This window comes from Pipistrellus hanaki (genome assembly GCF_964339955.1).
Source record: "Pipistrellus hanaki genome assembly, chromosome: 2".
Taxonomy (NCBI): Eukaryota; Metazoa; Chordata; class Mammalia; order Chiroptera; family Vespertilionidae; genus Pipistrellus; species Pipistrellus hanaki.
Window position 1 is genome coordinate 143,476,030 of NC_140504.1, and position 288,358 is coordinate 143,764,387.

At 36.3% G+C, this 288,358-nt stretch overlaps 1 protein-coding gene across 11 annotated transcripts; it reads right to left on the minus strand.

Annotated features, from left to right (window-relative positions):
* Positions 1–31,085: 31,085 nt before the first annotated feature.
* On the minus strand, positions 31,086–207,685 carry ADGRL2 (adhesion G protein-coupled receptor L2). 11 transcript variants are annotated; one of them, XM_084871899.1, is made up of 22 exons: positions 205,941–206,734; positions 172,000–172,172; positions 119,267–119,480; positions 91,290–91,399; positions 83,015–83,815; positions 75,545–75,838; positions 74,907–75,010; positions 73,813–73,998; positions 72,916–72,954; positions 69,873–70,056; positions 61,481–61,606; positions 60,970–61,175; positions 59,738–59,911; positions 58,172–58,381; positions 56,766–56,986; positions 55,386–55,452; positions 46,191–46,282; positions 44,184–44,352; positions 41,238–41,366; positions 40,580–40,676; positions 38,792–38,920; positions 31,086–35,402 (listed from the first exon to the last, which is right to left on the minus strand). In XM_084871899.1, the coding sequence occupies exons 2-22, from the start codon at positions 172,070–172,072 to the stop codon at positions 34,639–34,641; spliced, it is 4,389 nt and encodes a 1,462-aa protein (XP_084728025.1). In that variant the 5' UTR covers positions 172,073–172,172; positions 205,941–206,734; the 3' UTR covers positions 31,086–34,638. The 11 variants fall into 11 exon arrangements, with proteins under 11 accessions (XP_084728025.1, XP_084728033.1, XP_084728031.1 ...); XM_084871907.1 differs by lacking the exons at positions 38,792–38,920; positions 72,916–72,954; positions 205,941–206,734 and adding exons at positions 38,478–38,559; positions 207,066–207,186; XM_084871905.1 differs by lacking the exons at positions 38,792–38,920; positions 72,916–72,954 and adding an exon at positions 38,478–38,530 and having other exon boundaries at positions 205,941–206,731.
* Between the last annotated feature and the right edge of the window lie 80,673 nt (positions 207,686–288,358).

Consider the following 288,358-nt stretch of genomic DNA (forward strand, 5'->3'; position numbering starts at 1 on the left):
AAGTGTCCATATTCCTAAACCTAACATTTGAACCTCTTTTCTGAGGTATATCCACCAATATATATATATATATATATATATATATATATATATATATATATATATATATATATATGCCAAGCTTTTCCAGATGCAAAATTCTAAAATAATACTGACCTAAAAGATGTTTTAACATTGAGTTAATATAAAGTTTATCCACTAATTTAATCCCTTTTCCTCTTCTACACACAAAATTAGATGTTTCTGTCAGTTGCATCCATAGCATGGAATGACTTAAAACTGACAATATAATTCAGTATGGCAATGTTCTAAGGTTGCCCTAGAAATAAGCTGGTAAAATCTTATCTATGACATTAAGAAAAGATGTGGAACATGGGAGAAAATTACTGCTTATGCTAGAATGGACAAAATAATTGACTGATATATCAAGTTAGAAGAAATCAGAAAAGGCATAGCTCAAGTAAGAGCCTGAATTTGAAATCCTTGGGCTACCAAAATAACCCGTATACTCCTGGCAGCATTAATTATTCAGAGTCCTGTTTTACTTTGAGTTTGTTGAATAATTGTCAAAATTGTACTTACTTTTAGTTCAAACACTTATGGTTAACATTAATTGTAAATGTTAAAGCTTCATTTTAAACAAGCATGAAATATTACTTTGGATTTCAAGGTTGAAAAGTAAATGCATTCCCAATACATAAACAATCCCCAGTTCTTTATTCCACAGTTTTAAAAAATGTGTTTATATATTTGAGAATTAACTTCAAAGTCACTAAAGATTTTCTTTTAGCTCTTCTAAGATATTATGAAGGTAACATTTATGTAGTGCTAACTAAACAATAGATGTATTCCTCTGATCTCATTGTTATGACTTTTCATTTTCCATAGCACATTTTGTTTGTTGCACTCTTTGTAATGACTATAATCTGAAGAGTTAGTTGTTATGGCTGAAAGGCTAACTGCCACCAGAAATCCATGGGAGCAAATTGATAATATGCTTTATAGTATAAGGGGAATATGTAAAACATCCCTTGCACTCATGTATTCACATGGTCACTCTATTAGCTCCTGGGAATGCCAGAACAAATTAGCACAAACTTAGTGGCTTAAAACAACAGAAATTTATTTTCTTGCAGATCTAGAGGACAGAAGTCTGAAATCAGCAGTGCCATGCTCCCTTTGAAGGCTCTAGAGGAGAATTCTTCCTCGCCTCTTCCAGCTTCTGGTAGTGCCAGGCATTCCTTGGCTGTCTCACTCAATATTTGACCCTATCTTTACATGGCCTTCATCTCTCCTCTGTATCTCTCTTATAAGGAAGCTTGTCACTGGATTTAGGGCCTATCTAGATAATCCAGGATGATTTCATCTAGAGTTCTTTTAACTTAATTATATCTGTAAAGACCCTTTTTCCAAATATATTCACATTCACAGGTCCCAGGGATTAGAACAGTGACACATCTTTTGGGGACCGCTGTTACAGAAAACCAAAGAACAAAGCAATACTTAGAGAGATTACATTTATTATGCACAGGTCCAGAGGAAAATGTCTCTCAAATTCTGGGCTCCAACATGCAGGAATTTTTCCTATTTATATGTTTTTACCTTCTTGGTCTCCCAAATATGTGGTGTTTTTGGCCCCTTTTGCAAGTGCTTAAAGAGCCCGAATGTGCTGGGCCTTGAGACCTCAACCAGAGGCCTAGCCCTGGTGCCAGCACTGATAACCTTGGCTGGGGAAGGTTTAATGGCCTCTCTGAAGTGGGAGTAGTCTTAGCAAGCAAGAATTTACAGAAGCCAAATAGCAGGGTTAAAATTTCAAACAGCAGTTTTTATGTAAGATGAATGCTTTACCACCATTCAACCTCTACAGTCACCTTCCAAAGATTTCTACTCACATCACTGCCATTAGATGGTCATTCTGTACTGTTACTAGAGGGCAGGGCCAAAAACATACAGATTCCCTGATCCCATGGCAGAGTCCCAATTGCAGTGACCATGTGATTGGGAGCAGAGCACTCTGTGTCAAGAAAACTAAAGGCTTAGGATATGAGCACCAACCATGACTCGCTTTTTGTTATGAATTCTTATGTTCAGACCATCCTGTGTGGTTATTTTTAGTCTCTGAGTTTCTAGGCCTGCCATGTTGGCCTCCTCTGAGCTTGTCAGGTTTAGTATGTGACTCCCCCCAATGCCCCCCCTTTTTTTTTTTTGCCCACAAAGTTTGTTTTTCACTTACATACATTACCACTGGAAGACTTTAGTGCATTTATGTTATATCTCAGGACACTTGTGAGGAAGTCACTCTTTTTTAAGGATTGATAGTTAAGATGGAGAACAGATGTGTGTCACCCTATGAGCCCACAACATAGCTAACAAAGGCTTTACTTTGATCACTTTCTGAGCACTGAGCCAATCCTAGCTGAGGCTGGCAGATCAGTGAGCTCCCCAATGCAAAAATTAATTTTGGTGCTATAAACCAAGTTTCAATATGCCTAGGACAGATGCAACATCACTCATCTGCAACATTGCCCCACATTCTATAGGCACTGTGTCTATCTCATCCCCGTGTCAACCTAGACTTAGTATTTTAGAAGAAATTTTAGACAGAAGTCCTGTATAATATAGAACTTGGCCAACTTTTGTCCCTTGTTCTGGAGAGGTTATCTCTAAATCCTCAGAATTATCTAAGGGATAGAAGTATCTTTGTTATTCATATGGGCTTAACCACACTGAATGTATGCTAATGAGATGACTCTAACTGGGCTCCTAGCTAGTTTGTGCTTACAAGATGACTCAGGATGGGGGCTGGCCAGGACACAAAAACCAACCATGTGATTAGAGGATTGGGGCTTAGAACCATGTGTTATTAGCTGAACTGCTGGGGAGAGGAGGCTAGTGGAGGTTAAGTTTAACCACATAACCATTGATTTAATCTAGTGTGTTTTGTAGGGAGGTGCAACAGAAACTCTGGACACCGAATTCTGAGTGACCTTCCCTGCTGGACAGTACTCTGCTGTCCTCACACATCAGTGTGCCAGGAGTGTGATGCACCCTGATTCTACAGGGAGAGGAAAACAGAAGCTTCACATTTGAGCCCTCCCAGGCCTTCTCTTGTGCATCCCCTTTAGCTGGTCCTAATTTGTATCTTTTTGCTAAGTACAAAACTATAATTATATATATACTGCTTCCCTGTGTTCTATGAGTTGTTATAGCAAATTACAAAACTGAGGGGTTAATGAGAAGCCCTTGAATTTGTAATCAGTAGGTTAGGGAACTCTCAGCTTGCAGTTAAAGTGAGGGCAGTCCTGTGGTGGACCATGCCCTTAACCTGTGAACTATGGCCCAACTCCAGGTAGTTGGTATCAGATATCATTCCAGCCCCAAGTTTGCTACTTATACCAGGGATTTCATGTATTCTATTAGCTCCCTACTGCTGCTGCAAATTAAACTACAAACTAAAGGCTAAAAACAACACAATTTTATTATCTTAGTTTCAGAACATAGAAGATTAATTGTCATGCACTGTAATCCTTCTGGAGGCTCTAAGAAAGAATCAACTTGGTTGTGCTTTCCAGTTTGTAGAGAGACCTGCATTCCTTGTCCCCATGGCACCACATACTGTCATGTGGCCTATGCTCTCTTTGCTTCTATTGTCACACCACCTTCTTTGACTTTGACCCTCTTAAATGGACCCTTGTGATGACACTGGTAATCCAAAATAATCTCCCATCTCAAGATCCTTACCTTCATGATATCTGCAAAGTCTCTTCTGTCTTGCAAATTAAGATAGTCAGAGGCTTGGGGTATAGGACATGGGCAAAGTTGGGGACCATTACTCTGTTTACTTACAGAAGGCATTTGGCAATGGAAGGAGACTCAAAAGCTATAGCCTCCATTAGGTATCTGTTCGAAGGTAAAGTCACACTTTGAAATAATTTCAAAGGGCACAAGTATATGTTGCTAAATACAATTGGTTTCTGTCTCCACCTAGGCCTTTCTTGTTAAAATATAATTATTACTACACTTAGGGTTGTCTTTCTTTCCTTTCTTTTTATTGCCTCTTATATACCTACGATTATTAACCCAAATGCCTTACACTAGTGTTTATATCTGAGAACAGATAATAAGATTCTAAATTCTATTGTTAAATTTATTATGCTCTTTCTTAAAATGGCTTCTGTTCCTAATGCTCTAATTCTTCTCAACAGCAATACAGCAGGTAAGATAATGAGCAGAGGGATGAATTGTGTCTGAGTTACAAGTTTTGGCTTCCCTGTTTAACTAGTGTATTCTTGGAGAAGCCACTAAAACTCTCTAAGCTTCATATTCATAATGGCAATAGTAGCTTTGTTGAAATCATATTGATAATTAGATTGCTGTAAGGATGATGCAGGGCAGTGCCTTGCACATAATAGGTAAAAAGAAAAAAAAAGGCGGGGGGGGGGTTGGGGGAATGCCATTCTTTGCTTCACCTTCCCCACCATTACACACCTGAAGTGGAGCCTCTCTGTCCTTAAAAGAATCAATTCACATGAGGTCACAATATCATACCTTCCACTTTTAGCCATATATTCTTCATACTTACTTTTCTGAACCTTGGCAACATAGGTCTGCTCCTAATGTCACATGGACTTTTATAAGCCAGGCAGGCATGTGCTACCAGCTGTGGATAAGTGATCAGACTATAATATGAGAGGATAAGACTTTTCCTGACCTTTACCCTTTTCTTCCAACTTCATCTCCTCCTACACTGAAGCCAGTGTGACTGCCTGAAGATTACCTGGCATTTCCACCAGGAAAGAAACAATGCTTGCCCTGTTGACCCATCTCTCCAGCACCTGGCAGAAGATGGGGCACATTTATCTCACTCCGCAACGATTTGATACATTAATTCAGTAAACTAATAGATGTCTTGTTGCCTCTTATTTTTTCATTTGACCTTTTGCTCTGCCCTTTATTCATCAGTGCTGTTTCTCCTCTCTGAATCATACCCATAATTTAAGGACCAGCCCAACTACTATTCAGATCTTATGTCTGGTAAGAATTTTCTGACCACTCTGCAATATCAGTTCTCACCTTGTTCAAAATTATCCATCATTCCCACTGATCTGGGACTTATATCTTGCACTATGTCCTCCGTAACCTCTTCATCTCTGTTAAATATTAACTAAAAGTCCTTTAGAAAGGGACATTGGAGAGGCCCAAGTGGGTAAAGGTGGTCCTATATAGTGACAGATGGAAATTAGACTTTTGGTGGTGAGCATGCTATAATGTATACAGAGATATCAAATTATAATGCTGTACACCTGAAAGTTGCATAATGTTATTAACCAGTGTTAGAAGAAAGAAAGAAAGAAAGAGAGAGAGAGAGAGAGAGAGAGAGAGAGAGAGAGAGAGAGAGAGAGAGAGAGAAAGGAAGGAAGGAAGGAAGGAAGGAAGGAAGGAAGGAAGGAAGGAAGGAAGGAAGGAAGGAAGGAAGAAAAAAAGAAAGAAAGAAAGAAAGAAAGAAAGAAAGAAAGAAAGAAAGAAAGAAAGAAAGAAAGAAAGAAAGAAAGAAAGAAAGAAAGAAGCAGGGAGGGAAGGAGGGAGGGAAGAAGGGAGGGAGGGAGGGAGGGAGGAAGGGAGGGAGGGAGGGAGGGAGGGAGGGAGGGAGGGAGGGAGGGAGGAAATAAAGGAAAAGAAAAGAAGAGAGAGAGAAAAGGAAATTCCTTGAGGGGAAATAATATATCTCATACTTCTACTACTAGTTTATAGCCTAAACACATAGTAGGTGTTTGATAAATGCTTCTGGAATTGGCCTTTCCTTGCTCCAAGCAACACACCCCACTCAAGAACCTTAAGAAATAAGTCCATGATCATGTTTATATTTACAACTAGTTTTCACTAAACTGCTTTCTTTTGAACAATGTTGCTCGTTGATATACTGCATTGACTGAACAAAATTCAATTGCAATTCACATTTATAGTTTGCAAACATTAAGTGATATACATGAGGGCCACCAAAAATGCTGCTAATAGGACTCCTAAGTCTCATTTTATAGACTTTTTTGCCTCAACTTTTGGTATTTCTCATTGTTTATTTCCTATAGTAATCACGCTAAGGTATACGTAGGGACTGGATAGTTATAGCAAATAGCAAGCAGTGTTAATGGGAGTCAAGAAGAAATGTAATTATTCTCCCGATTTTCAAAGGCAACAATGCATTGCATTAATACTTCTCCTTGGTTTTTCTGCATGCTAGTCACTGAACATGAAATCAGGTCCCAGGCTCCAGTGTGCTTGCACAGGTGCCATACACCTCACCTTTGTGCTTCTTCAATGGAAGAGCCATTTTCTCCTGATGCTACTTGTCTGTACAGACCCTGGACAGAATGGCATAGACTATAAAAATAGAATTGAAAATGCGTTATTCCAAATTTATTCTAAGAGTCGAGTGTGTGTGTGTGTGTGTGTGTGTGTGTGTGTGTATGTGTGTGATTTAATTTAAGTTAGGGGTTTTCCTTAAATAATTTCTATTCTGCAGGGTAGTGGCTCTTACCAAATATTCTTAGGGTATGATTTTTCTATCAACATATTTAATTAATTTTAGTAGTAGTCTCAAACTCTCTGAAATTCTGAAAACAATACACCTGCAATTTTATAATACAGTGACTTGGCAAACCAACATTTCATCATCAAAGAATGAAAATGCCTGGGCCATTCTGCGTGGTGTGTGACTAGGGACAATGCCTCTGTTTTACTCTTGACTCTCAGATGCAGATAAGGAGGAAGCTGAACTGTTGCTTCTCACTGTATAAGTCAATGGAACCAAGTTCTCAGGACATCAGACTATGTGACCTTGGGAAAAACAAGCTCTAAGTGTAGCTTGTACAAGTGTCAAATGGAATTCTTTAGTTACAAATGTTCTGAGAATTGCTAGATAAAATTGCTAAAGCAGTAGAAATTTATAGAAATACATTTCCCCTTGAATTAAAAATATTATTGAAGTCATAATGTTAAGTTTAAAGAGACAGTTAAAGCTGAAACTGGTTTGGCTCAGTGGTAGAGCGTCGGTCTGTGGACTGAAAGGTCCCAGGTTCGATTCTGATCAAGGGCATGTACATTGGTTGTGGGCACATCCCCGGCAGGGGGTGTGCAAGAGGCAGCTGGTCGATGTTTCTCTCTGATCGACGTTTCTAGCTCTCTATCTCTCTCCCTTCCTCTTCTCTGTAAAATATCAATAAAATATATTTTAAAAAAAGACAATTAAAAAACAAAGTATTTTTATATAAGGAAGAGAATAATGACAAAGAGGAAGGAAAGAGAAATGAAAGGGAAGGAAAAAGAAGGAGAGGAGAAAGGAAAAACAGATGAAGAAAGAAATTAATTTTGAGATGTTTAAACAAAATTAATTCTGGCTATTGAGACTGTATCAATTGCTTTTCCTTTTGATTATCTCTGCTTATTTTTTGTATAATAATATACATTTTGCAATATATAATATATATATATATACACACACACACACACACACACACACACACATACATTAGAGGCCCTGTGCACAAAATTTGTGCACTAGGGGAGGGAGGGGGGAGGGTTCCTCAGCCCAGCCTGCCCCCTCTCACAGTCTGGGAGCCCTCAGGGGATGTCCTACTAATGGCTTAGGGCTGCTCCCCATGAGCAGCAGCCTAAACCACAGTCTGGCCTCCCTCTGCAGGTGGATCAGGGGAAGGCTCCACCCCCATCTCCCAACTGCTGCTGCCACTGCCAGCCACCAAGGTTTTTTCACCAACACAGACTCCAGGCCCTTCACCATGAAAAAATGACAACTTTCTTTAGGCATTTTCAAGATGTCTCTTTCATAGGATATGACCTTTCTGCCTTTTTTTTTTTTTTTTTTTTTAAATCTTCACCTGAAGATATTTTTCCATTGATTTTTAGAGAGTACGGAAGAGAAAGGGAAAGACAGAGAGAAACATCAATATGAGAGCAACACTTCAATTGGTTGCCTACTGCATGAGCCCTGACCTGGGCCCCGGCCAGAGAGGAGCCTGCATTCTAAGTACATGCCCTTGATCAGAATCAAACCTGGACCCTGTGGTTGGAAGGCCAAGGCTCTATCCACTGAGTCAAACCGGCTAGGGCAGGATATGACATTTTTTAGCCCCTTCAACAGCGGGCCTTCGTTTTTTCCTCCACAAGTGTGGTGGAAAAACCCTAGATAACTTTCTTGGATTCTTATTACCCAAGTTACCAAGAATACTGCGAGTGGCATATGGGAAGCTTAGCCAATGAGTGGTCAGAAAAGCTGTTTCCTCTGCAGCTCAAGCACAGAAGTGGGCCTGATTGGGCGCTGTCTCCGGGCAGCAGCAGCATGGGTATGCCCTCCTGCCTCTCCACTCCCACTGCAGGGCCCGTCCAGCAGCAGCAGAGGCCTGGGCCCGCCCCCTGTCTCTCCATTCCTACTGGCCTCACAGCACAAGCAGTCCCCTCCCGTCCATCTGCCCATGCAACCTCCTTCAGAGCTGGTTGAGACTTTTACCGCATCCTGGCTAATTTGCATATTACCTACATATAGATGATAGAGATAGAGATAGAGATAGAGATAGAGATAGAGATAGAGATAGAGATAGAGATAGAGATAGAGATAGAGAAATTTATTTAGAAATATCTGCAGAATTCTCATCATATTTTTTTATCCTAAGCCAAAGATTTGTGTATTGATTTTTAGAGAGAGAGGGAAGGAGAGAGGGAGGGAGGGAAGGAGGGAGGAAGGAAGGGAGGGGAGAGAGAGAGAGAGAGAGAGAGAGAGACAGAGAGAGACAGAGAGAGAAAGAGAGAGAGAGAGAGAGAGAGAGAGAGAGAGAGAGAGAGAGAGAGAGAGAGGTTAAAGTGAAACATTGATTGGTTCCCTTTGGGACGTGTCTTGGCTGGGGATGGAATCTAAAACCTAGTTATGTGCCCTGACTAGAGATTGAATACACAACCTCTTGGTGTATGGGATGATGCTCCAACAAACCAAACCACCCAACTAGTGTTCTCATAACACATTTTTTACCAGATACCCAAAATTTCCATTTGTTTACTTGTTCAAACAATAGTTAATGATTTCCTTAGTTTTTCTTTTTATGAAAAGTGGCAAATTTATCTAAATTTTACTTTTTCACAATATTTATTTCATTAATTTTTTCAGACACACCAACTTTATGTATAATATATGCATTTATGGGTTCAACTCTTCCTAAAGTTCTAAAAGAAATAGAAAAAGTTTTTTGGTTTTTTTTTTATGAATCTTCAGCTTTTTATGTCTACCAAAAGTCCAGGTATTAAGTAAAAGAGGAAATACTACCATTCTGTCATGTTGGTTTTTTGATGCTTATCTAGCTATTTTGGTTCTCAATTAAATCACTGGAAAAAAATTAGGGTGACTTAAGAATAAAAACAGACTGTGGACATACTGGTGATGAAAAATGAGCCTTCTGTTCTTGAGTCTTCTGGCTCTTCCACCAGGCCTGACTGGTCTTATAAAGCTACCTTAATGCCTCTGTTGTGACTATTTCCCCACCAGTAACAGAGAAATGAGATCTGCCTCTCCTGCTGTTCAGGGATCTATTGTAGTAAAAGGACAATGGATAACAACTAGCAAAAGTCCTATGTATATTTAAAAAGCTTTGTTATTATCAAATTGTTTCTTTTGGCCTCCAATTATTAAGTAATTTGTGCCAGGCCCTGTGCTAAGCACTTTATATACATTACTAGAGGCCTGATGCACGAAATTCGTGCAAGGGGATTGGCCCTTCCAGCCCCAGCCGGCCCTAGCAGCCCCAGTTGCCTCAGCCTGCCCTCGCAGCCTCTCACAGCCTCAGCCAGCCCTCACAGCCCCAGCTTCATCCAGAAGGTCCTCAGGATGGTCATTCTGCTGTTCGGTCTAATTAGCATATTAGCTCTTTATTATATAGGATACCTTTTGAGTCTTAAATAAGCTATAGTATTATTGTCTTTCTAGGATTAGAAACTTTAACCAGTGCAGTGTATGTATCCTCTGAGCTCTGCTCATCTAGCTGGATGACTGAAGCCAAGGCTCAGTGCTACTCCAGCATTGTGGAGCTGGTCTCTGCTATCCGCTTCGGCAGATGCTCCCAGCCCCACATGTGGCTCAAAGGGACAGCACAGCCACCTATCTCATACCTCAGGATTTCCCTGTCACCCTTGAGACAAGAGAGGATGTCACATCCATCAATATGCAAATCAAAAATGTCAGGAGTTCAAGTTCCATGGGGCAAAGGTGACCACCTTGAGATCCGGATGAGAGGATTTAATGTTTCTCTTCCTGTCCAGCCTCCATACTGTTTGGAGAAACAATAGCTTCACTGAGCTTCTCAAAAAAACATTCTGCAAAACCAAACTGTCAGTTTATCACAAAGTCATGGCCCGCTCCATAATTCACTTCCTTGTATTTATTCTCCTTTCCAGGCCATGCCTTCCTTTGTACCTCACTTCTACTTCCTTGGGTTTTCACTTTTATAAACCACTGGCACTAAGTGTTCATTTCAGATTTTTGTTTTCTCAAAAACTTGTGCTAAGCGAGGAAGCAATCACTAAAAGGTAAGAGCCATGCTGGAAAATCAACAGAATCACAAGCCAAGGACATTTGGTAGAGAACCTCAAAATATAAATCATTTTTTTTCCCCAGAAATTTCTATCAGATCACAATTTATTTGACACAAATAATAATACATCATGCCTATGCATGATAATATTTAACATAAAGAATAATAGCAAATGCATAAAAAAATACAAGAAACTTTCTATGAATTACAATGGGCTATACTTATGTACAGTAATAAGCCATCCTAAAATCTCAGTTACTTAAAACATAAATTTTTACAACTACCAATTTGTACTTCTTAATCCCTTCACCTTTTTCATCCAGTCCCCCAAGCCCCCCTCCCTCTGACAACCATCTTTCTATTCTCTGTATCTATGAGTGTCTTTCCATTTTATTTGTTCATTTGTTTTGTTCTTTAGAGTCCACATGTAAGTGATATGGTATTTGTTTGTCTATGACTGACTTACTTCACTTAGCATAATAACCTCTAGATCTATCCATGTTGTTTCAATGGGTAAGAGTTTATTCTTTTTTATGGTCAAGTAATATCCCATCATATACTTATATATAGTTTTTGTATCCACTCATCTATTAATGGGAACTTGGAATGTAAAGTACAGCATAGGGAATATAGTTAATAATATTGTAATAACTATGTGTGGTGCCAGGTGGGTATAGAACATAAGGGGATCACTTTGTAAAGTATATGATTATCTAATCACTATGGTGTATATCAAAACTAACACAAAACAATATTAAATGTAAACTTTAATTGAAAATTAAAACTAAAAAAATAAAAGCATCTAGAATAAAGAAAATTATTTTCTCCTTCAGACAATTTTCCAGAGCAGTCAATCATCCATGTGATGACTCAGTGATCCAGGTTGCTTCAGTCCTGTGACTCAGGCAGCTCAACATACTGCCTCTACTTTAAACAATGAAAGGAAAGAGAGAGAGCTGGAACACTCATGTTAAATGTTTACCTTAAAAGACACACACATGACTTTTATTATATGCCTTCACCCAACTGCAAGAAGCTGATAAAATAGTTTTCAATGGCTCTAGGAAGAGATTGCTATTGAAAAACACAAGTAATGTCTGCCATAGTCTATTTGTAATTTACAGATATGAGGAAGCTACTGCTTATCAATGTTTTATGTTCACTTTATTTTAAAAAATATATATTTTATTGATTTTTTACAGAGAGGAAGGGAGAGAGAGATAGAGAGCTAGAAACGTCGATCAGAGAGAAACATCGACCAGCTGCCTCTTGCACACCCCCTACCGGGGATGTGCCCGCAAACAATGTACATGCCCCTGACCGGAGTCGAATCTGGGACCTTTCAGTCCACAGACCGACACTCTACCACTGAGCCAAACCGGTTTCGGCTTTTATGTTCACTTTAAAGTATCATCCCCATTTGCCAGATTGTGGGTTTGAACCCCAGTCAGGGCATATACAAGAATCAACCAACAAATGTATAAATAAGTGGAAAACAAATCAAAGTTTCTCTCTTCCTTCATCTCTCAAATCAATAAATAAAAATAAAATATGTATTGTCATTTTAAAAAATCTCTTCACCAAAATATAAAAAAATCTAAACCTGAAATGTTTATCAGAGCTCATGCTGCTCCTTAATCCAGCAATGTCATAGGAGTCAGCTTTCTCAATTCCTAGTCACTTCAACTTCATGTGCTTTGATTTCTTATATAAATAGGACACTGGAGTAGATAATATTAGTAAACGGACCTTCTAGATCTCCATTTCCTAATTTTTGCCTCAATGGGCCTGGGATCTATGGAAGTCCTGCAGGAGAGACAGCCCAAGGATTTTTGCTCAATCCTCTACCGCCATCTCGCAGCCGGTATTCCAGGCACCAGGAGCCCAGAATTAGACCAGGAGGATACTACTTATTCTATTTCAGGACTGAGGATGCTGAGGTTGCACCTGCTTGAGTTTCTTGCTGTGCTACAGTAAGTGATTGAATGTCAAAGAAAAAGTTAGTGCCTGACTCCTAACACAGAAAATGGTGCACTAAATTTTGTCATTTTCCCCACTGTTTTATTATCCTTACCTGTTGAGAGAAGGTGATTAAGCAGTGAGTGTTAGCTTTACTTGCAGAGTGAGAAGAAACAGTGCATGCTGGCAGAACGGCTCCTGCTCTATGATTAGCTAATGAAGCAGAGGGGAGAGGGTATGGGAAGAAATCATGACAGCAGCCTGAACCACCGTATCGGGAGAGCCAACCCATTCTCATCGGGATGAGGGACAGACTTACTAGGTGTAGTTTCATGAAATGTGTGATTTCTACCTTCCTCACCACCCCCGCTTTATTTTTTTTTAAGATATATTTTTATTTATTCTGGAGAGGAAAGGAGAAGGAGAAAAATATCAGTGATGAGAGATAATCATTGTTTGGCTGCCTCCCGCACTTCCCACACTGGGGATCGAGCCCACAACTCAGTCATGTGCCCTGACCTAGAATCCAGCCACGGCCTCCTGGTTCATAGGTCCGCACTCAACCACTGAGCCACTCTGGCCATGCATTTTCCCCCTTTTTCTTGCCTCCAATCTCTGATCTCCATAGTCAAACCTTGCACCATGAAACCCAAATATGCACAGCCTGAATATGGCCTTTCTGCACACAGCCTTAGTCCGATTTCTGGTTTCTGCAAGACTTATTAATAGTGCATTTAGCCTCCCTGTGCTATGTTTATGCTTTTCTAAGTGAGTTAAATAGAATCAATTCCCATGTCTATATGCCTACATTTCAGACCACACTACATTAATGTGGTCAAAAATAGAATTATCCAACCTGGGTGATGCTAGCGCAAAAGCAAGCCCATTCTAAATAAGTATTACAGTATGTTGGAGTTCAGCAGTTGTGGTTTCTGTGGAGTGAGCAGCAAGTAGCAAGTTAGAATAAAGGAGAGATTCAATATCACACACACTTAGGTATGATGGGCCATGGGGAGGAAGAAAAAATGAAAGAGATCTTTGAAGGCCATAAGCGGAGGTATTTGGCAAATCCAGGCAGGGGAAACTCTCTAGACGCAGGAGGGAAAAAGCATACAGGCGTGCAATTAGAAGAAAATTGAGGTGTCTCCAGAATGAAGGAGAGCAGGAACTGAATGAAGGGCGGAAAATGGAATTGAGTGGTAAGAAGATTAGCGGGGGTGGAGAGAGAATAATGGGTGGAGAGATCAGGATGCCAAGAATAACCAGAATGACTGGAAAGAGGTGCAAAGGAGTCTTTCTTCTCTGCTCTCACTACCGGTGTGTGGTGTTATTTTGCTGCATGTACAGTTGGAAGTATTGATTCTCGAATTTCTTCTCTTCCCGTACTTTTTGGGAGTAATAAGCATCTAAATGCTGTGACTAGTGTTTTTGTAACTAGCGTTTTTTTGCCATTTGAACTTTGATTAGACTTTTAAAAGTTGGCAAGAAGTCCTGAACTTTAGAAGAATTTGCCATAATGATCTGGGAAAGAAGGTCAGCTTATTTGCTTGACTTGTTCATTCAAGAAACATTTATTGACCTAATCTAGTTCATCAACTGCCTGGGTTGATTTGAATCTCTTTGTTATTTTGTCACAACTTCAAACATATGCTTGACTTTGTTCTTCATGTATAAGAGACCTGGGTTTTTTTGGGCAGGATATTTAAATTTGGAATAAACAAACAAAATCCAGGAAAGTTAATGATCTGGCTGATTAATGCTTTTCAAAAATAACGGTCAACTATGTACAGATACTGTTCATGAAATACAACCTTACTTTTTAAAATTAAATTAATAAAGAGAAAATATATTTAACTTCTCTTTCCCTCTCTCTGACACAGGATTAGCAATAAAGTCCTGTAAACCTGCCTTTCTATGCCCACTCATCTCTTTCTAACAAGATCCAAACTACTTCAACATCTCAAGACTGCAATTCTCACCTCTAGCACCTATTCATCAATGGAATAAGAACTACTCACATGCAATAAGCACACCTGTGGTTAGTCATTCCTCTTCCGAGAAACTCACAAAGGCCTACCTAGAATATACTGCAAACTTGGCTCACAGTGTCCTAAACATCCCGCCATCTGTCCTGAGGGGAAGCATGAGACTTGGTTGGAACTTTTGTAAGAAGGACATTCTGAGAAAATAGAAGCGTATGAAAGGCTGCTTTGCCCTGTTTATCAGAATTCCAATTTAGGGGAGTGCTGAAGGCAGTGTCCCTAATTACTCCTTGACCGTTCCAAACAAGTCTTTGCACGAGCAGACCCCCTAGGTGTATACTGGGATCCTTAGGCTTACCGTAATCTCTTGGGTGTCCTTGCTTAAAAGACAACTACAAACACATGTATCCTAGGGTAAGATTACTTACCCTACTGATTGTATCTAAAAGATAAACTTTATCTCAAACTGCTGCTACAGTAGAAGGCTAACAAGGCAGGCAATGGAGGCTGCCTGATTCTTTTAGCCAGGCTATCCCTTAGCCCTCTCTTTCACAGCAAACATTGTGTTGGAGTAATCATTCATCCATTGCTCAGGGTCTACTGGTCAGCCCCAGCACTGTTCCCAGGCTCCCTTCCAACCTGATTGTTCCCAGTCCCTTCCCAGCTCCACATTTCTCTTTACTCTGTGCTTTAGGGTCTTCATTTTAGGAAGGGATAATAACAGTACCTTCTTCACACACTTATTGAAAGATTAAGTAAGTATCTGGCACACTGCAAGCATTAAGTGTATTAATACTGTAATTATTAGCACGTGTAGCACTAATATAAGCCCAGTTTGAATATTTGAAGATATTAATACATATTAAATGTGTGTGTGTGTGTGTGTGTGTGTGTGTGTAATTCTTCCAACTCCCAACTATATTTTCTGCTAGTGTTCCAAGTTTGATTTGCTGAGGTGTCTCCTATGATTAGGCTCTGGTTAGGTATTTTTTACCTTGTTCTCTAATTTAATCAACTTCACATAAATCCTGAGAGAATATATAATTTTAACACACCCCAAAAGGAATTCTTTTGGTGAAGCAAATAACTTACTCCATTTGCTTGATAAGAAATCAAGCACCATGTGTAGATGGACTTCATAACGTGAAAGAAATAGTCCAGCCTAGAGCCTGAAAGTTGGTTTTATCGAGCAGTGAGATCTATTTAATGCATGCTTTAAAAAAGCTGTATCACATAAAGTCTAGATTTGGAATTACAGCTCCAAAGAGGTCCTTTGGAAGGCTTTTAGTAGAGCTTCTAATCTCAAATAGAAACACCTGAGATAGAGGAAAATCTCTCCTGTTTCTAAATATCATCTACAGAGATTTCCAAACTGTCTTTCATAACCTAGTGCACAGCTCGTGTATCAGAATATCCAAAATACCTGTGCTGTAATACAAATGATCCTGCAGGCTATGCTTCCTGGTTTCCTTTCTTCTGTAGAAATGAAACCAATTAGTACCCTTTGGTATAATAGCAATTCCATGACTGTTTTAAGCACGTCTTTTTCTTAGATTAAATAAATGTCAGCTTCTTTGGGTTTGCTGCAATCTAATTATCTCTGTGCCTCCTTGCTGAACTTGCCCAGAAATACCTCACAGAAAGCTGTAAAGGCCAAAACAGTATCAAGAACTCAGGGTTCACTGTTTATAAATTTAGTAAAAATAGTGACATGGGTTCATTAGATATTTTCCTATGATGTTGAAGTTGCCTATTTTACTAACTGAGCAGTTCTCCCTGGTAATAGTTCATATGTTTGATACTGATAAACTTGAATGTATTTTAATGTATTTTTTAAATAGTGATTCTTTCATAGTTTTTACATGATTTTTATGAATAGTTTTATATTTTCATATGGTCTAATAATATTTATTACATCTTTCTCTTCATGGTGCTTGTAATATAAAATCTTTCTATAGTCAAACCTCTTGATCTATATTTTTTAACTTTAAAAATTCCAATTTTTATATTGCTTTAATTTTTATGATTTTATTTTATTTATTTATTATTATTTTTTAAAATATATTTTATTGATTTTGTACAGAGAAGAAGGGAGAGGGATAGAGAGTTAGAAACATCGATGAGAGAGAGTCATCAATCAGCTGCCTCTTGCACACCCCTTACTGGGGATATGCCCGCAACCAAGGTACATGCCCTTGACCGGAATCGAACCCGGGACCTTTCAGTCCCCAAGCCGATGCTCTATCCATTGAGCCAAACCGGTTTCGGCAATTTTTATGATTTTATTTGCTTAGTTTTTTCCCATCTCCCCTCAGAAGAGACTTAACCTATTTTCCCCCACAAAAAGTAAAAAATATTTCCCGAGTTTTATGGTATTCCTTTTTATACATTATGATTAAAGCATCATATTGACCAAGGGTCTGTCTGCTTTAGGAAAAACTGCTTTCAGTTGGTCTATGGATCCATTTCATTTAAGTTGTAGGTAGGTTACATAAATGATTGACTAAATAATTAATATTTTATTTGGGCTTAGTTCTCAAGATTGTTCATAAAGTAAGGCCTGAACATTAGATGATGAAACCCCTTGGAATTCTGAGTGGTTTAGGAAATGCCATATTTAGGGAATGCGAAAATTTTTACTACTCATGTAAGCAGGCCCTCTGTAAAACAAAAGTGAACGTGAGATTGCCCAATATAAATTTGAGGTGCAAACCCACATGAAAGGCATCTCAAGGTTATGAATTTTCAGACAGGTCCCTGCCCATGCCCATGCCCTCATGCCCATGCTTAAATACCTCCTGGGAACTGAAGATCCAGTTTCCCAGCTTCACTGACAGGTCTTGAGGGAAGAGGCAAGTTTTGGTTCCAGTGGTCAGTTCACATTAGTTTATCCCTGGAGGGTCCACCTTCCCCTTAGTGTTTGGCTTTACTTTCTGACTAGCTCATCAATGCTTTTTAAAAGACATCTTAAAGTATTTTGTTTAGCATTTCTAAGTGTATTCAGTGGGGGGATCAGTCCAGATATCTAAACCTTTATTGCCAGATAAACAAGTTCATTCATTTATATCATCAATATTACAGATATATAATGTGTTCTTGGAATGCATTTTGTTTGCATTCTGCTGGAAATGGGGATAGCAGGGAGAAATTGTCCTTCAAATTGTCAATCATAGTGCCTGATAGACAGAGAGACTTCAGAGACAGGCTGGTGGGTAGAATTCAGACAGATGGAAGCATGAGACACCTAGTAACCTGGCTGGACTGAGGAACTCGGGGTAAGCAGGGGCAGAAAGTACATGTCAATAGTCAAACAAATTGGAAGGGGTCAGATCATAGAGAACTTAGATGGCCAAAAGTTTTTGAACTTGAATCTTTTATTGAAAACTAGAGGCCTGGTGCTCAAAATTCATGCATGGGTGGGGCGGGGTGTGTGTGGTGTGCCTCAGCCCAGCCTGCACACTCTCCAATCTGGGATATCTCTCTCACAATCTAGGACTGCTGGCTCCTTAACACTCACCTGCCTGCCTGCCTGATTGCCCCTACCAGCCTGATAGCCTTCTAACTGCTCCCCTGCCAGCCTGATTGATGCCTAACTGTTCTCCTGCCAGCCTGCTCACCCCTGACTGCCTTCCCCTGTGGGGCTCAGGGGACTGGGGACTCCGGCTGGATGAGGCCAAGCTGAGAGGACTGGGGGACTGAGGCTGGATGAGGTGGTGCTGAATGGACTGGGCACCACTATCTTGTAGCTGTGGGTGCCACCATCTAGTGAGGGCATGGCAGTCAATTAATATACTCCCTATTTTTTGGCCATGGGCACCACCATCTTATAAGGGTGTGATGGCCAATTAGCATATTCCCTCTTTATAAGATAGGATTTTATTTTGCTGTCACTGGGAAACAAAGGTGTAGAAAAAAGGGAAGCACTGTTTTAGAAAAAATACATCTGATGTTAATACACTAACTATTAGAGAGCAGAGAGGGGAGAACATTCTATGAGAAGATCTGATATTACAAGGCCTATGCTAAGATGTGCTAACAGAAATGGAGAAGATGAGGTGTATTAAAGACATGAAATGAAATACGTATTTAAAGACTTAGCATAGTGCCTTGTAAATAATAGGCACTTAATAAACACTAATTTTACTTTTATTTTCCTTCATGGAAAAGGAATTAAACTGAGAATTGGTAAGTTATTGCATAAAGGAGACAAAGAATGGGAAGGGCAGTGGGATTTCTGTTTCAATTGAGTTAATTTTATTGTGAGTAGTCTTTCTATCCATATCCCCAGATTATCAGTTTATTAGCATTTTTATTCCTAAAATCTGAGTCCATTATGCAGCCATTATTATTGATTGTAATATGAAGAATCCTCAAATTTAAAATAATTTAAAAGCATAAAACCAAATAGGGCAAATAGAATAATACTTTGAAAATGCCTCAACTTGAATGTAGAGAGATTGCAAACCTATCAACAACTGAGATACTTTTTTTATTTTTTATAATTTATTTACTTATTTTCAATTACAGTTTACTTCCAATCTTATTTTGTATTGGTTCCAGGTGTACAGCATAGTGGTTAGACAATCATATACTTTACAAAGTGTTCCCCCTGATATTTCCAGTACCCACCTGGCACTATACATAGTTATTACAATATTATTGACTATATTCCTTATGCTGTACTTTACAATCCCATGACTATTCTATAACTACTACTAATCTGTACTTATTAACCCCATTACCTCTTTCACCCAGTCCCCCAATCCCTCTCCCCTCTGGCAACCACCAGTCTGCTTTCTGTGCCAACTTGGCTGGGCCGCAATGTACAAATATGTGATCAGATATTATTCCGGATGTTTCTACAAGGGAGAATATTAACATATTTTTTTGAAAAGTAAGCATTTATTAACATAAATTAAGTTTGGATCTACAAAAGCTGGTTAAAATGGTTCTAAATCACAATTTACTTAACATCTATTATCCTCAGTTTCTTTATCTGGAAAATAGGGATAATGATACCTCCCTAGAAGTATATGTATTTCAATAAGTAGTAATGCTCATGACTGTAATAATGATGATTAGCAACAAGATATTTTTAAGAGAGAATTATGGAACTATGTACACAGTATGATTTCATTCGTTGTTTGTTTTTGTTGTTGTTGTTGTTTTGGTTAAAAAATAAATTATGCGAACATAGGCATAAAAATATACAGCTCCTCAGGAATTTCAGGAATTGCTCAGCGATTGAGCATAGGCCTAGGAATCAGGAGATCATGATTCTTGGTTGGAGCATACTGCAGGTTGAGGCTTGATTCCCAGTGTGGGGCAGGCAAGAGGCAGCTGATCAATGATTCTCTTTCATCATTGATGTTTCTATGAGATTAACATTTAAACCAGTGGACTTTGCGTAAAACAAATTGCCCCCCACAAAGTAGGTGGGCCTCATCCAGTCTGTTGAAGGCCTGAATAGATCGAAAGGCTGATCTTCCCTGTGAGAGAGGCCTTTTGTCAGCCTGATGGCTTTCAGACTTAAATGGCATCATCAGCTCTCCCCTGGGTCTCCAGCTGCCTGCCCCGCCTGCAGGATTTGGAGCTGGAAGCCTCCAGAATCATGTGAGCCAATTCCTTAAAATTAATGTCTCTCTATATCTGTATCTATACCTACCCACATTGGGTTGGCTCTGTGTCTCTGGAGAAACTAGACTAATACAACAAATATCAAATCACAAATTTACTTAGGAAAATTCTCCCCTCACCTAGACTGTTCATTCATTTAGGACAAAGTTTATACTGGTTTTCTGATGGACAAACTCAACTCAATGACAAAACAAACTTCTCCAAGCTTGATATTCTCCCAGTAGGCTATCCTCAAGAATAGTTTTCTTCATTTCAAACACCTCTTTTCACTTCATGAAAGTAAATCTTCCTTACAAAATTCTATTAAACCCAGGCCCAGGATCATTTAAACCACCACCAACCTGTTATTATTGAGTATTCATATTGCCACTGCCAAGCGATATTGTATTTTAATACCAAGCACATTTTTAAGAAGAGCTTGAACTTGCCGAAACAGATTGTATTCTTGAAACTTCCAAACTTCTGTCAAACTCCCCTCAGCTCTTTATTTTCTTCAGCACATTCTCAATTTTCCGCTCTCAATGGCACTGTTTGTATATTAGTCTGTGTATGTCAAGATGATGATAATTAAATTTCACTTGAAGTTCAGAGACAAAGTGATTACATTTGAACTTAAATCTTTTAAAAATAGGGAGCTCTCTTATATTTCACAGAAGGAAAATTCAACTTGAGTGTTAGGAGGAATATAATTATCTTGTTCAGGATACTGGATCTTTCAAGAAACAATGCAATATTATCTCCGGTGGAAAGAGGATAATCAGAAATTCAAAGCAGCTTTTTCCGAGAGTTATTTTACATTCTTAGGAAGTAATTGTACTTCCCTTGTGCACAGACATTCGCCTTGGCCATAAGATAGGACATCCAAGAAAGGTCCTGTTTACCTCCCTCAATGGAAAAGTAAAAAGGCAGAAAATACCAAGTCTCTGTATGGATAAGGGAAGAGTCTGAGCAGCAAATGCTGCTACAATAACACAGCAATGACAGCTGCAAGCTATTGTCTCACAAAGCTGCAAGCATCAGAGTAAACTGGCGTCAAAGTCTCCCAGCTGCATGGACCCTCTCCAGTATGGGGCCTAGTCACTTGCAGTTGGATTGGGTGCAAGAAGAGGCTGATCTCTACCCAGAATTGGGCCTAGGAGATAAGAACCCCGGACTGTCAAATCCAGCCCTGCCTATCAGTCATCTAATTCAAATTCACCTCCTAAATTGAAGGGCTATTGCACTCTAACTTTAATTCAGCAGATTTCCTTATCTTACATCCGGTATCGATTAAGGAATCTGAATGTTAAAGTCAAAGTTGCATTTCCTGCTGAGGCTGTGTATCAGTGAGGGACTGACATCCCTATTCTCGGTGTGAATTGGGAGTGAGCACTAATTAAAATTATAAGCTAGAGAGAACATGCATTGAAAAAAAGAAGCCGTCCCTAACCAATAATTCCAGGGATAAATCATACTTGATTTGCTAACATATAGAAGTGTCCAGGAACTATGATCTACAAATGTCTTGAATATGGTTATAATCAGACAGCAGAACAATAATCAAGGAGGCATATAATTAAGACAGTCTCATCTGCTGAGCAGCACATAACATTGTCTCACCTTGAAACAGTGCAGAGGCCCCTGTCTCAAAAATAAGAATGAATTCAAACAGAGGCATTTCTCTCATTTGAAATGCACCGGATGGCCTCCTAGCATTCCAGGCAGCTAGCTCAGTTCTGGACTTCAGAGGAGTCCCAGGAAAGTTTCATTTGCCCCCTGCTCTTCCTGCCCTCTTCTTTCACTCAGACCCTTGTCATATCCGCTCCCTGAGGATTCTGAGATGTCCTCACCATAGCTTCAAACCTCAGTTGATGATTTGCAATCAGTGAAAACAGTAGCAGAGAAGAAACCCTATGACAATTTGTCAGTCATTTTTTTACAAGCCACTGACCTCTGGCAGTTCTTGATCACACCAGTGCCATCAGGACAGGAATGGCGTGGCCAAGCATGAGCAAGAAGGAACCAAGTTTTGAACATTTGCTACTTGCCTTGTTATTCTAAGCTTTGTGTGGATCGCCACATTTATTCCAAAGAAGAAACCAACACAGTTGGATAGGAAAAAACAGCAACATAGGAGAAATACATCTAGTTTGTGTTGAAGGTGATAGCCCAGCCCATCTCTCTACAGCTCCCAACCTGTTCTTGGCGAAGACCTCATTTCCTTCCATTTTTTTCCTTCTGCCTATGAACATGCCGAGTTCATCCATCCCCAACTGAGAGCCTTTTTACTTGCTGCTGCTCTTTATGCTTGGGATGTTCTCTCTCCAGAAATTCAACAAACATCTCCTCTCCATTATTCAGGTCTGCAACTCAGACAGCCTTCCTTAGGAGGCCTTTCCAAACTCTCTAGCCAGCCCAGTCCTGTCCCTGCAGTATTCTTTATTATTGTATTTTACCCTTCATAGTGCTGTGGTCACGTGCACAGACTCTGAAGCTAAACTGCCTGGATTGGGACCCTGCCCTTTGTTTACTAGCTGTAGGAGGAAAGGCAGGGTACTTCCGGTCACCAGACTTCAGCAGCCTCATCTAGACAATAATCTATAAAATAACAGCCATGAAAAGAGAACCAAGATAGTAATCAACTATACTTGCTGCCTCTCACAACAACATCAAAACCACAACTAAATAGAACAACTACCACTCAGAACTGCAGGAAAGCTGGCTGAGTGGAAGTTCTGCAGCTAGAGAGGTGAAGAAAGCACATGGAGACGGGTAAGGTGCAGAGGTGTGGAAAGTGCTGGCACCTGGATGTGCTGCTCCTTAAACTGGAAGGGAGATACAAGCTCCCGCTTGCTCTGAACTCCAGTTCCAGGGGAGATTCTGGGGGACTCAGGCACATACTGGGAGAAACTGGACTGTCTGGCATTGGGATAGGAACTGGAGGGCGGCTTTCTCTTAGGGGCGCTTGCATGGATCATTGTTCCTGCATGGGGGCGTGGGACACAGAGAACTGAGGACTTCTCTGGTTCAGGGCTGACTGGCAGCCATTGCTGTTTGCTCCACCCTGGTGATTCTCTGAGATCCCACCCCTCTCAATTTACAACCCCACCCAAGCTGTGTGCATCGGCTTTTGCATATGAATGGCCTGTCCTTTTGCCTAAAACCTGTCAAACTGCAGCTGTGTCAGAGAGCCCCAGAGCTTCCAAAAGAATGCCCAAGTCCAGGTAGCAGCAGAGGCCTTGCTTCACAGCTGGGCCTCATCTGGGCACTTCCAAACCCCATACAAAGAGGAGGAATCTATAGATGCCTCAGTAGCTCCTGCTGGATGGCCCCAGACAGTGGCTGACCTTGCACCTCTTTGGAGATCCAAGAACCAGACCATACCAGATTACAACTCTTCACAACCATAAGAGACACACTCAAGCAGACTCAGTTAGCACCAAAGCTCCACTAAAGCAAGTCCTTCCTTATTAGGGTGTCTCCAGTGCAACAGATCTTCCAGTGTAGGCACAGCTGGTCCTCACAACCAATTGGCCTGGAGGTCAATTCCTCCCAGTGACACCAACAAAAATCAAGAGTTAACTATAATAACACTGTGCAAACAGCCCACAAAGGAGTGCACCAAGAGTGTCCACCTCAGGTGACTGGGGAGGCTGAGCCACTGGGCCCTATGGGACACCAACCACAGAAGGCCACTCTATCAACTCAAGGAGACTTAGCTACCCAGTAAATAGAAACAAACACAGGGAAGCAGCCAAATGCAGAGACAAAGAAACAAGTCATAAATGAAAGAAATGGATGAAAGCAAAATACTGGATATCGAATTCAAAACCATGGTTATAAGGTTACTCAAAAATCATCTACAAACCTCTGAGAAATTTAGTGAGACCCTCAAGGATATGAAGAAGGACCAACTAGAAATTAAGCATACACTGACTAAAATAAAAAGTAATATACAGAGATTCAACAGCAGACTAGAGGATCCCAAGAATCAAGTCAAAGATTTGAAATATGAAGAAGCAAAAAACACTCAATCAGAAAAGCAAACAAACAAACAAACAAAAAAAAAAATCAAAAAATATGAAGGTAATGTAAGGAGCTTCTGGGACAACTTCAAGCATACCAACATCCAAATAATGGGGGCGCCAGAAGAAGGAGAGAGAAAGATACTGGAAACCTATTTGAAGAAATAATGACAGAAAACTTTCCCTACCTGGTAAAAGAAAGAGACTTACAAGTCCAGGAATGCAGAGAAACCCAAACAAGAGGACTCTAAAGAGGACCACACTAAGACACATAATCATTAAAATGCCAAGAGCAAAAGATAAAGAGAGAATATTAAAAGCAACAAGAGGAAAAGTTAGTTACCTACAAAGGAGTACCCATATGACTGTCAGCTGATTTCTCAACAGAAACTATGCAAGCCTGAAGGGAGTGGCAAGAAATATAGAAAGTGATGAATAGCAAGAACCTACAACCAAGATTACTCTACCCAGCAAAGCTATCATTTAGAATTAAAGGTCAGATAAAGAGCTTCACAGACAAGAAAAAGCTTAAGGAGTTCATCACCACCAAACCACTATTATATGAAATTCTGAAAAGTATTCTTTAAAAAAAGGAAGAAGAAAAAAATAAAGACAAAAATTATGAACAACAAAAGTGACAACAAATATATCAACAAGCGAATCTAAAAATCAAGTGAATAAAAAAAATCTGATGAACAAAATAAATTGGTCAATATAATAGAATCAGGGGCATAGAAAGGGAGTGGACTGACAATTCTTGGGGAGAAAGGAGTATGGGGAGTGTGGAAAGAGATTAGACAAAAATCTTACACCTATGATGAGGACAGTGGTGTAAGGGCATGGGGTGGGGTGGGGTGGGGTGGGGTGGGGTGGGAACCGGATGAAGGGGAGCAATGTGTGTGTGTGTGTGTGTGTGTTTTTGGGGGTGGAGGGGAGAGGAACAACTGTAATAATCTGAACAATAAAGATTTATTAAAAAATAAAAATAATAAAATAAAATAATGGCCATGAGGACAGCTATTGCATCTACTTCATGGGGTTGTTCTAAGAATTACAAAGTGATGTAAAGTAAAGTACTTAGAACAGGGCCTGCTACACACCCAGTGCTCTTTAAAAAAATCTTTTTAGTGCCCAGTGGCAGTGGTTGAGTGTTTACCCATGAATCAGGAGGTTACAGTTCACTTCCCCTTCAGGACACATGCCCAATTGCTGGCTCAATCCAGTGTGGGGCGTGCAGAGGCAGCTGATTCTCTCTTATCATTGATGTTTCTCTCTCTCTCCCTCTCCCTTCTCTCTGAAATTTATACTTTGTTCTTCCAGAAAACTTCTACTTAACCTTTAAAACCCTGCTCCAATAACATCTCCTCAATAAAACCTTTGTAGTGTTCCTTTCAGTTAATCACCCTCTCCTCTGTGATCTCACAGTGGTTAAGCCTTTAGTTGATGGTGCTGTACCATATCTTATAAATATGTTTCGGTATCATAATAAGGTCCTTAGGCTCTTAGGTTCCCAAGTTCCCCACTTACTCTACTGTTAATCTCCAGCAGGCTGCTTCACCTTGCTAAGCCTGTTTCCTCCTCTATAAAAGGCAGGTAATAATAGTTATAATGCTATGGGATTATTCCAAGAATTAGAATTTTTAAAATAAATTTATGTTCATGAGGGTTTAAATACAGGACTTAGCAGGGCAAACTGATATGTGTTAGTCATAACATTATCAAGTCAAGGGCAAGAACATCCCTTATGTCTGTGTTCCACCACCTACTTTTATACATAAAACAAATAGTAGACACTCAACCACTGTTAGGTAAGAGAGCTAACAAACAAAGCAAGAGTCTTGTCTATTGCTATGTTGGAAAGAATAGGCAAAAAAAGAAGGAAAAGAGAGAGAAAGAAGAGAAATGGAAACAACTAAGTGACACACTTCTCTGCATAAGATAAATGGTTTTAATTAGCTAAATTAATATTCCAGAAGGAGGCTCGGAGGCCTGCTCTCCTTTGCTCTCATTAACCTAGATCGCTGCAGGAAGCCCAGCCTTCCTGGTAGGCGGGAGGCTGTGGCTGGCAGCACATTGTTCATAAAAGTGTTACTGATCTATCCTGGCCACATGGCTTGCGGCAGATAATGACAATCCAGTGGAAGTCCTGATGACTGATTATTTTTTCTGCAACTTAAAGTCACGAGATGTTTATGCCAATCAAAATATATTCCTAAAGAAAAAAAAGCTACCATCCACCGAGTGCCTACCATGTGCAAGGCTGCACTGAGGCACTTTACATACATTACCTCTAATCTGCCAGCAACCCTTGGCAAGGTAGGCTGATTCCAATTTTACGGAGGAGAGAATCATTTGAGAGAGGTTAAGTAATTTGCCTGCCAGAGAGCAAAGGCTTAACCCTATGTCTATGTGAATCTAAAGTTTCCAGCACCATAATATCTCGACTTCATTTAATTATTTATGACTATCTTATCCTATCAAATAAACACTAACATTGGGGTAAATGTGTAAGAATGAGAAGAAGGATTGAAACACTGGAGAACCTTTTTCAATGCCACCCTCTTTATGGCCGTGACTCTTGCTGACTGTTGAAAAAGAATGTTAAGGAAAAACAAATTAATAAGTAACAGAGGGGTTTTGTTTGTTTGCTTTTTAAAGAATGTGGAGGGCAGAGGAAAATTTTATAAAGTAGAATTAGAAGAAATTTAAATATAAACAAGCTTATATTCCAATAAAGATGTTAAAGTCAGGACTAAAAAATAAAATACAAATTGAATGAGATTTTTTTAAAAAGCATATGAAGCCAATGATGTGAAAGAGGAAATCCACAGACTAAAATTCAGGGTGGGGTTTACAATTGTGAGTTTGCAAAACAGTTTATTCTTGTATTATTTTCTAAAGAAAACCTATAAACCTACTTTTGCCCCACCCTGTGTTAGAGGCAGAAATAGAATATTGGAAGTAAGCTACTAGTTATAAGAAATATAAATCATGCTCTGTTAACCGTGATTAGAGAAAGCACTTTCTAACCTGGCGGGGAGTTGTATGCCCCAGGTACCTGGCAGTCAACCTTGGACCAGGGAGTCAACCTTCGAATTTGGTCCATTCGCATCAGAGAACTGTCTATGATCATGGGAAGATTAATAACCTTGTTGCTTAAACGACCCAGCCCCCGCCCCACGTTGCCTGTAATCTTTAACCATTACACCCTTTCTTATTACTTTTGCCTACTTCCCCATGCAATCTTTGTCCTACCCCATATAAGAATCTGGTTTATGGGGGTGGCAGAGCAGATTTTTGTGGATAACCTTCTACTCTCCCATACTGCTGACATTATCACACTCACTCAGGATTCAACCCTGTCTCTACTTAATTGGCTTTCTGGTTTCATCTGCATATGCTTTAATAAGAAAAAAGACTAAAGCCCATGAAATGACAAGATGACACATACAAGTAGATATGATTAAGAACTACAATGGTTTTTTAAATCTATAATTTTTTGAAAGGAGAAAATTAAGAGAAAAAACAAAAAGTTTGAAGAGGAAAGAGAGGAGATTAAAGGGTTAAGAGAGACAGGCAGGAGCCAAGGCCCAAGTGAGCAGCACCAACAAGGCCATTGAGACTCAGAGGGCCCTCAGGTGTCGTGGCCAGGAGAAGAGACAGTGCCCACCTTGGAGAGTGGCCACCATACACAGACTCATATCCCTATACTCTCCATTTCCTCTGGGGCCCCAGGACCAGCTGCATAATGAGCAATTCCCTAGAAAATCAGTGCATGTGGCCCTAGCTAGTTTGGCTCAATAGACAGAGCGCCAGCCTGCAGACTGAAGGGTCCCAGGTTCGATTCTGGCTAAGGTCACATATCCCAGTTGCAGGCTCAATCCCTAGCAGAGGGCATGCAGGAGGCAATCAATGATTCTCTCTCATCAGTGATGTTTCTATCTCTCTGTCTCTCCCCTTTCCTCTCTAAAAATCAATAAAATGTATTTTTTTTAAAAATGAAAATCAGTGCATGTGGCTTTCTGCTGCTGCCTGATGGCTGCGGAGCACCTGGGGGTCCTGGGCGGCTCTAGGTGCTCACTGTTCGCAGAGACGGAATTAAACAGCGCTCGAGTGCTTGGGCTCAGGCATGAAGCTCAGTTGCAGTTCCCAGCCACACTTTGTAGCTGGCTACGCTGAAGTACTCTGGTACAGGTTCCTTTCTGTTTTGAGAATTAACGCAATAAATCACGAAGCTCAGCATAAGCAGACCACATTTACACACTTACAACAGCTTAATTCACAGGGAACCCTTAAACACTTTCCTTTCTGAGAATCCCCCTCAACTCCCCACCCCCACCCCACCCTGTAACTCTAGGATTCTACAGGATAGTTTTTGGAAAAACTAAACTGCAACATTGTTTTAGTTCAAAGTTTTCATTTTTCAGAGGAAAAGGTCTCTAGACAAATGTTAAAGACACAACTATGAACTTGAAAAATCCCTAAATACTGAAACACACACACACACACACACACACACACACACACACACACACCCCATTTACATTTAAAACTATTAACTTTTAAAATAATTTAAGAAACTCAAAATTTTGACTTAATTTTTTTTTTTTTTCATTTTTTTTTTACTTTTCGTGTTGTTGTGGCTTGGACGTGAAGGAAAATAAAAAGCACATACTGAAGTAAATTGTTTCTCATTTTCTGTGGTTGTTGATCACACTGCTAATTGGATAAGCCACTTATTCCTGGGCAAATGAGGACTAAAAAGGCAACATCCTGAATCAAAATCTTTGATTTTTTCCCCCTCCCTGTTCAACTCCCTCGTGATGAACTTTTATGTTCTTTTCAAAGGGGTCAAATCATTAACCAATAAACTTTACATTCCACTACCAACCAGCTAATGGGCCCACTTTTGCTAAGATTTGAGGTAAATGGATTATCTTTTACCAGAGGTCTATCTTCTTCCAAAACACAATGACTTCTTTAATAACTGACTTTTTTAAAAAATTGATTTTTGAGAGAGGGAGAGAAACATTGATTGGGTGCTTTCCGAAAGTGTCCAGACTGGGAATCAAACCTACAACCTGGGTATGGGCCCTGACCCAGAATCAATCAAAAACTATTGAGTGTACCAGATAATGCTCCTACCAATGGAGCCACACTGGCCAGTGCAATAGTTGGGTGCCTTTACTTCATTTTACTTTACAATTCTCTAGACTCAAAACAAACCCTCTCTGATTACAGTACCAGCCAAGAGTCTATGAAGTGTAAGGAATATTCTTGGAACTACCAGTAAAACCAGAAGTGACAGATGTTGATTAAATGCTCAAACTCTGGAGACAAACAATCATCATGCTAGTGTAGGTCAGCCACTCCCCAGCTGAGAGACCTTGAGCATATTATTTTTCTACTTTTGCACATGTGTATAATGAGTAACCCTCTGAGAGCATTGTTGAGATGATCGAGTACCATAAAGAAGATAACATTTGGTATAGAGCCTGACATATCTCAAGCACCTATTAAATGGTAGGTGCTAGTACTTTTATTCTTGTTTCAATATGTAAGATTAGTAAAGGGGACAAAATTAGTTTGCAATTCCTTTGAAAAATTAGACATCTTTTGTAGCTCCTTTATTATAGTTTCAGAAGAATTTACTGTGTGCTACTGCTACGCTTTGGTTTAAATATAATAGTAAAAACATAATATGCTAATTAGACCCGACATCCTTCCAGATGAAGCTGGGGCTGCAAGGGCAGAGCCCCTTGCACGAATTTCCTGCATGGGGCCTCTAGTCTATTCATAAAGATTGATATTTCAGCTGAAAAAACTATTGAATGAATCTTTCAATCTAATCAATATGTCTGTCATCTATCATTATTGTTCCTGGGTGTTCTATACGGTGGCTGTCTTTTTAAGAGAGTATCAAAAGATCAGTCATTTTTTTTTTTTTTTTTTTTTGCCTAATAAAATCAACCGAGAAAGCCATGTGGCTGTGACTGCCAAAACGCTGTTTAAAAAGCTCGGTTCTGACATATGATTTTGAAATGCTTATGTAAAAATATTCAACAAGCTATTCCAAAATTGATCATCACATCTCTTATGCTCACACAACACCGGTTTGCTTGAAATTAACTATGCTTTTTAAACATGTCTAAGAGACTTTGGTCTTATAGTTTCAGAAGCACATAACAGAGAAATGGGTAAAAGATTTATGGGGCAGAATTTTTTCCCTAAAGCAGATGCAAGCAGTAACACCACCAGGGAAAGGATGAAAACCCCACAGAGGCCGTAAGAGATGAGGGGTGGTCTGTTGCCAATACTTGAAAAACACTTACAGTTCGCTTAATTAGCCTAATTACATGGTTCTCTTTCAACTTATTATTAATGCCCTCTGACAGAGATATGTTACCCTGGCCTTGAAAGCACGGTGGCCATAGTGTGTTGAGTTGTACTTGGATAATATCCAGGAGCTTCCATCAGTCCCGTACATTTTGGAACAAAGCGTCAGTGATATGCATAAAGTGCATGTTGGTTAAAAAAACACGATATTCTCAAACATTCAAATTTTTGGCGTGGTGCATTTAGCTAACTTATGTGTTTTCTATGATCATTTTCTTTGAAACTCAAAGTGACATAATAGAAAATTCCCATTCCATACCATTCAAATGATAATTAAGGCAGCCATGAATTAACCCCCAAACCCAGAACCATTCACTCATTCGTCAGCTCCTATTTAAGTAAGGATTGCTCGAAATCAGCTTGAAGCAGGAAGCATGTGATAACACATTTTCACCAAAAAAACACCCTAATTTTATTTCCCTGTGAAGCAATCCTCATCTACATTCAACATGTTAGTACCTTTTCATACTGATGTTTGAGACTTAATGCAACAATTTCATGGAAAGAGAAATAATATCTGGAACACAGGTAGTTTTTTTATTTGTAAAACACTTCAGGAATAACTGTCTTTAAAGAAAATTTCAGTATCAATAAAATACGAAGAGCTGTTTTCATTACAAAAATTCAACTTGTATGCATTCTTTCAAGTTTTTCTACTTAGGTTATAACCACAATAAAATTCTTAGTGAGTTCAAGTTCTTTACAAAACGTTCTATCCCGTGAGAGCATCATAAAGGTCAGTTTGAAGCCTGAGGTTCAAAGTTGAATTGATGGAAAAGTACATTTTCTCCTTTTCATTTAAATAAATACATAAAGCCAGGGTCCTGAAAACACTGTTATAACAAGTACACATGAGTATTTCTTTGAAATTTGGTAATGAATTTGTGCATGATGCTTTTCTTTTGGGGGAGAGAATAGTGATGGGAATTTTCTGTCAAATAATGGTTCCTTTCCTTTAAGACCAGTTGTTAATACTGGTTTAAATATTATAGGGAACAATCCTCAAATAAACGTGGATGAGTTGGACTTGACAATGTATTTAAGTAACTTGACACTTATATGGATGGATTCTCTTCCACACCAGTGATTTTAAAAGCCTGTAAGATGAATATATACAGTTGTTTTCTTTTGTAAATAGAATAAACACAGGCCTATATTTCAAAATAAGTCAATCTGAATTAACCTGTATGAAGCTACAGCTAACGCCAACGTTCACAAGCATTCCTTAATAACAGACCAGTAGAGGAACTGTCCCTGGGAGGAGGTACAATAACGTGACTTTATAAAAGTTCACAGTTGTGACTATCACAAAGAGAAACAATCAAGGATGTAGAAAGTGTACAGTATATCCAGGTGAAGTCTGGGCAGACCTAAAGGACCTACTGGACTAATAAACAGAGTAATGCATCAGACAGTAGGTTAATAATTTTAAACTTAAAGAACAAACTTGTACTAGGAGGAAGCCTAGATGGAATTTAAGGCAACATTTACATGTTTTTTAAAAAGAAATCGGTTTTAAAGATGATTTTTCTTTTGGTGGCAAAGACGAATGATAGCTTCCAGATTCTACTCTCTAACATAAAGACTCATAATAAATTACCTTTTCTAAAGAGAACATTAACCATTTATGTATTATATACTTATTCACATCATACTAGTTTTAAGAACTGCTTCAAGAGAAATAGCTCAAATTGAATTATCAATGCTACTTTTTTCTTTTTAAATTGGTAATTCATTACTGAACCCATCTAATCCTACTCAGTTTGTATACTGGGACATACGTATCACACAACACTGTATAGTTTCAGGCTTTGAAAGGAAAAAAAGCATAAAATAGAAAATTAAAATGTTTGATTATATAATACTTCCTTCTAGCAAATAAAATTTTGTAGATGACTAGAGTTTTAGCCAAAGAAATAGGACTATTCTTCTCAGAGAATGATATCTGTTTGAATATGAATATAATGTCTTATAGTCAATCTCCAACTTGTTAGGTAACTACATGTGAATATACTCCTTCAATGTTACCCTACTATTAAATATTGATCCTTTATTATATAGTGTCTACCTTACTATAGCCACATTTAGATATATAAATATATACTTGGACATTTTTTTCCTCATTACTCTTTTTTAAAAATCAACAGGCATGACTAAGTGTGTCCACATAAAATAAAGTGATTTCTGACTTGGTGGGAGCACTGGGGAGAACCACTAAGCTGCAGAAGAATTTGGTACAAATGCTTATGATATGGATAGGAAACATCTACTTGTTGAGATTCAATTATGATTTTTGAACCTTTCCATGATAACAAATATTGTCATTTGCAGCTCCCTTATAGGGATACTTATAATCCTCACACTGTAAAAGGATGTTTTAGGAATTTCTTCTCAATACTGCTGAAAAATCAAAAAAAAAAATTTTTTTATGATGCTCAATTTGACTATAGAACATTCAACCCCCCTTTTTTTCATTATTATTTTTTTTAAGTTCTGGTGCAATCTAACAAACGAAAGGCTTTCAGTGTAATTCTTTGTTTAAACTTATTGGCCAAATTGTGAGCATGGGTAATGGACAATCAGCATATAAATATATGATATACTTCTTAGAATATAGCCATCCAGCAACTTAACAGTATTCTTTTCCATATCTATGGGTTATATTATGAAGGGATCTAAATATATCCGAGGGGGAGGGGTGGGAGAGGGCCAATGTGGTAAAGCCAATTGTGTATCATACATAAAAGTGCACGTTAACTACTTGAAAAAAAATTCACATTTATTTACTGTCAAACCGTGTTAAACTTTACACTGGATATTAGTGATGGGCTCATTATTAACAGGTTTACACAAAGGGATGAAAAGAAAAGCAGAATTTGGCTGAAACAATTTACATTTCATTAGAACTTTATCATAAAATAAATTAATTACTAAATATAGGCGGAAGGAATATGGAAGAGTAATATTTATGTTTTATTTTATTTTAAAAAAGAGGCACCTTTTGTTCACTAGAAAGTCTGTGAGAAGTGCCTAGTGCCCTCTCTGCCCTCTGTTCAAGAATCAACGGAGGGGCAACACGCAATCTTTTCTAGATTTCACCACGGTTGTGCAAGGCATGGCGTAACTGGCTTCAAAGACTTTTCTCCCCATAGAACACGTTCTTTTGGCAATAAGGAATTTAAATGTAAAGATAAAACTAACATGTCAAAGCAGAACACTTGTATACAGTGGAAACTAAGTGACAATGGGCAGAACCATGACAAAGTGTAAGAAAAAACATTTTATAACATGTGCAACCAAGAGCTTTTCACAATATTTTCTTCAAACTCTTTAAAATTATTTTAATGACAATTCTATTTCAGTTGGACACAAAGGTATTTATTTTACCCTAGCAATAGAACAAAATATAATTTCTTTAGCCATTTTTTTTTTCATGAGAATAGTTCATTGTACAGTTGAGGAAACATACGAAATAAGGCCTGTGGCTTGATTGCTAGTGGTTAAACATGGTTTCAATCTTTTGCCTTAATGGAAAAGATTTGCAGTGAACTGCAAACTGCTGCAGAATATCTCTCCTGCTTTTCCAAGTCTTGTCAGGAACAGTAAGGTACAGTAAATTTGTCCCACAGGATTTTAAAGCCTACGTCTTGTATATAATACAATGCAGGCCTACAAAAAAATGGTGCAGCCATATTTACAAATTTAGTTCGCAAACTGCTGCGGTAAAATGGCTGGGAAAGTTGCGTTTTGCTCGCTTCACAATTTCTCTAAACAGCAGCAGAATCTTAAAATACCTGGTTGGCATCTCTTTTTTTTTTCTTTGTAACAAATAATTCACTTTCGTATACTCTGTGTATATACAAAGTTTTTTTTCTTTTTTTTTTTTTTTTTGTACGTTTTATAAAAATTCACAGAACGGCAAGGTTCAGTCCTCTTTTCTTTTTACACGGGAGGAACCACAGGTCATCGGGGGGCTGTCTGCGGGGCCGAGTCTGCGCGGGCGGGGGCCGCCGGCCCAGCTTTGGGAACACCCGCGGGCGGGCGGCCCCGGGGACTCCCCTGGCTGAGCTATTAGAGGCTGGTCACCAGCTGCATCTGCCCTTCTCTCACGTCCCCTTCGGGGATGCAGCCCTCCTTGTTGATGGGGATGATGTACCCGTCGCTGTTGCCCCTGCTGATCTGGTAGCACGTCTGGAGCTGGCGGCCAGCCCCCAGGTTGGGCATGCTCTTGTAGTAGATGTCCTCGTTCTCGCTCCTCCGGGAGGGGGACAGGTCCTCCTCCAGGTCCGGGCTGCTCTCCGGGTAGGGAGAGTCTCTGAGGTTGGGCATGCTCGTGTACAGGGAGTCCCTGTTGGGCGACTGCAGGTGGTCCTCGGCCTCGGCGGTCAGCTGGGAGGCGTAGCTGTCCGTGCCCTCGGGCCTCACTTTCTTCTGCGGCTGGTACAGAAGGGAGTGAGTCCGCTGCGGGATGAGCGGGGCCTCCAGCTCCCGGTGGTGCAGCTCCAGCCCCGGGGGGTCGCCATGCATGAGGGAGGACGCGTCGGCCACGATGGCGTCGTCCTCGCTGCTGCTCCCGCCGATCACGGGCTTGACCGGGAGCGTGAGCTCCAGGTTGTGAGTCTTGCCGCCGCCGCCCCCGCCCCGCAGGTTGTTGTGCACCAGCTCCGAAATGATCATCTTCTCGAACGCGGTGTCATTCAGGCTCAGCCCGCAGTCCACGACCTGCACGCCGTCGGTGTAGTCCCCCTTGCGCAGTGAGTAGCTGTTGTTGAAATTACCATTTAGCGGTAGAGTATCCATGGCACTTGTATCCCTGGCATTGTTCAGTGAATGTCCTGAAACAGACAACGGGGTTTCCGTTATGGCTGAGGATCCTTCTACCCCCCCGCAAAAAAAAAAAAAAAAAAAAAAAAAATCATTAACTCTTGGGCACAAAACGTTTTAATGTCGTTCAGGACAAAGTTGTATCTGAAAGCGGACACTTGGGAAGTGCCAGGCTTTCCCGCATTCCCAACTGTAAACCGTTGCACCCCCTTAGGTAGCTAATACGAAAACGTGTGAACGGGTCATTCTGTTTTCTCAGGGAGGGAAGATGCCATTCTGAATATTACTTGACCAATTTTGGGGAGACGGTAAGTTAGTTCATCGATTTTGGGGTCAAATCTCTGACAAAAAAAAAAAAAAAAAAGACTTTCACTCCATGCCCTTGCATAGTTAATGCAAAGCAATTCATTATTGACAATTACATTTTAAAGTACGAGACTATGATTTATAAAAATAAAATTAACAGAATTTGTCCTAAACAACACTAAATTAAAAAGGAAAAGTCACAATATAAAAACCAAAGGCAAATGTACAACACAAACCCACATAAGTGGCAAGCAACTTTTTTAAAACAACATCTAACATTTCCTTTTTTTCTGGAGATGAGATTTAAAAAAAAAAAAAAAGAATGAAAAATATGGACAGATACAAAGAATTCATGTTCAACAAAGACAGCCATCTCTCATACAGACCGGGCCAGGGGCCCACAGGCACCATCCAACAACATGACAGGCAGCAGGTGGAATGACTCACTTTGGACAACTCACATCATGTCTGTCTGCTCAGGCTATCTGGCCTAAGAGTAGCTGATATATAAAAGAAAGTAAAATGATTTATTGTAACATGATGAAGAATTTCTAAGCTTCTCAGCAACTTAGTCAGAGCAAGGGTTCAACAAATTAGGTTACCAGCAATAACAGCCTTTCACGTTTTGGTTTAATAGTTCTTGTTGTTTCGATATGTACTTTGGAAACGAGAACTCTAATAGCCATGGCCCCAGGCTCCTAATGGTCAAGGTGTTTGCCTGCAGCCCTGCAGTCTGCATCAGTCACAGTGACAGCACCCAATGAACCCGCAGTCTACTGCTCGAGACTGGCCCACAGACGCCGTGGGCATGGAGGTTAACGCAGAAATGTTATAGGTTTCTTAGGTATGGGTCACAGAAATTAAACCAAGAATAAATATTCACTATGGAATGGGAAAAAGGGTGTTAGCCTTGGCTAATATATTGTTTATCTCTAAAGGAATGAGAGATTGGGTAAGTCTGCTGAAGATATGAAAAGAGGTTTAGGAAGAAAAGAAAGACGGTAACATGCTCTCTTTGAATCAGAGTTATATTTTCTACAGACACATAAACATGTAAAACTAGGACATCACAGTGCTTTTCAGGCAAATGGGGAAAAAATAGAGAAAATTAAATGATCTGCACCATGGGAAATTGGGTTATTCATTCTCAAAATCCTAGAGAAAAAAAAAAAATCACTTGTCTACAGATAGGTCTGGAAAAAAAATAAAAGAATGAGATGATGGTTATTGAAATGAAACTGACCACTGTGAGGCTGCTGCATTGTATGCAAGGCTTGGAGGAGTTTAAGAAAAAAAATTTAATTCTTGGAAAAAATAGGCACTTTCCCTTTTTTAGTGCTCACTTTACTCTTAAAGCTGCAGATTATCCTAGAAAACTTAAGTCTCATGACCAATAAATATATGATAATTGTTTGATAAATTATCATTAGTAGAAAATGAGAAAATGGGGTGATTATATTTGTTGGTCACTCATGTTATTTTTAAAAACTCTGATCCAACCTCTACTTTTGAGAAACTGACAGGCCAATTAACATCAAGCTCCACATATAACAAAATGAAGTTCTGATAGTTATTTGTAAGGTTTCCTTTAGCTTGGTTGGCACAGTTCTCTCGCTTTCTAAGTTCCTGTGTGCACCACAATCTTTATAAGATCCATCACTGGAAACTACTTGGTGCTTTAAGTTACAGGACAGGTCACTTGCTAGCATTTGTTTCCTCTGTAGAGGTTTGATCTTGTCTTTTTATTATTGCTTAATAAATATAAACATATATACTGGGTAAAACAGGAGGTGTTTTCTATGATACACTGCAGATTTAAGCACATTCTTTGACTGGTTTGGAAGAGGCAAATTTTCTGCCCAAGTTCAGGTAATTCACTTGAAGACTTTCCACAGCCTGTTGCAAGATGACTGTGGGAATGCAGAAATGATAAGTCAATTATTCAGCATTCGGGTTGACAGTACCTTGGGCTTTAAAGAGCAAATTATTTCAGCATTGTGTACACTTAAGTATGGACAGCGTTTGCTACAGACTTCTATTGTTGAGAAAGAGCAGTACAGACAGCTGTACTGTTTGAATTTGGTAACATTTTAGTTGCAAATTGTGAACCACTTGCCCGCTGAGTCTACTTCATGACTGCTAGTTATGTTTTAATTGTGCCGGTTAAAAATCATGCTGAAAAAATTTACATTTGATAGGCAAAGTTAAGTTTTACTCCCATACTTGTCTCTCTGTAGGTTGCTAGAGGAAAGCGTAAGGAAAGTGAGAAAAACAAGAGAATGAAAAGAAAAGCTGCAGTTACATTAAAATAGAATTTCAGGGAAAAAAACAGAAACAAACTTCTGCATTAAACTTAGTGCTAAATAGCAATCACAAATAAAGACTATATGCTAGCAGTAATTAGCAGCAGTAACTTTTATCAAAATCCTGAAAAGTTCTGTTAAATATATATGCTTTTTAAAAAATAAGCTATCAGAAGACACAGTAATTTAGGATGGGTTAGTGACAATCTATCCCCCTCCCCCAATTAAAAACGAACAAACACAACTACAGGTATAAACTGACTGTTATTAACTTCATTTTCAAAGCTATTTTAAGAAAAAAAAGAAAAACTACCATAAAGCTGCACTATACTATAGTGTGGTTACATTGATAATGCTAGATGGCGTTTTCTATAGCTAGGCATCCAAATGATCTTTATTTAGCTAATCCATTCCAAAAGCAAATTCTGTCGGCAAGCTTTAGAGTCAACTGAACAGAATATTACATAGAACGGATACCTCTAAGTGATATAAATCTTGAAGATGGGCTCGCGGACCATGTGATGTCAGTCCTGTAATAATATATTAAGATTTATGCCACCTGTGTCAAAAACATGGATAGTTATTGGTAAATACTATCATGGCTGAATTTTTACTATAATATAGTGCAGTTTTAGAAGCCTGGCATGCTCAATACACCATTCTCTTTCAATTGAGAGACTATGGATGTAATCATAAATATATGGCAACATGAATATTCTAGAGAAAGGGCAAAGACCAGAGCTCTGTTTAGCAGCAAAGAAAGGTAGATTTATTCGTAAGTATAAGCACACCTGGTGAGTTAAATACAGGAGCTGAAGGGGCATTACATACAACTGTTTCAGCGAGCAATGTGTTATAGGGGTTGTTAGTGCCGTGGGGTCGAAGAAGAGGGTTTGTTAGTAGGTAATTGCCAGTCATTCCTAAAGCAAAAAAGGAAAGAAAAGAAAGGGAAGGAAAGAAAAGACATCAGTTCTCTTATTTTAGTGTTACAGTTGCAGTACAGTACTTTTCGTATTCATCAAGGGTAGTGAACAAGTTGGCAACGAAAAATCTGTTGAAATTTTCTGACTGTATTTGAACTACTAATTTGAAGGAGAAAGGGTAGAGGGAAGTTAAATTTCAGTAATTCACAGGTGCTTTCTAAGTCCCCCAAGTAAACACCTGCTGAGGATGACATTTACTAATTTATACAAAAAATCACTGTTAAACAAAAATGGCAATTAAATGCACAGAGATCAACATTATGTTTCAAGATGTTACTGCTTAATATTAAAAACCTAATCGCTGAGGCCCAGAAGAGGGAATCTCACACTTTCAGGATTTACAGGTGTGGGATTATCCCTCATGAAAACATCTGTGTTAATAACAACTTCTATACAAGCAGGAGGAAAAACAATTTCAAACAGATAAAAAGTATGACACATTGCACAAAGCTTCTCTTAGTAAATGCAAGAGCACACATGCTGAAGAAGAAAAGGCTGTGTATAATTCATTATTGGCCCATTCATAAATTGTACATAACAAGCATTTTATTTGCCAGGTTTCAAAAAGTGAATCACTGAATAACTGATTTCCTTTTTGATAGTCATCTTAACAAAATTAGGTGACATATCAGAGCCATGGAATAAACACATTTCACTTATTCTAATTTACAAATTACGAACCTTTTAATACTTATCAAACATGTTGTGCATAGCTAATGTAATTTCACTAAAAATATTTTAAAATTCAATTTTGATGTCATACATACTCCTTTTTTCATTTTCAGCCAACTCTTATCAAAACAATGACAACATTGAAAAATGTCACTGTGATAAAATATAATATGCAATATTACCAATCAATACAACAAAACTAAAATTACCTGGATAAATTACCTTTCCACCGACATTACGAATGACATGATTTTTCATACCAAGTTAAAATTTACTAAACTTGCATTCAGAACTATGTATACATGTATTTGTGTCCTTATCTTGCTAAAATATTTTATTTTCCATCTTATTTAAGAATTATATTGATAGTGATAATTTTAAAGATGTAATTGTAGACACATAAAAATAGTAATTCAAGAAGAAAAAGATTAATTTGTAAATTCTCATGTATTTTAGCTTTTTGTTTATGAAGATTTACTATAAATGTTTTTGACACTTCTTACTTTTTGAAATAAATGTAAAATAAAAACTTTAGCAAATAATCTTCACTACAAAACTGGCACTGTTTAATGTGAATAGTGGTTATTCTAATTGTGTTGATGTTTTAAGAAAACTCTGGTAAATGTCTGGGTTAAAAGGATACATTTCTACTACTAGAAAAACATATGAGTCAGTATATTTTCAGTAATAACTTTTTCTAGCCTTACTCTTAATGCGGAGTTTAAAATTATACTATTTGCATTACATTATTGAATAAAAAGAATTTATATGTACTTGCATAAAGAATGAAAACTAACTCAAAAGATTTAGGAGCTTGTGATATAAACACATTTGAAAAAAATTCCCCATTTTCTCTAGGATTATTGTAAATTGGCAAAAGGTACAAAATTTATATTGTAAACTCAAATTTTCCTAGTAACTGACCTTGATTAAGTGTTGAAGTGCTATTGATGTCACCTGAGATAAAAGAAGATTCAGATTGTTTTCTCACAGTGTCATTCCACATCCTTCTTATACGACTCTATCAACATAAAATAGCAAGACATGTTATGTTAGTTTCCCCAAATTTACTTTATTAAAGACACACAAAGATTTAACCTATCAATCTGTGTAGGATGGTCTGTCGGGGCTTTTTAAAAAAGAAAACGTGTGGATTCTAGTCTCAAACTAAGGAAGTCTATACTACTCTGTTGCTTTTCTACTAAGGGGAATTTAATCTTCTATCCTTTAAAAGTTTTCCTTTATTGGTTTGTTGTTTTTTTTAACGTAGAGCTGACTGATTATTCAACAAATGTTTACTGAGTACAATGAGCACTGTGCTGTATACAAAGCTTAGGCTATAAAATGATTCTGATAAGACTTTTTAAAGAAGTACACCTCTCAAAAAAAGGATGTTCACACCTCAAGAAACACCTTCCAGAAATACTTAAGAAGACATTGAGACCAAAATACTACAAAAGCAAGTGTTTGCGATGTAGACACCATTAGAATGAGGAGACAATGAGGGCCCTTGAACAGAGCCTTTCTCGGTAGGCTGGCTATCAAGAAGGCGGAGTGAGGACGCTGTCAGAGTCCCTGTTACCTGTGTGCCAGAGGAATACCGAGCGCTGGTCCTGCTGGTGGATGCCTTCACTGAGCTGTGGGGACTCTCCGTTGGGAGGCCGCTGCAGCAATAGGAGTGTCTGAAGCACTTGCCATATTCTTTTCGCACCTGCAGTGAACCACCAGGAGACCAGGGGGTTAATATAAACATCCTTGCTTCTCCCTTTCTCTAATTCAGTAAGCAATGGAGACAGCCAAGAAGTTCCACAAACATACTTCTGTGCAGAAAATAAAACTGAACTTACAAAAATCAAGTGTAACTGAAACGGTTGTAATCGGGAAAAAATATCTCTGTCCATTAGACTGGCTAGTAAAATCTCTTCAATATGATATATTAGGTAGTGATGCTTTAGAACCTGTTATGCTAATGTTATTAACACAACAGCAATATGTTCAATGCCTTGTTTTCCCTGTATGTTTACGAGCCCCAGTTTTACACTTCCTGCCAAGGAGGACAGGACGAGTCTGAAGCTTAAATGATTGAATTAGACGCTTCATGTCCTCCTTAGGTAAGTCAATGTACACAAACCTCTTTTATTGGATTGTATGCTTTTGTGGGTAGCCTCTTTATAATGACAAGGCTATTTTGGCATAAGAATAAAGAAATAAAGTACTTTGATAACATGCCATTAATTATGATGGAATGTTGCCTTCATTTCCTGATGTGTTTTAAACACTGAGTAAAAAGAGTCTAAGATGCCTATGTACTTCATTAGCTCACAAGGGAACTACTTATGCAATTTCTATTCACATTAATGAGTTACCGTGTAATCCCCCTCTCCCCCAAGCTTGAATATAAGAATAGATGGAAAAGTTATTAGGTCTAAAAGAAAGTTTAAAGTAAACTTTAAAAAGTGAAGTCCAAACACTCGCTAAATGATAGGGCCCCTGGTGAGGTGAAACAAACTTGGGAGGAGTAGGTGAGACTCCTGGATCCTATGCAACAATACTGGCACATAAACATGTCTTGTTGTGGCCAAGAGCCAGACTTCAAAATTGTAAGACAGACAGGAAGATGTTGCCTAAGAAACTCTTTTCTTCGAGTAGGTTACAAAACACACTCAAAGGCTCCTTCCCTCCTCACAGTTCTATGCTCTGTATCTGCCCTCAAAGACCATGATTTTGACACTCATTCCTTGCAAAACTAGGTAATTAAAGCCACTAGATGACCTTTTAAATCTAAGTGCACTTGCATTTTCCTCCCCTTAGCTTTATTTAATTATACCTATTAGGACAAATAACAATGGAATTGAACTTTCAAAGCATTTTCTTTGCCTAAATATGCTCACTGAAGTAGTAAACCAGGATTTAAACTAAATCACTTTGTATCATAGTCTTCACAAGTCATCCTGGCAGCGCCAAGAGGATGTGTCCATGACTAAGTAGGGTATATTCAAAAGAGCTGCAGGATGCTTTTGAATGTAACTGCAATTAAAAAGCAGAGCAAAATCTTTGTTCAATTAACACACATAACTCTATGAGAAAATAATGGCTAAGTTTCGGTTTTATATCAAAATAATCTGGCAGATTACAGATGTGCCCGTATGCATGTATACAGAATGCTTATTTATAAAGTAAGAACTATATAATAACCAAAGCAATTACAAAGGTTATGCCTGAATCATATTTAAAAAGTTGAGTTTTAATGTTATTAAATAACACATCATACCTTATAAAAAATGTCTGCACAGTTAATGGCCATTAACTACTCTGAAATGATGCATAACCAAGACAATGGCAATGAAAGTGGTACTTTATCCAAATAACACCTCCGGTGTTGGTGGTGCCTAATGCCTATATTGCTGTGAATGTACATTACCTGTCAGGACTGCACATTCCACTGTTATTATCTCAAAATTACAGCTTATTCAAAACTGATGGAAGTAACAACACTATCATCTTGTCAGGATTGAAAACATAATAGTTTTCACTTTCACAATTCTATTTCTCTGTTCAATTTAGGTGACCAACCAGTAATAACAGAATAAAAAGACTACACTGGATATGCAGGCAGGGAAAAGATGATACCAGAAAGGCTCGGAAATTTTAGATTTAAATGGTGCTAAACTATTCCCTTGGGTTTGCAGCAGTATTTCATTCTTAAACAAACATTAATTTTGATATGATTTTTGCTTATTCCACTTAATATAAAGTCAGTACTAAACAATAAAATGTGATCTCTCTCTCAACAATAAAATGTGAGATACAAAATTATTAAATTTTAGATCTAGATCATTAAAATTACTCAAAAGGCAACAATAATATTAAATTTTTGTATGGCTAGAGCCTTTAAATTAAGGGCATGTGAAACCGGTTTGGCTCAGTGTTAGAGCGTCGGTCTGCGGAATGAAAAGGTCCCAGGTTCGATTCCGGTCAGGGGCATGTACATTGGTTGCGGGCACATCCCCGGTAGGGGGTGTGCAAGAGGCAGCTGGTCAATGATTCTCTCTCATCGACATTTCTGGCTCTCTATCTCTCTCCCTTCCTCTCTGTAAAAAATCAATAAAATATATTTTAAAAAAATTAAAAATAAAATAAAATTAATTAATTAAGGGCATGTATCCTTATACTCAACTTCATTTTGGACCACTATATTCTCTTTATTGAGCAAAGAACAATATTACTTAACATTTTCTTTATCTTGTATACCCTTTGCACAAAGCATTTTTATAGACCCCAGTAGCAAAGAAGACATCCTAACATAAATACCTAGTTTATAATAGCCCCAAATTGATATAAAAAATGATTGCTATTGAATTCTTTTATATGTGAAGCCCGAATTTCCAGACATGCATTACAATTGGTTTATGATTAAAAATATAACCCAATTAATAATATGCCAGTTGTGACATAATATCTTCTCCATTGTATCTGTTATTTCCACGACAAGAACAAGCACGTGGAACCCCGCGGCGCAGCCACTTACCTTCTTCTGAAGAGCACAGTGAAAGATGAAAATGAACACTCCCTGGAAAGCATTAAAGATGGTGAAGAGATATGCCATCACTATAGTCTCCTCATTAATAAAAAGCAACCCAAATGACCAGGTTAGGCCAAGAAGACACAGAAGAGCGAAAGCGCCAAGCACCCAAGACCTGAAAAAATAAAGTGAGTTTCATTCACAGGTTCCATGAGAGAACAACACACATCACACTGAAATATGAACATATCAGTAGTAGCAGTTGACTTTCTCTATGTTCACATTCAAATTCAACAGCATTTTGGCTTTAACCTTTCATTGATTAAAGAAGGAATAGTAGCGTTTAGTACTGCAGCCTCCAGTGAAAACAGCAACAGCAGGTATGACCTTTTTCTTTTTTTACTCCAGAATAAACAAGGTATCAAAACTATATTAAAATTCAGCGTGTAAAACATCCCCCCAGGACTTTACTGGCTTTTATGTGCATTTTGGTATAAGAAATTAGGAGTCCTTGATGAGGTGACTCCTATCTTTTTATTCCTGTGGTGTACCCACAACACTGAGAAATGTGACACATACAGAAAGGTTAAATGGCAGATAATCAGCTCCTAAACTTCAGAGTCTGATAAACTAATCTTAGGTGAACCCTAAGGTTTTTATAACTAAAGCATGAAGAAGCCTAGCTGAAATGGGACAAAAAACATGAGAACAACTTGAAAATAAAAAATAAAAAATTGGAGAAATTTCGTCATGAATAGCTTAAGGAGAAAAGAACTGTAGGAAATAGGACGGAATGAAAAGGATTTAAAGTCGGTGCATTCCATGTCTAACTAATGATCTTACTTGATAAATGGCTTATTATCTTCATAGCTAGAAAGCATTATAAGCAGAAAAGAGAAACAAAATTATTAGACAGAATTAAAATAGAAAGTAATATGAAAGCATTTATATATTTTATAAATTAGTCAAAATGCAGAGGCAAGCAATTAAAAAATAAAGGCATATTATAGTTTTAAAATACTACAGCAAATCAGACATACAAAAATAATTATAAGAATTAAGGGCAATTCATGATATTGACAGCTTTGTAAAAAATATAAATCATGCCATAAATTTGTTAATGTAGGGTTCTACCTTACCCAGGTAAGTCCGTATTATAGTAGCCATCACAAACACGGTAATTACTGGTGTAGATGAGAAGATAGAAAGAGGAAAAGGAAGAAAAGAGAGAGATGCTAAAGATTAGCTCTCTCTCTTACCATGCAACATGCAATGAAGCTGGCACTAACCTATCTAAAACTTCTAATATTTAAAAAACTACCCTTACTATAGATCTGCCATTTTTTTACATTAAAAATATTTTTTTGCAATCCCATTGTAACCAACTTGGATAATAGCTCATCAAATTTTAAATTAAGGCTCATATTTAAAAAACAACTGGAAATGCTCCCATAAGCTGACTTAGGAGTCAACAACTATCAAATTATTAATTGGATAGCATTTTTCCATAGATAGGCTACTGCAGTTTTTATTCAACATTGAAATAAAACAAACATTTATTCAATTATCATAAAAACAACAGATAATCTCCATGTTAACAACAGTAATATAATGTATTCTCTTAGGAAAGCAAGATTAGAAGTAGAAAACTGCTCAGGATCCTTAAATCAAAAAAAGTCATTTAACAAAACAAACTGAATATAATCTTATCAGCCATGAAAGTAGGAACATCATTTTGAACTGCATTTTAAATTCAAATGAAACTGCTACCGTGATATGGAATTTCCACAAAGCTACTGAAACAATTTCTTGGCTCTACATCAAGACAGAAATTATTATCTAATTTTTGACCAATGTCTGTGACGTGGTCACACTGAGACTCACCCTTGTACAATAAAACCTCATTCATTCTGAATAATTTCTAGTTGAGAGAAGGTACTCATGGATTCCCTGTGGAGAATATCTTGCACTTAGTTTGTCAAGCACTAAGCTTAAAAAATACAAACTACTTACTTAATGTTCTCCAACCTGCTAGAATCAGGTTTCAAAGTGTTTGAGTGCTTCACCATTTTGCACAATGTGATCACCAGGAAGATAATATTTAGCTGTTATAACAAACAATAAAATAAAAAAAAATTAGGCCACTATAACCAAAGAATAAACAATACATTTTTGCAAATTTATTTAATGAGTTAATGCAGTTAAATACCAAAGACATGAGTATATAGTAGACAATGATTCAACTTTAGTTTATATATGCAATGATCCAGTTAAGTCTAAATAATAAAACACTCGAGCTATGTTTGATAGATTTTTTAATAGATCATTTGACATGAAATTGCAACCTCATTAAATCAGTATCATGTGGTGATGATTAAATAAATTAGATACCTAAATTAGTTTCCTTAGCTAGAGGTACTCCAGGGCCTAAAAGCCATCTAACAGAAACATTAAAGTAAATTCCTTAGGAAAGGCATTTATAGCATGTAGCTTATAATGAAGCGATTGATGGATTTGAGAACCTAAGACTTAGTTGAAAATCTAGCTTTTGATTTTGGCTGATTAAAGGAGGGTAATAACATTTGTACAATCTACTTGTAAGGTAATTATGAGGGTCAAATGAAATAAAATATATGAACAGCTATATAAAGTAAGAAAAACATATATAGATGTATATTTTGCTATTTATCTATTAAAAGCCATCGTTTTTTTTTTTGTTTGTTTGTTTTTTGTTTTTTTACCAGTCTTTATATTGTATGGAAATAGGTAATTTCTGAAAAAGGCTCTTTTGAGTTCCTCTAAAACGTTCAGCCAGGGCAAAAAAATTGATGTGCAAACTGGGCAAGATGAAACCTGACATGGAAGGAAGGTTTGAGAGATAAACACTAGTGAACTCAGAAGAAAGGAGTTGGGTTTTGACTGAGGAAAAGTAAAGGTTTGTAGTTTGCATTTGCTTCTAGTCACATGACAGAATGCTCAACAGAGAGAAGGAAGTTTTGTTTTTATGCTGTAAAAATAGAACTATAATAGGCTGGTCCTGGATTTATTATTATTTTTTAAAAATATATTTTTATTGATTTCAGAGAGGAAGGGAGAAGGAGAGAAAGATAGAAACATCAATGAGAATCACTGATCCACTGCCTCCTGCACGCGTGGGGATTGAGCCCACAACCGGGGCATGTGCCCTTGACAGGGATTGAACCTGGGACCCTCCCGTCCTCAGGTTGATGATCTATCCACCGAGCCAAACCAGTCATGGTTGGTCCTGAATCTTTTGATATTTACTTCGGATCATTCTTTAAAAAAAGACAAACCAATTTTTTTTGTATGAGCTGTCTATGACTTAAAGACAGTACAAGCCCCAATGGTATATTCAGGAAAAGGCTCACTGAATGTAGGATGAAAGCAATTTCTTGGTGGTAGGTAGTAGATATAACTTCGTTAGAGTAACATGATTCTTTTTACTAAGTCACCACACCATGTGACAAAATGATACTATATCTTAACCATTCATCACTATATTAGAAAAAACGAGACAGGGCAATAAATAAAATTTCCAAGTCCTTCCTGATGAGTTTGGGCACACAGTAAATAAAGGCTCTATGCTCTTTGTCAGTCATTTGGCTCACTGTGCTGTATTTCTCTTAGATGTAGAATTTCTTCTTAATGGAAAAAAAAAAAAAGAGGTTAAATAGGCACAATTTGCAAGTGTTGGCCAATAGTGTTCTATGTTAATTACTTAAGAACAAAAGAAGCTCCTGTTTAAACTAGTACTTAAAATTAATTTCTTAAAATAGCTGTATAGAGAAAAGGCAGAAACATTTGTAAAAACACTTCTCTAGTTTTACATTCTGAGTATTATTTCAGTTGGTCACAATACACTTACACTTTCAGGGATATGCTTACACTTTCAGGGATATGCACTGTTGTACATTTTATTCAACAAATATTTACTGACTTTATTACACAGATGTGCTTATTGTATTGTAGACACTTTCTGCCTTGGAAAAAATTAAAGCAGTCTTTCAGGAAGCACAGTAAATATTTGATTTGGTTTTATAAAAATTATGGCACAGTATATCTTTAATTTTTTTTTATGGCAAAAACAACAGTGTTCTTATTCTTTTTTATTTTATTTTATGCAACAGTAAGCCTTAACTAGTAAATTTAAGGAATGGTTAAAAACAAGAACTTTAAATGTCCTAAAAACAAACAAACCAAAACCCATAAAAACAGACAAAGTGATTACAACTCTTAGATAAGAAAGGCTGCTTTGTCGAGTCAAAGTTAAAATCCTTTAAACCTCTTGACCCTTCTTGTTGAATGTCCTAATGGAACTACTTTTTTCTTTTATTCCAAACTTTTGGACTTAGGCTGTCACTCAACCTTCCTTTTTCTTGAACAATTTCCTGAAGCATAGGTAGACCCTCAATTTGGTGTTTATTATTTTCTAAGCATATTAATTATCCTCTAAAGATAAAATAGTAGTAGTAGTATAGTAGTATAATCCAGGGAGAAAAAAAAATATTACCCATGACAATATATAAACTATAAGAAAATAAAGAACATGAATGTGAAAAAAAATATGGATATATAAAAGTCTTATGCTATGAAAAGAAAATGAGTACAAAATGAGAAATCTTGGAGGTGAACCCATCCAAACGTATTTTTCAATGGAGAAAATCAGGTAAAAATCAATAATACATTTTTCAAAAACAGAAAATCTAAGTACATAAAAACAGAATTAAAGTTAAGTATGATACAAAGACATTTCCATCTTGTAAAGACTGAGGACTAAACAAGTAGAAGGTGCCACAGAAAACATATCTTATTTCATCCTAAAAAACAGACTGCTAGATGCATTTTCCCTTCCTTTCTCTGTCCCCTACTGAGTTTAACATTATATGTGTGTGTATGTTTTCTACCTACAAATATAATGCATTCACAATACATAAAGTTCTGAAAATTACAGGAGGGAAAAACCAACAACAATCTATAATTTTATCTCCAGAGGTAGTAGCAGGCAATATTCTTTCCCCCTTCTTTCTTCTACTTTCTTGTTCTCTTAAAATATAACTGGACAGCCATTTTACAAATCTGAAATGGTAAGTATCTTGCCAAAGGTTATTTAGCTACTATAATGTCAGTGCTGAGATTCAGTATGCCAATTTATTCTCAGAGAAAATATTAGCCTTCAAACAAAACAAAGATATACTAGTTTTGTATTTTAAAAAGTGTTGCACTTTTATGAAGAGTAATCCAATTTATAAATCACCCAGATGACCAATGCCTTAAAGAGAAATAATGAATGAATGTATAAAATAACAGCCTCAAAGAAATCCTAAATAACATGAGGTGTGTGCTTGTCAAATGACTTCCACCGGATGGACTTGCCAAAATAACTAATTCTCCACTTCCTTTGTAAAACACTACCATCCCAGCCTCCGCAAATGGCTAAAATGCCCACACACTTCTACGCCACTAGCCAAACTGTAGGTTTAACAGTTGTGTTTTCTCAAACCTGTTCGTGTTAAACTCATGTAATTAAATATCACACAAAGTCATAAAAGCTGAGTGCAAAAATAAGGGCTATTGTTTCTAACACACTTAATGCCAAATATTTCTAAAGGACATTTTAAAAATGAGTTTCTTTAAAACCAACTAAAAGTAATAGAAAATAATCACAAAACTGAGGGGGAGGATATTTGATTCAGATGCTTTCAGAAGTGTCTGCGAAGTCTCCCATTTATGCTAAGTGAAGTAAGCCAGTCAGAGAAAGACAAGTATCACATGATCTCACTTACATACGGAATCTAATGAGCAAAATAAACTGACAAACAAAATGAACCTAGAGACACTGAAGCATGCAATCAATCTGACATATTTCAGAGGAGGAGGGAAGGTGATTAACTAAAAAACTTGCATGCTTCTGTGCAAAACCCCTGGTCACAGACAATGGTGTGGTGAAGGCATAGAAAGGGGGTGGGAGCGGGGTGGAGAGGGTTAATGGGGGAAGAAGAGTGACATCTGAAATATTTTCAACAATAAAGATAAATAAAAAATAGAAGTAAAGAAATTGAAAATATAATCATAGCCAATGCACTAATATTTAGATCCCAATAAATTTATAACTAAATTAGTCTTTAAAATATGACTTGAAGATAGACAAATGGTAAGGTAATGGTATCTTTAATAGGACGAGAAATGCCATCATTTCAAGTCAAAGTAATTATGAAAAAAGGCCTGCAAGAGATAATGTAAATCATAATAAAAGCTAAGATACTTCTCCCCAACTCCACATTTAAAAAAGTCACGAATACCGCCGAAACCGGTTTGGCTCAATGGATAGAGCATCAGCCTGTGGACTGAAAGGTCCTGGGTTAGATTCCGGTCAAGGGCATGTGCTGTGGTTGCTGGCACATCCCCAGTAGGGGGTGTGCAAGAGGCAGCTGGTCGATGATTCTCTCTCATCGATGTTTCTAACTCTCTATCCCTCTTCCTTCCTCTCTGTAAAAAATAAATAAAAAATATATATTTTTTTAAAAAAGTCACAAATACCTATTCACTACTTTTATTAGACAAGTAAAAATATATATCATTTAGGTATTGAACATTTTAATATGTTACCACCAACATATATGACAGTGAAATATTTTCTGTAATTAAATAGAACATATACTGAAGTGTAAACAACATATTAGTGTGAATTTAGAGTTCTATTTTTCCAATGTTTTAAAAATATAAATGCTAATTTTATTTTCAGAGAATACATATTGTTGCTATGATCTTTACAAGAGATAATATGTCTAATAAGGATAATGACTATAGAGGAAAATATTTCAACAGATTTTCCCCCCATCTCATTTCTACTTCTTTCTTACTCTCTTAAAATACAACTGAAAATCAAAACAAGTGGGCAAAGAGAAACGTCTTTGATAAAACCTATCATTCAAAATAGCCACTTGAAGACTGAAAGGGTTAACTTCAAATAAAGAACTGGCTGCAATTCTGCCTCCTTTCTTCTTTGCCTTTTCCCCAGGACATACGTGGCTCTTTCTAGCCATATACCTCTGTGTTGCTGCTGCTTTTTACCGGTAACTTTTTTCCTTTAGGTTAGAGCAGTGGTCAGCAAACTGAGGCTCGTGAGCCACATGCAGCTATGTTGACTAATGACTTCGCTGACCACTGGCTTAGACTCTCGATTCCAATAATTACAGGCTGTTGTTTTTTGTGGTTAAGCCCCTATCCCAGTAGTCGGCAGACTCATTAGTCAACAGAGCGGCAAACCTCAGCTCGCGAGCTGCAGTTTGCCGACCACTGGGTTAGAGTAAGTGATTTCTTTTTTCTCACTTTCATTTCTTCCAATTTACTTTCCTGTGTTTGGTACGCATTTAAGAAATAAAACACAACCTTCACACATGGAATCTCCCGTTTCTCCCTGGGAGGCAGGAAAAAAGACCGGGAGAGAAGCCTGTCTCTTCTCCCTTCAACGCAACACAGCCACATTTCACTCCTCACTCTTGTTCTTCGTTTTTTGTGTTTTTTTTTTTTCTTTCCAACACAACTACTACTGCGTTTATACCTAGTTATTGTGGAATAGTTTGGAAAGTGTTATGCAATAGTGAAAAAGGAAAAGACAGTTACAAAGATCTGTCTAAACCTGGTAGGCACAAGCTATTATTCAATTCTTCCCATAGAAGCCCCCGATAAGCACAGGTTATACAGACTGTGTTAATGGTGTATGGCAACTCACCAGCCTAACTGTCCATACTAATGACTAATTCTGGAGATGAGGCAACAGAACTAAGAATTAATCAGGTTTTAACTCCACTCTGCGTGTGTGTGTGTGTGTGTGTGTGTGTGTGTGTGTGTGTGTTCATATATAAACAGCTATATAGACGTCTCAAAAGAATTCTACACAAGAGACTGACAGCAAATTCAGAAGAAAAGTATTTTCCCATATAGCTAAAAAATAGTAAATCAACAAATGGGGGAATTCTTCCTCTTGCCAATAATGCATAGTAGTCTTTTACCTACCCCAAAATATCATTTTTATAAATTATTGTTTTAATAATCTTCCAGTATAATTTGCTGATAAAAGTTATCACCACTTAATGACAGGCACAACTACGGTAGTCATCACCCATATTGATGACATGAGAAATTTAAAAATACAGAAAGGCTCCACAGATTACAGGAACGCACAGTTTGCATTCCAGTCAGCAACCTGCTCAATTGGATCACATCCGCCTGAGCTTAGCAGCTTAAAATTCATTCCACAGCTGGCAGTGCTGACATGGATATGATAAGACAGAAGCACAGAAACACCACTCTGAAGTAACCTAACTGAACCACACATGTTCTGACCCTTTTTGTCCTCCCTGGAGCTTTTGCTACCTGGCAAATGCAGCTCTAAAACTGCATTTGTATCTCCAGATCTTTGCTGTTAGCCAAGCAGAAACCCATTTCTCCCAGGGACTGGCAGCCAGAGAGGTGTTCTCTAAAGAAGACTTCTAAATGAGTGTGTGAGCTGAACTCTTACTGAACTGAATTAATTATTAAAGATGCAGATGGAGCTGTCCAAATGATAAGAATAGCTCCTGAGGTGTCATGATCCAAGCTTTCATTAAACCATTTCAGGCATACTAATGGTTTCCCACTGCTCATTACTTGCAAGCACTTTTCTCATAGACATAATAACTCCAGTGGCCTGTAGGCGAGACACTCAATAGAAACATAGAAGGAGGAAGTTTTATCTTCCATAGCATGTTATTTTTCTTCATAGAACATTATGAAAGATGTACTCTTGTTTAATATTACTATGTTAAACGGTTTCAATTCAGAAAAATTGGAAATGAAAAACTTGTTATAAGAATACTCCTCAGGCAGTGGACACAGAGAGATTAATCAGAGGAACTGATGTGCATTTTTGCATAGCCCAGGGACACAGACAATAGTGTGGTGAAGGCCTGGGAAGGGTGGGTATGGGCAGAGGGGGTCAATGGGGAAACAAAGGGGACATCTGTAATACTTTCAACAATAAAGATAAACTAAAAAAAAAAAAAGAGTACTTAAATGTAGAAGATACTATATAAATGCCTTTTAAAGGTCCTGTATTACCAGAAGAATATATGCAGGTAAATCTAATAATATTCAACAAATCCATATTCTACAATGGTATCAAATCTCAATTTAGGTTACACTCAAGATAATGTTTTACACTCTATTCCACTCTGTCTCCATGCTAGGACGATTAGAGGGCAAAACAATTGCAAGAGAAGAGTCACTCTCAGGATCTTTAACTGTGATTGCTACCTGCTGTTTTGTTTTGTTTTAAGTTGGCAACTCTGTTCCCCAAAGCCCTTCACATCTCAACTTAAATGATTTGGTAGAGGATAATAATGACACTGTAAATGGGCAACATAATAAAATGTCCTTTACCTTTTCTTATTGAAAACTGAATATATGTGAACATGAACTCCTTCTGTCAAATGAAACCATTCTTATTGTTCTAAAGTCAGTATTTATCTTTAGAGATAGAAAATAAATAAAACTGCAGTACAAAAGAATTAAACACGTAAAGACCAAATATCCCTAAAATGTTCAAAATATCAATAGATTTGGTCAAAGGCTAAGGTGGGAAAAAAGAAGCGTGAGTCTTTAAGGACTATATCCTTTCATGTTAGCTATTTGTCTTATAACTCAACCTAGGCTTAGTCTGTGTTAACCTAAGTCAACCAAGAACGAAAACTGGGACAAGCATCTGGATTGAATAATTCCAACGAGAAATCAGCTTTCCCTGCAACACTTTCCCTGGTCTGATTCATACAGGCATCCATCTCAAGTTTTCATTTGACTTTGTATAATTGTGTTAAAAATTCATTTTAGTGACAAACGTACATACACTTAAAGTAGTTTTAAATTTCCTTGAATTACTAAAATTTTTCTCAACTTTATGAAACACTAGTTAACCATAGTACTATCCTGAGAAGCTCACTTGCGTCACTTTTTAAAGAAAAAGAATGCTTAAACAGTAATAAAAAGATATAGGCAATATTTAAGCTTGTTTATGTTTCTTTTTCAATCTTATAGTAATAGTCAACACCTATTTCTAACAAATTAAGACTATAACTGAGCGAAAATTTTTAAATACTGAAATCCAAATATATTTGCTGCATTCTTTTATTTTTCCTATATTTCAAATATTTGACTAACAATAATAGAAGAAGTTTAAAAAATACCTTAATGCCACTATACAAATACAAGTTATTTGGTATTTTAAGTTTTATAAAAGTAACTTTATTTCTAATAAAGCTAAATTTGATTTTTTATTCATTCATTAATCTAAGCTTAAATATATATTTTTGACAATCATAGACTTTACAACGTGGTCCCCTCAATATTTCAAGTACCTACTTGGCACCATACATAGTTATTATAATACAATATTATTGAATATATTCCCTCTACTATACTTTACATCCCTGTGACTATTTTGTTACTACCAATTTGTAGCTCTTAATCCCTTCACCCTTTCACCCCCAAAGTCCTCCACTCTAGCAACCAACAGTCTGTTCTCTGAAACTCATACAAAATAATATTGAATGCAAACTGTAATTGAAAAATAAAATAAAATAAAAAAACTACTCTAAAAAGAACTCAGGATATGGACATTTATTTAAAAGTACCAATTACTGTGTGAAAATTAAGATAGTAAACATTAACCTAATTTTCTTTCACTTTCATAAAACATTAATTCATAAATGCCATATAGCTTGGTACAACACTAATATTATAGATTTTGGAGACAGAATTTCCTGATTTCAAACTCTTAGCAAAAACACTCCACTACTTAAAAATACGTATCAGTTATTCCTTTGTAATTATCAATCTAGTTTCAAACCATGCAACCTTAACATGTTTTATATGTGAGTAGATTTTCAAAGATTATGACATGATATTTTTTATCAAACCAAATTAAAAATAAGAAAAAGTACATTTTACAGGAGAGACTACTAATTAGTAAATGTATAAACTCTCAATAATGGTATAATATTTAAAATATACTGTATAATTTTATCCCATAAGCTAGATGGGTTTATAATCATTGAAGGCATAGATAAATAACAATCAAACAAAGTATCTCCTTTTCAATAGTACTGCTAAAGCAGCAAGCCAAAAAAAGAAGGGAAAGTAGGGTCTGCTTACCAGAATAATGAAAGTAACAGGTCCAATGAAACTCCATATGAAATAGTTATCAACATGAAGCCAGCAACTATTATGGAAAAAGAAATGTAATAAGTAGCTTCAATGGATACTCAACATGACAAGAAAAATATACATTTTAAAATATGATAAAACTGCATTTACATTTGCCTTTGAAAATTCATTTATCATGGGCAAGAACAATTTTATTAATTCTAGGCCAGGTTTCACTTGAAAAAATAGCAATATATTTACTTCAAACTACTGGTTTTCATTTCAGGTTTTAAATTTGATCAAGACGTAGTTATGTTTGTATAAGGGAATAATAAACCCCACCATGCCCCAATCGCTAATTCTTAAGATCACTGACTTTACTAAGAAAAACTTGAAACTCAATATTCCAAATTGTCTCATCATTTTAAAACTATCTTCAATTGTTGCCTTTCAGATCTATACGTGAGCTAAACTGCTTAATCCTAGGAAACATAATAGACAAATATTGCGTATGTTTGTTGCAAAACTGCAGAGCATAAATAAAATACCTCACCTGGGAATGGAAAATATTGGGGGTGGGGGAAATTCAAAGCATAGACTCATTTAGTATTAAGAGTAAATTATGCATAAACTTATTGAGACAGATTTTACTTAGTGGTTCATTTTTCACATAACACTGAATCCCCACTGAATTTCTTTTATTTGTCTTTCATCATCTGTACAGTTAAAAAAAAAGTTTTCTTTCGTCCAAAGAATCTTTATATAACTAATTTTATCAAAGGAAAAAATAAACAGAATTAGAAGGCAAATTCATGCCTCTAGCAAATAAAGTCCTTAGAAACATGGCTATGTCCTACTTTCTGTCACTTTCCATAAATATCTATATTTTTATAAATGAAAGACAGTGCCTTATTATAATCCTTTCAAACTGCCTGATAAAATATTATCAAAGTAAAACATATGGGAAGGAATGTGCTACTGTCACAATTCAGAAAGCGAGTTAGCTGGAGGGCTGGCTGCACAAAGAGAACTAATGAAGCATTAGCTTAAAACTGAGTCGTTAGGCCTGTCAGATGCTTTAAGTTCAGAAGGATTTCTCTTAATATCTTTCTAAGGCCAAAAAGTTATTTACTTTTTCAATTTGTTTCAGGTCAATCTTTTGTATTAAAAAAGAAAGTCCATAATTTAGAATCTGCCTCACCAGAGTACAAATCCTCTGAACCTAGAAAATTACAAAAGACTTGATTGTAATTTGCACACGGCATGCCCATTCTCTTCCAATAAAGCTTTCAGAGGCTATTTTAGTCTGTCAGGGAACCTCACTGACAGCTAACAGGCTTTAAAAAATTATTCACTTGAAAAACACTCAGGTCGCTTGCAATTACTTACGCTTTTTCTGTTCCATAGCTCTTATAGTCAATAGCAGCTGAAACGCCAACCACGGTGGCAGGAAACAAGTAACCAGCAACATAGTAATATTTCTTCCTTGAATATTCACTTTCAAACACTTCAACTAACATTAGATAGAGCTGCACACCTTCTAAGCACATCCAGGCAAAAGCAGCCAAAAAGAAAAAGTGTAGAAGTCCTGCAAATATTGAGCATGCAATCTGTAAAGGAAAAGAAAAAAAATAAAACCAAAAAAAGAAGAACACATGAATGTCAACAGTCCACTTCAGAATTGTAAAACAGTCACTGATGGTGCTCACTACTATCTTTAAAAATATGTCATTATTTATATACTGCTTCTTTAATTTTTTTTCCTAAAATTGGAAATGAGTTACAAACACTGCCAAATTTGGAAAGTGTAATTAGTGCTTATAGTATAATGCCAGGTGTGCTAGAAATTGTACCACTCTAAAGCATTATGATTTGTAGTGAAATTTTTAAAAGATTAAAGAAATAAAAAAGCATCTTAATTTCTTTTCTAGAATTATTCATGATTAACTCTTATTTTAAAAAAAAATATATTTTATTGATTTTTTTACAGACAGGAAGGGAGAGAGAGAGAGAGAGAGTTAGAAACATTGATGAGAGAGAAACATCGACCAGCTGCCTCTTGCACACCCCCTACCGGGGATGTGCCCGCAACCAACGTACATGTCCTTGACAGGAATCGAACCTGGACCTTTCAGTCCGCAGACCGACGCTCTACCGCTGAGCCAAACCGGTTTCGGCCATGATTAACTCTTAATACTCTACTTGCAGATGATCTGTTTCATTATAGAACAGTTGTTTCCATATATACTATTTCTATTTTTTTCTATTCCAGAATTTTAAAAATTTGCTTTAATGACAAATACCCCAGCTCTAATTACCTAACATTACTTTCCTGTCATAGGTAAAGGATTCTTAAATTCAGTCTGGTATAGATGAATATAGGGCGAAAATTAACTAATTGTTAACTTCTGTTCATAACACAGGAAAGTCATAATGAATGAAGTGCTCAGAATATGAATAAATGATCACTGGTCAGAATTACTATGTGAGAAAATTAAAATGGTAAAAACAGAATCTTTCCATTTCAGTATCCCAGCATTCTTCTAACCAAATTATGTGTCTTAGTAACAACCCAGAAAAATGTCAACTGTACCTTAATATGAGGAATGAACTCATAATTTTTCTTAATGATTGGGCTGCCTTTTAATTTACTACAAATTATCCTTCAATTGTGCCATGTCAATTAGACTGCTAACAAGGTCAAATATTAATATCAGCATACAAGGATGAGGGGATTCACACTTGTCATCATAATTTTCAGAGATTCAAGGTCAATAAACTGAAGGGGTGCTTACCATATAGTCTGTCTTATCAATGCCTATTAGAAAAATAAATTCAGCAATGAAAAGGTTGATACAAAGGTTCTTGTGAATTGTATTACGGTCACTCTGGAGACCACGGAAAAAGCAGAAGGTGAAAATGCAGATAGCCAGGCAAACAAGGGAAATGACAATTCCCACCCAGGTGATGACTGTCAGGAGTAATTCGTGAACTCCATCTTTGTACTGAAAATAAAAACATAAATAAATGTTAATATTCCTCATTGCATCAACTCAAGGTGAGATAGTTTTCACATGTGATAGCTCATCTTTTAATATTAATCCCCCTGGACAGTCATGTGTGCTCAAACAGGGCTCAATACTAAAAAAAAAATATTGATCTTACAATACAGTCAATATTTATATCCAAAGATGACCTATGGAAGTGGAAGAATTTACTAGAAATCCAATTATTTCAAAATGATTGAGATTACCTAAATAATCATAGAAAATATAAAATAATAAAGGATATTTAGTTATGATAAAAAAAAAATATATAGTTGGTATTTAAATAAGTTTCCTAGCTTACATATGAGTCAAATTTTACGTTGTAACTTTCGGTTTGGGTTTTTATATTATACTAGAGGCCCAATGCCGGAAATTCGTGCAAGAGTAGGCCCTTCCTTCCCACCTCTGCCAGCACTGGCTTCCCCCTGGCATTCAAGACCCAGGCTTCCTTCCAGCCCCAGGAGGCACCGGGGGCCAGGGCTTCGCCCAGAGGGTCATCCAGAAGGACATCTGGTCTGATTAGCATATTATGCTGTTATTATTATAGATTTTATACTAAGACACAGTACACAATAGTTCTGAGAGCTTTCATGCTATGTTTCTTTCTTTCTTTCTTTTTTTTTTTTTAAATATATTTTATTGATTTTACACAGAGAGGAATTGAGAGGGACAGAGAGTTAGAAACGTCGATGAGAGAGAAACATCGACCAGCTGCCTCTTGCACACCACCCACTGGGGATGTGCCCGCAACCAAGGTACATGCCCTTGACCGGAATCGAACCTGGGACCTTTCAGTCCACAGGCCAATGCTCTATCTACTGAGCCAACCCGGTCCCGGCTTCATGCTATGTTTCTTAAGTATTTTTATCTTCTGGCTTTTTTTTTTTTTTCTTTTCTTAATCACATAAAGAAATACTAAGGAACATTCCAGATACCATTCTGACCTTTCAAAATCTGCAGTTTTGCAGTGAGCAAAATAATTGGGAAACTTAAAAGTTGTGAAATAAGATTCGAACATTCAAGAGGAGGAGGGTATGAAACCTTAGAGCCCTCTCTCTTTAGTATGACCCCCTTCAATCCTTGACCACCTCTGCCAAACACCTGCCCAAAGGAGGAAAACTCAGGATAAGTCTGCAAAGCACCTGATTATGAGAAGTAACAATATAATGCCAAGGCTTCCTAAAATATATGGCCAGTGTAGCAACAATAACAAATCCACATTACTTTGTTTGATTAGCACCCAAAGAAGGGATTGTCACAGAAGCTGTTTTGAATCTCTGAGGTTTTTTCTCTGCTCCTAATGAAAATACTTACTGCAATTTCCCTGTGGGCCATAAGAATTGCAAAATTGGTTAGGTGGCTGCATGCACACGTTGTACGAGTTTTATTAGTGTCAACCAGCTTGCAGCCCTGGGTAGACCAATATCCCATCATAGTTCTCTCTGAGTAGTTCCAGAAGGAGCAGTTTGCATTGAAGTAATTGTCAGGCTGGGAAATAAAGTGACAAGATAAAATTAGGATTTTTACACTCTAACATGGCAATAGCAATTGTTTAATATGTGTAAAAGGTAATTTAGATTAAACTTTGTAAGTTTCAGACTATAAAAATTTTCATCATCCAAATTGTAGGCTACGCTATGCAAGGCAGATATCTAACTTAAGAGGAGCTTTATAGTCCGAAACACTCTAAAGTGTCCCCTAAATTACCAAAGATCCATTTTACACAATTACAAGTTCCATCTTATGGTTTTATACATTGATCACACATTAGAACCATTTCTTTTCCTTTCCTGACAAAAGTATACCCATGGATTTGTTCTAAGAAAACTCTGTAAGAACCAAGTGTTTTAAAATCCATTGCCCATGTAGGGCTCATGTTCGTTCTCATTGACACTTTTGCAACTTCAGGATTCTTAAAAGACTGAATCAACCGCAGCAGATATAAGACATGAATAGCCACATATGTATATTTTTCTTTGCCAATTCTGGAGGTCCACTGGGTTCTCTGTGGGCGCATATTCACTCTATGTATAGCAACAGCCCAAATTCTTCAGTATCCCAACACAGTGTCATTCTAAGGTCTTGCATTCTAAGGTCCATCTCTTCCATCCTAGATTTGATAATATCCGGGCTTGATAACAACTGGGTCAAATATGACCAGAAAAAAGAGAAAGAGTTCTGGCACACTAAACAGGCAGAGTCCTGTCAGTTAACACTGGGCTCTCCTGCTGCTAAGGTAAGAGCTGATTTTCATTCTGAAACCAATTATAGTCATTTACATTTTCCTGTTGATTACTGTGTTAGCTTTCATTAAAAATACATTTAAGTTGTAATAAGCACTGAACCTCACTTAATTTTATGTTCCCAGACTTAAATAAACTTTCCTTCTGACCTAGTCCAACATTTGAAATTCTAAAGGCAAGATCCTTTCTTTCCACTCCGCCATCTCCTCATACCCCTTCTCCCCATCCCCAGCAGGTCGGCTTTGCTTTCCTTCATCACTGGTTTTCTAACCTTCTGCAACTTCATTAACATACGTGACTTACATCAATGTGTGGCAGGGTAAAAAGCACAGGATCTGTCAAGTACACTCGGCTGGATTCTTTATTGATTGAAACCGAAATGACGTGGGAATTCACTGCAATGGTGCTATTGCGACCAATAAAGTCAGCACCCAGTTTTATGGTTGCATTTTCAGTACTGAGGAACTGTCCCAGGCTCCGGTAAATGATGAACACCAACTTTGCAAGCCCTAGGAGAGTAAAAACAGTCACACAACTTACGGGAAACACATGGAAACACACTTAAGAATTAAAGAAAAAAGAAAAGATATACATTAAAATAAAAATGAAATGAAAAAAATCCTTATGGGAAATTTTTATTTCGATTGAGTTCACTGGGAAATAGTAAGGCATTATTTTAAATTTGCTGTTAAATGTTAAGGTGTATTTGTTATATCAGAAGTCAAATACTCAGCATTTTTTGACCTAACAGGTTTATGTGAACAACAACAACAAAAAAACTGCCTGTCAGTTTTTAAAGACCGTTCCACCTTACCGTTCCTGCTGTTCTGTTTGACAGTGTTTGCAGAGAGCTGGATTGAGCTGCCTGCTCCTTTGATGCCCAGAGGAAATTTGAAGTCCTGAACCTGTCCTTCTGTACTGAGAACGGCAACTTCCAGGACTGCGTGAGGCAAAGGAATAAAGGAGGAGGGATGAGGAGGCATTCTTTAAACTACAAAGAGCAAATGATAATTGCATAAAAACCACTGTTTCTTTTTATCTACTTACAAAACTTTACTGTTAGAGCTCAACAAAATATGAACCAAATTACTCTAAGAAGTTCTTATGACTTGAGTATTCTGAAAAATTCCACATAATCATTTTGATGTATTTCATATATTTCGTGTAAGCATTTTCTTTTAGGTTTATATTTTTGTCATGAATTAATTCCAGACTTTTAGCCTATGAATATGAATAATATGTGAATTTACAATACAAAATTTTCAGTGTTGTATTTAAATGATTAAACAAAAATATTTCAAAATGATATCTTGTCTCTTTATGTTAAAAAGCATTTCAATGGTTATTTGCTTGTCAAGGGTAAAACTATGAAGTATAAATCTGAATGTCTCTATTGCATGTACTAGTATGCACTTACATGTATAAGATATGTTTTAATACAGAAGACTCCAAAGGTCAGTTTAGCAGTAATATATTTTTCTCTAATTTCTAAAAGTGGTAAGAGCAGCTAAGTTTACTTATGAGAAAAATGTATGGCAAGGTATTAAAACACCCCATTAATTTTCACTAGTAACAATCAATCTGTACATATTTATGTTGGGAAAAATAGGCCCTATGTGTCAAATCTGGCCTAACACCTGCTTTTGGAAATAAAGTTTTATTGGAACACAGCCATGTTTACATTTTGTCTTATGGCTGCTTTGGTGCTACAATGCCAGTTAAATATTTGCAACTTAGACCACATGGACTGAGAAGCCTAAAATATATACTATTTGGGCTTTCACAATAAAAGTTTGTCAACTAAGGGTAATACATACTCTAAATAATTTACAAATAAAGTTCATATATATTTTTCCAAAGTACACTTTCTCTAATGGTGTATATATCCTTGTATAGTTATTTCAATACTTAAACACGTATGTTCACATACACACATACTATGATGCATTTACTCCCTTTCTTTTTACAAAATGGGCTTATGCCATTATAGAGTAGCTCTTGAATAACAATATATATTTTTTTTTTACTTTTTATCTGTCACAACTTTGTCTTGTAAAATACATATAGATTTATTTGTAAATATAAAATTATAATGCTGGGAGATTTATATAAGCTATCAGACCACACGTCAACATCTAAAATACAAGTTTATAATGAGAGTCATATAACTCCTAGAAGTCTATCAGCTGAAGTGGTTGCCTGAGATACTTATTTTATTGATCCATGCTTAGAAAGATTAAGCTGATGAGCTGGTAAATGGTCTCTCCTCATATCAGATTCCCTGTATTTGGGTCAGAAAGTAAGGGGGAAAGAAGAGTAACAAAAATATGCATCTAGCCAAGACCAGTTTGGCTTAATGAATAGAGTATCGGCTTGGGGACTGAAGGGACCTGGGTTCGATTCCAGTCAAGGGCATGTACCTTGGTTGCGGGCATATCCCCAGTAGGGGGTGTGCAAGAGGCAGCTGATCGATGACTCTCATCGATGTTTCTAACTCTCTATCTCTCTACCTTCCTCTCTGTACAAAATCAATAAAATATATTTAAAAAATATGCATCTAATATATAAACTCACTTTTCCTTTCACTGAAAGGCACTCTACTATTCTCAAAACAAGATGGAAGACAGGATGAAAAGAGGAACTCCTCCTGAGTTTCATGAAATGTTTCAAATACAAATATATATGTACAAAGAGTTAATTTCATTCAACAAATATTTACTTATTAGAGTTTAAAATATTAAATATATAGATGCAACAGTATTTAGTAAGTTTATACATACTTTTAAGTACAACATCCTGAACAAACTGAGTTTAACTCAAAAAATCTTCCAGAAATTAAAGCATTAGAAAATATATTAATGGAGGGGCTCAGTGGTTGAGCATTGACCTATGAACCAGGAGGTCATGGCTGGATTCTCAGGGCACATGCCCAGGTTGCGGGCTTGAACCCCAGTGGGGGACATGCCGGAGGCAGCCAATCAACGATTCACACCATTGATGTATCTATTTCTATCTCTCTGTCTCTCGCCCTTCCTCTCTGAAATCAATAAAAATATAATTTAAAAAAAAAATATAGTAATGTAATTTACCAAATTAATATAAAGCAGAAAGAATTAAGCAAATTCTAATACTCATTCAATATAAGAAATCTTTACAAAATAACAGGAATGAAAATTTTTTTTTTCTTCAGATAAAGGTTTTGGTGTCAGATAATGGGTTCCTTTCTAAACTTAGAGCAAACATGGGGAAAAACTCTGGAAGCCTTCCTTTTAAAGTCAGGATGATCCCTATCACAGATTTTATTTAGCACTGTACTAAAAGAAGAGCTAATGCAGCAATTTAAGAAAAATAAAAGCTATAAAGACTGGAAGGAAAAAGCAAAGTGTTATTATTTACAGAAAACGTAATTAACAACATAGTAATCTTGAGGGAGACTCCATATTCTCTAAAAAGAAAAAGAATTTGGCAATGCTGCAGTCAGCACAATTAACTGTGTTCCTATAGACCAAGTAACAATTAGAACATGCAATTTTAGAAGAATTAAAGTTAATAAAATTTTATCTTAATTACAATAAAAATAAATAGTATAGTTCCCAAGGAATAAAGCTAATGAAAGAAAAGTACAAGATATTAATGGGGGGGAAACACACACAGAACTTTATTAAAAGATCTAATAACAAATGAAGGATTTTTTATAGTCTTAGTTAGGAGAACACAATAAATTTGTGACACTTCTTTTAAAATCAATCTATAAACCAAAGTCCAATTCTAATAAAAATTCCAACAAGATTTTTTTGAGTACGAATAACTTGGCAATCTGATTTTGAATTTCATGTGGGGAGCCACTCCAAAAGCAGGCAAGGCAATTAATTCCTCATAGAACAGAACTGAAAGAACTCACCAGATAGTAATAGTATTGAAATAAAACCAAAGCAGAGACGTCTAACACATACTCCTAACATGGACATAAACTTGATATATGACTGAGGTATCATTATAAACCAATAGGGAAAGGAATGGATTATGTAACTACAAATGCAAGTATTGAACAACTGATTATCCACATGGAGAACATAATCAAATTAGTTACCTCCCACATACATAAACAAAAGTTAATTTCAGGTCGATTAAAAACATAATTGTAAAAGAGGAAAGTTTTATAATTTCCAAAGAAAACACAAGACCTTTATAACTGTCAAGTAGAGAAGATTTTCTTGAGCAAAACACCAAAAAAGAAAATACTTCTTAAAAAGATATCAGAAGCACAACCTTAAAAGAATAGACTGTTAAATTTTAATTCATTATTCTGTAAAACAAAAGAAGTCATAATGAAAGTAAAAAAGAGAAGGCATAAATAAAAAATACATATTTGCAAACTATATAATTCTCAAAGAATTAGTGTCCAGAATGCATTATTCATAGTGAAAGAGGTATATAGGAAAAAGTTGTAGACAACAAATTTACTGGAGAGAAAAGGAAAAAAAACAAAAAAAAAAAAACAATAAGTGCATTAAGTAGTCAAAGAACTGCAAATTAAAACAATAATGTGATCAAGTCAAACCTATTACAATGACAATGTTTGTGTCAGTAACAAAGTGTTAACAAAGACAGTGGCTGGGAATAATGGTATTACAGGTGAGAATGTAAAATGGTAAAACTGCATTAGAAAGCAATTTGGCAGTATTTAGTAAAGTTGAAGATGGGCATGCTCTAAGACTCAAAAATTCTATTTCTAAGTATATATGTACATATATGTCTAGAAGGCATACATATGAACAAGAAGACACAAAAACTCTCACTGCAGTTTTCTTAAAGGACCGGGAAAAACACATAAGCCACTGAAGTACCTATCACTGGCACAATTAAATAACAGTGAAGTCTTCTTAGATCAGATGAATGCACCAGAGATGCATGTATTAATCTGCATAAACATGAAAATTATCACAGTAGAGAAAAATTACTCCATTACATTTGTAGTGTGAAATCTCAACTCGAGAAACAAAAAGTAACTGTTACATGTACATTTCCCATAGAGCAATATTAAAAAAAAAAAAAAAAGCTTACCAATGTTAATAAGTAATTTAAAGATGATGGTTACTCCCTTCTTGATCTGATCAAGAAAGAGGAGACCCAGAATTGTATATAATAGCATCTACTTCTGTATGCTTGAAATAATATATGCTTTGCTCAATAAATCTCCTGAAATTGAATCCACTTGATTCATAGGAGAGCCACCCAGAGCCTCACTCACAACCAATGCTGTAGGTAGGATTTTAATACATTTCTTTGTCCTATTTTTCAAATTTGTCACAGTACTAAGTGAAATGAGAAGAGAAAGGGAGAAAAGTAAGAGCATAGAGGGAGAACTACTGCTTCTGCCAGGAGACCCATATCACAGTGTAGGCTCCATCACCCTGCATCCAGGGTAAATATAACTGGGAGCCCACAGAAGATGACAGGGAGCAGCGCCACAGCCCAGCCTACAATGGTGACGCAGCAGGATGAGTATAACCCTTTGTTGTTGTGAGCTGCCGTGACTTTGGGCATTTTGTTTCTGCAATGCAACTGAGCTTAAACTGACATAGAATCATGTTGGCTGCTAAGCCCATTGGGAGAATAAATGATAGTGAATTTTATAATGGACAATAGTTAAACACCTAATCAATGGCAAGATACAAAGACAAGCAAACATGTGCCTCTTGACTAGGATTCAACATAAAGTTCTGGGGGAGGGAGGGGAGAAAAAGAGACTTAAAGTTGACTGATCAAGCCTCCTGATAAAATTTTCAGTATATATAATTCATGATAAAGTGATATCAGAAGGATGAAATAAGCCAAGTCCAAAATGTGGGGTATTTTACAGAACCAATTACTCGCTCAATTTCTTCAACAAAAATGAAAATGGTTTTAAAAAATAGCTATGTATTTTTTAATTAAAGGACTAAATCATTGTATTAATCAAATGTCTGACACGAACTTAAAAAATCAAGTATTAACAAATTTATAAGAATCAAATACAATTTAAGCACATGTTTGTTATCTTTTGAAGCATTTTTTTAAAAATTTTGAAGTATAAAAGTGACATTGTGTTTTCTTAGAAAAAAAAAATCGGATATTTACCAAACTATTTACAGTTATAATAATATGATGTTACAAGAATAACAATGACAAGAAGAATAAGTGAAACAGGATTAGCTTAGATGTTGAATTAAAAACTGCTTCTCTCAAGGTATCATTAAAAATATTCTTTTAAAATCACATACTGAGGGAAAACACTCAGAGTATATACACTTGACAAAAGATCTGTATCAAGAATATATAATCTTTGTAGCTTATTACTAAAAAGACCAGCAATCTAATTAAAAATTAGCAAAAGACATGAACAGACACTTCACAAAAAGATATATGAAAGGCCAATAAGTGCGCCTGAAAAGCTGAACAGTTACCAATAAAATGTAACTTAACAATCAAACAAATGCAAAATAAAACCAAAATGAGATGCCACCAGACTAAAACTTAAAAGACATTGAGAAGACAATCCTAAATGTTGGTGAAAATATGGGCAACTGGAACTCTCACTGTTGTTAAGAGTAAAAAATGGTACAATGACTAGGGAAAAGAGCAGCTTGAATAAAATTGCAGTCAAAAAGTGGAAGTTACTGAAATGTCTAACAAGTGGTATGTCCTTATGATGAAATACTACTCAGCAATGAAAAGGACCGAATTGCTGACGCTCACACCAACATGGGTGAATCTCAAAAACATTATTCTGAGTAAAAGAAGATCAAAATAATATATTATATGATTCCATTCAACTAAAGTCCAGAAAAAGCAAAACTAAACTACAGTGACAGAAAACAGATCAGTGGTTGTCTGGAGCTGGGGATACCAGGAAACTGACTGAAAAAGAGCATAAAGAACCCTTTTGAGGTGGTAGAAATGCTGGCCATGCTGTTAGTTAGGTGGGTGTACATTTGTCCAAACTCATCGAACTGTACAGCTGTTCTTATTGTATATAAGATAAGCTATAACTCAAAGTTGACTTTTAAAAGCTATACCAGATATAATTATAGCAGATATAATTATACTATTTTTATAAAGTTATACATAAGGGTAAACCATACAATAAAGTACATTAAGGACTGAAGGGGAAATTACTAAGGAGAAAAAACAAATTGTTTTAATAATAAAAGACTTTGTAACTACATTCTAAATTTAGATAAGAGCATCAAGAGAGTGAGAACACAAAAGGATAATGGGCCGTTTTAGTCCTTTAGTCCTCTGTCTAACATGAAAATAAGTTGAATGTATACTTCATACTAACTCATGTATAATATTTATCACAAAATTCTTTTTATCTTAGAAATAAAGGTATACTATATGAGAATATGTAAAATGACTTTCACAGTGATAATTACTTGGATAATCAATATATGTATTCAGTAAGTTCAGGGCATTGTTTTTGAGAAGTAAAACATGTGTACTACATTCTATAAGAATCTCCACCCATAATGTTCCTTTTTAAAATAAAAACATTTTTTTTTAAAGTATAAAACACACTCCTTTAGAACTCTAAAAAAAACATAGGTATTGGAAAAAATATATACCTAAACGCTCAAATTTTCTGACTATGTCTCAAATTGAGCTAAAACTATCTGGGACATATAATAAGCGTTATCTACATTATGCGAGGCTAATGGGAGCATAGATTATCAACCTGACCTGTCAGATCTTCTGGCACTCTCGAGAGGAGCATAAGAAGGAAATTTTAGTGTGTTTTTTTTTTCTTTTTGTTTTAAATATAGCCTTTAGAAGACTCAGAAAAAACAAATTGATGTCATAACATTTTCCATGACTCATCCTCTAAGATGATCAAGTCTACACTTCTTTATCCTTACAAGTACATCACTGGAAACATTGGAGAAGACTCATTTAAGGTATATCTTAGGAACTTCATTAGATTAGTAAATAAATTAACCTCAGAATTAATAAAAGCTTTAGACAGGGGAGCTTTATTCACTCCTAAGGCTATGGTAGGTACCATTTTCCTTATGACTGGTCTCCCAGATCATGTCAGGCCAAATTATTTTGACTTCATTTAATTTGAAGTTACTGGGTTATTTGTCACTCTAAAATGTCACAGTAAATAAATAAAAATAAAAAAACCCCCACATGATTTTAATATTACTATCTCTGTAGATATTCATTTATTTAAATCTATTTAAAGTTTTGAATTTAAATCCAAGTTTCACAATCTGATTGATGTCTATTTCTTCTATATACTTTACACTTCTACATTTTCTAATATAAAGTGCCATGATGTAGGCAGACACAATTAGGTAATAAGATATGGCATCCCAGATAGCAAAACTTCATTCAATATCCACTGTTCCAGATATATACTCCTTTGGTGGAAGATTAGTCTATGATTCCTTCTGGGTTTTATTTTTTATATTTATGCTTAGAAAACTTTTTTACTTTATTTACTAAGGGATATTATAAAACTTTATCTAAACTCAAACCCACTGAATGAGCAACACTTCTAAATCAGTCAAACCTAAATTTCTATTACTGTGCTTCTTTCAAGTATCACAAGTTAATTCCTGCCTCTTGTTGCCAGCCTTCAAATTCTAAATCATGCTTCAAAACTATCTGCAGCTATTTTGCAATCTATGAAGCATGGCTATTTTACTATATGGAAGATGTAGCTCACTGATCACATTTTCACCTAAAGGCAGTTGTGTTTAATATAAACATTTGGCTCAAATTGTTTGCCTAAAATATTTGACTGGGAGAACACATTCCAGAAAGTAATTTAAATTCATTAGGAACATACTATATGAAATGGAAAAGCGTTTGCCACAGTTCCATAGCAAGCACTTCCATTACTTAAGCAATCCATATTCAGGCATTTAAGTTCTCTAACACATTTTTCCTTTAATGATTTTTCAGTGGGCAATAAAAACAATACACACACACACACACACACACACGATACCAACTTTTAAAAGATATAGGAAAGGTGTTGGCTTCTGAATTAAGTTTATGAAATGTGATCAATAATATCTCTTATTAATCGACAAAAATATTTCCACAGAAGAGATGATGCCTACTGGGAAATAACAGATTCAGAATGGAAACATCATTATCTTAAAAACATCTATCTATCTAAATCAAAGATTAAGCCTGACAGCAGGTTCACTTACCAATATTTTCGGTGGGCATTGAGACTCTGGTTGGTTCTACCAGATTATCTGCCAGGACAAAAGCCCCTTCTTCCAACGTATCCAGTAACATCGTTGCTGTATGCGCTTGTTCGGAAGAATTCATGTGTTTCCACGATTCCAAAGCTTCAGGTTTCAGAAGGTTGTCCACTGTGTCAACAATTGCCTGCATCCGTTAGAAAAACCATCATTCGTTTTGACTGCTTGTAGTACCAAGGTGATTTTTAATCACTGACTAGTGACAATTGTAATATTTATCTGTCACGATGATTTACTCTAATTTTAAGATGGAAGAACACCTGGACAACATATATCTGGTCAACTTGTAACATATCTGACTATTTCAGAACAGGAATGGCTGAGGATTAGTAGACTACTATTTGATTATAAAGAGCATGTGTAAAAAGGTGGCTTTTCTGTTTATCTAATCATCTCAGTTGTTGAAAAGAAATACAGCCAGAGTCAGCTCTTAACCTGAGGTATTCCTCTTACATGCATAGCCACTCCTACTTATAACCTCAAGGCTGGAATGTTCTAAAGAGCAAACACTGATGCTTCTGGAGTAGCCTAATAGTTATGTTTGGAAAGTAAGACATTATTTTTTGGAACATGTACTCAAATTTAATAACTAAAACTGTGCCTTATAATAATATGTTTGTTATCATTGGGACAAAAAAACAAGATGATTTCAAAATCTGTAAATTATCTCTGAACATAATTCACTCTTCTAATTCCCTGTCCAGCTAAAAAAAAAAAAAAAAAAAACACAAAAAAAAAACACTTGAGAGTATACTTAAATTCATAAATAAGGATGTGTTTTGAAAGGAACCAATAAAGCAACCAGAATATGTAAAGCCTATATACTAATAATATAATGGAAACAGAAAGGCAGAATAAATCCTTCATAAGCATCCAGGTTGTAAATATTCACATATGTAGGTTTCATTTATTGTTATGCAAAAATAACATTAAATAAAAATATAACCCAGTCAGTTAAGCAACTGAAGGCGGGCTTTTGTACTGATAGTTCCCGTAGCTCTACGCTAACAATGGCTTGGATAGCTGAAATCACTAAGTTTATTTATTCTACCCTATTTACCTAGTCCTAATGTGTCATTAGGCTGTATCTAAACTGTTTTGATCTACTGGCAATCACAGATGGGAAAAGAACATAGACTGTACAAAGAACACCACCAAAAATTGCTAGTTTGAGGTGCTGTCTTAAAATGAGCAGGGGGGAATGTTGTTTGAGGCTACTGCCAGAGCAAGATTAATTAGCTTAATCCATCTTAATATCCTCGTTCTGTCTGCCTAGTGAGCCACCACAACCTTCCAGGCAGGTGAAGATACTTTCAAGGGACGTCAAAGGCTTTTTTCTTCCTCTAACAGGAGATAGAATACTCAAAACGCTCACATTGATACTGGTGCAGCCATTAACCAGAATGGAACAGAAATCGGTCTGCTGAGGACAGATTCATTAGTCACCACAAATACAGACTGAAGCCTCTACTAATCTAAGTTACAAATAAATCCTCTGCCACAAAACAGGAAACCGCTTCATTTGCATAGTGTAAGTGGGCTTCTGATTGGTAATTTAAGGTGTTTTATTAGTCTTATCTGAACAGAGGAAGGCCATTTGTGACATGCTGAAAATGACACTGGCCAGAAATTAAGGTCAACCTGAAATTTACTATGTATATACTAATGGCATGGCTTTATGAATCTGAAACACTCCTTATTTATTATCATTAGTACTTTTCTCATGGAATCAAAATGATCATTAGATTTTATTCCTGAACTAGTCTCTCCCTGCCAAAGAAAAAAAGCTATTTTCTTCCAACTGAAATGTACGTCCTGAGCAACATCCCAATTATTACATTTCACACATTAACTAGTACCTTTAAGGTGAACTGAAACTTCAGTATGACAAATTCTATACGCTTGAGCAGTTATTTCTTTGTCCCCGTTGAAAAGGGTAAAGAGGAACTTTCAGAATATTACTACCTAAAAACAGACTTTCCCACCATTTTTTCTTATAAAATTTGAAGATCCCACAAAGTCTATTTGTAACTAGTGGGATGCCATTCTTTTTTTTTTTTTCTAGACCTTGCCAAAAAACAGAAGCCACAGCTTCAAATAACCTCTGTTCTACAAAAATTGTAAGTTCTTTGTTTTGTTGTCACATATATAGGAATTAGGTTTGACTTATTAGTGATATGGTCCTTAGATGAGCAAGATTGGAAAATAACTCCCCCCAAAAAAAGAATATTTAAAATTCAGAATGAAACAAAAAATGCAATCTAGTATTATTATTCTGACCTATCACACAGAACTAGCATGGCATAATTCTACTGGTAGCCTCACTCAGCATGTTTCCTATTACTTGGATTTACCCGGGAGAAAAACTGGCTGGAACAGACAAGGATTCTCAGCCAAACGGTGGATTTCTGTTCAGATCAGCCTGAGAAAAACCAACATACAACACTTATTGGTAGCACAGTCACTGTTCATTTCTAGTAACCTTTCCCGATATCAACTTGGTTCTAGAAATGACCCCGAAAATTTTCAGGACAAAGCCTATTTTATTGACGAGTATACCACAGATAAGAAAGCAGTGACTTTTTCATGCACATACATTATAACTATACAGTCTTTGATAGGATAAACTGCCAAGACTATATCATAGCTGTGTTACTACACAGATTGTGGTGTGTTTTTTTTTTAATCCATAGAGATGACAACCAAAGACAAGGAGACTATATAATTAGTTTCCAATTCAGAGGGTATTTCATTAAAATTCTTGTACATTTGGATGAACTGGAAAAAATGCAAAAATTATTTTTTTTAAATGATTTGCTTATTCTGAGATTAATATACCTGTGAAAAGCCAACATTTGTACAGCTGATATGGGGCACATTATATAATTATCAAAGACTGAAATACATTGGATCATGCAGCAAGATGATAAAGCGTGGCAAGTAGCTGGAGGAGGGAGAAAGCAGGGTGACAGCACAGGAGAGATACCTTAAGGTAAGCCCTGCATGTCTTCTCTCGTTTTTGGAGCTTTTTAGTAAAAGGAAAGAAAATCAGAGGTTAGATTTTGACTGTTGAAAACGAGGAAAGAAGAAATCCTCAAAAATTTAGCTGGTGCTCCTCAGCTCAGATTTTATTGGCACCTGAGACTTCTGGATTCCATGGGTCTGCGCTGACTGCCAAAATTGTGCACTTAGAGGTTTAAACTGTGAGTTACTTAAGTACACCAATCCAAAGCATCCTGATAAAACTAGAGACAAAGTATGTGGTCAAAATGAAGAAAGAAAAAAAAAAAAGGACTATTTTTTTTCCATCCTATAAAACCATGTTAGCTACATATTGTGGATCCGTATGAATCTCATCGAAACACTTATTTCATAGTATGGTTAAAATAACCATTACATTTTTGGCATAGTATGAAAAATTAATGGTACTATTACACTTTACTCCTAGAAAGGGAAAACTTGTTCTTCTTCCAAAAGCCTGCCATTAAGAACAGCATTTCAGGGGCTAACATTCATCTTCCTGTCACAAGTACTGTTGCAACCCCAAGAGAGTATACAAAGTATGTGTTCTAGAGCTCAGTCTCCGCACAGAATCTCTCCAAGCGCACCAAATGCATTCTCAGGTGAGACTACTGGCCAGAGACAGGCAGGTGAAGTTTGCCAACAGCTAAGGTCACCCCTCAGATAACAACTTTTTAATGTTGTTGTCACTGCTCCTTTCTCAACTGTCATTCTTTCTCGGGACACGAACCAAAGGAGAGGTTTCGCTTTTTAAGTTTATGTCCAAAGGGGCCAGAGGTCTGGCAGCCAACTGCTATTAGAATCCAGAGCGGCCGTACAGGATGCCTAGCAGAACAAAAAAAACCAGAAAATGCCCACTTACCTTGTTATAACTCCGTCCAGCTGAATCTTTCTCGCTGGGTTTCAGTTCCTGCAGCTGTGCATCAAGAATGTCCACCAACTGCTCCATCAATCTCACTGAAGAACTCACATCCCCAGCAAACACGGGCCCTTTGGTATGTTTAGCCAGCTCGTTGGCAAGACTAGCAGCGTTTTCTCCGCTTCTAATCTGAAATACCAATTTATAGTATCTCAGTAAGATTTCTTGTTCTGTTTGTGGCCTCTTGTTCTTCTCCTGAGTATCTTTGTTGTGGTGAAAAATTTACTTACAAATGTGTCAAAATCTGCAACTAATTGAGACCAATAACGTCCTCTTTATTTCAGATGATGAAAGGTTCTTAGATCCTCAACACACAAAAGAAATTCTTACCAGACATTTAAAAGAGAAACAAAAGGAGGGAGGTTGCAGTGGGGGGTAGGGGCGGGGATGGGGGTCCAGGAAGAAAAAACAGAAATCCTTTGTAAACGTTTTCAGCTAGCTCTCTCATTTCACTGCAACCACTTGAAACTGCTGTTTCAAAATAATTTATTTATCCCAATGATCCAGAAATGTAAATCAGAATGTAATCGGTAGGACACTGGGGGTTATTATCTACTGCTTGCACTTCACAAAGGTAGATGGGAAAGGAGAAACTAAAATGTCACTGTATTTCACTATAATGTAAAATCTCTTTACTTATATTCCACTGTAAATATTTTTACTCATTCTATCATAATCATCTGTGATATAAACATCTGCTCACATTCTGTGGATTCAGTTGCAAACATAATGATATTTGATTTATTAGGCCAATGCACTATTTGTCTTACAAACATCAAAAGGAGCAGAACTAACTAAATATGATTGAAATTAAGCAAGTATGTACTCATTAAAAAGCTTAACAAAGAAAACAGCATGCCTCAAAACATATGTAACTTTGAATAAATAGTTTACAGACAGAACTATGCATGATTTTTTTTTACTTTTATCCTGAACAAAGAGTCATGAAGCTGGTTTTAACAGACAAAGCTAAGTTATGTTATAAGTTAAAGCCCTTAATCACCAATATGTATCATATTATAAAGGTTCCAACCAACCTTCTGAGCCAGCTGATTCACCCAGTGTGAGGTACAGTTGCTAAGATCAGGACCCTTAGGGTTCCATGTTCCAGTGGAAGCCATGCAGAGATACGAGGCAGTTCCTGCAGCAGATGTAGGAAACAATGGTGAAATTGAAACCATTTTTCTGCTTGCATTCGGGAAATCAGCTCTGATGATCCTACCCTGCGTGCTAAATTTTGAATAAATGCTAATGGAAGGAGTTGACAATAATTGACAAAAAAAGGACTATAAACAATAAATATAAAGTCAGCATAGAAATATCAGACATTTCCAACAAACAACAAAAAACCCTTGATTTTCTTGGGACTCATCCAAAATTATACTTGTAATAAAAAAGACAGCTGTACGGAATGCACACTAGAATGAATCCATGGGCAAAGATCTCAGGCCTGACCTAAAACTTTAAGAGGGGGAGGTAATTAAGGATCTGACCTGCAGTGATTTTTTTTTTTTTTTTGCAGTTGTCTACAGATGCTGTATTACTAAAGTAACAAGAAGAAAAATGTTTGCTACTGTAAATATATCCTTCTTCAAGCAAAAATCACTTCAGTGCGATTCAGAATCTACCTAAAGTAAAATTTTTAAATGTACCCATAATATTTTACAGGAAATACCTCTTGTTCCCTTGGGGCAGGGCCTTTCCACCATCGCTCCCCTGTGTGTCTGAGGCCACCATATCCCCCTGGATTCTAATGCTTCGCAGAATCTCTCTGGCAGGGGAAAAATATTTGTTACAGGAGGAACTTTGGTTGTAGAAACCGCTGGAGGTGGTTTTGTCCCTTTGCTTCCTTCCTGGGATCCAGCTACAGTTGTGCTCATGGGGCCTTTCTGTGAAGTAGTGCTTGTGGTTGATACTGTGGTTTTGAACAGCTCAGCTGAAGAAGTTATTGTCACAGCTGTGGTAGGCACTATGGGAAAAAGATGAGCATGTTAATCTCAAACACACACATTCACATGCAGGCACACAAGTGTGCGTGCTTGCACACACAAAAGCCCCCCCATCCAATACCCCAAGACCAACAAGATGAGCATTATGAGAACATCCGTAGTAGGGAAGAAAAATAAACCTTTTCAATTATTCCAACTTATTCATATTGTTGGCTAAGTGGAGGGGCAGTGGAGGTCTTAGCATAGTTTTTACTGTATGACTCTAATTGTGTTAGGTTTACTTCTCAATGAAATATTTGACAATATAGTTTAAGTATAATTTCATCATAAATCATGTTAACAGGAAATGGACAGCTTTATGTAAAGTTTCAAAGTACAAAGCAAATGCACTGTCACTACTAAATAACTCAGAAAAATTCTTTTTTTGTATAAATCCATACTCTATAAACAATCAAATTCAAAGTTATCAACAAAAGTCTGACCAATTGCATATAAAGAGGACAACAGAACATTTAGTCACCCACTCTGCACCTTGCAGAAATATAAATACTGTGACCTCTTTCTACCCAGCAGCCAATCTTGCTGGAGAGACTTTAGAGCATGCCTGATCAGACCCAAACAGAAGGAAAGTTTGGTATGTGGGTGCTGCTTTAGTAAGGAAACATCCAAGGCTTCAGTTTCTTTACTTTTGAAAACATAGGTATGAAAAAACAACTAGTTCTGGCAAGAGAAATGAAATCTCTCATCAAGATAACAGGTTAGATCAGTTCATGCCTAATGCAAAACCAAATGTCAATGCATTCCGCTGTATCTTACTGACCCTTAACAGGAACTAAAGGAATAACAGTTACACATTTAAAAGTAATAATTTACAAAGGAGTTTTTAAAAGGTTATTTTTTTTTTACTTCCAGCATTATTTTCAGACTGTGAAATCCAGTAGGTTAAAAAATTAATGGAGCTTATGTGTCCTTCATTAACTACCCGTTTAAATGAGTTAAACAACAATAAAAAGTCTGTCAGTAAAACTTTAATACTATCTTTTGAAATCTATAGGTGATCACACTAAAGTTTTATCAACATTTATAGTTACTGGCTCTTAAAAGGTTTTAAGATAATGCTTACATTTAGATTGTGAAGAGTATGGCAAATTAAAAATGTCTATTTTTTCAAGTAATCTTATAAAATTAACTTATTTTATGCTTTATTTACACATAAGAAACAAACTAGAACATTAAAACTTATTAGAAAACTTATTATTACTATGTTTAATATTTTAAGCTCTGGTCAAGAAATAGTTGTTTATATGATTCTGACACTATGGACAGAGTATGCTGTTTATCAGAAACACTTGTTTCTAGACCTTTAGCAGGGACAAATTTCTTGTTACCGAGAAGTTCACTACACCCTTTCTAAACCTTTTTTTTCACTTCTATAACAAGTCAAACTTCTTTAAACATATGTTTTGTTTCCAGAGCATAATGTATTGACCATGAGAGATGCCTGTGTACATTAGTCAAACAGCAGCAGTGTCAGAAACCTATTCAAACTCGTCTATCCTTTCCCGCAAAGCCCTTGCCTGACATCTTGTTAAACCTCTGTAATTTTCTTTTGATTACAATGCAGCCAGGCTTTCAGTGCTTTTCTCAATTAACATTTGTCAAAAGCATCACGATCTTCTGCAGAAGTGTCAAATGACTGCTGCTTGATCCAATTCTAAAGGGAAGTGGAGAAATCGGAGCAAAAAGAGAACGGGCAGAGTAAAGTGGTTTCATGCTACACCATCTTATGTATCCCTCAACACAATACTAATTAGGGCATATTTTACCATTGAAATATGCATCAACAATCCTACAATTAGTGATCTGAAAGATTCATAATATCCGAGTGAAGGCAGGTAATAAAATGACCCCTATTAAAATGTCTACAATTTCACACAGCATTCTACAATATATCCTGTTTCCATGTGTCTTTTGATAATTTTCATACCTTTTTACTTTTTGTTCATCAAAAGAAGTTCAAAGGGAATCAGTACATTATCAAAGGCAAATCACTTAAATATTGGGGCATTGTGAAAATAAACATGAAAGTAAACTTTAAGTGGCAAAATTAAACCTTTTGGGGGAACTACTACAATTTCTGGGATTTTTTCCAAGGACAAAGTTTAGCAACTTCGAGGAAAGCAATTTTTTGTAAGGTTGAAGTTAGAAATGCTAAGGCATTTCTAGAGATTAATATTTCTTTTCACAGGTGAAGACAGGGCATCAGATAATGATAAAAGCTTACACTTATTCAGCATTTATGTACCAGACACTATGCTAATCAGCCTTCAAGAATCATCAGGTCACCTTAGTTAATCTGTACCACAACCCCAATGAAGTGGGACTAAGATTATCTTCCTTTTAAAGATGTAGAAACTGAGCCATAGAGAAGGTTAAACATAGAGAAGGTCACTTGTCCATACCCTTAAATGCCATGATCTTACTTTTCCAGGTAAAAGACTTTCACAGACACTGGAAAAGCATGGCATCTGCCCTTATTTTGGAGTGTGTATCTGACACTGAGTTCTGTGGAAATCTCTAAAAGAAGAAAATATGTGGGGAGGATAGTATAAGATACTGGAGCAATAGACCACAAAGTTTCACACTGGAATTCATGTGCAAGAGGTTCAAAGCTCTAGATTGGCCTACAAATGATAGCAGAAAACAAGGCAAACTTCATGCCCAGTCGCTGGTGCAGAAACCTACTCAAACCCACCTACCTAATCCAAACCCTAACATACAGAGCTTTATCCCAGTTATTAGGATGCCTTATCCAGCTCCTAGATGGACTGATGCAGCATTCTGCCTACTGTTACCATGTGAGTACAGAGACGAAGAAACGGTGTGATAAAATACTACTAAACCCATTTAACAGGAACCCATGAAGATTTTGACAAGCACATATAGAATGGTTCGATTTACTACGATGGTGTCTACTAAGGACTTGCTATTTATTACTGGCTTTTTTTCCTGCCATGAAAAGAGTTAAGGACAATACCCATTTAAGTGAAGGGAAGCATTTCCATCATCTACGTCCAAGAACTAACCCATGATTCACTGAAGGAACTCCAGCTAGCCTGAGTCTATAGCTTGGTAAGGCAAAACTGTGTATTCATTAAATTTACCCTATTTAATGTTTAAAAACAGCGGGCATCTTTGTTTGAGAGCATTTTCAAGGGGAAGATGTTTCAAGAAATACACATTTTATGCTAAACACTTCCTAAAAAAAATAATAAACCTAACTCTCTTGATAAAAATTTCCCCTCATATTACTGAAGTGCCGTACTTTATAATTAGAGTAATTATTCAAGAGCTGTCAAAACCCAAGACACAATATTTTTTGATAACATTTAGGATATCAAATTTGCAGTCGGATTATGTAAATATAGAGCAATTCGGATTAAGAAACAGAAAAGAGTTAAAGGAAGAGTGAAATAATTTTTTTCACTAAGCCCACTTTAGGGAGGAGGAATATAAAGGAAAAACAGACCTAGTTTAGGTAAATGGAGCAAATGAACTCTGCAGAGATCACAGAAAGCTGAAACTTTCAAGGAAAAGAAAAAGAGGAAAGATTTATTTAAAAACCATGATCACGGCCAAGAACTAATACACGTGTACTGTGAGCAACAAAAGAGCTTGGATTTATAGATGGGGAAAAGTACTGAAGCTAATACACTATGAGGCAGTCCACAATGAAAAATGAAAGGAATGAATAATCTTACAGCACAATGTATACCTTGGTGACATACATCGTGGCAAATCCAGTACCTAAGACTGAATTTCAGCCAAGCCAGTCAATCATTGCTTTGTATGACAGGCAAAGACCTGTCTCTCATTGCTCTGTCCCATCCGTTTCTCGGATCTTGCTTCTGGAAAGCTGACAGTAGCTTATTGGTTTGACCTAAATTTATGGGCCAGAACAGTTCTGCAAGGCCCCATCCAGCTATCAGCACACATCTTGGATGAGAGAGACTGGAGTCTCTCTAAAAGCATATAAAGATAAATTATAAGGAAAGAGACTAACAGAATATGATGCAAACAGCAGCAAGAAAAATGTAGGTCAGATAAAACTTTTTACCCCTAAGGGTTTTTTTTTAAAGGGCCAATATGAATTCTGACTTTCTGGGAATATTTAAGAATGGCTATTTTGGATAACAAAACACAGTTGTTGGAACACAGTTACCAAATGTGTCTAAGCTTCTCATTTTCAACGCTGGTAACTGCTCTTTCTAAAAAAGCATCTAAATTATCAGACCTTTTCATCTGAAATGGATTAAAATATTCACTAGACTATAAGCCACATGTAAAAATGATATTACTCTTATATTCACCAAGTATTTTTTTGTGACAAGTACATGGCAATTAGTCTCTATTAACAATCCTTTAGGTGTTGCCTCATGATGGATTTACAGTTTTTAAAAATTATTTTATTTCTTATTTTGCTAACATAGAGAAGAGATTTACTACCACCCAACACAAATGGAACAGCTCTCAGGGTAGTATAGATTACAAAAAAAGGTTACCACAAGTATCAATACAATGTCAGATTTTGTCAATTCCTGACTTTTGCCTTTTACAAACCTACAGGATAAAAGGGAAGCGAGGTCCTAGCTTTGGGGGGGAGGGGGAGGGAGAGGAGGGGGAAATGAAGATTTCATTGTAGAGCATGTAACAATAGTCATTACTGCTATCATTTTAAGCCAAAAAATTCTAGACATTCGTAAATGAGAGAAAAAGGGGCCTTGTACTAAGGCAATGTCGTTTTTGCTCTTATGAACAAAAATCACATCACAAATTTTGTTGTTGCTGTATATTCCTTTCATTATTATATGCTAATATACATATAACATTGCACACATAGTCCTTACGCTTTCAAAACTTATATTATTCAAAATTTTTGTTGCATGTACAGAAATTCAACTGCAAAAAAAAAGAATAAATAAATAACCAAAAACACTGGTGAAGGAATTGAGACATCACAGGGCACATAATCATTCAGGTGTACAGTGCTCATAAGAACCTTTGCCATAACAGCCTGTAGTCTATTTATAATATGAGCTAATGTGTTGGGTGGCCCCTGCCTTTCTGCATAACTACTTGTATCAGTCTCTTACTGTAAGTATAATAGCAAATAGCCTATTGGAATATTTCTTGTCCCAGTTCCAACAATCAATGAATCAGACAGCCATTTGATGCAGATTTCAAAGCACTGTGATGCAAATATTACTTTCTAGTACAAAAGACACCTTCTCACAATTACCTGATGTCTCATTCAAACTGGTATTTGAAAAAGTGATTTTCAGCAAACCTTATATTTAACTAGAAGCCCCGTGCAGGACATTCGTGCACTGGGGGACAGAGGGTGGGTCCCTCTGTCTGGCCTGCACCCTCTCACAGTCCGGGACCCCTTGGAGGATGTCCACCTGCCAACATATGCCTGCTCCTGAGGCCTAAGCCAGCAGCTGGACATCCCCTGTGAGGTCCTTAGCTCTGCCACGGATTCCAAAGAGGCTCTTGCCACCCACACCCACTGTCTCACCAGCTGGGAGCCCGCTTCTGGCTGAGCAGCACTCCACTATGGGAGCACACTGACCACCAGGGGTCAACTCCCGCATCGAGCGTCTGCCCCCTGGTGGTCAGTGCACATCATAGCGACCCATTGGTCCAGAGTTTGATTTGCTTATTAGCCTTTTATTATATAGGATCTGAGGTCTGACTTTCCTAAACTAACAAAGCCTTAAAATTATTAATATTTTTCCTACAAATCACTTGCATGTACACAAATTCTCTGAACCAGCACTGCTGAAGTTAAAAATATAAATTAAATGTAGGACTGGACCTCAAGCTGTTGTTCTACCAGGAATCAGGAACTTGGACTTTTAACTAACACCACCAGCCACTCTATATCATGGACCATATTGATATTTTGAATAGTACCAGTTTTGAAAGCATAAGGACTATGTGTGCAATGTTATGTGTATATCAGCATATAATAATAAAAAGGTTATACAACAACAACAAAAAGTTAAACCATAAAAGGCTATGACTTCTGTTTTTGAGGTTCTGACCCCATAACAATATTTAGAACTTAGTATATCCTAAACTATGTGGGGAAACCTATAGTTATATTTAAGAATGTGGATGTGTACTGCTTTAATAGAAGAAAAGCAATATTAATTTCTGTTTCACCTTGAAGAGTTTGATTTAATCACTCCAAAGAACAGTCTGGCTCCTAAAATTTTGAAGTTACTCAATAATGTGAGAATTCCAATTAACTCAGTAAAATGAAACATTAATTCAGAACTTTAATACACAAATATTGTTCAAATAGAAGACTCATAATTAGTGCAAGCTCTATAACTTTTATTGTGAGGATGAGTTAATCTTGTTTTAATAAAATATTCATTTAATTCAACCTAAATAATTGTCTCCTACAGAATTCAACTCACTTGATAAACTAACATATATTTCCCAAGATTTAGCATTCCTTCCTGAAGTAATGAATATCCGCAAAGTTACCTGAAGATAACACACAAAAATACTAGCAGATAACATCTTTATAAAATATCACTTAGAATCATGTAAGTTTTTTATTTTTATTTAAAAAAAATTTTTTTTTGTCAATGGTGACAGTTGAAGTCACAGAAATTTTGCCTTAAAACCATTACTAACTTACCAGGAAATAAAAATGGGTAATTTTTACATGATCTAGGAAGCTATTGGATGACTCCCTCTCCAGCACACAGAGCAGACTTCAAAACACTCACTTATGCCTGGAGTTGTACATCAAGCCTCGCAATTCTCCTGGGACTTCCTAACACTTATTCTCCTTACCCACTGGCGCCAAGAAGTTAAAAGGTCTGCACATAGATTGTAATCAATTCAGAAGTCTGGTATTATATTTTTAGCAGTGCCCAATGAGGCTACAATTTTCTGAAGCCAACATTTAAGTGAAGAAATTGGGGGTGGGGGGTGAGGGGGAGTGGACTACAATAAAACTAAAATGTACAAACTATGAGATAACATGAAATGCTACATTATCCTTTGTGCTTTTAACTATGAAAAGGGGGAGAAAATAAACAGGGGGAAAATTAAAAAGTCTTTCACAAATACGCTGTTCACAAAAGATATCTACATGAGCAAGCAAACATTCTCACCTTGGGCAGGGTCAGGTGGACCAAACTCCAGAGAATATCGCAAAATGAAGTTGTTGTTCCACACGTAGAGCTGGTTATCTCTGGGATTGTAATCCACTGCGGCGATATACTGGTACTGGTTGGGGAAGGGGACATCCACATACTCTCCGCGGTTCAGGCGGGTATTGTAGATGTAGTCAATGGCGTTCTTGCCTGTCTCACTCTCATTGTCTTGATAAACTGACCTGACCACGTAGAGGACTCCACAGATCATAAAAGCATTCGATGCAGCGCGTTTGTCGTACACGGTCTCCCACGTTGCTTCAAATCGAAGAGTGTATGGATTCAGCTGGCTAATAACGATCATCCCGTTGTTCTGTTCAGTGGCATAAATGACCCACAAGCCATTTTCATCAACTGCTAGGTCGATATCAGTCTTTCCTCCCCATCTATATGGCGAGGTATCATGGTAGTTGGCATAGTTGATTATGGCCTCTCCACTCTTAATTCTGGTCCTCAAATCAAATTTCACAATATTCCTCGTTCTTTCTTTGTTAAAGAAGACAGCACCATCATATACCACAAATCCAGTACCATCTACTCGATTTGGAAGTTTGTAGGTTGTTGTTTGGCGGCTGTTTTGGAAATCCTCTATAGAAGCATATTCTATTAAAGTATCGGTACGGTAGGGAGTCCAGGGCATGAAATAAATTTTATCTGCAGCCTGAAGAGGGTCTTTGCACCAAGCACCCGCTTTTTGCTCAGCTTCATATATACATGGTGAGTCCACAATTGCTTTCAAGGTCCCAGGGCACACAAAAACTAGCAGTCACATAGAAAAGACAAGAATTAAGCAAAATTAAAAAAAATTATACAGGTAAACACAAATTTTTAAGGATCATAAATCAAAAGAGAAAAAAAAATCATTTAATTAACATTCAATTTTTCCAAAGTGTACCCTTAAAAAAAAGTACCTCCCTTCTCTCCTCAGGTTCCCATTATTAAAGCACCAGCACACAGAGTGGCTGGGGCTTATTTTCACACATATGAAGCTAAGTTTAAGACCATTCATAACTGAGCGGAGCATTTACATTTTTGCTATGTGTTTTTATTTGACAATATGGTAATTGATGCTTTAAAACTTGAAGTTTTAGTGCACAACAGTGTACAAAATATTTTATTTTAATCCAAACTTTGTACCCTCCCCTTCCCTGGCCCACTTATGAGCCCCCAAAACCCCAAAGCAAAAGACCCAAATAAACAAAATAGAACAAAAAAACCCAATATGAAGGCTTGTTTAGAACTTTTACAGAAGTTAGACTGAAAACAAAGGAGCTTCGATTGAAGAAACATAAATATTCGGAAAATGCAATTAGAAGCAGAGAAAAGTAAACACAAGGAAAGCAGTGATGAAGCAACCAGGATACCCTGTAACCATGGCATGCTATGGAGAGGGTTCTGGAGACCAGGCAAGATGACACTTTAATAATAAAATATCCAGAAAAAAGAGATAAAGGGTGAAAAAGGGCAGTTCCCCCTCGCCGACTTCAGAATTTTTACCCCATCACCAGATTTAGCAGTCACATAATCTCACTGCTAATAGTGGACTTCTTTAGGAGGTGCATTTATGAGGTCCTGCTGATTACTTTAATGTCAGGAGTGTTGCAGGGGAAGGGAAGGGAGGAGGTAACATCCATAAGGCACATAACAGGGAGCTGGGGTTCAGACTGTATACGTTATTTACCTTTTTGCTCCACTTCTATTTTAAGCATTGGAAGAAAAATAAAAAGAGTGCAAGGAAAAAAGAAAAAAGATTAAAATAAATTGACTATTAGTCTATGACTGAATTAGTAATAGATGCTATATATAGGAAGAATAAGAGCTGCACTACTTTGGATAAAGAGAAATACACAACAGGAAAACCTAGCAGGAGAAAGATTCTAAAGTTACATAAAAAAACATGGATCAATCACTTTAATAGATTAAGGAGGCAATACAAATATGTTGGCATGTTGCTTCACTTAGTGTACCTGAATAAATAATGAAATTCTTCACTAATGCATGGCATACATACTCTTGCCTTTCCAAAGTCACTCAGCATTCTTATCAAGTTTTGCTTTATATATGTATGCTACAGGCACAAATGCATGCATGGGTGTATCATCCCCATTTATCCTATCATGTAATTCAAATTACAATGACTAAAGTTATGTTAAACATAATAACAGCAAAATATAGTTATAGAAAAATTACAACTCAATTTTGGAGCTTAGGTCAAATTTAATGAATATATTGGGTCGGCAGCTAAGTAATTGCGGGTTTCACACATATATGGCTTCAGTTGAATTTTTAGTTTGCAGACGTAGTACAAATGTAAAACACATTTTGTTATTTGATAGTTGGCTATTCAGCTGTTAATCAGTAAAAAAAGTTTTTTGATCTGTTTTGTAGTTTTCGTTTGGCGTTCGTTGAAAAATGGAAAATCAAAAGGAACATTTTCGTCATATTTTGCTTTTTTATTTCTGCAAAGGGAAAACGCATCGCAAGCTCATAAAAAGTTATGTGCTGTTTATGGTGACGAAGCCTTAAAAGAACGGCAGTGTCAAAATTGGTTTGCCAAATTTCGTTCTGGTGATTTTTCACTCAAAGATGAAAAACGCTCTGGTCGTCCAGTTGAAGTTGATGACGCCCTAATCAAAGCAATAATCAATTCAGACTGTCACAGTACAACACGTGAGATTGCAGAGAAGCTTCATGTATCACATACATGCATTGAAAATCACTTAAAACAACTTAGCTATGTTCAAAAACTCGATACATGGGTTCCTCACGAACTGAAAGAATCACAGTTAACGCAACGCATTAGCAGCTGCAATTTGCTAAAGAAACGTAATGAAAATGATCCATTTTTAAAACGACTGATAACTGGCGATGAAAAATGGGTTGTTTACAACAATATCAAGCGGAAAAGATCGTGGAGCAGGCCAGGTGAACCAACTCAAACAACATCAAAAGCTGATATTCATCAAAAGAAGGTTTTGTTATCAGTTTGGTGGGATTACAAAGGAATTGTCTACTTTGAACTCTTACCACCCAACCGAACGATCAATTCTGATGTCTACATTGAACAACTAACGAAATTAAACAATGCAGTTGAAGAAAAGCGGCCCGAATTGACAAATCGAAAAGGTGTTGTATTCCATCATGACAATGCAAGGCCACACACATCTTTGGTCACTCGGCAAAAATTAATGGAGCTTGGTTGGGATGTTTTGCCACATCCACCATATAGTCCTGACCTTGCACCATCTGATTACTTTTTGTTTTGATCTTTACAAAACTCCTTGAATGGTAAAAATTTCAATAATGATGATGATGTCAAATCGTACCTGATTCAGTTTTTTGCTAATAAAAACCAGAAGTTTTTTGAACGTGGGATTATGATGCTGCCTGAAAGATGGCAAAAGGTCATTGATCAAAATGGGCAATACATTACAGAATAAAGTTATTAAGTTCCATGAAAAAATTGTCTTTGATTTTCTTTAAAAAATCCGCAATTACTTAGTTGCCGACCCAATAGATGTTGCTACATTTTAACATTTTTCAAATATGTTTATATAATACAAAATATATAATTATGCATATCACTACAAGTTTTAACTGTTTTTCTATCATGTTCTATTTCTAAAAATATCCATCTGAACCATACTAGTAAAAGCAAACAATGCCTCCTTTACAGGAATATATAAATTTCCCCCATCTCTATCCCAATAGGGATTTTGAAGGGTGGAGTATGTTAATGTATTTCTTTTCTACTAATTATTAGTAAATTTAAATATAAAACTTATATATGCTCCATAATATATAATTCTTATTAAATTCTCAATAATAGGTATCTCAAGTTGTAATACTAAGACTATTTAAAAATAAGTAAGCAAAATACATACAAGGAAAAAGCAAGCACAGTAGGCAAGGAGAAAAAAGGAAGAAAGAATTATGGTTAGCTCATTATGACATTGTCTACCATCATCAATTTATACAGAAAGCAAGCTGCATGCAACAACAATCATACCAAGCATTCAAAGCAAATACCTTGACTCCACAGACCCCAGAAAAGGTAAATGCTTTCATAAAACAAACCTGATTAGTACAGTGATATGAGAAAAAAATTCTCCCTCCAAGAAGTTTAAAGAAATGGATTATGCAGTTAAGGAAGGATGCTACATGACACTCTTATTGGTAAATAGTATTCTAATAAATTACAAACCATAAAGCACTATTTTAGATTTTAGGTAGGCTTTGAAGTATGTTGCCTGAATTTCATAATGTGTCTAGATTAATGTCTCTGCTGCTGCTGCTTCCCTTATTGAAATGCATTATGGTGTGCTAGGACTGTATTTCCAAAGATACTGTAGTTGCACATTTCATTAAGATGTCTTAACTTGATTAATTTCTTAAATTTATAATAATTCAAGATTAAATACTGACCTCCTAAAATACCTTAGGGAGAAACATCACACTAATATTTTTGGCATAAAAATATTAAGCTACCACCCCCAAACTGCACCCAATTTTGTGTATTTAACTACTTTCAGGAAACATACTTGCTCTAAAATGTGCAATTCTGACTGCTTCTGGTAAAAAGGAGATATTAAGTGTTACTGACATGAAAAACTTTTGATAAACCACTAGTCCTAAAATTACTCCTCAGTGAAGAACAATATTATACCTGCTTAGAATCAATAACGGAAGGGCGTGGTGGGGAAATGAGGATAAGAGAAATCATTAGTGTTGTGACTGTTCAGATTATTTTTTTATGCAGCGATATTCTTTTAGAAAATGAAGATTTTACTCAAATAAATCATTTACATGTAAAGGATTGGAATGATATACTTTAAAATATGTTACATACTTAAAATAGAACTTAAAACAAGTTCAATAAAGGACGTAGAAAGCATATTTCATTTTCTATTAATTGAAAATGAAGGAGTTTTATTATTGAATAAATTAGACTGATAGTGCAGTTACTGAGCAAAATATTAAATAGGGAGGCTTTGTTTATTATTTAACTGATATATTAATATTAAAAAAATAAAATGGACATAGGTTGTATCTAATTTATAATTCTGATGAAAACTGAGAATTTCCAAAGATAAAAATTAAAAATAACTAAATAAAGCCTTTGGTGATTAATGAATCAAATAAGATATGGTATTTAAAACAAATGTCCTTACATTATAATTTTTATGAAAATCCAAAGCATAGGTATATATCAAATCGGTACATTAAAATTCCTCAACCCAGAATAATATAAAATCACAATAAAATTAATGAAATTAGCATTAATTAGCATCATCACATGCCAAATATATATGCAAATTGTCTTGAGACTATGTGAATTAATTCATAATAATATGTTTTCTATTCTATAGACCAAACAAACATAAATGCATGGCCCACTAACATCAGGGAAGGACTACATGGATATGGAACACAAGAACTTTACCCAAGCAAACTAACGCCTATATACTCTGTAACTGAAGTGACACACTATTTCATTTTGAATAATCTCATGTTTACTCATTAATAATGACTTAATTAACAGTAATGGTTATTTCTTAATCAAATAAAACTTGTAGCTAAATTTATGATATAACTTTTATAATTTAGTGATCATCTGAAACGGAACAAAAAAATCAATGCCAAATCCTGCCTACAGAATATAAATTTCCAATCTGATTTTTTCTTTTATCCTACAAGATCCTTATGAATTATTTTAAACAAATACATTCAATTACTAACACTTCTGTTAAGGATAAAGGATGTCCTGTGTACATATATTTTTGACATAGACATTATCTAGGAAGGAATATATGTCAGATATAATACATATGCTTGTCTGTAAATATGCAAAATAAAACTAACAATTTTTCTAATGGACTCTGTTGAACAAATTAATTATATAACTTTCAGAAAGCATGAAAAATTTTCTGAATAGCTTTTTAAAGAGGAGAAAACAGTATGGGATATATAAGCTCCTAGAGAATTTGCTCTGGATAAAAACTGCCATAAAGCAAGATGGTAAGGAACACATAATAAATATTACCTAATGGTGACAATTTTTACTGAGTATAGTGTAAAGGTTATGCAAATAGTACAAGTACAAAAACACTACTGAAACAAGGAGAAAAATTAAAGTTACAGGCTTAAAATAAAAAGCAAGTGTGAAGGATGGATACATTGAACAGAACCATAAAGAATCAAAAGAATTGAGGAACAGAGAAAAGAGAAAAGAAAATACATGATCCTACTTAAGATCAGAACAATCTAAAAAGATCTTTTGCTTTATATTATCATATTAGTAAAAATCATGCGGTTGATAGTGTGTCACTACTGTACGGTATACAGAAGTTATAATTACATCAATTCTTTAGCAAGACATTGTTTTAAAAAAAAAAAAAAGCCATAGACTTATTTCTGCCTTGTGCAAACTTCTAGAAAGGTAACAGCAAATTAATTCCCGGGTTTTATTTAAAGGATAAAAAAAAACTAAAAAGAACCAATACTTCTCTGAGGATAGCTATTTGTAAGTTTAGTGCAAATGTAGTGAACAATGTAAAATACTCTGGAGAACTGAAAAGGTAAAAATTTGAAAGTTAGACATCCCAGAAGATATCCACTTTTCCCTTTCTTACACAGCGCAAGAAATAACTTCAGTCAGAAAATGATATTTGCTTCACACTGTTCTTGGTCTATAGACTAGGGTACGGGAACAGGCTCCAGAAAGAAACAATTCTTGGCAGCTCTGACTGATTCCACTCTTTGGGGATGGATGCTGTGTTCCTTTTCTAATGGGAGGACAGAAACCAGGCTAAATTCAAGTGAATGTGACTTTATGGAACAAAATTTTGGTTAGCTTCAAAGAATACAATGTTCCTCTAGTGGCACAGGAGAATGAGTGTGTAGGCCACCAACACTACACACGGGAGAAATGACATCAAGATCAGTGCACTCAGTGGGCTTCCAATCCTACAAATGGCATAGAAAATACTGAAAACACAAAAAAAAAGCATCCATTTCACAGTAACACAGGAGCACAGAGCAGGAATGGAAAGAAAAGATCATCTGTGTTTGGCCTTTAACTGATATCCCACAAAAAGCCAATTTATCAAAACTGTGGGTAGAAAAGAGAGAGACAGCGCCTTCACACAATGTAAGAATGCATTGCTATTGTATTGGACATAGTACATCTTCTAGAATTCGGCCATTTGGTTATAGAAATAGCGATGGTTTGGATGTAGGAATCTGTCAGAACTAGTGATCGAGTTTTGGAGGTTCTGGAAAAAGTAATTTCATTATTTAGTTGGAATCCGATGATTTTTTTTTTCCCCCGGAGGAAAGTGTACCAAAATTATCTCAAATGAATAAAATTGCTGCTAACGAACTTTAAATTCAAATTCCTATGAACTGAGGCAACACGATACTTTTTTTTTTCCAGGTTAAAAAGTAATGAATACAAGAACACTTTCAAACAAACTAGCTCATGAAAATTAGATAATAAACTGCAACTTTTTAGTTGTCTAAAATGCACAATGAAAGTACAGAATATAATAAATTTTAAGGTTTGGAGGAAAACTGTACAGAATTAGAACATTAGCTGACTCCTACTTAGGGCATTCCAATGGAATTTTAAATATCCCTCTATGGACCTCGCTATAAATGGGTGTTAGGCTAAATTAAAAACAGAAATATGTGCACAATTTTGTCATATCGATGTTGTTTAGGGTTAATATTTCATCACTGAATCTGGTCAAGAATTGCTCCCTTAAGGACAAAGGAACCAAAAGAGAAGCACTGGCCTCAGTGACTGCAATGGTAGCTTTTCACAGGCACTGAAGTTACCACGACAGCAGGTAGCCATTCCAGGAGCTCACAATTAACACCAAAGTCAATTCCTTCTTTACAAAACCGTGAGCCAAACCAATTTGTCAGCAACTGGTATCGGGCAAAAGTACAGATTTCTATCTGCCCTATTGAATAGCTAATTCAAGTTTGTTTCCTGGAAAAACACTAGCCTTAAAAGCCAAACACTTAAGAACACAGACAGACACTTGGCCAGCATGACACGATGGCTTCCTTCCACACTTCGTGAAGCTAATTGGAGGCCCGAGTCTGTTAGTGCTCTGCATGCATAATGGTTCTGTAGGCCATAAACATATGCTTCTTTCACGTGTGTCGTCTTTCAGCATCAACCAGGAGTGCTGGAGAGAGTGAAACATATCAATTTCATACTTACTGTAAGGGACACATTCATACTGGACTTCAAGATATTTGTATGTTCCAGGACATGGATCAGGAAATACATCTGACCCAGTAACTACTATACACTGTGTTCGATTGTTGCACCTGGAAAACAAAAACAAATCAAACTTGTGTGACACAATAATTTAGCTGCATATTTTTGCTAATATGAGATATACTAAAAGAGAACTGGTTCATTTTTTCCTTAAGCAACTAGTGCTATGGAACAAAAATTCAACTGACATTAGGTTGCTCATTATCATGGAAGAGTACAAAAGTCGTATTTGCTTTATGTTATAATATTTGTTTTGTGGGTCACACTTGATTTTTTAACTTGAAGTAAAAAGAGCTAATACTTCCTGTTAATCTGTTTTAACATAATCAACAAGTACTGAAAATAATGTACCAATATATTCTCCATATTTAATAATTAAAATCATAATAAAAATATTACTGACTGAATAGAAACATACAACCACAAATTGAATAGACTGAAAGCAAAGTATTCTTTGTGTTGATTTTATTGTTGTTGTTTTGTTCACCCTCACTTTTTCCATTGATTTTTAGGAAGAGTGAAAGAGAGAGGGAAAAGACAGGAAAAAACATCAATGTGAGAGAAACACACCAATTGGTTGCCTCCTGCAAGAGCCCCGATCAGAACTTAGGCCGGGAAGGAGTCTGCAACCAAGGTTGCAGCCCTGAACTAGAATCAAACCTGGGACCCTTTGGTCTGACGCTCTATCCCTCAGCCAAACCAGCTGGGATGAAAGTAAAGTTTTGACAACATATTAAAAACAAAGGAGGTGCCAGCATTTGAAGTTTATCCTCTAAGCCCAGTTTGGTGTTAAGTTTCCTACTATAATACATTCTATACTCTTGAATCCTACATTTAAAATTTAGGCCTGGCCAGCATGGCTCAGTGGTTGAGCACTGACCTATGAACTAGGAGGTTGCAGTTCAATTCCCATCATGATACATGCCCAGGTTGTGGGCTTGATCCCCAGTGTGGGGAGTACAGGAGGCAGCTGATCAATGATTCTCTTTCATCGATGTTTCTCTCTCTCTCTCTCCCCATCGCCCTTCCTCTCTAAAACCAATAAAAACATATTAAAAAATAATAAAGATTTAGCATAGTGCCTGGCACCTATTGAGTGTCTAAACATTGTATTTACTCTTTCAATTTTCTAGATGAATGTGCTGGTACTATTAATATGATATCACTATGAAATTTGGTTCTTCTAAATTAATACTCCTTGAAACAAAACATTAAAAAAGGAATGTCACTAACATGTTGCCTAGGATGTTACAACTGGAAGTATTTCCTTATTTTTGTGTTGTCAGTAAATTATCAAGATTATTAGAATTAAGTTAGAATTCTAGGCAAGATGACATTTATTTAAGTTCTATGAATTTATCCAAATGATCTTTTTAATAAGATTTTTAAAGGCAAGAATTATCCTTTATAAGTAATATTTGCAGGATTTTATTGTATTTCTGATACTACATAAATTAAGAAGCAAAGCAAGCAGAACAAGAGCATTATACCAAAATGTTTTTAACAATTTGAATATGATACAACTTAGTATTATACATACAATAACTGTACTAGAAAATGGTAAAAAAAAAAAAAAAAAAAAAAAAAGAATGACAGCCCAGTATTTTTATTTTTAAACTAGAGGCCCAAGGCATGAAATTCTTGCAAGAGCAGGCCTTCCTTCCCCCTGCTGCCTGCACCGGCTTCCCTCGGGCACCAGGGACCCAGGCTTCCCTGGCAGACCCTGCTTGGTTTGGGTTGGTCCAATTAGCATATTATGCTTTTATTACTGTAGATCCTCAACTGAGGACATGTTTTTACTGATGGAGGGTTGGTAGGGGAAGAGAAAGATAGAGATAGAGAGATGTTGATGTGAGAGAGCAATATTAATCAGTTGCCTCCTGCACATGCCCAGATCAAACACTATTGAACCCACAACCTGGATATGTTCCCTGACTGGGAATCGAACCTGCCACCTTTTGGTGCATAGGATGACGCTCCAATCAGATAAGCCACACAGGCCTGGGCGCAACCCAGTTTTTAGCACAGCAATTAACTAAAGGACAGTGGAAGGAGAACTGTGTCAGAGAGGTAAGTACGTTAACAAGTCAAGCACCTTAGAAGCCATTTCAACTTAAACCAGGTTGAACCTTCCTTAAAGAACAGCAAGACCTGAAAACTTCTATAGAATAAAAAAGGTAAATTTTATAGGTCAAGGTATATTATAAACAAGTCTTAAATATTAAATAAATTATAACTAATATTGTTTGTGTGAATATTAAGCTAACATATTTTCTCAAAGGTAACCTATAGTACTCAGTGCCGTATTTTTAAAAAACAGATCATACATAATAATTTCCAAAAGCATGGATAATGTAAGTGGTGCCCTGTCACATTCTTCTGTTTTACTTTCATTATTCTGTATTTCTTATAAATCGGTTCAATCTCTTGAGAAAATTTTCCAATTGCTCTCAATTTAGTGTAAGTGTATTATTTTAACATAAATCACAGAACCAATTTTATATCCTAAAAATTTAAATAATAGAAGATAGATTTAAGATTTCTCAATGGGTCAATATCTAATGTTTCAACTAACGTTTCATTCTCTCCTTTGTTAAATTTAGAGCAAAGAGAGATTTCGCTGCTTTTTGTAAGTGTCTTATTTAATCTCCCAGGAACACTCAATGACTAACCTAGTCCCCATAAAACCTAAAGTTCTTTAAATTTCTTTCTTGCATATACTCATATCTACAAGGGTCCTCCCTTTATGTAACCCTCACACCTTTCAGAAACAAAATAATCTAAACTCATCTGAGTTAGATTCCCTTTTATAAACTCCCTTGGTATACATTTTATAACCACTCAACAGTGTTCTGTCAGCCATGCTGCAAATGGCTTTAAAATGTATCTAAAAGCTATTCATGACAGAAATCCCCAAATAATTCCACTTGTTAGTAAACTTTTCATATATATATATATATATATATTTTTTCAGCCTTCCCACAGAAGCCTTCTCTCACGTAATCAATCCAAGAACAGGTGGGAGAGAAAGAAAACTGTACTCAAGGCTGAAATGCACTAAGAACTTCAGACCAAGGTGAAGAAGGATGTAGCTCAAATGATTTGGGAATTTATATCTTTTTTTCAAAAATAAAGTATACCTGGTGGTTACCCACTTTTCCCCCCCACTAGAATATCAGAAAGAATAAATATTGCTTTAATATGTAATTTAAAATTTTCATTTTATATTTTTCAATGTCACAATATGTTGATAAGAAGTATACAAGGGACAAAGTATTCCTGCTTCCATTATTCTTAAAAGACCAACACCAAGTAAATTGCTCATATTTACTCTTTCTGATCTTTGTTATCTCACCAAAACTACAGGTTCAAATAAGTGTTAAAACCAATTACCATCATTACTAATCACATTGTACAAAACATTCACTTTAAGTCAGCAAATGATATTAATTCATGGGCTATCTTCCTAAGGACAATTGAAGGTAAGGAGACTTAATGGAGTTCCTGCAAGTAAAACTATGTATATTTCTAGAATAAATGGCATCTCAAGATGTCAAAAATGTTCGTTTTATGTATCATACATTTAAAAAACTAATTTTGAGGGGGGGAAAGTAAAAGGTTAATCAGCAAGAAGTGGAATGCAGAAGTATAAAAATATCAAATCTGTATAGCAGTGTCTTGATTCATGGAAAAGAAAACCAAAGCTTTTAGAGGACCAAATGAAGAAAATAAAAATACAGACTCTGTACATTCAATTATGAATGAAGCAAGTAGCCTTAAGTTTCCAAATACAGTAAGTGTAGGACACAAGGGAAAAGGAAATACCCAATGTGAGCTGTTAGCATGAAGAAAAATCTGAAAACCAACACACTGTGGCTAAGATTCTACAACTGTAAACTGCTATCATTTAAAAAAATAGGGAAAGAGAAAGCAATTAGACACAGAAGCAAAGTAAATTTCCTCCAACTGTTCTGCTCCAAGTTTTCACTGAAACAAAAATGAAAAGGCACACCTAAGGCAAGAAAAGAAAGGCATTCGTTTGTTTGTTTTCTCAGCCCTAGGCCTAGTTCCTGGTCATAGTTCCTGGCATAACTTTCTCCCAGGGGGGAGGTATCTTTATTAATAAAGGTAGGGTTGTACTAACCAACTATCAGTGTATTTTATTAATACCATGTGAATTATGTTAAAAATATACACTCTTCTCAAATGTTAAGCATGAATTCAAGTATGAATGAGAACAAGGCAGAAGAGAAAAAATAGGGCTTTTTAAATAGGTGGACCATTGATTACAACCTGAAGGAAATACAATTACTATTTATCATAAAGAAAATGGATTCTAGATATTGATTAAACATTTCAACTTTAATAAAATTTATCTTTTTTATTTCATATTTGTAACGATGTACAGATGAGTTAGACTAGGTAAGCACTGGTCCTTAAAAGATGTGGTCCTCAGACCAGGAGCACTAGAGTCAACTGGGAACTTGTTAGAAATGCATTCTCAGGCCCTACTCAAGATCAACAGACTCAGAATCCAGAGGCCACACCCAGCAATCTGAGTTTTAACCAGTTATGCCGGTGATTCTGCTGACTAAAAACCATGGGGTTAGAGAACAGTTTAGGTAGTTTAGTAAAGAATAAATATGTATTGGAAACTCATTATATTGTTCTATAAATCTTAATAAAATACAAGTGAAATACGAATTCATTAAGTAACCAATAAGGTTTATGCAGCAAATACATAATAGAGTTTATAATGCTAATATGACATCCTTTGCTATTTTAGTCATAAGAATGAAGGGTTTTAGTTGCTTTAATTTTGAGCTAGCAGGCTAGTTTTTTACAAATTGCTAACATGAGGGGTCTAAATAAGTACAACTTCTAGGAACATGCATATATCACATGCAAGCCCATTTTTAAAAACAGAGAAATTATTATTTTTTCCTAAAAGTTTGCTAGCTAATGACAATTCTGAACACTAAATAAACCTGGACATAAATATTTTCTGACAATCTGTATCAATAAACTGTTCCCTAGGAGGACACTTTTTTTGTTATTGTTAAAAATTACAATAACAAAAAGCAATTCAGTGTAATCATTGCAAATTTTTCTACATTCAACCTTTGACTTATTTACTCAAATAAACTTAACAAAGCTCAACTCTAGAAAGAAGTAATTTGATTGTTTTTTTAGAAAGAACTCAAAAGTTGCATAAGTGCAGCCTTTGAAAATCACATGTAAACAGTATCTGAGATATAATGTATGATTTAACATCTAGTAAATAAATGTAAAGCACTCAGTCTCAAATTCTAAGATGTAATCATTCTTAATATCTAAACACATTTAAAAAAATTTCCAAAAGTTGGCATGGATAGACCCAAGATAATCATTACTTCAGAGCACTATCAAAAAAATATCACCTATATATTATTTATAGACATTCCTTTAGATTTCAAGTTTCTATCATTTTAATATTTATTCCTCAAATCTTCTTAATAATCTAAAATGAGAATTCCATGTCACTAAATTAAACCCACTAATAAATGCTTTGTAACAATATCAAGTTCAAATACCAGAATAAAAGTATTATTTCTGACATTAATATTCATAACTTACATTTTTAAATATAAAAACCTTCAACTACAACCAAAAAAATCCTAAATCCTTCCTTATAGGCCATAAAACTGCTTTAAATGGAACAAAAAGACTGACTTTAAAAAGTTATTTTAAAATTCATTCCTTTTAAGTCTTTCTACTCTAAATAAGAAAAAAAAAAAAAATCTACTCAGGAATGAAGCCAAATGTATATCTCTAAAGATGAAGAAAATAAAACAGTAATTCTTGAGATGAATAGTTTACTAATTTTCTTCCTATGTACAACAGAATAGCAAACTTTAGAGTATAATATTTAAAGTCAGTGATATTGTCCAGTTTTGTGCATAATACGTAAGAAAAATAAAGTTCAAGGAATATATAAGGAATCACTCAATTATCACAATTAGGAGATGGTAAAAAGTGAAAAGTATTAAAAGAGTATATTTTATTTCACAAATGTAATAAAAATTCTCAGGTTTCATTATTAACTTTTAAGGTAACAACAATATATTTTTTTAATTAAGATAAATGTTACCAAGAAAAATGTGTATTTAATCAAAGGCATTTTATAAATGTGTAGTATCATTAATTTACATACTTGTACATAAAATTCACTTAGAAAATGTCATGCACAAAATAATAGCAGTACAGTCTTTAAAAAAACAGCTTTTTGGGGGAACACATGAAATATTAATGCAACCTAATGATTAATATGCTGCTTTTCCTTAATCTTTTGAAAGTGTAAATGAAAGGCACAATGCACATGTTGCTTATTATAATTTGAGGATATATTTTACAAAACACAATATAGCATATCATTTATCACTCAGAAGCAAAAACATTTGCTACTTGGGAAGATTAGCTTTTAAAAGAGGCTTTCGAATCAGAAAGTTCCAGCACAGCTCCTCACTTAACTGTGAGTCCCACAGCAATGTATTAAACCTTTCAATCCCAGTTTTCTCATCTATGAAACATAATACCTCCTTTAGACGTTTGTAAATGAGATAATGCAGGCGAACTCTCTGTACAATTCCTCAACAAATATGAATGACCAAAAACAACAAAAAATGATTAATAACAAAAACTACTCCCTTGTATAAGACAAACATGGACTTGCACACCTTAAAGGGGCAGACTACTTTACCTTTCCATAGAAATCATACTGTGCACTGTTTCCCGTATTCAGCTTTAAAAATAGGCTGAACTATTCATGCAAATTTGTTTCCTTTCCAACTCTAATCTTGAACTGTACAACGCCCAACAAATTGCTTTTACTCTTCTTTTGATTATCTTATGCTCATTATTACACTTTACCAAGTGCAAAGTATGGAGATGAGATGCCATGTGTAATCTATTGTGAGAGGTGTTTTAATCAATAGCCTTGTTCTGCTGTTTAAGCAGGGCTTCTGTTTTGGCAAGATAACATTAGTTTATCTAGTCATGCTCCAAAAATGATTGGGAATCTTCAGCAGATCATTAGATACACTACAATAAAGCTTTGGTACCTTCTCTTTGCCTCCTTAAATTACTTCTTCCCTGTCCCATCTTTCCTCATCTCCATGGCACTGCATTATTATTGCATCTCCCCTAAAACTTACATAGAGCTATGTCTCCAGGCCATAGGATGCCATTTTCAATTGAAGCTTCTGCTTGAAAATATAAATTAAGAAAATTTCATTATCTCCTGCCAGGGGCCATTATTCACCACAGTTCTAAGGAAGATTAAAAATTCAAAATCTACTGACTTGAACAAATACTCCAGCATTCAACAGAAAAGCCCAGAAAACTAAAAATTAATATCATGACAGAAACTAAAAATTAATGTTTGTTGGAATCTGGAGCCCTCCTCTAGAATTAGAACAATCCTTTATTGAGCCTGTATGTTTGGTGAAGACTGCTTCACTATGTCAGTCTCTCGGTGGTATTTGTTATTTAAAAGAAACCAAAAAACTCAATTATAAAATGCTATCAATAATAGGTCTGTTTCTTTCCTGAGTTACCTTCTGACTTGGTTAAAAGTGTTCACTTTTTGGAGATGAAATTAATGTATCCAAGATTCCAGGGTATCATGGAATGATAACCGTTTCCAAAGTGCCCCAAATAAGCAGAACATTCTCAGGAGTGCGCCCTGGAAGAGTTTAAGCCACAGCCACACGGGGGATCATCTCTTCTCAATGAACAGAACATGTATGGTTGAATTATTGCACTATAAATGCATTCTTATCAATGAAATGATGTTCATTCTTGAGCTTCAATAAAAAATTGTATATCAATAAGTAAGTTTTATTCTATTCAAGTACACAAGTTAAAATGTTAGAAACATTACCAAAAGGGTAAAAAAGAAAAAGGACACTGGCAACCTATACGTTCTTACCAGATGTAATTATATGCCTGACACATAACAGGAATTCACTAATTGTTTTTAAATAAATGAAATAATGATGAATAGTTAACTTGGCTATTTCTGCTTGCAAATAAGCATGGTTAGGAGAAAGTAAATACTAGACATCCAATTCTGCTTCAATCAGCTATACTTGATTCTCAAAGAATTCTGTAAATTTGGACACAGTTTGGTATAATCAAAGCCAATAATATAACACTTGTGAATAGATCTACTTGAGGAGAATGGGGAAAAGTACCCTTTGGCTTACAAATCACTTCATACAACTAACAATTCCAAATGAGCAAGGAACATAGTACTGCAGATACCAGAACCCCTGTCTTTTTTAGTTCAAATTTAGAATACATTTTTATACAAGTGACAGATGATCTTAGAACATGAAAGGTAAGTTCCAATCCAAGTAGATAAGCTCGAGCTAAGTAATTAAATAAACAATGAGATACGAAGATATAGGTAACGACGATCCTCACTAACGAGGAAGACTGGGTTGAATGTTAAATCAAAATCAAACCTTTTATCCTTTCACTGTATAATTAAGTGTTGTTGTTTTTTCAGTCATCTAAACTTTTCCTCTATGAGCTAGGGAAAGTGGGCCCTGCTTTCTTTAAATATTTATTAATGATGATTTCGAAGCCTAACTAATTGCAAGGTAAACATAGCATTAGGAAGCTAAATGGTGTGTAATTAATATGGTAAAAAAAAAAAAAAAAGAGGTCTATAGTAATGTTCCCATGTGTCATATAACTATGATCTCATAATTTACTTAACAATTTTGTGTATTCTAGAAGATTTCTACCCATCATAAAGTATTTAATTCTGTAGGCATGTTAGAATATTATATTGTACTCTCTAAGCATTATAGAATACTGTGTTACTACTTAAAGTATTTTAAAATCATGGAAATAAAATTGAATTATTGAAATAAAGACACTACCAGCATCTCTAGGAAAATACGATTTAATATTGGTACATGCTTGAGTATATAACTTGAAAAAAATAAATAATGTAATTTCTATTCCATTTAGTTTCCTATATACTGGTGTTTTTTAAAAAAATTAGATATAATTTTGATGATTTTTTTATTGCAATTATAATTAAATATTTGCAACTGTATTTTAAAAAGTGGTAGAAAAAGCCAATTTATTATTTAAATAACTATAAGCAAAAATTCAAAATATCTTTCTCAATTATATATATATAAGCATAGCCGAAACCAGTTTGGCTCAGTGGTAGAGCGTTGGTCTGTGGACTGAAAGGTCCCAGGTTCGATTCCAGTCAAGGGCATATAAGTTGGCTGCGGGCACATAAGTTGGCTGGGGGCACATCCCTGGTGGGGGATGTGCAGGAGGCGGCTGGTCAATGTTTCTCTTTCATCAACGTTTCTGGCTCTCTATCTCTCTCCCTTCCTCTCTGTAAAAAATCAATAAAATATATTTAAAAAATATATATATATATAAGCATAAACCTATATGACTGAGAAGTGTACAGTATGTAACAGAAATAGAAAGCCAAATAAATAAACATCAGGCAAATCTTCAGCAAGTTAATAAAAGCTTGATTAAGATCATGCCCAGAAGATTGTCATTCTGTTTTTTCAACATGTTGAAAGCAAGAATAACATAAAAGTGACACCTTCCATAATCGTTTGTGTCGGAGTAAAATATTGTGTCAGGAATAATAACCACAAAGTATGCATACTGTAATATTTATAACTAAATTTGCATCTTAGAAACTTAAAAATATCCTCAAAAATTCCACATTAATTACTGAAATAAGCATTTTGAAATGGCATTGCTGATCTGCTAAAGACAACTTTCTATGTTTTAGGAACCTTTGAAATTCCTTGCAGTTTTTACTGAACCTTGGGGTCAGTTTAATGCAAATTAAGCTTAACTCACTCAGAGCCTTATTAATCCAGTAAAAATTCTTTTTTTTCCTCCACAAATGCACATTCAACATAAATGTGCTTGCTTCTACAGTACTAGCAAAATAAGAAGTATTTATTTATAAAGCATACTACTTAGACTAAGTTTCATTCATAGGGTCATCAGGACTAACTGCTAAATAAAAGGAAAAAAATAATAATTTAAATGGGGATAAACTATAAAATATTGAAATACTTCAAAAATATCACTTGTGTCCAGCTTTTCAAGAACTCTGCTTTTATTAATTCAAAAGCAATTATGATGATCTGTATCAATTAGGAGCAATGATTTTTGAAAATTGTTAACCTACTATAGTTTGCACTTGCATAAAGTATCACATTATTAACAAGGGAAATCGCTATGGGATGCCCTAGTTAGATTAAATTAGCAAGAAACTTGTTACCAGACCATATGAAAGACATAGCGTAATAAGACATGACCTTGCAGAGTCCTGGAGCCAATCTGTGATGTTTTTCCTTCCTCTAGCCCTTGCTCATTATCTGCAAAGTTATAGACCCTTTTGTCAGGGGTTCTTTTTCTTCAAATTGTGAGGGGATTTTTGGTTTCTAAATATTTAATCAGTCCTGTTATGATATGAGAATTGCTTTACATGCCAAGCATTTTGATTTTCATATTCTATTCCTTCTAATTATCCTTAGATTTAGATTGGTCATCCCACATCTTTTCCTTTTGTAATTATTTACTTCTTAAAGATCATTTGGTGGAGAAATATTTTCACCCGGGTGGCTCTTCTTTTCCACAAATGGCTTTTCTGGTCCGTTAATTACCCGCTCAGAGGATTAGAGTTTGAAATAATGCAAAAAGAACCTACAACCAAAAGGAATTTTAGAGGGCAAAACTGAGTAAACTAGATTTTTTGTTCCTGCTATTTTAGATTCACCTTAAAGATTACTCCCTTGATTTGGATATGACTTTGATAAACAGGAAAATTAGGCCATAAATATTTTTTCTGCCTCCCAAGATGTTTGATGAGATGTCATTTAGACAGTATTATACATCTCAGCATATACACGAAACAAATTTCTAGTCTAATTGACAGCTAATGTAATTTCCTCTTTTACAGACCTCATTTTGATTATAGCACAGCAACAAATGTTCACTGAACTTCCTATGCAAATCAAACTGAAACCTTAAAAACAAAATCATTTTATGTTTATCTACCTATAAAAAACTTTAGACAAAATATGATATTTTGTTGAATCATTTAATCAACTCAGGAAAATTTACTTTTTACTTAAATGACTACATTTATAAATGCTTGCTTTTGTGTGTGTGTGTGTGTGTGTGTGTGTGTGTGTTAGTTTTTTTAACAATTGGATTTCTCATTTTTTTTATGTTATACTAAAGTTTTACCACTGAAGGAACAATTCAAAATGTCCCAGTGATACACATTAGATGCCATTTCCTTGTAAAAAACTGCACAGATTTTGTATAGATATTTACCTAACTCTTCCGTAAGATAAGAATTGAAAAACAATAAAGGCAAAAATCTGCAACCACAGACTCTTGGAATACTGTTAGCAGTAAAGTAGGTGTGGAAGGCTAAAAACAATCTTTAATACCCATAATATAAGTAATCAAATCCATTAGAGATTTATAAAGAGGTAGATATGCTGTGGATCATACACTCTCAAAATTAATGGAGTCTTACCTGACTGGAAATGCATGGCAAATTTCACAAGCTTACTTCTGATAAATCAGAACTAATCTTTAATCATGACAAAATATTCATAATCTAATCCTTTTATCAAATTGACTATCACTGCAGGAGTCTCATGTGTTTGCACAATTAAAAACCCCATGTCAGCTGCATATAATAAGGCATTACATTTGATGCAAATCCTTTTCTATTGAAATAAGTGCCAAGCTGGCAGCAGGAAGTAGCTGATAAGAAAGCAACAAGGCACTGCTGATGGCATTCCCGATAACGGAACACCTTCTCATAAGCATTCAGCCTACAGTGTATTACTCAAAGTGTTCTCTAAAAAACAAACAAACACAGATCAAGGCAAGTGTCCTCTTGCCACATCTCAGTCACAAAGGCAAGAAATTATCTAAAAACAGATAGATGATAGGGAGAAAGGGAGGGAGGCAGGGAGGGAAAGATGATTTTTATATCCACTCTGGTACTAGAAACAGTACTATAAGACATAACAGCAATATAAGACAAGGCTTAGGTATAGAAATACCTAGTTTTACAAGCGGAGTAATACCCTAAATACACCACATCCAACCAATATCTATGCAGAGGGGGGAAAAAAAAGAACAAATGGATATAAAATTACTTATTAATGTTCTCTGCTACAAAAAGACTGAACTCTATATTGTCTCAGAGTTAATATAAACCCTTATGTTATTTTCCATATTGATATTATAGAGTTAAAATCAGGTTTTATCATATATTTTATAAGTATCCCATAATTTTGAGAAATACAAAGAATATATTCTTTGAAAAATCCTTTCCTCCTTTGACTACGTGCAAGAAGAGACTCCACAAGGCCCCCTAGGAAGAAGCTGATGAGCTGCTTGCTGCCAGCCACGGGAAGTTAGAAAGGGTGAGGACAGAAGTTGCATAACTCCCTAATCAGACCTATGGTCAGTGTATCCTCAACATACAGTACATTTTCACACTTCAGGCCACTGCTCAACACTGTCCATTCTCCTTCAGATTTTGAAAGTGCATGGTGCAACCTCAGCGATTTGAAGTCATTATCTCTGTACATCCCTCATCTTCTTCACCAGATTATAACATCTTTTGAGCGGTTAGTGCACGTTTTAAGAATCTCTGAGCCACGTTCAGTGCATAATGCTGTGCCTTATCTAAAATTTATTAAGTCCATACACATCAATCTGTAGACTTGAAAATATTCTTCCCAGTCATTCTTATATAAATTTATTAGAGTATTTGTCACATTCGCTTGTACATCATACAGCTTAATAATTATGTGGTAGCGTAAGCCAGCGAATAAAAGATAAAGATATGATTTTCAGAAGTGAAAAATAGTTCCATAGCCATAAGATATAAATCAAATTATAAAACTTTTCTGGATTTTGCAGTTTGTATAAGTTTTTTTAAAATGACAGTAAAGCTAGAAAGCTTCTTTTCCATATTATCTTCCTAGCCTGCATTAGCTTCATATCAGTAACTTGTCTGAAAGGCTCAGTTCATTGTGACCTATAAAATGTTAGACTTGAAAGCTTTAAATACCGCTAACACCATGTACAGGCTGGGGAGGGCAGGGCTGTGTGCCATGAAGCATCAACCATGCTCTTCTGAGAGCTAACATGCTCTCTTAGGCCACAGATAGAAACAGGGTATGCATATTAAATAATGAGTGGCTAGGAAAACATCTTTATGACTGCAGATTAAAAACACAATGTGCACTTTATTATATTATACACACTGGAATCTATTAAGATTTTTACATGTCTTACAAAAGTTAACAGCTAAATCGAGATGGTTATAATTTAATAAAATGTATTGGAAGTTATATATTTTATAGCAAGAGTTTTAAAATTATCTTTATTTGCAAACAGCATTCTAATGCTTCACGTCCTACACTCACACTTAAAATTATGTATAATGTTAGGAACCACAGCAAATTTATTAGCTATATTGGATAGGTCATTATGAAGAAAAAGAAACAAGAGAAGATCTTGCTATTTTCTTTGACTCTTCACTTTCCCATTTCAGTCACCTTAGTAATGTCAAAAGGCCCTGAGAACGTCTGACCACTTTTACAACTCAACAGCCTGGACAGGGCAAAGTCTTTTTCAGGAATGGTTCCTTCTTTTTTTTTTTAAGTACAGCTAAAAATGCCATTTCTGAACCTGAATTGGACATTTCTTTTTTGCTTTAAAACAAATTTAATTTTCAAATCTTTAAAATGGTTTTCATTGCCAGATTCCTGTAATGTGTATAACAATGCCACTGACAGAACTTCTTTTTCTATTGAATAGTATTACCTTCCTAAGGCTGGGAAAGCAGGAAGTGGAATTTCATTGAGACCAAAATCTCTGAGAGGCACAGAGCACTTTCAGAAGGACCCGTGAAGCCACGAGAAAGCACAGTTGGGTTGAGGGAGAAGTCCAATGTGGTTGCAACAAAGGCCCCGCAAATTCCTAAGGGAGGGAGCTCTGGAGTTGGGAAAGCCCTTCAGAGAAGTCTCAAAAGGAAGCAAAAGATGAGGAGGCCACGCTTTTGTGCTCTGGCATTTGGTGCAGGCTGCCTCTGGGGAGAAGAGTTTAAGATCCCTTCAGCCCATGGCAGCTCCTGGGCAGAGACCACTGTGAGCCCATCAACAGGCAATTCCCCAGGCAGCTGGGGGAAGAGAGTGAGCCGCCTGAGCCTACAGGGGAAATGTGGAAGGGACACCACAATATCTACTACACAGCACTGGTGCAGAAAACAGGTTAATTACAATTGCTTTCAAAAACAGGTCTTTTAAGACGACTTCCATGTTCACGGTTTTCTTAATATTTTATCTTCTTGTACACACTGACATGTCAATCCTGTTTGCTAAGCGATAGTCAATGGGTTTCCTATAGAGCAATGAACCTTAACAGGCAGCTTTTAATTGGCCCACATAGGAAACCACATTACTATTAATTCCACAGCTACAGCACAAAATAAAGCCATTGCTTCTCTAACTCTAGAGCAATTAGACCTCTCGGCTATTTGGCTAACTCTACTTCATGATACCCAGTGCAGTTAATTATATTTTTTGATGTTAATAGTCTCTGTCAGTCTCAAGCATAACTTCTCTTTGATGAATATTTAAATTATATTTGAATAAAAATAATCTTGGTTACATTTCATATTCAGTAATCATCACAGCTTAATAAAGGTCTACTCGTCAAGAATTGAAATAAATGGCAATGCACATATAAAAGGTCCTAAATCAACTTATCAGATAATATATGGGTAATTAGCCTATCTACCTCTCTAGTTATCTAACATATGTGTTTATATACATTTTAAAAGGTATATTCTCATTCACATAACAACCCAAAACTAGATTTCAAACATTACTTATAAACATTCTCTCCAATTACATTTATAGGAATTCATAAGTAAACAAGAACGTCTAAGGTCTGAGTCATAAGATAATTTAATGTACATAAAAAATTACCAAGTTATAAAATTTCCTAGAAAAATCAGCATACATTCTCTTGCCTACTCTAGTTGTATTGTTTTGGCAAATTTGAAGAGTAACAAGAAAAATAAAAAAAACTTTCAGACAAAGGAGGCAAGAGCATACGGAGTCAAGACAGTCTCTTCAATAAATAGTGTTGGGAAAATTGGACAGATACATGAAAAAAAAAAAGAAGAAGAAGAAGAAGAAGAAGGAGGAGGAGGAGGAGGAGGAGGAGGAGGAGGAGGAGGAGGAGGAGGAGGAGGAGGAGGAGGAGGAGGAGGAGGAGGAGGAGGAGGAGGAGGAGGAGGAGGAGAAGAGGAAGAAGAAGAAGAGGAAGAAGAAGAAGAAGAAGAAGAAGAAGAAGAAGAAGAAGAAGAAGAAGAAGAAGAAGAAGAAGAAGAAGAAGAAGGAAGAAGAAGAAGAAGAAGAAGAAGAAGAAGAAGAAGAAAGAAGAAGAAGAAAGAAGAAAGAAGAAAGAAGAAAGAAGAAGAAGAAGAAGAAGAAGAAGAAGAAGAAGAAGAAGAAGAAACTAGACCACCAACATACACCATGCACAAAAATAAACAAAATGGATAAAGATCTTAAAAGTAAGATGGGAAACTATAAAAATCTTAGAAGAATCCATAGGCAGCAAAATATCAGACATATGTGTAGCAATAGTTTTACCACTACAGCTCCTAGGACAGTGGAAACTAAGGAGAAAATAAACAAATGGGACTACATCAAAATAAAAAGCTTTTGCACAGCAAAGGAAACCATCAACAAAACAACAAGAGGGCCCACTGCACAGGAGAACATATTTGCCAATGTTATCTCCAATAAGGGTTTAATCTCTAAAATTCATAGGAAACTCATACAACTTAACAAAAGGAAGATTTTAAAAAATCCAATCAAAAAATGGGCAAAGAATCTAAATAGACACTTTTTGAAAGTGGACGTACAGAAGGCCATGAGATATAGGAAAACATGCTAAAAGGCACTAATCATCTGAGAGATGCAAATCAAAACAACAGTGAGGTACCATCTCACACCTGTCAGAATGGCTATCATCAACAAATCAACAAACAATAAGTGCTGATGAGATGAGGAGAAAAAGGAACCCTCATGCACTGCCGATGGGAATGCAGACTGGTGCAACCACTATGGAAAACAGTATTGAGTTTCCTCAAAAAATTAAAAACAGCACTTCCATTTTACCCAGTAATCCCACTTCTAGGAATATATCCCACAAAATCAGAAACACCAATCAGAAAGGATACATGCACCCCTATATTCATAGCAGCACAATTTACAATAGTTAAGATCTGGCAACAACCTAAGTGTCCATCAGCAGATGAGTGGATTAGAGAAGTGTGGTTCATCTACACAATGGAGTATTATGCTGCTATAAAAAAGAAAGCACTCTTAGCATTTGCAACAGCATGGATGGACCTGGAGAGCATTATGCTAAGCGAAATAAGCCAGACAAAGATAAATATCACATAATCCCACTCATTTGTGAAATATAATAAACAAACTGATGAACAAAAGTAGATCCAGCAACACAGAAGCATCCAACAGACTGTCAAACCTAAGAGGGAAGGCAGGGGAGGTAGGAAGAGGGAGTAAGAGATCAACCAAAGGATTTGTATGCATGCAAATAAGCATAACCAATGGATACAGACAGTCTGGGGGTGAAGGCATGTGCTGGGGGAGGGGAGAGGTAGTGGGTGGGGAGATGTCAATGGAGAAAAAAAAGACATATGTAATATTTTAAACTTAAAAAAAAACTAGCATTTAAAAATAGTGAAAATTGTTTTTCTATCTCAAAATTTTTAATGAGTGAATAAATAAATGTTTTGTTATCTTGTCTACTTAATTAATGCACCTTAATGAATTATATTAGTTCATTTTTAAATTTTCAACCTTTCTTGTCCCAAATCCTAAATTTTTAGAGTACAAAGACATAATGAAATGTAACTTAAAAAGTTATAAAGAAATGTCCTAAATTGCACACATCAACCATGAATGTCCAGAGGGACATTGTGCCAATTTTCTGAAACTGTCACATTATAAATAAAACAGGTGGAAAGGAATGAAAAAGTTTTCTAAGGTCTAAAGCTTAAAATTTAGTTCTAATACTTTGGGGAAGGGGGGGGGGGACTTTAAATAGAAAACATGATACCAAAGTGAATATTTATTTAGAAATCAAATCAAACCAAAACATGTTAAGCCTACTATTATCACAAAGCTTAGATTAATGTTTTAGTAAATTTAATTGCTTAGCATTTCTTATAATACTTTTGTTATAATTTTTTTACTCCATAATCTATAACTGCCTCTTTATCTAACAACTTTAGTGTCACTTTCTATAATTCTGCTTTTCCTCTAAAACAGCTTATTAAAATTTGTTTCTTATTATTGGTGGCTGGTATATATAAAGCATGCACCTACAATGTCACAGGTGCTCATGTTGACCTGCTATGGCCTGTGCCCCACAAACACAGGCATTTTTATTATGATTCTATTTCATATGATACTCATTAAAAGAAACAGGATGATGCAGTTATAATTTTAAGTACCACATTTGATATGTTCTTTATGCATCTACCATATGTATTCCACCAGGCATACACAGGAAACAACTTCTGTTTTGATTAATTATATATGAGAACCAAATCTCCATTTATTGTTTTACACATTTAAAACTGAAAGAATTTTCCCCAGTATACTTCTGGCTTCACCATTATTTCTCCACATATTTCAACCATTATTTCTCCACATATTTCAGGTGCACAGGACACACTGCTATTGTAATATGACACCTGGCCTTGCACATTAATGTTGTGATCAGTAATGTGGTATACTGAGTAATAGGAGTATTTCTAGAGGCCATTTTTCTCCACCAGAATAGCTAGCAAAAACTAAACTGTGCATGAGTGTCTGCAAACCACATAAAAATACCCCACTAAACCCAAGCTGAATTTATCACCAACTGAACCTCCACTTAGCAGAATCCCAAAATGCTCTTGGCTACACCTAAGTGGCCATAAATGAGGGGAAATATAACAAAATAGAGGTCAAAGAATGAAATTAAAACCTCAGAAGATTGTTTTTAAATATCAAACACATTTTACAAAAACATCTGCCTCTGTGAGCACACTGCTAGAGGTCCTAATAACTCCTTGGAAGGAGCCTTTGTAGGAGAAGGGCTCTGACATTTAAGATTCATTAGCTTCATGGTAAATCCATTTATAGGAACAGATTAATATTCTCACAAATTATAGGAGAGTTCGAGAGCAATGACATATCTGTAGTCTTAAAAAAACAACAAAAACAGAAATACCAAGCCAAGTTCGGTCCCTTGGCCTAGTCTGCACCCTCTTGCAATCTGGGACCCCTTGGGGATATCAGAGGGCCATCTTTAGGCCCAATCCCTGCAGACTATAACCAGGGACTCCACAGGTGCAAGATAGGGGCCAGGGAGAAACCACGGGAGGGCTCCAGGGCGTGTCGGGCCTGTCTTGCCCAGTCCGATTGGCTGGACCCTAGCAGCAAGCTAACACATCGGTCAGAGTGTCTACCCCCTGGTGGTCAGTGCATGTCATAGTGACTGGTCAAACGGTTGAATGAACAGTGGAACATTTAGCATATTAAACTTTTATTATATAGGATGACTCTGTGTCAGACACACTTTAAGGTCATGAGGACTGTGTTTAAGTGAGTTCTAAAACTATGTCAGTAGTTTGCATATAATGTGGAAAAATATTGAGAGAACTGTGACATATATTAGTTACATGATATACTTTATTGATTTGTGTGAAATAAACAAATATTAGGATTAAAGAATTGCTCACTTCTCTGTATTGCTTCATTTTTCCTAGAAATATGAGAGATATTATCTCTAAATCTAACCATGCAAGAGCAAACAGCACTAAAAATTGTAACTAGATTGCTATATTTTACACAAAATACATAATAAATTTAAAAGAATAGGTCTTTAAAATCTGTAAAACAGATAAATATGCATTAGTAAAACCTAATTGCCTGCAATAATTTTCCTTGAATGTATACCAAGCAGAGTATCAATGCTGCTGCTTTTGTTATTGCTGTTTGTTAATATGATACAGTGTTACACTATCATTACACAATATATGGAAAAATTAACAGGCCCACAGTAAATGACAGTTTAAGTTGTTTTTGAATGATTTAACATCAAATCTTTTTCGTTCTTCACTTAATAAATTTCATTGTTAATGTACATTATGAATAATACTGACTCATAATCCTAATTTTGATATGGCAAAGTAGAGCTCCTAAATTGCAAGAAAGGAAACAAAAATAGGAATTTGGAGTAAACAAATAACTAAGGATATTTTCTCCACCAAACAACATATTGGTAAATTTTTTTTGCTTACTTAGAAACTTCAATAAAATAAAAAAAAAAGGATAATGAGGATATTATGCCAAGTGAAATAAGTCAGACAAAGAAAGACCAATACCATATGATGTTACTTATATGTGAAATCTAAGGAACAAAATAAATGAAGAAACAAAATGGAAACATACTGATAGAGAACATATCGATAGTTGCCAGTGGGGAAGCGGATTGGGGAGCCAGGTGAAGTGATTAAGAAGTACTGACTGGTAGTTACAAAATAGTCACAAGGATATAAAGTACAATACAGGGAACCTAGTCCATCATCATATATAATAAAAGGTAATATGTAAATAGACCGAACAGCAGAACTGAAACAACTGAACAACCGGTCGCTATGACATGTGCTGACCACCAGAAGGCGTGTGCGGAATATGGTGGGTGTCGGCCACAAAGGGATGGTGGAGCTGGTCGCTGTCATCAGAGTGAGCCTTTAGTGGTTACCGGAAAATTCTTTGTTCCCTTGCACTCATTCCTGCCCAGTGCTCCGCTGCTGGTTTGGCCCCAATTGCTCCTCATCAGCATGGCCAGGCGCTGTTAGCTTGGGAGCAGCTGTGGAACAGGGCTGGGGGCAGGCAGAGGCCTGGGAGCTACAAAGGGAAGGGCTGGGCAGGGGGGTGCCCCTGTGCCTATGCAGCCTCTCAGCCCACAGTTCCTTTCAAGATACACAAATGTGTGCACTGGTCCCTAGTATTGTAATAACTATGTATGGTATCAGGTGGGTACTGGAAATACCGTAAAGTGTATGATTATTTAACCAATATGCTGTACAAGTGAACCTAATACAAAATAATATTGAATGTAAACTGTAATTGAAAAGTAAAATTTCAAATTAAAAAAAAGAAAATGAAAATGGAACATTCTCAACTTTTTTCAAATTATATTTGGTTGTTACTATATAATAAAATGTATTAAATAAACAGTATATTTCCAGACATGAAATTATTCCAAAGCTTTCATGAAGTGTATGTATTTATTTCCTACTAATAAACATTAGAATTTGCTCTTTTTTTATATATAATATATACTGGCAAAAAATATGCATCATATTACATTTCAGTAGCATTTGGCTATACTAGTAAGTGTTTGGAGGGAGAAAGGGAAAATTGAAGAAAAAGCCAAATCCAAAAGAAAAATAGTGACTATGCCTTATTTTGAATCTGTAAAATGAAATTCGATTTCTATTCTCTACAACTGTAATTAACATCTATTTATATTTGTTCAAAGTCTAGTTGTGTAAGATGCCTGTAAGCCATATTTCTACACTGACACTAGTATTATGACATCAGAAAAGCAGATACACCCTATAAGTGAATCGCATTTAGATCCAAAACAAAACACTTAAATGGGTATTTGAATGTTTTCCTTTAATTATTTAACATTTGGCTGTCTGGTATGTTTTAGTATAATAACACTGAATTGGACTTGATTTCTGTCGATTAACATAATTTAAATTTACTTGACAAAAGAAATATATATATTTTAAATCATCGCCCAAGAATGGTTTTTATTGTTGTTGTTTTTTTTTAGAGAGAGAGAGAGAAGGGGGAGAGAGAGACAGAAAGAGGAAACATCGATGTAAGAGAGAAACATAGATTGGTTGCCTCATGTGTGCACCCTGACTGAGGATCAAACCCTTAACCTGAGTATGTGGCCTTCCTAGGAATCAAACCTATAACCTCTCAGCGCAAGGGATAACACTTCAACCACGCCGCACTGGCCAGGCCACAAAGCAATAGTTCAGCGTGTAGTAGGGAATGTTCTATTGTAACTGAGTAAAAAATTATAAGGTATATAACAATATATGTACTATTGAAATATCGTTGTCACCTCATCTCTAAAATGAGAGAGCTGGAATAAATAATATTCAGACTATGAAAAAATTATTATATTATTGAAATGTGTATGACAAATAAATATCCACTTTTGCTTTTATATATTCACCTCTCAACTTTGGTTTAAAAAATGAAGACTAAACTTCTAAAAATAAAAACGGAAGCAAAATCAACAGTTGAAATGAGGTATGTCTTTGCTTTTAAAAATTAATTTCACTTAGTAATCCTTAGGAAATACTGAAGATCAGCAATGCAGTGTCCCTAAGGAAAATGGTCCTGACTTCTCTGACGAACGGACATATATAAAAGATAAAAACCCACGTATCAACCAGAAGTGCCACTGAAAACCAACCAATCACACTTTCACTCTCAGTCTTCATTATCATCCAGTAATTTTACTAAGGTTCATTTTAAAAGGAGAAACAAAGGCCCCTGTAGGGCAGAATCTTTGATGTGACATTGTTTCTTCTACATTTGCTAATTAAGCAGGGTTGTAAGGGATATTTAGATGATTTGTCTTCTAATTCATTTTATAATTCATTAGTCTTTCTTGCACACTAAATGTGACTGTTTAATATGGTTCGTGTTTATTACTGCCAATACTCTCCCCTTTCTATAATAAGTGCTTTGGTTTAAATGTCCATCAGTAAGTGACATGCAAAGTATGTGTCCAATTAGATATGCCAATTAGAGCTTTAATGATTATTTATTACTGTACAAATGTTCCAGAGTCTATACTAGTAACCTCCCAATTCTTGGCTAAGGAGAGTTGCTTATAATTCCAGTTAGTTGTCTTAAAACAGCTCAGCCACAAGTAAAAGAATTAGTGGAAATCCATTACCTAACAGAAAATAACCTAAGTTATCACACAGAGATGATGAGATAGTAGCATCTGAGTTATTAATTTTTCCCAAGTACATTTCATCTTAATGGACAAGTGGTTGGTAAGCCTGACACTACAGATAGATAAATGCACTTGGGTTAAAGAGTATAAAGGTAAGAATGTAATTTCTCAGAAATGGCAGGGTTACCTCCTATGAGAATAAATAGGTACACAGAATAAGTATACTAAGCAGGAAAGAAGTATCCTTGACCGGTAAGTATTTTAAATAAAATATTACAAAACATTGAATTAGGTAAAAATGCAGATTGAGCAAGTATTTTTCATAAATAGAAAAGAGTGTGGCCAGATTGACGTGGCTCAATGGTTGAGTGTCGACCTGGCTCATAGGTCACGGTTGGATTTTCGGTCAGGGCACATGCCCAGGTTATGGGCTCAGTCCTCAGGGTGGGGAGTGCAGGAGGCAGCTGATCAGTGATTCTCTCTCATTATTGATGTTCTATTTCTATCTCCTTCTTCCTTCCTCTCTGAAATCAATAAAACCATTTAAAAAGAAAAGAATGTGAACATCTTAGAAAGGGGTTTGAAGTTTATTGTTACCTATAAAGAGACATCAGAAAACAAAAGTTAATTAAATTTAAAAACTTATATAGCTCGGGCTTTAATACAAAGCTTCTTTATGAAGACTGAAAGATCAATATAGAAGTTGAGAGGGCCATATGTCAAAGAGAGTATACCCACACTAAAATCTATACTCAGGATGCCTGCCAGAGAACAGTGGCAGAACTGTGACTGCATTTTAATGGATTTTCATGGTTTAATTCTGAGAAACTCCCAATGGTCATCCTCGAAAGGTTTTAGGTGTATGTATCTCCTGTCTTTAAATATCTCACACACCCTTAATATCCATTAGAATAGTTAAGAATAACAAAAGTATACATTTTAAAACCCAAATAACAAAATTATTATTTAAGAATCCTTACTTATCATTCAAGAATAAATTTTCACTCCACACTTACTGAGGTTATAGATATGGGAAAGTTGATATTTCAGACCCTGTGACAAATCATTCAACCTTTTTAAAGGTTCACCAAATAAAAAGGATACCATGTTGCCAGTCCTTCCCAATGATTTTTTTTTTTAAATGAGGAGGATATACCCTTGCCTCCACCTCTCCGCTATCCACGGTATTGCTTTCCAGGTTCGTCACCTGCTCTCAACCGCAGTCCAGAAAGATTAAATGCAAAATTCCAGACCTAAACAATTCTTTAGTTTTAAATCGTGTGCCATTCTAAGTAGCATTATAAAACCTCCCGCAGTCCCACTCTGCCCCACGAGAGACATGAACCACTCCTTTGCCAGAGTATCCTGTATATGCTACCCACCTCCTAGTCACTCAGTAGCTGTCTGGGGGTCACTGTTTTGGTATCACGGTGCTGTGTTTAAGAAACTATTATTTTAGCCGAAACCGGTTTGGCTCAGTGGATAGAGCGTCAGCCTGCGGACTGAAAGGTCCCGGGTTCGATTCCGGTCAAGGGCATGTACCTTGGTTGCGGGCACATCCCCAGTAGGGGGTGTGCAGGGGGCAGCTGATTGATGATTCTCTCTCATCAATGTTCCTAACTCTCTATCCCCTCTCTTCCTCTCTGTAAAAAATCAATAAAATATTTTTTTTAAAAGAATTAAAAAAAAGAAACTATTATTTTAGTTAGTAATGCCCCAAGCACAAGAGTAGTGATGCTGCTGACTCAGATATGCAAAGAGAAGCTGTGAAATGCTACCTTCAAGGGAAAAGGTTAAAGTTCTTGACTTAATGAGAAAAGAAAACACACCACATGCTGAGATTGCTAAGATCCATGGTAACAATGAATCTTCCACTAGTGAAATTATGAAGAAGGGGAAAATTCAATGGTAGTTTTTCTGTCACACCTCAAACTGCCAAAGTAAGGCCACGGTGTGTAACAATACTTAATTAGGATAGAAAAGGCATTACATTTGTGGTGGCAAACATTCTCACAAAACATGTACTGACGGAGAGTAACATGTTGTACCAGAAAACATTGAGCCTATATAAAGACTACAGCAAGAGATCGCTGAAATGAGTAAGACCAAGCTATTGACTTAGTGCAAGTAAGGATAAATGCATAGATTGAGGAATAGGTATGGCATTTTATCACCTTACATCATCAAAAGAAGAAGAGTAAGTATAGTACAGTAAAGTATTTTGAGAAAGACCACATTCTGAATAACTTTATTCCAGTATATTGTTCTAACTCTTCTGCTTTATTATTAGTTACTGTTCATCTTACTTCACCTAACTTATAAATTAAACTTTATCATAGGTATGTATAGCGATAGGCAAAAGTAGGTTTAAAGTTGTTCATATGGAAAATAATACAATATTTATTTGTATAATAAATAATAATACAAGAATAAACTCTGTGTTCTGTGTACTCACAACTCTAAACCAACTTCTGCCCACCCCTGTATGTACAGAAAAAAAAAACATAGGCTATATAGGGCTTGGTACCAAGCCTAGTTTCAGGCATCCACTGTGGGCTTCAGAATGCATCCTGTGGATGGGGGGTGGGGGTGGAGGTGGTTGAATGCAGTATGAGCCAGTGTACTGACTGCAGTGACAGTTGATTCCCCAAGAGTAAGAAGGGTGTTTGGATACGATGAGTCCCAACTTACTTAGCAGCTATAACCATCTGCTATTTAAAAATTCTCCTAAAATAGAAACAATTGTGTATGCTTTTCTCCTCCCATAAAGGGTCCCTTGTTATGTGCTTTGCCTGGTAAGGCCTGGCAAGAAGGGAAGTGGAGAGACAGAGGGAAAGGTCATTCTGTTTATTCCAGACTAAGACATGCATGATCCTTTCTGCAGCCTTACTTCTAACTGCATGCTGGGAGTATGCACTCAATGTTCCATCGCACTCTGCACCACTGTGATGTCAAGAACCCTGGGACAGAAAAAGTAACACGTGTACATATACAATAACATGTGTTTTTTTAAATTGTCATGCACACAAGAAACTGTCACTACCCGAGTTGCTGTGGGTTAACAAGTTAAAAATAAAACGGAGCTATTGTACTTGCAGATAACAGGGTGGGACACTGGGTGGTTTAGAAATTCAAGGATAGAAGTTATTGAATGGGGTACAGGATGGGAGTAGATTAATTTGGTTCCTAGATATTTGAGCTCACTTCCATCATCCTAACCTTTCTGGAAATTATCTAGACTCTAAAGTAAGTTTTAGCACTTCCTTAGCTTAATTTAACTAAATTGTACACAAGTATTGTCCAATTGACAACCCAATTGTTCTGGTCTGTGCAAGGCTGAAAGCTGCTGTCTTGATTTCTATCCTGAAGAAACACTATCTTGAAAATCTCAATGGGTTATTGTATTGGAGCTCTCTAAACAGAATAAAAAAATCTTCTAAATCACAAGAGGGGAAAAAAAATGTATGTGTCTTATACTTTGCCACTAGCTTAGGAGACATCTCCTCTTGTGCCCATCCTGTTTCCTGGAAGGTAACCTTACCTCTTCCCTCAATGCAGGCGTTCTCCAGGGCTTTTGCATGCTCAAACTACATGAACTCTGGGGGTATTATCATCTGTTCACTTGTACTATCAACTCTACGTCTGCTTCATCTATATGTTTTCTCACCACTCTTGTGAGTGCTTGCTCTTATAAACTATAACTACTTGACAAACTATTTATTTTTATACGCCAACCTTAAACTTAGAAGAGCTTAGATGGGTAGTATAACAACCAAAAATAAACGATTTTATTTATTTAGTAATAACTCTAATATAGTTTATTTTATTTTATTTTATTTAATAAGAATCCTAATATAGTTAGTTTTATAATAAGAACACTAATATAGTTAGTTTTTAACTATGAGGTTCTAGTCAGTTGCTATCTATGTTGTGAGCTAAAAAAAAATTGACTAAAAGCTTTTAAGGAGCCAGGCTAATTCTCTAAGTCTAGGACACTATTTTCCTCCAGCAATTTTGATACACACACATACACACACACACACACACACACACACACACACACACACACCTTTAAATCATTTACACATGTTATACTTTTCCTACCAGAGAGAAAAGCTGAGGCACGTATTCTTACCATCTTCTTGAGAGCAGTACATACTAATTTTGGAACCTCTTTGTATTGACAGAGGTACACTGACAGTAGGAGTTAAGACTCTAAAACTGAACCTAATACCCATGGCACACCTTAACCTTACCTTTAATACCAAAAACTAAAACAATAAACATTTACTTCCAGGTCTCTAGACCAAAGTACTAAAAACTTAAGGACATGTTACAGAGAAAAATCTTAGGCAGCAAACTACCTAGATGAGAATGCACAGATTCTTAGAGCAAAGAACATGAACAGAAAGACAGTTTGAAAGCAAAGCAGAAGATGATCTCTGGAACAAGTTAGCCCATCACTGTAAGACACAAACTAGACTGTACCTAAGTTCTGCAAAGAACCAATATTGCAGGCAAATTCTAATTTACTTACTCATCAAATACCTCAGAGCAGTAGCTGGGAAATTTTTGACTTAAATAAATTCAAGCTGTTACAACAGTTCATATTTTTTTAAGTTACCCCACTCCTGTCTTCAGGGTGGTAAAAATTTATCTCTAATAGTGATTATTTTATAAAATATTAAAGTACATATCATTTTAGAAAGAAATTTAATTTCTCACTTTTCGGATAGGACCATTTGGTGTACTTATAAGACAAGTATATTATCAGTTACTAACAGACTCTTGGTTTCACACTTTAAATGATCAAGAAATAGAAAATGATAAAGGAATAACAACACTTTTACCGCCACCACATTCACAATTACAAGTATGTTTATTTACTTGCCTCTCAACAGCTAAAGTGATAGAAAATTCTGTGCCAATTTCCATTATTACAGGAAGAAAAGGGGAATTTCAAACTTAATAGAAAAATTCTAGTGCTAACAGCTTTCCAAATAGAAATTTTTCTACATTAAAGAAAAACAAAGTCTCTTTTTTGCTCAATTAAATATCACATTTTTATGACTACAAATGAAAAAATTTGCCAAATTAATAGGAGTTTGGTGAAAATAACTCTTATTTTATTTGTTCTTAAAGTATTTTCAAATTAAAAACAGAACAAAACAGGGACAAGTAGTATATACACTCAAAAGTGATTCAGTAATAATTCAGCTGCACAAATATTGTCTTCCATTTTTCTTACAGCTATTCGTAACCAAATAACAGTCAAATATGATGGACTGCCTTAAAGGTTTATCCACATATACAGAAAGGAGTAATTACTAGCTACCACCATCACACTCATTTTTAAGTCATTTAAGACTGTCTTCAAAGTATTTATGTTTAAATTGTCACTGTGGGGATTAAGTAATTATAAGCCATCAGTATAATACAACAATTTAAAAATGGGGTTTCTATAGTCAGTTTTGGAATTGACCTCATTTACCTTATACTCATAATTTGATTAGATATTTTGATAATAAAGGTACAGAAAACAATTGTATGTTTTTACAAAATCTAAGTACCTTAAAACCCCATTTCCTTTCAAAAGAATTTATAAAAAATGCAGCCCTGCTTTTATAGCATAATCCTATATAAAAAACGCTAATATGCAAATCAACTGAACTGAGGAAAGACAAGTCCCTATGATGTGCACTGATCACCAGGTGACAGATGCTCAACACACGAACATTTACCTCTGAGTCATAATTTTGAAGGCATCTGGGAGGTAGCAGTCTGTATTCTCCATCTGAAATGGGTCAGCATCACAAATCTTGTCGTCTGTCCGACCGTAGTTAGCGCTCTCAATCATGATGACATCACTGCCCGGACATCGCAGATCTATAGAATAACCTTCACAGGACAATTCTCGCCGAACTAGCCCAAATGGTAAAGCTGCTCTGCTGAAACCTGGAAGAAAATAAATTTAAATGAAATTAACTTATTTATGAAATGTACTATTTAAAGGCTTTTTCAAATAATATTCAAAGTACGCTTTTTAAATTAACCATTCATATACTAATTTAAATCCTTTGCTCTTCAATATGAGTCAAGAATTTATTATATATGTACCTTTAGCTGAACTACTCAATTTTCTAAGACAACTTACTCTAAACACAATATTCTCTGTATAATCTAGTCATAATCAGAAAATAAGTGGTTCTTTTTGAGCTAATTTAAAGAAAAATAACAAATTTAATCAATGGATTTATAAATATTGAGAAGTTTTACAAATATAGAAGGTAACAGCTATTCAAGAAACAGGTTTCATTTATGCAACTGAATAAAAACTGGGCTATACATTGGCCTTATATTTTCCTTTAATGTAGACATATAAGTTCCTGTTAGCAGCAGTATCTTAAAAATACTTTCGTTTTAGCAGTTTCCCTCTAAAATAACTACGACACAATGACAGCAACACACTGCGGCACGATAAATTACTTCAGTTAATACACATTTCATTTAAAACTGGCAATTATCAGTAGATGGGCCTTCAAAGGATCCAGAAAGTTGAAACTCCTAGAAATGGCAAAAGTTCTTTAAGTCTCGGTTCTGACAATCTACAGAAGAGAGATTTAAAAACATCTGTAATGTCACTTTTCATATCTGTATAACTCTAAAATGAGATCATATACTGTATATGAAGTGCTTACTGAGAAATTCTATATGAATTTATGTATATTGCATGAGGTAGAGTATAGGAATGCTATAAAGAAGATTCCCAAATGAAATAAAAGGTTAGGATTTGAAGTTTAACCATTTTTTAACCAGGGATCCCAAAATAGTAACAGAGCATAGGAGAAAGGGTAAAGGCAGAAAAAGCCAAGAACAGCCTAGAAGAACTGTGTGGGGAGGAATCAGGTCTTCACTGTGCAGGTTTGCTGTATAGGTCAGATACTTCAACAAATACGTCTATATTGCCTCAATGTTTTCTTTCAGTTGTCCAACCTATTGCCATCTATACTGTTCTTGTTACAAAATACTAGCAAATAATTTTGGCAATTTTTTCTTATCTCTATCCTTTAATTACTCTGCATCCCATGAATTATTCCTTATATCGCTTTTTATTGAGAAATGCCAACCTTCAGAAGGAAACTGTTCCAAGATATAAACTGCCAAGGTGAAGAGCTGAGTTTTGTCCAGGTTGATCCTAAGCCCACACATTGTTCTCTTTAACTTTTACCGCAGAATGCGTCTCACTGATTCAAGGAAACAGAATGTCACCTGGATAAATGGGCATCCTCTTTCTAAGATGCAAATAATCCTCCAAAAGGGTTACTGGGTTACGCATTAATATGATTTAGAAAACTGCAGTTCTCAAACTTGGCTGACCTCTCAGTTCTACTGAGAAAAACTTAAAGGTATAACTGAAATGAAGAGAAAAGACACAATCTGGAGCACAGAAATCTTTAGGGGATTGTGGCAAACCCCTACTTTGGTAGGTTTTCACTAGGAAGGCTTATGGTCTTATGAGGTTACTAAAAATATGTGGAGAGGTGCACTATCAATGAAGAAGAAAAACAGAAACGGAGCTGGGAAAATGAAGACAAACTCTTTCCAAGAGTTTATTTATAAACTTCCCCAAATTCGTAAGTCAACTTTATGTACACTATTGCTTTCTTCCATTTTCAGATACTGGACTGGACTGCCTTTACCAAGAATCCAGCTTAAACTAGTATTATTATATTTGTTTTAATTGAAATATTTTAATATATTCGGATTGATTTTAGAGAGGAAGGGAGAGGGAGAGAAAGCTAGAAATATCAATGATGAGAAACACTGAGCCCCTTCCCACCCACTCCCAACCCCTCCCAGGAATCAAACTCACAACCCGGGCCTGTATCCTAACCAGTAATCAAACTGTGACCTCCTGGTTCACAGGTCTGTGCTCAACCACTGAGCCATGCTGACCAGGCTAATTGAAATATTTTTAGGGCCTCAGAGAGGTCACTTATTTCTGCTGCAAAATCTGTGTGGAAATTCAAACAAGTGACCTCATATAAAATTTTGGAGCACAGTATAGTTGAAATAAAAGTATTGCAATTGTTATTAATTTTAAAAGTCATCATTTTAACTAAGTAAATCTTTAGGGAAAGGCAGACATTATTCCCAGACATTTATCTCCCTCCACCCCCAACCCGTCCCTCTGACACACACACACACACACACACTTTTTTTTGTATAGACTAGTGACTTAACTATTCTGAGTCACACAGAATAAATTATCACAAGTAGGGACACTATTTCTTAATCCCACTTTCTTCCTTTGTACATGAAGTAATTTAACTATTTAAAGTGGGTACTTTTAAGAAAAAAAGAATTAGAATAACTTGCCAAGACTACATGGTTATTCCCAAACATCACTTTTCATCAGAGTCATCTGGTAAAGTGTTTTCAAGAAGACAGATGTTCAAGCCCTAATCTAGACCTATTCAGTCTGAATCTCTGGATTCAGATGAAGCTAAGATATTTGGGGAGGAAAAAAATGTGAATTTATTTGCAGCACACTGATATAAAATAACTAAGATGTGCCAAGAATTTCTCCAAGAGCTTTATAAAATATTGATAGTTTTTATATCTCCATTGAGATTACATATTTTTAAGTCATTGTCATATTTCCCCTCAATTCTCTAATATAGTTTTATTTTAATCTTTGAAGATATTCTTAACAGCCACTCTGAAATGTTTACCTGCTAAATCTAACCTCTGGGCCCACATCAGAGCACATTTACATTGAATGCTTTTTCTCCTGGGTATGGATGGGTCAACTTCCCTGCTTCTCTGCTTGTCGCCTAATGTTTTGCTGTTGAACACTAGACATTTGAAATAAAATACAGTGAGCAACACTTATTTCAGATCTCCTTTCCCTGAGAATCACTGCTGCTGTGACATTTTCTTTTCAGTATCCTGACTGGATTTAAATCTGCACACTGGTGTCCCCCATAGCGTACAGCTCTGAAATCTCTCCTTATTGTTGTTACTGCTGTTGTTATTCTAGTTCTTATTTTTATTTTCTCATCTGGCTTCCTAAGGATCACCCCTGCCTCTACCACACTTAGTGACCAGCAAATGATGGAGCAGAGACTTTTCACAAAAACCATGAACCTACCTAACAAGGTGTCTAATCTCTGCTGACTGACCTGAGTGTGGGTGAGGAAGAGTGTTCAGAATCCAGGACATTTTCTAGTCAGTCTGGGTAATTTTTCTCCACAACACATGTGTAGTTTCCCGTTCATCAAAAAAGCATTGAGAGAACTTTGACTCTTTTATTCCCAAGATTTCCCAGTTTCAGACTGGCCCTCCAGTCTCCCCACCTGGGACCACAATCTCAGGCAGAGCTACGGGTTTTCCCCATCTGTTTTCCACAGTGTTGACTGCTTTTACTGACAACACTGCTGGGCATGGGTTTCCACCTCTGCTCCACATCAAGGCAACGTTCCCTGGCAGCAGAGTCGTTGCATTTCACCGTCGGCCTTACCCTAATAAAACGACTAAAATGACATACACAGCTAAAGAGTTGGGGGAAGGGAGTTGTCCCAAGGTGGAAGGCTTTAAACTTCCATTGTTCAAACCAAAAATCCTATCAATTTTTCATCATTAAGTGCTTCCCAAATCCTTATATGGCTTTGGTTAATTTCCAGAGCCCTAAAATGGCAGTTGTTGACAATTCTGTCCAGGAGTATACCTTGTTTGGGAGGAAGAGGATTTGCCACTCTCATCAATCCAGAATCACCAGAAGTCCCTCTAAAGACTTGACAAGCAATCACTGACAATAAATCCTCAGAACAGCTGTATGAGATACGTATCATTATTATCACCATTTTAAAAAGGAAGTGAAGCAAAGAAAAATTGAATTGTCCATGATCATACACCCAATAAGAATGAAATCAAGGTTTGAAACCGGGTCCTTCAGTTCCCAGGGTAATGGTCTGAAATGCTATGGTAATGCCTCTCCAAGTGACAATGAGCTTTAGCCGCAGGTTGGGGGACTCCCGTGTAGGAGGCCCAGTCAGGGTGTGCGGTGTGCTGCAGTTGTAGAGGAAGAAGGACAGAAAGGAAGCGGTGTGTCTGATGGTCAAGTATTCAATGCATCAACAAACTAAAGCCTTTTAATCACACTATTACTATGACATTTATTCAAAGCTGTATTTTCAACCAATTTCTAATTCAAAGAGAAAAGGGAGAGAAAAAAAAAAAGAAAAAAAAGAGCATCCCAACAAGTAAAGTGTAATCCAGTCCATCTTGCAACTCTGACAATCGAAGGAAAAACTTGTGGGTGGCTCTGAAAGCCAAAGAATCAATACTGCAGCTCTGTGCAGTACAGATGTGAATGCTGCCAAATAGGGGTGCTCAGAGTACAAAGAACTGTTTCACTCCATTTTCTCCACTCTAAACAAATGATTTTGAAAAGACAATCTCCCCACAACCCCCTTCAAGCTATACAATGTCAAGCCATAACTCTCTGTGCTTCAGGCTGGTGACTGGAATACATACCTCCCAGCAACAGGTGCAGTGACTTAGGGACTGAAATCACTCACATTCAGGGGATACCTCCTAATAAACAGATGCACTGCTACCAGATGGGAATTTGTGAGACCAGAATTGGAATTCTATCACTGGATTTTGCATCACTTGTGAGAATTTTTGCAAAAATTATGCTAATCTGGCCAAAACAAAAACAAAAACATAGTGCATGCTGATATAAGCTTAGACTTGGGAGGGACTTCAAGCACTTTATTGGAAACATAGTGCTTGTCTAACATGGTCTCCATTCTCTCTGCTTTGTGTACATTTCTGTGAAACCATACATTTCTATAAAAGTCTTCTTAGTAAGTGTAATGTAAAAACTTCAACTTTCTGGTACTGTTACTTAATTACTCTGAACTAAACCCTGTCGTGGATGCTACTGCTCATGCTGCCTGGGATCCAGGAAGCACCAGGACTTCTGATTATGGGGAGCGTCCATGGAACTGGGGCTGTGCCTCAAAGCTCTACTGAAACATTAACACAGGCCAGAGTCCATTACCAGTGTTGACTTATTCCTTTATCTTTACCAATCAAACCCTAAAACATATTTTTTATTCATTAACATACAGTCCTTTTAACCTGCCAGTATTATGTAAAGAGCCTAAATTATGACAGTGGAGAGAAATACCAAGTTTTTGCAAAATAGTGTTCATCATTTCCTCAAGTACAACAATTTATTTCTACTTCCATATTAATCATTTAATGTAACCTTTTCACTATATATATATATATATATATATATATATATATATATATATATATATATTTATTTACTGGCAACACCACCTAGACATGTATTGCTCACTCATTTATCCATTTGTATTTTTATCTTTTGCCCATTCTAATTCCTCCATTAGACTCTGGAATATGTCATGGAAACTAAAAATTCTCAATTTGGAAGCAACTCCACCATTTCTACAACTACAGAAAACCCACTCGGTGAGAAAGGTCCTCCCTGAAGCAAAATGATGACTTATAAAGTACTCTTTTAACTGTGTTAAAACAGAAACGACTTCCCAAAATGATATGAATGTTATCACATAATTTCTTAAATGACAATGTAATGACTTTGATTTCATGGGTGGTTTTGGTGTTACTGTTTTTGTGTTCTGGGGTTAAGGTTTGTTCAAAAAAAATCTTTTAATCCTCACTCGATATGTTTATTTTTTAATTTATTTGAGAGAGAGAGAGAGAGAGAGAGAGAGAGAGAGAGAGAGATAAACATCGATGTGAGAGAGAACATCAAATCATTGCCTCCTGTAAGCATCCCAATCAGGAATCAAAACCTCAAACTTTTAGTGTAGAAGATGACATACCAACCAACTGAGCCAGGCTGAAGTTTGTTCAATTTTTAATGAAAAGATGAGGTTCTAAATAACACACTGAGTTCAGACGATTCAGAAAAAGAGGAAGAGAGGAATAGATAATTCAAATCTGACACTGTAAAGTTATAAAATGTTGCCTTAAAAAAAGAAATACTAGTACATTTTTACAGAGTTGAAATGATATCCTTTCTTGTCTTTAACTTCCAAGCGGAACATGAAGAGAACTAGAGAAACAGCATGGTGGCAAATGCAAGTGTGAAAGCCCTGCCCCTACACAGACAACCCACGACCACCCTCCCGAGTTGCTCTTGCAGAAAGCAGCGGTGCAGAGGGAACAGAGCACTTCCAACTGCTGGTGTCAGGCATTCCAACAAATGACACTTGACCCTTGAATAACACAGGTTAAGAGAGTTCACTTTTAGTGAATGTGCACAGGTCCACATTTACTGGGGGGGGAAACACGCAGATTTCTTTTTTTCACTAAGTGCTATAAAATGTACCTTCTCTTCCCTATGACTTCAAGGTTTTCTTTTCTCTAACTTACTTTGTGTTGTAAGTATGTAATATATAAATGCAAAATATTTGTTAATTGACTGTTTATGTTAGTGGAAAAGCTTCCCAGTCAGCAGTAGGTTATTCGTAGTTACATTTCGGGGGAATCAAAAGTCATACACAGATTCTGACTGCACCATGTCCACACGCCTAACCCCCACGTGTTCCAGGGTCTGCTGTGTAAGGAGCTGCAAGAGAATGGCTCGTAGGAACCCTGTTTGAGCCAGTGTCCTTGTGCCCCAATACACTGCTCTAATGACCCTTCCCTGGCACTTTCAATTACTTTCAATTAAAACCTGAAGTCAAGATTTACATTTAGAACACCAGCAAAAGGATCTTCATTAAACAAGTTTAAAAGCAGAGAAAAAGTTACCTGAAATACAAGAAACTACAATTCAATAATTGTGCAATCAATTTTTTAGTGTACTCGGATGATTTCATGTATAGCCTCAAATACTTTTAATTTCTCCCTTATAGCTGAATGTTACCAGATTTAAAAAAACTAAAAAAACAAACAAAAAAAAAACACAAAAAAACAAAGTAACAACTTACTATTCAAGGCAAAAAAAAAAAAAAAAAAAATACAGAAGGCTTGCTAAAATTCTCAAAAACAAGCAAGTGCTTCTTATAAGAAAATTAAGAGTAACTTCAGGCAGAATCTGATTTATAATAACAGCAGAAATGTTTCAGAAAATTACATCTCCCAAGACAAACTGTCTAAACAAATAATACAAAGGTTAAATACTTTATATGAGAATTGGGTAACGATCATGATAGCAATTTCAGAGTAGGTAAACGAAAGGAACAGGAAGAGTATATATAATATTCTATTTCATTGGCAAGGACAAAAGAAAGCCAAAAATTTTAACGAGGTGAAATTTTCTTCTATCAAATCACCAAAGATTTGTTTGTTTGTGTAATGTGAAACTGCCTCATACATTTCTAAGTCTAAAAACCAATACAGTCTTTCTGAAAAGAATCTTAACAAATTCACTTTATAAAAATATGTTTATAGAATCCCAAAATTTAACAAAGATTTGGATAAAATTATATGCATAATGGTAAAAAAAAAATATAAGCAAAGTAAAGGAAAATAGAAAATGATTTAATAGACAAATACCCTATGATTTCACTTAATTTGGGGAATCTAAAAAACAAAATAAATGAACAAACAGAACCAAACTCATAGACATCAAGAACAGACTGATGGTTGGCATAGGAGAGAAGGCCTGGGGGACTAGATGAAAAAGGTGAGAGGATTAAGAAGTACAGATTGGTAGTTACAAAATTAAGGGATGTAAAGTACAGCATAGGAAATATAATCAAAAATAGTGCAATAACTAGGCATGGTGCCAGGTGAGTTATTTTAATTACTTGGTGTTTTTATTTCTGAGAAGTCATTGACAACTCATAGCGCCCCCCACATACCACTCTTGTACACTGAGCCTTACTGAAAAGGCAAAGATCAGAGCCAGCATATCCATATTCCTAAGGATGCCCCAAGAATGTGGAGATAAAGAACTAATACTGCTCTTTAGTGAGACCCAGTTTTAAAACAATAACTTACTGTTCAAGGCAAAAAGAAACAGAGAAGGCTGATAAAATTCTCAAAAACAAGCAAGTGCTTTTTTGAAGAAAATTAAGAGTCTTCGAACATCTATCTGATTTCCAGTTTCTGCTCTGCTCAACTCTGCAACAGCATTCTGGCAAGCTTGTCAACCATATTAACTTGTAGAAAAGTATCCAATTATATCCCAGAATTGGCTAATTTGCTTGGGCACTTCCTGTGTGCTTTAAAACTTACCGTACTTTTCGGACCATAAGACGCACTTTTTTCCCCCCAGAAGTGGGGGAAAAAAGTCCCTGCGTCTTATGGTCCAAATATAGCCTACACATATACTGTAAAAAAAAAAGTTTTTTTACTTGCCCGGCTCTGTGTGGTCTCTGTGTGCTTGCCCGGCTCTAAAATGGTTCTAAATGTTGCTGTTTACTTTACAGGGTTGATTATATGTGTTTATGACTGTGATGTTGGGTTTTAATGCACATAAAATATTTTAGGACACTATTTGTTTCAGAATCTTTTTTTCTTCATTTCCCTTCTCTAAAAACTGGTGCGTCTTATGGTCCCATGCGTCTTATGGTCCGAAAAATACGGTAATTCTTGGCTACACATATATAACGTTGAAGTCCTGGTCTTCGGTACCAGACCGATATTTCTAGGATCTTCTGAACCATATGCTATTTTGGAAATACACTGATCAGCACAGACCCTCTAGATTTGAACCCAGGTGCCTCTGTGTCCTAGCACAGTGATAGATGTTGTTCAGAGGTAAAACTCTGAGCTTTAGTTTCCCTATCTGTAAAATCGGAAAAATAATAACATAAAAACTCCTATGTCTCATAGAATTCTGTAAGGATTAAATAAATTACTACATTGTAAAGTCTTCAAAAACAGTACTTGGCAACGGTAGGCCTCACTTTTGCCAGCAAACTTTTCTTAAAAGTGGTGCAATTTGACAGCTGGGCATAAGCTCTTGATTCCATCTCCAGTGTTCTAAGGAAAGAACCTAATTGGTAAATTATCAGCTAGATATAATGGAATAACTCATTATCTGTGGATTATTTTCAGATTATGCAATCACAATTATAGGCCATTAGAAATCAGCTAGTCCATATTGTTCCTATTTCTGCTCCTTAATATTTCGAGGACACAAAGTTCATTTGCCAAGTGTGTGTGTGTGTGTGTGTGTGTGTGTGTGTGTGGAGTGAGTGTGTGTGTGTACACCTGGGTACGTTCAACAATACAGTGGAAGTTAGGACAGTGACTTGCAAGAACTTAGAATATTCTACACACAGAGCTCCCTCCTCTTGAAGATCTATCCTGACTGAATCCACAGACTATCCTGGCTGCTTGGTGGAATCTTACTCCTCCCTTTTTAAGACTCCAGACAGGAGAAACTTCTCTGAGGCATCTTCTCTGACCACATACGTAAGCTCTCTTAAGCTTCCCCTCCCAAGGTGTGTTCTAATTATGTCAATGAACCACGGACATTCTCTCTGCACTCACCACGTGGCTGCAAACTTACCTACTTCTATGTCTCTTCTCCTAAAAACCCAAATTCTTGAAAGCAGGAATAAATACTTCCTCTTGTTTTTATCCCAAGTACCTAGATCAGAGCTTGGTTGTAGTAAGCACTTAATTTGATGTTAATGCTGCAGCTCAGAAAATGGAGGCTACCGAGATTCATCCAAGGTCACATTACTAAAAAAGGAATCTGAAGAACAGCTTTAATAGCTCCTCTCACTATACCTAGTACCTTGTCAAGTCCTATCAGCGGTTAATTTTTTGAGTTTTCAGGCCACTTCGCTTCAGCACCCTTTTAGCCTATTTTCACCATGGGTATCGCTGCAATCCTGAGAAATCTCTCCCAGGTATTTAAATTAAGTCCACTAAATGAACATTTATAGGTTTTCATAGATTTTCAATAGGTTGTATTGAACTTAATTTGCAAACTATATTTTTGAACATGTAATTCCCTCATCTAGTTAACACATTTGTGTACTATAAAAGTGGAAATTTTTATTTGAAATCCTGATAGGCAAAATGTCAGTCACCTAAAAGTCAGTGACAAACATTTTAATGAACACTTCATTAGATGGAACATTACAATTTTTTTTATAGCATTCATATGTCAGCATTTTTTTATTACCCAAATGATCAAAGACTACAACACCTTTGTTGGTTTCAAAGGAAATAGGACTAAAAGATTCTATATGTTGGACTATTGCCTTGGTAACCTCTGTTTTTACTGTCTAGTACGAAGTCAGTTTGTTGAATAAATTAATCATCATACCAAAATTCAATTTCATTATTTCTGAGGAGAATGCTTGCCTACACATTATTTGGTGATAAGTATATACTGAAAGTCTATATGGGTACGTCCTCTTTGGATATCAAACACACACAACACACATACACACACACACACACACACACACACACACACACACACACATATCATTCTACATAGGTAACCACAGATAAAGTTCTCCTAAGCCATATAAAGCTTTAAGAGGGACCTGATGGGGTATGCACTCTGAAGATGGAAAAGATGGAAAACACCTGCATATATTTTTACATAAGGGTTGTCATCTTGCCAAGGTGCCTATGGCCTGGTATCCTATTTCATTAACAATTCACCTTAACCAAAACAATCAGAGGTACTCACTATTTCTAAGTATCCTTACCATTCACTTTTCACATTCAATGTGTTATATATGTGGTATAGTCTGCAAAAATAACTGTGGTGTCAAAAAATCTAAAAAGTTCAATAACAAAAATCATGTAACTACCTTTAATAAGTAACTCTAGGCCAGCTGGTGTGGCTCAGTGGTTGAACAGCATCCTATGAACCAGGAGGTCATGGTTCGATTCCCAGTCAGGCCATATGCCTTGGTTGTAGGCTGGATCCCAAGTGTGGGGCATGCAAGAGGCAGCCTATCAATGATTCTCTCTTATCACTGATGTTCCTATCTCTCTCTACCTTCCTCTATGCAATATATATATTGCATAGAGGAAGGAAGAGAAAATCTTAAAGAAACAAGCAACTTCACTATTTTCTCAGGTACAATTAGGATTTTTTCCATATCTTCCCCATGCCCATCATGCAATAATATGAACTCTTACTAAAGATGAGTCTGCCTGAGGATGCATAGTTTGTTTCTATTCTGTTCACAATTAAAATCACAGTACAAGAAAGGTGGGTACTTAATAAATATATGGTAACATGCCAACAGTAACATCGTTATGTTCAAATGTTATTAAATCCCATTTTAATTCCTTGAGGTAATTCCATTTGTATCCTTTTGAACTCCATTTCCTATTCATTACCTTGTTTTATTGTATATTTCCACTGTTTAGTTCATTTGCTCTTCATTGAAAGATTTATTGAATGGTCACCCTGAGGTAAGCAAAACACAGTGCACTGAAATGAACTGTGCAGGTTCAACTTTTAAGCAGCTCAATCTTAAAAATATGAAGCAGGAGAGCACATCATACAATGAGAGGAAGGTGAATACCCTCACAAAAGACAGAAAACTATCTTGACAGGAAAGATATCAAGGAAGGCTCCTCAGGAAAGGCAACATTTTATAATCGCTAATATCTGGAATACACAAGCTGAAACAGGTAAGGATTGGACCAGAAGTGAAAGGACTGACAGGCCTCATCAAGGTCATTTTTCAGAACTACTGCCATTATTTCATTCTAAGAACTTTCATTTTAACAATGTACTACATTATAGGAAATGTATAATTTTGAAAGTATTCTCTGAAAATATATTTTCTCACTATAGTTCTTGTTTAATCAACAAGGCTAGCCTCGATTCAGACACTCAATATTTCATTTATTTTTACTTGAGCGTTTTGCGAAAGTATCAAAAGCTGATCCAGTATTTTCAAAAGAACAAAGTAAAACTCCATGGGCTGGGAAACCCAATGACAGTGTGCTATGTAAAGAGTGTCAAACCAATTTACTGTTTATCAAAAGAAGAGCTTCTGGCTCACTGTAACAGCCTCCACTCTCACCATTTTGTGAATAGCCCTTCTAAAATTCTCCCATAGCTCATTGTCTCCTTATCTCCATACAGTGAGTCTGTCTGGACTTGGGCTGAACAACCGCGGGGAGTGGGCCTAAGCTGTCAGGTAGGATATCCTTAGCACTGCGGAGGTGAGAGAGGCTCCCACCACCGCTGCTGAGTTCACCAGCTGGGAGCCTGGCTTCTGGCTGAGCAGCCCTTTCCACGGGAGCCCACTGATCACCAGGGGGCAGCTCCTGCATTGAGCGTCTGCCCCCTTGGTGGTCAGTGTGTGTCATAGCGACTGGTCATTCTGTTGTTTGGTTGGTTTGCATATTAGCGTTTTATTATATAGGATTATATAGGATGGACTCTATTTGCTATTCTCTTTCATTTAAGCGCTGTGCATACCCACTAAATACTGTCTCCACAAACTGATAACGGGTGGCATTCTACAATTTGAAAAGCACTAATCCAGTCCAAATCCTAAAATAAAGAAATTCCCTGGACTAGCTTAGCTAATGTAAGACATTACATTCTAAGACACTAGTCACATGGCTTAGGTGAATACTTAAAGCTATACTCTGGACAAAGTAATGATTCTCCTTAAATTGCATTTTATATTACTTATAAGTTTATTTATAGCAATCCCTCTTAAATAGCAATAATATATATGTGTACACACACACACACACACACACACACACTCACAATGTCTTGCTTTGGCTAAGTACACTAGAGGGCACTTTTCAATTTATCTAGACCTCAACACTAAGTGCATCTTTCTGAGAAAGTGTGTCACATTCCTGGAATTTCAGAGCTATGGTCTTTTAATCCATTACCAGTTTACTACCAAGGGATCACTGTCTTGTTTTTCTTACATTAATTATATATAGAATCCTCAGGCAGAAATTCTGACAGAAAGAATGTAAACGAGCTAAGCAGATGCTATTTTAATTAAAAAACAGTACATGCAAATAATTCATTTTGAATAGAAATTCAATAAAGATTTAAATTTATTTTTGTCAGTTGGTGTTCTTTAAATAAATAAATAAAAACCATGTTAAAAAGCTTATCACATTTGATTATTAACAATGCAGAATAAGTAGTCAACTTAGAGCAACTGCTAAGTTGATAAGTATCTGATAAATATTTAGGAAGAGAAAACATAGGAAATACAAAATTATCTGAGGGTTAACTCTAAGAAGCTGAACTTTTGTTTTCTGTTAAAGAATTATGTGATTACTATCAAATTTACAAGAGTATAATTTGGGCAACATAAAAAGTATATAATTACACAAATAATTACAAAAGATGTATTTTACGCATAAAATGATACACTGTAATACAAACTACTTTAAGTTGCTTTCAACAAAAAGGTACACATTTATTGCAGCCCCGCTTCTCTGGAGACCCCCACTGAGGTCAGATTTTAGTTTTTAGGAAGTGTTGATTAGCAACATCACCCAACATAAGGTCCATTGAATCTCAGTTAACTGTAACCTAATGACCTCTCTAGATTTCACAGAACTAAGGGTAAGCCTCATTTGCCCCTGTTTTAGAGTAACATCGGTTTGGATTGTTTCAGTGTACATCTTAACAATAGAAACAGAGTATTCAAATGAGGTGGAGGTGGAGATTATGGAAATCCCAATTCGTAATGAGATCACAGAATGAGGTTTTGAAGTAATAAATAATAAATCACAATGCCTCCTCTGGTATCCAGGAAACTACTTGCCTCTGCCCTAATTGCTGTGACCCCCGTCTTGCCCTTTTTGACACCGCGCCTTATCATGCATTCCAGTCAGAGGCTGAGAAAGTAGCTTTTCTACTCCTTTCAGTCAATCATGGAACAGCAATTGAGCTGGACTGAACAGGGCCCTGCAACCATACAAACACTGAATTCAAGGCCTTTCCTTTGCTAGCTGGAGACAGTAATTATCTAGGAAGCAGCAGTATATTCCCATCAATCTTCAGCAAAGAACCGGTACCCAGGCGCCGAGGCAGTCCTTAGCAGCTGTGGTTACAGGAAGTTTTTACTACTTGGAACCAGTAATCACTAATATCTTAAATAAAACTTCAAATGAAAAAAATGCATTTGATTATAAAGATGAAATAGTAAGTTAGGAGATATAAAGACCAATGCTTACATCTAAACATTAATTTAACATTTATAAACCAAGTATTATATTTTTTTATATAAAAATATATTTTATTGATTTTGTACAGAGAGGAAGGGAGAGCGATAGAGAGTTAGAAACATCGATGAGAGAGAGTCATCGATCAGCTGCCTCTTGCACACCCCCTACTGGGGATATGACCACAACCAAGGTACATGCCCTTGTCCGGAATCGAACCCGGGTCCCTTTAGTCCCCAAGCCGACGCTCTATCCATTGAGCCAAACCGGTTTTGGCAAAACCAAGTATTATACAAGAAAGGGTAAAATCAGTGCCATATAGTACATTATTACTAGCTCAAAATGGTTTACTTAACTTTCCCCTCATTACTTCTTTTTTAAAACTATTATAAAATAAAATCCTGAAACAAATTCACAATTTTATATCTCTAATTCCATACACTGTTTTCACAATGTCCTATGAATTATTTTTATTTCCTTAACTAGATTCCATTAAGAATATTTGTTTTCTAAAAATAATTCTACTTGTTTTCAAAAGTATTCTTTAGGTTCATTTGGTGTATTTTTTTTGAGCACTATTTTTTAGGTCACAATTTTGAAGCACTCTATCCCATTCAACTAGTGTAAAAGAAATATTATAAACATATTTTTTAATTCTGTCAGTCTACAGTAAAAAATCAAAAGTATCTTCTTCAACAGCAAGACAATTACCATGGTTCAATGCATTTATTCTTTTCTGTTTTATTTATTAAAACTCAGTACTGAGCCACACGTAAGCTACATTTCTCTAGAACTGGTGACTTTCCCAGCTATAAAGATAACAACACTGATTAAGAGTTTTTGGGAGTGTTACATGAAATAATACACACTGTTCAATACATATAGGATGGGGCAAAAGTAGGTTTACAGTTGGTGAGTTGTGAAAGTTTATTCTTGTAATATTATTTATTAATTGTTGTATTATTTTCCATCTTAACAACTGCAAACCTTTTTGCCCCACCCTGTAGTTAGTCTGAAATCATTCAATAAATTTTAGCTTTCATCATTAGCAATTTTCGATTTAAAGTTAAAATACCAGACAGAAAATCGTGCAATTTGGAAGAACAGATCAAAAGTAAAACTTTAGTAAAAGAATTCCACAATATCCTCTAAGGAACTGTATTTTGTTAACATAATTCGAGGAGGAAAAACGGTGACAAGATTCTTTAAAAATCATTCATAAAACAATGTTTTTATTCTCAAAGGACGAATAATAAATAAAACAACTTTATCTGAAAAGAGAGAAAAATTCTTCTCAATCCAAAACATTTTTGTGTGTAAAAATTAACAACTAAGACGTTTTCTTTTAATATTTGTAGTGTGTCTTTACTACCAGAGCCACAATTCTGCTTGCAAAAGTACCATGAACCTTAGATATTAAAAAAGAAAATTTGTATTTGGACTAAACAGGTAAGCAAGAAAATTAAAAAAGAAAATGTAATAATTAAGGGAATTCAGGTAAGACATTAGAAATGGAAAAATAATAAAGTTGAACTGGCTAATACCTAGAAGAAGAGAACAGACAATCACAGTTTGGTGCAATATCAGGAAAAACACGGGGTAACTTACACAGTTAAGTAGAAAAAAGATAAGAAATCTCACAGTATGAAATTTATTGGTTAAGTATATTCTCCCCGTTCTTACATTATGTCCTAATAAGCCCATCCTAAATTGTAAAAATCCTGGATCAAAAATGCATTTCATACACATCATCATCAGCCTACAGTTGGGCAAAATGATCTTGCTGCCACTGCCTGCTATCACAGGCGAGTACTATTCCACATACTGCCAGCCCAGGAAAGGATCAAAATTCAAAGTAGTTCCTACTGAATGTGAATTGGTTTGCACACCATAAAGTCAAAAAATCATAAGTTGAATCATTTTAAGTCAGTGACTGTTTTACTTTAGAACTAGTAACTACAAAGAATCCTTGAAAATAGGAGAAAAAGGGTATTTACCTTCTTTCAAAAATCTATATCAAAGCTTGATTATTCAGACAAATAGATGTGAAAACAACATGATCCCAAATGTTTCTTATTGGCCCCACTAAGTTCATTCTAACATTTAACAATGAATATTGGTACCGAATTTTCTTGGTCCAACTAGTAACTCAAAATCACTTTTTGGAATATTGTAGTATTCAAGTAGTATTAGAATGTTACACTTAAAAAAATTCTCTGCTAAAGTTCTCATATAAAATACACCACCATGAAGATGAAATGGATAACTTCTCAGACTAAAGCAGCATACCCGATTAAAATCCTTTCTCCTAATGAAACACACTAGCTTAACTGAGGAAGTTAATTATGTGCTTTGGTTTCACAAACCAACTGCTGTTGCCAGCTGCATTCCAAATAAGAGTAAACAGAGACAGTTTGAGCTGTCAACAAAAGACATAATTAAGTAGAAAAAAAAATGCTGTCAATAAGACATGGATACAACATTTAAAACTTTGAAAACAAAGAGGGATGACAAGATCTGGACTATATTGCACAGTCAATACATATTAACCACTAACAAATTGGGTCAAAGAATAATAGTCTAAGACAGTGGTCGGCAAACTCATTAGTCAACAGAGCTAAATATCAACATTGAAATTTCTTCTGAGTGCCAAATTTTTTAAACTTAAACTTCTTCTAATGCCACTTCTTCAAAATAGACACCCAGACCATGGTATTCTGTGGAAGAGCCACACTTAAGGGGCCAAAGAGCCACATGTGGCTCGCGAGCCACAATTTGCAGACCATGGCTCTAAGAGGTGAAAGCTCACAAAAACATATTTGTGGAAAAATAAAATTTTATGCAATTGACGGTTAAAACATTTTTTCTCAACTAGGATTTCACAAAAGAATAAAGCCTAACATAAAATGGTTGAGGGTTATATTTCTCCAATTCTGCTAATCTAGAGGCATTGGAGAAAAGTCGGTGCATTCCATGCAATGGATGTATTATTAGGTCTGAATTATCTACCAGAACTAGTTGAAAGGAGCTATGAGCATCTGATGAACTGCAAAAAACAGTCACCATATATATCAGTTTAAAAGATGTCATGGAAACAAAGGGCATTTAGTCTCTCCCTCAGGGTTATCTTCTACCCATAAAGTTAAGGTATATGTTTATAATGTTCCTAATTTTTCAAACTGTGTTCATGCTTACCATGTCCTTATTAGCCATATAAACATCTTTAATTATCTGGACATGCTTTGCAGAAAGCATGGCTATTTTACTTGGTAAAGGTTTTTTACTGTAAATTTTTAGATAAAATTGAATTTAACTATGATGGATACCAAAAGTACCTAGAATCTATGTGGAACATTTTATTAGTAGTATACTTGGCTAAATCATTCACTAGGTTTGTTAAAAAGCAGTGTCTCTTAAACAGTAAATGAAACCACTAAACTCTGCAAACCACAAGGATTATTGGGGGTAGGGAGAAGGGTGGTCACTTCTGCCTATCTAGCACCAACCTAATTCTTGGATATTTAATCAACTTTTCTATTCTCCTCAGAACAACATGTCATGAAATCAGGTGGGCGTGGCGCATGCAGGTGGATGGGGCCGCTGGGTCACTAGTAATTAACAATAATACAAGAATTAACTGATTAGTGTACTTACAACTATAAACCTTGTTTGTGTAAATATTTATGTGGCACAGACTGTAGAGTATTAAAAAAAATGGATCAGGACAGGTTAAAAACTGGAGCTGTGAAATAAAAGAATGTTATAAAGGGAAGATATCAGCTTAAACTTGAAGGATGTGCATATTGACAACACGAGAGGAAGACAACAAGGAATAACAGCAATCTCAAAAGTGACTCTTTCTTTCCCTCCCTCCCTCTCTCCCTCCATCCCTTCCTCCTTTCCACCCTCCCTCCTTTCCTTCCTTTCTTTCTGTGCTTTTTGCAAGAGTTTGTGAAAAGTAAAAGTGTCCTGACTGAAAAATGCAAATATTAACACAGAGTTAATATTTAAATAAATTACACAGAAATGAATGCCTTGCCAAAATAAAAAGTTCTATCACTCATTACTCTGAGCTAAGTAGTCATAAGATCTCCATACTGTTTCATAACAATATATAGTTTCACATTTAGCCTATAAGCCTATTTATCCCATAATATGCAATTTGAGTATACTGGTATTTCAAACAAATATAGGAGAAGTGGTGTCAGGGATTTGAGAGGTAGAGGGTAATACCACTACTATGTTAAAAGACTGTAATATGCCATTGTACTGGTTAAAATCAGGATCTGAAGGGGAAGGACTAAGGGATCTTAAAGTTGTTTTCTATAAAACACTCAAAGTTAAGAAAGACTTAAGACTGACTTAATCTTCCATCTCTGTACAAATCAGAGAAGGTTGTTTCGTGTCTTTGAAGGAGACAGGGGACATCTAACGACTTAAGAAATAACTCTCCTGATGATATGTGAGGCTTGAGTAACCCAGAAAGCATTCCAAGGGGGAAGGACACCCATAAGGCTATGCAAATGATCACTCTAGGAAACAGGCAAGACATGAGGGTATCTCTATAGATATGAGGTAATTTGGAGAATTATTACTTTGTCCAGATTAGGAACCAAACAACTTTCAACATATTTATAGGACTTGCTTTTAGTACAGGGCTACTATTTATTAATAGGACCTGAAATCAAATTCATTGTTTTATATTTGAGTTTCTATAACCACTGCTTTTTTTTATTGCAGTTCTGAAGTAGAGTCATTATAAGAACTCCCTTGCACTTCATTACAAATACACCTTAGGCAAATGCATTTTAAATATTTTACTCTGGGGTGAGTAAATCACTAATTAATCACCAATCAAATAGTTAAAGCTTTTTAAAAGGATGTAAGAATTGTCCAACGTTCTATATGAAGAAATGATAGCACAGATCTAAGTATCTGCCTAAGAACACGTATTTAGTGGCAATTTCTTGGCAGAGACAGATTGAAACAAATTATTTACTTTCAAATGCGATAATTCTAGTTTCTTCAAACATTTACTCCTCAGCATTTCTATAATTTCCCTAAGTTTGTTCAACAATTACCCTGTGTTTTAAGAATAGTTCAGTATCTCCAGATATTTCCTAATCACACTGACTCTGGATCTATTTCAGGGGTCTTCAAACTACGACCCACGGGCCACATGCGGCCTGCAGAGGAGTCTGATCCGGCCCGCCAGATTTTTTGGGCAGTGAGCGCAGCCAAGGTGTTACAGTAGGAATTAGTAGTTCATATAGTCCGGCCCTCCAGCTCTCTGAGGAACCGTGATCTGGCCCCCACTTTAAAAAGTTTGAGGACCCCTATACAGGTTGCATTTCTAATCCCACAATGTTACTTTCAGTCTGGTCCTGGACTGAAAACAATTCTAAAGTCTCAGAGGTACAGCTCTTCCTTCATAGGGTCAAGGCATGGGTAGAAGCGTGAAGCAGATAAATTCTTTTCATATTTGAGTTCATTGTTAGGCTAACATATTTATTTCATTAAATGATTTTGAATGAAGTATTTTCTTTCAGAACGCATTGTATATGTTTTAAAACTGCTAATTTTAAATACGAATTAATTATACTGGAATCCAATGAATTAAAATGCTACCATATTGTATCATATGCATCTTTTTAAAAAAAAAAATAGTAAGTTCTATTTTAAGAAAATAGTGTTCAAGAACAGAACTATAAACCACATAGGCCTGTATTTATTTCAAGTTTCCCATGATGTCATTTACTCTAGCTTTTAGCCTTTATGTGACATTGAGATGTTTTAGAATTATAAAATGATTGAAAATGACAACCTGTTAATTTAGATAGGACACATTACAACATCTCTCTTTGGAACTTTTATATTTTAAGACAAATCAGTTGGAAAGTGACCATCTGCTGGTGTCTTAGTATTACTCGGAAACAGTAATGAAGAAACAATAAATATGAAGCTAACAGACTGAGTCTATGCCTGGTAAAAAAGGGTTTTCACTAATCATTTACAACTTTCAAACAAAAGAATAATTTTTAAATACATGCTTTGATCAAAAGTATAAAAAAATCTTCTAAAACCCGTTTTTACATTAAGTCAAGAAATGTTAACAAAGCAAACAATTATGTTCCCAACATAAATATCTTCCAAACGTATAATTTAAAAAGCATACACACAGTACCATATGTCAAAGTTTGCTATGTTTTTGTGTATTTTGAAAAATTTCCAAAAAATATGCCATCAGTATTCATTCAGTTTGGTGAAATCATAGTTGCTTATTTACAATAAATTATTACAAGAATGTCATATCATTTAATCAGTAGATTTCTAATCAATGTTATAGTAATTTCTATAATACATACATGTAATGTCTGACCAATAGCAAGTACATAAGCTGCCTTATATAATGAAAAACCCTGTCATGACAGGTTACGTTAGTGAAGAAAAGTAAGGTAGGCACCCTAATCGTCTTCCAATGCCTAGGAGATAGGCTTTGAAAATAAGGAATTTACTAGTATTCACTGAGAAAACTATGTCTTCCTTAAGAGTCTAGGTAAGCTTAGTGCAGAGGAATAAAACTCCTCCCAAAATTCTAGTACAATTTTAGGACCAGAAACTACAAATGTTTATTCATTAAACCTATATGGTATTCTAATATAATAAATGGAGAATTACAGATTTTTATAAATATTCTTAGTCTGTTCGTTAAGTCTGTAAACTTCATTTACAGAGATTTTTCTTTCTTTCAAACACAATAAAACTACTTGTGTCAAGCCTGATTTATGATTAACACGAGTTAAACATTTTAAATAGTTTTGATTGCTATTAAGCAGATAAGCCACACTCAATAACTTTATAGGGCAAGGTATCCTTACAGCTATGTATTTAATCCAGCAGCAAAATCTCTAACCTTTTTCTCAACAATACCAAGTGGGTTGCTTTTTTTAAATGGGTCTCAATGCTTTGCAAACATTAATTTCTTTAATCCTCCAAGTGTTATTATAATCCTCATTTTAAATATAAGTACAACAAGCCACAGAGAGATTATGTGGCCCAAGGTCACAAACAGGAGAGCACTCGTGTTTAAGACAAAACAGGCTGAGATGCACACTCAACCATTCTGGCCCCAGACTCTGCTCTTAAGCACTGTGTCATGCCACATTAGTCATCTCAATTAAAGCAATAAATTTTGATACACTGAGATAAAGGCAAACGTGGTTTTTTTTTTAGTTTGAAAGTCAATCCTGACCAAAATCCCACTTTATGTCATCTTAAAGTGAGCATATCTATCATAACAAAATGTTATTACTATTACTTCACTGGCACTCTTCAAAAAAAAAAAAGAAAAAAGAAAAAAAAAAACCCACTACAGCAGCTTCTCTAATGAAGTTTCATTATAAAGTTGACAAGAGGGGAAAAATAATGGATTTTCTTCAGGGTCACTGTCCCTGTAGAGCTTGCTCATCCTCACCAACTCTGTGTGAACTTTCTCCGCATACTCTGGTTTCCTCCCACATCCCAAAGGTGTGCATGAGGTGAATTGTCATATGTGCATTGTCCCTGACTGAGTGTGGGTGTGAGTGTGCCCTGCCATGGACGGGGATCCTGTCCAGGGTGGGTCATGCCTACCACCCTGTACAGCCAGTCACCAAATCAGCCACCCACAACCCAGAACAGGGATAAATAGGTTAGAAAGTAATTAATTACCCTACTCATTTCTATTCCTCTTTCTTAAATGCATATATAAGCTCACATTTATTTATTATCCAGCACCAGTCCACAGCTTTGTAACCAAGGCTGAAGATTTCTGAAGCTGAGCTTCATCTTTACAGTTAGCTGTATAAAAATCAAAGGCAGGGAATAACAGTAAAAGTTAAGAATTTTTCTCAGTTTGAGGGGTTGAGTTACCCTGATGCTGCCTCTAACTTCTGTTAGCCTGAGCAAACATCAAGTCATGAACGTTTTCTCGAGTCGAAGATGAAGGGGTTGGATTAAATCATCTCCGAAGTCCTTTTAACTTCTAAGGTCTTTAACTTAGTCATTCAAGTCAACAAGCATTCACTGATACTCAGGTGATTCTACCTGTTATCGCATGAACAGCTCTTTAAGTGTAAAGCAAGGACTTCTCTCGTGATCTGAAATGGTCTAATAGAATCAGAGTGATGTTACATAGCACATTTAAATGAGTGTAAAAGATCACAGGTGTTTCACTTTAGTATAAATAAGAGCTTTTCATAGTACATATTGAATATAATATAATGGAAATATAGGCTTAAAAATAAATGTTGACATTCTGAAATAATTATTTCATGGTAGAATATATACAAAGGTATAAAAATACTAAATGAAAAAAATAGATCAACATACAAGTATTTGCTTTAAAAACATTCCAGGAACATATTCAAAGCATATGATAAACCAACCTGAATCTCACTTTTGGCCAGGTACAAATTTTTTAAATATATTTTTGAATGCAATTCTATCATGTAAGTTAGATGTGGAAAGGATTTTGATGGTTTAGGTGTTTTGTTTTTTTTCAATGTTCTGAAAATTAACATAAATATGCCAACTTTTTTTTTCTAATGTTAACTTTTTAAATAACCTTAACTGTTCCATTAAAGATTAAAAAAAAAAGTGAAAATTTCTCAAGGGTTAGATTTTTATTCAAATGAATAAAAACTATTCCACAAGCACTTGATATGCAGTATTCTCCTTTATGTACTTTAAGAAGTTGAAGTACTATAGCAAACGCACAATTGATTTATGGGAGAAAGAGTTCAAGTGAAGGACATATTGTTTACTATGCATTAAAAAGTCAGGATGGAAGAAAATGTACCTCTTCTAGAATATTTTTAAATCCATAATTAAAAATAGAAGTGCCATATACAGATGATATTCTCCATTCCCCATCAGCATGTAAGTCACACAATAAGCCCTCGGTACCCTTCCAAAACCAACCTCCAAGGACAAGCAGGTAATACATCAAACCACAAATAAAAGGCAAGTCTTTTTCCAGGTAAACATGAAGAGGCTTTTGCACTCAAACACTGTTCTAAAGAATGAGATTTAACTGCTGTTCCACATTTACAAAGCACATCAAAAATCTATGGTGCAACATTAAGTAGACTCAAATATATCATAGTTCAAATCCAACATAACAACAGCAATGCAATTAAAAACCTATTGAACCTAGCATATTCATAATGTTTCTGTCCCTCAAAAGCAATATAGTGGTGCTTTAGTAAACTTTACTTAATAATCTTGTATTCTGAAACATTATCCCCAGCCCTTATGAGTAGTTAGCTACTCAAGTCAGTCACTCTTTTTTTTAAAATATATTTTATCGATATTTTACAGAGAGGAAGAGGGAGGGATAGAGAGTTAGAAACATCAATGAGAAAGAAACATCGATTAGCTGCCTTTTGCACACCCCCTACTGGGGATGTGCCCACAACCAGGGTACATGCCCTTGACCGGAATTGAACCCGGGACCTTTCAGTCTGCAGGCGGATGCTCTATCCACTGAGCAAAACCGGTTTCGGCAGTCAGTCACTCTTTCAACCAAACAGTAGAAGTTAAGTATTATTAGGGAAATGGGTTGTCATATCCTTTAATGCAAAGCTGACTTGCCTTTGTTCTGACAGTTGCAAACAGCTGCTTGCAAATGAACCACCATCCCTGGGCTGCCTCCCATTATTCCTTACTTTTGTTTGATTAGGTCACTTGTTTCAGGGATTTGGGAAGAAAAGTGATCGACCTATGTTATTACTAAGTGTTTAGAACATAAAGCAGCCAGGTATTTTTCTTTTGGTAGCGTAATCAAACCCCCCCAAAAAAATTTTTTGCTCATTGAGAAAGTCAAACATGTTTTCTTTAATACTGATTTCAAAAGCCTAGAACCATATCATAAAGGCAAATGACTTTTCCATGAATCCTCTTTCTTTTAAACCTGCATGACGGTTGTATAAAAGAGAGATTTAATCACCTAGTAATATTTGTAAGCACCTATTAATAAATGCTACGATGTTGCTACCCTGCTGTTTTACAAGGACAGAGTTCAGACCTCGAAGACAAGCAACTACAGAAGCACTTCGGGAAAACTTAAGGATACCTTATCGCTTTTTCTTGATTTTAAATTTCATTAAAATTTTCATTAATACTAATTTCATTAAGGACAAAAAGGCAGGAACCTCCAGGATTAAAAATTTCACAATTTCATTCTACGTTGATTGCTACCTTTAATGAACCTTACATAATATAAATTAATCTAGACTGAAGCTTATTATTAAAATGTTTGATCAATAATCCACCATTGCTCCAAAAGGTATAATTGACACTATAAAGCAAAGCTCACCTTTAATTTTCATCTTGACCTATGATCTTCAGAAGAACTTACAGCTACTTTACCACAATCTCATACAATTAAGTTGTTTCCAAAGAGAGGCATGCTGAGAGAGTGGAATGGCAAGTTTTCAGTGCCATGGATGAACATAAGGAGGGCAAGTTGGAGCAGCTGCCCTTCTAAAATGAATCATGATTTTGTAGTTTTGAAAGTTTATGAGTGGGAAAGGACCTAGAACACTCTTTACACATTCTTCAGATAAAACCACCTAAATGTCAAACAGAAATCTATAGTTGATTATTCACAAATATAATATCTCACTATTCCATCTCTTGACTTACATCCAAAATTAAATTCTTCTCACCTTGATATACAACCACCAGAAGGAATGTGAATCTATACAGTAAACTTTATTAATGGATAACAAAATTGAAATGCTATCTATGGGAAATAATGAACAACATAAACTGATGAACAAAAACAGATCCAGAGACAGGGGAGCATCGATCAGACTGTCAAACCTCAGAGGGAAGGTAGGGGAGGGTGGTGGTAAGGAGGAGAGATCAACCAAAGGACTTGTTTGCATGCATATAAGCCTAACCAGTAGTCACAGACAACAGAGGGGTAGGGTCATGAGGGGGGGAGGGAGGTTGGGAAGGTGATGGGAGGATGAGGACAAATATGTAATACTTAATCAATAAAATTGAAATGCTATTCATCAACACTGGTACTTTTGGTGTATTCACTGGTTAGAATTAGATATTTCCTTTTGGGGGAGGAGATTAAGAATCATATGATTATCCCAATTTCCTTCATTTTCTACTCAAAGATTGCAATTTTAGTCACTGAATATACTATCCACAATCTCAAAAATTCTGGCTTTCATTCTATCTAATATACTCTGCATATTTAACCAGATCTTGCCTTGTATGGAAGGTATCTGATTCCTAAAAATGTTTTTATTAACCTTAGCTAAGCTTACTTTTCATACCTTTCTCCCTCTTCTCTAATTTTTAGGCATAACTGATCTATCATTTATAATGTTCAATTAAAAGCTTTTCTACATTTTAATCAGAAAGTGCCAAAGCACATTCACAAAGTACAGCATTTAGAGATGTTAAAAAGTATTATATATGATTTATATTTGATTACCCAGTATTAACAATATTCACATAATAATAAAAAGAGAAGCTAATGGTAATGCCTTATAACAGCCTTCACTTTTCCACAGATTTGAATACTTTAGCAATTTATTTGTAAGAACATAAGATCAATGATTTTCGCTTCATTTATATTCAGAGGCAAGCAAATCACCAAAACTCTCTTACATCCCTACACTTTCCTGTCAGCATGTTAACAGCAGGTGATCTATCAGTACCATCTTTGAAATAGATAGTTGGCTTAAAACAACTTTACATTTTGGACAAGACCCTGTATTTAAAACAAACATGAGCTTTAACTTCATCATTTTCTCTACAAGATTCAGTAATCCTCTATACTAATAAAGGTGTAATATGCTAATTAGATCAAACGTCCTTCCGGACAAAGCCACAGTGGCTGTGAGGGTCGAAGGCAGGCAGCCATGGCAGGGACTGTGAGACCCAGGGCTCAGGTAGCCATGAGCCCCGGTGGCTGCAAGGCCTGGGGCTCAGGCCTCACTGCCACAGCGACCGGCAGTGGCAGCAGCAGTGAGGGGATGATGGGGGTGGTATCTTCCCCTATCAGCCAGTTGCCTCCTGCAGAGGGAGGCCAGACTGCGGCTTAGGCTCACTCTCCTAAGCTATCAGTAGGGCATCCCCTAAGGGCTCCCATACTGAAAGAGGGGGCAAGCCAGGCTGAGGGACCTCTTCTCTCCCCCCCCCCCCCGCCCGCCCCCCACCCCAGTGCACAAATTTTCATGCACTGGGCCTCTAGTATATAATAAAAAGCTAATATGCAAATCAACCGAATGGTGGAACAACCTGTCACAATGACATGCACTGACCACCAGAGGGCAGACGCTCAATGCAGGAGCTGCCCCCTGGTGATCAGTGTGCTCTCACAAGGGGAGTGCCACTCAGCCAGAAGCCATGAGGAGTCCTAAGCCTTCAGTCAAACATACTCCAAGGGCTCCTGGACTTCGAGAGGGTACAGGCCAGACTGAGGGACACCCCTCATCCCCAAGTGCATCAATCTTGTGCACCAGGCCTCTAGTATAAAATAAGCATAGTACTTAGTTTGTTCTCATTTTAATCTACATTCCACATAATGGTTTCATCATCCCATATATTTGTTCATTTTTATCCAGCATGTGCTCCAAATAGTTAAGTATTTAAACTAATAAAGCTGACAAAATGATCAAGTAGGAAATTATAAATGTTTCTGATATTTTATCTATTTTTTTTTAATACTATAGACCTGTCAGCATTTCTTTATACTGGTGAACACTAAAGCACATTTTTAACACTATCACAGTAAGCATATCATGATATTATTGGCTATGGGCTAGCTCTAAGAAATCTAGCATATATGTACATATTTATGTATAAAAATACCATAATATTTTTGGTTGTCAATGACTTCTCAGAAATAAAAATATCAAGTAACTAAAATAATTTCCAGGTCCACAACCTGGACATGTGCCCCGACTAGGAATGGAACTGCGACCTCCTGGTTCACAGGCCAATGCTCAACCACTGAACCATGCTTATATAACTTACAAAGAGAAGCTCCCATAAGTTTAGTACCCATCTGACAACATGCATAGTTACAATATTACTGACTTTATTCCCTATGTTACCTTTTACTTCCCTGTGATTATTTCTATCACTGCCAATTTCTACATACCCCTTTTCTCCTTTGTCATCCAGGACCTCAATGCCCCTCCCACCTGGTTACCATCAATTTGTTCTCTATCTATGTGTTTGTTTCTGTTTTTCATTAACTAGATTTCAAGGGTATAATATTTTGTGTCTATGTGAAATATCCTATCTACCTGGGAGTTGTTATCCAGCTTTTATCATATTCTCCAAAGAGACCACATGTTCCCAAATGGTAAGAATCCCTAAAACCTACACCTTACCATGAATCAAGAAGGTAGATTACATAAAGAACACAAAGAGAGAACATCTAAAATATAAACAAATAACACAATCTAAATTCTTGATACATTAACTCCTGACAGTCACACAAATGAAATGCTGTCATATAGATTAAAATTTTAAAAAAAAAACCACATTTGCTTATTCTTAACTTTGCAATTAAATATGTGGTTTTCCTTTATAATTGTATTTCTTTTAGGTACTTAGCATTTAGCAATTCCAAGTGAAGAAAAGCAATGCATCCAAAATGTTTGTGGAAAAGAATTAATCTACAGATGATCAGATACTATTTTACACAATTATTTAACTAAACGGTTTTTAAATATAGGTTTAAATATAAAATTCACCTATTAGCCTCAAAAGTGATTTATCCCTTCCATATAATAGCACTGCCTCCTACTCTCTGGCTTACTGATACAGACTTTAAAAAGCTACATGGGACGTGCACACAGCAAAGGAAGTCAGAATCCCCCAGGGAAGGAGTTTGGTTTGTTTTTATAGCACCCAAATGAGTGTTCCTTCTTCTCATGGGGCTCAGGAAAAAAATGCTACCTTGTTCAGCGGTAGAGCAAAACATTATTATATCCAAGGATTTTTTCCTTATCTTTGGAATATAGGCAGACCTTTCAAAACACTGAGATTTTAGTAATCATCCACCCCTAATCATAATAGTAACTTATTGCCAAAATTAAGGGGCATACTAATTTTGAGATATAAAGATACTGAAATTTGTACAATAGACTATATTAGATCACTGAAGGGAAAAGTTGCTGCTTAGATTTACTTGAGAAAAACTTAAATTAGTGGAATTGTGTTCTGCTCCCCAAAGTTTAAAAAGTAGCCACTATTCTTATGTAAAACAAGATCTCAATTTCTCCTATCTAGGAAGGTAATGCAATTCTTAAATAACTTTGTATAATTTATTGATAACCAGAGATAGCAACTTATATTCTAATAATGAAAGCATTTTCCTGGCATTTAAGTTCTAACTATGAGCTCACCCTTGGAAGTAAGCTTACAATTCACGCTACACACAAGTTCCTGAGTATTTCATACAGAATCCCAAATGTCAGTGAAATATTACTTTATTTTGTGTAAGATACACAATCAAATTAAGAACTTGATCATTCAGACATGCTTGCTAAAGTGGATCTTAATGCAAGCTACAAAGTGTTCTATCAATAAAGCATAGTTCTAATAAGAAATTCCAATAATTTTCATGGAAATCTATATATAATTACTATTCCTTTAAAATAACTTTTGACTGCCACAAAAATAAGGGAAATTAAAGCTGAAATCCAATTTCATTTTTTTAAACAATTTTGAGTCAATAGTAATAATTAATCTCTACATCCTTAAAAAACAAGCAGGTATATAATAAGTTGCACTTGTTCATTGACCCAACAGATAGTACATGTACTAACGTGTGCCAAGTACTATTCTGTAAAACAAAACTTGAGGAAAACAAAAGGAAAAATGACAGGACTGTATCCTCATAGAGCTTGTGGGAGAGAGATACAAATACAAAAACAATTTACAGATACTAGAACAGTTAAGAAAGAAAGAAACAGGATGATGTAACTTGGGCGGTGCTTTCCATAAGATGGTTAGGAGAAGCCTCTCTGGGGGCTGACATTAATTAGAACCAAGATCTAAAAGATGTGGAGGGAAGAAAAAGAAAAAAAAATGCAGTGGTGCGACAAGCCGAGGAATGAGTTCCAGACACAAGAAAAAAAATCTGGCATGTTCCAGAAAGAGAAAGAAGGCACGTTCATGAAACATGAACATTTCTTTCCTATTCCTCCAAGATTAGCATGCCTTAACGAGAACAAGGACTCTGGAGCAAAGCAGTTTGGATCTGAATCTCAACTGGACTAACTTAAACATTATATCATCTTCTGCAGGAAGTCACGAAAACATTGTTAACCCTTTTCTCTAATCGACAGAGTAACCACGGGCATAAGAAATCTTCAAAGAACAAAAAAATGCTCTGTACATTGCCCCTTCCAAAGCTGGTGGCACTTTCATCTTTCTGAACTTTAAATAATACCAGTTGTTTTCTCTTTAAATTTCACAATCTATGTAGGCCATTTTAAAGAAATTCTTTCAAACAAATTTTTTTTGTGTCCCTTAAAATAATCCAATGTTCTTGGAAAGTTATGATGTCAGCCCTCTCCCCCCTCTGTTTAGGGTAATGCATGTTCTCCCTGGGAGTTGTCTGTGGGGCAAACAGCAAAGGTTACTCACAAAGGCCCCCTCACTTTCCTGGGTACCTAGCTCTCAGGGAAGAAGAAAAAAAAAAAAAAAAAAAAAAAAAAGCATTGCCTCAAAAGTAATAGCTAAAACTACGAATCCTACATTTGAGAAAGATTAGAAAGTTAGGGATAATCAAAGAGATTACATTCTAGAACAGGTAAGCTCCTGATCTATTGTGCTCAGAGGAAAGTGATCTTTTCAAACTAGAGGGGGATTGTGGAGGGAACCACAATCTTTAATGTAGCAACTATGTAAAGCTTCCATATCCCCAAATAAAAGAGACCAGAAAAAAAAAAAAATAGCTGAGACGTAGTAAGGCTGCTAAAAAGCTTCCAGTTTTCATACTTCACAGTTATCTTTGCATCGGTAAAAGTCTAATTAGAAAACTAGATATGGCTCACTCACCAACTCTTAATATTTTGATTACATTTTAGCTACTAAGTAAAACTGAGAGACTGGCATGGAACTAAATGAAAAAATGTTGGCCAGTGTCACAACTGGTTTTGTCTGCCAGTTAAAGGTACACTCCATTTACATCCCAGTTTTAGAAATATACTGTAGATGGGAAGTGCAAAAGACAATGGAGCATGCTAGCCTACTTAGTATCCCTTTAAAATAGTTAAGCCTGTCTGTTTAGAGTGAATAGTGACCAGAGAAAAGAGGCAGGGACACTGACACTAATGGAGAATAAGCAGTACATACACAGCAGCTTTCACAAGTTTTAGAGATAATGTAAAATATACGATGGAATCCAAGGAGATGGGGAAATCTAATTTTCCTACTTAACTGTAAGTATATCTACAATGATTGAAAATTTCACATTAACAAAGATGCAAAATAGGCTAGCTGTCAAATTAAATAGAAACAGGGCAATAATCATGCAAATAAATTTTCTTAATTTTACCATTAAAAAGCCATTGGTCAATTCATTGCTCAGTTCACTCACTGGTGCAATATTTTGTGTAAGTCAATGACAGCTATTTGGAGGAAAAAGAAAATGTGTCTCAATGCTGCAGGAAACACATTCAATTTCTTCTAAATCAGAAGCAGGTTCTCACCAAACATGTACACATTTGCCAAGTGATATGCTGCTGCCTTCAGGCACACCACTTGGCAATTAATTTTGCACGCAACAAAATCTTTTATGTTTAGACAGTTCGAAGGCTCACAATGAGTGTCTTATTGTTAGAAGAACATAGGCCCAATCGGTGTGGCTCAGTGGCTGAGTATCGACCTACAAACCAAGAGGTCACATGTGACTCCCAGTCAGGGTACATGCCCAGGTTGTAGACTTGATCCCCAGTAAGGGGTGTGGTGTGTAGGAGGCAGCCAATCAATGCTTCTCTCTCATTATTGATGTTTCTATATCTCTCTCCCTCTCCCTTCCTCTCTGAAATCAATAAAAAAGTATTTTTTGAAATAGGATATAGGAATTAAGCCATCAAATATGTGACTGTTTTCTATTTAGGAATGTTTATGAATGTTGCCATATCACTGTTAATCCATTAAATGCAGAGTCAATTATAAAATTAAAAGACCAAAAATATTGAAAATATAACAATGCTTTCAGTTTTAGTGACTTACACTAAAGAAAAATCCAGCATTTTTAAGTCTTCCCCCACCATATATTTTTCTTAAATTGTAATTACTTTTAATGTTCCTATAAGTATTTAAAACTGTTAAAAATGAAATATCTGCTGCTATTCAGATAAACTTAATTCCTGGTACTAAGAAACTACATGAGTCTAGGGGTGATTTAATACTGTGACACATAATTCAATAAGTTTGGGACAAATGTATTGACTTCTAATCTTTTTAGACAAGTTCATTATTTTATTTTACAACTAATGTATATAACTCCGCTATAAATTTTGGGGGGTGAAAAACGTGCCCATTTATTCTGTAGTGGCCTCACAATGTAGGATACCTGGTTTCTTGCCCCCCCCCCCCCTTCATAACCCCTAGCTAAATCTCGCCTGAAAATAAATCAAATTTAAATAATAGCGAGAGGTGTTCCCCTCCCCTTGCTTTTTCCATCTTTTAATCTGCTCGCTACAACCCACTCTTGGCAACTTGAGAATCATCACAGGAGAGTGCCCCTGTTATTTAGGGAAGTGTCACATTCCTCAAATTGGGGGGAAGAGGATTGTCAAACATGGTTTTGAATGATTTCCCTTTTCTAGCAGATAATGCATTCTGGGACCATCGATTAAAACCTGAGGCTCCTCAGGCACTAAGGCTTAGCAATACTTAGGAGGCAACCCAGAAGAGCTATGACCAAGCAATCTGCATCCCAACCAATGGTTACTGCGGTTTGGAGACCTCAAAAGCTTGCAATGCAATATGAAGACCAGCATGAGCTGGCAGAGGCCCATCCTCAGTACTAAACCTTACACAGGGTGAAGATCGATAGCCCAGGAACCATACCAACTGACTTCTAATTTATGTTCTGACACCAGCTAGCTCCAGATGTTAATCACAAATCTCCTAAGTTCCATGCACTTTTAAACCCCCATAAAATGAATAGTACTTTGCCTATGTAAAAATCTATACAGAATGTTGTCCATAAAAAGTATAAACATAAAACTAAAAATCATATTCACAGCCTTCCGATGTGAGCTCATTTTACTTTATGACTTAGTAGCTAGAAACCAGCATAGTTTTTATGTTATTTGGTTCCATGAGCATTTTCCCCCTAAATCAAAGGTCTGATCATTTTTTTTTTCTTTTCACAATAGTGTGAAAAGGGATCCTTCATCCATTCATTCCTGTAATATTGATTTATTATCTCCTCTATGACATACATACGTTCTAGTTTACATTGGTAGATGTGAAAAGTGATATGTGAATCTGCTTGGTCAAATAAAAGCTTACGACAAATTAAATACTTATTTCTCTAGAGTTTATTTAAAAAAGTAAATTCAATACTGCCAACCTCTCCCTTCAATAAAAAAAATAAAAATAAAAATAAAAGGCTTACTCACTTTCCATCAATATATATTCCTCTGCTGGGGAACTCATTCATTCATTAATCTATTCAGCATTCATCAAATATTTATTCACTGAAAAATATTAGTTGTCCCTTGCATGTTCCTGAGTTCTGGGAATAAACACTAGAAAAAGACATGGTCCCTGCCCTCATGAAGCTACATAAAACGAGTTTTGAATCAAAATCTATTTATTAGGAATAGAAAGGAGGAATTAGTTACATAGTAACTGTCCGAGTGGTCTACTAAAGTCCAGAACAAGATGAAAATAATATAAAACAAGTGGATAGGAGCTACTTGAGAAAGTTCAAAATTAGTGGTAACATAATAAAAGGGACACAAGAACTGCCAATAGGTGTTGGGTCATTATGGATCAGGTGACTTCTTTTTCTGGGAAATTTACTAATAGCGAGAATATTAAAACAATATAGTTAATCTACTCTTTTATAAAGCATCTACTTTTTAAAATTTCAAAGTGCTTTCTCTCCCCCATTATTGCCTGCCTTTTTTTAAGTTCTTTATAAACAACAATATAAATCTAAATTATTAATTTTCTTTTCTCTTAATTTACAAGTCTGCCAGTTTTAACTTTGGCAAATGAAATAAAATCCAGGGTAAACATTACTGTCTTATGTTTTAGCTCTAAATATTTTTATAATACATTTGTTATTGTCCTAAGAGGAAGTTTATGAAAATAGGTAAAATGATGTTCCTTCTTCATTTCAGTTCTTCCTCCTACCAAGTACAAAACATGTTCCACACAGAAAGAACTCAATAAACAGCATTTGCTGGATGAAATAACAAATGACTTCAGGAATAAATGAAGTCAAGGAGTGGCTCGATGGTATTAGTTACATGTTCTAAGTGTTATTAAGGTCTGGCTTTCTCCATCCTGAAGTGCCTTCACAGAATTTCAAAGTTTCTCCATGTAGTCTTCTTTAAACCAACATTGCTGTTATCTCAGGAGAGTAATAGTAAATTTCAGTAGCTAGAAGTCCAATCTCAAAAATACCAAGAGTCATAAAGAGTTAGGTGACAGCAGTGAGAATGAAAGAAGTTTCATGGTTGTATAAACACAAGAAAATTTCTTCTCTAGTCCATATATCACTAGATCAATGGTATCTATAGTCAATGATATTCTCTCTCGAATTTCAGAGAATGGTTCTTTCCAATTTTATTCACTTATTAAATAACCTGTAAGTATTGTCATATACCAAGAACCTTTAAAATTAAAAAACATAGTATATTCAAATCACAATACAATCTTTCAATTGTATGTTTACTGATTAGGAAGAAGCCCTCTCTGCACCGAAGCTGTCAATGGGTGATAAATTTTAGAGAAGGCTGCCCCAGGGAACCACAAGTGAGCTGACAGAGGCTTGTCTACTAATTTGTGGATCCAATGCCAAAATATGTAGTCAATGCAGCTAAAAAAATAAAGCTAAGTAAGATGTCTGGCACGAGAGACAAAAAGCATATGTGGAATGCCTTTATCTTCCACATTCTCAATAGGCTGTCTGGCATCAAACAGACCAAACCAAAGTGTAAATAGTGGGTGTACATTTATGAACATCTTTTAAAACCATTTCCTTTTTACACAGATGCAATGCTTAAGTTATGGAAAGCTTAAACCTTAAGCACCACACTGTGTACACCTAGAAAGATTCTAAAACTAAAAATTAAAATAGATTTTCATTACTAAGTTAAGGAGCATCAAAAATGCTATAATAGTCATGAGAATGAATGAATCTAATTTATGCATTTATTTTTGACTTACTGTGCCTAAGTTTCCCCAGGTTAAAAAAAAATGGGAAAAATAATATAACCCCTATAGAGCTGTTGGGAGCTTTACAGAGGTCAATAAATAGGAAGCAATGAGCTTGATATGTATGTAATATGGGTCCAACAAAATGTAGCCATTGTTTTTAGATTTAAATTAAAAGCACAAATTAGGGAAAACTATCTATTTCTTACCAGTGTGGTTCAGTTGGTTGGAGAGTGTCATCCCATGCACGTGCACGGAAAGATTACTAGTTCGATTCCAGGTCACAGTATATACCTATGTTGCAGATTTGATATCTGGACTGGAGGCAACTGATCTATGTTTCTCTCTCACTTTCTTCCCCTTTCTCTAAAATCAATAAGGTGAGGCTAAAAAAAGAAACCCAACTGGTTATTTCTGTATACATATAATAAAAGTTATCCAAACTTTACTAATGTTTATTCTTTGGTGATAAAGCCAGCTTCATGTTATATGCTTATTAAGGCTATATGGAATATTAATATTAAGTATCTAATTCTTAGATATATTTTTAAAATTCTGTAAGTATGTCCCCACTGACAAGGCTGTCTATGTCTGAGCTTACTATCAATAACTATGTTTTTAATGGTGTAACTTCATTAAACTGATCACATAAGTGATCCATCAAATTTCTCTTTTCATATTTCTCATCTTGGTGAATTTAAGATCCACAGTGACACCACACACTCACCATGCTTAAAGATAAATCGCCATTTCTGCCAATGCTGAGTTCATTCTCACCGAACATGGTCTGCCTATAGACACTGCTAAGGGGGGAAAAGCCAGTCCTGGAGGTCCTACCAGCACTCCAACACAACTGATTGAAAAAGACATGGTTCTTCAAGTCAAGGGCAGCCAGTTCATGGCCATAACAGCAACTTAGGATGTGACTTCATACAAAGAGAGGAGCAAGACCCTTGAGTTTCTTTATCTAGAATCTAAATTGGGAAACATGGGCAATTCTAGACTTAGGGCAGGAGACAAAGCTGACAGAGTGGAACAAGACTGGGTGAAGTACCTGGAAGTCAAGCCAGGCAGTATGATTGCTACTGGATCCTGGGCACGTCCATTTTATTTTATTCCTAAACATCCATTACACACCATTCCTTACCACAAACCAACCTGAAAATCCTTTTTTCATCAGCAGTGAATCCCATCAATTCTACTTCTGAATTCCACCTCTGAAATCTCATCCATTCATTCCTTTTCAGGTAATCTCACTGCAGTTACTTCCAGTCTCATTCTTTCTCATCTAGGTTACTTCAATAGTCTTTATTGAAGAGAAAGGGTAGAGGCAAACCACAGAATGAGTCCAGCTCACAGGTATATTTCATTTGCCCCATCAGTATTTGAATTTATATTTCGAAATAGTTGTCAACATTTCAAAATATGGAAACATAACATTTAAAGTAAATTTCTGACTTTGCTGGAGGGGGAAAAATAAGATCAACTGACAAGGTACTCACATTGGCAAAGTATAAAAATATTGACAAATAATCAACTGAAGCTGAGCAGCATTGTCCACTATAGACAAGCATTCATTTTCCAGTTTTGTTTCACTTATTTATACTTTCTTCATTTTTTGTTGATCACTCAGCCCCTAAGGAACTTGTTCAACCTTCTCTCTGCTTTCAGCAGTAGACCCCATTCAATCTAAATAAATACCGCTAGAATAAAAATCTATGATCACTTTTGAAATTATTCAATGAGTATTCATGATTATCACCACATGATAAAATCCTTACTCTTTCACGTGACCTGGCCCATATTCTTTAACCTGTGTTATTTATTGTCGCTCTTTGCCTTGCAAACACACTGAACCGCTTGCAATTCACATTTTTAGTGGCAATGATTTAGCACACTCTAGTCCCTCTTCTGGTATGCTTCATTCTTCTTTAGCTGGCCAATTCCTCCCCATTCAGAAATTCCTCTACCAGAAAGCTTTCCTTCATATACCCAGTTTTATCTGGGCATGCCACTAATACAGCTCTCTTCCCATCCCTTGTAGGTGTCATAAGGTATTGCAATTATTGTACAGTTCATTAAAGGCAAGAACCATGCCTAGCATACAGCATAGTACTGGCATATTGGATTTGTTCAATAATTACTGATTAAATAATTAAACATCTTTATTTTCAAAGCATCAATAGTTCTAAAGAGAAGGCATTTTTGCAGTTGTATAATATATAAAAGAATGCAGAGTCAGGTTAAATAATTCAACAAGTGCACATAGCAGGTAAATTTAGAGTCAGAATTTAAACCAAAGGACTTTAGACCAAAACTTGTGGCCCTTGAATATATTCCCTTTCTCGCTTCCATGGGAAATTCTGGTATAAATGTAATTTCACTATAAACTATGTCAGTGAAAGGAAACAGAGACCAAGTCAATACAAAAGACAATAATGTCTAATCCTAAATCAAAGCTGACAGGATAAATCCTGTGAAATGTTGGCAGTTATCACTGAAATGTGACCAGCTGTCGAAATACCATGACAACTTTCACAGTCCTGGGCAAACTAGTAAAATCTAGCTCTTCATTCTTACCATAACAGAAAAAAAAAAATTTACAAAAAAAAAAAGCAATCAACAGTAGAAAATGTATTGAGAAATTCAATGCCCATATGATAGGCAAAAGATAGATCATAAACTCTTTAAGAAAAATATTTGACAATCAAGAAAACATAATTAACAGAACTAATCAAATAATAATTTTCATTCAAGTTATTACATTTCAAGAAAAATGACACTAGCATAAATGCTCCAAGCACAAATTAATTTGAGCATTACTTAAGCAATAGCTTGTGATAGAAATTCACAAAGCATAAAAAATTCTAAATTTTGTTTTCAAACATCACAGTACTATATTACCAAGTATTTCTTGAAAAAAATGACAGAAAAATACAATTATATTACATAGTAGTAAATCTTCTCAGGAAGCCAAAACCGGTTTGGCTTAGTGGATAGAGCATCAGCCTGTGGACTCAAGGGTCCCGGGTTCGATTCCGGTTAAGGGCATATACCTTGGTTGTGGGCACATCCCTGATAGGCAGCTGATCAATGTTTCTCTCTCACTGATGTTTCTAGCTCTCTATCCCTCTCCCTTCCTCTCTGTAAAAAATCAATAAAATATATTTTAAAAAATCTCAGTAAAATCAAATAGCCTAAAGAAACAAAAGATTCATCTTTAATATTCTTTTACACTTGATTAACTTTCATTTTTACAATCTTTGAAAACTTCACCGCTGATCCACATAGATTGCATATCCAAGTTTTCTAAGAGATTCAGACATAAAGCCTAATTAAATGTCCTTGCTTTCTTAAAAACGCCAACCATCACCTTTTTTGCTCTCACCAGTATTTCAGGGCCAACAAAATATTGACAAGTATTGTTTCAGTACATTTGGGAGTAAAAAAAACTCCTGGGAGCAATAATCTTTTTTACACAGATGGATATAACTGTGTTCAGAGATCTCTATGGCATCTTCCTGCCACATAAGCACCTGCAAGTGTTGCACTGTCCTGCTAGGCATTCTTAAAAACACCTGGCCAAGCTGTTTACCAAAAAACAAGCAAACAAACAAAAAACCTAGACAATGAACGGGATGAGGGATAATTAACGGATAAAACTATTCCTGCCACTCTAACCACACTGGAGCAGAACCACGCTCCAAGCCAGCACCTGGTGACGGGAACTGCTCGATGTGATAATTCCAATTTACACATTCAGCACAACATTCTGTCTGCCTGTCAATTTGAAACAGTTTCCTATTCAGTGATAACAGATACCCCAAAAGAATGCAGTGTCGAAATGCTGACATGAATTTTTTATGCACCAACTAGACTTTCTCTCCTCTGGACCAGCTGCATCTGCCTTCTTCCCTCTTGAAATGGACTGACAGTTGGGTACTATTTTCAACTATACCAACAACAACAACAAAATCAAAATTCACAGGGAAAAATTAGATCAGATCCTCCTCATGGAGAATACCAACAACAACAACAAAATACAACTAAGAAAAAATAATGAAGTTGTTAAAAAAAATTCACAGAAGATGATTTGACTTTGGGTGGTAGATACACAATACAACATACAGATCATGTATCATACAAATGGTACACTTGAAACCTATATAATCTTCTTCACCAATGTCACCCAATAAATTTAATTAAAAATACATAAATAAAAATTCAGTGTTATTTGATCTTAATCTATACAGTCAGGTTCTTAGCTGCCAAAATCATAAAAGCACATATTTCTATTAAATGTAGGATTTACTAGGGTGTTGTTGTTTTTTTCCACATTGACAGAGAGCAAAAGCTAAAGCAAGAAAGGGAAGGACAGACACAAGGACTGTAACCTAAAGCTACGCAGGTTCACTACCCAGTACTTTCATGTGATCACATTTTGAAAAACTACTATAAAAAAGCAGTTAAGTCTCATGTTACATCAGGAAATTATAATTTTTTCTTCTATTTTATTTTCTTATTCCCTTCATATTTAAATGACAAATATGTAAACCATACTTATAAAGTATTATGGGTTTCCCAGCCCAAACATAAACAAGATTATATTCATAAATATATTTTCCTAAAATAAGCTATACCCTCTCCTTCCAGAGAGTGAACTGAAATGATGATTCATCTGTTCTAATAGCACAGCCATGGCACAGCCATTTCTGGAATTCTCCTCTTATGAAATAATAACACATTCTTTTCAATTATTCTCAGGGATGCCAAACTTTCATTTCAAGAATGGGATGAATTGGCTTGCTAAAATAAATAAAGGAATAAAGCTGATGAAGTAATTCTTCAATCTGAGACATCATTATTGTTATAAAACCTGGTAATGAACTGTTAGATGTGTGGTTCAGAAACTAGCACTTTTGAAACCTCAAATCAATGCTTAGCATATCAAGAAAAACTTAAATATATTATTTTTAACTCATCATTCTAAGTCAAATTCAGATGCCTTAAAAACTAACGAATATGGGTTTCCCCCACCATCTGAAATGAGCACATTCCTACGAAACTTTTTGAAAGCCAAAATAATGTAAAGCAAAGAAGCAATTTTCATTTATGCAGAACGTATTTAATGTTCCGAGACCCAGCACTCAATGCACACACAACGTCTTTATTTTGTTCACCGTGATCAAAATGTTTAATTACACCCAGTTTTACATTCAGCGTAATGCTCTTACAAGCTCCCTTAGTCTTTTCTGGTAGCTTAGGACACACCTTGCTAAAAGATGCACAAAATAGACGAAGTTAACATACAGATGCTCACAGACGTAGTTAAAAGCTTCGGTGATTTGATGTTGAGTGTAGTTCCCAGGAAGGAGCTTGGCGAGGCCACTCTCGCTGCTGTGGGTATAAGCTGCCTCTGTAATGGCTGCAAAACAAACGCTGAATGCTTGCTTTTTTTTTTCTTCCTTTTCACCTTTTTTTCCCCATAAAGTGAAAATCTCTTTGGATTTCTTTGAGTTAGTGAAAACAAGTACTAAAGTAGGTTTTTCTTAAAAGCTGTGATATAATGAGAACGTTAAAATAGCGGGAGGTACCTGTATAAAAATTTTTTCTATAGTTGCATCTACCTCAACTTTTACTACATATAGAATTTTTTTTCCAAAAGAGACAGATCTTATGTAAAATCGGTATTCATTTTCAAGTGTTATTTAAATAAAAATAAGAAATTCTCACTTCTGATATATAGATATACACATATCAGTAAATAGATATACATAAACAAATATAAATATTCATATATGTACCTACATAAATATACATGTATATATGCACACACATACATAATTAAAAGACATATTATGAAGATCCCCCAGCAAAGCCATCAATTTCATTATAAGCTATAAACATTTTAATTTTAGTAACAGTCATTAAAAACTATATTAACCAAAACAGTAATATATATTCAAATGTAACATATGTCTATATTCTATACCATTATAATAATACACCATTATTTATTAGAAGGATATAATTTCCTCCTTCTTATATCTAAGCCAGTGGTCGGCAAACTCATTAGTCAACAGAGCCAAATATCAACAGTACAACGATTGAAATTTCTTTTGAGAGCCAAATTTTTTAAACTTAAATTTCTTCTAATGCTACTTCTTCAAAACAGACTCGCCCAGGCCGTGGTATTTCGTGGAAGAGCCACATCCAAGGGGCCAAAGAGCTGCATGTGGCTCGGGAGCTGCAGTTTGCTGACCAAGGCTCTAAGCTTCAATGAAAATCATTTTTAAGAACTGAGGCTGCAGTCAGGAACTAGGGTTTGATTTTAAGTCTTAAAAGTATCCTCAGCTGTTAATCTCAAAGACCCCATTCCTGCAAAACTGTATACTGGACATACAGAGACACTTGCTTGTTTTCTATATTCACAAATTCACCACATTGTTTTCAGGTGATCATTAGTGAAACTGCTTCACAATCAATGAAGTATGTACTTAAAGTAATTGTTTTGGTACAATGTTCTTTGGATAGACTTACCAATTAATAGAAGCATTTTTGCTGAATGCCAAACACTATGAAGAATACAGAAATAAGTAGGAAATCGCCCTTGACTGCAAAGAATTTACTAAAACATAAAAAGGAAGTATAAGAGGTCACCCCTCCCAAAAGTGTTACATATTCAAAGAAAAGTACCTATAAACTCTTGTGTCCAAGACAGTAGCCACTAACTACTATGGCTACTTACATTTAAATTACTTAACATTAAATAAAATAATGTCTGTTTTTAGTCACATTAGCCATAGGTTAAAGTGTTCAAGAGCTTGTGGCTAGTGACTGACACTGTTGGACTTGTGTTGCTATATAAATTCAGGATTTCTGTTTATATCAGAAAAAGCCCCCTGAAGTATCCTAAAAAAACAAACAGAACTAAGTAGGTGGAAGGGTGGATTTCTTGGCACTGTTTCCAAGGAACAATTAGTAATATAGCCTGCCTGGAGTTATGGGAGGAAAACCCCACTTCAAAGTCAAATATGGGGTCCTTGAATTATGTAGATTTTGTTTTACTCAGTGAACAGCTGGTCACATTGACAAGATTAAAGAGCATAATGCATATATTCTATATTATAAAAACCCATTGGCCCTAACGCCATAACGACCAAAGACCGGTCACCAGGTGGGGCTGCATGCAAGCAAGGCATGAGTGTAGGTAGGGAATGGACTCTGGATCCCATAGCGCGGTGGGGTCTGGTGTCCCGTTCTTGCATGATTTTCCAAGGATCTGGGTCTCGTGCAAATGTATGAATACAATGACTGACATGAAACAGGTGTTCAAACACTGAGGAAGGGTAAAGGGGGAGAAGAGAAAGGATGAGGAGGTCTGGGATGACAAAGGGGTGCTGAGAAGATAAGACAACAGAGCTACTGGCTCTTAACTTCATTCACTGGACTAGACTAATATTAAACAGCTATGACACTCCAGTAGAACGTTATGGTTAAGTCTCAAAATGATCTATTGATGCCAAAAAATGCTTTCTTTATTTTTTAAACATTTTGCTCCAATATACAGACTAATAAGGAACCAAAGTAAGATTTATTACTAACAGTCATAAAGTAGGTTTCAGTCTGGTAAAGGTGTTCGAAATTACTGGGAAAAAGAATATTTAGGAAGAGGCATTTAAAAATATCGCATTGTCTATCAACTGTAGCACAATGTCAACCTCATTGTGTGTCCTTTTACTTCTTGGTATATAGCATTTCAAATATATAAATGAATCCCTGATTTGTGCTCAATTGAAAAGCATTCCAAAATACAAGAGGTGCTAGTCATTCAAGTTATTTGTGTTTATTCTCTAAAACGAGGTATCAAAGCTATTAAACTATATATCAAAGATTGTATGAAGCGATTAAACATGATTTAGGAAGGTTTGCACTGTGACCAATATCTTCATTGTTTTATTACTTTACTCAAACATGGAATCTTAAGATACATTTTACATATGTGTGTATAAAATTATACATGTATTATCAGTATGACAATAAAGTGCAATCTTCCCCAAAACCAAAATATTACTTAAAATTAAACTTATTTTAATTTTTTAACAAAACCACTAAAAACATTTTTGTTTGGACCTTGCAAGAAAGGTTTCAATTTTACATCATTAAGTTTTAACTTGCCTAATCAGTTGAACAAAAGTACTTTATGTAAAATGATTCTTTTAGTTGCCTTAGCTACAAATCCCTGCAGGATACTATAATTGAAATCTACTCACGTAAGTTAGGAATAATTAGGGCCCCAAATTAAGCCAAACACAAAGTTAACTCAAATAGTCAGCTGCTGTCATTTAAATGGTTATGGAGTTTTAGTGTTGCTTAACATTTCTGAATGCTTTTAACTGTACTTTGTTCTTCTCGTCTGTACTTAGTCCGTTAGTACAAATAGAAAAGGGATAAAGCAGCAAAGACTCATCAGCCTTTAGATTGGAGTCATACCTATATCCAGTTTTTTGTCACTAAAGGTTTTCCACTCAATCTCTGCTGTCAATTAACAGCACCGTTAAAAGAATGGAATGACAGATCTCAAAGGCAAGCTTTCTGGTAAATAAAGCAGGATCCCAGAATCTATAGTGAGTGCCATTAATGCAACAAAAGTAAGAGCTTTTAAAAGCTAACGGGGATGGCCTCTATTTGCTTAAACTCTAAAACAACGCAAAGGATTAAAGGAGCTTCCAGTTGTAAGCAAACAAAAGGGAAAAGATAATGTCTAAAGCCCCATACCTGAAGGAGGGGATAGAGGAAAGCATGCCTTTGACTATTATTTCAATGATAAATGCTCAGTGTAAAACTGATAAGCTACATTGAGCAAAAATCAAAACTACTGTTGTAATATTTCAGTTTTTCAATGTTCTGATAATTATTCTGAAGCAGTTTGCACTTTCAAAGAGAAATTTTGATTTAAAAAAAAATATTTGCTTATGATTATATAATTCCTGAATATTATTTGAAAATTAGAGTTAGTAACATTGGTATTATGTTTAATATATTTCAAAATAAAGTCAATCTAATGTAGTTTTAATCTGAATGTAATGATATTAAAAACTTTGAAATAATAGATCTTTTTCAATTGTCACCCTTAAGTGAAACAATGTTAAGCAATATATTTTAAAGTATATCTTAAATATTCTTGGGTGTCAGCCTGATGAGGTAGGAAAATACACAATGACCTTTCTGAGGTAAAGATTTGGTTCTACAGAAAGGAAAATGGAGTGGCAGTGAGCAGAGCTGGACAAAGGGACCACTTTGCAGGCCTTCGTTTCTCATCCTGTAAACTGAAAACTTCCAAGTGGCTCGCTAATGTCCAAGTTGTGATTCTCAGTCTAAAATTCCCAGTTCTACCACCAATAAATAAAAACAAAAGGTATTTTTACCTCTAAGTTACCATATCAGAATACTCTTTGTTTAAAATTTCCTACTTACTTTTTATTTGGCTTTAAAAGCTGAATAATTTAATGAACTTCATGAATAAATGTGACTTGATTTATCATAACTAAAATAAATCATATCAGTAACCTATCTTTATCTCTGATAGGAAAAGTAAAAGGAGATAAAATCTAATACTTAAACAAAATCTTGGATTACATATGGATCTACAAAGCAGAAAAAAATCACTAGATGACCATAAGCAGATAAAAGTATCTTTAAGCTCTTTTAGATGACCAGTTTACATTCCCATCCTATGCTCCTTTATGGTGCTATGATGTCAGGGCACTAATACACGAGAGAAAATGACAAAAATTCTTAAGTTTTAAAAATATATTAACTAAATGCAAGCTCCATGGAAGCAGAAAGTTCTCTTTTCCTTATAATAATTTCATGCCTTCGACCTCCCATAATACCTGACATGCAATATTGTACGTGATTATTTGCCAAATAAACATCAGTATAAAAAATGAAAGAAAAAAATATATATATATTAACTTTGAAAAATTAGTAAAATACAAACCTTCCTACATGGATTAAGACAAACATAATATACACTTTACACTACTTGGTTTTATAATTTTACTTCAAGAATTAAGCACATTGGTAGTAAAATGCTTTTAAAAGTAGAGTTTCCATGCATCCCAGACTAAAAGTAGGACAGATCAATGGGGACTAGAGAGAAATATTAGGGAGAAGGGGTCAGGCTGCATTTACTCAGGGATTTTTCAAAACAAATCATCAGATGAAAGGTCACTAGAAGGCATATAAATCAGGATGAAAAGTATAACGAAATATAAAAATGTCACATGGTAGCTTAATTCCTTTTCAAGACAAAACAAATTAGAAAAGTGAGAGATGTTATTTCTATATTTCATTTATGTTAAGGTTAGAAACACACCTTGATTTGCAAAGGTAGGAACCACTGTCACCCAAAATCTAATATTTTAGACTAAACATTTTAATAGTCAAGACTCCTTGATACAGATGTCCTCTCACTGCCCAGCAGCTTCGGCATTGCCCGGGAGCTTATTAGAAATGCAGGCTCTCGCAGCCCACCCCAGATCATGGAATCAGAATCTACATTTTAACAAGATTCCCAAGTGCATTATACGTGCATTAAATTTTAAGGAGCACTGTTCTAGATAAATAAAATTAAAGACATCCAGCGTGACCTCCCTTAAATTTCTCCTTCTCCTGTGCACATCTCTTCCTGAATCTCCTTCTCCCAATATCCTAATATCCACTCTCCTTGGTCCTCAATGAGATTTCCTCTCCTCCCACTGGTTACTGTTTATTTTCTTTCTGCCTAGAAACAAATTCAGGTTATCTGACAGATCTACTCCAAACCACCAGAAAACAAAACTAATCAAGGTGCATTCCTTAAACAAGGGAACATACTTAACCTGTACCACCTGTCTCCTTCACTTTATTTACTAACTTTTTAATCACCTTATCACAGCGTTCTGCCCTATAAAAGTGGGTCTCTTAAAAATCGACAACTCCCTCCCCACTACCACCAGCAAGGCTCCCAGCTGATCCTCTCTATTGTGTTTGGCTAACGTTTATGAAGTCCCTCACTCAGTAACATATTGTCTCTAATCAAGACCTGAATTTAATGTTAGGCATACCTACCACTTGATTTCAATTTACTATAGAGAAAAGGATGGAGCAGGAAAGTAAAGGGGAGAGAGAACTAACGATTATCAACACACACACACCAATTAGATACAAAGAGATACAAAACAATAGTAAAAAGACTCTATAAATAACCAGCAAAATAAATGTTACTTAATCTCTTTTTTCAGATAAATTCATATGCAAAACAAAAATTTGCTTTATGTGAATCCCTCTATTTTTTCCCCCGGAAATTACCACCCCCTTTTTACAATCTGACCCCTTTTTCACATAGGAAGTGCCAATTCTTCTAAAAATTTAAAATCAATGCTGGCCAAGTGTGTAGGCTGATACTTTCACACACTGGTAATCAAAATGAACATTGGTATAACCCTTCAGAAAAACCAGTTTGGAATCTATCCATGTGCCTGATATAATTAATCAGAATTCCAGAATTCTAGTCTCAGGAAATAACCAGATATAAAGGAAAAATTTACAACATATTTCTTTTACATTTACTTGAATGAAATTAAGTTAAAATGGCCAACAATTAGAGAGAAGAGTAAATTATTTTTGATGTATACATAATAAATTGCAATGCAACTGTTAACATACATTATCTAAATATATAATGACATAATAATACAAGCTATGAGACCATGAAGTGAAATAAAATATAAAAGTATATAGAAATGGAGGTGAAAAACCTAACTTTGTTTTATAAGTTTTAATTGTATTTTATCTTTAACATCAAGAATGTGTGTTAGAAACAAAAAGGAAAATGTGTCGTGGTTTTACCAAGGTCCTAGACTTATGAACAATTTTAAATTCCTACCTTAATCCACCCCCCCCCCCATATATTTTCTCATGAGAATGTATTACATTCAAACTCAAAGAGGGAGGCAACGTGAACTTTTAAGAAAAATAAGCCTTCAAAGCGAGAATAATAGCAAACATAAAAGTCAAACTCAGTGGAGTGCCATGCTGCTAGGGAGGGATTATAAATGTTTTTGCTTCCTAAAGCTCTGATAGGGAATTCCCTTCCCAGCCTTACATTTTAGCCAAGAAATCCCAGGGCTGGGGCTAGGTATTCTCCTGGAATCACTTCTGTCAAGTTGACAAAAGGAGTTCAAGAATAGGGTTGAAAGATGTCAGGAGATATTCACTAATCCACACTGATGTCTAATACATGCAGACTGCACGGCTGTCATATGTCATTCTCTGTCATGCAGGAGGTGAAAAGAAAATAAAGAGTACCACAGGGTACCAAGCATATGTTTCAGTAAGGCACTCCCTCCGTAACGTGGCATATAAATCAGTTCTTCAAGACATGCCAGTTCAGCATTAATACTCAAATGGGCTCTAGCCTTTGTAGTATCTTATTCCCTACTCCTGAAACCTAAACAGATAGTAGATAAAAAAGAGGAAGTGTGTATGATTTCGAAACATTAAGCAAAAGATTAATCAAAACTGAAAGTACTCAGTGTGTAATTAACACAACTACCTTTAAGCAAAATTAAGAAGCTTTACATGCTTCCTGTGATTCTAATTGAGCTACCTGTATCACACTATTGATTCTTTCAAAACATGGCAATGACTGTGGTAAGTGCCTGATATTGATATCAAATCAGTATTTCAAAAATGTCCTCTTATAGGGACAAGTTTATAACCTCTTTACTCTTAGCAAATATTTTTCATAGTTAACAGATTTATTTGTTAAACATCTGATGTAGTCTTTTCTGTCAGAAAATAAAGGTTTGTGAAAATTTACAGTCAAGCAAATACAATGTTATTGAGGTCTATTGTGTGTGACACACTGATTTATAACACTTTACCACCAGTCACAGGCCTACAGGTGAATCAACAGAGACTGTGGATAAAAAAGCCTTCCCTAACACTGGAAAAGAAGCAAGAAGATGAACTAGAATAAAAAGTGGGAGGAAAAATGTAAAGAAAAAACAATAATTAGGCACTGGAACTTAATCTTCATATAAAATATGGCATATTTTGACACTAAATGTCAAATAAGACGTCCAAAGTATATTCCAAATTAACTTTAAAAAAGAACACCAGTGTATCCTATTTAGTCTTTTTTTTCTCCAACTTTTTTCTGAGCCATGTTCAGAACAAATATGTCTTGCTTTTGAATCCTGGTATTAGTACTACAAGGCATCTTGGTGTTTACAATATAAACAACATCATATAATTGGTAAATGGCATTAATATTTATTTTTAAAACTGAATTAGATCATAACCTATGCAGAAGAAAGCTGCTGCAATCAAATTACATTACACTCATTTCATACAATAAGGAATGCTTAAAGTGGCCTAAGAGCAATACAGTTAGTTACTCTCTTAAGGGGTAAAATCACACTGATCTGCACTAAAAATATAACGAAAATCATTTTTTAAAAATACATTGCTTAACCCAAAGTTAATTTACATAATTCGTGAATTTAAAATATAAGGTTACATTTGCTATGCAGCGAACATGGATATGCTGTACAATTTCTATTAATTTAATGGGAGTTGTGACTCCCATTAAGTTTAATAGGAGTCATACTGCCAAATCCCCATGCACCTTGCTGAAAATTTACCTCCTAGCTTTCAACTAATCAAATATACTGAAATGAACAAAAATAGTCAATTTTGCTAGACTGGGAAATCTAAAGTCCTTACAGTAAGTTAATTCAGCATTATCATAGCAATAGCCATGTAGTTATTTCCAACAAGAAAAAGAACAAGGTTATCACAATGAAAAGAGACAAACTGAAGTAAGGGTTTAGGAGTTCTGACAATGTCACATTTACCCTTAACAGAAAAATCTGTTCTGCTTTTTCCAATCTGGAGACAGTTTTTCTATGTTATTTTTTTTTTCTTTCTTAGTACACTGTCAAAACAGAGTGACAAAATAATTCCTTTTTGAAGCCTAAAATTATACCCAAGGAACTTCAACAGAGGAATAAAGAGCTATATGAAAAGGTATAGATGGTAACTCCCAGTAAATAACTGGTTGCGACTTCTGAATCACAATGAATTAAACCGTAATTTCTTTCTTCTAAAACTCTTTTTAAAAAGTTACTTTATATCCACACCTCTGCACCCCTAACACCTCACCTCCTCCACCCACACTCATTTAATACTATAGTGCTTCTTAAGTGTGATGCTGAGCAACCCCAGTGTCATCCCAGACATTAGTCAGAAATGTAAATGCTTGGGCTCTACCCCACACCTAACAGATGATTCTGCTGTTCCTAAAGTTTGAAAAATAGTGTAACGATTTATTTCATATCTACGCTGTTTTCTCTCCATTTATTTTTGTTTCTCCACTACTATGCTCACCGTCTCTACCTAGCTTAGTCAACAACTTTGAGATTCAGCTCAAGCATCATCACATCATTACTTCCTGGCATACACCCCACCCAACTCAGCTACCCTTCACTTCTACCTCTGTGAGTATCATCCTCATGGCACTTTTCACCTTGTTATAACAAGTATTTATTGTCCCCTCTCGAATGATTAAGACAATTATCCTCTTTAAAGATTTATGCTATTTACATGATGAATATAGAATGAGTGCTTACTATAAGTCAGGCATTGTTCTAGAAACTTGAACACAACAATGAACCAAAAAAATAAAAAATAAAAAGAGCCCATGAAGCTGACAAACTATGTATGCCTGTGTGTGCATACATAGTATTTATACAATTTATAAAATATAAATTTTATACATTTCATTAGGCGTGTGTTAATAAAAGAATGAAAGAAAAAATAAATGATCCTTCTTAAATTTAACCTTGGAGAACAATTCCTTCCACTAAATTATAGACCACTCAGAAGGAAGTATCTATATGCCAAAAAGGTTTTCGAATTCATACATAACACCTAGATCTACTTTTTTCCTGCCACACAACTAATGGAAAGACCCCCACAATCAAACATCCTTTTTTAGGAAGATACAATCTACACAAAAGTCATTGTAAAATGTGCTTAAGGAATTTAAAACTACATTAAAAACGGGTACGATACTATTTCTATGGCTATGTTCTAAGATTGTCTTGATGTATATAAAATAAATATATACAACTGTATCTAGAATATCTGGCTTTTATAGCTAGAATAAATTTTTCTTTGAAATCAGGACAAGCAGAAATGCAATTTGAGTTAATTAACTAAAATTTTGACTAAAATCTAATTACATACACACTGCATAAAAATTCAACCTGAAATCCGTATTACTGACTTTGCTGAAGAACTGCTATTATTCGTAACTTGTCACTTGAGCAAGCCTTCATATGTCTGACTTATACTTTCCAGGGCTCCATTATATACCATAATTTAATTCTCTAGGACACAAAAATTCAATTTACTTTCCTACTTACTGATACATGATTCACAGTGGGTTACTATGCTTATAGAAATCACCCAAAAGAATCAAAACACACCAGTTTCTCCAGAAAACTAATTTTTGAAGGGCTTGAGGTTAGTTCTCTAGGAATAAAATCAATTCCAAGAAAAACTTACAAAATATTTTGAAGTCTGGTCTTTCATAACTAGTTTTTATTTGGAAATTCTAAACAGCATTTTAAAAAATACACAGGGAATAGAGACTTTAAAAAAACAGTTTCTATTTTTCAAAAATAAGTAAATTTTAATGGGTCAGGCTTTAATTGATTCTGAGATACTAATTGAAAGAGACAGTGAGAGAGAGACAACCTAATTCTAACAATTAAAAATTTGTATATGTAATCAGCTTTTACCACAGTAAAAGTTATAAAAATGCTTAGTGATTTGCTCTTATATGCACACAAAACATGAGATTTATAATGTTCATCTGACAGAATAAGTCCTTCTAGCAAATGTGGAAATGTACATCTCATCTGTATAAATCTAAAACTAACCCAAAATTGTGTTTAAGCCTTGAAAATCATATGCTAAGGGGAAAACACTAAGATAAACAGAAGAGACAGCTCTGAAAAGGCAGGCATGGCTCATGACTGAATACAATACAAAGACATTTTATGTTGTCCTTAAAAACTTGATCAGTTACTATTGATTATGCTTAAAAATCTAATGTCTACTTTGTATTGCAAAGCCAGAAAACTGGCAAAACCAGGCTAAAATGAAAGGCAATCATGGGTCCCCCCGCAAGGACTTCCCTGCCTGGGCAGACCTCCACTGGCCTGCAAACACACTCAAGTTACTGTGTCTGCTTGGCCCCAATGGGTATTTGAGATTTCCACCCGGGCACACAAGACAACGAGCTCAAGAGCAGAAACTGTGCCTTGCCCATTTTTTATTGAGCACCTGGCTTAATTTAGTCGTCAGTAAATGAGCAAGGAGGGAGGAAACCTGATCTGAGTTTATCTGTTAGGATCTACTAGTAAGTACTAATACGAAAGTGCTCACCTCTGTTAAGATTTGAAAAGGTAACCGATCCTGTAAGGGACCGGAAGACATTGCATGGTTGAAAGGTTAAATTTGTATCTTCTTTCCTGTGCTCTCACACCTAACTTTGATTGGTTTTCTCTATAGGTGATCACAGAGCATCATCTGCTCTCTGGCAATAAAGAACTATCATGTCCTGGCAAACTTTTCTAAGACAAAACCACGTCACTGGATCACTGCTCTAAGGGTATACATAACTGTGTATACTCCCACAACTAGCAGTGTGCATTCTTCCCCGGTTCTTCTTACCCGTAGGAGGGAAATGCTTCAAAAGCAACACCCCGTGGCCTGATGTGCCAAAAATGAAATTTCTCTAAACAGCAGATATGAATCTTGACCTGAAAGGTGACACTAGAAATAAAACTGCAGTACCTCATGAAAAAGTCTCTGTTTGCTAGCCTCCTGCTGAGATAAGCTACTGTGCCAGCAAAGTGGTCTCTATCTTGATTGGAATTTTTTTTTCATTATGTGGACTAATGAGCCATTGGTCCACACCTGGAAATTTTCTTAAATGTATAAAATCATTCAAACATAACAGCAGGAATTCAGTTAGTTTTTCTCGGGCGGGGGAAAAAAAAGGAGATGCAAAATTATAGATTACTCAAAAATTTTTATAACCTTCCAAGGCAGAGATTCTTATTATTAGACTCAGTTTCTGCTCACTGCTTACCATTACAGTACTATTTATTTAGACATATTACATTTTAATGTTAGATTTGATGCATCTTTCAATTTTGATGCAAAGAGCAGTATCTTCTAGAAATAAAATACTATCCCATTTATGACTTTCATGTGTGACTTAAATCATGTGTTACTTACTTGAATTGCATTATTAAATTATATCAACATACTGAAAGTAGGAAACTTTGAGAGCTCGGAGAAGATAAATAAAGAACAATTTTGGAACAAGCAAATAAAATAAAATTCTTTTGGCAAAATTAGAATGTTAACATTTTGCAGAAGTTTATTACAAAGACATTGTAATAATAAGCTTGCTGCTATCTACTAGTTGACAGTATACCTCTTTTCCTCCACCTGTCTTTTATTAATAGGTATAAATGTGATCAGCCAATTTTAAAATTCTAAATATTTTCTTCAATTTACTGATCTCAGGATTAATTAAAATTATTACATTTATAAATGTATGTAAAATAAAAATTCAGACTTCTAGCACTTTCTTTATAGCTCTGTAATGAAAATAATGCAACATTAAGAATATATTTTTAACATCTGTTTCTAAAATAATAAAAAAGTACTCTTCTATATAAGTAAGCTTGCAATGTTTCAGTCTCCTAAATGTAAAAAAAGAAAAAAAAATTCAAACTGCACTTACCTTCTATACTCGGTAAGAAGATGATTATAATGATAAACCACAGACTTCGCATTCTGCAACCAGAAGACACCATTATTGATCCCTTTAAATATTTTCTTTGTATTCCTTAATGAATCTAGTTAAAAACGTCCAGCTTCATTGAACCCAGCAGTTTGCATCATTGATCCTCATATCTGAAAAGCAAACAAATCCATCATTTACTCTATGGTCCTGGTGCTTTACAAAAAAAGGTGAAACTAAAAATAACTATCCCTCCCTTCTTTCCTCCACCTCCTAATTATTAAAAAAAAAAAAAAAAAAGGTATAAACTTTGATTCTGTACCCAATATGGCAGCTGTGCCTACACACTGAATAGCAGAGCCTCACCTCTCAAAAATGATCAAAACCCAAAAAGCATTTATAGACAACCAGAACATATGAATCACAAAATAATGGTTATATAAATTCCTAATGATTAATTTTTCTTTGAAAAGCTTATTTTAAAGTTATTCTAGAACAATTCATCTGTCACTGTGTCAAATATTAGTCTTTTTATTAAATTACAGTTGACTCTTGAACAACACAATGTTTTAATGTGAGAGTCTACTTATCATCAGTAAATGCCAGTACTGTTTTTTAGGGTTTTTTTTTTATTCACTGTTGGGAGCCCACAGATACAACTCTATGCATTGATCTGTGCGATTCTATATAGGGGACTTGAGCATCTATGGATTTTCGTATCCATGTGAGGTGGGGGGTGAAGGGGGTATCCTGGAACCAATCCCCACAGAATTAAGGGAGAATTTTAAGTTTTGTGGGAGTCAAAAGTTATACACAAATTTTTCAACTTTGCAGGGCTGGTGCTCCAACCCCCACATTATTCAAGGGTCACCTGGACTGGCTTTAATACATAACACCTCCAACAAGATTTTATAAAAAACATATACTTCTTTGGTTTGTTTCTAGCAATGGTAGCCGCATCATTATCTACAACTTTATTGGGTTATCTTGCAAGACAGCGTAGAGATATAATGAAACAATTTATTTTTCTGTAGAAGAGTGCACAATTTTTAACATATGGTTGTACTTTATATAATAACGGCACTCCAAAAATATCTCATTTCCAAACACAACATATCAAATTATTATTTCTCTGATGATGTTATTCATAGAGCGAGCCGATTAATAAAGTCTCAACTATTTCATTTGAAAGTTTATGATTTTTCAAATATTGCTTTTTCTTGCAGCAAGGTATAACTTAATAACATCAAACCTACATCTTGAGTACATAGGTCCATCCAATGAATTCAAATAAAAACTCCAGCCCAGCCCTGCCTGGTGTGCTAAGTGGATAGAGCGTCAGCTTTCTCTTTGAAGGGTTACAAGTTCAATTCCCAGGCAAGGGCACAGATGTGGGTTATAGTGTGGAAGGGAATCAATCAAAGTGTCTCTCTCACATCGATGTTTCTCTTTCTTTCTCTTTCATGCCATCCTTCCCTTCCACTCCTCTTCTGTATTAACCAACCAACCAAACAACAATAAAAACTAGACGATAATGATTTCATCTCCAAGGTTGCACCTCTAAAAACAAGCGAACGAACGAACTGGTGGAGAAGTGGCAAATATATATACAATATATATAATTCTGAGCCAAATCTAATTTTGACCACCCCTTTAGGATCTGGTTCTTCAACAGGAGAGAACACCTGAGATGCTTCTCTGTCCAAAGAAATAAGACAAAAACGAAGGAAAGAGCAAGTTTCCTCTTCTGAATGCCAAAAATGTAAAAAGAATGGACACACTGGAAATTAATGGGATGAAGACACGGGCACACAACAATGCGGAACTGCCTAGCTCCCTCTATCCAGTTTTCACTCTGAGCTCCCCAAGACGAATCCAAAGACAAACCCCAAAGAAAACCTGCAGCTTATAACCGCTGTGGCGAAGTCCCTGCCTTAAAACTGCGAGCTCTTTTATGGAAAGCATAAGGAGAAGTCAGATAATTTCATGGCTTGTCACACTGAAAAGCCCTATCAATAAACAATTTCTCATACCCTATAGACTGTTCAATGAGCTGATGAAGCAAGCAGAATAAGTTTAATGTGGGAATGAGGTATGTTCAGTACTACACGTAGAATTAAGTGTGAGCCTTTGGAATGCTCCTGACAGAATTCTGACTGTCCAAGCTTTGGTTGTAGTGGGTACTTTCACGTCAGTGAACTCACACACACAGGCTGCTTGCCCACAAGCACAACTCTTGAACACATTTCCACCTTCTTAAAGCGGTCCAAGATCAGCCTGTCTTCAGTCATCCGCTCTTTGAAAGAGTCCTTGTTTGTGGGAAGAAAGGGAAGGAAGAAATCAGGGACTGATGACTGCCTTGTAGGAAACAGCTGCCAAGATAGGAAAACCTCTGTTAGTGAGGGGGAAAGGAGGAGGAAACCGCACAACCAAGGCCTCTTTTGTGGTCCTTGGCCAGGACACAGTATTTCGTGAACAGGGTTTCACTATACTAAAATGTCAGTGGAGACTTAAAATCTGAATGCAGGACACGATTTCAAAAGTATGCTCTAGTCGATTAGGAGACAGTACAAGTGATTGCTTCTAACAAACAGAAACAGGTTCTGGAATGTAATAAAATCATGGCTTCTTTTATGTAAATAAAGCTGAAGTCTGCCCATCACTGTGCAATGAGTAACTAAAAAGAGTATCACATTTGTTTTTCTGCAATCTCTATCCAATCACTCTCACATCAAATAAAATTATTTTCCAAAGCTCAAGTTCTACCCCGCAGGAGCAGCTCTGTCGGTTGAGTGTTGTCCTGTGCACTGAAAGGCTGCTGGTGTGATTCTCGCTCAGGGCACATACCTGCCTTAGGTAGGGTTCGATCCCTGGCTGGGGGCACAAATGGAAGAAGGCAGCCAGCCAATGGACATTTCTCACATGTCCCCCATTTCTCTAAAACATGTACTCAGGTGAGGATTAAAAATAAAAAAGCAAAGCCCGAGTTTTAAATGCAATTTGAAAACGAAATCAAAAGATTTTACTGCTGTGACCCAAATTAAAAACAACCTTCCATTTAAAAACATTAATGAAAACTGAAATACTTAGCAAACCACAATCAGCTAAGGATAGAATGAATAAATAATTGAATAAGGTGAAACTAATCCCCCCCAAAAAAAGTTCCTCCTAAATCAAATCCCAGCCAACGGACACTCACAGACATAGATGCTGCTGACACTCTTCCTTCAAACTCTGTAACTACCTGCAAAATGAAGCTCAGGAAAAGCTTCTCACAATGCAAAAGAACACAAGAAACAAAGTCAGAAAAGGGCTATTAAATTTTCTCTCAACGAACAGAAAAGATGAACCCAGTCCCCATATTAATAGCCAGTTTGTCTTCAGGTGTTTAGAAACCTTCTGCCCATTCCCTCCGCCCCACCTCCCCCACCCCCAGAACTTCAGAGAGGAGCTGGGAGGGTAAAGACACAGTGCACCGATAAAACCCCTGCTAATGCTAAGTAACAGTTCATTTCTTAATAAAAACAGAAACAGAACATTTCTACTTAAACTGTTGGTAGCTATGCTTTTTCAAAGATCAAAGACACTTCTAATGTATAACCTCATCTGCATTTCTTCTTATTCTTCAAGTAAGAAGATTCAAACAATTTCATCCTAATCTTGTCTCTATAAACCGCATGCCATTGTTTACCAAGCCTCTGTCAAGATTTTTTTTTTTTTTTTTTAGATGTAGGTATCCTATTACTGTGTCATGTAAAAAGTCAATTAATGCAACATTACTACGAAACCTTCCAAAGCTGAACATGGACTTCCAGGAATACGCCTCAGCATTGTTTATATCCTAATAGTCTTCAAAGTTTTATGCCCCACTTACAATAATATACAGTTAGCTGTAGGCTTTCAGATGGTAACCTGATTATATAGGCTTGGTCAAAAATTGGTTTTCTTCAGCTGAGTACACAAAACACAGGATTTATTCTTGTATAATTTCTTGATTTTTGTATTATTTGTCCATAGGAACAACTGTAAGCCTACTTTTGCTTCACCCTGTATTTATTAGCTGCATTCAATATCCCATCCTGAGGTCTTAAATTGTGGGCAAAGTTAGGAAAACACCACTATAGTCATGTATTTATGGGACATTAACCGGGAAATCACATTTAACCTTATATGTAAGGATGCTTATTTAGTAAAAATAGAAAGAAAGAAAAAAAAACATTTGCTGATAAGCATCAGTACAAGTAGCAGCATATGACAAGCTTCAAGTTAGTAAGAGAACAAGATCATTTAAAATGGTCTAAAACTGGTTACCTAAGGTTGATTAAGAGCAAAGCCACCTTAAAGATTTATATATAAAGCTTTATCTTTTACTTCCATTCGTAGGCACTGAACTGCGGTGGATACTGGATATTAAACGCAAAACACCTCTATGCAGGAGGAGAACGGAGGAAGGAAAGAGCCATCCAAGCATGAGACATACAAAAGTCACCCCGCCGTGTTATTAAGCGCTAATGCTATATAAAATAAAAGATTAATGTTTGGGATAAGCCTAAAATTCTACGCACTAAATGTACTACGTCAATTCTGAAGGAAAGCTAAAGATAGCTGTACGAGATCTCTCGTTCTGATCTTAGTTGTGCTATAACAATTACCAACATTACGGGGCAGAATTTACTAGTAAAGGAAAGCTGCTTTTCTATATTTTACCAAAACCAAAACAACAAAAAAGGATACCAAACCCACGCTGCCCCCATGCATTAGAAAGTAAAAAATGAATTAGGTGCATTTTAATTTAGCTAAACCTCGCTCTGTGGTCATTTTTCAGAAATATCTTATGTGCCGTCAGTCCTTCTAGGTCAGAATCCCCCCCCCCCCCCTTCTTGTTAACATAGGAGAAAACATCAACACCCTTGGGAGTTTTCTTTCAGTAAGTCCTCCAAAAAAAAAAAAAAGCTTGCTATCGCTAATCAGAAAGCCTTTTTATAGCTCCAGGCATTCAACGTTCTTTGCCTTTGAGTTTATTTTCTTTCCCTCACAAGGATAGGGCTGGGGCTGAGAATGCTGATGGAGATTTTTAAAAGCACGTGACCACCCCTAGTAGCCACCGTCTTTGCTTTCTCTGTTTCCTTTCTGAGGACCTGAACAGTATCAAGTCTAGAATAGTTTAAATTAAACTAGTTATGCTAATGTCCCTTTAACATTCATTACTGATCTTACCCTCTATTGAAATTTCTTCATTGTGAAGGAAGGAATTCTCCTGTGAATGTGTGGCTTAGTGGAGGAGCAGGAAAGAGAAGAGTTCAGGAATGCTCCTAGTAAATTACATCTGCTATCTGCAGTAATATCTGTCTTGGAGTCGTGCTGAGCATGCAGAAGAGGGTTGTGCCATGGACACTAGAGGCACAGGGCAGGGCATTCTGCCATCCTCTTCATTAAAATCCTTCCAGTTGAAATAATAAAAACAAATGGCTGTCGTTTTCAAACCAATGTAGGTTACATTTTATGACTGAACATAAACTTGCAAATGAAGTTTCAAAAGAAAAAAAAAAAGAAGAGCTACATGCCCAATCCAAAATATTACCTTATTTATCATGGAAATTTGATGGCTTCTTCAACTTTTCTATCCAAAAAAAAAAAAAATTCATAAATCTATTTGTTTAAAAATAGTTTGTATTTATTGTTAAATAGTTTGTATTTATTGCTACAGCACTGGAGTTAGGTTTTCCCCTATGTAAGGAAAAGAGAAAGCTATTCTTAAATGGCAGTCCTCTCCAGCTTTAAGCTATTGTATTGTATATGGCCCCTTAACTTCCCCATAGTCCAGAATTCTCATGTAATTTTTTGAGTTGAATATAAATTATGGGCACTATGGCTAGAAATATTTCTTGAGTGCCGATTATATGTGAAATATTATATTGGACACATATCACTAATCCTTATGAGGTCAATATTATAAAGGCCAGAAATATGAGGTTCAGAAAGGGAAAGTAACACCACTAGCAGGTGGCAGAGCTTGCATTCCAATTAAGGCTAATTATAGTAGTCCCCCCCCTTATCCGAGGAGGGATATGTTCCAAGACCCCCCAGAGAATGCCTGTAACTTGGATAGCACTGGACCGTATAAATACTATGTTTTTTCCTATACATACATATCTATGATAAAGTTTAAGTTACAAAATTAAGTGAATGTGGTCTCTCTCAAAATATCTCATTGTGCTCTCCTTACCCTTCTTCTTGTGATTACCTAATGAGAAAAAAAGAAAAAAGCCTTAATAAGCCAAGAACTTTCAACTCCAGGGGTGGAGAATATTGGGCCCATCGGCCATATAAGGCCCTTGAAATCATTTGGTCTGGCATTAGGGGTGAATTAATTAAATGTTAAATATAGCAGGTTAATTTTTAAGTTGATAATTCTGTATGGCCTGTGAATAGTTATAAATATCCAAATGGCCCTTGGCAAAAAAAAAAAAAAAAAAAAGGTTCCCTAACTCTGGGTCCTAATCATTTATTTCACCTAATGACTAAAGTAATCATTGGTCAGGCAAAAAAAAAAAAAGATCCAATATTATTCATGAGATGTAAACTTATGTTTGGCTCACTGTACTAGATCCTTTGTTCATACATCATTGTTAGTAAGCATTCCCTGGATCAATATTCAGATTCCCTCTTGGTCTATATAACCACTAAATGAAATAATAATGACCCAGGATCTGTTGTATATATTAGATCATCAAGATGGCCACCAGAGGTTTCTTAAAGGTATGAGGTAGCCTGATTAAAATAGTTAAGTGATTTCAAAAATATGAAAATTAACGAATACACAGTAAGAAGTTGAAGGAAATTTTAAGTGTATAGCACATTGCCGTTTATAATTAAATGATACAGCTCATTTGCAAACTATGTCAATATATAATGTCATCTAAACTTGCAATTATAAGATAAAGTAGAAATGTTAACACTATAATTGCATGTAATCAGTTTAAGTCAATGAATATCTAACGATTACATTCTAGGTATTTTTTATATAGAGTTCTGGTAAGTATATTACTTATTCATATTTTCACCATATATGTATTGGTCCTGTTAGGTTCTGAAAGATTATAAAACAGATTAAAATGACTGTCATCTTCAAAAGGTGAATAATCTTCTAAGAATTAAACACAAGAAAAAATGAATAAATTAATAATTGCTAAACACTCCAAAAACTTAATGGTGATACATGTATTTTGTACCAAAATAATCAGAAGAGAAATAAAAGGAGTTTCTAGACCTGTGTTTCCCTTGAAATATGTACCTAGATCCACCATCTCGATGAGAAGAGCCCAAGACTGAGATCAGGAGCACACTCTAGAATACCGGCTTAACCTTCCACTGTGAGGGCTGGACAATTCACAAACATCTAGGCCTCAAGTTCAACAACTGTACACACAGGTAGAAATACACAAGAAATCTATTATTCCATTATTTCCCAATTTCTCCAATTTTAGGTTTATGGTCCTAATTCCATCTTAAGTAAGCTTAAGGAAGATTTTTAGGGGCTGCTGCAATATGTCTCACTACCAACTCTGTCTCAGCAATTACTCTAATAACTCCATTTTTTAAAATTACATCTCAAGAAGTTGCCATTTCAAAAACTTTTTTGAAACCTACTTACAAATCATTACATTGGTAGCCATAATATAATAGCCTGAGACTTATGCAGCTCACATATGTCACCCTCGGCCTTTGTGGGTGAAGCACATGATCAAAAGCAGGATGACATCCGGCCGGGCCTTCTTCCAGAAAGAGCAAATTCCTATCCTTAGCCAAACCATTCTGCATTAAGGCCAATGTTCCATACCATACGCAGGCTGTCCCATACCATATGCATTTTTCTTTTGTTCAAAAGCTTATTCTGGATGTATCCATTATTTCAAATCAGTTAAACCTGACAGGGACTGAAAATTAAGTGAGTTAATTTTTGGAGACACCCTATATAACTGCATCTACAAGAAAAACTCAGTATCACAGCATTTTATTAAGCTGTAGAGAAGAGGGATAATGTATATCAATTCTTTCTGAAAATTAACTTAATCCACAACATTAAAAATAAAGCCATAATCTAAGTGAATGAACAGAGCAAACTCTACTTCCAGGGTCACACTGAGATTCCGTGTGGTTGGTTTGGTCTGGCTGATTTTTCTAAAGAGCATTATTAGGAGGTTCAGATGGGAAGGCGAGAGAAATATTCATGGACACACTATAAGAAACAGCAATTAACTGTAATAAATGTTTTGAATGGTTGTTATAAACAAAAAGTTTAAAAAAACTTTAGTTCATTAAAATATATAATTTTATATTTTATAACACTAATATCAAATTAGTGTTATTGCTTCTTAACTAAACCATGGAGTAGAAGTGGTATGTGGTTTATAGAAAACGGGTTTTCAACTTTACAATATAATTTTATAACTTCTATTAAAATTTCAAGTAACATCAGAGTAGTAATTAAACAGTGATATTTAATAAAAAGAAAGTTAGGTTATTAAAAAGCTGAGAAAAGCTTGAATTACTTGCCAAGACTCTCTTAATTGTTAAAAGACTAATGTATTCTCTTGCACAATTTTTAAAAGTTTTCCAACTCAGAAAACTGAAGAAGATATATCCACTGTTGCTATTCCACATATAAAGCAAAACAAACAAACAAACAAAAAACTCACAAATTAAAAAAAAATTGTACTTATTTTCTACCAATGATATTAACCAGTGACTTTTCAAATCACTCAAGTTAAAAACTATTAGTAGTATCCCATTATGTTTGGAGAGATTAGAAGGAATTATGTAGACTGATATTACTGGCCAGAGATCAGTAAACTTTTCCTATAACCATCCAGAGAGTAAATATTTTAGTCTTTACGGACCATGCAGTCTCTGTCACAACTGTACAACTCTGCCGTTGTGGCATGAAACCGCCACAGACACTGGGTAATGAATGAGCATGGCAGTGTGCCAGCGAGCTCCACTGCACCGACAGCCGGCCAGCCACGGCTTGCCAACCCCTTCTATAGCTGAACAGGCACAGCACAAAGAGGGCTGAATGCAGTTCAGCCAAGTAATGAACTGACCGGTAACTATCAGTGTCTGCCAAAGAAGCCGAACCAACTTTAACCTGTTATTGTAAGAAATGAATTTAAATGTTAATGTAAAGGGAAATTAACCACACGGAAATGAGAAAAATAAAAGCAGCATTCTACTGACCAAAACAAATCAGTGTTTCCGTGTGTGTGTGTGTGTGTGTGTGTGTGTGTGTGTGTAACAGAGCGCGCATAGGTACAGCTTACAGTGTTTGGGGAGAAACTCCAGAAAAGAAAAGAAAGGACATTCCCACTGTAACCTATCTTACTACGTAGTTTGGCAGGAGGGAATGTAAACCCAATCAAAACAGTCAGTAATGGGAGACTGAAAACTAATGGGGTTTGGACAAGACTCCCTGAGGCACTCCAGCATTAGTACGATGGTTTCAAATAGCTGTTGGTTAAAGTGGCTTCAAACTCCTGAAATATCTGTCACCACTGCTACTCACCCATGTGAAATACTGGATATATCCCAGTTCCACACTGTATGCAGCAGGAAACTGCTGACTTCTAATCCGTTCACTCGCTCCATAAGGCTAAAAATCCTACGAGGCCAAAACCACCTACCTTATTCCAAAAAACTATGAAGTTACAATAAATGAACACATTTCTTTTGGAACAAAAAGTATTTTTAGAGCTTTACAATTCCCTGTATCTAGGCTCTCCCCAATCAAAATACTTTGCTACTATTAACAGAACATATTTGTATTGTCTACAATCTAATGTTTCTTAAAATTGAAGTCACACTGTAACAAACCATAGAATAACATTTCTAAACTACAATTAATAGTTATCATACACGAAGGCTAAACTTTTCTATCAATCTTACATATAAGACAAAAGAGTGGAGGTTACAAATTTTGAATAAGAGCATTATATTATGAGAATAATAAATCTAGGTGCTTTACTAAAAGTGAAGTGGATTACAGTAAATGAAATTTTAAAATGTCCTTTCCATTTTACAGATAACACAAAATGACTTTTTTTCATGTCTCTAGTGATAAGGATAGATTTGCCACACGTATTTAAATGGTGCCTTTACACTCCCCTCTCTCCCGCCTGCTCATGAATTAATAAATCAGTGACATTAATACAAGATGATAAATGATAAAAAGGGCAAAGCACATGGGCCAACCATAAACACATCCTTCTTTCAGCACAGTTAATACTTCTCTGCCAATTATAGCTAAAACTTTTTAAGAGTTTTCTATAGCATTTTTACAATCTAAGTAGCAGCTTATGCACACACAATTTCACACAATTCAGGCTTAATAAATCTCCTGCTGGTACCAAACAATCATTCTAGAGGATTAAAGTGCAACATCTGTTAACATTAATAATGTTTTATATAGTCATATGTATTAAAGAAGCTTCTACTCTACTATTTGTCTCCTAAAATACCTTTTAGACCAATATATTTATTAAATATGAATTAAACACTTATACATATATATATATGTATATGTATCATTCAATTGGTGACTTACAATAACAAAGAAATATATTTACTGGGAAATGGTAAAAAAAAAAAAAAATTACATCCACTATAAAGTAACAGATTTTCTTTGAACCACACTTATTAAATGTGTACTAGTGTACATGGAGATATACACACACATAAATGAAATTAGCTCAGCCTCCAATACCTATTAAAACCAAAATCCTCTGGAGTATTGTTCATTGTAAGTATGGGTAAAATATAGTTCTGTTAATCTAAAAGTACTTCATTTTAAAGTGGTATAAATTCACTCTGTTCTATTGACTCTTTCTCGGAAATGTCTTAATCCCCTCTCATTCCTTTCATTCCCTCTGCTCTAACCTCTCTCTAAACTTCTGCAAAAATCTCATGGCTGATTTCTCACCCTCCATCCAGCCTGCCAACCTCCATTAGACTAATCTTCCTAATTTTACTCTAAACCATAAAAATGTGTAAAACTGGAACCAATCCTAGAGATCACTTTATATGCAAGACAAAGAAAACACTTGGGGTTGTAAGTTGAAAAGGGCAGATCTCTGAACTGCTGATTTTAAAATTTTCCCATAAGTACATATATTATGATCTCACTGTAATTATCGCAGCCAATGCAGTGCCTCTATTTTAAGTATAGGGAAATTACAGCAGGGTGGGAGGGAGCTGGAGGGGCAGTGGTAAAGGGAAAAAAGTTTTTAAAATGTACCGAAAGTAAATCTGGGAAAAGAATCCAAACAGATCGAACTTCAAAAGTATGTAATGCAACCCTCTGCTTCTGTCCAATTTATTTGCTTGGTAATTCTGAATATGCCTTTCAAATTAACTTTTAATCCAGGTTGTTTCTTAACCATATGGAAAGCATTTCCCTCTTTTCCTACCTATCAAGAACCTTGATAGGCTTAAAAACCTCCCATGCCATAAAGAAGCCAACCTGGCCGAAACAGGTTTGGCTCAGTGGCTAGAGCGTCATCCTGCGGACTGAAGGGTCCTGGGGTTCGATTCCGGTCAAGGGCATGTACATTGGTTGCGTGCACCTCCCCAGTAGGGGGTGTGCAGGAGGCAGCTGGTCGATGATTCTCTTTCATCGATGTTTCTAACTCTCTATCCCTCTCTCTTCCTCTCTGTAAAAAAATCCATAAAATAAATAAATATATATATATGAAGCAGCAGCAGCAGCAGCAGCAGCCGCCGCCAACCTGACCACTACAAGCAAGGCCCTCTCCCTGCTGTAAATTCCTATGGTCATTACCTATATCATTTGTGTGACAGTAGTTATTGGAGTATCTTATGACTCCTCCTCCTCCTCAGCTAAGCTTTAAAATATTTTTAATATCTTGTCTGTCAAAGTTTTCAATATTTATCCCTTGACATCAAACAAACAAAAAATTCCAGGATACATACTTTGTTCAAGGCACTGAGGCTGGTATGACAAGCCACACAGGATGCAGAATTAGGTAAGGAAATGAGCCAAGGGCACAAATAACTTTACAAATTATTTTAATGTGATTATTAGAGTAAGTGCTCCTTCAGGACCGTGACTTTTTGCTCTTCACTTCAATCTTAATTCTGATTAATAGTGTAACATCCTGAAGATTAATAAATATACAACACATCAACCAAATTTCTGGAAATTATAAATTTTAATGGATTTTTTTTTTTTTTAAGCTAGCATCCAAGTTTGAGAATGACCATCCTTTATTTCATGTTTTTCCTCTTTAAGTTACTTCGATTTGGGGACCATAGAGGGCTTACCTTCACCTCTGTACCTTTCTTGCTGCTGCTTCTGCCTGAAATCCCCTCTGCCACTTGTTCCTTGACCCATCACTCAACTTACTCCCACCCCTTCCCTAAATATACACCACACTCACTGCCATTGTTCCAAAGTACAATGTGCCTACCACTACCAAACAGTATTGAAGTGTCCTTTTCAAACTATTGTTAGAGAACTGAAAATAGATCCCATGGCTTTCACATCTGTCACCTCAGTGTCAGGCACCATGCCTGGCAAATAACCCAAGAAATGTTTTTAATAAACAGGAAGGAAGGTTGGTAAATAAGAGAGAGGAAAGAGTGAATGAATAAACTGAGCTGTGCAAAGTAACTAACAAGAATAATGGAAAGGATAAAGAAAAGTGAACAGAATTCAAAAACTGGAGTGTAAAACTGAAACATGTTTGGTTTTTTTAAAAAACTGGAATAAACTAAGAAATCTCCTAAAATAGGAGTTGCACAGATTTTGTTTCCTTATCTGGGACTATTTTTTAATCAGTGTTTGATTAAATATTAAGGAATGCCAATTTAAAATAGAAAACAAAAATGGCTATTTTCAGGAAGTTTATCAGTTTGGCATAAAAAACATTATCATTTTATTATTTATAGAAGTCAAATAAATCACCCTCCAGAGTTTCAAAAACCACTGAGTTTCAAAAACCACTGAGCCTCCTCTCCTCACTGTAAAAGTGAGGAAGTGAAAGGGTCCACAGTTAGTGGAAGAAATGAACATGCAACCCAAGTTTTGCTTCCAAACACTTGAAAATTTAATACTGTCTGAAAAAAAAATTAATTATAACTGAAAATAATTTAAAATGTTTTAAAGTATTACAAAATGTGAAATTATGCAAAACTATAAACCTAATAAATTTGCTTTTAAATTAAAGCAGGATTGGGAAAGTTGATTAAAGAGAAGTTATTTATTTTCAAAGTACATTAAAAATTAAAGACAATTTTTATTGTATTAGGGCAACATTGGTTAATAATGTTGCACAGGTTTCAGGTGTACAGTTCTACATAACACATCATCTATACATTGCATTGAGTGCTCACCACCTATAGCAAAAATGTTTGCCAAGGTAGGTTTCCACATCCACACAACTTCCTAGCAATAATCTGAATTTGTGATTATACTATTTCCGATAGCATAACTCCTCCTAAAAGTGAATTTTTTTTTTCAATAGAGAGCAACATAGGGGTACAATAGACTTTTATCACCATTCAGAACAAAGAGCAAAAAAATTAGCATTCACACTTCTTTTCTTCTCCAAAACTATGGGACTGACATTAGCACTCTAATGTGAATCTTGGGTTTAGGTCTCACCTCTATATGAAAAAAAAGTAAGTTTCACACTGAGGGCTAAACTTCAGCCATCCGATATTGCCTATAATATAGTAATTCATGGGACGCTAGTTTGGTGCCTTTTTTTTTTTTTTTTTTTTTTTTTAAGCATTTATGACTTACTGAGGCTATTGGAAAACCATGGTTACTTCTAAATCCTAACTCCACCTTTCCTCAGGCCAGCATTGGCAATTTAATCAACTTTGATATATGAATTAAAGAACATTGACAATAAGACTAAGCAGCTTGTTTGCAGAAAGATATCTGAATATTAAGTAAGAAATTTAACAAGTTTTAATAATTAGACTCTGTAAATGGTATGATATATATGTCTCTCCTAATTTAGGAATACACACTTTCATATAACACCTGTCAAACTAAATGTAAGAAAATGTCCTGGCATTTCACTAAATTAAAATCTTGAAATCCTAAAGCTAGAATGTACACATTTAGGTTTTATTAATACCTTAAATCAAGCCATAGTTACTGTTCAGTTTCATACAATGCAATTTACAGCAGTCCTCCGCTCTGAATGCAAGAACACAATGAGATTTTAATCACATTTCAGTATGTCGCTAAAAGACATTTTGGAAGGCAAATAACCACCCTCACCTCCCAAAGAAAACTGTCATTTCTTAAATAAAAGGCAAAGATAATACACATGCGATATCTAATTACCACTGAAGAATGGTTCCTCGCATACCAGAAAAGGTCTTGGATCTTGTGCCACCTTTGCTAAAAGTTTATATGAGATATTAAATTTGCTAAGTGACTAAATGGTTACACCATGTATTTGTTAAATTTTTTTGTGTTGAAACTTTTCTTTACACATTTTTTATGACCATAAAAATGTTTAATTGGTGTTTTTTAAATTGTTGACACTATTACAAATGTCCCCCATTTTTCTCCACTTTGCTCACCTCCATCAGGTCCCAACCCCCTTGGCCTTCATCGCATTCTTGTCTGTATCCATGGACTATGCATATATGTTCTCTGGCTAATGTCTTCACCTTCTTTTATCAAGTACCTCCATTTTCCTTCCCCTCTGACAGCTGTCAGTCTGTTCCATGTATTCATGCCTCCGGGTCTATTTTGTTTGTCAGTTTATTTTGCTCATTAGATTCCATATATTAGTGAAATCATGACAAATACCTTTAAACATTTCGACTTTATTTTTATGGTTTCCTTAACCAACTAAATAAAATAAAATCCACACTACGGTATCAACCACCTTTAGATACCCTCCCTTTATCTCATGGTGATTGCCTTATGCTAATCTATGGCTGCAGCATGACTGAGCCACCAGGAGAAAAAAGAAGTCAGCCTTCATACCCCAGCTTGTGCTGACAGTTTCTTCGACTACTTCTTTTTAAAGCTGGCAATACGTGGGAGGATCCTAATCTTCGGGATGATTTGGAAACAAGGATATGGAGTTGTGATTGTAGGTGAGGGAGAAGCACTATAGAAGAAAAAGGAATCCTACTTACATGCTTTCCTTGTGGTAATTCAATCAGGCATCATATTATAAAAGGAAAATGAGGAAAATGATCCCTTTTACTTAATCACATAATGTAAGTGGAAGCAAAAAGTACTGACAGTTTCTGGTTGATGGGTACACATCAATACTTCCTGTTTTCAGTATCAGAGCAACCATTCTGACAAAGGCCAGTTACATCAGTAACTGCGTTATCATCTAAAGGAGATAGCAACAATACTAGAAAACCATGTAATTAAAAAGAAAAAAGAAAAAGAAAAAAGAAAACCCTTAGCATAATTGAGAACAGGAGGAAGAGAAAAAAAATGAAACTAACAATTTGAAAATGGAGGCCAAACGACATGTTCCACTTAAATATGTAAAACAATGTGAATCAAATTTAATCCACATCAATGGTAATAATAATAAGCATTTACAGCGAACTTTCTATTAAGCTCTATTAAGCAATATGATAACTACATCCCACAAATTTTCTTTATTATATGGAAGCAAGAATACTTTTGGATTAGCACAGAAATACCAGTACTAACTCTTTTACTTATTGCCTTTATCATTCCTGCATCTACGAGAGGAATCTGAAATTGGGTGGATGCTAGCAAAATTTATTGTAATTTTTATTATCAACAATAACTGTTTACTCCAAATATATTGAGAGCCTACTCTGAGCTAATCAGCAATGCTAGGGGCTGATAGGGGCTTTTAGTTCTTCTTCAGCCTTGTCACCCATAATTAACTGGATACAAAGGGTCAGCCATGATACCCAAAAGTTATTGCTCAGTCTGGAGAACTGAAAAGCTATTGAGAAAATGATTTCATTATTCTTATAATGAACAATATGTAGCTGGGAAATTTCCTATGTACCAACAGAATAAATATATAACTTCATGATAACAAGAGAGAAAGCCACCATAAATTACCCTTTTTTTTTTTAAGTCTTTGATGGCATAGAAACTCCTAAGCTTTCCGAGAAGAGACAGGCTGGTCTCTAGGGAAACCTAAGAATATCAAATTAGTTGATTCAAGAGCTACTGAGAATGTTACTAAAACGGCCCCAAACAAAGAAAATATCTCAACAGGCCTAATTGTGATAAAGGTAGTCTTTCACAAAAATAAAGATTTCTCTCTACTCAGGTGATAGTAACTGACATGTATAGTCTTGCTTATCTTATAGAGACTTCAGATAAAATGCAAATAAACAAAGCAAAAACCTTAGTCTTACAATCTTCAATCCACATAATAAATTTTTTCACTTGAAAAAAATAGACCATTTTAACGTACGCAGAATATTTTTAGAAATATCTATAAAGGAAGCAAAGTTATATTTTTTTCACAAATACCACATTACATTACAAAGTATACAACAAAGCAATTTTGGGTGCAGCCGGTCTTCTTCTGGTGTAATGCATGCACCTCAAAGAATTGTCAGAAAAACTGGCTTTTTCCCTCTCTCTCCCTTGCTATCAAACAGGCTACTAGCAGAAATGAATGATTTTTCTGGAACCTAGGCTTTCATGCCTAGCTCTTCTCTAGCCCACATTCAGTCCATTACTAAACTCTATCCCATCCTTGTAATAAAACTTTCCCACCTGTTTACTGCCACAGCCTCTCACCTACGCTGTCATCCAGGCCTCCTAATTAGGTTTCTGTTCCCCCCACAATTCCCCCACTCTGGTTCATTGGCTACACCACCTGAAGAGTTAGCAATTAAATGTAACACACTCTCAATAAACCTCTTTTATGGCCTACATATTAAAATATAATCTTAGGAGATCAGGCTCTTTACTAGCAGGTCCCAAGCTAATGTCCGAGTTTCATCTTCTTCCACTTCCTATGCAATTCCTTCCTTCCATACATCCTCTTTAGGGCACCCTTTTTGCCTTCGTTTTCCAGTGTCTTTACCTTTGTCCTGTCTTCCTTCTCAAAAAGCCTTTATCTGACAAAATTCTCCTCTGCTTTCATGTCTACACAAACGGGGTCTCTTCTTTCCATGTTACTCGTTTGAATTCATTTCACCCACCCCATATTTCCACAGCCCTTCCTTTACAGTTCATGGTATATTACTATCATGGAACGTCTTATATTAAAATTATCTGTAGAAATGTCTGTTCCCTCTTGAGATTATAAATACCTAGAAAGCAGAGTCCCCAGACAGTGCATTTCTCCTGGCTGTTGATCTAAAATGACTAGAATGAAAGCCCAGAAGTTATGAACAACTAGAGGAACTGTGCTTATAGATAAAACTGTCCTTGCAAAGATTAAAACACCATCAATATTTAAAAATACAGACTTTAGGACCAATGCAAGCCAAGTGCATATGTTTTTGGTCTGGCAATTTTGGGCAAACTTGGTGCTGGAAGCTCTGTCACTTCTTAAAAACCACCTGTGCTGCCATAATAACCTTTTGTGGCAATGTAGGGAACCGAAAAGTAACAGCATGAAAGTAAAACTCAAAGCATATAAACACTGTGAATTAGTAAAGTGCATCCAAGCCCTCACCTGTCACGTAGACATATGTGGCATGGTTGGGAAGGGCTGCTCTGAACTACAAAAGCATAATGTACTTTCAGAGAACATACCCACATATGAAATAACAGCTTTTTCAAAAGATAATTTGGGTATGACTTTTAATTTAATTGGACTCTCAAAAAATTCTTTTACATAGTAAAAGCTCTCTGGTACAGTGCACCTTAATACAGTTTAGTGTATTCAAACTGGGAAAGAGATGCAGGATAATGGCAAAAACTGAATCGCTCTGGCTTGGTAGTAACTCTTAGCCTTAAGAAAACTGTAAGTTGTCCAACACAGAAAGGTGACAAGGCTGCCAAAAATTAAGATTTAAGTCATTCAAATACATCTTTCTGGTCTAAGTTGTACCCTATAAATTCCCAATAAAAGAAAGTTGGCTTAAGGAGTTTCAGCTAGATTAATACAAACTTGAATATAAGTTAGATCCAAAGATGGAAACCTCTGCCTTTTAGCTACACAAGCAAATACACCACTAGTTATTTGCACTACGTTGTGGAAGACAACTATAATATTTTGATTATTATATTTAGAACTAAGAACTTTCAATTTTCAAGATTTATAATATATATATACATATTTTTTAAACCCAAAACTGTGCTGTTCTAGATTTATTGTTCAATTCTTTACTGCTATGTGTGTGCAGAATCAATAAAACACTAAGTGCAGATAAAGAAAGTTTACTACTAAAGATAGGAAGCTTCTAATTTCCACTGAATTGTTTGTTAAAACATTTTCAATTTATCCATAAATCTTGCAACAAAACAAATGGATCGAAGTTCTATCTTTAAAGCTGTTTCTATACCAGCATGATAGGTAAATTAAAAATATTTTAACCTGGATATTGAACACTTAAATTTCATCATTTTCTGACTGTATATGAAAATGATGAAATATTGAAGCTTTAATAAGGAATTAATGTTCAAATAGATTAAGCAGAGTTTTAAAAATCCATAGTATAGTTGTGATACTCTCCAAAAATTAACCTTTATAAGCAATATTAATAAAAAATTTAACTAGCCAAGTTCATATTCTATTTCCTGGAATTCTTCCTAATAGTTTCAGTTTGACTTTCCAACAGCTTCAATTAATTATTATATGTATTAATATATGTTATATTTCCCCATCTACAAGCCAATCCCTATTCATGGTTGCATATACTTTGTTACTTTTTAAAACTATCTTTTATGCAATAAAGAGAAATTAATGTCAACAAGTAAAAAAGTTTAAGTTTTAGAATCTAACAGAAAAGGAGATAAAGAGAGAAAATCAATAGATTCTTAAGTCTTGTATACAATATAATATTTATAAGTTTAGGTAACAGAACCTAATTTTCATCTAGAAAACTGAAATCAAGACAATGAATTCTGGCCAAGAACTAATACATATATTTGCCTTACCATATATTAGTTGAAACAAATCTAAATCAAGTAGGATGACAGGCCAGTCACAGGCATAAATTGTGCTATGTAGTTGCCCATGTAAATTATTTTTATATACAAACTAGCTTTTTCTTCTAAAAATCATTTTATTCATAGCACAAATTTAATTATAGGATAGCAGTATGTGTACATTCTTCAATCTGTCATTTAAGATGTTTCAATGAAAAACTCCTATATTTTACTTGGGAAAAAAAAGTACATGAAATAAAGTTTCTGGTTTTCAGATTGAATAAGAGTATGCAAGTATAAAAATATCACCCACATTATAATGAATAATTATCTTCTACAAGAGTTGAATAACGACAAACAGGAAGGTATGGCAAAAATCCCCTTTTCAAATTATGCAGGGATAATTATATATATTGGGTCATATAGAAGCACTCTGACCACCACCATTTAACTGCACATTCAATGAAAAACCTATACATTAATACTAATCCTTAAATGTACACCTTGGCTCTTTTTAGGAAGTCAAACAGTAGCTTACTTGATAAGTAAAATAAAAAAATAAAAAGAGAGAGAAATAAAGCCTCAGGCAGCAATTCAGAAATGAGTAACATCAATTATTAAAACAGCTGAAAACATTCTATCAGAAAAAATATCAAATATATTAAAACAACTTACAAGATACTAAAAAGGCGTTAAGAACCTCAAAAAACATCTGATATTATCAACTTTATAAATACATGAGTTTGTGATGGCATTCTTTATAAACAGGTAAAATCAATGTAAATAAAATAAGCTAACAAACTAAAGCTACATTTTAATTTATTTTCAATTAAAAGTTAATATTGTGATTTAATCGCAACCTTGTGAATTTTGATCCTCTTGATTTTCACAGAATTAGCAGACAATACAGAGAAATGAGCTATTAGTGTGCGTAATCTACAGGATTCTCAATATCTTTAAAATACGTAAGCAATAGTTATATTACAGGCTATTCAATTTAGTATTGTTCTAATGAACTCTAATTCTTATTCTCCAATTTTTTAGGAATACTCTTAAACTATTAAGAATTAATTCTAAATGTTTTTGAAAAGTGTAACTTTAGAAAATGTGAATTCTAAGATACGATTTGTTCCTGGATTTTTTACTCACACAATATTATTAACAGACTAATAATTGTTTTAAAAGATGTAATCTCTTTTGATGAAGCCAATTAGTTTCCTGGGCTGAAATGTCGGGAGAATTTATTGACTTCCTAACATATTAGTAACACAATATAAGGAAATTAGTGAAAAGTAAAAAACACGTGAAGATGTGAAAGACTAATAACTGCATTAAAAAGGCAAAGCTATGTTTAATCAGCAAGTTCAATATCATTCTGTCACTATAATTTTATAAAATATTTTATAAGCATGATCAACCGCAAATTCTTACAAAGAAAGACAGAAAAGTGCTTTTAGAATATATTCTGAAATACCTTAATTTGTTGCAGCTCTGAATCCCAAATGGCAAAGAGCTAAAACATAAATTTTCTTGAAGTATAATTCAAATAATTTCAAATGTCCAGGTATTAATATTTGCACTTGCCAATAACTATTGCAGGCCAGTAGTTACTACTAAGAGATAACGCACTATTATGATGTTCTGACCAGTAGTAGTAAAATGCTGGACTAAACTAACTTGAACCTATGCTAACTTTTGATTTAGGGGCTCTGATAAAAGTAATAACTACCACCACTCTACTTTGACTTATATTTGGTCAAAACAAAAATGCTTTCTGCCCAGCCAGCATGGCTGAGTGGTTGAGCATCAACCTATGAACCAGAAGGCCATGGTGACTCCTGATCAGGGCACATGCCCAGGTTGCAGGTTCAATCCCCAATGTGGGTCGTGCAGGAGACAGCTGATCAGTGATTCTGTCAATGATGTTTCTGTCTCTCTCTGCCTCTCCTTTATTCTCTGAAATCAATAAAATATACTTAAAAAATGAGTTTTAAATCAATAATCTGATTTAATGAGCATTAAATTCTTTAAAAAAACATTACACAAAAAATTAATAATTTATCGATTTTTCCTTCTTAAATAGAAATCTAAAAAAGTGTTATTAATTATATTATATTAAAATATAAAAACCATACAAATATAAGATAAAATTATCCATACACATAAAGCAGCAGTATCTTTAGTTTCAATTTCAGATATTTCCTGAGTTATGGTATTTGCTTTTATATAAGGTAATACAGTTACATATAAATTATAGAGAAAAGTTGTGAAAGCTTATAATTTATTCTTTTTTAAAACAAACATTGCAGCTTGGAATTAAATGTACTACCTTCATATGAATGCCATAATATCATACTAAAATGTACATAAAAAAGGAGTCTTTTTAAATCTTTGTTAGGTTTTAGTTTAAAGATGCCACACAGACATAAAGAAATGTCTTTGAAATACCTAAAGAGCAAAACAACCAAAAAAAACAAAAAAAAACAAAAACCTCCCCTGATATTATTTATCTATTTTTATAATTAACATTAGTTTTTAAATCCTGGTATTTTTAAAATGTTTTTTATTTACATGTTTTGTTAACTTTCATTTAAAATGTGAACATGTTAAAATATTTGACTCGTGGTTCAAAGAGTATAAAATATATAATCGTTTTTAATAGAAATTCATTTTTCTAAAATTTATATTAAAATATTATTTCAAGTTTATATTCTTAACACATCTCTCCCTTATCTAGAGAAATCTTATTCATATTATATCCTACTCATAATATAGCATTTTTTAAAAATCTTCTCAAGATAAATGCAGGAGCATTTCATTAACATCTGTACAGATGATCAGATATATCATAATTCATGCTTTTTTAATTCAAAAATATCCAATAAAATTTCTTTGATAACTTACAAAGAATGTCAGGATTATTTTAAACTAAAAAGCAATTGCCAATAACTTCCTTGTTATAAATACCCCCAAATTAATAACAATACTTTCACAATAATAATTTAATTAACTTGTCAATAACATATTTCCTTTGCAATGAATTCAGATCTCACTCTTTTACCAACCACTCAGCTGTCTACCTTTAAATGTAAGAGAGAACAAGTAGAACTTACCCTCGCTGTGCCTTCCCAATAACCTCACAGAAGTTCTGTGCTATGTGACAGTTACCTCCTCAAGTAATGATTTCCCTGGAATGAGTTCTCTAACTACGTGACAGTTACTGCTCCTCAAGTCACAATTTTTCTGGAATGAATTCTCTAGTAACCCTTACCTCTCTGTGAAGGGAGGGTGGTACTTGAGGAAAAAAGGGTAATGAACTGTAATGCTGGATTCCACTGTCTGTGCCTTTTATATGTAGCAGCGATGATAAAAACCTCTTCTTATCATATTAAGGCAAAGAAGTAAAGCTGGCAGTACAGGTGCCTATCATTTCTATGGAAAAGGAGCATTTATATACTTTTGTGAAACATGCCATCATAATCCTATTGAAGTGTAATTGTTGTTGCAAACATTCTTATGCTGATATGGAAATGCTCTGCATAAATGTCGCATTGACTGTTAAGATAATACATGACCCTGTTGAGAGGGTAATACTTATATAGAAGCCAATGCCAGTACCATAAATCTCTTTATTACACAAGTTTCCTTATTTAAGGGTCATTATGTGCAACAATATCAATCTGACTTTCACATTAGCATAGATTAGCTAATAAAACAATAAGTCCACAAGAATAAGTTTCATTAAGAAACAAAACCTCTTAAAACGCAAAACAAACGGTTTTGGCTGTCATATCATTCCTTGGTAAACTAAGGAAAAAATGAACTACTGTATCTATTTTCATGGATGCATAGATGGAAAACCTTTTCTTTTCTTTTTTTCCCCAACAAGCAACTTCTGAAATAACATTACTATACAAAAATGTAAAACCAAAAATAAAAAGGTTATTTTTCATTAGAATTTAATATAATAGTCTATCCTTAAGTTTCCCAGCACAATTAAGTATATGCACGTAAAAATGAAAACATTTGCTCACTAAAAAGATCCAAATGTTCCAAAAGGCTTTTATCATCCTGATTATCAAAACACTTAGGGCAAAATTCTCAAGTATTTCTGCGTATACAGCTTATAATTTCTTAGAAATTAAGTTGACATGGCATTTATAAATAGAATTCAGTTATTATAAGTAGTATCTTGCTTGCATTCATGTTTTTCCAAGTTAGTCAGCAGTTTTCTAAACCATTTAATATTGTCCTTACTGGTAGTTTCCCTGTTTAAATGTCACTGCAATGATTAGTTCATTATTAGTATAAAAGTCATTAATCCAAAGTGATCATTTTATTTCTAGAAAAGAACATAAGCAAGTCATATATTTTGACCTATTAATTAAATGTATAGGAATATAATTCACTACTTACTGTTTAGTGATCATTTGATAATATTTTTCGTAATCTGGAAAATTATCTTTAAAATCTGGATCTGTCTTATCACAATGATTAGATATTTAAACAAGACTTGTTTCTGCAACCATCCTAAAGCTTCAGTTAATCATTAAAAAAGAAAAAAAAGGCAGAATCTTAAACTGGAGCTGATTATCTCCCTTATATTTCAAGTTCTTTACTAATTAAGAAAAAAGTAAAAACCACATCTATTAATCTGTGAATACAGGAAATTATAAATACCTGGCATTTAGTGTGTTGGATTTCACTCTAATTGACTCATCCCAAAATGCTTGACTTTACTTACAATAATTTTTTCTCAAACAAAAATAAGAAGTATGTTAATAAAACAATATTCAAATGAGATAGTACCAATTTATACTGCCTTGATTATTTTATGTCATATACAAGCTCCCTCTGCAGGTAATAACAAGGGCTAGCAAAAATATTTCAAACATGTAGGCAGTTCTCTGCACAAAGTTGCAGGTCACTGTTGTACAAAAATACTCTTACCTAGCATTGTTACCGCCTCCTTACCAATTATCTGATTAAAATGCCTGCTCCTATAAACCTGTGGTTCGACATGATTATTCTTGTCCTTCATCTTGGTTAAGAATGCAGCTTGAGCAGGCAGGATACACAAACTTTTCAGTCACCCCAAGAGCTACTCACACCAGGTGTATTCCCAGGAAAAGAAAACACTGCCTGGCTTACAGCAGCAGCAGTGTAAAATGACAGGGCCCCCAAAGTAGTGCCGCCCAACCCCTTTATCTGAGGCAGCATCTGACTGCAAGGTGCGAACACAGAGGTGGCATTTTAGGATTGATTTACAGTGAGAGATAAAAGATCAAATTTAAATGAATGGCGTAACAATTACGGTGTCTTTAATCCTAGAACTTATAGCTAGAGAGCATTTACTTCTGAAAAATAAATTATTTTCATTAGTTCAATACAAAAAAGAAAAAGAAAAATCGATTCGGTTTGCAAAATGCTCTTTGGTCCACCATAATATCTTTTCCGAGTCCGTTTTCACACTCTCCTCCCTATGCCTTTCCCCAGGTACACAGATACAAGATGCATCTCTGCAAAGGGGGGAGGGAGGGGATGGGACAGGACATTGTTAAGAATGGTTTCAAGGTTTGAGGCCCAAGTGTAATCAAAAAATTGCTGCTGAACAATATTTGATGCTACTCTTAAGATTTCCCACTTGCAGAAATTTAAGGCAAATTCAGTTTGACCTACCTTTAAAGAAACCGGACAGGCAAAAAGGGATTTTAAAAAATCCACTAATATCCTTATTAACCAAGTAAAAATTATGTGCTAATTGTCATGCTAAAATATACAGAAATACCACACAGAGATATCAGTTATGTTTTTTCCTACTTAAAGAAAACAAAGTTAAGAGAAAAGGCAACTTAATAATAGCTACCATTGTTTTTAGTAAGTTTTTTGCTTAAGGGAGAAATTTTGTTTCACTTATATTTTTAAATAATGAGGCCCTAGACCTAGTTTAAAACCAATAGCAATATGAAAAGGTTATGGGTGCTACACAAAGCTTCCATCAAGGTTATGGATACTACACACAGCATCTGCAGCAGGAAAAAAGAAGGGGATAGATAGGGTGGCGATGTTCCTATTATTTGTCTATACAGCTCTATAAAGAGGAAGCACAACCTAAAATCCACATAGTATCTTTCTCATGACAAACAGAACTTCAAAAAGGACAAAAATGGCTAACTGTCCTTAGTAAAAATGAAAATGACTAGGACATCATAATTTTAGTTGAATTTTATTTGTTGATGCATATGAAGCAAATTAAGGTGTTTCAGTAATATTTTAAAAAATGGGGGGAAAGGCATATACGTTTATCTTTTGTTAAATTATATGAAAATATGTACAATCACTGGGCTACAGATATAACCTTACATCGCCACCAAAATGATTGTTTCCCGAACTGTCTTGAATGGTAACTACAGGAAAGCAGAAATATTAAGAATTGAACACACCATGAGCATGTTGAGATTAAAAACACGAACGAGTGAATAAGATACTATATAAAAAATGTGTTCTGTAACTTATAATCAATAACCAAAGTAATAAATAGGGGGGGAATGGTATGCCTTTAATTCAGAGGAAAGAAATTTCCGAGTGGACGGTTCCAGTGAATTAAAGAATTTCAAATGGAAATACTTTGCTTCAAAGTAAAGACATGGAAACTCATTCCTACATGATTTTTTAAAATATATATTGTAATCGAGAGCTGATTAAATAAATATAATCTGCATAAAACAAATATATCAACTAAAGATCATATCTAAAGTCTTGTAATGATTCATCCATTATATGGCCTACTGATGCCACACTATTACATTTTAAGGATAAGTGATTAAAATTAGAACTCATTATAAACAAAACAGAGAGAATTCTCTTTTGCTGTCTCTATAGACAGACACTATTTACTTTCTTCCAGGAGAGAAAGCATTGTCCAAAGCAAGGTCAAAAGCATTGTCCAAAGCCTGACCCTGGCAGACAAGAACCACTTTTGAAAGATTATTCTGTCCTAAGTCCAGAGCAACAATCAGTCTGAGGTGTGGACGAGGTAAAATACCTACAAAACGATGCAAGGTGTGGCTAGAATAAGCATTTCATGTTCCAAAGGCAGGAAAGACCTTTGAGAAAGAAATAGAGATTAAATAAGTCATATCATTTGCAAACTCAGCCTAAAAACGTATCTCACACATATTTCACATTTTAGGCTTTCATTTGCACTAATTTTTAGCCAATAATTGTCAATAAGTATTGGTATATACAAAGGGAAGGAATATAAATTGCACATTTCTGTATGTACACGTGTTTATACATATAATTTGACCAAGGAAGGAGTTAAAGGGTATTATCTAATAATTGAAAGAGCAATACTATACTCTTTTTTTTTTTTTTTTAAATTAGGAACCTCAAGGTTCACTACTACAATGGCTAAAGATCTTATTTTTCTTTCAGAAAAAAGATACAGGGTTATATCTGATTTTGTTCTACAAAATAGGTTTGAATTGATCTGCGTCTGAAGTTAAACATCTTTTCAACTTCTCCCATGTTTCATGGCTAAGAACTAATAACTTATGTTTCTTTATCCTATGATAAAAAAAAACAAAAAAAAAAAAACACAAATTACTTAAACAAATTAAGATTTGGTCAGTATTTCAGGAAGTTGACTTCTGCTTAACATGCCTGGAGTTTTTTTAATATTAGAAAATAATTCTATTCTTATTAAGGTACTGAATCTAAGCTTTAAATTTTTTTTTTTTAAGTGACCAAAAATTTTCCAGCTTTAAGCAGACTTCTTTTAAGGCAACTAAATTTCGATTCTGAAATTCAGAGATTAAGGTATAATCCCTGTGTGTGAATTTTAATGTTTTTAATGTACTCCTCACAGATTGGGGGGGGGGGGGGGGGGAATCAATGACAAAACCAACAAGGGCTCGTTTTGCTCAGCATAAGATTTCTTGTCAGGCAGTGATTAATGCTGTGCTCTGTAGAGGGAGACATTACATCCGGGCTAAGAGAGACCTAAATTTTACCCTCAGGCAGAAATCTGACTTAAACATCTCTATTTAAAGTGACATTTGTCCTCCCTTTTCAACTGGTTTCCCCCAGAAATTCCAGGAAGTTGACTTCATGACCTAAAAACAGCCGAGTGACTGTGAACAGTAGCTGTGCCTGCTCTGCACTTCAGGAAATCTGGGTGCCGGAATGAATCAAGGTGTAGGTCGTAAAACAGGTGCCCAGCTATCTGGTATGATCAATCCCATGCCACTTTCCTTCCATGAGAATCTAAGATTTACGGGCCCCTATATTTCCAGGGTCAATAGTGAAAACTTCTGTTTCTGTTGCTGATAACCTAGCTATCCCTACTGATGGAAACAGGTTTCTTTTGATTCATAGAAATCACAGCTGATACTTGACTACACTGATCTGAACTATTAACTGATGACAAATGACAGAAATCCAGGAAAGCAACTACTAAAAGAAAAACAAACCTCCCAAACAAATGAGAATGTGCAAGTGGAAATAGTATCTTATACGTCATGTAGCAGCTTCCATAAAATCAAAAATGGGAAAGCAAAAAGAAAGAATGTTCACATAGCTAAAGCCACCAAGTATACAAAGATATAGGTATATTAAAACAGGTGCCAATATCCTTACACTGTGAAACATGGTAACTTTTGATATTATTAAGCTATTTAAACACTGCTGGCAAGTTCTTACAACCAAGGTAATCTAATTTCTGTTGCATTCAACTTAAATTGATTTTTTTTTTCTTTTAGCCGTTCTGATAATTGAACAAATTTATACAACTGTGATGGGATTTTACTTACCAACACACAATGCATAAAATCCTCTACGAAGACAAACTATATTACTTCATAAAACTGCATTTTTGTTGTAATTAAACAAATTGTATTTAAACTTGCTTTGGCTTCCAAAGCAATCAATAGCATTTTGCTATAAGCTGCACTTTGCTTGCGGGTGTTAAGCTTGGTTCCTTCATTCAATCTAACTTTTTTTTAAGATAATTTTTATTTGCAAAATATGGAAATTTTCCTAAGAAATAGCTTTTTAAAATTGTTAGATAAGAACAAATTGGAAAGTATCTGCAAATTATTGCCTACATTTAGTCTATCAGATAAGTGACCTAAGCAGATTTTTTTAAAGTATTTTTGGATGATTAGGACCTTTTTTTAGTGTCACAATAATCCACTTACAAAAAATATATCTACATAAAATAGCATTAAGAGACTTTTATGGTTTATAATATATATTTATACTAAATCCAAACTACCACACTGAAACCTTCAATAAAATTTAAGAATTACACACTCTAGTTACAGTTACTCTTTCAAAAATTATCACACTAGGTCAATAAAAATGCCATTGTTTTAGGATTCTATTTCCCCAATTCTAATAATTAACAATCTGTAGGTTAAATGACCCATTTTCTTAACCTTTTTCGTAAAGCATTAAAAAATAATAATAATCACTACTTGGCCAATCCTATATAGTAAAAGGATTTCAGAAAACAATCAATTTTTCTGCTAGCATCAAGTCTAATTATGTCATCTGTGTGATTAAATACATTTCCACCTTTCTACCTTTAATCAAGAATTATTTGAAGAGATGCATATTTGGGTGGAGCTATAGACTAATTAGAGTTATGTAAGGTAAATTAAACTATGGTTTTAATCTGCCTTTAAAATTGAAATGTTTTATTATTTCTTGAAAATAGTTACAAAACAGTTATCTATTTGGGTAATGTGAGCTAATATTTAAACAAATTACCTTCAGAACCGATATGACCAAAACAAGAATTTCAAGTCGTTTTTAGGTCTAGCAGATAAAGTTGCTATTTTTAAACCAGGATTGGAATGATCAATTCGCGCAGTTTTTAGCTAGGCATTTTTTGCAAGAACTAAATGAATATGGGTTTTTGCAATTATGTATTTTATTTCTAAAATTTACAGGCTTGGGAATAATTGCACTTTAATTTTATTTGAGCCTTTTCTGCAGAAAAGCAGACAGATGTTAAATGTGTACCTTTCCTTCAAGACACAAAGTCAGATACAGTGAACATCAAGGGGCAATGTGGACAGTCTTCGAAGGAACTTATTTTTATTTATTTTTTTAGAAAAATAGCAATCCTATTACACTAAATTCTTCAAGTTTCCAAACTGTATTTCATTCCTAATCTAACTACAATTGGTCTGTGCTCTTAAATATCAACTATTTGGCAAGTGGTATGGATTCTTATTAAAATGAAAACAGATTTCTCTCAGGTAGACAGATACAAGTGTATTTAGCCCATACCTTGGAATAAATTGTAATGATCTGTTCATCTCATACTACACCTGTCAATAAACTCTCATTTGATCATTTATTTTACTAAAGTCAGGTCAAATAAGTATTTTGATAGAAAATAGAGCAATAACAATTTATTTCTATGGTATACAGCTTTCTAATTACCGTCCCCCAAAAATCTCAATCTTAGCTCACATATTCCTATATTAAGACATTAAATATTACTTTAAATATTTAAATAAAACCCAGAAAGCTCCAATAATGATCAAACAGAGATCTAAACCTCAGTAAGCCTTAGCTTTAAAGCTCTCCTCTTGCTAATTTTAAGAAAGGAACCGCCCAGAAGCTTGGTGTTAACGTTTCTGCTGATTGTGAAAATTGCAGCAATAAAAACTCCAACTGCTTGCCTTAAATTGGGACTTGCAGTACTACATGTGCGATCTGTATGTTTATATTAGTTTTTATAACACTTGGAAGTTTTGTTGTATGCTTTGATGTTAGCCCATTAATAAAGCAGAGAGTCAAAAGCCTGGAAAAAACAAATTTATTGGAAATTCTCAAGTCAAAACTTGAAGTAATTGGTTTATTCTACCCCACATGATTCAATATTCTGATTTCCCCAACTACCTGCTCCCAGAGCTATCTGCATTTCTAAATTCCTTTTCTGTTGCCAACACATAGTAACCCACAGTGATTGAAAATGACAGCTGGAGAGCTCCTACAACACATTAATTTTTCTCTAAGTAGTCCAATTTTGTCACCTAAATGTTGGAAATTCTTCTTTTCCCTACATATTACACCTTTAGAGATTTGTTGAATTTAGGATCATCACAATGTAAAATGAAGAGCAATTTTTTCTAGACTATTTTCATGTTGTTACTAATAGCTCTGATGGATAATGTGTTTTCTTTATAGCACTCTGCACTCAAAGCAAACTAGTTAAACAGCAACTTGAGTCCAATAATAGCAATTACATCAATGTATGATTTTTTCCCCCTCGAAAGTACTATTTAGACAACTGAAGGGATCAGATAAATACACTACTATAAGATGATTTCAGGTTCATGATGTACAATTTGAATGCCACTAAAAACAAACAAAAAAAAACAAACAACTCATCTTAATCTGAAAAAATTATCATCCTATTAAACTGAAGCCCAAAAATGTTTGGCAGTTAATATGTTTCACTTCAAAGCTGTTTATTAATGTTAATTTTCACTAGTAAGATAAAAACAAGAGTTCTCAACAATTAAAAAAAAACAAAAAAAAAAAAAAAAAAAAAAAAAACCTCCTCCAGTTAAAGGATATCAATTCACTTTCAAATTAACCAACCATCAAAGGTAAAACTACTAAAAATATGAACTTAAGTTTTTTTAAAACCTTCCTTGAGATTCATTTTCATCTTAAACTAGGCTTCAGTAAATCTTAACCTAAATAAATAAAACCAATACTTCCCAAAGAGTGAAAGAAAAAGTTCTCTCTTGACACATCTGCTCACCATAAAATGACCCAAATGACCCAAGTACTTGTTCTTACTTGTTTCTTCACTCAAGGATACTGACTTGTTAAAAGAAATTCAAAGAATGAATCTTTTTGCAAATGTAAAAGAAGTACTGGCGAATGCACTATAAATATTAAGAAAAATAAACCAACTGCAATCTGAATTCTAGCATTCGCTGTTTGATAAAATGCAAAACTTGAGATGCAACAATAATCCAACAATTCTATATTTAAAATACCATTCACACAAAAATCTGAGTATCACTTAGCATCCTTTCAAACTTACACTTGCAATAGAAGTTTCATTAACAAAGTTCATGTTGAGTTTTAATAGTCCACTGATTTTTTTTCCTATTAATTTAACAAGTGAATTAAAAATAGTTTTCTGGGTGACAAATGAGTGTGCTTTTATCACAAGATTTCCATTATTTTATAGACTCATGAAAAGCCTTTCCCTCCCCATTTTATTAATATAACAAAGTGTAGGCCCTAGAAAAGTATTAAGTTAGAGGAAAAGCTTTCTCTTCCACGGAAGGGACCCCAAAAGACAGGCAACAGTGACTATCATAAAATAAAAGGTCGCTCTTTTTCTAGGAACAAACCATTTATCAATAGAAAATAACTGTCTTGCCATTTGCAAGGACTCCATAGCAGTGGACAATGTTTTTCACTCACATAATTACAAAACAGTAAAAGTTCAGAAACACAGCCCGAATCCACCTCCCTATTTTTTACCCTTTACAATTCTCACTGCCCTTTGGGCCTCCCTTGGAAGCAAATGGAAGACAGGCTGAAGTTTTCTCAATTGAGCTGAAGCTAAGAAACCTTTGATATGCTAATAGTCCCCTTCAAACGTTAAGAATTCACACTTGCATTAATTCAAACAATTTGTGCAGAATGATGTGAAATGGCACCTCTTTTAGAGGCGAGCAACAAAAGAAGAGAATCGGAATGTCTGAAGAAACTAGACAACAGAACATTTGTTCTGCAGTATTCTCTCGATCACGCATAAATTTATTGGAGGGTGGAGAAGGGCCAGCAAAAAGTTCCCTAACACACCTGACCAGAAGTAGGTTTTCTCTATAGAGGGTTTCTCTCAAGTATTGGGAAGATACTAACTCTAAAGTTACAAAGTTACCTTCAACCCAGGTCAAGAGTCCCATCACAACTTGGAAGGTTGCCAAAGACATCACACAGCCCGATCTATGTTTCTGCTTTGGCTATATATTGCCTCCCTTCGTGCCCATCTTTGAAGGTCCGCCCGGGGATCAAACCTGATTTAGCAAAGAGACGTCTCAACAGGCAATCATTTACCAAATGGATAGGACTTCTCTTCACTGTGCAACTCGAACTGAGCGGAGGAGCACACACACACCCGGTGGGGCCCCGTTCCGGACACAAACAAGTGACAAGGAAATGAATGAAACCAGCCACGTCCGTTCAAGCTACGCCTCTGGAAGGAGAGAAGAGAGAAGTGCACACTCGGAGGAAAGACTGCAGAAGAAAATCGAGGACCAACGCGGGGTGGGGGCGGGGAGAAGAGCGCCTTCCAACCTGGCCTTTGTAACGGGAACCATATGGCTGGTGACTGCGGCTCCGGCGCTGCTCCCGGGCTGCTCAGAGGAGCTGCTGGGCAGCCTACACCTTTCAAGAAACAGGAGGAAAACATTTCCTCCCCGGTCTGAATCCGAGACGACACAGTTTGCATCAGGAAGAAGGGAAGAAGGGGGCCAGGGGAGGAGGAGAGGATGGGGGGGGGGGGGGAGTGGAGTCCATAGAAGATGGAAAAGGAGAGGGACACCGCAGCACTTGTCCCTCCAACTGCGCTTTTGGAGGACAGTGTGAACTGAGGATTAAAAAAAAAAGACATACGTTCCTTAATCTCCGCTCAGCGACACTAGGGCACCAAGTAAAGGTTCCAACGATCTCTCCTAACCCAAGCCCCATAGTTGGGAGCAAAGAACAAACTTTTGCCGATCCCGAGCGCAGAAGTCCTGCAGCGTGCCTCCCCGCGGCCGGGCGCTCGGTGGCTGCGCTGGCCCTCACCTCTCCGCCAGAGGGTCCGGCGCCCCGGCCAATCAACAAGCCCTCACGCTTCATTAGCCTTGGGGGGTCCCCCCTTTCCTCGCGCTCCTCCCACGCCTTTACCTCCCCGCAGCTCCCCACCCGGTACCCCCCCTCCTACTAACCAGGCTCCCTGCCGCACACCCATCCCAGGAACCGGTCCCTTCGCCCGCAGGCCCAGCGCGGCGCGCTGCTGCCCTCTCACTGCGGCTCCGGGAGGCTCTCCGCCCGCCCCGCCGGGCCGCCCCCTAATCGTTGCCAGCCCCAGCCCCAGCCCCAGCGCCGGCCCGCCACATCTGGCTGCGCTTTGCTGTCATCCTCGCCTCTCCACACCACCTCACCGCCGACAACAATCCGAACCAACTCAGCCCGGTCCTCCCCCGCCGGCCACTTCCACTGGCCCGGCTCCCGGCGCTGGGACGCCCCGTTCCACTCCCAGCCCCGGACGGGTCTGCAGGCGGGCGGCGGAGCGGGGCGGGGTGGGGTGGCGGTGGGAGTCAGGGCCTCGCACCCCGAGCCGAGCGGCCCCACCGAGGGCGCGCCTCCTCTCACCCCTCCCCAGACGCACCGCGGTGCAAAGAGGCGAATGGAACCTTTCGACTCAAGCTTTCCGAAAATCAAAACGTGCACAGCGCGACCCTCCTCTCCTCTCCCCGCGCGGCCCCTGCAACCAGACTGAAGCCTGGAGAGCGTTACAGCAGCTCCACGGGAAGACAGAAAGCGGCTGGACGGGATGCATGGGGAGTTCTGTGCGTGGATTTTCGAGGACGAGAGGCGGGGGGGAAGGGGGAGGGGGCGAGCGGCCGGAGCGCGAGCGCGCGGGTCACCCCCGCGGCCGGAGGAACCTAAACAAGCGGCGGAGCCCCCATTTCCCCGCGGCTCCTCGTCACCTCCAAGCATCCACCCCCGGGCAGGAGGCGCCAAGCAAACAGGTCTCCCGAGCCCCGCACAGAGGCGCATTGTCCGTCCCCGCGGCTCTTACCTCGGTCGGCGAGCGCGCCCCGGGGGCGGCCGTGTGGCGCGGGGGCCGCGCGGGGAGGCGCGGGGCGACCCCGGCGGCCGGGACCGAGGCCGGAGTCCGCGCCGCGGCTCCGAGTGCCCTCCGCTCGGCCGCAGCCTCCTCCTCCTCCTCCTCCTCCTCCTCCAACCGAGCTTCCAGAGCCGGGCGCCTCCGGGGTTAGGTCAACATTGTCCCGCAGTTCCCCACTCTCCAGAGGGGTCTTGGGCGCACACGCGCGCACCCCCAGACCGCGCGCTCCCTTGGAAAAAAAAAAAAATTCAAAAAAAATTCGGGAATCAAGAGCGACAGGGGTAGCGCAGGCAAAAGCCCGACAGAGGTGCGCAGACTTGGGGAGTCCCCTCGGAGCAGGAGGAGGGATGGCAGACGCCGGCGGCGCGAGGCCAACTCTGTGGGTCCGGCCGAGCCCCTCAGCCCGCGGTCCGCGCCGGCCCGACCGGCCTCCCCGGCGCCGACCCCGCGGCCTGGGGCGAGCGGCGGCCCCTCCTCACATGCCGGGGCCCCGGGCTCCGGGCGGGCTGCGCGGCCGCTGCCCTGCGGGAGGCTGCAGGCGAGGGCGCGGGGCTCCCGGAGCGGGGAGGCGCACGCCGCGCGCGGCCACGGAGTGGAGATGCCCCCCAACAATCCCAAGGAATCCTCCAGGAAAGCTCCGATGTGGCTCCGGCACCTCTGCGTGTGTGAGCGGGGAGAGAGAGAGAGAGTGAGAGGGAGAGAGAGAGGGAGAGCGAGGGAGAGAGAGAGACGGGGGAGCGCGAAGTCCTGACACAGACTCCCGGCGAGGTCTGAACTGGAGTCACCTCCAGCCGCCGCCTCCTCCCCGCGCCCCCGCCGGCGCTGGGCTAATCATATCAACATCTTAGCGTGCGCGGCGGCAAAGGACACCTCTCTCTCCCTCCCGGTTTTTTTTTTTTTTTTTTTTTTTTTTCCAGCGAGGGGCCCCGGCAAACTCCAGAGAAGATGACAGGCAGCGAAGTACAAAACGCGGAGCAGACGATCTATAACTCATTGCCGCCCAATGGCCATTTTCCACTCCATTGGAGAAGCTGTGCGCCCCGTGCAGGGGGGAGGGGAGCGAAAGGGGACACTCACGGGCTCGAGCGGCTCCGAGCGGCGGCGGCCGGGCAGCGGCCCCGAGGACTCCCGGCCGCGGGCTGTCCGGGCGGCGGCTGGGGACGCGCACACACCCGGCCGCGGAACGCGCCCCGGAGGCAGCCCGCGGAGGCCGGCGCCCCTCCCCTCCCCTCCGGCTCCGCACACCCCCGCCCCCCGCCTCCGCCCCGGGACTCCGCGGTCAGCCTTCCCCTCCCGGTCCACACACCCATTCAGCCCCTCCCGCGCCCCCTCCGCCCCCAAACTCCACTCACTGCGCGCCCGCTCCTCCGCGCGCTCCGCCGGCGCGCGCTCTCCATCCAGTCCGCACACACGCACTTTGCATGGAAACATTTATTTCTGTCTGGATCGGGGTGAAGGGTATTGGGGCGAGCGCGGCACAGCCGGGCGCTCCGGCCTCGGCTGGAAGCGGGACGCGGGAGAGGGATGGGGGGGGGGGGGGGGGCAGCGGCTCGCCGCCCCCTCCCTTCTCCCCTCCAGGCCCCGGAGCTCTCTCCTTGCCTGCACTTGGAAGAGGCGCCCAGGATGCGTCTTGCGAGCCTCCCCTTCTCCACGTTTTCTTTTCTCTCCGCGCAGCGAGCCGGAGGCCCCGAAACTTTTGGTCCCGCAGCCTCCTTTGTGCGGCCGCTCCGCGGAGAAAGGGCGTCTGTTCGCCGCGGCGGCCTCCGGCCGGCTGGGCGCGCGGGGGACGCTCCGGGGTTCCTGTGTCTTTGATACCTGAGATTTCCGGCGCGCTCGTTAATGAAAGTTACATTTTTAAAAATTGCGATGACTTTTTTTTTCTTTGTAGTTGCAGAGAGCCGGCCAAACTTGGACTTTATTGACTCTATTTCACAAGAGCGTGTTGTTTGTTTTTGATTAAACTCACCGGGATAAGCTAAGGAAGGAGGGGAAGACTTCCAGGCTCTGTACTCACAAATGCATTCATCGCTGCGAGGTCTGTTTTCCTCATTTCCTTACCTTGGAGCTGCTTTCTGCTCTCGTCCTCTGAGCACACTTCCTTACACCTCTAGGTTGGTTGGTAGGGACAGCAAGCATCCAGGCAGTACCAAGGATGCACCCAAGGTGAAGAGAACAGACCGCGAAGGGACAAAATCATGGTTGGAAAATTTTTAAAAGCCAGTTAAGTATCCTCTGCATACGAGGAAAAGCAAACCTGGATTATTGTGCTTTGTGTGTGTGTGTGTGGTTTTTTTTTTTTAATTATAGAATTCCTGAACTGAAAGTGAGTTTTCAGATATATTTCTAAATGACTGATTCTACTACTGAGTGCAACCTTCAATTAAAGAAGCACGTTTGCATTGGCTTTCAAGAAAAACTTAGTCTCCAAGATTTAAATCTCTACTAAATACCAGGAAATTTGAGCTTCTTTGCTTTCAGAAACAATATGTACTTTTTGTTGCTGCGGGTATGTTGCAGTCATCATACTTCAGAAATCATTTCAAACAACAATGTTATTAAAATGTCAACAGCAGGTTGTACAAAAAAAAAAAAAAAAAAAAAAAAAAAAAACACAGGAAGACTCTAAATACCTATCAGTATTTTGTCACAAAGCCAGATACTTGGAGTTCTAAAGTAAATCTAGCTACTGGTCAAGTTTGTTCTTAACTTGTAAAAATCACAAGTTGAAAGTACATAAGTACAAATAACTGAAACATGCTCTTTTGGTTGATTCATTCTAATTCCCAAATTAAAACATGAATCCTTGGTGATCAATTTTTTTTCTATTTAATGTATTGATGCTTTACTATTCTCACCATTCTGGAAAGTAAGAGGAACCACTTAGAGCTTTTGCATTATAAACTACACAAACACCTTCATTTGGAATTTCTTAGATGCAGGATATAAGTTAAATGCCTGAAGGGGGAGGTGGGGGGAGGGGGAGAGAAGAAACCCACACTTATCCAGAGCAGGTATGAAACCTTATTATGTACCCAAGTTTTTACATCTGTCAGAATGTATACACACAACAGATCTCTCTAGGAAAATTAAATCAGGCTACTTTAGTTCAACAAAAGGCAGAAATATAGAATTCTCAATCCTCAGAGGTCATTTGTATCGTGTTCTCCTTTAGAATTTAAATTTATTTTATTCAAGATTGCAAACCAAAATATGTCAAACTGATAATAATTTGAATTTGCTGAATGATTTTAGCCCTTTCTCTTGTTTATCTTTGAAGGTTTCTCACTCATCTGGGCATGGTTCTCACAAGAAGCCCCAACGAGCACAAAGATCAGCCTAATCCTATTTTCTTTTGGGAGGCAAAACTTGGTCTGAAGTTTTTATTCAGTGAGCTTAGTAAGTAATCAATAGAAAAATTTGCCTGAATTAGGCTGGCCATATGTTGGCTTATTTACTTACTTATCTAACTCTCTCAGAACGAATCTCTGCAAGAACCTACTGTGTACATGTCACAGGTCTGGCCTTTTTGATGCTCTGGACACCAGTGAGCCACTCTTCACTGTTTCCACAGGGACTACCTCACCAGAAAGGAGGGATGCGTGGGAGGGGGAAGGAGCTGTCAGAAATGGATTAAACCTATAAGGAGTGGAAAGTGCCTCATAGAAAGTTTTAAATTCTGATTCGAGAGAAAGGGTATTTTATAGAGTTCAAAGGCCTCAACACCTTTTTCCCCCCCTAAGAATAGAATAAGCTTTACTGTTTTTTTAAAATTATACCTCAATGTATTCCTTCTCCAGGATAATGTTTTAAATATTGAAGAATGTTTGATTCTTTCCTTGTACTTTATATATAATAATGTTTCAACCTTCTTTGTATCCACAAGAAAGAATTGAAACAGCTTTTAATTGCATTGATATATTCAAGATTAAGCTGTTAGCCACAAACCTGCTATTACAAAAGTACACAAATCACACACATACACACACACACACACACAAAACATAATTTGCCTTACATTTCATGACAATTCAAAACATAATTTATAACAATACAGGTGTTATGGTAGAAAAAAATGAAATGAGAAGCTTAATAATATCTGCAGATGTTAGCAAGTTAAGGGGAGTTGGAGGGATGTTATGCATTCGCTGCAATGCAATCAATGTAACTACTCAAACTATATTATTATTTAAGTAATGGCAAAATCACTGACTTATTCATAGTTCCTGCTAATTGTTTTTTAAAAATAAATTTTACAAAGGACAAAGGAAACACCCATTTCCATTTGTTTTATGTTAAATCAACATCCAACCACTCATGGTGATTTCATTCAAAGAAAACAGAAGGAACTCATTAGCTTATGTGGTTAGAGAGATTGATGGACTTCAAACATTTTAACCATACATGTTTTTTTCCAACTGTAGTAACTCATGTTTTTAATTTAAGCGACTTTAAGAAACTGAAGATTATTCTATTCATTGTGGGTTCACATATTTCTGATACAGAAATTATGCTAATTTTTAAAGCTATATATCATCCAAGCATTTTTGTTTAGAGGGAAGTGATGAAGTACTTGTCAGACCACATGTATGATTAACAATAGTTTGGGTGCCAAATCAAAGAATCTGAAGAAGTATGAATGCGAGCTTGGTTACAGAATATTGTGATTATTATAAGCTGGTAGCACACTGAGGAACTTCTTCACCGCGTCACCCTGGCATTGGGGTGGGCTGGGTGGGGTGGGGAAAAGACTCAGAACTTGATAGTGGGCCAAAAAATTGTGTGACGTTTGAGCCACACAGCTGTAGAGAACAATCAGTGAGGGTAAGATGTATTCATTATGGGGAACATGTTTGGCCTGTGATGAGAGCTCTGCGAAAGTTCTAAACTAAAACAAACAAACAGAAAACATGTGAAACTGTTCTAGCTTCTGATACAGAAATGGAAACAAAATTAGCTCCATTTCATCCTAAACCTGATCAGTTTCCTCTTCTTCCTTGTTACTGTTCAATGATTCTCAGTGCTGAAACTAGTTTTGCATACTCCAGAAAATACTTTAAAGCGCTAGAGATCAAAGCAATATGTGAATACCAAACTTAACTAGAACTGGTTGAAAGTTGCAAGCTTTGTTTTTCATTTTAGCTTTGCCATGCATGTAGGCTGAAAAGAAATCAAAACTCATTTTCCATGAGAACAGAAACATATGAAAGCATTTGGCAAAGCCAATAAGTTTTAACTATTCTCCTGGCTCTCTCCAAGCTAACTAAATCTTTGTGCAAGAAGGCCAAACTCTAAAGTGTCATCTCCAAAAATAATGACACTTTAAACTAGGGTATAAAAATGATTATAGTATACTATGCTTAATGCTATTATTTAGGAGTATTATAATCACATATATGTTCTTAAGTACCTATCATTTTGTAATTAATACTTTTCAAAAATATTCAGCAATACAACTGATAGCATGACTCATTCTGTGCCCTTAGTGTTCATATATGTGTAACCATATAAAGGATTATAAAATGTGTATACCCTTATCAATATGATACTCAAAAGTAAGCAATTTTTTAAAAACATCTCTCATAATTATTGTTGCACTGAGTCTTACACAACTCAGAGTTCGTCTTTCTTTCACATAGATTGTCCCCATAACTCCTGTTAATCTCTGCACTTTAAGAACCTTCTATAATTGGTTCATATAGATCGTCTTCTATCAATGTTTCTGACAAACCATGAAGAATAACTATAAGAACACTCATTTTATTAAAATTCTTTCTGTAACTTTGTATAATAATCAGTTTGTTAATCAAAAATACTCATAAACAAGTGCTTTTTATTAAAGTATACAGTTTAAAAATAGACCTTCCTTTTATTAACATATGAAAACCTCTGTCAACAATACAGATGAAATGTCTGTATATGTTTTTAATTTTTGAAGTTAAACTAAGAGTAACCTAATATTACAACTCTTAGTTTTAAATATAAAACATTTGAATGGGCAAGTCTTGATTGATCAAATATCATGAATATCTCAGGTGCAAACAAAAGCAGTGATTAATAGTAGAGGCAGTCTATTGAATCCAAACCCTTAAAGTTTACCAAATAGCAATTTTAAAGAAGTCTAAATTGCATGTTTAGTGCCTCTAAGAATATGACTGTGATCACTTATGTCATAGTTCATTGTGATATAGCAAAACTTGGAAAAGGCTTTTAAGAATCAGGAAACAAACTCACAAATGCTCTTCTTGTGTTTTAGAAAGTGAGTCAAAGATACAATTATATAACACTTCTAGTATTTTCAGACTACAATGCAGAAAGTTTTCTTAATGATATAGCATAAAATAATAATGATAATATATGATCTTAGTATTTTCTAAGCATAAAAATTCTTTTGTTTCAGTTTTGAAAATACTTTGTAGGCTAACATTCTGTAACATGAGATGTTCCACCTTGAATTTGGTTCATACTTCTGATTGGATAAGCTTTACTAACATTTTTCATTATTTGTTCTATAATTAATATGATGGTTATTTTTAACTCTACTTATATGCTTTATTTTTTTAAGGCCTTTATTTGTTGCATATATTTTAGTAAAAATAAATTTGTCTGAGTATGTAAAAAAGGAGAACAGCAATTTGCAAATAATTTTCTTCTAAATCTAGCTCTCATAGTGTCTTGAAAAGATAATAAAATGTTGCTATCTCTGTTTTCAAGAATAATTTAAATCTTTATAATTGAGTTTTCAACTTATTGCAACCCTTTACAATGAATTCTTAAGGTCACTATGAAATCAATCACTTAAGTCCTAGACCAAACAATGATGTAATAGTGATATATTTTTGTGATAAGTATAAGTACTTTATAAAAGAGTCCATTTCCTTGAAAATTAGCATCCAAATTTAGAATTCTACTAACTGTCACTGACATCTCCAAGGAATACTGAAATAATTTCGTCTGTTGAGTGATACCCAATGAAGAAAATTTGTTTTAGGTTAAAAAATAAAAACACACAAATAACCTCTACAGCTATTCTACATTGAAGAGAAGTTGCCAGAGCAACACCGGGATAACATTTTCTTTGAAGGGTTTCGCTTGAATGATGGAGACATGAACAGAACCATCTATACTCTTGTCCAACTGTCCTGGTTACTGACATCACATATCTACAATATAACTACAGAGGATTATTAGTACTTTAAAAGAGTGCTCCCCTTCATTATGGGACTGTAATTTATGATACCAATTTAATTAGTACTATGTCCTTACTACCTGAATTAATGACCCAAATTCAAACCACATATATTTCTTTGTTCAGATAACGTAGAATACACTGCAAGAAAAACTAATTTCCTGTTTATTGTCTAATGATAATTGAAACACATTTATTATAAGACTGGGTTTCTGCTATATATGAAGTGGCATGTCTTAAAGAAAGAGGTCATGGAAATAACATGAAAAATATTTATAGTTAAAGTAAAATTACAGAAAAGTTGAGTAAGAATGTTAGCTATAAAATGTAAATGTTCAAGAAATCAAAGAATATAAACTATTTTTCACATAATATGGATCCCCAGAGGACTATCGTTTATCATTAAAACAAACTTATAGGTAATCAAATAAGAAATCTGAAAAAATATTTTAATGAATTTTGACATTTTATATAATTACTCAAAATTTACTCTCCAGTGCCCTATTGCAAAATGATTTTATATATATATATATATATGTTGCAGGTATAGATTTGAGATGATAATATAGCCTATTTGTATATATTGAATGTTTTTATGCATGGAAAACCATGTAATGTCAAAAATAGATAGACACTAGATTGATTGTTTATAAAACTATCTTTAACTACTTATGCATATTTACAGCTTATCAAACATTTTAGCTAAAATATTACACCTTATAACTGAGGAAAGTCTATCTTTGCTTCAATTTTCCAGTTAATGAAAGAAGTGTTTAAATACTCTGTAGTTAGATTATTAACTTCTACAAAACTGAAACAGATGTGTGTCTTAGTATGCCATTAAATTTATGATTTACATAGAACCCTTACATCGAAATGAGCAGAGGCCAATGATTCTAATTTGCTCTAGATTTACAATAACCTGATCTGGTTTTTGTAAGTATTGAAACACTTTAAACAAAATTAGAAAGCAGTTGGTGCTTTGTGTGATTAAAGATGCAATTCCCTTTGGAGTAATGAGAAAAGTTAGAACATGTTTCTTTCTTTATAGATGTTTCTATTATAAACATGAGTGCTATACATTATATGTTTTTGTTATTATGATTTTCTTGTTTTTAATTATAAAATAAAGCAATTGAATTTCACTGGAGTCAATTTGAAACTATGCCAAAATTTAGCTAAAGAATGTGTACTGAGCTCCATAAAAATCCTTAAAATTTTTCCCAGGGTCTTAAGGTCTTGTTATAAAAATACTAGTTCACCATAATTTTCTAGAGCAAAATATCTTTCTAATTAAGACCTACACAGCAAAAAGACTTGAGTGCTAAATACATTTCAAACCATAGAAAACATATATACAATTGTTCAGGACTGATTATTATGGGTTCATATAAATTACAAACAGAAAAAAAACATTTATTTTAACTTATTACACAAATACTAATATTTACAGCACTGTTATTTAAACCTCCTTCTACTTGCTTGGTGAATGACAACCCTGATCAGCTCCTAAAAATCAAACCTCTAAAAATACTTTATTTTAAATACTGAACACCGTTTTCTTAAAAATCAGTCAGAAATGTTCATATAAATATCATTGTAAGCACTTGTGTGTATATTTACGTATATTGAAAATAAGTACATGCAAAACGTATTAATTCATTAAAAGTTTATCTCTCATAAAACCTTTATTAGCCCTTGAAGTCTTTGCCACTTCATATAAAATGATTTATCTTTTGAATAACAAGGTTCCATTAATCTGTTTGACAAAGGAATTTTTAAATCATGTAAATAATTTATTTGGATGAATTATTTAAATTCTGTAAAGTCTATATATATGCACGTGTATATGTATAGGTCTGGGTCTATATGCTTGTGTTCTGGCATTCTATCACAGAAGAAACACAAAGTAGAATTCAGAATACATTGTCCTTGACACCACCGGTGGGACTCGGTGTTGCTGCTGTTGTGGTCTTTGATCACCCACGGACTGCGCAGGATCCCTGTTAGAGAGCCATTTGTGCTACGTTTGGCATAACAGGGTGATTTAATGTCCAAGGAACGTGCGCATTCTTTTCTAAACTCATTTTTAATTTTGCATTTTTCACGAGACTGTAGGCTGAAATAATTTTCAAAATGTAAAGGCTAATAAAGGCAATTATTCAGGACCCATAGAAAGCCTGCTCTCCTCAAGTCAGTGCTCTAGGTGCTACTGCAAAGTGGTAAACATATTCTCTCCCCAGAAAAATAAATCATCTGTGGAAACAGAGGGCAAATATGCATGGAAAGTAAGAATTATACACAAAAATGTATAAGCAAATACACAAAACTAATTAGGACATAAAGATTTATATAATATGCTTAATATGCGTGGCATTCGGGAATTTTAACTATATAGTATTTATTCACAGACTTGCTTCACAAGATTTTCTCTCAAATAGATCTTATGGTTCTTCTTTATCAACTGAAGATTCATTATTATTCATAAAAAATGAAAATTATTGATTAATCCCCCAACATTATAGAATAAATTATAATGATGACAGGTTGTCGTTAGTTTTATTTTTAAGGATGCCATATATATAGCTTTTACCCTCTGGTCTTTCTATAGTATATTTTTTCCAATTTTTCTTCTGGGCTACTATTCCCCTCTCCATTATATTAGGTTTTGGTGGATTCATTCAGGTTTTATTTTAATTTTGTGACCCATCCTTTTAACAATTTTTTTTTTTTAGCTTTAACCTTCCAGAAAGGGCCTAGTTGTATGCATATTAAAATCTCAATCTGTTTGTGATATTTATACTATACCATGTTAAACCCATTACCCATCATATTCAAACCTTAGTAAGGAAGCATGAGAGGCCCTCCACAGTCTAACACAGCTTTTGAAGGTCCCTGCTATACCAAAGCAGCATCATGAGCTCTTGGGAAGACAGTCCTCTTTCTTTTAAAAGCTCAGGCTCCTAAAACTCCTTTTTGGAACTTCCTTTGTGGAAGCTCCTCTCTCCCTGCTGACAGGGCCGCAAATACCTGTAAGTTGTCTGGTACAAGAAATGATGTTCCCCTGCTCAGAATGGCATGCACCTATCAGACAAAATAATTTTTGAAACGCTTCACCTTCTCTGAATAACGGAGACCCATTCAATGTCTACAAAGGGCCTGAGTAGTAAATGTTGAAAAGTAGTTATGGAATAAATGAATTAGGATCCTATAATAATGCATAGTATTGTAATATTTAGTTCAATTATAAGGCTACTTGCTTTCCAAGTATTGTAACACACTGAATATTACAAATCAAATAACCTAAAACTCATATACAAATATATTTATCACAAGTGTACGCATAAATACATATATAAATTTACTTATTAACAAATTTGTTTGGTCAAGCTACTGAAATATTTTCATAGGCCACATGGAAATATTTTAATATTCACACACATTAAGTGATTACAATGAAAATTTGAGTGTTTTCAAAAAAAATATTTGATAACACTGTTTTTGTGTATGCTTTCAAGTAAATAGAAATGCAAATATAGACAAATTGTTCAAGAAATTTCTAGCACTATGAATTACCTCATTGAGTGTGTGTGTGTGTGTGTGTGTGTGTGTGTAAGATGAGAATAACTCGAGGAAGGCGGAAATTAATTTGAGGTTTTAAATTCAGAGAAGTTGAAAAGTGGCTGACCCATTTTACATAGAATAGTCCTTCTCCCTTCTACTTTTCCATCCCAACTTAAATAAGATAAAGATGTGTCTAGGGAACCTCAGAAATTAGAATCAATGGGACTTACATGAAGCTTTTCAAGGGTTATAATTTGCACCCTAGTACTTTGGTTTTATTCAAAGGCAAAACATCTGACATTTTTTATACATTATGGTAAAAAGTATCATACTTTTCATCTTACCTCATTTATGATTCACTAAGCATTCAAAGGCTAGAACCCTACATCCAAGAGCCAGAAAGGATTTTAACTAAGTTTTTCCTGCCAAGTCACCAGCAAATTTTAGTTGTGTTTTCTTAAGGAGTAAATTAATCAGAATTTCCAAGGAAGATGTTCTGATTTCCTGTTGATACTTTAAATGCTTTTTAAAATTTAAATTCCTACGTTTTTAAAAATATTTACAAAAGATATCAGTATAGTATTTTGCTAAGAAAATGATACTAAATATCATTTTACCTTTCTTTGATGACATAGAATTTCTCAGTGTTGAAGAACTATCAAAATTAATGTGATTATCATAATACATTAGACATGGTTGTATTTATTGATTTATCCCTCCCCCATAAGACAACAAGCTCCTTAAAAATCTCACTAAATTTCATATGCCCTGTTCTCAGCACAGTACACAATAGATGTCACAAACTGCTTGCCTGGATAAAACCTAGCCAACAAATTTAATTTACTGGCCCCATAGGTGGATCACACAGTGTATTTTTTAAAAAACTTTAAAAAATTTGGAGGTTTCAATTAAAATAGAGGTTTACAGCTTTTAGGGGGGAAAAATGGGAAGATGTGGCAACATTTTGTGTATATCACCTCGTAACAACATTTAGCAGGAGAGATCTTCCTTTTTATCTTAATTTTTAAAAATATATTTTATTTATTTTTTACAGAGAGGAAGGGAGAGAGACAGCTAGAAACATGGATGAGAGAGAAGCATCGATCAGCTGCCTCCTGCATACCCTCTACTGGGAATGTGCCCACAACCAAGGTACATGCCCTTGACTGGAATTGAACCTGGGACCCTTGAGTCCGTAGACCTATGCTCTATCCACTGAGCCAAACCGGTTTTAGCAGAGATCTTCCTTTTTAAACAAAACATGCACTCTCTGACTCATCCACATTCGCCACCAAGGTCCTATTTTTACCCCTTCACACCCAAGTCAACTTACCCTGTACAATGAATCACCCGATTTGTGATGTTTTATGTTCTACTTTAACAGTGGCCATCACAGAAAGTGAAATGTATCTTTACCTCTGTCTCTATAAAGTCTGAAATAAGTAAGAGGAATATGTAATTCAACCAACTCCTAACTGCCCGTCACCCATTAACTTTCTCTTCCTCCCTTCTATGAATATTTAAATCTTTGAGTGTTAGTAACGTGTATATGAGCACATGTGTGATATGCTGTCAATATTCATTGTACCGGTAAGATATGAAGAAAGGTATTGAATTGTAGTAATAATGCTTTACTGTGTCCAAATGATTTGCATATAAACTATTTCATTTGTGCACTTACTACATAGCTCAGTATTTAAGTTATAGTATCCCCATTATTCTTACCATTTGGCTTAATCCTCTCTCTACTTATATTCACATTTAACATTTTTCTCTTTTTTTCCCACTTGACAACACTTTTCAACAGTTGTTTACTCTTGCCTTCTTTTCTTTCTGTCAGTTTCTCATCATGGTAAGATACCTCAACAGTAACAAATCATGATTTTGATTATTTTTGTATCACCTAGTGTCCTGTAATATAGTTCACCAAGAGAAGCAAATGAAAGACTCAGTTTTCTTCATTCTTATAAACAAACACCCTTTTAAGGATTAATACCCTAGTTTAAAAACTATTAGTTAAACAAATAATTAAGACATGCTTGTATAGCAGAAACAGCTAAACATAAAATGCTTTAAGGTAAACAGGCAAAGCCTTTACTAAAAAGTACTAGAAGTAACTGATGGTCTCAGATATGTTCAAAACTATTCTTCCTTGCCATAACCGGTTTGGCTCAGTGGATAGATCGTCGGTCTGCGGACTGAAAGGTCCCAGGTTCAATTCCAGTCAGGACATGCACATTGGTTGTGTGCATATCCCCAGTAGTGGGTGTGCAAGAGGCAGCTGGTCGATGTTTCTCTCTCATTGATGTTTCTAGCTCTCTATCCCTCTTCCTTCCTCTTTGTGAAAAATCAATAAAATATATTTAAAAAAAAAATTCTTCCTTAAGATTATACTTTTCAAAAGGGAGTATTTACTTAGAATTATCGACTGAAACTGAGTTAGGAACATTATTTTTACTATCTCAGATTCATGCTATATCATTATTCTTTATTTGATTTTATATTTTCACATACAAGTTTTTAATATGATTATAAGTCAAAATATTTTTCCAAGGAAGTTAACTCTGTTTTACATAATATGATCATAATGAACTACTTCACAACAAATCATCTATATTAAACATGCTAATTAAAAAAAAAATCTTAGTTACAGTGGTGCCTCGCATAACGAACACCTCGCACAGCGAACTTTGGACAGGTTTTTCATGAAACCATCGGCCAAAAAGCAGAAAATGGATGAAGATGTGCAAGATTCGGTAGACTCTACTTAGTCTGTCTTAAAATTAAAAAAATGTGTGTTTTTTTTTTTTAAAAAAAATATGTTTTTAGATGTATCTAAATAAAAATATGTCATCTTAGCATATTTTTTTATGTCATCTTAGCATATTTTATGCTACAGAACGAATTATTTTTTTTAACATGTATTGTTATGGGAAAACGCGTTTCACATAACGAACTTTTCACATAACAAGCTTGCTCCTGGAACGAATTAAGTTCGTTGTGTGAGGCACCACTGTATAGTGTTTGCAAAATATCCTTTATATCTTTTAAAAATCCTAACTAATGCATAATTTCTGAAAAGACTGTTTGTGCTTATTTTTTAAATATATTTTTTATTTATTTCAGAGAGGAAGGGAGAGAGAGATAGAAACATCAATGATGAGAGAGAATCACTGTTCAGTTGCTTCCTTGATGCCCCCTACCAGGGATCAAGCCCCCAACCCGGGCATGTGTCCTGACCAGGAAATGAACTGTGACCTCCTGTTTCATCCTGGTTTATAGGTCTACACTCAACCACTGAATCAGGTCCGTTTGTACTTAATGTCTTATTGAAATACTGTTCTCCTTATTTACCCATTTTACAAAATTTTTAACTGTTCTTTTCAGAACACACAAACTCCTGCCTAATTTGTTAAAGAATTATTGTATCTAAGCAACTTCACCATTAAAACGAGAACAGCACTGGCCTGTGTGGCTCAGTTGGTTGAGCAGCATCCCAAGCACATGTCAGTAGGGAACATGCAGGAAGCAGACGATCAATGATCAATGTCTCTGTCTCTCTCCCCCTCTCTTCCCCTTCTTCTAAAATCAATAAAAACGTATCAAAAAAAAAAAACTTTATTAGAACAATTGTGTCTGTCAACTGTTGGGATAGCCTCCATTTAAAAGAAAACACCACAAATAATTTCCTAAGTAACCTAGAAACATGTTGGCATAAGTGAGTGGATCCTCTTCATGTTAGAAGTTTCTTTCCTAGTTTTCACTAAGCAAGGCTCTTCTAAATGACAAAAATAGAGCCGAGCTTCTAGTAATCATAGCATTTACTTTTCAAAAATTGTGTCTTCTCTCCCTTTTCACTTTCCTGCCAAATAGTAAGGTAAAAGATACATTGAATACAAAAAAATTGGGGATAATTAATTTGGCCAATTAACTTGAACTATGTCCATACAAAAATATGAAACATTCTTACTATTATTATTATTATTATTATTATTATTATTTACTTTTAACAGAACACATACAATGAGAAGTGAAATTTCTTTTCTTGATGCTTAATAAGCATCCAATGAAGCTATACCTAGCTGAAATCATTTATATTCACTTCTTACTTAAAATTCTGCGATTTGGTACAGTTGAGAATTTGGTAAATACCATTTTAAATCACTTTGCTCTGCAAAAGGTTTTGAAGCACCACCACTGAAGCACATGACACATTCTTTCAAAAAAGCCACAGATGTTACTTTAAAAAAATTAAAACTGTATTGAAGATTAGCCTTTTCTTTTCCCTTACCTTGAAAAAAGAACTGTTAAAAGATCTGAAAAGGCCCTAAGAAAGTAAAGGGTAACTTCATTTAACTTTAGTTAATGTTAAATTTAAGATGTCTACTTTTTGTTTTGTATTTTAGAAAAGCAACATAATTTAAAAAGTTAGAATTTGGACTAGACCACCTGGGTTCAGACTTGAACTCCACCATTTTTAAGCTGTGTGACTTTAAATGAATTGTGGTTTTTTGTTGTTGTTGTTGTTGTTGTTTTTGTTTTTTACTTATAAAATGGGGAAACTAATTACAAATATTTTATAGTGTTGTGAGGGTTGTATGAATCAATACAGGTAGTACCTGGCACAGATTAAATATTTGCTATTATTTTGGTACCATTAATAAAATAGTTGACAATTCTTCAAAATGCTGCTGAATAAATGCCCAAAATTGTACAAGCTAATGTGGAACAATTTTGAATATTCTTACATATTGTATTATAGGAAAGAAATTTCAAAGTAGGTTTTGAAATATAAGCTTTATAATGATGACATAAAAATGTATTATTACATGTATACCAGTGTTGTTGCTGATATTTTTGACTATTTTATTTTAAGTTAGCAATTTGAAGAGTCTACTCACTGTTATTATATTCACAGCTTATGATTTTCATTCTCTTTTAGTCAAAAGGGCTTAGTTTTTCTTAAATCTATAACATTAGAAGAATATATGTTAAACATATTATATTCTGAAAGAGCTAAGTAAAATTAGACAGTTATCCAATAGACACACCTTTTAAAGAGAATTTAAGGACATTTATAAACAAACAATAAGAGAAGTAATAAGAGTAATGAAGACTGGTGAGGCAAAGAAAAATAAAGATTGAAAGTGGAAAAGCAGGAGAAGTTAATACAGGCATTGAGTGCATGGCCAGACTTCAGTCTAAGAGCCACACAGAGAGAAAGGTTTACAAGTTCCCCAATGCCCAGCAATTGCAGGACCTGCTGATGAGACCGGAGAGAGCCCTGACTAAACAGTGAAGCTGGTGAGTGCTTGTCCTGCAACCCCTTCTCCCCTGTTGTCTGTCCTCTACCCTGCCTCGTCCATTACTGAAATTGATACAGTCCAGTTTTCCTCCGCAACAAAAATATCCACCCTTGCCAAAACTGGTTTGGCTTAGTCGCAGTGTTTCCCAAAGTGTGGTACGCGTACCCCCAGGGGTACGGGAAGAGTTTGGTGGGGGTACGCGTTGCACCGGAGTTTGGTGGGGATATGCACTGCACCGAGCTCAGCTGCTCCTAATTCTATGTTCTCATGAGTACGAGGGGTACTCAGCGTTACGAAAATTATAGAAGGGGTACACATATGTCAAAAGTTTGGGAAACACTGGCTTAGTGGATAGAGCATCGGCCTGTGAACTGAAAGGCCCTAGGTTCGATTCCTGTCAAGGGCATGTACCTTGGTTGCGGGCACATCCCCAGTGGGGGGGGGGGGGGGTGCAGGAGGCAGCTGACTAATGTTTCTAACTCTCTATCCCTCTTTCTTCCTCTCTGTAAAAAAATCAATAAAATATATATATTTAAATATATATATATATATATATATATATATATATATATATATATATATATTCATCCTTCTTTTCTCAGAAGTTCCAAAGCAACAAAACCCCCAAAAGGTTAATTTAACTCTTCTTCTAAGCTAAGTTACCAGGGGGAATTCTATACATATTTCCAATGGCTCATTCTGGCAGATTCTTAATAGGAAGGAAGGCATCTAAATCTCTTGAAGATTTGGGGGAGTCGGGAGAGAGATCCAGGTGACTTTGGTAGTGTGTTCCCCATTTCCAGTGCCAACTCCTGGGAAACATTGCCTTAAAGCAAATAATACATTATAACTAAATTTAATGAATTATCCCTTCCTAGCAGGAAAAATTATGACCTCAGAGGAAAAACCATGTCCCCAGCGGGTGTAACTAAGATATACTACCAGTTAGCTAACAGCTGGGTTCTAACTCAGGGAATAGTTAACAATTAATTTTTTTTTAAAGAATATTCATTTTACTCTAGACCACAGGATGGATTTTTGTGTTAGAAATTCTTCCTTCATTAACATATTGTACTAGTGAAATACACTTGACCTTTTAGGTTATTTGGGGATATGTCTTCTTGGATTTGCTGTTGTTGCTTGTTTGTTTTTAGTGTATTTTGTTCAAGAGGAAGAGGGGATCAGGAAAGGGGATGGACATTAATCCAGCACCTTCTATGTGTCAGATATCATGAGGACATTTTAATGTTACTTTATTTTAGGGTTGGCATTTGGCTGGCATGCACTGGCAAGGCTTGCGGATGGTTTATGACCAGCATCTGTTCTGATCTATTGGTGCCCAAGCCCAGCCATTTACACATTACTAAATATTTTAGTGTTACTCCTACTACATTTCATCTTCAAAATAAACCTCCAGGAAGGCGAGAAGACAGAGATACCAAGGAGAGACCCCTGGCCCTGACTTTGCCTGCTCCTCCCCATCCTGTCCAGAGGAGGTTTTCTTGCTTGTGCTAGTTCGGTTCTAGAACTGAGAGAGCCCGATGTTTGTAAGCATTTTTTTTTCTTACATGGAGGTGCCTGGGCCATAAGTATAAATTCGTCTAGAGTTTGTTTTAGAAATTGTGTTTTTCAACGCTGGCAGTGGTGTCATTGGCAGCTGTGGGGCCCGTAGGGAACCAGAGGAAGAGAAAAGCCAAGCCAAGGTACACTGCCTGTGTGCACCTGCTCCTGACACAAATGGCCACCTGGATCCAGATGGATTCCACTTTGCTATTCTTGGCTAACTACATTGGGAAATGGCAGGTGTGCGTGTAACAGCTTCCTGCCCATCTATAACCAACCTGGGATGCTCTTAAGGCCTGTGGTAAGCGAGGAAATGGTGACAAAGAAAGGTTAACTTTCCTAAGGTGCCTACTGCTAAAAGGAGAATTAGAAGCTGTGTCTTTGGGACTCTAAAGGCTGCACATCTTGTTTCAACTTTCTCTTAGCTATAAAGCATTTTCCTCTGAAATCACCCTTTGATGTCAGAGCGCTATATTAAAAAGAAACATGTACATCTGCTCAAATTATAGCACGATGAAGGCCAGGAGTTCACTACTAACAACTTTTAACAGCTCCAAAAGTACCTCTAGAAAATTCAGTGCTGTGCTCTTAAGGGCAGAGTTGGAAAAACATTGACTTAGAAAATGCTGCCACGCTCAGACCCATTCAGTGTTGCTCACCTTGGTAAATAATTCATTCGACAAACACTCTGTGTGGCTACTGAGTGCCAGACTCTCAGAATACAAAGATAAACAAATAGTCTCTGCCATCAAGAAGTTCATAGTCGGAGGAAGGAGAAAATTACAGAAAATACATAAAACCAGAACAACCAGTGATACTGAGACTTTCTCTTTTTTTAAATATGTATATTTTATTGAATTTTTTTGACAGAGAGAAAGCGTGAGGGAGAGAGAGTTAGAAACATCAATGAGAGAGAAACATCGATCAGCTGCCTCCTGCACTCCCTCTACTGGGGATGTGCCCACAACCAAGGTACATGCCCTTGACTGGAATCGAACCTGGAACCCTTCAGTCCACAGGGTGAGGCTCTATTTACTGAGCCACACCAGTTAGGGTGATACTGAGACTTTCAATCTCAATTCTCACAACTGTGGGAGATAGGAACGTTCAGCCCTTACGCAGACAAGAAAACTAAAACCAGAGAAGGAATGCCATGCTTCCCTTGAGGGACTAAGTACAGAAAGATTACCATCCTGATCACAGGGAAGCCAAAACCCCGCTCTTTCTTCTGTGTGACACAGCCTACAATTTGTTTAAATCTTCTGCAAAGTAAGCACATCTTACCACAGATTTGAACTTGTAATGCAAATTACTTAAGCAAGAAGGGAGAAAAGCCCAGAGAAACCTACAGATTAAATCATTAAAATCATCACTGTAATAATACCACCTTACACGACCACTATTATTACATATCTATTATCTCTCCCTTCTCACAACTACGTGGAGCACGGAAGGGTAGATAATATTATTTGGATTTCACAGAAGAGGAAAGCAAGTCTCTGGGCTAATCATGGAAGGGGAGAAATTTACTGGCCTAAGGGGGGGAAAACAACCTTATTTTGCAATGACTATCCGTAACCAGCTGTTTTTCTGTGGGCAAGTCCACTCACCTTCTTAGGCCACAATTTGCTAATTATTAGAAGTAGAGGGTTGCAGATCTTTGGTCCTTAAATTAAAGACCTGTTAGGGTTACTTTTTAAACATATATCTTACTGATTTCAGAAAGGAAGGGAGAGAGAGAGAGAAATATCAATGATGAGAGAGAATCATTGATCAGCTGCTTCCTGCACACCCCACATTGGGATTGAGCCTGCAACCTGGGCATGTGCCCTGACTGGGAATGGAACCACGACTGACCGCAGCTTGAATCACAGGTTGATGCTCAACCACGAAGCCACACCAGCTGGGTAAGAGCCGGTTAGTTTTGATGTGATCAATCTGCAAGCTAGTATGTGGCTTGGTCAGGAATAGAATCCACCTGCTATTCCACAGCGTTCTAGGATTTCATGCTGCTTCTTAATAGTAAGCTGTAGGGAAACTTCCTGGTTCCCTGGGCATAATTTGGTCAGATCAACAATTTAAATCCAATCTCCTTTAAGTTATAATTAGGCCACACCAATGAAAAGGTAGGTAAATAGTCCTTGCTGCTTAGAAGCTGTGAACCTACATGAAAATTGAAAGAACACTGGAGACCAATCTAGAGGAACGTACGTTGAGAGACAGAGAAGTGATAGCACCGCGTGAGAGCATTACAGAGTTCCTGATCGAGGATACGTTTCCTGTGCAGACCACACAGTTATCAGGGCAGCAACATATCTCAGTATTAAGGACTTTCGTTTTGAAGTAGCTGCAGAAACGTTCATTCCTCAAAAGCAAAAAAAACACTGACAATTCCTTGACCAGCTTTGCTGATCATTTCATTTCCCAGAAGGCAGAGTAAGCAGTAAAGGGAACTCCTACTCTGGACCCAATTCTGACAGAAACCAGTAGGTAAAATGGAAATGATTGGAACCTTGGGGAAAAGCTGCCGTGAACTCTCAGAGTTTGATTTAAGCAGTGTTCTGCCTATGCAAAAACAAATGATTCTAATGAGCAAGAAAGTGGGAAGGGAACTGAAGAAACCAGTGGGCTGCACAGGGATCTCCCGACAGGCCCTGAATTTAAAACAGCATGTGCCAAAGATGGCAAAGGGGGACACATAATCAAGCGCAAATATATGAAGGTGGCAAAGACCTATAAAAATAACACCGGCAGGACGAAAGCACAGGCTGGGGCTTGTGAAAGAGGCTAAGAAGAACCAAAAATGATTTCCTTAGCATGAAATGAGGACGAAGATCAATACAGGAATAAGCCCAGTTTTTAAACTGAAAACACAAAATTCATTCATGAAAGAGAGAAAGCAAAACGTCTTGACTCTTTTATGTTTCTTCCCGGTTGGCTCATTAATATATCTCTGTTCACATGTCATCTCTTCAGAGAGGACCCTAACCACACTCTCTGAAATAATTCTCTCTGACATTCTCTAGCCTTTGTATTTCTTTATTCTCCAAATCACTGACTGCCATTACTTTATATACTTAAATTTTTCTTTCTCCTATATTGATTGCAGGGAATTTGTTTGGTAGTGTATCTGTAGGCCTTGTATGTACAAAGCACTACCCAATGAATATTTGTTGAATGAATGAATGAAGTCAAGGCTATTAGACATTGCTTAAAAATTGAAAGCCAAAATAAGTAAAGAGGTTATAATATAGGTAACATTTATTGAGGACCTAGTAGGTATCATGCACTAAGTATTTATATGCATTCACATATTTAATCATTATAGCAACCCTATAAAACATGCATTATTATCTGGTTAAATCATCTGTTGCACATCATACAAATAGAGTAGTGTAGAATTAGTATTTTAGTCAACATAGTTAAGTCCATAGTCTATGTCCGCTCTATGCCATACTGGGAGAAACTGACTGTTCTAGCTATGAATATATCTCTTGACCTCTATGAATTTCTACTAGAGACTTTCTGTATGAGACTATTTAGTATTTACTGATTATCTCTGAGAAATGGAGAGGGGGATATGAGAAGAATACTTTAATGTTAACAAAAATGCAAATTCTTCAATGAAATTGATGTTGCTGGGGTGATGGTGGGGTTAGCCTAGATCAGTGGTCGGCAAACAGCGGCTCTCGAGCCACATGTGGCTCTTTGGCCCCTTAAGTGTTCTAACGCCACTTCTTCAAAACAGACTCGCCTAGGCTGAAAACCGACTCTGCTCATGGGCCACGAAGTTTCAATCGCACTGTACATGTGCCCCCACACGTGGTATTTGTGGGAGAGCCACACTCACGGGACCAAAGAGCTGCATGTGGCTCTCGAGCCATGGTTTGCCACCACTGGCTTAGATTATATTTATAAAAGACTATTTTATGCACATTAAAAATGATTATTAGGAAAAGTATAAGATCAATAAAAATAAGTTATTCAACTCAATCACATAGATTTGTTTCTATAAAGTTAATAAACCAATATATCAGGGTAATAGATATATTTGGATTCTAGAAAAACCACTTAATACAATTTTTCTTTATTTACTTGTAGGTCAGTTGGAGAAATACCCGTTTAGGGATATTACTATTATGTGTTTTCATAATTGGCTGAATGAGTGTACCCAGTGGCAATGTTAATGAGTCCGTCAGCCTGGAGAAAGGTTTTACAAGTGGTACATCACAGGCCCTTGTCCCTGGCCAAGTATGATGTGAACACATTTATCAATGAATGAGATATAGCTATAAGAAGGCAGGCCTATTTAAAAATGGCTACATGCAATAGGGGTGGTGAGTAAATAAATATATTGGATTATAAGATCTGGATCTAAAAGCTCTTAACAACTAAAACATAGAAAAAATTTAACAATATATGATTTGGTTGGAAGAATTTTGAGGTCCTAGCTTGGGACCAAAACATCAACTGCCTAAATTTGATTTGAGGGATATGTGACCTAGCAACAATACTCAGGGTTTACTTGGCAGTGAATCAACAGTATGATATGGTTTCAAGAAGAATAAGGAGGAAGAGATGGAGGAGGAGGAAAAGTAGAAGAGGAAGAAGAAGAGAAGAAGAGGAAGAAGAGAAGCAGAAGCTGAGGCAGGGACGAGAAGAAGCAGGAAGGAGAGGAAGGTAGGGGGAGGAGAGAGAGAGGGAAAAGAAAAATCATAGTTTAGTCTGCATTAATAACTTTAGGATTGCATGGGTTAATGGGGGACATAATCAGACTCTATTTTAAGTTGTTGCGATGACCATGCTCAGTTCTGAGAACAGGATTTTAAGGAAGCTATGAATGGAAAGATTACAACACTTTCAGTATTGAGCAGCCTGCATGGGAAAGGAACTTAAAAAATGCCATGTCAGCCAAAACCGGTTTGGCTCAGTGGTAGAGCATCGGTCTGCAGACTGAAAGGTCCGGGGTTCGATTCCGGTCAAGGGCATGTACCTTGGTTGCGGGCACATCCCCAGTTGGGGGTGTGCAAGAGGCAGCTGATCGATGATTCTCTCTCATTGATGTTTCTAACTCTCTATCCCTCTCTCTTCCTCTCTGTGAAAAATCAATAAAATATATATTTTTTTAAAAAAATACCATGTCATATGAGAAAAGGCTGAAAGAATTGAGGAACTTTAGCCTGAATATTGTTATATTTGATAGCTATATCAGAATAGTATAAACATATTAATAACAGTTTTAATTATTATTTGGCACTTGCTATTTACTAGTAAGGTATTAAACATTTTACACTGATTAATGTTAGCCACAACTGCAAGAAGTGGGGTCTGGTTGCAGATTAGAACGTTGAGGCTGGAACAGATTAAGTAACATGTCCAAGGCAATAAAAGCTGACAAGTGACAATGCTTGACTTTGAACTCAGGTCTGTCTTCTTCAGTGCCTGCCCACATATCCTCTTCAGCGGATTTCCCTCACTAGAAGGGAACAAGATTATGTGATGTGTGTGTGTGTGTGTGTGTGTGTGTGTGTGCGTGCTTGACATATGTGATGATGACTTATGTAAAATAATAGTGAATCAAACTGTTTAAAGTATGAAGTCTAGAAAGATATATATAAAAATGTTAAGTGCGGTTGCCTTGGGTACTGGGAATATGGCTATTTCCTTCTTTTACCTACTTCTTCCAATTTCCCAAATCTTCTTAATAAAAGTCTCACCTGTATTTTAGGAGTTAAAAACTAAGTGGGAGAGAGATTGACTTTATTCCAAATGGCCCAAAGAAGCTGAATTAAGATGCTTTTGATGTGTGATGAGGAATATTTCCATTTGAAAACAGAGCCTCTTGTAGTCAGAATTTTTCAAATATACAATATCTGGATAGAACAAACAGTGAGCTTGCTGTTCCTGGAGATGCTAACCAAGTTTGGAAACACTAAAATCTTGTTGTACTATGTGGTCAAAATTATAATCCAAAGACTCCACAATGTTAGAAATATGAGCCAGGAAGAAATAACCCAAGGACTAGGTGATTGGCTGGTGTATCACTTCAAGCTGAGCCCATTCATTCTGCTTAAGAGGCCCTGTTTTATAAGTACTTTTAATAAAATATTTGTATAGTGCGCACCTGAATGTATACATTTAGAACAGGAAAAGGAGACCATGGATCATATTTAGTTTTTCTAACGGCCTTTTACAAAGTATGCACAGAGAGCAAAGACTCTACTGAATGAGGTCATGCTCATTTGTTTATTCAAGTTCCAGGGTCCTTCTGGCTGTTGACATCTGAGCACAGAATAAGTAAGTGGTCCCTCCAGGAAGTGTCATTTGGGCAAGACCTCTACTCACACACTCTACCTCTCTGCTTCCATTCCAGGCTTGTGGAAGCATCCTACCTTTTTATTTTATTTTATTTTTTTAACTAGGAATTCCTTTGACTAAACTGTAAACTTCAAAGATTCAGGAATCATGTCATGTTTTAATTTTCATATATAAAACCCTAAGGGACCAGATGACTGGCCGGTAGCTATGATGCACACTGACCACCAGGGGGGCAGATGCTCAACACTGGTGGTCAGCGAGCTCCCACAGTGGGAGCACTGCTCAGCTGACCAACAGGCACCAGATGCCCAGCTCACAGCTGGTGAGTGCAGCTGCAGAAGCACAAGCCTCTCCTGTGGATACTCCCCCTGCACAACCCATCTCAATATTCACCCTCCTCTTCCCGCTGCAGTGGCTGCAGAGGTCCACTGATCCTGCAGGCCAGGCTGAGGGACTCCACCAGTGCACAAAGCTATGCACTGGGCCTCAAGTTTTATATAATCCTAATATATATATAAAAAGCCAGGGCCCTCACAACCAGACGGGATGACCAAACAGTAACAGTAACAACCACTCAGAAGCTGTGTGGGGTGACCAGATCAGTGAGGGGGACAGTTAGAGGCAACCAGGCCAGTGGAGGGGGTGGAGCAGGTGGGGGCAACCAGGCCAGCAGGGGAAGCAGTTGGGGGTGATCAGGTAGTCAGGCAGGTGAGCAGTTAGGAGCCAGTGGTACCGGATTATGAGAAGGATGTCTAACTGCTGGTTTAGGCCTGATCCCTGGGATTGAGCCTAAACCAGCAGCTGGACATCCCCTGAGAGGTCCCAGATTGGAGAGGGTGCAGGCTGGACTGAGGGGACTCCCACTCCCCATGCACAAATTTCGTACACCAAGGCCTTTAGTGCTTAATATAATAGATACAAAACAAATACTGACTGGATCAATTAGTTTGGCAAGTTTTTCTTTTGTTATCAAGTATGGTTGGAAAAGCACCTTTGATATCAAGTAGGACTAACAGCAGAGTTTCTCTCTAAGGATTGCCATTACTTGTTATTTTTTCTAGGGTTATGTTGCCTATCTATTCATAGATACAAAGACCCATTGCTTTGCCCTTGAAGCTTTTTTTTTTTTTAATTTAAAGTAGAAGAGCAGTATGATTTTTATTTTCAAGGTATAAAGCTGTCAATTTTTTGCCAAGTGATGAGTATATAAATTAAATCTATAATATTAAAGATTATAGTAGAATGTGAGATGTTACATTCTTCTTTTTTAAAGTGAACTCTAAACCCACTTTTACTTGTGATCCCACCACACAGTAGGTACCAGTATGTATAGGGCCAGGCCACAAAAGCACTACAAGAGAAGTAAATGCTCTGCCAGTCCTTTCTCGTAGTTGGAGGAAGTGAAGGGGATGTCCTCACGCTGAAACACTTTGCATATAGTGAACAGATTGGATAGGCTTCATTTATTTCCACTATTGTACTTATCAAAGTGTCTTCATGGTATTTTTGTAGCTTCTCAAAAGACAGACATATTGTAACACAAAATAGATGTGGATCTTTGACAAAAACATTCTTGAAATACACTGTGAATGTAAAAGACACACAGCTTCAAAAGAGTGTGATTAGATTTGTTATTCCTAAAACACTGCGATCACAGAAGGCAAGTAAGAAATGTGCACAAAAAGCTAAAGTAGGAAGTTTTGGGTAAACTGTCACATGACCGTTAATAAAAAGATGGTCAATCAAATTAAAGCAACCAATGTCCACTATTCATAAGATCAACTTAGGAACCTATTCAAAATACCAATTTCTATAGCCTACTTGTCTGTAGATTCTTATTCAACAGATATGGTCCAGGCTCTAGAGCCTGAAAATCTGGAATTAAACATTTGCCACCCAAAATTCCAGTGCACAGCCAGGCTTAGGAACCAGGGACTGTGCCCTGGGGATAAGAATGAGGAAAGCTGATGGCTGGTTACTGGTATATTTCAAGCAAGGAAAGCAAAGCCTAAACTAAGGTAGTAATGCTGGGAACAGAGAGTAAATCAGATATTTGGGAGACATTTTATGGGTAGATTGGACAGACAGGGTTGTTTCCTCTGAGAACTCTCTCCCTGGCTTGTAGATGGTGGTCTTCACCCTCTATCTTTACGTGGTCTTCCATTGTGTGTATCTGTTCTAATTTCTTCTTCTTCTTAAAAAATGTTTAATTTTTTTTTCAGTTACAGCCATATTGGATTAGGCTCACTCCAATGACCTCATTGAACCTTGAATACTATTTGCAACTACTATAGTCATATTCTGAGGTTGGGGGTTTGGACTCTGACACATGTATTTGGGGGACAGGAGGGAGACCCAACTAAGTGCATAATACCTAATTAGTAAATAAATTAAAATGGACCAGCCAGGTCCTTATCAGAGCATAAAATGCTCCCTAATTTTTATATTCCCTTGACTTTCAGCCCCTTCCTCTTTTATTCAGGTTATGCAAAATCTCAGAGAGAAAGTAATTGAAAAAATAATATTACATCCAGGATGGGCTTCTTGCTAGAATCCCTTTCAATACCAGAAGTTTAATTGTCTAAATACTAGTGGTCCTAAACCCTGTCACAAGAAATAGTCTTAGGGAATCCTTCTGACATTGACCTGCCTCAGGGCTTCAAAAGAACTTACCCGAGGACTCTTTTCAGTTTCCTTCCCATGTAGTAAAAAAGGTATTAAAGTTATTTTTCATTCGTTGCCTTCTATGACTATCAGCATGCAGGGAAACCATCTCAGAATTTAATTTTATTTATAAAGTGTATATATCAGGACCATTTTGGTTGTATGTTATAGAAACGACTCAAATGATCAAAGGCACTTTACTGGCTGATGGACCCCCCGAAGGTTCAAGAACTGGAATGAAGTTTCAGAGTCAGCCTTCTTTGGGATCTGTCAACTGATACATTCTCACCAGACCTGAGATTCTATACTGTAATTCCAGTTTTAAAATGACGAGGAAGACTGTGATAGGAACCATAAGAAGTTTTATTTCACATTCACAAAATGGATTTAAGAATATGTTAAAGTATCTGACAATACTAAGTGCTAACAAGAATGCAGCGTGATTTGAACATGTATCTTTACACTAGTCACCTGGTGCACAACCTCTCCAATTGGGGACCCCTTGGTGGAAATCTGACCGAGAGTTGGACATCCTTCTCACAACCTGGGACTGCTGGCTCCTAACCACTAATCTGCCTGCCTGCCTAATCGCCCCTAACTGCCTCTGCCTGCTTGCCTGATTGCCCCTAACTGCTCTCCATTGCCGGCTTGATCTCGCCCTCAGCTGCCTCTGCCTGCCTGGTCATCCCTAACTGCCCGCTATTGCCAGCCTGATCTTGTCTCCAACTACCCTTCCCTGCTGGCTGATCTCTCCCCCCAATGGCCTTCCCCTGCTGAACTCACCCCCAACTCCCTTTCCCTGCCAGCCTGGTTGCCCCCAAATACCCTCCCCTGCTGACCTGATCTCACCCCCAACTGTCCTCCCCTGCTGACCTGGTCATCCCCAACTGCCCTCCCTTGCTGGCCTGATCTCACCCCCAGCTGCCCTTCTCTGCCAGCCTTATCACCCCTAACAGCCTCTGCCTGCCTGATTGCCCCTAACTGCCCTTCCCTGCCAGCCTGATATCATCCCCAACTTCCCTCCCCTGCTGGCCTGATGACCCCTAACGGCCTCTGCCTTGGCCCCCACCACCATGGCTTTGTCCAGAAGGAAATCAGACGTCTAGAAGATGGCCGGTTGATCCAGTCTAATTAGCATATTACCCTTTTAGTAGTATAGATAGATTATATAGAATAGGATTACTTAAATGAGGCAGCAGGGAAAGGCTTTTATCAGGAGGAGATGCTCTTGGCAGACAAAAATACATAATCCCTATATCTGGACTGACAGCCAGCCATATGGACTATACTGCCAAACTGATCATTACAAAATTGAAGGGCTTTCTTACACCCTACACCAAATAGCTGGTGCCTTAAAACCCTTCCTCAGCCCCTACCTTAGATTCTGCCTTTGCAGTTCACCCAGATTAAGTTCTGACAGGTCAGTTTCTATGCCAGTCTGTGTCAAAAGCTCTACTTCCTAGGAAGCCATTGGCTCCTCACACTTCACCCAGATTTGGTTCTAATTGGTCAGTTTCTATGCCAGTCAGCATCTCTGGGCCTATCGATGTGCCTGATCAGAGAGGTGGGACTGATCAGCAGCCCCAGTGGAGGCCCAAGAGAAAGAGAAGTGGAGCAAAAGAGAGAGGTGGATCAGACCCTGCTTCACTCTCCCCAGGCCTCTCTCTAGGCCTGATCTGCAGCCTCTCTGGCAGTCAGTGCTGGGTCCAGGCTCCCGCAGCTGAGGCAGTCAGTTCTGGGTTGCTGTGGCAACTCAGTACTGACTTCCAGTTGGTGGAGTATTCGATCATTTTGGATGTTACCGACCCTGAGTTTTTATATATTAGGATTCCTGGTAGGGGTGTCAAATGGATACTTTGTACAACAGTTAGGAATTATCTAATAAATTTGAAATTTTCCATATTCTGTCTCCAGTAATTTTATTTTCAAGTATATATTCTAGAGCAGTTTCTCAACCTTGCACAATTGACATTGCAGTTCAGATATTCTTTGTTGTGGGGGCTTTCCAGGCCTTTAGAGCATCCCTGGTCTCTACCTACTAGAAACCAGTAGCATCCTCCAAATTTTGAAACCAAAAATATTTTCACATATTGACAAATATTCCCTGGGGAGCCAACTCATTCTAGGTTAAGAAGCAACTGCCTTAGAGAAATTTTTATACATTTCCACTTATACATGTTCAAAATATTCATAGCAGCATACTGTGTAAGAGTAAAAAAACAAAAAACTGGAAGCACACCAAATACCCATTAATGTGGAAGAAGACAAATTATGTCATTGAATGGGATACTATGAAATAGGATAAACTGAGAACTCATGGACATAAACAACAGTGTGCTCATTGGGAAGAAGGAGGGGGATGGGTGGAGGTGGAAGAGGCCATAGAGGGGATAAATGGTGATGGAGAATAAACAAACAAACAAATAATAAAAACAGTATAAATTAAGTAATTATATTTATGTGCTGCAAATGATTGGAACTTAGGAACATGACATTGAATGAAAAAGTGACAAATACATATATTTTCGTTTACATATTATTGCCAGCATGTAAACCAAACAATAATATGTTTAGTGATTCAAATACATGAGCTAAAATGAGAAGGAAAAACAAGGGATAGAGAAAATTTAGTTTTGGTTAAAAAAGATTAAGGAATTTTAAAAGGCTATACAGAGAGCTTGAAAGGTACACAGGACACTTGGATATCTATGATTTGTTATTTCTGATGTATTTGCAATTTTATTTTTAAACTACTAAATATTTAAAAATATTTCCCTTTAAAAATAAGAAGCAAATATTTTAACTTTATAAATCATATAAAACAATTCAATAACACACCAGAAATGTCTTTTGATTTATTTCATCGTTTTGATTTGTATATTTGAACTGATATAAAATGGTAATAAATCATTTGAAAAGCCAAATTTGGATATTGCTTAGGAAAGTTTGGAGGTTAAAACAAACTCTATTAACCACTCATCAGGAAAAACATCCTGTCTTCAAAGCAATGGCCACTAACAGATAACATAGAACTAACTGCTTTAAAAGCAGAACCTTTTTTTTTTTTTTTTTTTTTTTTTTTTCCAGTGGAATATCTAGTGGCTGTAATCAGTGCACGGAGTGAACTCCCTCTTGTAAAAAGCCCATCAATTGTTTTTTGCTAATTAAGACGAATATTATTCTTGTTAAATGAACCAAAAAGTTTGTTTGAAACCAGAAATCCCAACAGAGATCTATATTCTGCAAGAATAATTGCATGCAATTTTAATTGAAGGAAAAGGAAAGGACTGTTTTTATCTTTGCTTTCTTCCAAATCTTAAAAGTAATCAATCTGTTGGCTAATTAATAAAGATTTAATACTATCATCTGACCTAAAAATTGACATTGGACATATTGGAAAAAGTGGTAGAATTTTAAAAGATAAATGGCAAAATGACTATAGACTACAATTAACTCCAATATACAATTTTTGTCTTTAATGAAATTAAAATATTTTTATTAATGTCCACAGAAGTAAAATATATTATACTAGTGGCCTGGTGCATGGATTCATGCACATTGAAAGGAAATTAATTAGAAGAAATATTTTAATATTGCTATTCACCCTTTCTCTATAATAGAAGTGTCAACCAAATTCTTGATCGACAATGACAGATTGAAACACACACGTGTGATTGGTGTCAGCAAAAGCTGTATGTCTTGCCCATGCATGAGTCAACTTAGCCTTTTATATATAAAGACTAAACTTGCTTAATTAGATCTGCTTTCTGATTTAGCTAATTTTTTTCCAGTCCACTGAAGCACCCAACTTCTCTTTCAGGTAATTGTGAGCAACACAGCAGTAAATATCAACATGAAGCAGATTTATTATTGTAGAACACACAGGGAGATCAAAAGGTAAAATATTTGACTGCAACAGTGTTTGACTATATTCTGTGCAGTGAGAAAACCTGAAGTCATTTTCAAGGTCCACCATTTCTTATTTCTTTTCAGTCGAATCAAGTTTCTAAACTTTCTAAATCTCCATCTTCTGGCTAATTAAAAGAAAATAGAATTCCACCAAGTTTCCTATGTACCTACTCCAGGACTTCTGTGAGGATCAAATGAGATGAGGCACATGAAAACACTTCATAGACATTTGGTTAAAGTGTAAAATGTTTGCATCTGGCTGTAAAGTAAGTCTAGTTCTTGGGTTAAAGAAACTCCAAGGAGGCTAGTTCCTAGGAAGAATAAGCCAGACACCATTTACCCGGTGCCTACAGCCACTGTTTCAGGGTTGGGCTGGGCTGTGGGCTGTATTTTGTGCCATGGGGTCTCAATAGTGTTAGCTGCAATTTGATGGGGTGTCGCTCTGGGTGATGGTGGGGCCTGTGTCCCATTTGGGAGAAGCTGAGTGTTGCTTTGTGGGTGCCAGGTCCATGGTGCTGTTTCTCTGTAAATGGCCAGTGTGCATTACAGCAGCTCTTGCATTGAGTGTCTGACCCCTGGTGGTCAGTGTGCATCATAGTGACCAGTTGGATGGTCAGACACATCACATTAGCCTTTTATACATATAGAATAGCGGCTCCATGCACGAAGATTCATGCTAGAATGGGCCTTCTTTCCCCTGGCTGCCAGCACTGCCTTCACTCTGGCCCAGAGCTGCCTTTCTGCCTTCCTATGCTGCCCCAGAGGCCTGGAGTGGCTGGGGCAGTGCATAACACCTACATTGTTGCCATGGCAATAATACAAGTGCCCTGCTCCCGGCCACTCGGTGACTGTGGATGCAAATTAACCCACCATCTTTGTTTGGTTATTTTGCATACTCATTCCTGATTGGCTGGTGAGCTTTGTGATGGTATGGTCAATTTGCATCTTTCTCTTTTATTAGTGTAGGATTGAAGATTAGATGCTGTGACTATTCACAGAAATATGCATTCAATCCATGTTCATTAAGAACAGCCAGATTTGGGAATGAGAGAAAAAAATCTATTTTGTTGAAATGCAGATTAATTATATTGAGAAGATAGTTTTATTTAAATAGTTGACATTTATCACCAATTTATATTTTAAAAACTTGGTAATGCTAAAAACTTATTGTTTTAAAGTTTAGCTTTAATAGATATATGACTACAAAATATGTATCTATATTTCAATTCCATACATATAGTAATTCAGAACATCTGTGTGCTTAAATTTACACACTTACAAATTTAAAAAAAAGAGTTTGAATAAACAGATGTTTTATTTATCCAATAATTTACCATATTTACCTTGTACTAATTATAGACAGGTTAATTTTGTTAATATGCTTTCTAAAATGCTGTGATATGTTAGTTGTACTAATGGTGGTAGAGAATGGATCCAAAAACAAAATTATGAATTTTAATTCTCCAATCTAGCAGATTAGCTAGCATCTTGGTAGCATAAAATTATTTAAAATATACATTTCTATATACAAATATATTTAGGAATTTGGCTCCCTAATCTTTAGAAAAGACTAAAGCTAGATTTCCTTTCACACATAACATACAATGTTATCTCATTCAAAGCAAAGTGAGAAAATTCAGGTTAAATTTTAAAGTACATTTTAAAAATAATAATATGGAAAGAATATTATCAAGATACACAATGCATAATCTCTCTCTTACATAATATAATTTGGATGAGACTTCTAATACTAGTATAAGTGAATTTTGCAAATGTATGAAATTAGCTTCTAATTCATTAAAGGCTTTCTCATTCTAATGACTCCAAATCTCACAGTATTATCTTATTCTCTATATAATAAGTTTAAAGATATATCCGTGTATTGCAAAATTCTAGGGCTAGAAAGGAATTTAGATTTTATTAAAAAATTTCCAGTATAACTGCCTGATTTAACACATCAGAAATTTTAAACCCAAGTACTAGTATATGAATTATCTTACCCAAAATCATACAACTGGCCTTTAATCCCTCATTTTTTACCAGTGGGGAATGAGTACACAAAGACTCCAACTTTTCAATGCTCTAAGCTTTTATAGTATCTTCTTTAGTTTGTGAGCTACACAATCACACAACCAGTTCTGAAAGTGAAGATTTGGGAAGCATTAATGTGAATAGTATTTATTTCACTTTTATTATACTAGTAACACTTCACTTTTTCTTATGTGTGTTCAGTACTATCAAATACAGAAAGGTGTCCCTGAATAGTTTCCTCAGTGGTTAGAGCATTCACCTGCACACTGAAGGTCTCGGGTTTGATTCCTGGTCAAACGCAAGGACCTTGGTCATAGGTTCTATCCCTGGCCCCAGTTGGGGCATATGCAGGAGACAACCCATCACTGTGTCTCTCTGACATTGATGTTTCTCTCTCTCTCCCCTCATCCCTCCCTTCCACTCAACAGCCTGTGCATTGAAGGTCATGGGTTTGATTCCTGATGTGTGAGTTTATTTTTAAAATTTTACTTTCATATTTTAGCTTTTTCTAGCCAGACCTTTTGTTCTTATGAAAAAAGTCCATAAAATAACAAATTCTTATATACTGAAAACCAATGTGAAGTTGCAGATCGTTTTTATTTTAGTTTTTAAATCTTTACTTTTTCCACACATATGCCTGGATTCTTTTGTATTGGAGTAAAATTAATAAAATAGCTTTACCCTCACTTTAAATCTTTTAATTTTATCAAATTAGTTTTTATTTTAATCATCACCAGAGGATATTTTTCCATTGATTTTTAGAGAGAGTGGAAGACAGAGGGAAAGAGAGAGAAATATCTAGAGAAATTTGGTTGCCTCCTGCCTGCATCCCAACCAAAGACCAGGCTGGGGAGGAGACTGTGACCACTGTAGGTGCCCTTGACTGGTATTGAACCTGGGACCCTTCCATCCACAAGCCAATGTTCTATCTATTGAGCCAAACCAGCTAAGGTTAATTAATTTTTATTTTATACTAGAAGCCTGATGCACAAATTTGTGCATGGGTGGGGTCCCTAGACCTGGGTGGCAATTGGGGCCTATTGGGACTGGCCAGCCAGGGTGAGAGACTGCAGGAAGTTGGCTGGCTGCAAGAGATTGGCTGTGGGAGTGCACTGAACACCAGGGACAGCTCCTGCCTTGATCATCTGCCCCCTGGTGGTCAGTGCATGTCATAGTAACTGGTTGACAAGTTGTTTGGTCATAACAGTCACTTAGGTTTTTATATACATAGATTTTTAGTTTCTTCTGGGATTAGGTAGTTGTTTTTCTTTTAATGGTATAAGATTATTTTTATTATGAAATTGGTACTGTTTCAAATAGCCTATTTCTCAAAAAGTGCTTTTGTTTTTATTATAAGACTAATACATATTTAATTTAGGAAATTCAGAATGAAGAAGGAATAAAAACTATTAAATACCCATTTTCCTACTGTTTTGTGAATCTTTTTTTCTAAACCTACAGTATGATCTAAATATTCTCTTCCCTCAATACACAAGCACACAGACACACAACATATAATGTCTGTATTTTGTGCCCTACTTTTTTTTTTAGTTAACATAGTATTTTTTGATGATTGATTTATTTCAAAGTGATTTTTTTTCTACAGGGAGAAATTCTTTCTTTTATATGGAATATCTAAGAACCATTTGGGGAAAAACTTCATAGGGGACTACTTGCTGAGCAATATCATTTTACATTGACTTTTTCCACTCAGTAAGATTAATTTTATTGTTATTTGGATTGTAAAGAGGTTACAGTTAGAGACTAAAATTAAATATTGCCTTTTTAACTCATAAAGCATAGAGACAACAAAACTATGTGTTTAGACAAAATAATACAGTAGCTAATTTGCCTAGAAGTTATGCTATATGTCTTAGAAAACAAATACTTTTAAAATTTGCAGATGCTGCAAAGTCCTGGTCAAATATAAATGACAGTTTTTATGCAATATTACAAATTCCAAAGAATTCATATTCACTCACTCATTCTCAATTTGTATCCCAGAAATGCTTTTTCTTTCTGCTCACAGAATGTACACCACATTTATTTCTATATCTGTGCTTTTTTTAAGTAACTTATCCCAGACAACAAAATTTAAACTCCACTATGTTCAACTGCAATCCCCCTGAGAAAGCAAAACCTTATATTCCCTTTGAAGAGCCTCTAGCATGCGTGGTGAGAGTTTTGAAATGGCTATAGAATTTGAATATGACATCTATTTACTTCAAGAGTATAAGCTACCTTATAATTACCAGATCATTCAACACATTTAACAATGATATTTCACTTTTATTTTAATAATTCACTTTTTCTCACTTGTCTTCAGTACTATCAAATGTAGAAAGAGCTTTTTACTCACCATTCTGGGAAAGATGAAATTTATCATTGTGCCATGAATTCCCTGGAAAGAAAAGAAAATATGAATTATATCCCCATCCACAGGGATCCCAACTACCAAGTATAATGCATTAAAAAACAAACAAAAATGAAGTAAATCTATTGCAGAAAACACAAATTAGTGTTGTAAGAATTCTTGAACATGTATTATGTGCTTTGGACGGAGCTACTTTAGGATTAAGCAATTGTTGTGATAAGTACTTTCAAAGTCAAGAATAAAGCATTTTATTTTCCACAAAACAAATCTTATAGGCTCAAGAGAATATTGTCAACAGGTGTTTTTTTGTTTTTTGTTTTTTTCCTTCTCCCTTTGGCTCTGTAGAATTTTACATTGATAGACATTGATCAATTGTTTTGTATCTAAAACTCAAAGGGAAAATTGAGCGGCAGTTTACTTTTCTAGATTCAACATAATGACCATTTTATCATTTATATGTAAGTAAATTTCCTGTTTGGAATCTTGACCTAAAAATCTGATGTGAAAGCTGAGAAACAAAATTAGGAATCCAAACTCCTCCTTTTCCCCACTGAATAAAGGATGATAAAGAGCCATCTACTTTCTTATGATTTTCTTTTGGTTGTAAACAAGGTTTTAATTGTATCACATAATAAAAACTAGAAAAAATTGTATTTTGAAATGATATTTGTTACTGATTTTTTTGTTTTAAAATTTTTTAATTAACATTTATTTTCACATTTTTATTAGTACAAAATAACCTCAAAATCTCTAATAAAAAGGAACATGTCAGAGTATAACAAATTATCCTTTTCTTATATCTTGGTAATTAATGTTATTAGTGTCAGTCATTTTCTGTTTGTTTTTAAGTGTCCTAAACTTAATTTAGAAAAAACATTCTGAATTCATCTCCTTCTGCCAAAATTAGATGATGGCTAAAGAAATTTTAGTAAGTAACATAAGCAGAAAAGTAATTTGTTTGAATTTTTGGATGATGATGTTTCAGATCTTTCAATATTACAAGTGAAGTATTTTGAATAAAAATTATTGTGTTATTGTAATTTGAAACTATTATTTCCAGGAAAGGTACTATTTCTGCAAATGACAACTAGCTAAAATTTCAAAGTATAAATATTATTTTCACAAATCTACTGGCTTTTTGCTGGAGAATAAAATTATGATTTAAAGTGTATCTTAATAATTTCACATAGAGAATATCTTATTTTTTGGATATTTTACTCTTTTAGAAACATTTTTATAGTAAATATGGGAGTTGGAATTGTAATAACTTAGGAATTCTCCCCACAAATGCAGTTTCTTTTAAGGAAATTATTTTTCATAGTAAATAATATATTAATTTATTTTAAAATTTTTACTTATTGATTTTTAATGAAAGATTTTTAATGGGAAAAGTTTAAACATAGACATACTTTGTTGCATGTGGTTTTTATTCCTAAAGAATTATTAATACAATTTTTGATATTATAACTCATATTTATAATTTCTAAATGGATTAAAAATTTTATCAAAATATTTTAAACACTAGCTCCTGAAGAGGGCAGCACGTTCTAGATATTACTGAATTCCAGCCTCAAATATGACAGCTTTGGCTTTAGTACACTTTTTTAAGAACTAGAGGGAAAAATTGGATATTTTTTATAGATGTCTACTCCCATGATACAAATAATCCAGCAGAAATTCTAGGCAGCTGCATCCAAGGTCAAAACTGTATTTGATTATTAAAGGAGAACACTCAAATTAGACACCTAAAGCAATGTATTTAGAAAGAGTACAACAAAACTCTAGTAAACAGACTTTCCATGAGGAATGTGTTTTATCTTACTACTGTAGGCAACTTTTCCTATTGGCAGTGCATTGACTTTCAAAACTATTAAAGGGGTTAGATTTTTTATCTTCTTGCACATTTCATTTCAATTGCTATGGCAACATTAGTTGCCTCAGCAGCAATGCACACTTTAATCAGATATTTCCTCCTCGTTTCTTTATGAGCCAAAACTGTAGTCAAATTTACAACCAAGTCCTGATGAATCTGATAACACTTCTTATAATTTATTGGGCAACTTGCCTCCACCCACACATACAAATATTTTCAGAGAGGCTTGTAGCTGTTGGGCAAGTATAAGACTTGATAAGAATATGCATTTGGGCCCTAGCTGGTTTGGCTCAGTGGATAGAGTATCAGCCTACAGACTGAAGGGCCCTGGGTTTGATTCCAGTCAAGGGCACATGTCTAAGATGTGGGCTCAATCCTCAGAAGGGGGCCTGCAGGAGGCAGCCACTTAATGATTCTCTCATCATTGATGTTTCTATCTCTCCCTCTCCCTTCCTCTCTGAAATCAATAAAAATATATATTTTAAAAAAGAATATGCATTTCGACTTTTGTACTCCATTTTTTCTTCTTTTGCTAAATCTGCCACCTTTCCTCTATTAGAAGTTTTCTACCATTTCAAAATGCACTCCAACAAGTCACTACCATGGGTCACCTGACTTCAATCGGCATAGGCAAGCCAACAAGTAAAGGAAACAACTTCTAATATTCAAATATCAACCCCCAACAAGACTACTGAATTATTTCCCATTTATGGGAACATACTTTGGATTGATACATCGAAGAGGCTTTTTCTATTTCTTGAAAGCAGGTAAGAGAAAGAAGGACAATAACTGAAGACAGGGGGAAAACCTGATTTAGGAGGACTACTATAGAGTATCAAACTTAATGGAGGGCCAAGCATGAAAACCATCTGGTCAAGCATCAATAATACAATTTTAATGAGAAGTAAAGGCATGTTGCATTAAATGTTGATGTCACTTGAGTGAATATTTACCATCTGCATTGTTGGGCAAATGATCACTTTAGTGTTTTGCAAAAGACTAGAGAAACTTTAGTAGGCATATAAGAAATATTTAAACTGTCTTTGAGTCTGATTTAAAGTGTTAGCAAATGATATTTTCATAAATGTTTGGAATTTTTCAAATGGTAACTATATTTTAATTTGATCCAATGTAATAAATTTTAAACTATAATTAAGAAGCAGTGATCTAAAGTCTTCCTAACAATTTTAGTGGCTGCTAAAATATGTATCATTTTCAGTAAACATTTTATCCTGAAGTTGTATAGTTCTCTGGTAAGAAATTGTACACCAATGGCTGACAGTAATATTTTAGCATGTTTTTTCAATCAACATTTGGTAGTGTCTAATAAAAATTTCATTAATGTAGGCAGCCTAAAAGATGTTTTCTGTGGCTGGGTCGGCAGCAAGTTACTATATATATATATATATATATATATATATATATATGGTGACTAAATAGAACATTCAATCAAAAGTTAACCAAATATAAATAAGATTATTTAAAATACAGGTCTTATGTATTTTAAAATTGTAATTAGGCTGAGTATTAGCAGACTATGCTCAAAATATGGTTATTAAAAAGCTAATTTCTCATTAATTATGAAGTTTGGAAGCCGTATAACTTTAGGAGTTTTCTTATGTAAAGGAGACCAGTGTTTCAGAAAACTGAGATGAATGGTAGAAATCCAGATAAGTAGATTTCTATATAAAGAAAAGCTTAAAACAATTCCAAGTTCTTAATGACACATGGTCTGAAGCAGCAAGTTCCTTGTCTGGACACATTCCATGAACTATTTGCATATGAACTCTTTCTTTCCTGCTGCCTGAATTCTGGGACAACATTATAGAAAATATAGTAGAACCACTCCTCAAATTTAGATCTGGGAGTTAAGACGAGTCACTTCTTTAATGAATTTTTCAAGTACCAGTATTTTATGTCGGTATGGAAACCTAGCCACGATCTGCAAACAGCATATTCAGCAGCAAGTTTGCAAATCCTACTCTGGAGAAATGGTCTAAATGAGAAAACCAAATAGTTCTTAGTGAAGAGTTATCTAAAACCTCCAAGGGAACATGTAAATAGTTCCTAATTGGCATTCTTTCAAGAACCTCTGTAAATGCCAAGGAGTGACCAGAGAAGAATGAGTTCCCCTTTCAGTTTTGACCTGGCTCTTCTGCCTAAAGCTGGGTGCTGCACCACTGCGTCCGTCAGACTGGTTCTCTTGATGAAAGGAAGATTTTGGCACCAACTTCAAACTCTATATTCACTTAATAAATATTAATTGCTCAATTACGGATCCAGAGTTTTTCTTCTGTACCCAGAGAAATTAAAAGTTGAAGAGAAAATTGCACATCATGTGGGAATGCTCATCTTTAGCGAGATTGCTGAGTAAGATAAAGGGAAGTTGTAACTCCCTGGCCTGTGTTGTTCAGTGGTTAGGTGTTGACCTATGTATGAACCAGGAGGTCAAGGCTTGATTTCCAGTCAGGGCACATGCCCAGGTTGTGGGCTCAATCCCCAGTAGGGGACATGTAGAAGGCAGCCAACCAATGATTCTCTGTCATCATTGATGTTTCTATCTCTCCCTCTCCCTTCCTCTCTGAAGTCAATACAAAAATACATATGTTAAAAAAAAAAAAAAAAAAAAGCTAAGTAGTAACCAATTTGAAGAGGAAATTACTTATTATTCGGTCAAAGTAATGCACACTTTTTGTGTGACACCAGATCCTGTATAGTTCTAGTCTACATACGTTGGAAATAATCTTTTTACTTGGTTAGTTTTGAAGTTTCCTGATGTGATTTGAATCACATGGAAAGATCCAAGGGGCTCCAAAAAGGTCTTGCATAATATCTAACCTTAATACACGCCAGTACTGTTTGGAGCATGAGCCTTGAGACCTTTTGAAGAATGTCTGTCTACCAGAAACCTCTGTTTCTGTCTAAAGAACTGATTACTGGTTTTGCAATAACACGAAAAAACTAACTTTCACTTTTACTCTCAAAGATGATAGAATATTACAAAGTTCATTAAGTGTTTAATCTCCCCTGCCCCTGTAAAGGCCAAACCTTTACATTAACTTATGTTGTTTTAAATTCCACCTGCTGAGTCTGTGTTGCTGAGTCTTTGTTGGCAAATGGTCTTGAAACTTGTTTCCAAAATGCTCACCCACAAAAGCTTTTACTAGCCAATTCCATTTGGTTGGCTGTGCTCCAACACAGTCTCTGGTGAGCACAAACATTAGCTACAGAGAAACAGAAACCCCCATGGCACCCTGAAGGAACTTTTTGATCCGAATGACACCACTAGTAAACTGAAGTGTCCTTGCAAACTCATGAACGTTTCCTTATGTCAGGATTAGCAGCAGTAGGAGGAGAGGGCCGCATTTGTGCCACGGTTGTTCCATGTGTGTAAGCCTAGGCCCTGACTTCAGATCAAAGACAGTCTTCAATCAACAAGTATTTACTCAGTGCCTACCATGTCTAAACTTAAGGAGGTAGACAAAGACAAAGAAGAGCTCTTTTAACATTCTGATATTTGTTGAATGAATGAAGAAAGCCATTGCTGGTCTGTAAAAAACACAATGGTCTAACTAAATGATTGTGAAAATGGACATGAAACAATATCTCTTGTGTTAGTCTTGTCTCTAGCAATTGAAATGTCTAATCTATTTCATACCACAAAAGTCTTAATATATTTTAAAATCACTTCCTTTATTTAAGTAGTTTTAATTATCCTCAAAACACAAATCATATAGCTTTATCCTATATGGTCCTGCACCCCTCCGTCTACCCAGTTGGACTTTAAGGTTTTTTCCTGAACTATTATTGCTCTGATTGAGAGCTTAATGAGGGCAGGGAAAGTCTGATTTTTGTTTGCATCTGGATAGTGCCATAGGGCCTGGTAAACAATTGCAAGCATTCAGAAAATGATTATTCAATTAATAAGGAATGAATAATAATAATAAAATGGTGTTGACCTAAATGCAAGAGTATTCAGCAAGTTAGTGTGGCTTCACTGGTCTTAGTTTGGTGGATGATATGAGACTTTCCACTAGACCTTCAAGAATGGATGGGACTTAGATAGTAGGCAGGACGGAAATAAGGTATGTCTAGTAGAGTTAAGAACATGAGCAAAGGGATCACTTTGGATGCAAAAATATTAATGAAATATTGAATTCTGCTTGATGGGACTATGGGTTGTGTTATGGGTTAGTCGTGATTTTGTTTGGTTTAGATTAGTGGATGTTGTGGAGCAGCATTTCTCAAGCCTCGATTTGCATACTTGGGGATCTTGTTAAGCTGCAGACCCTAATAGGTCTAGATTGAGTTGTGAGATTATCTAGTATTCTAACAAGTTCCCAGGTGTTGTTGGTACGGGTGCAATACTCTGAATGGCAAGACTGTAGAGAATCCTTAAATCCAGACAAAGTCGTTTGGCTTTGATACAGCAGGCATTTGAGAATGACTTTACATTCTTAGGTTGTTAAACTGCATTTAGATCAGTGTATCAATCTCATGAAATGTATGCTAACGAAGGGAGACTGTGGATACAGAAAAACCAGCTGGGAGGCTCTCTTATACTTTATCTGAATATTTCACAGGTTTAGTGTTCAATTACTTGTTGATTGATTAGTTTGTATGGACATGGTCAATTCAAAAGTACTTTCTCAATGGAATAATTGTGGGTCCAGTGACTCATTGTAAACAAGTCAAGTTTAGATAAAACACATGGGGAATCCATGAATAGTCTTCCTCTTCTTTCCATCTGGAAAAACCATATTCATTCTTAAAAAGACTTGTAATGTTAACTCTTTTGTTCTTATTTTACTATAGAATTGTAATTATGCCTTCACATGTATTTCTCAAACTCTGATCTTATTAGATCATCATCAGCAGCAGCAGCAGCAGCAATAATTGTACAACTAGAGGTTGTTTTTTTCTTTTCTTTTGAGTGCTTATTAGTAGTGCCAGGCAAATTGCTAAGTTTGATAATTAAATTATTATAACAATGCTGTGAAGAATACTGCTATTATCATCTCCATTTCTGTAGTTTTTTAAAAAAGAGTACTTGCATGCCCTAATATAGTGTCAGCTACATACCAATAAGGATGCTTATTCAGATAATGATCAATCAAAATATGTTCTAAGAAATCGCTGATTTCTTAGTGGTGCTTCTATTTTTGCTTGATAACTTGATCTTTGCTCCACGATTTCCCATAATTAAAATAAGAACAAGGAATTAGTGCTTCCTATGTCCCAGTTACTACTTTGGGTAATTTACACATGTTATCTCATTTAATCTCATATAAGCCTATGATTTGGATGTTATTACCCTCATTTCACATATAAAGAAAATGTGGCACAAAGAGATTAAATAATTAGTTTGTTTCCATAGATATAGAGCAGAATTGTATTTTGAACCCAATGTGTTACTTGTCTACCTTATCCTTAGTAACATGGAACTCTGTTTTCTTAAGTGAACACTGTACAATCTTCAAATCATAATATTTGTGAAAAGTTAATTTTCTCACAAATGAAGGCTTATTATTTCTTAGCTTCTATCATCACACCACAGTGCCTGGCCTGCAGGAACTCCCTGTGGGCTGGCAGACATGTAGACATGAGGCAAAGTCTTTCCATGAAAGGCCAGCAAATCTCAGATAACCTGGGCCCCCATATGCCTAACCTCTTCAATTATGCTCCAAATCCTTTAAACCACAGTTATATCTTCTAAAAGAATAAAGAGAATTTCCCCCACAACAGAAAGGCATATTCAAAAGAGAGTATCCTTTAAACTTCCCTTACCTTTGGAAAAAGATACACAACCTCAGTGGTCCTTTGCTAGTAATGGGAAAATAATGGTGATCTTCTAGATATTTTAAGTGCCAAATATGATAAAAACTATTTCTTGATGGACCAACTAAATTAGAGATCAAACATGAGTAAAATATTTTTATTTATTCCCCTACATGTTTAATTTTCTAATCTAAATTTTTTAATATATAAAATCCAAATTGCCAAGCTTGATATTGCAATGTCATAATTTCTGAAATTACACACTTTCACATTTTGTTTTAAAGAAAATCATCCAGTTTTCCCAAGTACACCAATGTACTTTTCAGCAAATCCTTCTTGATAGCACACTCAAGCTCCACTTCATAAATTTACTTGCTGTTCAAATTTTGGCTGTGTCTCTTGCACACCGAGACATCTATAACATTGAACAGACTCAGTGATGTCTGCAGCGTCATGCTAGGATTCTCCCCATGTAGGGCCTACATAGCCCGTTCTTGCTGGAATTCACTTTAAGTTCATGCAGCCAGGAAACACTGTAACCTACTATTTGGCATGGTATTTGAAAATAATTTTATTATATCAATATAAGTAAATATAAAATGTTACCTGTGCACATGTCAATTTTACTCACTTTTCTATCACTAGGGAAGTACAATGAATTTTTTTTTTTCTGGTTAGATGCTATTGATTGATATTTCAATATCTATTGTAGGTATTTGACTCCATCTTACTATTCTATATAATAAAGAGGTAATATGCAAACTGACCATCACTCCAACACACAAGATGGCCATCATAAGATGGCCAGCAGGGGAGGGTAGTTAGGAGGGACCAGGCCTGCAAAGGAGGTCAGTTGGGGGTGATCAAGAATGCAGGGGAGGGCAGTTAGGGGTGACTGGGCCAGCAGAGGAGGACAGTTGGGTGTGACCAGATCTCAGGGGAAGACAGTTGGGAGGGACAAGTCCTGCAGGGGTGGGCAGTTGGGGGCAACCAGGCTGGCAGGTCAGGGCAGTTATGGGTGACCAGGCAGGCAGGGGAGGGCAGTTAGGGGCAAATGGGCCAGCAGGGGAGCAATTAGGGGTTTATCAGGCTGGTAAGGGAGTGGTTAGGGGGAAGTCAGGTTGGCAGGCAGAAGTGATTAGGGATAATCAAACAGACAGGCAGGTGAGCGGTTGGGAGCTAGCAGTCCTGGATTGTGAGAGGGATGTCAGACTGCCGGACATCCCTCAAAGGGTCCCAGATTGGAGTGGGTGCAGGCTGGGCTGAGGGATACACACTCATGCATGAATTTCATGCACTAGGCCTCTAGTCCTATCTAATAAAGAGGGAATATGCTAATTGACCCCATACTGTCACAAAGATGGCAGTGCCCACCACCAATAAGGAGAGAATATGCTAACTGACTGCGCCACCCTCAAAGATGGCAGTGCCCACAGCCACAAGATGGTGGCTCCCAGTCCCCTCAGTCTACCTGACCCGGGGAGTCAGGCATGTGGCAAGTCTGGGCCCCACTCTAGGCAGGCCCAGCCACACTGTGAACCTGCCTCTGGAGCCCCCAGTTCCCTTACCTCCCCAGCTGCCCAGGGCCACCCAAGGCTCAGGTAACCAGGGCCAGCCAAGGCTTGCACTGCCGGCAGTGGCAGCAGTAGAGATGTGATGGGGTGTTGCCTTCCCCTGATCGCCCGGTTGCCTCCCACCCCTGGAGGCTCTCGGACTGTGAGAGGGGGCAGGCTGGGCTGAGGGATCCCCCACTCCAGTGCATGAATTTTCATACACCAAGCCTCTAGTAATATGTAAAAGGCCTTTAATATAAATCAACAAAATCCAGAATATCATCATTACAACCATACTATTAAACTTCTGAGGGGTCTTATTTTTATTGTAAATCTCACAAAATATAATTGCTCTTTTTTGTTACTATTCCACTTTATTTTAAAAGGGGATGGGGGAGACATCTCTGCATTCTTACCACAAATTGTATTATAAAAATTCATTAAATATAAAAGACTCTTTTTTTATAAATTGATCTTACAACTATTTCAGGATTATGACAAAATTTCATAGAAGACATTGAACTTGAAATTTTAAAATTATTTTCTTATTTTGAAAAAAGTTTAAGTCACAAAAATATTGCAGCTACAGTACAAGTGATATTTTTCTTAAATTATTTGAGAGTAATTTTCTAATATCATAACCCTATTACTCCTGAATATTCTAACGTATTTTTTCTACAAACAAGAAAATATTTCTTTAATAACTAAAATACAACCATCAAAAATCAGAAAAGTGGTACATCACTACCATATAATCTTTAGACCCTATTCAAATTTGGCTGCTTGCCTCAATAATGTGCTTTATGCAAAATGATCTAGTTTAGAATAAAGCATTGGATTTAGTTATTATGTCTTTTTTTTTTCAGTCTGGAAGATTTTGTCAGTTTTCTCTTAAATAGTATGGATTTAACATTTTGAAGATTACAAATTACGTATTTTGTAAGCTGTTCCTCATTTTAGGTTTGTCTTCTATTTACTCATTATTGGATTCAGGTTATCTATCTTTGGCAGGAAAATGGAAAAAGTGATTCATTTTTAATCTCAATGCTTCCTATGTGTTGGCACATTGCTTATAATGTTTTTATTAATCTCAGAATAATGGTAAAATTCTTATTTTTTTTAATAAGTATATTGTGGATGTGTCTGAAGTAAACTGTCAAATAAAAAGCGATTATGTTTACTGTAGTTGTTGATGCCAGGGGAAACTAGAAGCAACCTGCCCCACAATAAAGGGTTAGTGAAGTAAACCATAGTAATGTCAAACAGTCAGGGATAACACTGTAGCCATTAAAAATTATGTCTGTACATCTAGTTCCTTGACATGAAAAGAAGGCCATAGCCGAATATTAAGTGGAGGGCAGGGGAAGCTTAGAAGAGTGCATGTATATTTATATGTACATATATTTTACATGTCATGGAAATACTAGTTTAAAAGCAGTGATTCTTCCTGAGCTCTGCAATTGTGTTAGCAAATTGTGTTTCAGGTGTGACAGGTGTCCTCTGGTGTTCTATACACACAGACATCCTTGCCTGTGGGACAGCCTGAACCTTTGCTGCATCTGCCCCTCTCTGCTATGGCAATGGCCCAATCAGACATTCCCTTTTATAGGGCTGGTTTCCTTTTCTCCCTGGCCCAAACCATGCCTTTCCAACTAAAGAATATTAACCAAGCAATCCTAACAATAGGTTTTGTTGCTGACTGCAACTTATGCCCTTTTACACAAATGTTGTTGCTTTTAAGCCTACCAGGTTTATTTCAAAACTTTTATTTTTCTGCAACCTGACCATGACCATTTTTTATTTGCTTAAAATATTCTGGAGTATTTTAAATATACATAGAAAAGTAGAGAATAATATGACAAATATTTATCTATACTAATAAAAGGGTAATATGCTAATTAGATTGGACATCTTCCAGACCCTTCAAGAAAAAGCCACAGTGGCATGGGCTGAGGTAGAGGTGCTTAGGGGCGACCAGGCTGGAAGTGGAGGGCAGTTAGGGGCAACAAGGCAGGCAGATAGGTGAGTGGTAAGAGCCAGCAGTCCCAGATTATGAGAGGGATGTCTGACTGCCAGTTTAGGCCCAATCCCTGTGACAGTCAGACATCCCCTGAGGGTTTCTGGAATGAAGAGGGTGCATGCTGGGCTGAAGGCCCCTCACCCCAGTGAATTTCATGCACTGGGCCTCTAGTATATATATATAAAATCTTTATCTATTTCTGTATCTATATACCAGGAGTTCACATTGATATCTTTATATCCAAACCAGTGCCACAGGACTCATTGTAGCTTCTCTCTTTTCATATTTGTAACTACTTTCTTTAACAATAAATACCTTATCTTCCAATAATCTTTAATATATTCTCTTATTTAATCAATTTCCTTCCCTATTGCTGCTCAACACTCCAACCTCTGCACACAGATGTCCTTCTCACCTCCTTAAACTTTAATGCTGCTCTTTAGACCACCAAAGCCTTCCCATTTCACGCCCCTATGGGAGCTTCCTTACTTTCTTCCACAAAATGAGTTTAGGACAAAATTGTTCAGTAATGAAAGGGAAGGAAAGAGAATAAATAGAAAGAGGGAAAAGAAAATAAAAAAGAGAAAGAGAATGAGAAGAACTTGAGATATTTTTAAAATAGCTTACATGTCTGTTATGACCTTCATATTTAATTGAAAATTTATTTTTATTTGAGAAACTAAAACAAAATAATAAGTCTATTTTAACTAACTAGACTTCACATATTTGACAAATATTTATTGAGTGGCTACTCTGTTCTGTATAATAAATTTTAGTAAAAACCCAATTAACTGCAGTTCTCAATTAATCAATACATTTTACTTACTTGCTTTCAGGGAAATTGGCCAATTATAAGAAACCACATCCAAATTGAAGATTTATGCAAAACAGTGTCAGTTATAAAACCTGTATGAATTTCATATTAACTTCTATGACTTATATATATTATACTAGTGGCCCAGTGCACAAAATTTGTGCACAAAGGGGGGGTTCCCTCATCCCAGCCTGTACCCTCTCCAATCAGACATCCCTCCCACAATCTGGCACCACTGGCTCCTAACCACTTACTTGTCTGCCTGACTGCCTAATTGCCCCTAACTTCTCTGCTTGCCTGCCTGATCTCCCTTAACTGCTTTCCCCTGCAGGCCTGATCTCATCCCCACCTGCCCACCATTGCTGGCCAATTTGATTCTGATTGATCAGTTTCTATGCCAGTCAGCATCAAAAGTTCTGCCTCCTAGACAGTCATTGGCTCCTCACAGTTCACTCAGATTTGGTTCTGATTGGTCAGTTTCTATGCCAGTCAGTGTCTCTGGGCCTATCTCCAGGCCTGATCAGAGAGGCAGGGCTGATCAGCAGCCCCGTGGAGGCCCGGAGAGAACCTGAGGCATGGCTGCTGGTGAAGCCCGAGAGAGGCAACAACTGATCAACAGCTGCCAGGGAGGCTGCAGATCAAATCCTGTCTCTCTCTTTGGGACTCTCTCTGGTCCTCATCCGCGTCCCCCTTGGGAGTCATTGCTGGGTTGCTATCCCTGCACCAGTGGCAATCTTTGTTTTGGATGTTATGGACCCTGGGATTTTATATAGTAGGATAATAAGAAATGCTATTCAGAATTATGGTCCTAAAAGAGAATATGAAACTCAATTACAATAGAAATATTGTCAAACTCACTACAGACATTTTAGAAATCTTTTCAACAAATATAATTTTATTCAGTTAGTCATAAACTTACATTCACCAAACAATTTCCAGTTTATTTATTCAAGAAATATTTAAGAAACATCTATATGTGTCAGGTATTGTTTAAAAAAACAAAACTCAGAAAATCAAGATGGTGGTGTAGGCAAATGCCTGTACTCACTGCCTCCCACAACCACATCAAAATTACAACTAAAATACAGAACAACCATCATCCAGAATCCTGGAAAGCTGGCTAAGTGGAAGTACTACAACCAGAGAAGTAAAGAAAGCACACTGAGACTGGTAGGAAGTGTGGAGGTGCAGAACGAGCTGGTCTGGCACCCACATGTGCCACTTTTTTAATCAGGAGGGAGATCACCTCTGTGAGGATACCCAGAGTAGCAAGAAGTCCCAAACCTACATCAGACACCCAGCCCAGGGTCCTAGAGATTGGAAAGAAGTCCCTATGGGAAATAAGAACTACAGTGCAGATTGGGGCTGAGTGAAACACAGGCTGCTGGAGACCCAGCTACTCCTCTTAAAAGACTGGCAGCACTAACTGAACCTATAAGGCCCTGCTTCCTCTGAGCTCTAGTGCTGTGCAAGGCTCTGGGGGACCCAGACACATAGGAGGAGAAACTTCACTGGCTGGCATGGGGGCAGGAACTCAGGGGCGACTTTCTTCCAGATGGAGATGCTTGCAGTGGTCATTGTTCCCATGTTGGAACCTCCCTGGTTGCAGGGCTGACTGGCAGCCATTTCTCTTTGATCTGCCTGGTGATTTCCTGAGACCCTACCCCACCCAATTTACAATCCTAACCAAGCTGTGTGCAGGGGCTTTTGGATATGAATAGCCTGTCCTTTCTCAGCTAAAACCCTGTCAAACAAGCTGCAACTGGGTCAGAGACCCCCAGACCTATCCGTAAAAGGCCAAAGACCCAGCACCAGCCTGCCTTGCTTCATAGCTGGACCATGTATGGGCACTGCCAAACCCGATATAAAGAGGAGAAATCAGCAGCTCTCTCTGTAGCTCCTGCTGGGTGGCCCTGGGGAGTGGCTGTCTTTACACCTCCCTGGAGACCCAAGAGCCAGTGTACCCAGTGGCCAGTGTGAGATCATACCAGATTACAACTCTTTATATCCATAATTGACACACTCAAGGGGCAGACTCAGTGAACACCAAAGCCCCACTGAAGCAAGTCCTGCCAATAAAGGTGTCTCCTGCACAGCAGCTCTCCCACTGTAGTTGCAGCTGGTCCCCACAGCCAATTGGCCTGGAGGTCAAATCCTCCTAGTGACACCAAAAGCAATGAAGGCTCAACTACAAGAAGATTGTGCACACAGCCACAAAGGGGTGAACTTAGAGTGTCCAACTCAGGTGACTGGGGAGGCTGAGCCTCTGAGCCCTATAGGACATGTACTACACAAGGCCACTCTATCAATTCAAGGAAACTTAGCAGTTCTACCCAATACATAGAAACAAACACAGGGAAGCAGTCAAAATGCAGAGAATAAGAAACATGTCACAAATGAAAGAAGTGGAAGAAAGCAAACTACTGGTATAGTTTTTTTTTAAAAAAAATATATCAGATTTCCTGTTCTCATGGAGCTTACCATTTAGTGATGTGGGGGAGGGGAGGGAAGACAATAAATAAGCAATATGTGGCATGCCAGGTTATTTTAAGCACTAATAAGGAAAATAAAGAAAGGTGATGAAATAGAGTGTGAACAAGTGGGTAGTGGTGCTAGGTGAGCTGTCTTAGATAGATGGTTTGTTTAGTTTTTTTCTTGTCATCAGTTTGTCATTTATCCAGTGAGTATCTTTTTCTCAGGAAGAGAAATATATTATTCTAGTACTTTTTTTCTACTTTTCTTCAGTATGTTTGGGTAAAATTAATAATCTCTTAGCTGCATCTAAATAATTTTGTGAAGCTTGGAATATATATCAATTGAGAAGACAAATTGGGGATAGTAGAAGGGGAAAAAGAAATTTGAATGGATTTTTAAATTAAAAAGAAACTTTCTTATGTTCCTAGAGTTTTCTACATGAATTACAGTATCTTCATAATTTCTAAGTACTGTTTTTATTTAGAAGTATTTTTATAGCAGCTGAATTCTACTTCAAACATTATGCTGATAGAACTCGTGAATTTGAACAAGAATGAAAGGAAAGTGAAATGATTGAGATAGATAAATCTACAAATCTTCCTATTGTTCATTAACCACTTTCCAGATAAATGTTTCAAGGGCTCCATAAATGGTGACTCTATTTTAATAATTTAAATTGTGGACGTGGTCCAAAGTCTCCCATTATTCTCAAGCAAAATTTGGTATTTTATTCCTTAGCTCAATGGATATCTGTCTGCTCCAATGATATAATTAAAATTTAAAGAATTGATAGTATCAGTTTAAAGGAAAGAAAAGTAAAAAAAAAAAAAAAGAAAGTCGTTAAATTCTAGGGTATATAAATATAAGTTAGTAGCATCCATCTGAAAAACAGTATTGGACAAGGAATTTTGAGACCTGGCTTAAACTCTGATTCTTGTTATATAACTTTGGACAAGTCATCCCTACTTTCATACCTTCAGTCTTTGGTAAAATGAAGATGATGTTAGTCTGTGTCTAAAGTCACCATTTAAAAACAATATCTTAAGATTAAGCAAACAAAAAGCCCAATAAAAATCTACCAGCCTTAGGTATTTCTACATACATACTTTCTCACTACAAACACATATATATATACAGTAGTACTAAGGGAAAAATTATTTTTCAGTGGAACTCTTTTTATTTTTTAAATCCTCACCCAAGGATACTGATTTGTATCCTTGATTTTAGAAAGAGAAACAGTGATGTGAAAAAGTAACATCAATGGGTTATCGCCAGTATGCACCCTGACAACACACAACCACAGAAGGCGACCAGTGGTGGTGGTGAGGGGCAGGACCAGGGAGTGAGTGGCACCAGACCCAGGTGGGTGCCAGGTGGGGCTGTGGGGCTGTGAGGCAGGGGCATGAGCCAGGGCTTGATCTCTGTAGGCCACCCCGAGGGATCCAACCCGTGCAAGAATTTCATTCACCTGGCTTCTAGTATTATATAATAAGTTGCATTTACTTCGTTTATCTTCAAGCAGTACCTGAGTCCATGAAAAGATTTCCTCTCAAATACTAACATGCTTTTATACCTCTTTTTGAACTGATTAGTGTAGAAGTACTCATTCTTTTGGTCTCATTTTACAAGGTAAACAAAGTCACACAAGTGTTTATTAAAACCTCATCTACATGCAAATGTTACCACTGATAAAGATTTAATCTCCAACATCTACAGATAGCTTATACAACTAAATAAAAGGAAGATGAATGATCCAATTAAAAAATGGGCAATGGACCTAAATAGAATATTTTCAAAAGAAGACAGAAGGAAGGCCAAAAGGCACATGAAAACATGGTCAAAGTCACTAATTATCCGAGAGATGCAAATCAAAACAACAATGCGGTACCATCTAACACCTGTCAGAATGGCCAACATCAACAAATCAACAAACGACAAGTGTTGGCGAGGTTGCGGAGAAAAAGGAACCCTCGTGCACTGCTGGTGGGAATGCAGGCTGTTGCAACCACTGTGGCGAACAGTGTGGAGTTTCCTCAAAAAACTGAAAATGGAACTCCCATTTCACCCAGTAATCCCACTCCTAGGAATATATCTCAAGAAACTAGAAATACCAATCAGAAAGGATATATGCACCCCTATGTTCATAACAGCACAATCTACAATAGCTAGAATTTGGAAACAGCCTAGATGCCCATCAGTAGATGATTGGATCAAAAAACCATGGTACATATATACAATGGAATACTATGCTGCCATAAAAAAGAAGGAATTCTCATCATTTGCAGCAACCTTGATGGAATTGGAGAACATCATGCTGAGTGAAATAAGCCAGTCAATGAAAGAGAAACACCACATGACCTCACTCATTTATGGATAATAAAGAACATTATAAACTGATTAACCAAAAGATAGATATAGAGACAGTAAAGCAACAAGCAGACTGTCATATTACAGTGGGGAGGGGAGGGAGATCTGGGGGGAGATAATAGATCAACCGAAGGGCTTGTATACATGCATATAAGTACAACCAATGGACACAAAACTCTGGGGAGGGAGGATATGTATTGGGGGGGGGGACAATGTTAAAATATGTACACAGATAATAATTTAATTTAAAAAATGTAAAAAATAAACTGCTTTAGAATGAAAAAAGCAAGCAAGCAAACAAACAAACAAACAAAAAAACCCTCATCTACAAAACTAGCCAAGCATCCTATAGATAGCAAATTTGGTTGGGATGTAGAAACAGCTTAGATTGCATATAAGCTTTCTGATAAAATAAATATGCAAACACAGGTAGCCTAGAAACCACAGGACAAAGGGTGTACTGCAGGATGTTGGATCCCTAAGGAGAAACATGGTTTTTTATGTCTTACAATTGAGGAAATTGATGGTTATGAAAGAATAAATGACATTTCTAAAACACACAGTGTCTGCTTCTCAGAGAAATATTGTAGATCAAGAGAGATATGTGCAGCTTGAATGATGTGGCTCAGTGGATGAGCATCAACCTATAAACCAGGAGGTCATGATTTGATTCTAAGTCAGGGCACAGGCCTGGGTTGTGGGCTCCATCCCCAGTAGGGGACATGCAGGAGGCAGCTGATCCATGATTCTCTCTCATCAAAAAAAATTTTATACATATACATATAATTTTTTAAAGAGAGAGATATGTGCATTTTAAATACAACCCATTCACCTTAAAAGTTTCCTTCTTTATTATTTTCTCCTAACTATATAGGTTATAGTGTAAAGCAGCTTAAAGAACTGTGCGCTTTTTTTTTTTTAATATCAGGAAGTTTAAATTTGAGTCTAAACTATAGTATATAAGAAATGCCAATTTTGTATAATAACTGTAGATTGTAAATACAAATCATTAAACAAATATGGGGGGAAAGAGAGACATATGCTTATCTTGTGCCTTGGTAAATTTTATATTGCTCAAAAAGTTAAACCATTTTTGTTGTTAGCATTGTGAAGTGTTTTCTTCCTAGCCTCACACTGTCCTTCATTACCCAATAATCAAGGATTACCAGGAAAGGATGCCTCTAGTTATCTAGAAAAGAGCTTTCATGTTTATTGTCTTCTGAAATGCTTCCTCTCCCTTCCTGGCGACATGATTTAAGTATTGCTGTACCTTGGTTTGTTCTCAAATTATCTCCTGTGCTGCTGTTGGAACAAATGAGGTGCAAGGGCTATTGGGGATAACATTTAAAAATTCATGGAACATTATCACCTCTCAAATAGCTTACAAAAATAACCTTCAACCATAATTTAATGAGATTTAATTTGAGCTGGAAACAGAGACATTTTATACAGCAGGTACTGCAGAAGAAAGAGGAACTTCAATAGGGATATCTGGTTGTTTTGTTTTCCTCTTCTACTCTCTTTTTACCAATGCCTCAGACACTCCCAGGTAATCCAGTAGGCACTCAGAGACATTATCTTTGAGTGGCATTTGGTGAATGGCATTGAGGCAGGAGAGACCATCCCCAGCCCTGGAGTAACACTAAGATGTTTCTTAGCTCCTCAGAAAGTGCTGCCTTTTCAAGGAGGTACCTAAACACAGTTGCCCGTTTCTTTGTGAAAATGTCACCCTCAAAATACACGCATTTTACCTTTATGGTTCTTCTGGACAGAGCAGCGGGTGGAGTGGTTGCCAGTGCGTGACTCAGGGATCACCTGCGTTCAAAACCAGACTCAACCTGCATGAAGTCTCTGCCACGTAGCAGACCGTGTGACTGCGCAGGCTGCTTCCCACTCAGAGGTGGGGGTTAGGTGAGTTCCTATTTTACACAGTTTGGAAGTATTTTACTTGGGATAACATAAGCAGCGTTTAGAACATTGCCAAACCTGCTGGGTAATTTCATGGATTGTGATTTCTCATGACATTTTGAGCCCCTCTTAATTTAAGATGTAGAAACACAAGTGCTTTCATGTGTTCATAAACTGCTTAAACAACCATCAGGAATGCTCTTAATTTTCTTCAGAATTGATTCATTACACTCCTTGCATTGATCTATTCCCACTTTGTTTCCTAAACATATCCTTAACTTCCCGCTTCCTAACATGTATGCGCCACCTCAGTTTTCCCGGAATAAATACACTTTATCGCCACGTACATCTATCCTTGTCCTTTCCTTTCCCTCAACATCGTCATGTGTCTCATTGTTTTCCATATCACTTACTGATAACTGCTATGCTACCAAAATAGACGTCAGTTGCTAACAGTCACTATGCTGGGTGCTTTTCAAAGCACATTGAAAGCCTGCCCTGAAATTAAAGCACATGGAAAAACAAATTAACATCTACACTGCTACGTATATATAGGTATACAACAACAAGAAATTGCCTATGGATATTATTGTGCTAGGAGAAAAAAGTGAAATGTGAATTATAAGTCACAGTAGGTTAATAAAAGACCGTTAGCTCTGATTTTCATCTTTTTTCCTTATAAAACCTTTTAATTACTGCATTTCTAATGCACTTACATTTACTGGTAGTTCTCTTTTTTTTTATTCTTCTAGTAATAGTGCTTAAGGTACATCCTATAAATTACCCCTTTCCTTTTCCTCTCTCTCTCCTCTCTATAAACAATTCTGAGAAAGAGAGAGGGGAAAAAAAAGAAAAAAAAAAAAAAAGAAAACTGTAACTCCTTTGGATTAGTTCATGTGCTCCTTTAAAAAAAAAAAAAATCTCTAACCGTCATTAGCACTGTGCTTTCCTGCCCCCATTCTTCTTACATGCCCATTTATCAGCGGTGGCCATTGCATCTGGCTGCCTTTTTTCTATTAAGGCACCAACTCTAGACAAACAAGCCCGCTCCATTCACTCCCAGCATTCATTGCTTCTTTAACTTGTTCTAATTCCAGATTTCCTCTAAGGACCCTCCATTTCAAAACCCTTCATTAGGCTGGCCAAAAGTACTTCAATCTCTCTGTTTCCTTGTAGTCTGTAAAAAGCCAGCTTTCTCTCCAAACTCATTTGTTCGGCTTTGTCTCTTAACGTCCTTACTTCTTACATCATTTTTTTTTTTTTTTAATGACAGCACCTCCCTCCTTTTTAAAATTCTCTAATTCCTGTCCCTCTTTTCTTTAAGTGTGTATGGAAATCTCACCTCCAGATTAAATAGAAGAAATTTGTTACTACTGAACTTGACAAAGAATTTAAGAGATGAATTCCCACATTTGACGATAAATGATGATTCAGAAATCCTGGGAAAAGCAATTATTTGGGGACAGAGAGAAAATTTTGGTAAGAATGACTCTATGGAGAATAATTATATTATATAAGAAGAATAAATATATTTTCTTTCTTTTATTTTTAAAGAGTTCTAATTGATTTTTATAGAGAGGGAGAAGCATCAATGTGAGACATTGATGAATGGTTTCCTGCACTCTCTTACTGGGGATCTAGCCTCCATCCATTGCATGTACCCTGACTGGAACAAACCAGAAGCCATTTGGTGCATGGAACAACATCTGACCAACTGAACCACACTGGTGGGATGATATTTTTTTTCTTATAAAAGATAGAGACATTCATTCATTTATTTATTCATTTACATCATAAAATTTTCTAAATCCCTCACTATGCAAAAGACCAGACTGACAGTAACAATTCTAACTGCAAAAAAATTTCCTTTTGGGGAATGTTCATTTCTAGAATAAGTTGTTTTTTGTTGCATTCTTTGCTTCCATTCTTCATATAATGCCATTTAAAGCAAAAGGTACAAATAAGATATCAGACACTTGATTTCAAGTGTTGAATTCAATGCTGTCTGCCTAAAAATTTTCAACCAGAGTAATTTAAAGAATGATAATAAAGGGATGGACATAAAAAGTGAAATTTTTCATCTCTATTTTTTTCATTGCTTGCTTTTCCACTAGTAGAAGAAAATTCCAAGGATTTGGCAATATGAAGAAAGGAGAATTAGTCATGTGTTGGAGACAAATCTTTAATGAGTGAGGCTGTTTATGATTCTTATTTTCTCTCTGTTTCATATGTGTTTACAGATTTGGATTACAACAACATTTTTTATACTCAACAAGTTACGTAGAGAACATATTATTCCCAGTTTAAAAGAAAACAAAAAATAAGGAGCACAGCTGGTAGTCAATGGGAGAATCCTGGCTCTTTTTTTATTATAATACTAGAGGCCTGGTGCGTGATATTCATGCATGGGGGGGTCCCCTCAGCCCAGCCTGCACCCCCTCCAATCCGAGACCCCTTGGGGGATGTTTGAGTGCTGGTTTAAGCTTGATCCCCAGGATTGGGCCTAAACTGAGAGTCGGACATCCTTCTCACAATCTTGGACCACTGGCTCCTTAATTGCTCACTTGCCTGCCTGGTCGCTCCTAACTCCCTACCCCATTTGCCTGGTCACCCCTTACTGCCAGTGTGGTCACCTCCAATTGCCCCCTCTGCCAGCCTGGTTGCCCCTAACTGCCCTCTCCTGATGCCTGGTTGCCTCCAACTGCTACCCTCTTCTGGCTTGGTCATCCCGAATTGCCCCCCTATCCCCACTGGCCTGGTCACCTAATTGTTCAGTCATTTGGTCATCTTTCACTAACCCCCCTGCCGGCCTGGTTGTAGGCAGCCATCTTGTGAGGGTATGAGGGTTAATTTGCATATTATATAGGATAAATACTTATTATATAGGATATAATTCTGCCTTTAAAAAAAATGCACATGTTAATGTAAACCCACAACAGCAAACTTCAGTTTTTTAACATATAAATAGTAAAATTTATACCAACCACATTCACAATTATCTTACTAGTATGTTTTATATATTTAATAAACAATAAGGTATTTAAAAATAATTCAATTCTAAATCCTTGGCAAAGTTTGCACTTTTCTTTTTTGTGTTCAATTTTTAATAAAATTTTAATATATATATTTTATATTATAGTAGGAAAAAGTATGTATACTTATATTGCAAAGTGAAGTGAATTTTGAAATTCTGAGGCATAGCTTTGACATCAAAGATATTCAAATAATCTTTACACTGATAACATAAATTTGATTGAATATTGCAGACCTCTTGGTTAGAAATATTTAAAGTTAACTTCATATGATTCCTTTTATGTAGAAAAATATACCTACTAAGGGGAATTTAGTCAAGGACTAAATTATGTCAGCTTTTAGAGAAAAAGTAGGTAGGTTTGTGTAAAATTCAGATGTACCTTTAAATTTTAAGTTGCAAAAGATCCCGACTGGTAAGAAGCAAAGGTAATACTCAATGAAATGTAATAGAATATATCTAATTGTTTTGTTCTAAGGATGAGTATTACTATGTGGAGGTTGATCTTAGTGTATAGATCTTGAAATGTAAAGACCTCATCTTTCTGAACAAAGTTCAGTATCTCAATGTGAACATTCAAGATGCTATACATACTGCCCGAAGGTCTGTTTTCTAAAAGTAAGGTGACTCTACTTCCGAGTAAAGCATAAAATTATTATTTTTTTAAAATATATTTTATTTATTTTTTTACAGAGAGGAAGGAATAAGAATAGAGAGTTAGAAACATTGGTCAGCTGTCTCTTGCACACCCCTTACTGGGGATGTGCCCACAACCAAGGTACATGCCCCTGACTGGAATCGAACCTGAGACCCTTCAGTTCACAGGTCAACGCTCTATCCACTGAGCCAAACCAGTTTCAGCATAACATTATTTTTTGCAGGCTTCCCCTTTCCTTTTAATGTACCTTTTCTTTTTAGCACTGGTTCCTTTTTCTCTATTTGCGATATCTATTTTGGTCTCACTCTTCAACTTCATTTCACTCTAATTTTCTTTACCCTTATTCTGTAACTTGTCACTTTTCTTAGAATTCCCTTGTCTTGTCTACACCTGAGATTAGCCTCTAGCCTGTAATACACTAAAGGGGTGTAAAACCATTCAGTGCACTGAAAGCATAACTCTCCAATTTATAGCATATATATCTTTTTCCATCTGAAGCCTTTCTTTCTGTGGTAATAGAAACCTTTAACCATGTCTTTCTCCATTCTGCTTGATAATCCATCACTCTGCTTTTCCACACTCAACCTGCAGGTTGTGACCCTCCTTCTGTATTACTTTCTGTGAGTTCTGAACTTCTTTCATCCCTTTTGCTATATTGCATGCCTTTCTCTTCTTAAAAGCTCCCTCACTTCTGTTCATAGCAGCTAATCTTCTGGATATATCACCTAGGGAGGGGATAGAGAATAGAAAGCCCACCAAATGGCTTATCTTCCAAATACTGAATGTGAATGTTGGCTGGAGCACATGACAAGTCTGTACAGTACAAACAGTAAGCACCATGGGGGCTTAAAACCTTGGAGCCATGTCTCTGTGTATATCTGGACTCCATATCTGGGTCTGAATAATCTTGCCCTTTTCTCAACTCCGTTAGGCTTCTTCTTCAACGCAATCATTCGGACCAAAAGGCATTGAAGCTGTAACAGAAATAGTGCCAAGACCAAAGGTTTGACTTAGCTCTACAAAAATAGCCAAAAGTAAAAAATTGGTTTTAGGCAATATTGGGCTAATTGGCTACTACTCTGAGATCCAAAATAAATTGCTACTTCAGATATGGCTACTAAATAGACTAGACATCATATTCAGGAATGCCAGAAATGCATTGTTCTTTGTTCTAATTCAAGTAAACCTTTTAAAGTGAATATGTATCCAGCCGAAACCGGTTTGGCTCAGTGGTAGAGCGTCGGTCTGCGGACTGAAAGGTCCCGGGTTTGATTCCGGTCAAGGGCATGTATGTTGGCTGCGGGCATATCCCCAGTAAGGGATGTGCAAGAGGCGGCTGGTCGATGTTTCTCTCGCATCGACATTTCTGGCTCTCTATCTCTCTCCCTTCCTCTCTGTAAAAAATCAATAAAATATATTTAATAAATAAATAAATAAATTAATTAATTAATCAATCAATGAAGTGAATATGCATCCAGTAGGGCTATCTACTCAATAGGTTTTTAATAAACCTTTGTCTAATGGATGGAAGTAGAATAAGAACTTTGTCAGAAAATCATTTGGAAGAAAAGCCCATGAACTATACTCTCATCCTTAAAGTGACTTCACCCAAGAGTCCTCCTGCTGAGAAACACTGTAGCATGAAGGGATTTGTTTGGCATGCTGGGTAGAGTGAATCTAAGCTTGATATTTGAAGGGCTTCTGCTGAGGTGAGTATCTCTTGCTTTGTTTACCTGCTTTGTTCAATCAATAGATATCTAACACCATTAACAGATTAGGCTCATTTTTTACCTATCTCTGCCTCCCATAGTGTAAGGCAGGGGGAGAAAAGATTAGTTTTCATTATGTCCTAATATAAATAGTTTAATAAGACCTTTATCTGGCTCTTTCTCCTTGATCCAGGCCAGGGCATTTTTGTTTGTTTGTTTGTTTGTTTGTTTGTTTGTTTTGTTTGTGTGTGTGTGTGTGTGTGTGTGTGTGTGTGTGTGAGAGAGAGAGAGAGAGAGAGAGAGAGAGAGAGAGAGAGAGAGAGCGAGCTGATGGTTTTGCATCTAAGGCAGAGGAAATGGGTTGATGGACTTTCTCAAACCATTAATAGTTTATTGAGCACTTGCTATGTACAAGCACTATTGAGGGTGCTTACATGAATGATTTCATTTCTAGCTTTCCAACTCATCTATCCCCATTTTAAAGGTGAGGAAACTAAGGTATTCCATTAAACAATTTGCCTAAGGTCATGTAGCAAGTAGTGGAATCAGAGGTGGAACCCTGCAATTTGACTAGAGAGGCTGCACTCTAGACAGCTATGGTTGCCCTAGGATAACTGAGTTAATTAATTCAACTCTTGTTATGTGAGGTTGTGGTTTTGTTTTGTTTTGTTTTCTGTCTGCCAGGCTTGCTTCCCTGGATTGGTTCATGCTGAATAGATTGCCTTGTCTACAGCTGCCAGCACAAAAGGTCTTTTTTGCAAAGCTCTTTTTCTTGGCCTGATTATTCCAAAAGCAAAAGCACCGCACTATCAGGAGGGCCCTAGGCCACTGGTCCCTGGGGCAGCAGGCATAGATGAGCACCTGGTGGAATGAATGACAACAGAAGCAGCCCAAGTCCTGCTGGCCAGAGCCCTACAACCTGGCTAATTGTGAAAATAGAATCTATAGCAGTGGTTCTCAACCTTTCTAATGCTGCGACCCTTTAATACAGATCCTCGTGTTGTGGTGACCCCCAACCATAAAATTATTTTCATTGCTACTTCATAACTGCAATTTTGCTACTGTTATGAATCATAATGTAAATATCTGTGTTTTCCGATGGTCTTAGGTGACACTGCTCATGTTGTCTCAACCCACAGCTTGAGAACCGCTAGCAGGATTGCCTAAGAACATCAGAAAACACAGATATTTACATTTTGATTCATAACAATAGCAAAATTACAATTAAGAAATAGCAACAAAAATAATTTAATGGTTAGGGGTCACCACAACATGAGGAACTATATCAAAGGGTCATGGCATTAGAAAGGTTGAGAACCGCTGCTCTAGAGAAATGATCATCAGGTTAAAGGTCCCAAGTAAAGAGCACAAAGTTTAGGGCCTAAGATGAGGCCAAGACAGCACAAAGAAAATGAAATCAGAAACACAGGTGTTAGAATGCCAGACTGCATTAGGTAAAGACAGATAGAAAATCACACCACATCTCAGGCTCACTATGCAGAATGAGGAGAAGTGAAACTTCCAGATGTGTAACAGAAAGAAGAATACCCCACTGAACTCTGTGGTCTCTTCTGCAGTTCACTCTGCATGTCAGTTCTTTTGTGCCTAGTCTGTCTACTTTTCTGTAAGGTCCTGATGGTGAACAGCATATCTATAACCTCAGAGTGTCAGCCATATGTGGGGAAATCTCTAGAAATCTGTGGAAAGGTTTTATTTTACACTCTGCTGTTTCAATGACTTTCTTTGTGTTCAGCTGTCCCTACTGATGGAGAACCAGATTGAGACTGAAGAGCATTTTCAATGTGTTCTGAGTAGAATACTAGAAATGACTGTAAAAAGATAAGGGCTAGGTCAGAGAATCTGTCATTTGGTCCTGAGAAGTAGGACCTGACGTATGGAAGACATTGCTTGGTATGCCAGTGAGCTCAACATTCAATCTTGACCTAAATCCAGATCCTGCCAAATTATATGGCACCATAAAGACATACCTGAGCAATACATTTTCTGCATTGCGGGACATGCAGTGTTTGTTTATTTTTGACATTATTATTTGCTGAAGTTTAGATCTAAGGTTGCTGTGATCTTTCTTGCCAGATTGCTTCCAATTTTGTGTTCTAATCTCGGTTTCATTTTGTTCCCGACCAGGGCACATACCTGGGTTGCAGGTTCATCCCCCACCCCAGTTAGGATGAGTGTGGGAGGCAACCAGTTGATGTATCTTTCTCACATTGATGTTTCTCTCTCGCGCTCTCTCTCTCTCCATCCTTCCCTCCCTCCCTCCTTCCTCTCTCGTTTCCATTCTTTCTGAAAAACAGTGGAAAAAATGCCCTCTGGTGAGGATTAACACTCCCATTCCACACACACGCACACACGGTTATTCATGCTACCCAGAATCCAGAACAGTAAAGAAGCAACCAAGAATCAGATTGAGTTTACTAAGCACAGAAATCTGAGTCTAAGAGAGAGCCAAGATTGCAAACTAAATATGACCTTTTAGAACCATGTCAAGAAAGAGCCTGTTCTTGCCCAACAATGAATTGTTGGTGAGATTAGGTTCAGCAGAGCTTTGGGGGAGGAAATAAATCATAGGAACCCAATCTTCTAACATGATGTTAGAAGAGAAGGGTGACCTCATTCCTCTTCCATAGTTATAGAATGATGCTGGGGCAAGGAATTCTCTGTAATATGGAGGGAAGATAATGCTTCTTCCTGCCTCTTGCCCTTCTCTATAACTGCCTCCATGATTCACTGCCTAAACTCAATAAGTTAAGCCCTTTCAGCCCAAAAATTTCAATTCATCATAGCCCCAAGGTACTCTTATCTGTCAGTTCGATGCTGCATAGTGGAATGACCACCGCATGGAGTCAAATTGATATCAGTTTGAATCTTGGCTTTGACATTTAATAATCTGTTCCTCCTAGGGGAGTTACTCCTATTTCTTTATGCTTCTGTGTCTTCACTGTAAAATGAATAAAATGGAGCCTATCTCACATAGATGATTAAAGGATTTAAGAGATAATATAGACCCAGTAGAGTGCCTCACACATGGAAGTCATCAAAACATGGAGGCTGTGTTTATTACTTTCCTGTACCAATATCTGTATTCGTTTCTTGTGGCTGTCACAACAAATTATCACAAACTAGAGAAACGTATTCTCTCGCAGTTCTGGAGGCTGGAAGTCCAAAATCAAGCTGTCAGCAGGGTCTAGACAGGCTCTGAAGGAGAATCCATTTCATGCTTCTCTCCTAGCTGCTATAGCGACCAACAATCTCTCGTCTTCCTTGATTTGTGGACACATAATTCCAATCTCTGCCTCGGTCTTCATATTGGATTCCCTTCTGCATCTCTGGGTGTCTTATCTTTTCCTCTTACTTCCAAGGACATGCATCATTGGATTTAGGGCTCACCCTAATTCTAGATGATCTATATGGAGATCGGTCCCTGAATTATACATACAAAGATCTTATTCCAAAATAAGGTTACATTCCGAGGTTCCAAGTGAACCTATCTACTGGAGAAACATTGTTCAATCCACTACAAAACATGCAATTAGCCAGATTGTATCCCCCCAAATTCCTCTGTTGAGCCCTCAGAATGTGACTGCATTAGACATAGGGCCTTTACAAAAGTAAATAAATTAAAATGAGGCCATCGGTGTGAGCCCTAACCTAGTTCGATTTGTGGTGTGTATTTTTCTTAGTTGGATTTATTGGAATGACATTGGTTAATAAAATTATATAGGTTTCAGGGATACAATTCTATAATCCATCACCAGCTATTATTTTATTTATTTACCACCCAATCAAGTTTCCTTCCATCACCATTTATCTTCCTTCTACCCTTTCTACCTCCCTCAGCCCCCTTTCCATATAGTGTTGCTTGTTTGTCTATGAAGTTTTGTGGTTTTGCTTAATTCTTTCATCTATTTTTTTTTTACTCTTCTGCTCTAACCCCTTTCTGACTTGTGTTTTTATAGGAAGAGGAAATTTGGACACAAAGAGTTACACCAGAAATAGACAAGCTATGAAAAGGCATAGTGCAAAAGTATCTATCTGCAAGCAAAGGAGAGAGGCCTCAAAAGAAACCAAAACCTGCCAACACCTTATCTTGGAATTTCAGCTCCAGAACTGAAAGAAAATAAGTTTTTGTTGTTTAAGCCTGGGATATTTTGTGATGGCTACCCTAGAAACTAGCACAATGCATATTAATGATTGGTCTTGCTTTCTTTTTTTAAATATATATATTATTTCAGAGAGGAAGGGAGAGGAAGAGAGAGATAGAAACATCAGCGATGAGAGAGAATCATTGATCAGCTGCTTCCTGCACACTCCCCATTCAGGATCAAGCCTGCAACCTGGGCATACGGTCTGACTGGGAATCAAATGGTGACCTCCTGGTTCATAGGTTTACGCTCAACCACTGAGCCATGCCAGTCTTGCTGGCCTTGCTTTCCTTAGCTTCTTCAGGTGTGTATCAGTTTGCACATGGAATCTGACTCCTTCCAGTGTGGTCATGAACCCCTTGTCTGAAGTGAGCTCACAAAGGGAGAGAAGTCAGTCACCTTTCCCTCCTGTTGTTCAGATATCACTTAGTACACCAGGCTGTGTCACTTCACTGAAATGGTTCCCTGTTCTTGTCGAGTTAAATAAAATACAGTGAATAGAGTCAAGTACCTGATAACTGAAACCTAGTGTCTCAGATTATCATAAGAAATATTATGGTTAGTGTGCAATCTAGATGACATAGAGGATATAAAGAGTACTAGATGACTCTTTAAAACAAACATCATTATTGTAAGCTTTGCTTGTAATCTACCTTTTTGTTTTTGCAATTTAAATGTTAAAAAAAATCTGGTTAATTGACAACTTTGGTCAATAAAAGAAAAGTCCTAAGACATATAGATGATATTCTACCACATTTCAATTTCAGAGCCATTTTGTTTGTTAGTCACCTATTTGGTCATCCTTCATCAACAAATCCTAAAAGTTAGCTTTCTTGGGCATGATATTTTGCATCTTTTAATTTAAAGTTTAAAAAAAACCAAACACAACAACACCCTAAACTCTTAAGTATTATCTTTTAAACTAGCTTATGATTAGCACAGATGTTATTTTAGTTCGTGTTTTATTGCTTTTATAAAGAGCTCTGGGATTTTTATGAAGATGCTAAGTTTCTAGTGTATTTTTAATCACCATTTTAGTTAGCATTGTCTTTGCCATTATAAGCAGTATATCTGTACTAGTAAGCCTGTGCTAGCATTCAAATAATATACATAAGCATTTTACAGTAAATATTTATAATGATATTGGCAAACCTAATACAGAAAGCAAAAATGATAGAGTTAAAAAGCATAACTAGTTCTCTCCAAGTTTTCTCTGACAAGTATAATTTCACATACATTTATTGCTGAGATATTTATCTGATGTATTTCTTATGACTGGCATATCTAGAGATTTTAGGGAAATACATCAACGACTGCTCTGGGCGTAGATTTCACATTGTGCTGTTTTAACAATAGTTGGCAGCAGGTAACATTCCTTTCCTCTGTTTCTATTCTGAAGGACTCCAAGATCAAGATAATGAATATGTGATCTATTGCTCACTTCCCTTTGAAAAAATACATGGATATATCACAGTTAACTAAAATTGACATGTTCCGTAACAGCAATAAATACTCAGTAAAGCAAGTTACACAGGGACTAGTGATACTCTAGTCTTTGACTAATGTGTGCACATTGGAACAATGTACTTGTAGTATCATGATTTAAGTGCCTTGAACAGATTGTCTTGGTCTAGGTTGTAAGCTCTACAGGAGTTGAGTCTCTCTCTTTGCCAATGTATCCCAAGTATTTAGCCCAAGGCCAGACACCAAGAGATTGAACAATAAATAATTTTAATGAATAAATTAATGAATGAGAAAACTGCAAAATATATTATTACTCTTCAGAGGAAAAAATATAGTTGTTGCTTAGTTAAAAGTGATAAATGCTACTGAACCCCATCTGATGAAAGTAAAACAAAAACAAAAAATACATAGGTTCATGCTTCCTCAAGGCTCAAGCGAAGAATTGTCATGATGCAGAAAGGAAAACAAACACACACACATTTATGAAATAAGGAAATAGCAACAATTACTACATATATATGTTATATATATTACTACATATTATATATATATGACAATTACTATATATATATAACAATTACTATATATGTGCGTGTGTGTGTGTGTGTGTGTGTGTGTGTGTGTGTTAGCATAAGCCAGTTCAGATGGAATATACACTGAGTGGCAGATTATTATGACCCCTGAACGCATAATAATCTGGTCACTCGGTGTATATCCTATATAATAAAAGATTAATATGTAAATTGTCTCCTCGACCAGGGGTTTGACCAGCAGGGTCCCCTTCCTCTGGCCAGGCTGGCCGGACCCCATCCACCAGGCCTCATATATATATATATATATATATATATATATATATATATATATATATATTCAAAGATCATAATAATCTGGCCACTCAGTGTATAAGCATGGTATATATGCTGTACCAAAAATTAAAAAAAATAAAAGGATAGAACATTTGAAATCTAACTTAAAAATTTTCTAGATGAAATCCAAAATTAAGTGGAATTTATTGTGAAAGGTCCTTGAAGAAAATACATTTTGAAATAGATTTTGAAGAAGCTGAAAGTTTTCATTTTGATAAGAAGTGCAAAATTGATAGATTAGAAAACCACTGTAGGAACTTGAAAAACCTAATGAAATTAAGGGAAAAAATTATGTGGACAAATTTTTTTAATGAGCCCATGTAACATAGAAACAGGAAAAATTGATATAGTGCATGTACAAATGTTTGAAGAATGTATTAAACATAATACACTGGTTCATTTCTGTAAATAATATCCTTGGGTCCTAGCCGGAGGGAGGCTGGTTCAGATAATGGCTTTCTGAAGTCAAATTGTTGTACTTGCCTGCACAAGCCTAGTTAATAATCCTTCAAAATCTAACCACCTGTGAGTGAGATGTTGAGGAAGCAGTAATAAATAAACTATTTTACTGCACCTCAGGGAAATACACTCATAATTTTACCCTACCTGAATCATGGGAAGGTAATTGTGATAGCTTTGACAAGGTTTTCCATAAAATCACAGGCTCTGCCTGTATATATTAGGTGAAGCAGAAAATCAAGTTGATCAATAATGTTGAATAAAGAATAAAACAACAAAACCAAACTTTTCCCTCAATTACCTGAATCATTAGGGTAAGAGTGGGTTTTACAGCATAATATTCTTTTTGTGTTTGAAGCAAAACAAGCAACATCTGTTGACTAGTAAATAAATAGCATGTTTTGCACCAATTTCTTTGAAAAAGTGTTATGTTAGTTAATAAAGCCAATTTTAATTTACAGATATTTCTGACCTTTAATATAGCGCAAAGTGCCACTTCTATACACGTGTTGTCAGTTCTCAGAGAAAATGAGTTGATTAAGGCAGTGCAAACCATCTCAAAGGTGTTTGTTACAATGTGCCAGGTATGGGTTATTGTGTACTTTTTCAAACAAGACTAAAAGTGGAATTCTTCAGCAATGTTTTCTGGTGTGATACGGTTCTCCTAACTGAGAAGGATAGGCACCACCGAACTAGACAATTGCTTGGATCTGTACTGACAGTTGTGACTTTCTAGGATCATAGGATTAAAGAGTATCTCGGCGGATTTGACATCTCTGGCTGTCTTTGTGATTGATGCTCACTCATCACGGTGGCCGAACCATGATGATACTATTCCCCTCAGTCATTAAGGGAGACTGTCATTTCACACATATAGCCACAATTGGAGGACATATCTGAATGGTGGTAGTAATGAAAGGACAGCATGGCCAATCCTTAAATTTGGCCATATATCATGTATTACAAGATCTAGAGTATATGGCCAGGGTGATGGATATTAATGACGGAGATGCCTCGATTTAAATAGTTTATTGTTCATAGGTGTAAATTAAGTATAATTTATTTTCTTTTTCCTCAAAATTAACCTAGTTAGAACTGGGAAGATTAAATGTCAGAAATTACTTCAATGAGAAAGAAAATCATTTAGTGTATCCCATAACAGATTTAAATTAAACCAAAATTAAAGGGGGGAAATATAAAAATTATGAAATACAAAGAAAATAAAATTTGGAAGAAATGCACAGATCACCAAATCACCAGTTCAGATGAATCATTTTGCTTATATAATGAGCACAGTTAATAATGGATTATCTCTAAAAATGCTTGAAATGTGGCATTGCAAGAGGTAGTTCCTTTCATTGATTTAATTTTTGCACAGTCAGATAATTTTGAGAAAAACGGTACTGCAGAAAATACCAAAATTGCTATATACAGCATCCCAGTTAAAAATAACTACAAATAGAAACCTATGCTTGGTAGAACAAAAAATAAACTTAAAAGTAATTGTTTCTGTGGAATCAAAGATCTCTGACAGGGACAAATGAAAAAACACTCGAGTTGAAAAATAAATACAGAGAAGCATCGCCATAGAATTAAAACTAGGTTTAAAAAAAAAAGATTATCATAAATTATTTTCAGAATGATGTGTATGGAAGATGTGTAAAAATTGTACACTCAAGTTAGATTAGTGAATTATTACATAATAGAAGTCATTTTCTGCTTAGATGTGAATCCCATCATCTAACAGATACAGGCTCAGTGGGACAAATGCCTTTAGGGATATTTACCAGTCCTAAGCTTCTTCTTTGAAAATTAATCCCATATCTATAGTGGGTACTAGGTTTGGGATTTGAACTGGGTGATCCTTCCTTGTCATCATAGCAAATTGACGTGGGGACAGAGGGAAGAAAAATAACTGCCCCAAGATGAGTGGATCTGATCCTCTCCTTAGAAAATTTGGAAATGGAGCATAGCCAACTAGGTGCTGGAATAGGAAAGGAATGCAAAGCTAGTGCAGGATCATGTTTGAGCCTGTGCATGTGCTGAAGCAGAGAAAGTCATTTGGGATGGGAGGAGGGAAAGAGAGGAGGGAGGGAGAGAGAGAGAGAGAGAGAGAGAGAGAGAGAGAGAGAGAGAGAGAGAGAGAGAGAGAGAGAAGAGAGAGAGAGAGAGAGAGAGAGAGAGAGGAGCAAGAGCAAGAACGAGAGGAGTGAAAACAAGAGAAAAGCAGATGTCCAGTGAGAGATAGCCTCCATGAAATGTCCTTGTTCTATGAGGTTTGGTACAACATGAGGTTTTTGTGGAGTTCCAAACCTTGGTATCTGTGAGTTTTTCCTATAGCTTTTAAAATAAACATCTATTGTGATTAAGCAGGGGGAGTTCAATATTAGAGTCATAATCTCTCTCTTCTTTCAGGCTTATCTATTTTGTGATTTATTAAAACACAATACCTGCACGTACAGGCTCTATATGTGTTGATTTGTAATAATGAGGTCAAGTGTGCTTAATAACTTCTTTAAGTCACGTGGTTTCTTAGCAGCCTGCAATTTGATTTCCAAACACAAAATCTTCCTACTAGAATTTGCTTAGTCAAAATTTTAAGATTTGGGGATATTCAGCCAAAATTAGGCTACAAATTTCTTACTTTAGGAAACATGTTTTTGCCTAAGTAAGCATGATTTGACACAATTTGTACTTCTGGTAGAAATAAGGAAGTTAGAACAAACTATAATGAGATACCATCTTCTGTCTACAAAACTAAATAAAAAAATCCTAGATTGATGAGGGATTAGGAAAGTGGGCCATCTCATACTTGGCTTTTTGAATTATAATTGGAAACATACCCATACTCATTCATTTAACAAGTACTTATTGAATGTATTGCATGTATTCTAGATGTCAGACACTGTTCTGGGCACTGAAAATCATCAGTGAACAAAATAGTAAACAATATTGGTCTGCCTGGAATTTATGTGTTTCAAATACTTTAAAATATACATATTCTTCTAAGCTAAGTGTTGTACTTTATGTATACAAAATGAACTACTACGCAGCCATTAAAGACAATGTTATTAAAAATAAAGTTAAAAAGAAGTAACTGCAGTTGGTTCTCATTTCATGAAAAATGCATAAGTACCCACATACATTTGTTGTTGTTTTTTTTAAGTAAAAAGAAATATATATTAAAACATTACAGGTAGTTACCACTGTATGATGGGATAATAGATAATTTTTATCTTATTGTCCCTCCATATTTCTCAATATTCTGTAATAAACCTGTATAATTTGGTATATTTAGCCTCAACATATTTAAATTTGAGAATTACAAGCTCAATGTGGCAGGAATTCATCTGTCTTGGAAACTTAGTTGAATCAATGATTGTGTCAGTGTAAAAGAGAAAATCCCCATACTTCAGGCAGAGAAGTACATTTTGGTGCAATTGTCACACTGCATATTTGACATTGATGGTGCCTAGAAGATAATTACTACTTTTGTTACTTCAATTAGTTATTTTTATCAAAAATCCCACATGAATTTTAACTTACATTTGGATCCGTATACGTTGTTGACCATGTCCTTTGAAAAAATGAGCACAGTGTGCATGAAAGGTAACTCTGTTTATGGCATTGGGTCTTTAACAATAGCTTAAGATACATTCTTATTTAAGTCTGAACAGCCCTGTCCAAATAGGAAAACTGCAGTGATATGATACAAGTCATACAATGTGAAATTAAACTCTCAGTCTGAAAGGTGGTAATAAAAATGTTCAGGTTTAGGGTACAGTATTGTGAACACTTGTTGTTTTTACCTATTGGGATCTCTATTTCCCATTTCTGGTAAAATAGAACCTGCTTCTTTAAAACAAAACAAAACAAAACAAAAAAACACCTTTCCTTTGAGGAACCATTTTTCAGCCCATCTAATGTAAATAGGTTTGACCCACACACAAAGCTCTATAGAGTTTTGCTGTACAACACAGTAGTGGCTATTTAATTTAAGCTCCAATTATTTTTTTTATTGAATGTATTAAATTTTTTAAAAATATATTTTATTGATTGTTTACAGAGAGGAAGGGAGAGAGATAGAGAGCTAGAAATGTCGATAAGAGAGAAACATCGACCAGCTGCCTCTTGCACACCCCCTACCGGGGATGTGCCCACAACAAATGTACATGCCCTTGACTGGAATCGAACCTGGGACCTTTCAGTCCCCAGACCAACACTCTACTGCTGAGCCAAACCGGTTTCAGCTGAATGTATTAATTTTTAATATATTTATTTATAATATTTTTATTGATTTCAGAGAAGAAGGAATAGGGAGAGAGAGAGAGAAAAATCAATGATAAGAGAAAATCATTGACTGGCTTCCTCCTGCATACCCCACACTGAGGATAGAGCTCACAGACCCAGGCATGTGGCCTGATGCAGAATCAAACTATGACCCTCCTGGCTAATAGGTCAATGCTCAACCACTGAGCCCGCCGGCTGGACTAAGCCCAGGATATTTAAAATAAAATTTAAAATTTAGTTCCTCAGCTGCTTCAGGTATATTTCAAATAATCAATAGTCACACACTTGACTTGTGGTTACCATGCTGGCCAGTGCAGATGATAGAACATTTCCATCACCACAAGAAGTTCTCTGAAATTGTGCTGTGGGCTTTAGGTAACTTCCTAAGTCCCAGGGAACCCGCCATGGTGCTAGTCCAGGGAAGGACCCAGTCAGGTTTGTGAGAGCCAGGCCCAGGACTCTATAAGGGTTTAGGTGAAAGAAGCTTCCATAACTCTCCTGGAATAAAAGACAGGATATGAGACAAGAGCTACTGCAGTTTCTACAGGGGACAGCCTGTGGTGTATTGAAGAGAAAAAGCCCAGAAATGGAGGAAGCCTGATCGTGGTGATGCTTTTCCAGTCCGTGAGCCGAGAGTGCCCAAAGATTACTGTGGATTTTTAAATTACAAAAGCCGATAATTTTCCTTTTTGCTTAAGATAATTTGGGTCTGTTCTGTTGTTTATATAACTTAAGGAGTATTATAAGAGAAGGTGAATCAACTGAAAAGCAGGTGGTTGTCTCTTTGATGCTACCATAAAGTCTCAAATATGACATCAAGAATATACAAAAAGATTTTGAGTCAAACTTTGTAATTCAAAGAAAAGAGTGATATGTAATTATGTAGACCTGTAGATAAATGTATGCTGTTGTCATTTAGCAAAAAATATTGTGTGTGTAAATTTGATGTGGTTTATTAACTGAAGAGCTGTTACCAAATAAGTGGGAGTGTGTTGCTATAATTTGTAGTCTCTTAGAATCAGTATGATCTATATTTATTTTAATATATAAAATTTAGGGAGGACAATAAATTTTTTCCCATGTTCATCAAGCTCATACATTCTCCAGATTTGGTTTATAGTTGCATAGGTTTTATATGATCTTTTGTTATACTTCTTGAAGTGGTTTGTGGTTGATTTTGGTATACCCTATTTCCAACTAATAACTATATAATCTTTTCATATTAAATAGTACTTCTTATGATGATATAGAAACTTATATAATGTATTTCTAAAATTTTGGCATATTATACTTAATTTTATATTTCTTTTCTATTGTTTCTCATGCTCAATTTTGTAGCTACTGCTTTGTAGGTCAGAAAAATTAGTGTAAAAGAACTGAAATTAATAGGTGAAGAAAATGTAAAGACACAGCCTGTTAACATTAAATAAAAAATAAAAAAAAACAGAATACTTAAGCCCAGACAGTGTGGCTCAGTTGAGTATAGGCTGTCACAGTTTGATTCCCCATTAGGACACATGCCTGGGTTGTGAGCTCAATCTCCAGTAGGGGACATCCTGCCAAGCAATGATTCTCTCTTATCATTGATGTTTCTATCTCTCTCTTCCTCTTCCTTGCTTTCTGAAATCAATAAAAAATATATAAAAGAAAAAAAGCCATTTTATTCCACTCTCAATTATCTGTGAACAGGAAAAAAAAATCAATTGTCAGGATTTTAGGTTGGTCTAAAAAAAAAAATTTTAAATTCCAGTGCAGGCCTTTCCAAGCATTTGTTTAAAATCATCTGTAACACAGCTAGGAGAAGTGAGATGAGTTCTCTAACTTTCACTCTGCTAGCCCTCACAGCAACTTGTTTGCATATGCTTCCATTTCATTTTCATGAAAAACATAGTTAACAAGAATGAAAATGCCAGCAAAATACATGTGTTTCTAAAAGTGGCAGGGGATGGGGTGCAGTAACTGGACAGTTTTCTAACTCAGTTCACAAAATCATGTTTTTTCTCACATCACATCCCTCAAATAGACTCGCTAGGGAGATAGCCTGGTTAGAAGAAGATAACCCATTTCCAGAAAGGCTCCCCCAGGTATCATCAGTGGGAAATGTTCAAAAAACACTCTGAGTCAACATGCTGACAGTGATCAGGAAAAAAACTCCACTAGCATTTGGGCTGTATAGAAAGAACCGTCACATCCCAGACTCAAGGAATGATAAATGATGCACCTGGAAAAGTGCATTCGCATAGGATAAACTCAATTCCAGGAATATGTGGAAGATTGGAGAGAGTGAAGATGAAAAAATAATAATGAAGTGACTAGAGAGAGAGGTTAAGACAGGGCTTGAGAGGAAAGATTAAAGCAACTGGCTAAGTAACTTTTAAGATTTTACAAGATAAGAGCCAACAAATATTTAAAAATAGCAAATACTATGGAGACAGAGAGTAAAAGACCACAGGAAAAGAAGCAAAACTGACTAAGCTAAAGTTCTGGCTACATATATGGGAAAATGAAAATAAGAAAATAGTAACTTTTGTAATATTCTCTTAAGGAGTCCATAGGAAGCTTTAACTCATTGCAAATTTACTGCTAAGGGCAAAGACAGCACTGGGTGTTGGAAAAAGATTGTAGGAATGGGTGGTGAACTGTATGCTGGAGATGTGCTTCTACTACCCTGTTTCCTTGAAAATAAGACAGTGTCTTATATTAATTTTTGCTCCCAAAGATGCACTAGGTCTTATTTTCTGGGGATGTCTTATTTTTCCATGAAGAAGAATATGGTACACATTTGGTAGTACAGTAGTTGGCAACACAAACCAGACAAACTGTGAATCCTACAGTATCAAGAATTTACTCATTTATTAAATGACAATCATGTCATCATCTTCTGGAACATCATCTTAACAATCCAATTCCTGAATTTCCTGGTAAATTTCTTGTGACTCCATTTCTTTCAGAATCAGTGGACCAAATCTCTCATGTTAAGCAATAGCACTGACTTTAAATGAGTACTTCTTGTCAAGGTAGCCTGCTCGCAGTGCATTTGCAATGCAACTGTCAGTGATTTTCTCCCATGAATTCTTCACCCAAGTCACAACTTCTTGCAGTTTAGGTTTCACAAAGTTTCCACACTGATTTCTCTCCATTCTATTTTGAATGTAGTCATTAATTTCCATGCACAAATTGTCTTTGAATGGCTTGTTTATTGCAATATCAAGAGTCTGGAGATAGGCCGTCATTCCTGCGGGAATCATTATCTGATCTATTTTTCTTTCATGAAGAAATGTCTTCATGTCTTTAGCATGGTGAGTGCTGGCTGCATCCCAGACTAGCAGACCTCTTTGGCTCCCTTGCATAACAAGTGGCAGCATTAAATCGACCCACTTCCTTATAACTGCTTGTGTGGCCCAGGTTTTTCCAGTTTCAAGAATAAAAATGCCCAAAACACTTTCAATCTTTTCCTTCTTGCCCTTAGAAATGATTAAAGGTGGGATTTTAGTGCCATCCAGATGAATTGCCAAAATACAGGAAACACGTGCACTTTCGTAAGCAGTGGAGGGAATGAACACCACGGAGGCACCCCGCTGTTCAATTGTTGTTTGAGATGATTGGCCCAGTTTCATCCATAGCAATAATGTTGGAAAGATTGTATTTAGAGAAGTCAGCATCATCAATAAAGGACTTGAATGCAAGTGCTCACTTAATAACTTGAGTATCTTCCAACCTAAACAATGTTGTACCAGTAGATCTTCTTAAAGACAGTTCACTTGGCTGAAGGAAATTATCCAGCCAGTGTTGTGATGCTTTGAAGTCTTCGGGGGCTATGTCAAACTGTGGTGCCATTGCAAGGGCAAATTCTTGAATCTGAGCCCTATTCACAACCAAAGCCTTTGCTCTCCTGTCAACAACCCATTCACAGATCAGGTCTTCCAGCTTGGAAAATAATGGTTGCCAAACTGATCCACACTTGTGCTTTTTAGCATTTCCCTTGTCCACTTGTTCAATGAGGTTACCATACTCTGCTCGCTATTTTCGGACCAATTGGATACTCAACATCTTCTCTTTGCAGAAAGCAGTAAGATTTTGGTCCCAAGAGTCTTCCACGATTCCTTTCTTGTACTCCACAGAGTAGCTTTTTCTTTTTGAGCTCATTTCTAGGGGTGAAAAAAAGGAATTGGGGTATCAAGGTGGGGGGAGGGGGATCACTTAAAATGACACAGGGGAGATAGAGGGGGGAATCAAAATGGCACAGGAGAATCAGAGGGGGATTACCATTTTAGTAACTCCTTTTGATCCTCCTGTGTCATTTTGATTGCCCCCTCTGATCCTCCTGTGTCATTTTAAGTGATCTCCTTCCCCCCACCCCTGTGCCACTGAACAACTTCATCAGGCATCCCCCCTACCCCTTTATCAAACATTTACCCCCTGGGGCCCACCTGGGAACTGTCACTGGGCTTGCTGGGGCCTGGATCTGGGCTGGAGCATGGTCTGCCACTGACTGAGAACCTTCAGTCATCATGAGGGGGCCAGGAGCATCAGGTAGTGTAACCAGAGACACACCAGCACTCACCACCTTCACTGCGTCCTGTCCACTCTAATCCTCCAGTTCTTCTACATGCATCTGCGAAAGTCTCCTCCTCTTTCCAGCCCCACGCTCACCGCTCACTCTGACCTCAGCTCCGCCTCCACACAGCAGTGACATCAGGACTCCGTGTAACGTCACTGGTTGCTAGGCGCCAGTTGGGGAAGCCCTTGTGACCAGTTTACGGTAAATTAATTTTCATTCTGAGACAGAGCCTAGGGGGGCCTTTTTTTTCAGGGGATGTCTTATATTTCACTCAAAAGGAAACCTGTAAGCAGGTCTTATTTTCGGAGGATGTTTTATTTTTGGGAAAACACAATAGTAGTTCTCAAAAACTAGTATGATATAAAAATTCAAATTGATGTTGCACAAGGGCATATTCCTGGCCATGAATCGAGGTTTAAACCGAACTTTTAAATAACCCAGTTTATACACAGTTTGCCCTGGGGTCTCTGACTATCACAGGATAGAAAACAATTTTTAATCTGCAGTTTTTAAAAAACAAATCAATTAAAAATAATAAATAATCTGAAATCCTGTCCACAAGGGTTAACAACTACAGAGGTAGGTGCCCAACAGATACTCAATCACAAAAAGTTTACATCCTTTTTTTTTTATTGCACCTCTTATGTCTTTTTTCACAGCTAAACCAAGATAATTGTTTTGGGTTAATTTCCGAGGCTATTTAACAACACCTCCTGCTAGACTTTGTGTGTAAACTCAGCAAGAGGAAGCATCCAGAGTAATAGAAAAATACTTGTGCTCATTTTACAATTCGAATTCATACTTTTCTTTACAAACAAAGATCCCGCTGTTTGCATTTGGCAACTATTATACCAACCGCATTGGGGAAGATTGGATTAGGAGGCAAAGCTGACTATGCAGTAAAGTCTCCACTCTCTAGCAGGATTTTTTATGTAAATTCCATTACAGTTCCTACTTTTGCAGATAATAAAATGGATACAAAACACGTCAAGGTTTCTAAGTCAGCAAAATAATGAACAGGATAGCTTGTAAATGCCTTTAATACATTTTTGACATTGGTCACTTATAAAAATGGGCCTTGTATTTCTCCCTTCCCATAGGTTTTCTTTTTTTGATGGTGCATTCTACCAGCTCATAGCTTTACAGGTTGTTGCTAATGTGTGAACATGAACTACAAAGAGTTCATCACAGGTCAAATAATTTTAGCAAGTGGCAAGTTTTGCCTTATGTCCTCGTAAAAAATATGAAACATTTTTCCTCCCAAAATGCCTTATCTTCAGATTGAAAAAAAGAAGCACACATACCTCATAGAGTAGACTAAGGGTAATGCCAGAGGGATATGCTTTTGTAATTAACTAGCCACAAAATTAAAAATTATGTAGATCGATCTATAATTATCCTTTTTAAAAAAAATATAATTTGTGATGACATGTATGGGGAAAAGTATGTTTTCAAAAGGCTAGCCTCTAGAGACAGCATGTTTTTAGATTTCCAAATGGATCTCTCTTAGCAATAGTCAATGACTATAACAGAAATAGTCAAGAAAAATGTTCTGTAGTACAATGTATAAAATGCATGCTTTACCTTCTTTCTGCTATTGTCATTTTAGTTCCATATACTATCTGAAGGTGAAATTCCCATTACAGTGTCAGTGGAGAATCCGGGCATGAGGTAAAGAAAACCCAAGACTTTGTCAAAAATGACACAAGTCTCCAAGTGAAGAAGGAATGTGAACAAAGCATGCATTTCAAATATAAAATATTCTGGTGATCCATTATCTTATTTGTATAGTTGAACTTTTCAGGAAAGTAATCTCGTCTTTATTCTGGATGACTAATGCACATGCAATATTCCCTTTGGTATATTTAGTAATTTTTGTCAAAATAGGCAGCCTATTGATATTTCTTCTCATTGTCAAAACAGACAAGATTAGTCCTATAAGCTCAGTCTCACAAATTTTGATGGTGAAATGTCAAACATGAAGTATGACCTTTGACTTATAGTTGCCCTTTTGGGAGCCACGCATGGGGTGTGTCTCTCTAAGAGAAGCACGGGCTTTGGACCCTGTGGATTTATGTCAAGTCATATATGACTGGTTCATGATTTATATTTTAGAATACTTCACTTTCATGGGACCCTCAATGCACTCAAGTGTTCTAGGAACAAGCATTCCAGAACCTTGATTTGGGAAGTTCTGATAACTTAGAGAAATAACTAGATGAAAAAAAATGGATACAATGTGACCAACCAATGCTACATAGAGGTAAAAGGCTCAAATGCATTAATAATAATATTGAGTGCTTACTTAGGCTTGTACAGATTGCTTTTTGTAAAATATATTTTTATTGATTTCAGAGAGGAAGGGAGAGGGAGAGAGATAGAAACATCAATGATGAGAGAGAATTATTGATCAGTTGCTTCCTGCATGCCTCCCTGCTGGGGATTGAGCCCACAATTTAGGCATATGCCCTTAACTGGAAATGAACCTGGGACACTTCAGTTTGCAGGCTGACGCTCTGTCCACTGACCCAAACCAGCCAGGGCTGTACTGACTGCTTTACATATATTTTCCCATATAAGCTTCACACAATCTTATAAAGTAGGTCTATTATTTCACAGATGAGAAGACTCAGAATCAAAACAATTTCTTTTGAAGGTCAAATGCTATGTAGTAGAGTTGGATTTGAAACTATGTTCACATTCTTAACTTTTAAATATGTTCTTCTCTTCAATCTTTCCCATCACAACCACTACTACCACCAATAATGGAAGTAACTTACCTCCCATATCTATATTAATAAAAGGGTAATATGCTAATTAGACTGAATAGACCAGACACCTTCTGGTTGTCCGGTCCTCCTTCTGGACAAAGCCATGGTGGCGGGGACCGAGGCAGAGGTGGTTAGTGGTGATTAGGCCGGCAGAGAGAGGTAGTTAGGGGCAATCAGGCAGGCAGGCAGATGAGTGGTTAGGAGCCAGCAGTCCCGAATTGAGAGAGGGATGTCTGACTGACTAAACCAGCAGTCAGACATCACCTGAGAGGTCCCAGATTAGAGAGGGTGCAGGCCAGGCTGAGGGTCCCCCATGACACTTACTTTATAACTGGAAGTTTATACCTTTTGACCACTTTCACCTATTTTACCTATGCCCTCCCAGTCTCCTATATTGTTTTGTTTTTGTTTTTGTTTTTTGTAGCATTATCTTTTTATGTTGCTTTTGATGGTTTTTAACCTGATTTAATATAGGTCTAAGATTCGGATTTTGTAGTTATTGTTGGTAGTGATTAGCTTTTTATTTGATCCAGACAAATCATAGTTGGTTATCCTGGTTTAATATTCCTGTAAGAATTTTTTCTTCAAAAATTCTGAACATCAGGGGAAGAGAAGATAGACATTCTTTGCTTTGTTGTTCCTCAATTTTTATTCTTCTGATAGAGTTTCCTATATGATTCTGGCAGCAATATTGTTCCTGGGAATATAATTCTATTTTAATGACAATAATAGCCAATGAATGAACTTATACTCATGTCCCATGCTACTATTTTGGGTATAGGATCTCATTCAGCACTTACAACACTATGGAGTATGGATTATTGTAACCATTTTATAAATAACAAAATAGAGATAAAATAATCGAAGAAACTTGTGTAAGGTTATGCAAAGTCTATAGCAGAACTCACCCAACAAAGACCTTTCTGCTTCCAGGCACCATGTTCTTTCCTTCCCCACACTGCCTGCCATGTCCAGAAATGTGGGTTCTTTCAAGCTATTTTCTTTAAGGCTAGAAATAACTTTTTAAAATCGGACTATTAGAGAGGAAGAGTGAAAGTCAGGCCCTAGCCTGGTAGCTCAGTTGATTAGAGCATCGTGTCCTGATATACCAAGGTTGACACATATAATAATCAACCAATGCATGCATAAATAAGTGGAATAACAAATCAATGTCTCTCTCTCTCTCGCTCTCTCTCTCTCTCTCCCCTTTCCCATTTCTAAAATAAGTAAAATTTTTAAATTAATTTTTTAATTTTGTTATTTAAAGTATTACAAATGGTAGTACATGTCTCCTTTTTTCCTCATTGACCTCCCCCCAGCCTTCCCTACCCCTCTGCACATGCCTTCACCCCTCCCCCCAGTGTCTTATGTCCATTAGTTATACTTATATGCATGCATACAAGTCCTTCAGTTGATCTCTTACCCCACAAACCTCCCCTGCCTTCCTGCTATAGTTTAACAGTCTTTTTGATGCTTCTCTGCCTCAGTATCTATTTTTGTTCATCAGTTCATAATGTTCTTTTTTAAAAAATATATTTTATTGATTTTTTACAGAGGAAGGGAGAGGGATAGAAAGTCAGAAACATCGATGAGAGAGAAACATCGATCAGCTGCCTCTTGCACACTGCCCACGGTGGATGTGCCGGCAACCAAGGTACATGCCCTTGACCGGAATCGAACCTGGGGCCCTTCAGTCCGCAGGCCAATGCTCTATCCACGGAGCCAACCTGTTTGGGCCATAATGTTCTTTATATTCCACAAATGAGTGAAATTATATTGTATTTATCTTTCTCTGATTGGCTTATTTCACTTAGCATAATGCTATCCATTTCCATCCATGTTGTTGCAAATGGTAAGAATTCCTTTTTTACAGCAGCATAGTATTCCATTGTGTAGATATACCACAATTTTCTAATCCACTCATCTGCTGATGGGAATTTAAGCTCTTTCCAAATCTTGGCTATTGTAAATTGTGCTGCTATGGAATAGAGGTGCATATATCCTTTCTAATTGGTGTTTCTGTTTTCTTGGTATTTATTCCTAGAAGTGGTATTATTGTGTCAATTGGCAGTTCCAACTTTTTGAGGAAACTCCATATGTTTTCCACTGTGGCTGCACTAGTCTGCATTCCCACCAGCAATGCAGGAGGGTTCTAAATACATTTTTTAAAGAGTGAAGGTCATTCATATTAAATACAATAGCATAAATGCCTTTCTCATCACTTGCATCTTACTTCTCTCTGCTCTTGCCCCTTTTCATATGAAATTATATTATACATTTTAATACCTTGAGCAATCCTGATGCAGATTTCTGGATGTCTTGGCAATGGTTACCATAGCCAAGAGAAGAAACAAAATGTCCCTAACATTAGCACTTACACGTTTAATGGTGTCTGTGGGAACAAGATGCCTTGTCTTTCTTGATCTGTTTGGCTTTAGAACCTCAGCTATTAATTGTACCACCAGATTCTGCTAATGTGGACAGTGGACGTAAGAACTCTGCTTCCTTTGACTTCTGTTCCTTATTATGTTCTGGGCTCATGAAGAGACAATGAAAAGGAACACAGGGGGATGAGAGAGAATTTCCCCGGCACTTGGCAAGTTGCCATATATGCAGATGTATATTTGTCTCCATCACCTCCTTCTGAAGGTAAGCTTGTGGGAGTACCATGCATGGCATGTCAACTTTAAGTACAAACATTTACAAGATGCACACACATACCAAACAAAACCTCACCATGGTAGAATACACTATCTGAGTTGTTGTTCTTTCTCTTGTTTAGACCTAATGTCTGGATACCATGTTTATTCAAAGCTGGTACATATTGTATCACTCAAGAATGTATGTATGTCTCTTTAGAATGAAAAAAAGAAAAAAGAAGAACCCATCTGTTTGTGAACAAATCTGTACTTTGGAGTGGCCCGCTTGCTTGAAAGTTTATAGTACTTATTTTATAAAAAAGAAAAGGGAAAAAAAAAGATTTTACTAAGTTAGCTTCCTTTAGAAAATAAATCTGGATATGATCAGGAGCAGCCAAACTAAGAAGCAGTAAAATCCAAAAATAATATCACAAACAGCTTAAGTCACTTAACTTTATATAAATCTAATGAAAAGGAAAGAAAATGAGAGAGAGAAGATTAAACAAAAGACTGAACAAAGCAGGTTAAAAACTGGGAGGAGAGAACTCTTGCATCAAAGAAAAAGAAACAAAAGAAATTATAAGCTATTCTTCTTTTACTGGAAAGACATTATTAAGACTTACACCTATGATACATTGGCAACTATAAAAGGAAAAAAACATGCTCACACTTGTACTTGGATCAAGGTGGAGTAGCTACCTGCCATAGTTATATAAAAGAGTCTCAAGTTATTGTTTCAGGATTATTTCTGAAGTAGGAAAATACTCAAGTATGCAACATACTTCTCAGAATTTCCCACCCCTCAATCAGTAAGTAATGATATTTTGGAATATAGCAAGTGCCACATTCATTAGCTTCTAATACTGAATTAGAGTTTTCCAAATCTCCTTTGTCCCCTTTTGAGTTTTGTGCCTGACTTCTGTTTCATCATGTATAAAAATGCATCAGAAATAATGTATATTTTTTATTTTACTGTTATTTCTTAAATTGCTAGGTAGAAACTATTTTTCAGCTACCAAGCATACACAAAATTTGTAATTTTCCCCCTTAAATTACAAAAATTTGCTTAAGGTGAAATGATTGGTAAATATTTTAAAACCAAGAAATATCTAAATGCATTTTTTTTTAAGAAGTTTAATCCTGCAGAGTCCCTGTCTGTACCTAAAAGCAAGTTAACCATTTATCCCTCATTGTCTGAGACAATACCAACTTATGTCTCTTGCTCTGGCACAGTTATTATTAGCCTCCTTCTACTCTTAAAGGTATCCAAGTTTAGACAAGAATTATATAGTTACATCTACCTAATATCAAGGCACCATGGCATCAAAAGATCTGAGGTATTTGAGACAGGCGCCCTGGGGTCTCTGCATATTTCCATCACTTACTTGTGTAAACATGAACAATTACTTATCTACTCTGAGACCGGTTTTGTCATCAGCAGCATATGGATAGTAATAGCTCGTAGGTTTGTTGGGATAACATGAATGCAGTGGTATTATGTCTGAATATACACAGAAATGGGCATCATAAGATTGCCTCATAGATAGTTGTGCAGTTTACTTAAACAATGAATTTATGCAGTGTTCAGAGTGTATCATCGTAGATACAAAAGAAAAAAATATATGGTTTCTGTCACACTCATTTTCATAACCACCATTATCATTCACCCTTAGTGTTATCACTCAATATTAGAGTTAATATTATCTGCTAATAAACATTAGTTGCTGTGTGCAAATATTCAAGTTAATTGCTTCTTTCCTTCTAACCTCATCTTTTCTCATACTGATGTCACATCCATGGAAGATGTTTACAAATTTGCCTTGTACCCATAACAATCAGGAATTACAAGATCATTCCTAGCACTAATAGTTTGTTTTGAATACTAACTGAACAGCATTTGACCTGGTTACTGGGGTCAAGAATGATTGTTTGATATAAGAATGATTGTTTGATATAAGAATGATTGTCTCAGAGTACATCCAAAGTTCCCTTCATTCAGGTGTATCTTGAACTCTGACCTGAGCAATCTGGGGTTACCCCACAATGACCTCTCCTG

Excerpts from the sequence above, each read along its gene's own strand:
- ADGRL2 (XM_084871899.1), bottom strand. The coding sequence starts at position 172,072 with ATGGTGTCTTCTGGTTGCAGAATGCGAAGTCTGTGGTTTATCATTATA. Across the intron at positions 75,839-83,014 it reads TCCACCTGACCCTGCCCAAG|TGCCTACCACAGCTGTGACA; the intron begins GTGAGAATGTTT and ends TTTTTCCCATAG. Across the intron at positions 55,453-56,765 it reads AGCTATGGAACAGAAAAAGC|TTGCTGGCTTCATGTTGATA; the intron begins GTAAGTAATTGC and ends TTTCCATAATAG.